Source organism: Leopardus geoffroyi, chromosome A3 (assembly GCF_018350155.1).
Source record: "Leopardus geoffroyi isolate Oge1 chromosome A3, O.geoffroyi_Oge1_pat1.0, whole genome shotgun sequence".
Classification (NCBI taxonomy): domain Eukaryota; kingdom Metazoa; phylum Chordata; class Mammalia; order Carnivora; family Felidae; genus Leopardus; species Leopardus geoffroyi.
The window spans coordinates 6287387-6571277 of record NC_059336.1 but is presented as its reverse complement, the minus strand read 5'-3'; the positions used below and the strand labels follow the sequence as shown (position 1 = coordinate 6571277).

Genomic DNA, 283891 nt, shown 5'->3' with positions numbered 1-283891 from the left:
TTTGTTTGTTTGTTTCTGAATCTGAAAAATGACCAAGTGAGAAAATGGAAGGTTTTGTGATCCAGAAGTTACACATGGCCCTAGAGGGGCATATTTTTTTATTGTCACACAGAGACAGAAAGTAGATTAGTCATTGCCAGGGGCTGAGGCTTCCATTTTGGGTGATGAAAATGTTCTAGAATTAGTAGTGGTGATGGCTGCACAACCTTATGAATGTACTAAAAATCACTGTATTAGAACTATGAATTTTGTGGTATGTGTAGCTCAACTTAAAAAAAGTAAAGAGAGATTAACAGACATATAAGATATTAGGAACCTAATTATGAGTAAAAATAAATCCTAAAATAAGTTGGGAAATAAAAGCTTTTTCAATGCACAGTATTAAAATATTGGTGGGGGGGGGGGGCACCTGGGTGACTCAGTCAGTTAAGCGTCCAACTTCGGCTCAGGTCATGATCTCACAGTTCATGAGTTTGAGCCCCGTGTCAGGCTCCATGCTGACAGCTCAGAGCCTGGAGCCTGCTTCAGATTCTGGGTCTCCCTCTCTCTCTCTGCCCCTCCCCTGCTTACGCTCTGTCTCTCTCAAAAATTAACATTAAAAAAATTAAAATATTTGGACACGGAGTTGGAAAAACAGAGCTAATTTTGTTCTGCATGCCACTTAATTAATACAGATTAATTGCAAGCCAAATTAATATATTTATATACTTGTATGTAAACATAAAAATGAAAACCTGCAGATAAATGAAAAGGAAAGAGGGAAGGAACGAAGGAAGGAAGAAGCAAAGTACCTGACACACTGGAATATTCCTAGGCAGATGCTGTTAATGTCATGGCAGAGTAGGTGTCTGGGTACTCAGCAGTGTTGAGTCTGGTGGAGAAAGGGCAGGAAACAGTATATAGGAAGGAACAGAAGGAAGGCCATCAGACAGTGATGTAGGAACTGCCCTCCCATCAGTATTACAGCTAATTAATACTCTCGTATCACAACCCACATCCTTTCCGTGAGTAAAAGTTGAGATTTAAGACCCCAAGAGAAATTCACATAAAAATGTTTAGACCCCCTGAAGCCACGTTTGAGTTATCAAAACTCACTTACAGAAGATCCTTTTCAGCAAGCGACCAAGGCTAGCATCCCAGTGATGCCAGGTGGGTGTCACGTGCCCCTGATCTGATGTGATATTCTCACCTCTGTGGCATTCTTTCCAGAAACCCACGACCCCAGCCTGACCATTAAAAAAAAGAAAAAAAAAAATCAAACAAACCCAAATTAAGAGACCTGCCACAGACAATCTGACCGGTGCTTCTCAAAACCATCACGAAAGTCATGAAAAGCCAGGGAAGACCGAAACTGTCACAGACCCGAAGAGACCAAGCAGACGTGGTCACTCAATGCAATGTGGTTTCTTACATGGGACCCTGGACCAGGAAGAGGACATTAATGGGAAACCAGCGAAATCAAAACAAAATGTGGAGTGCAATGAGTCGCAGTGGACCGGGGCTGGTTTCCCAGCCTTTAACAAAGGTACCGTGATGATGCAAGATGTTCACGATGGGGGAAGGGGGACCAGGGACATGTGGGGGACTCTCTGCACTGTCTCTGCAATTTTGCTGTAAGTCTAAAACTATCCCAAAATAAAATACATAAAGTATGATTTTTAAAACTCAGCTACACAGTGAAGTGGCTGGCCACGATGGGAGCGTTACGAATAGATATCAGAAACTCCTGATTCGATGTACATCATCATAAAATGTGCCCCACTCATAGATGAGCTGTTTTCTCGTTCCTTCCCCGGGGCTGTCCCTGCCGGCAACTCACACTCGGGCGGTGAGTAATCTCCCTCTGACTGTTCTAACCACACACCGTAACAACATGAGCTTCCAGCCAAGGACAGAGCTAACCCAGACCTTTGTCACAGGAGCTGCTGCAGTCAGCACCCTCGTGTAAGCAGACATTGTGTCACTCCGTGAGGGAGGTCAGGGACAAATCCCCTCCGGCTCTCCCACAACGTTGGCAGTGCTGTAAAACTCAATTCCTGGGTACACACGGTAAGCACACTCCCTGCTGATACTGGCCTGCCCACATCTCTATGTTGGCACATATTCACCCGTTCTTTTGGGGTGAACAAGGTGCTGCACCAGCCGGGTCCCCCTTTAAGCCCCTTCAAGTTGTCAGCTAGGAGCCTCTAGCTGTCTAGTTCCCTCAGGATCTGCCTCAGCTGCAGAATGCCATCGTGCCCAAGCTCAAAGCAGAGCACCAGCCCAGCCCACAGCCAATGGCTGACATGGTCGGTATAAAGGCCCAACCATTCAGCCCAACAGGGAGGACTCTGACGGACCATGTATCTCCAGAGCTCCCCAGGATGGGCTGAGGCCAGCCTGCATCGCCATTCAGCTTCTCCCTCGGCCCAATCCTGCTCTCCCCCTTTCCCTTCCCACTACACTCTCCTCGGGGGAACCACCCTCCGCTCTCTGGTGCATGCGATTCAGGGGCAGCTAACTTCCCCGCAGCCCCAGAACGGAGCCCAGGACTCAGCCCTGGCCAATCCAGACACTGCATTCCCCTGCCCCGAACAAACGGCTGAGGGACGAGCTCCTGGTCCAAACAGATTCAAGAAGATGAGGTCTGCGCGTCTTGCACTGATTGAGCGAGGCCCTCACGCCTTTCTCTTGGACTTGAGTTCACAGCGGGCAGGCCTATAGCTGCCAGCAGCCACCTTTACCCCAACATGGAACCTAAGATTGAGGCCAACATGAAAGAGGACAGGGCCAAGCTATGAAGTAACTCCACGCAATGGACTAAATCGTGCTTCCCCCAAAATCCTCTGTTGAAGCCCCAACCCCAGTGAGATGGGATCTGAAGGTGGGGCCTTTGGGAAATAATGAGGTTGAGATAAGGTCTTGAGGGTGTCCCCCACCCCCGATGGGACAGGTGTCCTTGTAAGAAGAGATGCCAGAGAGCTTTTCTGCTCACTGTCTCTCCATCACGTGAGGACGCAGCAAGAGCGCACACCTGCAAGCCAGGAAGGGAGCTCTCACCAGAAAAGAAACTCCGCCAGACCTTGATCTTAAACTTTCCAGCCACCGGAACTGTGACAAAATAAATTCCCATCATGTAAGCCATCCAAGCTCTGGTATTCTGTTACAGCAGCCCGCACTAATGTGCCCTGGGTCCTTGTTAAATTCACTGAGCCTTAAATCCAGCCATGCCTGAATCCATAAACCCCCTGAAATTTCCATTGATATGAGACAGAAAGTAAATCCCTCTTTTTGTACCGAAACCATTTTGGATTCGTTGCCAGAAGTTCTTCCCCACCCCAGGACCTTATAAGCTCCTCGGGAGGACAGCTCTGTGCAACTGGTGATAGAAGGAGCCACATGGCCTTTCTTTCTTTTGGCAAGATTGGAAGATGGTTCGTCCCCTTCATAAAGGACCCCCAGAGCGAACAAGGCGTTACTTGGCGATACTTTCTAGTTTATCATGTAAATCCTCCTCCGCAAGTACAGCCAAGTGCAATTTTAGTGTTTGGCCATCTTAGGCCAGCCACGTGTAGGCTCTACCAGCACTGGCCACGTAAGGTGTGTGCGATCCCATGTGCCTTAGAGTTTAAGTATTGCCTCCAACAAGCCACGCCAGGCTGAGGAATCCCGGCGCTCCCCTAATGCTTTCTTTGTATCTCTATCACCACACTTTCACATCATCTCAGTCTTTCCGGCCAGACTCTGAATTCCACCAATGCCACTCTGTGAGTCTACGAAAGAACAACTTCATCTGTAGCCTTCGCTCTGGTGGGGAAAATAAAATTACGTTACGATACAAGAGTCAGCTGCGTGTTAGGTAGCGACTTGTCTGAAGCGTCGCAACTTTTGGGGACTTGAAAGTTCATTCCTCTTTCACGGGACGGAAAGTTCCTGAAGGAAGTGATCCAAGGCAGATGAGGAAGCCTGGCCGACTTTAATATAGGATTTCCGCTCCTGGGTCAGGAGCAGTCTCTTGTATCTCCAACCCATCCTCATCACGGCCAGGAGGAAGCTTGGGAGAACGTCTCATCCCTTCGGAGAGCACAATGCGGAAGCTGTGCTCTCACTTCGGCTCACGTCCACGGTCTGGTGGCCGTGCAGCCTCAAGGCAGGCTGGGAAGCGCAGGCCCTGACTGGCCAGCCGTGCACCTGATTCAAACTACTCTTGGGATCTCTGTGGTTAAATGAAGAGACGATCCATAACAGTGTTGGACAATGGCTGGTCATAGTGGGTGAGGATTTAGGCCAAGCGTGCACTTCTCACACTGCTTTTAAATAACTTGAGGACAGAGGCACCTGGGTGGCTCAGTCAGTTGACTGTCTGACTTCAGCTCAGGGCACGATCTTGCGGTTCGTGAGTTTGAGCCCCGCGTCGGGCTCTGTGCTGTCAGCTCGGCGCCTGGAGCCCGCTTCGGATTCTCTGTCTCCCTGTCTCTCTGCCCTCCCCTGCTCACGCTCTGTCTCTCTCCCTCTCGAAAATAAGTAAACATTTAAAAAATAATAAAATAAAACAAACAATTCGAGGACAGTCTTGTAAACGTCTTCCGTCACCAAGCCCCTTCCCTGTGGAATAACTCTGAGCTTAGTTTGTAGGCCCTCATTGCTATGACCACCCCAAGCCATGCTCTCTGTAGGCCTGGGGTCCTGTCTGGCCCCTCGCAATGCCTCCCAGGAACTGGAGTTCTCCCCAAAATTCCAGTCCCACGGCTGGGCTCCAAGTAGCTATTTTCAATACGTAGAGAAGCATTGTAACATTGGGGTTGAGCTCTTTAGCTCCGCAGCCAGACAGGAGCTTATCATTCTCTATCTGTGTGCCGTTCCCAAATCGCAGGACGTCTCTGTGCCTCGGTGTCCCCGTCCACAGAGCAGCAACTTCCACTCTCACCCACAAAGAGGGTGCCACGGGGTCTCACACACAACAAGCCCTCCATCAGATGTGAACTGTTGTTTTTACATCCAGTCCGTCCGCGCTCAGGCAAGAAGTACTGGCCTGGACCTCCCTGCATTCTTGCTTCCCCATCACCAAGCAGGACTGTGGGACCCTCGGTGCCCACCCGTGGAGACCACTGCCCATCTTCTTCCTGAAATGTGCTCCGTGGCCTCAAGCTTCACCCGAATATTGGGTCCACCTGCCACGTGCTTCATCCCCGCCTGGCCCACCGCACCCTGACACCGGCCTAGTCTCGGGTCTGGTGGGTGTTGGTAAAATGAGAAGGACCCGGGACCTCGGCAAAAGCGTAACATTATTTTTATTTCCCTCTATGCGCAGTGTGCCTAGATGGGAATTCAGGCCCATGAATTCAGCCCCCTCTGGAGAATGTCAATCACAAAGAGAGCACGCGTTAACGACAGAGAGAGAGCCGTCTTTAGAGCCAACGATAATGAAAGCGCTAAGAACGAAACCAGTGAGAAGCTGCCAGCACCACAGATACTTTGCACTCGCTGAACAAGAGGCTATTTATTGCACTTTCATCATCGACAAAGGGAAACAGAGGGACAAGAGCTTCAGCTGCTCTCCCAACGCAATGCTTACGACCAGTCTGAGTTACAACCATCTCTCCCCTGTTTCTTTTCTGTCTCTTAGCGCTCACGCCCCTCCCACCCTCCACCTGAATTTATAAATTCCAGCAAACCGAGATCCGGCGGAAAAGAAGTCATCTTGATTCCACGGGCGTAAGAAGGGCTCTCTTCTCCCCGTGGAGCACTGACTGCACGCTCAAGATGCTGATTAAAGACCTCACTTCCACGTTCAGAAGGTCGTCGTTACTATCAGGACATTCGTTTTTTAATCAACTGCAAATGCCAGATGGGCAACTCAAACCCTCTGGATCGAGACACAAAAATCGGGGTGATGTGACTGACGCATGACTGAAAAGTTAAGCAATGTTAAGCTCCAGACACGGCTGGATCAAACACTCAAAGGACGCCTGAATCTTCTTTTCTTTCCTCTGCATTGGCTTCATCCTCATGCAGGCCCTTCTTCTCCCATCTCGTACTCCACAGTCACCACCTGCACAGGGCCTTCATCACCCAAGGGTGGCTCCTGAATGGGCACCTGACCCATCGCTATGGCTAAAAGGGTAGAACCTGCGGCTACCGAGCGCTTGCAACACGGCAAGGACAGCTGAAGACGAGGATTTTCAACTTGGCTTTACATTAAGTCACTTAAATTTCAGCGGCCACCATATTGCTCAGAGACTCTTTATGAGGTCTTTATGGGGCACGTGTCCGAGGTTTTCCCAGACCCACTCCAACCACAGGGAATGAGAAAAGGAAGAAGACAGAGGCATAAATCCCAGGAGGAGGAGAAAGGGCTGCCGGGGAGGCAAAGACAACGGAGGCTGTCTGGTGTGCACAGCTGGCTGGAGAGTGAGGCCATTCACGGGAAAAGAAACACTGAAGGGTGGCCAGACCCGAGGCAGCAGAACTCAAAGTCAGTACTGGATGTGCGAGCGTGAGTCACCCGTGAGGAGAGGTCAGAGAAAGGGTCTGAAGCTCCAAGAAGGCTGAGCTACAGTTATACATTTGGGGGCCAGGGCAGAGAGCAGGACATTGGACGGGGGAGCAGGATGAGACTCCATAGGGAGAAAACCTGAGTGAGAAGAGAAGGCAGGCTTGGGGTCAGCAGAGGGGAGCTTCAATGCTCAGGGGGGTAGGGGAGGAGGGGTTTGAGAAGCGGGTGGAGAAACAGCAGCCACAGGAACAGGAGGGAAACCGGGAGGACGCAGTGCAATGGAAGCCAAGGGAAGAGAAGGGATCTAGAAGGAAAGGAAGGTCGCTGGTGCCAAACGTTAAGTCAAGTGGACACGGTTACAGGTGAAGACGCACCCCCTTCCTTAGTGACAAGGAGATCACAGGTGCCCTTTGCAAGGCCCATTTCCGTGGAATGACCAAGGCAGAAGCCAGGGTGTGTGGCTTGAAGGTTGAAGAGTGGTGGGGTGCCTGGGTGGCTCAGTCGGTTGGGCATCCGACTTCGGCTCGACTCATGATCTCTCGGTCTGTGAGTTCGAGCCCCGCGTGGGACTCTGTGCTGACGGCTCAGAGCTGGGAGCCTGCTTCTGATTCTGTGTCTCCCTCTCTCTGCCCCTCCCCTGCTCACGCTCTCTCTCTCTCTCTCTCTCTCTCTCTCTCTCAAAACTGAACAGACATTTTAAAAAAATTAAAAAAAAAAAAAAAAAGAAGAGTAGAGAAAGCAGTCAATGTTCACTTAGAACGGTCAGAATTAATCGGAAAGTCCCCCCAAGACCCCGGCACATTCTGCCCACCCCCCTTCCAGTAATTTCAAGATAGTGTCTTCCTCAAAAAGATAAAGGGATAAAATTATAAAATATGCTTTAAAGTCTCTGCCTGGAACAGAGAAAGAAAATAAAGAAAAATGGAAGCTTTCATTTGGATGGGCGGTGAAAACAACGGACGGGATAAAAACCGTGGGAAAGGCTTCCAAGAAAGGAAATAAAGTTGGAGCTGGTGATCTTAGGAATAAGATGTCAGTCCAGGTTAAGGAAGCAATGGAAGATGCCCATAAAGCTGAAAAGCAGCTCAGGAAGGGTCCTCGAGCTACCCATCTGGAGCACGCGAGCGCCATTAGCTTTGTGCGGTTCTCAGAACCTCCGGGGGGGTGAGGGCAGAGTCTGGAGTCTGGAGACAGGTGCACGTAACGTACCTATCCCAAGCGCCACTGTCTGCTTTCAGAAAGGACATCCTTCTGGTCTCCTCTGGGAAGGGGCACACCAGTAGCCAGTCTTCACGCGACCACACTCCATTTAAGGCACGGGGAACACCTATCACAATCGTATTTTTAACCACCTGGCCAAGTACGCTTAAACCCCGTGAAATTCGCCCATTTTAAGTGTACAAGCGAAGGATTCCTGGTAAATTTACTGAGTTGGACGACCATCACCCTCGTCCAGTTTTCAAACATTTTCATCACCCCAAGTGCGCCCACTGATAGTTCGTCCCCACTGCCATTCCCAGTCCGAGGCAACTACCAATTTACTTCCTGTCGATACAGACTTGCTTTTCGCCTACGCTTCCCGTAAGTGCAAACACACAAAATGTAGTCTTTTATGTCCGACTTCTTCCACTCAGAGAGTCATTCATGCTGTGCATGTGGCAGTATTTTGTTCCCTTTTATTGCTCAATCGCGTTCCACGGCGTGGCTATGCCACAGCTGGTCTATCTGGTCCCCAGCTGAGGGACATCGGGCTGTTTCCACTGTCTGGCTATTAGGAGTCAGGTCGCCACGAACATCCACATCCAAGAATTTGTGTGACTGCTTATTTTCCTTTCTCTTGGGTAGATCTCTCAGAGAGGAATCACTCAGAGTCAGATGATAAGATTATAGTTTTGCTTTCTTTCAAAACCCATCAGCTGTTGTCCAAAGTGCGTCTACTATGGATGCGTGAGGCTGTTGGTTATACCAAGTACTGGTGTATAGGATAAATAAGACAAGCAGCATACGGTCTAACGGGACAGAGATTATCAATCAAATTACAGTCTGATGGAGTCACTTCCTAATAGCACCTACAAAGGAGGGTCCGTCGGGGTATCACACAATTAAGATCGTCCAGAGTGGAAAAAGAGAAAGACACTGGGCTCCTTCCTTTCATTTATTAAGCACCTAACAGGTTTCTGGCAGAAAACAGAGATGACGGAGTATGGTCACGCTGCAGGCGTTTTGTGCAGCTGTGTGGAACAGAACACCTGACGTCGCCAGAGCTGACATAAATAAAACGTTGCTTTTCTATCACATAACTAGAAACCTGGAGGCAAGCAGTTCAGGACTTTGATGGCCTCTGTGTAAAGTCAGCAGGGATTCAGGCCACTTTCCAGGTTTGGGGGCCCCCAAAGGAACTGGCCCTTGTCCTCAGACTTACAAAACAGGAGACGGAGCTCCAGCCTTCACGTCATCATTCCAGGCAGCAAAAAGGGAAAACAGTCAAGGGCAAAAGAGCATGTGCTACGTGGGTCTGCTAGTTGGCTTAGCTGCGTCACCTGCCTGGGCTTCCCCTACAACCACTGGCCAGAATCAGGTCATGTCGCCTGCGGGGGAGGCTGGGAAATGAGTGTGTCAGCCAGGCATGCTGCTGTCCTCAGCAAATAAGGAGCCCATTAGTGAGGAAGAAGGGGAGAATCGGTACCAGGGAGCAGCCCATGGCCCTGCCTTCTGTCCTTCCTGGAGGAAGTCACCAAGAGGAGAGAAGAGCCCGGACACGTGGCACACAGCAGGCGTGCGGTACACCTTAGCGGGGGGTCCTCTCCCTTCCTCCTCGGGGCTGAACCCGTGACAGACTTGGGAGCAGGCCACTCATTTGGGGGAGGAGCCCAGGAAACGGGCGGGCATGAGGGAGAAGGGAGAAGAGATGAATGAAGCCGTCGGGCGCAGGGCCACAGGGAGGCGTGGGCAGCACGTGGGGCACCCCTGCATGTCTTCCCAAAGGGCAGGAGGCCGGAGAATTCCCTCCGCGGCTCCAGCTCTTATTCGGGGAGCATCACCCCAGACGGTGTCCCCCCACCCCCCCTCACTTCCAAACCGAACTCGATCAGTCTGGGAGGGTCACCACCGCTCCCCCCACATCAGGGGAGATCCCGAGACACCATGGGGGGTGGGGGAAGCCCCGGACGTGGGACCCGGCAGAGCGACTGGACACCGAGCTCCCGAGGACCCCCCCCCGGCAAGAGGCGGCCGAAAGCAGGGGCAGGCTGGGGGATGGAAACGCAGGCGTGAGAGCCGTCTCCTCCCCAGAAATAATTAGCGTTAATGATAAAATCTCATCATCCTTTCCCAACGTGACCTCTGGCCAACGCTGTCCCCGTCTAGTGGCATGGGACATGAGACGTGACTTCCAGTTACAGAACATTCCGCGTGCCGTGACAGCGAGGAGGAAAAGCTGAATTCTGTCAGTGTGGGGGCTGGGGAGGTAGCGGCTAAAGGGGGAATAAAATGAATAAAGTACCTAAGATTTAAGGAAAGCTGTTAAAAAAAAAAAAAAAAAAAAAAAGGCAGTTCTCATCGGAGCCGGGTCTTAAAGGGTAAGATGCATGTACAAGGAAGTCGTGGGAAGAGCCCTTTGGGCAGAGAGGAAAGGTAGGAGGATGAGGACAAGCCTCTCCGTGTTACAGTTTATTAGGACATCCAAAACAGGGCCCCCCACCTCTTCCAACAATGGACGGAAACACTGCGGGAGCCTATCGTGTCTTGCGATTGTTATTAATAGAGCCAACTCATTTATAGATAAGATTCGATTAAAAAGTAAGGGGGCATCTGTGCAGCTCCCCCAGGAAAGCAGGGGGTAGGGGTAGGGGTTGTGTTTAGGGAACACAAAATCAACACTCATTAGCAGAGAGGGTGCCTCTGGGGACGCAGGTTTGAAGCACCAGGCTCCGTCCGCTCAGTCATGCTCAGTGAGCGAAGGGCCCAGCAGAGGAGGAACGGTCCCCTGCTTGATAATCTGGCTTTGCAGGTAACACGGGTGTCCCTGAAACCACAGACAAGACAGGACAAATACACCCCGGGATGCGTCCTGAGGGGGAGGAGGAGAAGCCCCCAAAAAAGGATAAAGATTGTCTTTTTCCCCAACCTGGAAGATGAGTGGCTTCACATAAGAAATTAAGTTGCTCAGAGCGTCTGGGTGGCTCAGTCGGTTAAGCTCTTCATTTCGGCTCAAGTCATGATCTCACGGTTTGTGAGTTTGAGCCCCATATAGAGCTCCATGCTCACAGCATGGAGCCTGCTTGGGATTCTCTCTCTACCCCTCCCTGCTCGCTCACTCGAGCTCTCTCTCTGTCCCTGCCCCGCGCTCTCTCTCTCTCCCCAAATAAATAAGCTTAAAAAAAATTAAGTTGCTCTATTGAGAATAAATAGAAGTGGTATTCCTTATACCCCGAGGCAGACTGAGGTCCCCACCTAGGCGCATCTTTTATTTTAGTAGAAACTGCCAACAATGAGACTATTCACAAACCTCAGGAGTGCCTCTTGACTGTTCTCCCAATATTCTCTCCTGAATTTGGTATCTTTTTAGTTCTTGTTAATCTAACCAGAAAAATGGTACTGGAGTCTCATTTTTGATTTGCATTTCTCCAACTCCCCAGAAGGACGGACATCTTTTCATATGTTTATTATCCGTTTGTATTTCTTCTTCACTGGTTTTCTGTTCATATCTTCTGCCCAATATTCTAAGAGGTAATTCATTCTTTTCTTATTGATCTGAAAGAATTCTTTTTCTGTAAGAGACAGTAACCATTCGTAGTCTACGGCAAATGTTTTCTTCCTGTCTTTTTGCTTTGCTTCTGGTGCTTTTTTCTCATACTCTAAATTTTGGATTGCCCATCTTGTTAAGAAATCTCTCCACAGTTTTATAAATATTTAACAAGCTCTTCTATTTCCTTATGCATATTTCTTCTATCTTCTATACACCCACACACAGACGATAGTTAGATGATCGCTAAATCCATCTGGAATGCGCGTGCGTGTGCACGTGTGTGGATGTGTGTGTGTGCATGCGCGCGCGCGCGTGTGTGTGTGTGTGTGTAGGATCAAAGGGATTTGTGCTTCTCGAGTTCACAGGATCCTCGTGTGCAGCACCAGACGTGACATGAACCAGGCAGTGAAGTCTACTGCTAAATTCTGCCTTCCACACTTTCCAGCTCGAAAGGCCTCCGCAGCCATGGCCTCCCTGGTTCCCTCCAATCCGCTTCCAATCCGCTCTCCACCCTGCAACCTAGAGTCTTTCTACAGCATGGACCCCCCTTCACCCCCCACTGCCTAAAGCCCCTCCTTCCTTGGCCCCCACCACCTTCAGCAGACGGTCCAAACTCCCACATATGGTGGATACCGTCCCTCTGGATCCAGGCACTTCTCACCCTTTGTTAAAAATAAACACCTCAGGGGCGCCTGGGTGGCGCAGTCGGTTAAGCGTCCGACTTCAGCCAGGTCACAATCTCGCGGTCTGTGAGTTCGAGCCCCGCGTCGGGCTCTGGGCTGATGGCTCGGAGCCTGGAGCCTGTTTCCGATTCTGTGTCTCCCTCTCTCTCTGCCCCTCCCCCGTTCGTACTCTGTCTCTCTCTGTCCCAAAAATAAATAAACGTTGAAAAATAAACACCTCAGGGGTGCCTGGGTGGCTCAACTAGTTAAGCGTCCGACTCCTCGTTTCAACTCAGGTCATGATCTCACAGTTCGTGAGTTCAAGCCCCACATCAGGCTCTGCACTGACAGCACAGAGTCTGCTTGGGATTCTCTCTCTCTCTCTCTCTCTCTCTCTCTCTCCACTCGTTCTCTCTCCAAATAAATAAATATTAAAAATAATAATAATAGAAGAAATAAAGACCTCTGCACCCTCATTTCTCAAATTGTGTCTCCCAACTCCACACTCTGGCCAAACTACTTTCGGTTCCCTGAGAAACACCAAGCTTCCTTGTAAAATAACTAAATCACAGGGATGAAAGACACAGCATAGGGAATATGGTCGGTAATTCTGTAACAACATTGTCTGGTGACAGAGGGTGACTACAGACCCTGAGCCGAGCACTGCTTGTTGGGTCACTATGTTGTACACCTGAAACCAATATAACAATGTGTGCCAACTGTACTTCAACTTAAACACACACACACACACCAACCTCCCTTCTCAGCAGACCTCAATCCTGGCTCTGCCCCAGCTCACCTGTCGAAATCGAACACACGTCTGTGCAGGTCCTCCTACCCCTCCCTGGTGATCCTGATTCAGGAGGTCAGGTGGGTCCTGACGCCCCTAGTTTATGATGATCCCCACAGCCAGGGTGGAGAGCCAGTGCTCTGTGTCTCCAGGTTTGGGGCATGTGACTCCCTCTGCCTAGGACCCTTTTCTACCTCCTTCAACCCCAGCCCCACCGCACCGCGGGATACGGTCTCTTCTTCTGCCAAGTCAAAGCTTAGATGCCCGTTCTTCCAGAACTTTCGCAGACCATCCAGGTCCGGAACCCCACCCCCCACGCGCCCCCCAGCCCCCCCTGCCGCCATCACCATGCATTCATCACAACGAAACACACCGGCCTGATTTCCCTTCTCCCACCTCGGACACCCACCAAGTCCGGGAGAAACCGCGATGGTGAGGAGGTCTCACTCACCACTATGTCCCCTGCACCCAGCAGAGAGGTGACACAGAGTAGGTGCTCCATAAACGACAGCTATTTAAAAAAAAAAAAAAAATGAATGAACAAACTGGATGAATGGATGCCTGCGGCAGTTTCCATGACAAATACGAAGTGCTCAGCCAAGCCAGCCCACAGGTGAGCAGTCTGGCCTGCAGAGGGCACCAGCCTGCTTCTTCATCTCCCTGCCCGAGCGGGTACCTGCTGCCAGTCAAGAGAGGCGTCCGATGCTCAGTGGTCGGTTCACTGCACTGAAGACAAAGTAGGAGCTGTCTGCCTGCAGCCAGCGTATGAAGACCGAGACTTCACCCCTCCCTCCTAGCAACAGGTACCACGTCCCCGGTCCTGCTATGAAGACAGCCGAAACTGTAGCAACCAGAGGCGGGTTTTTCCATTCGCAGGTGGGGAAAAGGTAAGAGGGAGACAGAAGGAAGGAGACCGAGAAGAGTATCCGTAAAACTGCTTGTCCTGGAGAAGCAGAGGAAAAGTTCTCTTGTCTGTCTCCAAGCTGACTTTCTCTCCCTCTGTCCATCCTGTTATTGTGGGAGAGAACCAGGCCTCGGTCTGGACTGGACGGGCATCCACAGCAAGCATCTGGGGGGAGATTTTTCTTTTTTTCTTTTTTTTTTTTTTCCTTCCCAGGAAGCAGCCAGCAGCAGCAGCAGCAGCCGCAGCAGCCTCTGGACGTCGCTGGAGCCCCCGCTCGGGTCAGCCCGTCTGTTAGCAATGAACGCCTCGTGCTGCCTGCCGTCTGTGCACCCAACGCTGCCCAACGGCTCCGAGCACCCTGCCAGCCCTGCCTTCGGCAACCAGAGCGGCAGCGGGTTCTGCGAGCAGGTCTTCATCAAGCCCGAGGTCTTCCTGGCGCTGGGCATCGTCAGCCTGCTGGAAAACGTCCTGGTCATCCTGGCTGTGGTCAAGAACGGCAACCTGCACTCGCCCATGTACTTCTTCCTCTGCAGCCTGGCGGCGGCGGACATGCTGGTGAGCGTGTCCAACGCCCTGGAGACCGTCATGATCGCCGTCGTCAACAGCAACTCCCTGGCCCTCGGGGACCGGCTCATCCAGCACATGGACAACGTCTTCGACTCCCTGATCTGCATCTCGCTGGTAGCTTCCATCTGCAACCTCCTGGCCATCGCCGTGGACCGCTACGTCACCATCTTCTACGCGCTCCGCTACCACAGCATCATGACCGCGCGGAAGGCCCTCGCCTGGATCGCGGCCATCTGGGTGAGCTGCGGGGTCTGTGGCGTGCTGTTCATCATCTACTCCGAGAGCAAGATGGTCATCGTGTGCCTCATCACCATGTTCTTCGCCATGCTGCTCCTCATGGGCGCCCTCTACGTGCACATGTTCCTCTTCGCCCGGCTGCACGTCCAGCGCATCGCGGCACTGCCGCCCGCCGACGGGGCGGCCCCGCCGCAGCACTCGTGCATGAAGGGGGCTGTGACCATCACCATCCTGCTGGGGGTGTTCATCTGCTGCTGGGCCCCCTTCTTCCTCCACCTCGTCCTCATCATCACCTGCCCCACCAACCCCTACTGCGTCTGTTACACCGCCCACTTCAACACCTACCTGGTCCTCATCATGTGCAACTCCATCATCGACCCGCTCATCTACGCCTTCCGGAGCCTGGAGCTGCGTACCACCTTTAAGGAGATTCTCTGCAGCTGCAACGGCATGAACCTGGGCTAGGGCGCCGGGGCCCTGGACGCACACGTGGGTTCGGTCACTGTTGGCCCTCCGCCCGGCCAAGGTGTTTAGAAGGAAAAAAAAAAAAAAAAAGAAGAAGAAGAAGAAATACTCGGAAGACGCAAAATCTGCCAACAGCCACGATCGCCCATGCCGCTTTGCTTTTACCCCTGCAAAGCCTTTTGCAGACAGACGTGGTATGTGACAGGCTTTCCGAAAGGATTCCAAAGTGGGTAAGTCACTGATTTCCCAAAGAGGCCCCGGCAGAACGCAGGGAGGGTGCTGCCCGCATTCATTTCCATGCACCTGGGGTCCGGAATGCCCACCTCCCTCACCAGCTTCCTCCCCATGTCTCCCTGCCACCAGCCAGACCGGACAGAAGGACTCTCGTTGACTCTAAGAGGGGTTCCGATGTCTCCCAAGCAAACCTGTCTCAGTTCTGGCTGTCAGCTGCTCAGATGGCCTCGCCTGTATTTCATAAGAGACTGAGCATTTGTTCTATTACTGTTTCCAGTAAAAACAGTTTCCTAAAAACACTGAGCTCTGTGTCAAAGAAGTGATGCTATGTATGCCCCTCTTCCTGACCCCAGACCAGCCTCCCCAAGAAACCTAGCAAAGGGATGTAACCCACTTCTATTTTGGCTGCTGCTTTGTTGGGGGGGTTCTTATGCACTGAGTCGAAGGCAGCCTTCACAATCCTAAGGAAAGACAGATACAGTGCTTTTGCAAAACCAACACATACCTGTGTACAAAGTATTTTGATACCTTGCTATTAAGGTATAATTTTCCCTATTTAAAAAAAAATCTTCATTTCCTATTACTCCTTTTCCATCATTAAAGCAAGAGAGGGAATCACGGATTGGGGGCGTGGGCATGCATCTCAAGAAATTGCTTCACGGTAGCTTCGGAGAGTCTCAGAAACCGTGGAAATGCACGGGGCTTTCTTGGAATCTCTGCTTTGGCTCGTAGCAGCTGTGTCTCTATCACACGGCTTCCTGCATGCTACCCTATGAAAGGGAAACTTCTTGGTTCGCTGCTCCTTTTGTCCAACACGCTGTGAGAGCGGGGGCGACCCCGATGTCCGTGCCTGTACCTTACCAGCGCAGCAATTCAATCTTGTGAGCACTGGGCGAGCTGTGCTGACTGGCACTGTCTCTACGTGCCATACATCACTGCGTGCTGGCCACACCTGTCAGACCCTTTCCCGCCCTAGACGGCTTCAGGCTGCACTTGTGGCTGTCCTCACACTGCCCCCACCAATGGATTCCTATAATATGCTGTGTCTTTGGTGCACAATCGTGGATTTTTCTCGTGCTAGAGTATACTGTGGGTTTTTGTTTTTTGTTTTTGTGTTTTGTACTTGAAGACATCCTGCTAATATAAGCAACATCGGGGGGCTCTCGCTTTGACTGTGACGTTTGGAAACAATAAAAGGCTTCTGTGGCTGCTAAACGTGTGACACATTAAAATACACCACCGGGAAGTGCCCTGGTGACTTCCACACCTGGCCATCGTCAAACCTTACACTGCAATTCTGAGTATTTTGTAAATGGTATAAACACTGCCATTGACCACAGTGATCACCTGGGATCTTGTTCCCTTGCAGGGCAATGCCTTTTAGCCAAACCACAAAATTCTCCCATTTAGCTTCCAAAAATACCAGGCTGTCGTTCCTGGGCCACTGCCACTCTCCATTATTTTCATCGAGACACCAAATAATAGGTCTTGTCCACTGCCACTCTCGGCCAGCAAATATGGAAAATGAGAGATCAGGTTCTTTGAAAATTGTGTTAACAGCTATAAAAATTATGATGCCCTTTTTCTGTGTAAACAAGATAAAAATAACTTTTCACTCTCTGCTACCAGCTTTCACATCACTTTGCTTATCCTCTCAACAAACTTCTAACACAGATGAGTCGCTTTACAGATGAAGAAACAGTCCCAGAGGGCTTATGCGGTTGTTGGACAACACCCAGCTCGTTAGGGTCACGGTGCATTTTGCATCCCGGGGCTGATGTCTCTTTGCACCAACACAGGTGCAAAGGCAACAGGTTTCTATGTTCGAACCTGACTCAGCTCTCCTTGCTATATACATTTTTGCCTAAAGTAGCATGTCCAGACGTCAACGCCCGCAAGAATCGCCCGGGATCTTGTTCAAGTGAAAAATTCCAACCAGCAGGTCTGGGGTGGAGCCTATGATTCTGCATTTCTGACTCTGACAAGCCCCCAGTGGGATACAACTGCTGGTCTAGGGATCACCTTTCACAAAGCAAGTGCATAGAGGACTTTCAGATGAGCATAACGGAAACCCAAAAGTATTCGTCTGCACAGACTGCTGACCCCAGGCCAAGGAGTGTACTAGGTGCTATACAGGCATTTGTTTCTCTGACCTCTGCAATAACTCCACGAGACAGATACCATGATCACCCTTATTTTGCAGATGAGACATCTGAAATGCAGAGATTAAGGAGCTTATCTATGAAAATCCAGCTAAAAGCAGAGAAGCAGAGGTCCATACTCAAGCTGCCCAGCCCACGTCCCCAAGTCCAATGCCAATGCCCCAGCACCTCTCGTGGGAACAGTATAGATGGCTGAGCCATGACCCAATGACCTCAGAGGCACGTGCTGCCATGGAGAGAAACTAATGCGTATTTCTACAACTCAAGAATCCAGGATTTCATAATAGAGTTTCCATAGAAATGTCGTAAAAACCAAGAGCCAATTCATCATTTTATTTGCTCTCCTTTTCCAAAGCCTGTGGGGAGCCCTGGGAAGTGCATCCCTTATTGGGGGGGGAGAACGACCTTGAATGTTAGGCTGCCAGGGCCACTTTCCCACATCTTCACATGGGAACTCACTGGACATTTTAAGCAGCAGGAGTCAGATTTAAAACAGGAACCCATGGGGGAGGAGAAGAAAAAAAAAAAAAAAAAAAAAAAGAGGTTAGAGTGGGAGAGAGCCAAAGCATAAGAGACCCTTAAAAAATGAGAACAAACTGAGGGCTGATGGGGGGTGATGGGTATTGAAGAGGGCGTCTTTTGGGATGAGCACTGGGTGTTGTATGGAAACCAATTTGACAATAAATTTCATATATTTAAAAAAATAAAATAAGATAAAATCTTAAAATAAATATATCAACAAATAAATATAAATAAATAAGCAAGCCTAATCTGGGGATACAGAAGCTCATCATGATTCTAGGCAGGATCACTTCAGTGGTTGACGCCACGGGTCTCTAGAAATCGTTGCCTGTTGTCCTTACTTAAGTTGAACTTTTGAGCTTAATTCTGATCGTTTCCGATAGGGCTGGGGGCTACAACATACTCAAGCCTCCTTGGCTGAAAACCATCACCCGCCCTCACCTCCGCCAAAATCCATTCTCCATGCAGCAGCCAGTGCAATCCTTTAAAAACAGAAATCACATCATATCACCTTCCTGCTAAAATTCTTCAGTGGCTTCAAATAAAATTTCACTTCCTTACCTGGTCCTACAAAGCCTTAATGATCTGATCTCCTCGGGGAAATCCCCAATGCTCCCCTGGCCCTACTTAACCACCCCCACTGGCCTCAATCCTGCCCCAGGGCCTTTGAACCTGCTGTTTCCTCTACCTCAATTCTCCTCACCCTGTATCTTCCCATGACTGGCACCTTCTTGTCATTCAGGCTCCAGCCCAATCCTCAGAGATGCCTTCACCGACTACTCTTTCGCAAGAAGACCCCAGGTATTCACATGAGGTATTATTTTATCACAGACCGTGTTGCTATCTTATACTTTCTTGTTAGTTGATTCATTTAATTCTCATCAATCTCTCCCACCATATTCTTTATGGGACCAGCATGTAGAACTGGTCAATAAAGAATTACGTGTTAAATGAAGAAGTGACTTCATGCATACACTCAAATACGAATTCAAGTCTAACCGAAGAGAAGGAAATCTGCAAGTGATCCTCAGATCTGGTGAGTATCAGTACCGAATGTGGAGTCTCAGAGAAACAGCCCAATCTCGAAAACTCACGACCTACTAGATCAGAAGTCATGCCAGGCATCTGAAATCTTCAGGATCCGCTGTCGATTACGATGCACACCATACTATGAGAACCACCTACAGGCACTGCTCATTTCTGAAGAATAACAAAAACCAGCACCCCGGGAGCTTAAGTCTCTTTCCTGTCACCGTTTCTTGCCACAGTGTCAAGCACCAGTGGGTAAACGTGGGCCGTCCAAGAACCAGCATCAATCTAGAAGCTGAGCGCACCAGATGACACGCTGCAGAATAAAAGGGGAAGCCAACCTTTCTCACCTAAGAACACCTGTCCGGAGGGGCGCCTGAGGGGCTCAGTCGGTTAAGCATCCGACTTCGACTCAGGTCAGGATCTCATGGTTCGTGGGTTCGAGCCCCACGCAGGGCTCTGAGCTGCCAGCACAGCCTGCTTTGGATTCTGTGTCTCCCTCTCTCTCTGCTCCTCCCCTGCTCGTGCTCTGTCTCTCTCTCTCCCTGTCTCTCTCAAAAATAAACATTAAAAATAAAGCAAATTATAAAAAAGACACCTACCTGGAGGCCAAATCAATAATAATAATGAAAGACACTATAAGGTGTAATATGGGCCAGACACTGTGTTAAGCAGCCTGATACATTAACTTGCTGAATTCTCACCTAGAGCCTAGGAGGTAGGCACACTGCCATCGTAGCCCATAGAGAAGGAAGCTGGATGGTTTTGGCCCCGGCCACTGAGAAGGTGAGGGCAGCGCTGGGCCTCACAGACGCCGTCGGGCTCCACAGCCCGCGTGCTCACCACAGCACCCCAGCCGTGCGTGTTCCACACTCATCATTAACTGACTTGGCATCGAGCACGACTGGGCAGAGACTCTACGTCCCCTCTAGGCTGGGAGGAGCATAATTCATACACTGTTGGTCCTCACCGAGAGCGGGCCTGCGTCACTGGAGCTCAATGAGTCCCAAGTGGGGTCCTATGACTCAGATCCATTCACTCAGGAAAAATCTGGGCGCCCGGAGCTTGACTGCTCTGGGTAAACAGGTCATTAACAACAACAGTAACTAATGCTTAGAGAGTATTTTAATTATATGCCAGATATCGTCCTTGGTGCTTCATGTTTTATCTCACTGGACCTCCGACCCGGGGCCATCTTGACCTCAGAGATCACTTAGCAACGTCTGTAGCTGTTTTTGTCGGTCACATCTAGAGTGGGGGTGGTAAAGGCATCTAATAAATGGCAGCCAGAGACGCTGCTGAACACAGCACACAGGACAGGCCCCCACAACCAAGAATGACCTGGCCCCAAAGGGCAGCAGCACTGAGGTTAAGAAACCTCGCCGTCATGTAAATTAACTGCCAATTCTCACCCTTTCACAGATGAGGAAAAGGAGCCTCAGAAAAGAGCACGCCCGGGGTTCCGCTGCTTCCCGAAAGCCCCACCACAGAACCCAGGTTCCAGACTCACCCCCACCATTCATTCAGCACGCTGAGGGGGCCTGCTCTGTGCTGGCACCTCCCGGGTGAGTGGGCCACCGTGGTGGGCAAGCGGATGTGGCCCTGCCCTGCCAGACTGCCAGGGTATCAGGGAGACGACAGGTACAGTGACACCTGACAGGTAGGAAGGGGACAGAGCGGCTCCTCCCCCAGCTAGGGACGCCCTTGAGGAGGTGGGAGTCAGGAGGGAGACGAATGAGAAACAAATGAAAGAAACCAGAGGCGGCACGAGCCAGGAACTGGAGGCATCTCGGCAAGCCTGGAGGCCGAGGGCTGTGCCGGGCTACACGGCTGGCTTCTCTGACCGGCCACCTCGAGAACAGGCGCCCGGGGGCCTCCGGCAGGTCCTGGAATCGTCCCTCCCTGGAGACTATTCACAGCTCCTGGGAACCTTCCAGGCCCCAAAAGGGATTAGACACAGTGTCAGAAAACACCAGCTTCCCTAAGCCAAGTCCCTCTGCAGCTCTCCCGGGCGAGCCTCCCAGTGCGTCCCTCGCTGCACAGAGGCCATGCACCTGACCGGTCGCAGGACCCATGCGGTAGGTCCCGTGGGACATGCCCGCCAGCCCTGCAGGATTACCGCTCGAGCTCCCGGAGCCTCCTTCCTGCCACGGTGTGGAGGCAGATCAGGGAGGTGCAGATAAAATCCAACACGCAAGGGAGCCCGGGTGGCTCAGCCGGTCACGCGTCCGACTCCTACGTTTCAGCTCAGGTCATGATCTCAAGGTTCGTGAATCTGAGCCCCACATCGGGCTCTGTGCTGACAGTGTGGATTCTCTCCCTCTCTCTCCGCCCCTGCCTCCCCCCCCAAGAATGAACAAATAGATTTTTTAAAAAACATGCAAGGATACTCAAGGCTGGGCTACCGTGGCAGCAAGGGAAAAGAAGCTTCAGGGCAATCAGACAACACGGGGGTGATCACACCAAGCCTGGCTGTGAATCCTTAAGGCCCATCTTCTGACCTCTGAATGCTGCTCTGTTCATGTGTAAAAGGGAGTTCCACCCACTTGCCTGGTAGCATTTAGTTGTGACAACTGAATGAAATGTAACATGCCCCCCCCCACCCCCCGCCAAAAAAATCAACATATGAATTTCACAGACCCTTTCCCCCACTGGCTTGCCTCTGGAAATTTCTGGAATTGCCTGCAAGCTGCCAGCCTCTCATCCCCCAGGTACCTGCAAATGGCTGTCCCTAGGGAGGGGGAGGGAAGGATAAGGTGAAAGTCAGCCCAGCGTTTTCCAAAGTACGGAATGGGTTCCACTGGAGGCAAGATGGTCTGTGAAGCATACCAACACCTGTCAAGTATTTCTATTTTATTTATTTTTTATTTTTTCAATCTTTATTTATTTTTGAGAGAGAGAGACAGAGTGTGAGCAGGGGAGGAGCAGAGAGAGAGGAAGACACAGAATCCAAAGCAGGCTCCAGGCTCCGAGCTGTCCGCACAGAGCCCGACGCGGGGCTCGAACTCACAAACTGTGAGGTCATGCCTGAGCCGAAGTCGGTCGTTCAACCGACTGAGCCCCCCAGGTGCCCCTCAACTATTTCTATTTTAAAAGAAAACTTTCCCAAGTAAAGCACAACTTAAATATTTGGATTTATAGTTATACTACAAGTATGTCTAAACGAAAGCTACATCGTTCCTGAAACTCAAGATTTCTTAAATAGTGTTGCTCGAGATGAGACTTTAGCGTTTACATATAACGGCATGAGTTGCCCATAATGAAGCTGTTCCGCAAATAGGTCACAGGCATGACAAAATCACAAGGGGCCGATATGAATGAGCAAAGTTTGAGAAAAATCTAGCCCAAAGATTTTCACTGTGAAAACAAAACTATGAGGGGAGAGGGAAAACGGTCAAGAAATGGGGCAAGAAGGGAGTGAGAAGGTGACGTCCATCCACGTGCGTTTAGAGAGAGGCATCTCCAGGACTTTGGCCACGCTCCTGGCATGGTTTTCTCCGGTCACTAGGCATTCTCAGGAGACTGCAGTCACTGCCACTGAATTCTACCTGAGTTGCTCAACCTTGGCACCAGTGACATTGAGGCCAGGTAATTCTGTCACGGGGCTGTGCTGTACCTTACAGGTTTAGCAGCATCTCTGGTCTCTACTCTCTAGACGTCAACGGCGCCATCACATCATGACACATGGCACAGTCAGAACGTCTCCAGACATTGCCAAATGTCCCAGGGCGGGGGAAGGCAGGGCCACCCCCAGTGGAGAACCTCTGAATGACACTCACGTCTCCTCTGCCTCTTGTTCCTTTGTGATGCCACGTGGAGACCGAACTGAGTGTTGTCTGCAGGCTGCCAAGAAATATATGCAAACATCCGATCGAGGAGCCTTGAAAACACTAAGGGCTCAGAAAACAGTGTTGCCGTACTAGGTCAAGTAATCTCTAATTCAAGAGGAGAGACAAATCGTGTTGGGGCTTACGTGTCCCCTTCACACACACCACTTTCTCAAGAGCTCAGGGATGGGGTTGAGTAGCCTTCCCCAAAGCTCTCCAGCCCCGTAGACCTCCCAGAGAACCTACCGCATTGTGTAATTGTTCTGTTAACTTCTCTCCCTTTTCTGCCAGGCTGTGAGCTGCACTGAGGGCAGCAAGGCAGAGAAGGCACTAGCCACAAAACAAACCTAAGCATGGGCTTCTGACAAAGGAATCTGCAATTCGCTGCACGGACGTACCAGAAAACCCTGATTCCCAGAATTCCCGTGTGAGTTTTGTTTTCCAAATCTCTGAGGTCGGGCAGACCTGGGTTCCAAGCCTGTGTCTCCTCTTTGCCGCAGGATGTAAATTCTCATCAACCCAGTAGAAATCTGGCAGGCACCGAGCTGGAACTTGGTTTTATAATTAAATTATTTTCTTTGGCAGGAGGGGGGCTCCCAGAGGCATTGGAAGCATTCCATCTCTCAATCCACTTGTGAACATTCATTAAGCTTTAGCATTTATGTACCTTTTAATGGAAGTGTAATAGATCTACAGAAAATGTCTCGCAAGTTCTCTCTTCTGCCAGGCTTTGTGACAGGCCCCACCGGAAGTGTGTCTACCCCAGAGCCAGGAGTTGATTGGAAGTGGAGAAGCAGAATGGTATGAGTTGCTTGAGCCAAAGGAATGCATTTCACGTAAAATACCTGAAAAATCCATCAACTCATTTCTCTAAACACTTATAGAGTACATGTCTGACCGGAGACAGATACATGCGTGTTCTGGCGGTGTGCTTTCTTTGTTTTTAATTGTAGAAGGAAAAGATCCTTCCCTGAGTTTATTGTCTATGCTCTGACATGTGCTGGATTTTGAAGAGGTTGGCACATCCCACTCAACATCAGAGGGGACACAAGAGCAATGTCACAGATGGTCGTCTGGAGTGAGCGCCACGAGAATGGCTTTGAAGGACTCTGTTTATCAGGAAAGGAAACGCTGTGTGCCCTGCCCTGAAAAGACAGCGGGTGGGGGAGGGCTGGTGGCAAACGGAGGAAGCTCTCAGCTGAAATTCAGGAGAGCCTGGGACCAGGCTCTAAGCACATCTGTCACCTTCTCTGGGCTTCTGGCACACACCGATGCCAGTGGCAGAGCTAGATACAGTGGGTGATTTTCAACACTTGTCCCTGTCCCTGGCAGTCAAAGGTGCCTGCTGCTTCAAGCACTGTGGCTCACGTGACACAGACCCCCCCCCCCTCAACATCAGCCACAAAGGAGGTGTCCGGCCCCCACCTGACCATATGTGGATACTCCAGCCTCTTAGCACAGCAGCCACACCTGTGACCCAAGGCAGCCTAGGGGGGACTCAATACCTGTACTTGAGCCCCTGAGAAACAGAGGCCCTCCGGCCCCTGGAACTCTGGGTACCAAGCTGCTGGGGCTGCAGGAGTGAGGGACCAGTCTGCCTGAGGATGGGGCCAGCATCAAAGGAAGCAGGCAGAAGAAAGCAAGGAGACCCCCCCCCCCCCCCCCCCCCCGCCAACCACTGTTATTATGTGAGTGCCTGCATCCCGCTAGGCCTGAAACCAGTCCTAACCCCGGTCTTCACATCACTGAACTGCTGTGTTCACAAGCAACAGCATTCCGACAAATACAGAGGCCAATGTGTGCGTTCCTCAGAGGCCAAGGGAGAAGTCGTCAGGTGTAGGCTGTGGTGACGAGGGAGGAGGGGCAGAGAAGGGGAGAAAAGTAAGAACAGGGAAGGGTTCCAAGCTCAATGAGACCTGCTCCATCATGACCCGGAGCGCGTACTGGGTTTCCAGGTAAGATTAGATTCGCAAAAAGAATTAGCTGAAAACAGACCAACCGGGAGAGTAGATGTTCCAGGGGAACTTGTGATCTGCCATCCTGTTATACTAAAGGCAAGCAGAAGGGTAATTAAGGTATGGAAAGGAGGGTAGAGGGGCCCCCGAGATGGCTCAGTTGCTTGACTGTCCAACTCCTGATTTCAGCTCAGGTCGTGATCCCAGGGTCATGGGATTGGGCCCCGAGTTGGGCTCCACACTGAGCATGGAGTTTGCTTAAGATTCTCTCTCTCTCTCTCTCTCTCTCTCTCTCTCTCTGTCCCTCTCCTCCACTCATGCGCAGGCTCTCTCTCTCTCTCTAAAAGGAAAAAGAAAAGGAGGGTAGAAAACTAGACAACAAAACCAAGGTCTCCACTATGCTTGGCCACTCACCTCCTCCTCAGTGGCTCCCCCATCTTTAGATGGACATGTGTTGAGCCCTGCTCTTGGGCTATCATAACTAGAGAACATGATGGTATCAACACAACCCACGTTTTCTTGGCGGCCGGACTCAGAGGGAAGATATGCCTTTGTCAGGCAGATGCTCAGAGAAACTACAGGGGAGATGGATGGGTCCCCGGGGTCTGGGACCAGCCAGCAGAGAGCTGAGTCTCTGCAGAAGGAACAAGGAGGGTCTAGAAGTCTGGTGGGGACAAAATCTGAAATGCACGTAGTCACTAGGGCTTGGAGCAATGGATTTACCCTTTGGGGGTGGGGGGCAACAAAGCACTGACTTCCACCTAAGGGTGGGCCCAGGGCAGAGACTTGGGGTGCCCACAGGGAGCAGGAGGGGATCAACCCTTATTTATGTCTCCTCCCATCCCTCGTCCCCCCTTCCCCTCCCGGAACTGGGAACACTGCAAAGAGGCGGGATCCATCTCACTTCTCCAAGCCCCCCCCCCCAGGCCTGGTCCAGAACAGACACTTAGAAAACATCTCCGGAGTAAGCACATGAATGGACGTGAGTAAACGGGGCCTCATCTTTAACTCATTTAAGTTAAATGAGTTAACTTAATGGCCCACAGCCATGAATGTTAGAAGGCAGGCAAGACCTGAATTCGGCCCAGAGCCCTGCTTCTCACAGCCTCTCACCAAAGACAGTACTTTATTTCTGTCTCTTCACCAAGCAAAATGGGAATAATACCAGCACCCAGGAGGAGGTGAGATGTTTCAATAAAATAAAACACAGGGGCACCTGGTGGCTCAGTTAAGCATCCAACTTCGGCTCAGGTCACGATCTCACAGCTCTTGGATTCAAGCCCTGCATCAGGCTCTGTGCTGTCGGTTCAGAGCCTGGAGACTGCTTCGGATTCTGTCTCCCTCTCTCTGCCCCTCCCCTACTCTTGCTTTGTCTCTGTCTCTCCCCAAAATAAATAAATATTAAAAAAAATTTTTTTTTAAAGAAGGTGACGGGCCCCTGGGTAGCTCAGTCAGTTAAGCATCCGACTTTGGCTTGGGTCACGATCTCGCAGTTGGTGAGTTTGAGCCCTGTGTCAGGCTCTGGTGCTGACAGCTCGGAGCCTGGAGCCTGCTTCGGATTCTGTGTCTCCCTCTCTCTCTGCCCCTCCCCTGTTCATGCTCTGTCTCTCTCTCTAAAAAATAAACATTTAAAAAAAGTTTTTAATAAAAAATATAAAAACAAAAATAAAACACAAAGCACCCACTGTCATAGTGCCTGGGGCCCATCAACATCACTCCCGTTGCTGACATTATCATTAAAGAAAATTAGTGGGTCATCTTGTTCCATTCTGGGCATACCCCACGGGGCTTCTCAGACAGGAATATGCACCCAAGACCCCCTAGGGATCTTGCTGAAATGCAGAATCTGACTCACAGCACTGAGGTGGGGGCTGGGACTCTGCAGTTCTAACAGGTGCCCCGTTGATGCCAATGCTGCCGGTCTCAGACCCACAGTTGGCGTGGCGACGCCTCCCGCAGCAGAGACATCAAAACCGAGATGATTTTCCACAGCTGAAAGCCAGTTTAAGGCAGCTTCTTGGCAAAAGAATCTCACTGACTCCACCCCGGGAGGCCACCAGAAAATCAAAAGGGACGATGAGCAGGTGGAAATCATCCCGAGTATTTCTTTTTAAGGAATCATTCCCCAGGCTCCTCTGGCAAGGCGGCCTCTCCCCACCCTCATTTGGGTTGAAAGGAGATGGCTTCAGGATGAGGGCTGCTGGCCAGAGAGACCAAGGGCATGGTCAGAGGGTTGGAAGTTTCAGCCGCAACCCTAGGAAGGAGAGAGGAGCTGGAGACTGAGTTACTCACAGTAACCGACGGTTTATTCAGTCCTGTCTACGTAATGGAAACTCTGTAAAAACCCCTCAAGTGGTGGGGGCTCAGGGAGGTTGGTAACCATACTGAGGACCCGGGAGCGTGACACAGGCTCCCTCCCACACACCCTGCCCTGGGCATCTCTTCCATTTGGCAGCTCCTAAGCTGTATCCTTTAGAATCAACTGGTAACAGTGACAAAAGTGTTTTCCTGAGTTCTGTGAGTCGTTCCAGTGAATTATCTCACCTGAAGAGGGGGCTGCGGGAACCCCAATTTATAGTGGGCAGTCAGAAGCGCAGGTGACAACCTGAGATTTGTGACCAGCGTCGGACCTGAGGGCAGTCCTGCGGGGGAGCCCTTAACCTGTGGGTCTGCACCAACTCCGGGGAGCTAATACCAGAATTGAATTGAACTGTAGGACACCCAGTGGGTGTCCAGAGAGTTGGAGAATTGGTTGCGGGAGGGGGGGGGGGGGCAGGGGGAATCCCATACATTTCACGCCAGAAATGTTGTGAGTAAAACAGCTCATTGCACAACTCAGTAAAATTACTAAAAATCACTGGCTGCACACTTAAAATGGGAGAATTTTATGGTATGTAAATGACATCTCAGGGCGCCTGGGTGGCTCAGTCAGTTGGGCATCCAACTCTTGATTCAGGCTCAGGTTGTGATCCCAGGGTTGGGCCCCACGTCAGACTCTGCACTGAGCACGGAGCCTGCTTAGGATTCTCTCTCTCTCTCTCTCTCTCTAGCACACGCACGCACATGCCTTCTGCCCCTCTCTCCCACTCCTGCTCTCTCTCCCTAGAATTAAAAAATAACTTGTTAATTACATCTGAATAAAGTTGTTCAAAAAAGTAAACCTGCCAGGAAATAGGGAAACGACATGAGTTGTTGTACACACTGTCCCAGCACACAATGTGCAGAGACCCAGCTGGCTACTTGTGTTAGCAGGAAGTCCAGACCACCTCCCAAAGATACTCCAACAACACCCTCTACTTTCATTAGTGTCCGGGAGGGAAGGGTCCGTCCTGCCCATGCCCATCTGCAAGAACAAAGTAGATGCGTGCCCTTGTAAGACCAAGGGTGACCAATGACCGCAGTGAGGAGCCCCACTCCGCCAACAGCATACCTCACCCCACAGTGGCCCAGACCCCCCCTACGTCAGGGACACCTGACCCCGTGACCTAACTCAAGCTGCAAATTCGTGGGGCACAGACTTCCCACGGCAACCTAAACCCAGCACCGCAATGAACTCTCCGTTGCATGTCAGACCCAACCCCCAGGGGGCCTTCCTTTCGCCTGCTATGCCGGTTGCCAGATTTAAAAGGTAAGGGAGGCTCACTTCGTTAAGCTTCAGACAAACCCATACTTTTTCAACAGGGGTATATCCCAAACACTGAATGGGACATATTTATAATTTAAAAAAAAAATTATCCGTCGGTTATTTTATCTTGTAACCGTGCACAGGGAATGAGATGGTCCTAATGAGATATTTTATTCAATCAAGTTTTTAAATCTGGCAGCTGTAGCCCCATGGCTATTTCACCTCCTGGGACTCTTTCTCTTCCCTGCTTCTGGATCTTCGTGGAAACCCCAACCCACACACACAGTAGGTCTTCTCAACTTCAATCCGAGGGAGAGGCAGCTGTGTTATCAACCTTTTCCCTTCCAGAAGGTTCTGGGGCTTCTTGTGCTAACCTGTCTGCCTTCCCCTGAGCTCTACATTGGCAAAGGTCGGGGCAGTCGGGAAGTCCAGTAAAAACTCCACGTCCCCGTTGTCCTCTGGGCCAGCAACACCTGCTCACCTTGCAGTGGCACAACTCAGAGGAACTTCAAGGAACAGAAAGCATCTGTGACTTTTCATCCATGTGGAGAGCAAACAGCAGCTTCTCTTGCTGAAAAGAAGAATTAGCACATGCTCTATCTTTGTGCAGGGCCGGCTCTCTGCTCGCAGAAAACTCGTTAGTGCCAATAGTTGAAATTTCTAAAGTGCCTACACTGCGCCAGGCTGTGAAGTCAGGACCCAGGGTCCCCCAGGAGGATCACAGCAAGAAAGAGAACCAACATTTAGGGAGAGCGGGCTGCACACCAGGCACCATTCCAAATGCTTTCAATGTACAAGTTTATTCAATTTCATGCGTATTTCATCCCCTCACACCCTTGGAGGTAGAAAATGCTACTCTCCACCTTTTACAGACAGGAAAACTAAGGCACAGAACAAGTAAGGAACCATGCCAGAGACAGGCAACGAGTGAGTGGACCACCGGAAGTTCTAGGAATCAACCACGCACTGACCAAAGACTGGTCCAGGAAGCATACGTCATCCTTAGTAAAGGGCTTGTACTATAGAATCAGATTATGGGGCATTTGGACCTGGAGTCTACCACCCACGATCTGGGGGCATCATCCAAAACATCATCCAAAAGGGCCACTGCTTATTGGGGACTGTGCCAGTCACCGTGCTAAACTTATCACACAGATGTGAAACGGTGATGTCACCTGCTCCTTTAATGTTATTTCATCTTCAAAACCACATTCGAAATCATCCTCGTTTCATCGATGCTGATACTGAGGCTCAGAGAGGCAAGTAACTTAGCCGGGGGTCACAAGGCTAGAAGTACCAAAGCCAAGATGGGCACCCAGATGGGAGCCAGAAGCCTGAGCTGTTTCTACTATGGCACAATAATACGATTTGTAAGACATAGCTGGGCGGGGGGGGGGGGGGGGGGGGGGGGGGGTCTCAATCATTTCATAATAAAAAAATAAATTGTTAACGAATTTGAAATAGATGTTTAAACCATTTGGGGGCACCCGGGTGGCTCAGTCGGTTAAGCCTCTGACTCTTAGCTCTGGCTCAGGTCATGATCTCATAGTTCGTGAGTTCAAGCCCTGTGTCAGGCTCTGTGCTGACAGCGTGGAGCCTGCTTGGGATTCTCTCTCTCCCTCCCTCTGCCCCTCCCTCAGCCCGTGCTTGCTCTCTCATTTGCACTTTCTCTCACGCGCTCTCTCTCTCTCAAATAAACAAGAATTTTTTTTAAAGTTTAAACCATTTTTAAAAAAGAAAAGCTAGCATTTGTTTAAAAAAGAAAATAATCAAATCTAGGAGTATAAAATGTTTACCTAAAATCCAGAAGCAATTTTTGTTAAGATGGACACACTTTTTAGAGACATAAATCTAATCTTTTGAAAAGAAAAAGACCAAATTCTTTCTGGCTCTATGTTTCTATGACTGGATAATGATTGGGCGTTCAGTACACACACAATAGAATTAACTTCATTAAACGGGACCAGAAGTAATTGTTGCTGCCTAGAATAAAGAACCTCAATAATTATACATTCCCCTCCAAAATGAAAGGTCAGGCCGTCCTACCGAGTGAAACTGTCACACGAGCCATTAGCCATTTAAGCCAGCGAAGTTCTGTCTTCAGTGTTCTGATCGCCTGTGAAAGCCACCACAGGCTGTGCCAAGAACAGACCCACCCGAGACAGGTGCAAACCACTGGCCCACACAAGTCCTTTAAGAGCAAACACGCTGACCCTGAGACATACTGTTCCTTTGTCATTTGGAACTTGCAGCTTCTCCCTCATCAAACGCCCAAAGACGGCGACCCGAGCAAAACTCACCGACCGGATGAGTTAACGCCACTCCCAGGATCCACCTGTTCTTGGGGTGTTCTTGAGGGTCCCTGAGCTTTTGTTTAACACATCCCCATGTTTGTGCTTTTCTCCAACAGGCCTTACTGGAATTCTTGATTTCTTAGAGGCGACCATTCCTCTCCTGGGATTAATCTGCAAACAAAATGGGCTGAGTGGCGGGGGTACTGGGGTAAGGGGAGAGGAGGTGACTTCAGTGCGAACGGTATTAGTATAATCCCAGCAACAGACACCGAACAGACTTATAAGTAAACTCTGTGGTAACGATAACGTAATGGGGTGACGGAGCGGGAGGAGAGAGCCAAGTCCTCACCTTCTACGGTGGGAAGTCCCCAGAGAGCGTCTGATGTCTGGAACCAAGTAGACCCAGAGGTGGACTGTAGTCCAGAGGGAGAAAACCCAGACCTCCCCTGCCTGCCTTCTTCCCAGGGCCGCTGGGGAGCATGAGGACGAGATGCTTTTATAAGTCACACTGCACGGTCAGCAGACAATAACAACAAAAGCTATCTGTCTCTCAAAAATAAACAAACATTTAAAAAAAAAAAAAAAAGGCACCTGATGGCTCAGTCGGATAAGCGTCCGACTTCAGCTCAGGTCACGATCTCGTGGTTCGTGGGTTCGAGCCCTGCATCGGGCTCTGTGCTGACGGCTCAGAGCCTGGAGCCTGCTTCGGATTCTGTGTGTGTGTCTCTCTCTCTCTGCCCCTCCCCCACTCGTGCTCTGTCTCTCAAAAATAAATAAACATTAAAAAAATTTTTTTTAATAACAACAGAAGCTAGTAATGTAGCAGGAGCTGATAAACATAAGCGGGAGGGACAGAAGGAAAGCCCTGGACACGTTGTCGGAAACGTTAAGTGCTTATCTCACCGAGTCCCACACCACTGCGTGGTACCTGCCATTTCCCACCTTCAGTAGTGAGGAAACTGAGGCTCTGAGAGCCCAGGTCCATTTCCCAGGCCACACAGTAAGCTGGAGTCAGGATCTGATTCTAGAGCCCTGTGCATCCTGACCCGTGGTTTGCCCACACGGCGGGGCACAGGCACACTCCTCTGTGGGTGAAAGTACTGGGCAAGGCAACTGAGAGTAACTTTCTGGTTTTAAGGTGAAAATGCCTCCACTCTGCTAATGTGTCAAAACAGCTATTAACATGTTTTCTTTCATAAGCACCGATAAAAACATCTAGCAGGTGCCACGTTCATGGCTCCAGACCCTGTAAGGAGCAAGTTAATGACACATTTAGTAACCCCCATGGAGTGCCTTAACATTTAAAATGAGATGGACAAGGTCTTTTATGTGCTGTAAAAGAAAAACACAGCCCAAGAGGTGCATTAAAAGCCGTATTTTAAAAAGCATTTGTTTAGAATTATTGGCATTTGTGCTTTAACGCAAGATGAAAATCCTTCTGTTTAATACAATGAATTCCTCTCAAGGGAGAAAGTAAAAAAAAAACAAAATGAAGTTTGCCTTGAAAACCCAACTACATTTTCAGACAGACAGAGTTTCCCGGTAGAACCCAAGTTTCCCTGACATCTTGGGGGTGACTGCGGACTATGAACAACTCCTTTGCTTTCTTTTTCAAAAGATTATTTGATTATTTTTTCACTGACCTCTATATGGGGCTCCAGCTCTCAACCCCAAGATCAAGAGTCACGATATTCTACCTACTGAGCCAGCCAGGCGTCCCAACTCCCTTCTCTTTCTTCAGCAAGAGCTAACTTTTCGCCTTCTGCAGGAATCCTGTCCTGGCTGCATCAGGCACTGGGCACCAGTGAGCGATGCATTCCGAATGCCTGGAGCATTTGTTCCACACAACTCTCAGTTCCTGCATCAAAGCGCTTAGTTGCGTGAGCACCTACCCACACCAACTGCTGTGCTCGGTACAGGAGCAGAGCGCAGAGAAGACGAAGAAGGGCCCTGCTCTCCTGGATCTTACCCAATGAAATAAATAACAAGACCCTATCAATTGTGGTAACAGTTATGGTGGAAATAAACCAGTGGATACCACTGAAAGTGACCGGGACGAGGGCGGTGGCCTGCTGATACACGTTTAACCACCAGCACCACGGTTGAGTTCAAGCTACCAACATGGCGTCACGGGACTTGGGAGGAGATGTGCAGCAGTCCGCCATCACAGGAGAGGTCCACCAAATAGGGAGAAGCACTGCAGAACTTCATAGAGCACAGATAATACTAAAATGTAGTAAGATAACTAGGAAGTAAGGAATCTTGAGTGTTGATCGCCTTTGTTTTTATTTTTTTTTATTTTTTAATTTTTTTTTTTAACGCTTATTTATTTTTGAGACAGAGAGAGACAGAGCATGAACGGGGGAGGGTCAGAAAGAGGGAGACACAGAATCGGAAACAGGCTCCAGGCTCCGAGCTGTCAGCACAGAGCCCGACGCGGGGCTTGAACTCACGGACCGCGAGATCATGACCTGAGCTGAAGTCGGCCGCTCAACCGACTGAGCCACCCAGGCGCCCCGATCGCCTTTGTTTTTAATGCAACTTACTTCATCGTAACTTTATATGACTTTATTTTGAATAGGGACTATGTTTGCAACCCTCTTGGAAATTTAATCATGGACTCCCTTGAGGCAGACAGGCAAGCTCCCACGTGCCACATGAATAAGGGGGACGGAGAAGGGCCATTCAGGACAAGTGGCTTTTGCGATAAGAGCAGAGAGACGAGGAGGTGGCAGCCGTGCAAGGATGCTGAAGGGAGAAGAGCCTTGGGCGTGGGAGGAAGAGGACGTCGGTGGGGCTGGAGCACTACGGGAAGGGGAGGGAGGCGGGCCTGGAGGACAGGCAGAGGCCAGACTGGGCAGGGCCGTGTGGATGGTAGAGGTGACTTAGTTGACAGTCTCATAACAACAGGAAGCCATGGAAGATTTTGTTCGGAACCTCTGGGAGAATGGGCCACAGGAGGAACATGAGCAGAAGCAGAGAGAGCATGTGGGCAGCTGTAAGAGTGGTCCAGGAGACAGAGGATGAAAACTCCTCACGCTTGTGTGTACTCTGGCAAACAATAAGTTTTAAAGGGGCCATCTGTGGAGCGCCTGGGTGGCTCAGTCGGTTGAGCATCCAACTTGGGCTCTAGTAGTGATCTCACAGTTCACGAGTTCGAGCCCCGCATCAGGCTCGGTGCTGACAGCTCAGAGCCTGCTTCAGATTCTCAATCTCTCTCTCTCTCTCTCAAAAATAAATATTTTAAAAAAATAAAGGGACCATTTGCGTTTCTCTTGCCCAAGCCCCCAAAATGAATCACAGAGGGTAGGACACTAACCCTAATTTTTTAAATGCTTATTTATTTTTGAGAGAGAGAGAGAGAGACAGAGTGTGAGCAGGGGAGGGAGGGCAGCAGAGAGGGAGACACAGAATCCGAAACAGGCTCCAGGCTCTGAGCTGTCAGCACAGAGCCCGACGCGGGACTCGAACCCACGAAATGTGAAATGATGATCTGAGCCGAAATCAAGGGTCAGACATTTAACTGACTGAGCCACCCGTGTACTCTGACAAGTGAGATTTTCATTTTAGCTTTTAAACCACTTTTTGAGGTATGACTGACAAGGGAAAAGGTGTATGTACTTCATGTACACAACGCCATGAGTCTGGGGATGAGTATATGCCCGTGAGACCATCACCACCCCCAGGTCCACAACCCACCATCTCCCCAGTGCCCTCTCATCCCCTTTATCATTATTACTGTGTGGGGGGCGTGTGCGGGCACGCGGGCGACAGGAACCCTGAACATCAGAGCTACCCTCCAGCAAGTTCAAGTACGCAACACATACTGGCAGCTACAGACACCGTGCTGTACCTTAGATCTCCAGGCCTTGTTCATCCTGTATAACCGAGACTTTGGACCTTTGGACCATCATCTCTGTTCCCCTCTCCCCTCAGCCCCTGGCAAACACACCACTCTGCTCTCTGCTTCTGTGGGTTTGACTATTTTAGATTCCACGTATGAATGAGATGATAGTGTTTGCCTTTCCGTGTTGGGTTTACTTCACTTAGCGTGATGTCCTCCGGGCCCATCCGTGATATGGCCAGTGGTAGGTCCCCCTTCTTTTTCAAGGCTGAATGACAACCCATCATCCACAGACATTTAGATTGGTCCCGTATCTTCACTACTGTGAATAAGGCTGCGGTGAACACGGGAGCTCAGATATCTCTTCAAGACTGTGACTTCAATTCCTTTGAATAAATACCCTGAAGTGGGATTGTTGGATCATATTGTAGCTCTATTTTTCATTCTTTCAGGAACCTCCATACTGTTTTCCATAATGGCTACACCATAATGGCTACATAATTTACATTCCCACCAACAGGGCACAAGGGTTCCCTCTTTCTTCCCCCCATCCTCACCAACACTTTTTTATAACGGCCTTGACTGTCCTGTCTCCCTTAACTGAATTCTCTGAAAGCCTTCCACATCGCTCAGACATTTTTCTCCCTGAAATGCGCATATAATAGCCGTGCACTATAACAGGCTTAAGGTGATAGCTCACTGTGGTTTCGATTTGCATTTCTTGTACCACTGCAAATTTTTAAAAAAATTTTTTAATGTTTATTTATTTCTGAAAGGGGGGAGGCGGGGGTAGACAGACAGAGAGGCAAACACAGAATTCGAAGCAGGCTCCAGGCTCTGAGCTGTCAGCAGAGAGCCTGACATGGGGCTGGAACTCATGAACCCATGAGATTATGACCTGAGGCCGAAGTCGAATGCTTAACCGACTGAACCACCCAGGTGCCCAGATTTATATTTTTATTTATATTTATATTAAATATAATTTTTTTAATGGGGTGGGTCTGTTTGTTGACATAAAAAAGGTAGTAACATGGGGCGCCTGGGTGACTCAGTCGGGTAAGCATCCGACTTCAGTTCAGGTCATGATCTCGCGGTTTGTGGGTTCGAGCCCCACATCGGGCTCTGTGCCGGCAGTGTGGAGCCTGCTTTGGATCCTCTGTCTCCCTCTCTGTCTGCCCCTCCCCAGCTTGTTCTCTCTCTCTCTCTCTCTCAAAAATGAATAAACATTAAAAGAAAAAGAATAAAGGTAGTAATATGGCATGGTTACCAAAGATATGGGCTATGAAATCGGACAAACTTGGGTGCAAATCCCAGCTGGGTCATTTGTAGGCTATGTGACCTTGGGAGAGGTAAGCCCAAATGGTTTTATCTGAAAAACGGTAATAAAAGTGTTACAGTCCACAGAGCCATTTTATGATCCTACTCGAAATTTCACATAAGTGAAAGAGCTGAAAAAAAAAAAGTTGGGGATAGGTGTTTTGTTTTGTTTTTTTTTAATGCTTCTGGGTATTTTCCATATGGACTATGTGTTACTTTAGGGAAAACATAGTTGTAATCAGCTAATAAAAATAATAATAAAAATATACATTATATTATAATATAAAATATAATAATAAAAATTATAAGTGTTCATACAGACAGGCATAAAAGGACACACACTAAAGAGTTAAGAGTCATCACATCTGCAACGTGAAGGAGACGAGAAAACCTCTTCTTTCCGCTTTGTCTGTTTGGGTAGTATCTGAATATTTTGACAGACATGCATATGTTACTGATTTTTCATACCAAAAAAAAAAAGGAGGAAATATAAGAGAAATATAATCAGCATCTGTGTCACTGGGGTGTCAGTGACTAAGGGCATTTGCAAGAAGTAATGGCCTTGACTCTCCTGTCTCCCTTAACTGAATTCTCTGAAAGCCTTCCACATCGCTCAGACTTTTTTCTCCCTGAAATGCTCAGCTTTTAACACAATTCTGAGTAGAAGTATGACCATGAGTCACAATTACAGGAAGGTTTTATAAATATTATGTAAAAATTACCTAAGGCAGCTTGGCTAAAACTTGCACAAGCAGCAATGAATCACTCAAAACAGTAACTGGGTGAGGGGGATGAAAAGAGCAGAAACCCTCACGGGTCATTTTGTCGAATATCGTCCCATGCTGCCCACATCCAGAACGTTCGGATAAATCCTTGCTCTCTGATTAAACAGGTTTACCTCTGTCACCACGGCTGGGCTCGGTCCCAGCAGCCAGGCACACGAGGCCCTTCCTGGATTCGGAGATGTTGAGGCTGCCATTTTAAAGAATGGCGCTTCCCTGCATCCAAGTGTAGGTAACAAACTACATCGAGCACAATTTTATAAGGGTAGTAGAAAAACCCAGTGGATGTCTGGCTGAAAGCATTTGCCAAGAGAGCCCTATTTATATCTATGCTCATCCATCTAACCCTTCTCAGTATTTTCAATAAAATCACATCCCATCAGACTTCACCAGAAGCTTCTACTCCCTCCTCAAACTTTTAACCGCACTCAGCCACTTTCCTCCCCGTCACTGCTTTTCCCAACGGCCTCCCCCGAACCCATATCCAGCTTAAGCACAATGTACAAAAACAAGATGAAGACAACCCTGTCTCCCCTCAAGCCAAGACTTCTTTGGGCACTCCGTACTTTCTGCTATTTTCCATTTAGCCTGCCTTTCCCAAATTTTAGTGGTCTTTGTATCATCTTCGTGGTGACTGCCAGATCAACTTACAACCGGTCTTGAAATCGAGTCAACATTTTTAAGAGTGTATCTTTTTAAACTGAATTTTTTTTTTTTAAATGGGAAATGGATATCCATTCCTAGAACTGCAAAACCACTGCCACCTGCTGCACTGGTCAGGATAGGCTGAGTTTTAAGGCAGAAACCAGCCATTCCAAATTCTCAGCGCCCCGACACACTACAAATTCACTTCGTGGCTCACCCCAGGCCACCCTCTCCGGTCCCGCAGTGCTCTGTAGACCCAGAACTTCCAGGCTGCGTCCACCTAACACCCGCCAAATTAACATGTGACTCTATGGTCCCCAGCTGGAGGGCGGGGCAGGCGCTGCTGAGTGCTTTCCCACCGAAGTCTCAAGGGTGCCTTCTGCTCACATTTCATTGGCCAAAGCAGGTCACATGACCATGCCTGATTTCAAGAGGACAGCAGAACGCAATCCCCCTGCGTCTCCAGCAGGAGGCCAGACAGGGGTGAGTCATGGAAACGCCTGCCCATATAAATCGCGAGAAGACAGTAAATCCAAAAATAAATATAATAAGAATGAGCATGGTTACTAAATTCTAGCTAGATGCTGTTGCCTGCCAAGGGGAGAGGAGCCAGAGATGGAAAAGTATGCCTTCTAAATGCCATCAAGGACAGTAATCCCAGAAATAAACGCAATGAAAATGAACCCACAGAATTTTAAAGATCAAGATGATATGTTCAAAGTGACCAGCACAATGCATATGACTGAGGACTAATTGGATCACTCTGGTTATTATTATTATTCTTTCCATTCAGAGAAGGATGATGCCAATACTCATGGCAACAGCTGTAAACACTGCAACAAACACTGAAAAATTCATACACCAAATGACAAAGTGCAAAGCGCAAGAAGACGTAACTGAGATAACTGCTTCACAAAAACGTGTGCTTGGCAACGGAGTATTATTCAGCCTTAAAAAAGAAAATCCTACCATTTGCAACAACACGGACGGACTTTGAGGGCATTATGCTAAGTGAACTAAAGCAGACACAGAGAGACAAATTCTGCATGATCGCACTGATCCACGCAATCTAAAATAGCCAAATTCATGGGGGCAGAGACCAGGATGGGGGCAGCCAGGGGCTGGGGTTTGGGGGAAATGAGGGGCTGTTACTCAAAGGGCACAAAGTTTCACTTACATAGAGAGAAGTTCTAGAGATACAACACAGCATGGTGACTACAGGTAATAATACTGTATCGTATACTTGAACTATTCTGGGAGCAGATCTAATGTGCTTTCAACACCAAAAAAAAAAAAAAGTAACTGTGAGGTGATGGATATGTATGACCTTGACTACAGTCATAGTTTCATGATGCCTACATCCGTCAAAACATCACATATACTTTAAACATAGGCAATTTTTATTTCTAAAAATTAAAAACATAAGAATACATACACGCACGAGGACCAGAAGGAAAGCGGTCCTGTCTACGGAGTGTCCATGTACTGGACCCTGTGCTAAGTGCGTTCAGCTTTGTTGGGTCAGTTAAGCGTCAGGATTCCCACAAGCCAGGTGTTACAAGCACCAGATGACCGACGAAGAGACCGGTCACAGAAAGACTAGAAACAAGCCCACACCAGAGAGCTTGTTACTGGAAGAACTGAGATCTCAACACAAGTCCGTCTGATGCTCAAGCCTGAGTCTGAAAGGAGATGCCTGCCCTCCAAAAACTCAGAGACGCAGAACGCATCAGATCTCTTTATTTGCCATCAACTGATTTTTTGAGTCGAAGCCCTCGTTCTGTTGGGTGGCTACAGAATTCAGCCCTGATCATTCCTAGTGTTTCGCTAAGATCACAACCATTAACCACCATTGCCTGCTCCTTTAGGGCCGCGCCCCAACTGGGAAGCTGCTGCGTCTGGCTGTCCGTCCACAGCAGCTGCAGAAAGACAGTTCCTGCCCTCAGCTTTACTCGCTCTGCCTCTTCCACACCAAGTGCAGCACCAGGCATCTCTGGGATGCCCACTGCCCCTGCCTACGATGCACTCCCCCTGGAGTAAAGGCGGCCATCATCTCTAAGACCTTTGGAGCGTTTCCAAAGAGCAAGGCTCAGGATCCTGCTCAGGATCCCATTGAGAACAAAGGCTTCCCTTCTCCTGCCCCAGCCTGTGGAATTTCTTCTTAAATCTGCGTAAATCTTTTCATCTCCTTTAAAACTTCTCCCATCAGCGTCCCTACTCTCCTCCAACTCATTCTTCTCCAGTGGGCTTCGGTCAGCAGCCACCAAGTAAAATGGCTTCAGGGCCCAGGAGAGCACGCAAGTGAGTGACATCAGCAGGGGATGAAGCAAAGGGGAGACCTGCTCCTCGGCACCAGCTCAAAGCTGTCATACGAGAATTTCAGGGCCAGATTTCCTGGAGATTTCAGAAATCCAGATGCTTAGATGAAATTGTCCAATCTTTAAAATGCTACAGAGGTTCCCCTAAAAATGCCTTTCAGGCCAACATGGGCCCTATGAAGGCCAGTTTGTGACCCTGGGCTAACTGAGGCTTTGAGGGGGGGGAGGGGAGGGGAGGGGAGGGGAGGGGAGGGGAGGGGAGGGGAGGGGAGGGGAGGAAGAAAGAGAGAAAGAAAGAAAAGAAAGAAATTGGGATGCCTGCTTCCTGCAGTACCAGATGACTCCCCCAAATAAGGAAAACCTAAAACCTTCTCCCTACCTGAATGGGAAAAACAAAGAGAAAAAAAATTATAAATTTAGTATCTCCAAAAAAAATTATCCTGCTACATCACCATTATTGTCTCATTTGTACAAGCTACAGAAATTCAAAGAGAACGTTAACGCCATAATCTAACACATGTTATTTATCCAGATTCTTTTTGGTTATGAGTGACAAGAAAAAACTAGCTAAGGGGCACCTGGGTGGTTAAGCATCCAATACTTGATTTCAGCTCAGGTTGTGATCTCACGGTCATGAGATCGAGCCCCACGTTGGGCTCCACAGTGAGCACAGAGCCTGTTTGAGATTCTCCCTCTCCCTCTCTCTCTGCCCCTCCCCCACTCGTTTACATTTTCTCTCTCTCTCCCTCTCTCTCTCTCTCTCAAAATAAATAAACTTGAAACATTTTTTAAAACTAGGTAAAAACAAAGAGATTTTATTGCTTGTGTAACAAAAAAGGGTAGATGTGGCTTCAGGCTCCATTTTCTAATAATTCAGACATTGTCACAAAAACTTGGTTTCTCTCCGAGAAGCTAGACTGGCTTCTTTCTCAGGCTGCACACAGTGGCAAGACAGCAGCAGCCTGGAACTTGCTTCCAGGTTCAAATATGAATGAGAATCTCTTTCTCAAGCAGCCTTCCTGAGGCTCCTTGCATTCCATTGGCTCTGATTTGGGTCACATGCCCATCCCTGAACCAATCACTGAGGCCAAGAGGTTATGTCCTGGTGACTGACCTCACTCCTGGTCCTGCTCCCGCTTTGAGCTGCAGGCATGGCCCTACCCCGTGGGAGAAGCGGGGAGGGAGGACTGCCAAAAGAAACCTGAAAAATGAACAAATAGATGCTGAGAAAGCAGAAGATGTTCGCTATAAGAGACTGAAAAATCTGTTTGCACAGCTGCTTAAGAGAAGTTTAACAATTTTGAACCAGTACAGAATGACTCCCTATCACTGACATAGTCTAGCCTCCCTAATCTGCAGGGGCCAGTGTAAAATGAAAACAGGAGATGTCTTGGTCAAAAGATGGGGGTGGGGGGGAATGCTGGGGACTAAATATGAAGGGACTAAAATATAAAGCTTTCCCTTTATTCTGCAGTCTCTCAACTGATCATGGTATCTTTTATTTGCTATGTAACATCCCAGAGAAAACCTAAGTTTTAAATGGTGAGCCTGAATTTTACTGCTGATCTTTACTTTATGGCAATGTCAGTTTAAATTTTTTTTAATGTTTATTTATTTTTCAAAGAGAGAGAGAGAGACAGAGCATGACCGGGGGGTAGGAGCAGAGAGAGAGGGAGACACAGAATTCAAAGTAGGCTCCAGGCTCCGAGCTGTCAGCACAGAGCCCAACACGGGGCTCAAACTCATGAACTGCAAGATCATGACCTGAGCCGAAGTCAGACACTTAACCGACTGAGCTATCCAGGCGCCCCTATGCAATGCCAGTTTAAATGCAATTTAATTCCTCTGCAGAATTACCAAAATGACACAATTTGTATTCTGTAGCTCACATGTACACATGCATTTCATTCCTACCAGAGCAGGAGAAATGCCGCACAAAACTAGTTTAACCGTCTTTAGCTCACTTTTTGATATCTGTCTACCTTCGGCTATTGACAAGGCAGGAGGACTGAAAGAAAAAGGAACTCTGGGGTGCCCCTGCCCTCCTCGTTCCTTCTAGTGCATCATTTTCAGCATAAATGGTTTGCTCACACAGGGAAGTGAAAAAAGATATGATAGAGTCCCACGGTCATTTGTGCTTCTTAGAACAACATCGCCTTCTTTCTGCCTTCAAAGCAGGCTCTGGTTTGAAGACAAGAATTAGCCTCTCAAAGCTATCAGTGTCCCTGCTGATTCAGCCATAAATGTAAGGTGCTTATCCTGTTCCCCTTGGAGTCTTGCTGAGGCCCGTGTGCAGTGTGTCCCCTGGAATGCTGTGCTCACAGGCATCATGAACCTATGTGCACATGAGGCAGACAGGACCCACGGCAGATACACACACGTGTCTCCTCCACTCATACAGACACGTTGCTGTCCAGTCAGATTTCACTTACAAAACCTAAGTTCAAAGACAAATTGTCAAGAGGAGCGCCTGGGTGGCTCAGTCGGTTAAGCGTCCTACTCTTGATTTCGGCTCAGGTCACGATCTCAACAGGCTCCAACTGACCATGGGGAGCCTGCTTGGAATTCTCTTTCTCTTTCTCTCTCTCTCTTTCTCTCTCTCTCTCTCTCCCCCCCTCCCCCATTCTTTCCCTCTCTCGAGATAAACAAAAATAAACTTTAAAAAAAAAAAGAAAACAGTTAAGAATTTCAAGGTGGTGACAGCAGGGCATTTTGACCAAGCTCAGGGCCCCTCCGAGAACATGACCTCAGACAGAACAACTAACTGCCCGTGAAGCCGGCCTGCCTGGACCTCAGGAGACACAGCATCCCTCATGTTGACATGGACATTCTCTGGGTTATTCTGGATATTTCAACCCCATCATCACCACCCGAAACAACGGACTCAAAAAGTAGTAGTTTAAAATAGGTTGGCCAAAAATAAATAAATAAAATAAAATAAAATAAAATAAAATAAAATAAAATAGGTTGGCCAATAGTCAAGGAAAATAAAAGCTCTCTAAAAGCCAATGTTAAACCCTACCGCATTGCCTATCTGGCTAATTATATGTTGTTCTGCTCTCTACTGCTCCCCTGACATTCGTCATCACTGAGATGGCAGAGACTGAGCTGTGCCACACGTTTGTTTCTCATGGATAAATGTCCAGAAACAAATCAAGCCATTTTGTGTACCTTTGCTGAAGAAGTTTGCCAAAGAAGCCGGGGCCCATGAATCAAGGTCCTGGGGACCTATCGCTGACAGGCTGTCCACAAAAGAAATGAGTCATGTTGAGTGCATTTGGAACAAATTAGCTTTTATTTAGAAAGCACCTCTGTAGCTCTTTGTCAATGCCAGCAACTGTTCTAAACATTTCACAAATCTATTAATCCCCAGGAAAATTCTGAAAGAAAGCGTTATTATGTCCATCACAGAGGGGGTCAAACCAACGGACAGAGGGCTCTATTAACACCTAGCAACATCACTAGTCGGCAACTGGCTAAAGGCAACTGATTGCAATGGTCAGAAAGTCCAAGTCCCGAGACAATCGACTAGCCCTGTTTTTCTCACCACGCATAACACAACCCACCCAAAAGAAGTAAACCTTTACTCGGCTTACCTGAAACCGAACATTCTTCTAGCCCCACGGGTTCTCAGCCCTGACTACATATTGTCATAACCCGGGCAGCTCATAAATATCGGGGTGCCCCAGCCTCACCCCGGACCAATGACTCAGAACCTATTAGGTGGGAGCCAGTCATCAGTGTTTAATACAGCCGTCCGGGTGGTTGCTGTGTGGGATCGAGGTTGAGACCCTGCCGGGCCTGGCCTACGCTTCCTGGGACTGTGGTAACTGACTGGCCACCATCGAGAGGAAGAGCCACCATTTGGGAATGACCTATTTTAACAGAACCTGCCCACCTCTGCTACTTCTTGAAGACCATGCACGCACGTCCAAAGTCTCAATATTGAAGTTATAAGTTAAGGTAACAAATTGTGACGTAAAACATGCCCTGATCCTCCCAGCTTGACAAACACACCCACCCAGCAACTGAAACGGAAAGGAAACAAAACACTTTTTTTTTTTTTTAACTTTTTTAACGTTTATTTATTTTTGGGACAGAGAGAGACAGAGCATGAACGGGGAGGGGCAGAGAGAGAGGGAGACACAGAATCGGAAACAGGCTCCAGGCTCTGAGCCCTCAGCCCAGAGCCTGACGCGGGGCTCGAACTCACGGACCGCGAGATGGTGACCTGGCTGAAGTCGGACGCTTAACGGACTGTGCCACCCAGGCGCCCCAACAGAACACTTTTAAAGCAACAGTCTATGCAAGTAATTGTGGGAAGAACAAGTTTGAAGTAAGTTTCATTTTCTGCCAAGGACCGTAATTTGCTCTGGAGCAGGAGTGGGAATAGGAGGAACGGACTGATCACCAACAACCTCTGGCTCTCTTGCTGAGCTGCCTCCTGGCTTCCTCAGCCTAAGCACACTCCCAACCTACAGACACTTCGTCTTTTTCGGGAGGGGAGGCCTTGCCAGGAGTGGAAAGCTCGAAGTGCTGTTATCGCCACGCCGCACATGACAAACGGAGGCTGATGTAGGTAAAGAACTCCCAAGATTCTGCGCCCGCCGGGCAGGGCCAAGATCTGAAATGAGTACAAACTCCAAAACCCACGCTGTTAACTGATACGTGACACCTTCTCCCCTCCCTCGGTCTAAACCGCATCCCTTTCACACGGGTCTCCGCGAGGCCCAGCGACCTCAGCCCCTCAGCCAACCTGCCCCGGGCCCCCCACTGCGTGTGATCCGTGCAGCCCTGAGCTCACGTGCTCTGTGTCGGCGACCACGCTAGGCTGTGAGCACGTCAGAAGCTCTGCGATCAGCCTCACGGATGGCTGCAAAGCCATCCACCCCCAGATTCTCCAAGGTCATCTGTGCTCTTTCTAAATCCGAGCTGAGTACGTTCTTGGTGCCCAGAGATGCTCCCAGCGCCTCGCTCGCCCGCCCCCCCCCCCACCTCCGTCCACCCCACTTTACAGAAGGGAAGCCCGCCTCCCGTCGCCCTGAATGTCCTACATCGTCCCCAAGTCCAAGCACTCCGGGGCACCACATGAAGGATCATCAGAAAAGGAAGTTAAGTGTTGAGAAAGTGAAGGCCCCTTAATGTCGGGGTCAGAGCCCCCCATGAGTCCAGCGGCTTCCAATTCTTAGCTTGCGACAGTATTACAGCGGGACTTAACTGGGTTGTCAGCTCACAGACAATCAAAAATACATTTCCTGACAAACTGCCGTGTGATTTTTGGCACATAACTCAAGAGTTTAAATAATTGAGTGACGCTGCTGTAGCAAACCTCTCTTATTCCCATCAATTTATTCACGTGTGAGCAAGGTTTCTCAGAACTTACATCTATAAATAAATGAAAACTAAGAACAGAATCAATGCTGAACCCGGCATCATTATGGTAATAAGTCCTTCTTTTGGACAGCCTTTCTAAAAAGCCCTATCCATCTTCCTAAGAGACACTGTCCAATAAAATGTTACTTTTTATGCTCAATAATTACTTCTCATATTTTATAAGAATTTCTGTGATGTGGACCAATTATATTAATAATAGTTAAATTGCAAATTCAATCTAGAAGACTTTCTTTAAGTCCTAACAGCCTTAGAGGGCCAAGAAGCCATGTTTTTGGCTTCAACGTATATATGTTTGCCTACAGAGAACCATGCTAAAAACGTCAATAAAAGTTTTTAAAGCATAAAAATATATGTCATTAGAATAAAATTCTCTGTGGAAATAAAAAAAAAATTGTAAATTCAAGGAAAAAGGGAGGCCAATGGGAAATTTACGGAATTTTTTTCCACCCATTCCTAAATGAATAATGGCAGCTATCAACTTGTTATGGCATTTAGATTCCACTGGATACAATGTTTTTAACATGTAAAATTTCTATTGTAAAACATAAACATTCAGGGGCGCCTGGGGGGCTCAGTCGGTTGAGCGTCCGACTTTGGCTCAGGTCATGATCTCGCGTCCGACTTCGGCTCAGGTCATGATCTCACGGTACGTGAGTTCGAGCCCCATCTCAGGCTCTGTGCTGACAGCTGGGAGCCTGGAGCCTGCTTCAGATTCTGTGTCTCCTTCTCTCTCTGCCCCTCCCCCGTTCATGTTCTGTCTCTGTCACAAAAATAAACAAACATTTAAAAAAAATAAAAACGTTCATAATATACCAACAGTAATATTCTTCACAACCACTTAAACTTCCCAAGAAAAATCTGAATGTCAACCTCAGGGAGTATAAAGGGAATTCATCGTTTTCCAAAATACTTTTAGGGTGGTGCAAGAAACTACAGGAGCTGTCCGCCTGTGTCATTCACTGACCCCCACCACCGTGAACTGTGCCTTGGGTTTCAAAACTATTTAGCTGCTGTCTTTGTTTGAATTTCCTCATGGCAGCCTTGTCTTTCCAACTCGACCTAAAGCAAAGAGCCGCACACCTTTCCGTGTCTTCACCCCAGTGTTGGCAAAGCACAGAATAAGGCTGAGCCCAGACTCCAGCGGCTCTCGGTCTGCCCCCTTGTAACTCAAGAGTGACACCTGAATGGAAATTGCATGTTTGTCGGCTACTGCACATGCTCCATGGCCATCAGTGCCCCCCTCTGGGTCTTAATTTTCTGGGTCAAGGCCACATACCTTTTGTATCTATGTTACAGGATTTTTATGAGGCTCAAATAGAATAATCTTTCCTCCCAGTCTCAACTCCCAATTTTTCAAGTATTACACCTTGCACCCTCTCTGGTGTTTCTGAGCTGGGAAACACCCTCTTAGGGGCGGGACACCTGGGTGGCTCAGTCGGTTAGACGTCTGACTTCGGCTCAGGTCATCATCTCACAGTTGGTTTGTGGGTTCGAGCCCCACATCAGGCTCTGTGCTGGCAGTGCAGAGCCTATGTGGGATTCTCTCTCTCTCCGTGTCTCTCTGTGCCCTTTCCTCCCCTCTCAAAATAAATAACTAAATAAATAAACTTTAAAAAATATTTTAAAGAAATAAACACCCCCTTAAAAGGAATAAAAACCCTCCCTACAAAAAAAAAAAAAAAAAAAATCAAGGTCCCTAACTACCACCACCCACCCCCAAACAAGTGAACCTGTTCCTTTCTTGTCCAATGAACCAAACATGGCCTAACATCCTTTCACAAAACCCACAGCTCTCCAAGCCACCGCCAACTGATGTTCAGGGCCACTTTCCCTCTGATGTGTTTGATTATTGATTATTGAGTGGCAGGTGTACAGATTATTGAGCTTTTGAGGGCACCTTCCTCCCAGGAATTCAGAGGCCCCAGCTAGAGCCCTCTGTTGCAGAGACGGGCACTTACTCCAGCATCGGGCTGGAGAGTTAGGAAGGCGTGCAGGGTGGGGGGAAGAACTAGGGGATCGATGCCCCACCCTCCCTCCCCCAGAAGAGAAGCCAGAAAAGGTCTCCACATGGTTGCAGACTCTCTCTGCAGCATCTCGGCTCCATTTGTGACGTTCTCTGCAGAGTCTGCCCCCGAACTCTTAAAACCACCTTCATTCGGTTTGCTTCGAGGATTTAAGTAGGAGAAAATCCACTGCTCTGCCCGCTGCTTCTCTGGGCAAGAGGCTCATTTTATTAATAAAAAGACGCTCTCATCCTCAGAAGACCTGGGAAGGCAGACAAAGGAAGCAGAGCGACTCAATCAATAAGCCAGGGAAAGAGTCTCGGCAATTGCTCTAATTCACCCAGAGAACGAACACGACAGACCAACCTGTGTCCCAGGGAGGCAAAGCCGCTACAGTTCTGGGGCCAATCGTCAAGCCCACAGCCGCCACCCACAGGTAGGAGTCAACACGGTCTTGGGGCACCTGCGTGGCTCAGTGGGTTAAGTGTCTGACTCTTGACTGTGGCTCGGGTCATGATCTCACGGTCTGTGGGTTCAAGCCTCGTGCCAGGCTCTGTGCTGACAGTGAGAAACCTCCTTGGGATCCTCTCTCCCCCTCTCTCTCTGCCTCTTTCCCTCTCACTCTCAGTCTCTCAAAATAAATAAATAAACTTAAAAAAAAAAAAAAAAAGAGTCAATACAGTCTTGGGCTGAAAACCAAATCGGCCATGTCTCAGTAAAACTCCAGTTCTCTGTCCTGATAGAAAATAGAGCCATACTCGGGGCGCCTGGGTGGCGCAGTCGGTTAAGCGTCCGACTTCAGCCAGGTCACCATCTCGCGGTCCGTGAGTTCGAGCCCCGCGTCGGGCTCTGGGCTGATGGCTCAGAGCCTGGAGCCTGTTTCCGATTCTGTGTCTCCCTCTCTCTCTGCCCCTCCCCCGTTCATGCTCTGTCTCTCTCTCTGTCCCAAAAATAAATAAACGTTGAAAAAAAAAAATTAAAAAAAAAAAAAGAAAGAAAATAGAGCCATACCGTCCCTTCCCACGTGGTCCCAGTATCTGCAAACATGCCCATGCAGACAGAGTCCGGAAGGCCTTACATCCTGGGCTTTACTGGGCTTGGAGTCTTAGTTCTAATCAATATAGAAGCCACAGGATGGAGGGCAGGAAGGAGCCTTCCAGGACCACCTGGGAAGCTACCAGTATTTGTCGGGCAGAAGCAACATTACTTACAACTTTACAACAAGCTGTCTCTGACACTCAGACCATAAGCCTCCCAAGGCCAATTGCCTCAGCAGGCATGGAAGAAACTCGAGGGCTCCTATCTTGGAGGGTACTGGCTCTTCTGTTCTAGGCTCTGACCTCAGTGCCTGAGATAAGGCAGTGGGCCGCAGACAAAAGTCCTAGTGGGGGACAGATAATAAACAAGAAAGATAAAATACATCCTATATCCAATAGTGAAAAGAGACAAGAAGGTGACTCATGTGGAGAAGGGTCTGAATAGGGAGAAGATGCATCGCAATCTGAGACCGTGAGGTCAGGGAAGACCGGGCTGGGAAGGTGACCTCCGGGTTCGGATGTGAAGGACGTCGGGAAGGGGGCTATGCAGTGACCTGGGAAGAGAGCAATCTGCACAGAAGAGCAAGTGTGAAGACCCCAAATCAAAACCTTTCATGCATGTCTTGGTCACAAAACTAAACCCAGCATCAGCTGAGTCCATCTTCCCTTCTCAAGTCCTGTAACGCACTTATCCATTGTTTTGCAACAAGACATGGCGTTACACTCATCGCTCCAATGGCAGACATTTGCCCCACTACTAAGAAATGTCTACACCTGCTGTCGTGTCCAACCCTTTCCGTGGGTCTCGTAACTTTTCACTTCGATGCCAAATTACGGTGTGATTGTTCTGCAGACATTTTTAAATGGCAACCAGACCTATGGTAACGATGCTCATCACTCAGTGGACAGCTGTATCAGCAGTCAAGACCGAGTTCACACACATTCAGACAAGGACAGGCACATCACACCTGTTGTCTGGCTGAGAGCAATCTTAAAACACCGGTTCAAGACTGCAAGACTCGTGTTTTCAGAGATTTTGAAATGTGAGATGAGTGGTTATCAAGGTAACCGAATAGGAGATTAATATACAGAAGCCAGCTCTGTTCTCAAAAGCAAAACCCTGGAAGCAACCCAAATAACTGGCCACCAACTGGACAGCAGATGGGCAGACTATGGTGTATTCACATAGCGAGATACTGGATGGAAGTAAAAATCTATCCATTTGCAGTGATATGAAGTAACGTGCACGAAGCGCGGCGTAAGTAAGTGAAAACAGTCCAAAAAGACCGCATAAGGCAGACACCCCCTTTATGAAGTCAAAAACCACTAAGATTAAAGCTACACTCCTTAAGAGTACATATAGATGCAATAAAGCTGCATAAACAGAGAGAAAGGAAGTACTAACCAGTAACACGACATTCAAGGAGATGGTCGCCTTGAGTGGGGGAAACAAAGGCATAGGTTGATGGGGACCATCTGGTTAAATGAGGCCACAGGCTTATCCTCTGAGTCAACAAATACATATTTAAGATATGAGGGCAAGTACCACCTTGTCAATCTTCACCACCACCACGGTGCCTGTCTATGTCTCCAACAAAGGCGAAAGTGGCAGTAAGAAAAAGGAGGCAAAGCCAGCTTCTCTGTTTAGGACCAAGAATAGAGGGTGGGGGTGTGGGGGGGAATCAAAACAGACTGGAGAAAACTGAACACTTTCTCCGAAGGAGACATTCTAAACAGCTTCCTACAGTGGAGAGACCCCTACCTTTGTGGAAAGACACATGGGGCTATCACCGTAGCCAGAAGACAAATTCAGGCTCAGGATCTTTCTGCCTCGTGAGGGACAGGGAAGGAATCCTGAGGGCCCATATAGAAGATTATCTAGATTATTACTAATAACATTAAATAGCTATAAATTGGGGATAATAATGTCACTGCGGTCACAAACTCACTGTGTGGTTCATTTGAGATAAATATTTGTGACTGGCTTAGCACAGTATCGGCAAAGCAAAGACATCAATAAATGAAACCGCTCTTATTGGGTGGTTATGACGACCAAGGCCCAGCCAAGTACAACCTCCCCTGGTCATGGAAAGAGGCAACATTCTCTTCCCCGAGGAGTTCTGCTAATTCTTTCATCCAAATACAAAGACGGGGAAAAGTTATTTCCACTGGAGCTGGCTGGCTATGAAGAAAAAAAAAATGACATTCTTTTCTAATTAAGTGACTGCAAGAGAGAAGCTTCCTCTGAAACCTATTGCTTGCTCAGTCAGTACTAGCTTTCAATGAGTGCAGCTGCAAAGAAAAGAAATTAAAATACTGAAATGTCACAAAAGAAAGTCATCCCATTAATAAAGTTATAAGGCTTTATAACTTTTAAGAATTTGAGAGTTTTGAGAATTTCCACCAAAACTAAAGATAAGGCTATCATATCACAGCATCCAGGCACACTCGAGTTGGGTGATTTCTAGAAGCAGTAATAAAAAACTCCATGTGCAAAGGTGAGGGAAATCACGAAGGATAGGAAATGCCCCAGCTCTAGAGGGAATGCACAGATACACCTTTAGGGCTGAAGAATGATGAGGAGAGAACAGTTATCACACCTGGAAGGAGAGCTCCATGTGGAGAGGGCTGCCCAATGCCTACCTGGAGCCATATTCTTTAGCCGAAGAATGCAGCCATCCCAAATCAAACCTGCAGGCAATGGGTCAGGGGAATAGACACTCACACTGACCTCATTCCTCACTCTCATCCCCTCCTCCAGTTCCCTGCTGTGGATTCCCATTTGTCAAACCAACCTGAAGCCAGAGGGAAGGAAGCCCGTTGACGCGGATGTGCATCCAGGGGTAGGAAGCAAGGTGGATGCGGATGGGACGGGGACTTGGAAGGAGAAATGAAAAACACCGAAAACATATATTGGATGTTTTTCAGAGCCTGGCCATCTCAATCCCAGTTAACTCTTCTTTCTATTAAACGGACTTCCTATTTGCTCATTTTCTCTGGCTGTTAATTCTGCCACTTGATGAGTGGAATCAAAATTCCAAGAAAGAGTTTAAGAGAAAATGCACAAAGGTCATATTAGTAAGAGCTGTTATATTTAGGGGAAAAAACAGGGGGCAACTGATCTACCCAGAGTGGGGAAAGGAATAAGAAAGTCAATTCTCATACATACACCGGGTGAGTATTACCTCCCTCTAAAAATAATGGTTCTAAAGTATGATAAGTTGGAAATGTTTATGACCTAATATAAGTGAAAAACGAGGACACCAAATAGGCCATATAGTATGGTTTCTGCCTGTGTTAAAACAAATAATCTACATTTGAAAGAAAATATACCAAAATGTAAGCGCGTTTGTGTTTCAGTGGTACAACTGGGGGTGTTTTTTTCTGCTTTACTTTATTTCTCAAATGTCTTATAAAAGCACCTAGTACTTTCAGAGGAACAGACAAATACTAATGGAAAAAAACAGCCAAGGTGTTCATTGCGGTGGAAGGCGGAGTGAGGATGATTCATTTTGGCCCCTGAATTTTCTGATGTGTCTATTTTAACCAAGTAACTTGGATAATGTCAGCTCCTAATGGCATGCTGTGAAAACACAAGCATGGTGGTCTTCCCTTTCCCCACCACTGCTCTGGGCAATACTCCATCATCCACGACACAACGGCCAGAGAAGTGGCAAGAGACATTTGTCTCCAGGCTTCTGTCGCTGTCTCCCTGCACCCTCTCCTTCCCCATGTAAAAGCTAGTACCAGCACAATGGACCCTCTCTCCCAACACTGAACCCCAAACCCTAACCCCCTCACAAAACCCATCTTGGATCCTTCCCCACTCAAGAAACCTTTCTGCTCCAACCAGCTAGATAAAATCTCCCTGTGATAAGGTACGTGTCCAAATGCCTAGCCCTAATTCTGGCCGATGGTGAATAATCATTTCCTTCTCTTCTCTTCTTTTTTAAATTAACAAACACTTGATTCAACAAACAAAATAATTTCTTTGTGAATGCCAGCCTGCGAACGTTTCTTTGGCTGGTATCTTTTTCAAGAATTCTTTCCTAATTTGCCCCTGTAACATCCACAGTTCATTCTATTCCCCCCACCCCCGCGCCTCAATTTCTATGACTTGGTCATAATTCAGAGGTCAGCACCAGGCTGAATGTGTCCAACGGTCATTAAGCGAAACACAGAAGTTAAAAACAAAGCTCTCTGCTGGATAACACAGCTGTTTCTACAGTTGAATGGAGGGCATCTTAAGTCACGCAGCCAGTGTTCATTTCCGCCATCAGAATGTGGTTCATAAATTGTGATGTGGATTCCTTTAATCAGTTAATTTCAACAATCTATAGCCTTGAGGTAGTTTCACTGCATTGTGTAGAGTGGATTGAGCCTTTAAGCTTTGGAAAGGATGGCGATTTTGTTTTCGAGCCCCAGGCATTCCAGGGGTCAGAGGACAGACTGTTTGGGGTTCCTGTACCTGCTCAGCCCTTTGGAGACTTTCTCCTGCTCCCTTGGGATGCTGTTTCACAATGTCCCTCTCTGCAGAGTTCCAATTATGTCTCCTAATCACACAATTTCTATGTTTCAGAAATCAATCAACCAATCAGCCTCCAGGTTAGACTCACCAGAATAATGGGACACGTGCTGGGGGAGGGGGTGCCGATGCCAGGGGCTTTTGGTGCCGCACGCTTTTCTAAAAAGGTGTTACCTTAAACTTTATATGCAAGTAGGGGGAGCAGGCAATCTGACCCGTGAGAAAAATTCCTCCAAGGCCGATAGCAAAGAGTCACCACCTGTGAGTCTGACAAACACTTCTTTGGACCTACCGTGGGCTGAGTGCCGTAGCAGGTATAAGGATGGGTAAGACCGGGCACCTGCCTGCCCGCAAAAGGCTCACAGCCTCCAAGGCATGGTGCTTGGCACTAAGGAGGCTCCTGTTCAGGTCTGGGTACAGGAACCCAAAGGAGTCACTACGATAATACTGTGACACAAACCAAAAGCATTTCAGTGGAAGCAGGTAGTCTGGCTCTGTGACCCTGGGAAAGGTTCTTAGCCTCTCTGTTTCTGTTTCCCTTCTTGTAAAACAGGGATAAAAATAGTGCCCACCTCGTGAGGAATAAATGAGTTAAGGTTTTCAAAGTGCTTATACCAGTGTCTGGATCAGGTTTAAATTCTGTGTTCTACTTAATGTCCCAGTCATGAAGTAGAACACAAAACTAAGCCTAGCACTGGCCTCCTGGCCTCCCAGTTATTCCCAAGTCTGGAAGTTGGTGAGGCAGGGGAGGAGGAAATACAGATGTTCCAGGAGAAAACTGCAGAGGAACTGGCAAAAAAAAAAAAAAAAAAAAAAAAAAAAAAATTCCTCATGTTGTATGGCATTTGCAAAGAAACTTTTGTTTACTTAATCTTTACTTTTCTGTTTACTTAATATGTGAGGTACAATCTGCAAATAAAGATGTATCATATAATCAATAGCTCAATTTAAAAAATAAAGTAAACACCACTAATTTCCATAGTCTCCAAGAGAATAATCTTCATTATTAAGGTAGCTCCCACTTTTTGGAATTCTCAGATCACAATTAATACCAAATCATTAAATAAATATCAAAATATAGATATAGCACTTGGAGAAGCAGCTATTGAGGAAAAAGTCCACTCCTATCTCTTTTCCTTAATAATTGCAACAAATGTTATTACATACCTGCTTGTGAGATTATCTTCCTTTGCCCCAATAGACTACAAGTTCCATGAGAACAAGAACAATGTCTTTTTAACTTCTACATCTCCTTTGCCTAACATAATGCCTTCCACATAGTAGACATTCAATGGGTATTTCCTGGCTGGCTGGCTGGCTGGCTGGCTGGCTAGGTGAAGAACGGATGGATGGGTGGATAGAGGGATGGGCAGGTGGGTGAATGGATGGATAAAGGGGTGGGCAGGTGGATGGGTGGATGGATGGATGGATGGATGGATGGATGGATGGATGAGTAGGTAGGTGGGTGGGTGGGTGGGTGGGTGGGTGGATGGATGGATGAATGGATAGATGGGTGGGTGGGTGGATAGATGAGTAGGTGGGTGGGTGGGTGGATGGATGGATGGATGGATAGATGGGTGGGTAGGTGGGTGGATGGATAGATGGGTGGGTGGGTGGATAGATGAGTAGGTGGGTGGGTGGATGGAGGAGTAGATGGGTGGGTGGGAGGGGTGGATCAATGGATGGATGGGCGGATGGAAGGATGGATGGATGGATAGGTGGGTGGGTGGATGGATAAGTGGATACATGGATGGGTGGATAGGTGGGTAGGTGGATGGATAAAAGATGAACACATCTCAGGATCAATGTTTGTAGGTTTTACCCTTTAAACAATTCATGCATGCAGCATAGTACAACAGTTCAACAGTTCTCAACGGTTAAGGCAGAGTCCATGACTGTGTTTTGATCAGTTGTTAGGTGGATCATAAGTTATAGCTCTGAAGTTTGTGACTGATTTACAAGTTTTCCCAAATTGCATCAGATGCAAGATTCTCCTTACAAGAACATGTCCTCTCCTCAGCTCTATTCAAAACTGCTACCTCAAGGGGTGCCTGTGTGGCTCAGTCTGTTAAGGGTCTGACTTCAGCTCAGGTCGTGATATCACAGTTCATGGGTTTAAGCCCCACGCTGGGCTCCGTGCTGACAGCTCAGAGCCTGAAGCCTGCTTTGGATTCTGTATCTCCCTATCTTTCTGATCCTTTCTCTCTTTCTTTCTCTCTCTCTCTCTCAAATGAATAAACATTTTTTTTTTAATTTTTAAATGCTACCTCAAAAGGGGCAAGAAGGACTGACATTGCAGCAAGAGTCCCTAAAATAAAGTCCAAGCCCCAGCTCCCTTGTTTTTGTGATGCAGCAGAGACCTTCATTCCCACCAAATATCTATGTGCTTTTTCACATTTTCCAGCCCCCTGGCAGTAGGTTGGAGCAGTGTGACTAGTTCTGGCCAATGGACTGTAAGCAAAGTGGCATGTGTCACTTTGAAGCCACAGCACACAAGAGCTGGTGGATGACCCTCCAGATGAGGTGGCTACAACACAGCGGAGGCCCCCAGCCTGAGTCAATAGCAACTAGAAGAAGCCACCATCCAGTCATGCTGGACGTGTGCAGGGAGAGATCACCTCCTATGGCGCTAAGTCATTGAAGTCTGGTAGTTGCTTGTTGCCTCAGCACAGCACCACCTATCCCGACCAACACCCGCCACAATTGCTGATACTCCTGGGAGAGGCGCAGACACAGAGCTAGCATCAGTCACGTACCGTAAGACACAGAGAGACTTGAGAACCACTCAACTCACAGAAACAGTTCTAGCCAAAATCTTAGGTGTTAGGAACGGTTGCTTTTTGAACATTTTGTAATTATGAAATCCATTCTATATGAAAAAAATGACATAACAGATAGTGTACCAGCCACACAAATTTGACAAAATTTAACACTGTGCCATATTAGCTTCAACTCTTTTCATTAATAAAACATTACAGCCTCAGGGGTGCTGGGGGGCTCAGTCAGTTGGGCATTGGACTCTTGATTTTAGCTCACATCATGATCTCAGGGTTGTGGGATCAAGCCCCACGTCAGGCTCCACAGTGAGCAAGGAGCCTGCTTAAGATTCTCTCTCTCTCCCCCCTGCCCCTCACCCGTGCTCAAGATCTCTCTAAAATAAAAAAATAAAAAATAAAACATTACAGCTACAACTAATCCCCCACAACATCCCCATCCCTCTGTGTGTGTGTGTGTGTGTGTGTGTGTGTGTGTGCATGTGAGAGAGAGAGACCTTTGAGGAAGGTTGACACTGCTCGTTTTTTTTTTATTTTTTTAATGTTTATTTATTTTTGAGAGACAGAGACAGAGACAGAGAGAGACAGAGCACAAGTGGGGGAGGGGCAGAGAGAGAAGAAGACACAGAATCCAAAGTAGGTCCAGGCTCCACGCTGTCAGCACAGAGCCCAACATTGGGCTCGAACTCACGGAGCATAAGATCATGACCTGAGCCCAAGTCGAACGCTTAACCAACCAAACCACCCAGGCGTCCCCACACATTATCTTAAAATAACTTTGCAAACCATGAGAAAGAAGAAAAAAAAGAGAAGAAATGAGAGAACATTGTGCTTTTACGGTTTTCTTTTATAGGAGTAGGGCATGCTTTGTGACCTTAGCCACCGTTCCTGTTTTTCCATGTTTTTTCTTCTTTCTCACGGTTTGCAAAGCTATTTTGAAATAAAGAATGAGTGGGGGCGCCTGGGTGGCTCTGTCAGTTAAGCGTCCTACTTCAGCTCATGTCATGATCTCGCAGTTTGTGAGTTCGAGCCCTGCATCGGGCTCTGCGCTGACAGCTCAGAACCTGGAACCTACTTCGGATTTTGTGTCTCCCTCTCTGTCTGCCCCTCCCCGCTCATGCTTGCTCTCTCTCTCTCTCAAAAATAAATAAAAAAGATTAAAACAAAAAAAAGAACAGCACCTTCATCATAGAGCTGTTCTGATTACTACATGAAAAAAAAAAAAAAAAATATATATATATATATATATATATATATATAAGGAACAGTCTCTGGGGCTCTCGGGTGGCTCGGTTAAGCATCCGAATTCAGCTCAGGTCACGATGTCACAGTTCATGGGTTCCAGACCCACGTGTGGGGCTCTGTGCTGACAGCTGGGAGCCTGGAGTCTGCTTCAGATTCTGTGTCTCCCTCTCTCTCTGCCTCTCCCCCAACTCATGCTCTGTCTCTTTCTCTCTCAAAAATAAAGAAAAAAAAGAACCGTCTCTAGCACATGTATACAAACTCAACCACTATCAGCTTACTGCAGGATTACTAATTAGTTCATATAATCCATGTACCTCTGAAGCACTGAAATATGGACACCGATGTTTTCAAACAACTACAGAAATCAATTCTTTCTGAAAACCCATCTTACCACGGCCTAAGGAATTGGCATTCGCTTATACATCTATTGATTGATTGATTGATTGATTGATTGATTTATAGATTTATAGATTTATAGCAAGAAATTTGCCAAAGAAGTCATCTCAAGACTGAATGTGTTCACCGCACACTCTCAAAGAAATTCTTGGGGCGCCTGGGTGGCTCCGCTGGTTGAGCATCCAACTCTTGATTTCAGCTCAGGTCACGATCTCATGGTTCGTGAGTTTGAGCCCCGTGACAGGCTCTGTGCTGATAGCACGGAGCCTGCTTGGGATTCTCTCTCTCTCCCTGCCTCTCCTCCATTCACACCCTCCCTGCCACTCTCAAAATGAATAAACTTTTTAAAAAATTTATTTAAAACAAGAAATTCTTCATTTTTTATGAGGAGGTCTGTGCCTTGATATAATATTCACTGCCTTACAGGGGGGGAAAAAAACCTCTTACAAAATGGAAATGATTTTTCTTCAAAGAACCTCCTGCCCCAAACTTGTTGAAACTGATGCAATACTTGGTTAGATATTTGTCCCCAGGTCTGTTTCAAAATCTGGGGAGAAGAGAAGTGTTAGGCTTGACCATGTGGTCTGAGGAAGGCAATGGTCAGTGCATTCCTACGGGAAGTTTCTCTAGATCCCGTCCCCTTGAAAGCAAAGGCGGAGTTTTTGAAAACCAAAATACTGACCCACGCTACAATGCAAAACATAAGACTGCTAGCAAGATCATTAACATCGGAAGGTTTTCATTTCTTGTGATCAGTAATCTGGTACCAGGCACACCCAGTGATTTGTGTAAACCTGCAGCGACTGAAGTTATAAAAGCTTGAGCGATTTATAGCAATAAAGCCCGAGGTGCCCAGCGTTACTCAACTCTCATCTCGCCTTTGCCAAGACACCTCAATTCTCTGCACCTCCATCTGGATTGGGAGCCAGAGTGCCTACTTCAAATTGTAGCCCTACCATTTTTTAACAATATGACCTTGAGCAAACTCCTTAACCTTTCTGGGCCTCGGTTTCCTCGTGCATAAAATGGAAATAATAATAATAGCACATACACCGGGCACCTGGCTGGCTCAGTCAGTTGAGTGCCCAACTTTGGCTCAGGTCATGATCTCATAGTTGGTGAGTTCAAGCCCCAAATCGGGCTCTGTGCTGACAGCTCTGAGCCTGGAGCCTGCTTCAGATTCTCTGTCTCCCTCTCTCTCTCTCTCTCTCTCTGTCCCTCCCCCGCTCACGTTCTCTCTCTCTCAAAAATAAACATTAAAAAAGTTAAAAAAAATAATAATAATAGCACACACCTCACAGTTGTGGACATTAAATGAATTAATGAACACAAAACATGTAGCGCAATACATGGCCTTCATTTATTTACTGAACAAGTATTTGTTGAGCACCTACTATGTCCTAAGTGTTGTTTTAGGCACACAACAATCTCTGCCTTCACTGACCTTACATTTTACTTGGGGGAAGACAGACTATAAAAATAACAAACAGGCAAACCATAGAGCATGTTAGACAATAATAAATACTAGAGGGAAAAAAAAGAAAAAAAAAAAAAAAACAGAGCAAGACATGAGGAATCCAAGCTGCCAGTAAGTGATGGGATTACAATTTTAACAAGATGGTCACAGAGATCTCACTGAGGTGACATTTTAGCAAGGAGCTAAAGGTAATGATGGGAGATTGCCCAGCAATTGTACATCTGCTCATTTTTCCCACACACGTGAAAACATGATCACATGGACACCATGTGTGTGAATGTTTATGGCAATTTTATTCCTAACAGCTATAAACTGGAAACCGCTCAGATGCCCTTCAGTAGTCGGGTGGTTAAATCACCCTAGCCCATCCATACTATGGAACAGTAGTCAGAAGGGAACAAACCACAGACATTCCCAGCTCCCCAGATGAATCTTCAGAGAATCGTGTCCATGAACAAATGCAATCTCAGATCGACTGCATGAATCCGTGTACGACACTTTAGAAATGACAAAGGACAGAGTTAGAGAAAGCAGTGGATTCCAGGGTCAAGCAAGGGCTGCCTGGAGGAGGGGAGGGGGCGGCAAAGAAAGGAATAACACGCAGGGTCTCACTGGTGATGGATCTCTTCTGCATCTGAACTGGGTCAATGTCAATATCCAAGTTGTGATATTGGATTATGGTTTTGCGAGGTGTTTCACTGAGGGGAAGTTGGTTAAGGCCCGTGGTATCTCTTTTTACAACTGCATGTGGATCTACAAAATATCTCAAAATGTCCATTTCAAAGTTAAAAGTTCAATTATAGAAAAAAAATTCTAATAAAGGTGATGATGGAGTGGGCTATAGGAATGTCTGGGGGAAAGAGTGTTCCAGGAGGAAAAATCAGCCAGTGCAAAGGTCCTGAGGCAGGAGAATCCCTGACACCTTCAAGAAACAGTCAGAGGGTCCGAAGTAGTCAATGTTAATATATTTTCAAGGTAAAATTAGCAGGGTTTGATAATGTGGAATACGAGAGAAAAAGAAGTTGGGAGGGACTGATTCCAAGATTTCGTCTTGAACAAAGAAAAGGATTGTGTTGCCCCTTCCTGGGTCAGTAAGTCAACCAGTCTGTTCTTTTTTATTGTTTATAATGAAACATTCCAGGCCTTGGTCTGGACTCTCATCTAATGCACCCATCACTTGACAATTAAACCTCAGTCCCTCGGGGACAGTCCGGACACCATACCCAAGCTAGCAAGTCAGTCCACAGCCAAGTACTGAAGACAGTTCCCACTCAGCATTAATTTCTGGACTAAGCTGGCTAAAATTAGCAAGCCAGAGTGGGACTTTCAGCTTGTACTAACTCACTCTGCCTGCCATGAATGGAGCTTTATCTCTATCTAAAGCAGCAGTTCTTGGGGCGCCCGGGTGGCTCAGTCGGTTGGGCGTCCAACTCCGGCTCAGTTCATGACCTCACAGTTCCTGAGTTCGAGCCCCGTGTCGGGCTCTGTGTTGACAGCTCAGAGCCTGGAGCCTGCTTCAGATCCTGTGTCTCCCTCTCTCTCTGCCCCTTCCCTACTCTTGCTCTATGTCTGTCTCTCAAAATTAAATAAACATTAAAAAAAATTTTTTTAAGAATAAATAAACATTTAAAAAAAGCAGCAGTTCTTAACCTCCTGCAGATCCTGGACCACTCTGAGAACCTGATGAAAACTGTGCAAATGCACCTAGGCATACACAGCTACATAGACCGTTCTGGAGACCCTCCCCTTAAAGCTAATCTGCAAACCCACTCAGGATTCCTGGGCTATAAAGCCTCAAGCTAGAAGCAAAATTGAAAATAACTAGGATTAGAATAACTAATTTACCATGATACAAATTATTTTTTTTTTTTAATTTTTTTTTTCAACGTTTATTCATTTTTGGGACAGAGAGAGACAGAGCATGAACAGGGGAGGGGCAGAGAGAGAGGGAGACACAGAACCGGAAACAGGCTCCAGGCTCTGAGCCATCAGCCCAGAGCCCGACGCGGGGCTCGAACTCACGGACCGCGAGATCGTGACCTGGCTGAAGTCGGACGCTTAACCAACTGCGCCACCCAGGCGCCCCGATACAAATTATTTTTAATAGGTGCTACGTATGTAGTGGAAAAAAATCTAAAATGCAGGAGTACAAAAGAGTATTTGATGGCCTCCCTCCCATACCTACCTGTTAGCATCTCAGTGCCCCTGACCAGATGTACCCACTCCTTCTATAGACATCCAGAGATGGGGTGTGTGTGTGTGTTCGCGGGTGAGCACCTCTCTTTCCACAGAAAGGAGTATACTATACCCATTATCCTGTTTCTTAGTTTTTCTCACTAAATACCCTATCTTGAAGGTCGTTCCTTAACAGGATCTAGAAACACCTTGCATTCTTTAAAGTTCTGCTAATGCTCTTGCCTTTTATAGCTGGCCTTTATTGTTGGAATACTTAGGGACGTCTCAAATGTCCCTTCTTTGCCATAAAGAAAATACTGCATTGAATAACCCTCAACATCCCTGTCTGTGCCCATTTGGGAGCATATCCGTAACAACAGCCCCCCAGAAATGGGATTGGGGATCCAGAGAGGGTCCGTCTGCATTCCACATTTAATAGATTTTCCAAATTGCCTTCCAAAGGGATTCTACCAATTTACACTCACCAACAGAATCACCAAGTATTATAATAACATGGCCACATTTTTCCCAGAACTGGAACTATTGATTTTTTTATTTAAAAAAAGGAACCCATTGCATAAAATGCTTCCTGTCTTCTCTTGACTAGTCCGAGATCATTCCACAAACTATTCTCACAAATAAAAATAAATACAGTAATCTAACCCATACACTTACAAAGGTAATTAGCTTAGGCCAAAAAGCAAAGGCAGAGTCTCAGAAAGCTTATCAGTTAATGAAGGACTGATTCTTTCTTGATTATTAATGAACACACATCCCATTATTAATAAACAGAACTGAGATCTTCTCAGAATTGAAGTTTGTTTCAATTCCAAAGGAACCTCGTACAAGAGAACAGAGAGAAAATAACAGAGAGAAAAGTTTGAAAACTCAAAACAAAATAAAAATGAAAAAAAAAAAATGAAACTGAAAGGGAAAGGAAAAAATGTCAAGGCCAGAATGCATTCTCATTTCAATTAGTCCCAGCAAAGAACTACTGAATCATAGTTTTCAATGCTGCTAAAGCAATTACTCATTACAGCAAACTGAGACGAGGCTCAGTCCTGCCACTTTCCCTTCATGGGAGCAGAACATCCCAGGCTTTCAGATTTGGACACATCGTACCAAGTACATTTTAAAATGAACCAGAGATTTCATTTGAGAAGAAAAATAAATTTGAAACTGGACGTAACAGCCAAGATTCTGTTGATGATTGTAAGAGACTCAAGCTCAAACTGGCTCAAGGAGGAAAAGAAAAACAGTTCAGAAAGAGAAGGTTCCCCTTGCCTCCATTTAGGGCCTCTGATACAGCATCATTCCCTGCTGAGGCTGATGACTCACTCCCTGGCCTGCAACTTATGATGTTCCAGCAACTTCTGCCCTACAGTTACTCCCCTGGGATCCCTTTTTCTGGCTGACCTCCCAATGCGACACAGACGCAGCTCCCTTCCACAGCACCCTCTCAACCCACGGGAAAGGGTGCACTGTCGCTCCCCAGCTCAGCAAATGTAAGCCGCTTCCTGTGTCCTCTCTTCCCAGCTCCCTGCCATTCAGAGCTCCTCGGGCAGCCACCTGCCTTCAAGCACCTCTGGGCCAGAGGCGGGCACCATTCCACAGGTCCAAGTGCACACATGACAAGCTCTCCCACACCCTCCCTCACTCACCTGCTCCAGCAGCATTTGGGGGGTCGGGGAAAATGGGGGAGGTGAGGGTGGTCCACACGTTTGAAAGCTCAGGGAGCCCCCGGCCAGAGGAGATGCCTGTCACACATATCAGGCTGCACACATAGCAGATGCTGTCCCCTCTCTGCCCACTTCCACTCAGCCTCACCATTTCCGGGGTCTCTGGCAAGACTCCCGAAGACCCGACAGGTGACTCTCTTCTCTGGCCCCTAGAGCCTGCTCAGCCTGTACAGGGCAAGCTGGAAACAGTAGGAGATTAACACCCCCAAGAACAGCCTTCCAACAATAACCAGTAGAAGTCGGTGTATAAATAATACCCATCCTCCTCAGCTCTGACGTGAATAACTCTACGCTATCTCCCAGCGTCGCCCACCGTGGTAACTTGTGTGAGGACACATCCTGTACTGACGGTCTCCTCTTCCCTGTCCCACCTCCCCACTCTCCTACCGCTGTTTGCGGAGACCGCCTTTCAAATAAACCACTGGCACTTGAATCTGCGCTTGGGGCCTCCTTCTAGTACAGCCTGAGTCAGGAAACCAAAACTCTCCCGGAAGTCCCCAGCAGAGCTCTGTTCACATCCCATTGGCCAGGCCCGGGTCACATGGCCACCAGCTTGCTGCAAGGAAGCCTGAGAGTAACTCGAGTACGTTAGCTGGTCAAATTGCGTCGCAAACACAATCGGGAGTGTCTTTCTGCATCCGGCTCATTTATTTCATTTAGCATCACGTCCTGGAGGGTCTTTGTCGTTACCAATGGCAGGATTTCATTCTTCTTTATGGCTGAATAATATTCCATTACACGTCACATCTCCTTTCTTCATTCACCCATCAGTGGACACCCAGGTTGTTTCCGTATCTTGGCTATTGTAAATAAAGTTGCAGTGAGCGTGGAAGCACAGTTATCTCCTCAAGACACAGCTTTCATTTCCTCCTGATAAATACCCAGCAGGGAAACTGCTGGATCACACGGGAGTCCTCATCTTCATTTCGTGGGGAACCTCCATACTGTTTTCCCATAATGGCCGTACCGGTTTACATTTCCGCCAGCAGTGAACCCAGGTCCTTTATTTCTGCCTTCTCGTCAACACTTGTCCTCTCTTGTCTTTTGGATAACCGGTATCCTAACAGGTGTGAGGTCATCTCTCATTGTGGTTTTGATTTTCATTTACTCGACGATTCGTGATACTGAGCACCACTATGCTTCCGGCAATTTGTTACCCAGTAATAGAAAACCCATATACGCACATTGAGAAGCGGGGGATTTCCAAAAGGCTCTGTGAACCTCTGGGTTCCCGGTTTGCTGAGGAGGGATTGACTGCTGATTACGATGAACCTCCCTTGAATTACTGAGCTTAACATGTACTGAACGTGAGTTACAAGGCAACCACCAGGAACAGGATGAAAACTGAGGCTCTGGAGCCACACAGCTGGCATATGGCATAAGGAAAATTATAAATTCAGATATGCTTTGAGGGCTAAGAATATCCACATCCATACTGTCTTTGTTTTGCCTTTGGTTTATCCTAAGGCCAAATCCCTTACCTTGCCCGCGAGCCCCTGCCCGCTCTTAGCCCTGCTGACCTCCCTGACCTCATTCCTCTCTTTTCTTCTCCTTATCAAATACATCCCTGTCTCTTCAGCTTTCTTTCAGTAGCAGGAACCAGCCAATCTCTTCCCACCTCTGGGCCTTCGCAATTTCTGTTTCCTCTGCCCGGAACGCGCTTCCCTTGGCCCGTGCCTTGGGTGGCTCCTTCTTCAGGCTCAGTTGCGATGTCATTTCTTCTTTTATTAAAAGGCTTCCAAGAAACCTCCTCTAAATGCTCAATCCAAAGGAGGTCCCTGCATGCCATGCTTTATTCATGCCCATGTTTAGCACACAGGAGAACCTGAGCTTAGATCAGGTAGCTGGCTGTTTGTTCATTCACCCTCTGTCTTCAACACCAGCATGTGTACACCACTGGCGGCCGGCACGTGTCTGCCTGTTTACTCGCTGCCTCCCCAGCATCTAGCCGAGGGCCAGGCCAGAGAAGGCACTCAAGGAGTGTGAATGGAAGAATGGCTGACTGCCTCCTACCTGAGCAGAGGGCTGCTCTGCCATCCCTCCCCCCTCCCCCCCACCCCTCCCCCGCCCCGTCATAAGACCAGCAAGGTGCAGTGACTTCAGGACTGTGCTTTATGAATCCCAGACATGCTCTACCCAAGCCCTGGTGATCAGTCATCAAGGTAGGCATATTTATTAGCCCCACTTTACAGATGAAAAAGTGAGACACAGAGATTCAGAGGCACACACAGCTTCTTAATGAGCACAGCCAAGATTTGAATCCACTTTTGTCTGGCTCAAAAGTCCACATTCCTTTTGCCAGCATCTACTGCCTCCAGACTCCAAGAGAAAGCTTCTTAGCGAATCTTAACATTCTGCCTACACACGGCATCCAGGCCATGCCCAACCCAGGAGGAGAAGAGGGTCAGAGAAATCTGGCTAAAAGGAACTTGCAGCAGGTTACAAAGCAAGAGGCAGAGAATGAGTCCCCACTCGAGAAAAGTACTCCCTGCAGACTGTGGGCTCCACGCAGACAGGGGCCCCATCCTGTTCACTGCTGTGTCTTCAGAGCTAAGAACAGTACCCAGGTATGTGATGGGCATTCAATAAATACTGTTGAATGAATTAAAATGGTAATATAAAAATATCAGGAGTACATGGGTAGGTACATAGCAAGGGTCCCAATTTGGGTAGAATCCTAACGCATAGGAGGATGCCGGCCGAATCGCTTTCAATTTCTATTGGGGTTTCTCAACATGGGCACCACTGACCTCTGGGACTAGATCACTCTCTGCTGTGGGGGCTGCCCTGTGCACTGTGGGATGCTGACAGCATCCCTGGCCTCCACTCTTTAGACCTCAACACACCCCTGCAAGTTGTACCAACCACAAATGTCTCCAGACGGTTCCAAACGTCCACTCGGGAGGGCAAAATCACTTTCTGGACTCAGAAATCCGCTGAGATATATGCGGCAGGACCTAAGGATTCAATAATCCTTACTGAAATGTGATCTAGCACAAAGCTGGAAAGTATGAAAAATCTCAGACGTTTTCGCCGGAACGGGACACCCTGCTTGCCTTCTTATCCTGTATAAAATTGACAGACTCTGCCTCAGGAGAGACAGAGGAAAGAGGCAGGAACACTCTGCAGGTCACCTGGAGGTATTGCTGGGCCGGCGAGGGCCTGGGAGCCCAAGACATGCCCTTTCCCAAAGCCCTCGTCAAATTCAAGTTCCTAGTTGGTAGGACTGTGGTAACATCCAGATTCAATGTGAAATGAGGCTCCACTGTCTTCTCACCTTGGGCTAAAAACAATTTTCAGCTTCAACTGGGGTATTTAACCCTCAAAATGAGAGATTCTGGAACAGAAGGAATCAGCCATACCACAAACCACAAAAAAATAGTAGGGGGAGGGTGCTCCCTCCGTCAGAAATGCTGCTGAATTACAGAAAAATAAAGATCAAGATCCTTATGTGGGGTGTGTGATATTCTCTAGGAAAAAGCAGTACAGAAAATATGCATATATCAAAGAATTTTCTAAGTGCCGTTGTGAAACCTCTTATATTTGGAATCTCATTTCCCCAGAAGAGTTTCTTATCTGAATTGTTAAACACACTCATCTGGCAGAAAAGGTGGCATCTTCCTATGGAACTATAAGGAACAGCCCAGAATCTGGTGAAGGCACAGAATCCAAAACAGTTATCTCTCACCTGCCCTTTCTCCCCGCTTTCAAACGTAAAGAGGAAAAACATGTTTTCATCCTAAATGTCAGGCCTTCTCCATGAGAGCCGCTCGCTCCGCTCCCCAGCAGGACATCAGAAGAAAGACCACTCACAAGAGAGAATCTTCCTTCCAGGTTTTGAAAGAAAAGTTCAAGCTGGAATTCGTGGGGCACTTTGCTTACATGCAACCTACTGCTGATGGACAAGGGAGCCTGCAGAGGGCAGAGGGCTCCAGAGGCTGACTTTCAAAATAGGTTTCTCTCTAATCAGAGCACCTGGGTGGCTCAGTTGGTTAAGCATCTGACTTCAGCTTAGGTCATGATCTCCGGTTCCTGAGTTTGAGCCCCGCATTGGGCTCTCTGCTGTCAGTGCAGAGCCTGCTTGGAATTCTGTCCCCCTCTCTCTCTGCTTCTCTCTCAAAAATAAATAAAACATTAAAAAAAAATTTTTTTAATAGGTTTCTAACGCATGCAGCATTTTCTTCTGATGTAATCTTCAGCAAAATCTCCATCTCAATAGAAAAGCAGAGACGAGTAGACTTTTTCAGAGAAAAGTAAGGTCTAGAAAGCCACCCCAAGCAACACTCAGCCAAGCAGCTACCACAAAACCTCACCGCGTTCTGCCCAAACAACTTGTAGCTCCCTGCCCCAGGGGGACTTGGCTTTCTCCTTGACATTCAGGTCATTCTGGACTTCCAGAGACTGTGCTTCAGTCTGGAGCTACTTAGTCTGACCACCACAACCCCCACCCCAACCCTACCCCTGTTCCCAGCACCTTCTTTCCTGTACCCTGCAAGTGGCCTGGGAACTGATTCTAGGGACCGACTGGCCCAAGTTCCCTTCAGCTTGGCCAGTGGGAGGCGAGAGCAGGCGATCAAAGGGCACCAGGAGGAGATCGCAGTCACAGCATTTCTTCCCCACAGGCTCCCTGGCATAGTCAGCTCAGGGACTGAGCTGTTTGTTTGTTTTAAATGTTTATTTTTGAGAGCGAGAGAGAACGCCAGAGCATGAGCAGGGAAGGGGCAGAGAGAAAGGGAGACACAGAATCCAAAGCAGGCTGAGCTGTCAGCACAGAGCCCTGACATGGGGCTCAAACTCACAAACCGTGAAATCATTGACCTGATCTGGAGTCGGAGGCTTAACCGGCTGAGCCACCCAGATGCCCCATGGCTGTTCTTGAACTGTGGCCATATAACCACAATTTTCTGAGTCCGCTTACATTTCGAACCGCCTGGCTGGGCTCTGGAGTTGAGAAATGTGATCCCCAATATGGAGGTGCGTTAAGTTCAAGCCGTCCCTGAAGAACATTCACATTTTTTTACCTGAAAGTGGAAGCTAGTATGTTGGTTGCCTAAGAGACAAAATGCACTGCTTTGTACCATTTAAATGTTAAGAGGGCTTGGAAGGTTTTCTGCAAAAAGCTTATTTACCCCACACTGAGTTCCCTGGGGCCTCACCATATCACAGGTTAGGAAGTTCCCTTTCATTAGCCAGTTCTTTAGAAAACAAAGGGGATGGATTTCATTTACATCAATTTCTTGCTGTGCTTTCTACCAAATTCTAAATTAATTCCAGCCCAAGGTTTAATGGATCAGATCCACGAGGTCACCGTGACTTTATATTTCATATTAAGCCTGACCACTGTTAACTGAGCATCATCCTTGTGCTAAGCATGTTCCATTCATTGTCTTGAGTCCTCCCCAAACTCCCAAGGGAAGCATTACTCTCCATGAAGAAACTGAGGCTTACAAATGAGTCACTTAGGAGAGCTAGAACTTGAACCGAAGTGTTTATGGTCCCAAAGCCTGAACCCTTTCCACTAGGGCACGCAGCCTCTTACATTTTACCCAAGCTATCTGAGGTTTCAATTTGGCAGTGTCCTCGTTTTGAGGCTGCCATCATTTCCCGGCCCAGAATGGCTCTGAGCTGCAGTGAACTATGAGCAAGCTTCATTTCTCCCCCTCGGGGTCCACACAGAAAAATGCAATTGTTTAGTTAGCACAGGAACCTAGGTACCACTTGGGGTGTAGGAACAACGTGGCCTGGGTCCCCCATTTGAGATGATGCCAGTCACTTCTCTAAGTAGGCACAACACATCACAGTGCTTGAGAGCTTAGCTGCACTGGGCAGAAGGGTGTTCCCTGCAGAAGGAAGCTAAGAGGTCAGGGTAACTGAAGTTATCACAGGTGTGCTCACTCCATCACCAGCACCTTTGGGGAAATCATGAACAGAAACCTTGGCAACTCAGAAAAATGAAGCACACTGACCAAAAGGATCAAAGTAGAAAAGGCAAGAAAGAGTACTTCCTTCACTAAATGGACATAATTTACATACCATAAAATCCTACCCTTTTATAAGGTGCACAGTTCAGTGGGTTCTAGAGTAGTCACCAAGCTGTGCAAGCATCAGCACTAGTTCCAGAACATTCTCAACACCCCAAAAGGAAACGCCATGCCCATTAGCAGTCACTCCTCACTGTCACTGCCCCCCAGCTCCCGGTGACCACTAATCAACCTACTTTCTGCCTCTGCAGAGTTCCACATTCTGGACATTTCATAAAAATGGAATCATACAATGTTTGGCCTTTTGAGTCTGGCTACTTTTCACCTACCACAGTGTTTTCAAGACCCATCTAAGTTGTAACATGTGTCAATACTTAATTTCTTTTTTTGGCTGAATAACCGTATGTATACAGTGGGGTGTTTTTTTTTTTTTTTAAGATTTTATTTTTAAGTAATCTGTACACCCAACATGCAGCCCGAACCCACAACTCCCAGATCAAGAGTCACATGCTCTACCCACATGCTGTACTGACTGAGCCTGCCAGGCAACTCTGTATAGCACATTTTTTATCCAGTCATTAGCAGATGGACATTTGGCTCATTTCCATCGCTTACTATGATGAGTAATGCTGGCAGAAGCATTCATGTACAAGTTATCGTGTGGATGTATTTTTTCAATTCTCTTGGGCGTATACCTAGGTGTGGAATTGCCTGATCATAGGATAATGCCATGTTGAACTTTTTGAGAAAGGGCCAAACTCTTTTCCACAGGGACTGTACCATTTGACCTTCCCCCCAACAATGCACAGGGGTTCCAATTTCTCTACAACCTTGCCAACTCTAGTTACTGTTCATCTTTCTTATTGTAGCTATCTGAATGGATGTGAAGTGGTAACGAGTTGTCATCTGGATTTGTATTCTCCTGAAGACTAATGGTGTTAAGCATCTTTTTGTGTGCTTCCTGGCCATGAGTACATCTTCTTTGGATCCGTCTAATTCAAATCTTTACCTGTTTTCAAAATTAGGCTGTCTTCTTATTGTTGGGTACTTTACACAGTCTGGACACAAGCCCTGTATCAGAGGATTTGTAGATATTTTCTCCCATTTTTGTGGATTACTTTATTTTCTTGATGGTGTCCTTTGGAACACAGGGGGTTTTAATTTTGATAATAAAGTCTACTGAAGAACTGTAGAATGTGCCTCAGAATTTTCCTCCTGAAAGAGAATGAAGTCGGGCTGCTCCTGGGGCCATGACATTCCTGGCACTCGTAGGCCACACTGGCGCCCCCTCCTGGGACTCTGTAGAAAGACCCACAGCAGCAAAGCAGAGACAGGCATAGCAAGCCTTCTAGGGCAGGGAACTGTCCACCAGTGCGGTGCTGAAGCCAGCTGGTCCCAGAGGTGGTGGGGCACCATAAAGCATTTCCAGAGGAGGACCTCAGACCTCTGCCATTAAGCACGCCCAGAGGAGGACCTCAAGCAAGTCTTAAAAATAAGGAAAGAACTTACCAAGTGGACAAAGGAGAAAGAGCATTCCCGACACTGCAAACAGCATCTGCAAAAATGTAGCGGCAGAACACAAAATGGCGCATTTGACGCACTGCAATTAGCTGAATTGAGAAGAAAAGTGGTGGTGGCTTGTATTAAAGTGGTAGTAGCACTGATGGAAAGAAGTGAACACTCACTTTGAGGATGTCTGGAGAGAACAGTCAGCAAGACTTGAAAAAGGATTGGATGTTAGGGGTGAGGAGAAGGGAGGTGTCAAAGGAACCTCAAAGTCTGACTTGAGAAACCAGGTAGTTGAAGGTGGCATTTAAAGAGATGGAGAATGGGGGCGCCTGGGTGGCGCAGTCGGTTAAGCGGCCAACTTCAGCCAGGTCACGATCTCGCGGTCCGTGAGTTCGAGCCCCGCGTCGGGCTCTGGGCTGATGGCTCAGAGCCTGGAGCCTGTTTCCGATTCTGTGTCTCCCTCTCTCTCTTACCCTCCCTCGTTCATGCTCTGTCTCTCTCTGTCCCCAAAATAAATAAACGTTGAAAAAAAAAAATTTAAAAAAAAATAAAGAGATGGAGAATGGGGCACCTGGGTGGCTCAGTCAGTTAAGCATCTCACTTCAGCTCAGGTCATGATCTCACGATTCGTGGGTTCGAGCCCCACGTCGGGCTCTGTGCTGACAGCTCAGAGCCTGGAGCCGGCTTCAGATTCTGTGTCTCCCTCTCTCTCTGCCCCTCCCCTGCTCAGGTTCTGTCTCTTTCTGTCTAAAATGAATAAACGTTAAAAAATGTTCTTTTAAAGAGATGGAGAAAAGTACAGGAAGGCTGGTTTAAAACTTTAATGTAAAACAGGTCTGTAACAAAAATCAAGGATGAGAAGAGGGGTAGCAAAACACAGCGGTTGTTTTAGAAGCTTGTTTTCTTATTTGCTGACCAGTGTTGCTTCTGATCATTTTGAATCTCCTCCCTCTGTGATGTGTAATAAACACCTTCACTCATTATCAGTAAGTTACTTTTTATTGGGGCAGGGGGGAGGATAATGGTTAAGGTCATTGCCTCCAAGACTAGATGACTTGGATTTGAACCCAAATTCCAGCTCCTATGAACCCCAAGCTCAGTTCCTCCTCAGGGAGAGATGGGTAATTACAGTCTCTTAGAGAGCTGCAATGAATCTTAAATGAGTAGATATTTTGCACATCTGGGGAACGACTGTTAACAGGTATGAGGTTTCTTTCCAGGGTGATGAAAATGTTCTGAAAGTAGATAGCCATGATGGTTGTACAACTTCCTGATATACTAAAACCACTCAATTGTAGGCTTTAAAAGGGTGAATTTTATGTGGTATATGACTTGTATCTCAAAAACATATTTTGAACAGCACTTAAAACCGTATTTGGCTAAGTGCTAAGGAAGTGTTCGGCAAATAAATTAAAATAAATTGAAAAAACACTAAGTTATTATTTCAGATTTAAAAGTCTTTGTTCTTCCATTCCTCCAGTCTCCCACCGCAGGGGATTGTTCAGAGTCTGCTTCACTCCTGCAGAGCCTTCATCTCTACCCGTCCCCTCCCACGTGGTTCCCTTCCAACTCCAAATGTCCCTCTTTGTGTCGCATAAATACCGCTCCCCTGAGGCCCTGTGCCCCAATTCAGCACCACACTCATTTTTGTGTATCCAGATCAAGAAACAAAATGCCTTCTATTTAACAAGATTCCACCCTAATTAAAAAGCAATTGTGGTTGGGACTCCTGGGTGGCTCAGTTGGTTAAGCATCAGTCCCTTGATTTCAGCTCAGGTCATGATCTCACAGTTCATGGGGTCGGGCTCTGCACTGACAGTGTGAAGCCTGCTTGGGATTCTCTCTTCCTCTCCCTCTCTCTCTCTGTCCCTCCCCTGCTGGTTCTCTCTCTCTCAAAATAAAAATAAATGAAAATCGTTTTTAAAAAAGCAATTGTGGGGCTCCTGGGTGGCGCAGTCGGTTAAGCGTCCGACTTCAGCCAGGTCACGATCTCGCGGTCCGGGAGTTCGAGCCCCGCGTCGGGCTCTGGGCTGATGGCTCAGAGCCTGGAGCCTGTTTCCGATTCTGTGTCTCCCTCTCTCTGCCCCTCCCCCATTCATGCTCTGTCTCTGTCCCAAAAATAAATAAACATTGAAAAAAAATTAAAAAAATAAAATAAAATAAAATAAAAAAGCAATTGTGGTTTATGTCTTCCTTTTACTTACACAAGTTATTGTGATAGAAATTATATATTTTTTAATTTTTTAATGTGTATTTATTTTTAAGAGACAGAGAGAGACAGAGCATGAGCAGGGGAGGGGAAGAGCAAGAGGCAGACACAGCCTCAGATTCTGAGCTGTCTGCACAGAGCCCGACGCGGGGCTCGAACTCACCAACCGCGAGATCATGACCTGAGCTGAAGTCAGATGCTTAACCGGCTGAGCCACCCAGGTGCCCCAGAAATTATACAATTTTAATGGAAAGAACTCAGAAGATAAAGTGGAAAGGAAAAACTGGATCGATTAGCTAAAGATTGAGAAAGCACACATGGCTCTGAAAACTAGGATCTTTTACCTTCTCATCCGCCTTTACAAAAAAAAAAACCAAAAACACAATTTTGGCCCCGGACCTTTGCATTTACTGTTCTCTCGACGCAGAATGCTTTTCCAACAAGTAGCCACATGGCTCACTCCCACACTCCACTCAGGTCTCTGGTCAAATGTCACCAATCCACGGCAGCTCAGGATCCCCGGACTACCCACGCTCCCTCGTGCTGTCTTTCCTCTCTACAGCTAGTCTCCCTTCCGATCGTGTATCCCACATACTGTAGTATCTACTTATTTACTGTCCCGCTTCTTCCCACTAGAATATCAGCTCCCTCAGAGCAGTATTTTGTCTTCTGTTACTCTCTGTGGTGGCCCTAGCACCAAGAACGGTGCCTGATACATACAAGACACCCAGTAAATATTCACTAGACGAATGAATGAACAAATAAATGGATGATGCAAGAAGCCAACATCCAACATGTATTCCAGACAAGGGGTAATATTTTGCAGAGATGCTATCACTGTACAATGGGTGGCACTTGGGCTCATCTGTATCATTTCCCTGGGTACCATGGAGACTTCTAAGAAGCCATTGTTCTGAAATAAAATTACAGGGGAAAATTAGTCAATTCAAAAGTATTCATGCTTCCATATATGAACAGAAAAGGGGGGGAGATACCAGTCCCGCAGTTGGCATTCTTCTAAGTCTTAAAAAAAACAACCGTATTTTGTCTCTGTTTGTCTTGCCATTTTCTTCATCAGGTTGAGAGCTCCCCAGGGGAAGAGGCTAGGGTGGCAGCGGGATTTAAGACATGACTGACTGTCTGGGACAGGGTGGTTGTGTTTCCCAGAATTCTATGAGCTGGCTAGCAAATTACTGAACCCAAGGCAGGGGGGTAATGAGAACCCCAATGTATAGCCAGATGGTCAGAGCACAGGTGACAACCTTTTACTTGTGACTGGCATCTGAAGAGGGTGAGTCTTGTGGAAATGAGCCCTGAACCTGTGGGGTCTGACACTAACTCCAAGCCGATGGTGTCAGAACTCAACTGAATTGTAGGACATCCAGCAGGCGTCAGGAGAATTGGTCCATATGAGAAAAAAACCTACCCATCTGGTCACAGAAGCGCTCTGTGCCAGTGGCAGAGAAACATGAGTTTTTTCTCTTACACAACCCCAGGAAAGCTGAAGCAGAAACTCTGGGCATGGGGCCCAGCAGTCTGTGTGCTAACGATCAACAGGTGACACTGGTGAAAATTCAAGTCTGAGACCGTCGCTTGCTCCCCCTGGGAAGTCCCGGGAATGTCTCCCCCTCCTCCACACCTTCCCCTCGGCAGAATCCTTCCATCTGGGCACACGGCACCAATTTCCAACTAACACACCTCAATGCTCACCTCTATAGCTCTAAACAGTATGCTTATACCATTGTTTTATGTTTCGAAACAGTTCTGATTTTCAATTCCTGCTGACCTCTGAACACAAAAGCTAAGTCTTTCATGCTTGGCCTGGGAATCAATTCGAAATGTTGAAAACCAATAAACAGCATGCAAACTATTACAGGACTGTGTGTAAAGAGCACGTATGATGTTTAGCACATAGGAAGCCCTCCACCAACAGCAGTTGTTACTCTTATGACAAGGTGAATGCTGTTCATGTGGCAGCCAGCCTCCAGTGTGGTCCCCAGTGATCCTCACCTCCCAGTACTCACATTTTTTTTAAGTTATTTATTTTGAGACAGAGTGTGTGTGATTGTGCACAAGTGGGGGAGGGGCAGAGAAAGAAAGAGAAAGAGAGAGAGAGAGAGAGAGACCAACCCAAGCAGGCTCCTTACTGTTCAACACAAAGCCCAACATGGGGCTCGATCCCACAAGCTGTGAGATCATGACCTGAGCTGGAATCAAGAGTCGGACGCTCAAGTGACTGAGCCACCTGGGCGCCCATGGTATTCACATCTGTGTAACTCCAAAATGTATCACAGTGAACAGGGCTGACCTATTAGACCAATAGAATATCACAGAAATTACACTGTAACCAAAGCTAGGTTATAAAGAACATTGCGACTTCTGCCTTGTTCTCTTGGGATTACTTGACCTAGGGAAAGCCATCCCCAACTGGCCCGCCATGTTAGGGAGCCACTTTGGAAGCGGATCCTCCAGCCCCAATCAAGCCTTCAGATGACAGTGGTCCTGGCCCACATGTTAACTGCAACCTCATGAAAAACCATGAGCCAGAACCACACAGCGAAGTTGGTGCTAAATTCCTGACCCACAGAAACTGTAAGCAATAATAAATGTCTATTGTTGTCTAATCCACTGAGTGTCGGGGTAATGTATCTTGCAGCAGTAGATAACTCCTGTAGCTTATCACAGAGTCAGCCATCCTGTTGAAGAACCATATTTCACAGTACTAGGCTAGCTCTGAATGGCAGTATTTCAGGTAACATAAACACACGCAACCAGAGGCTGAGACTTTTAGCCTGAGCAAAAACATGGTTTAAATTTTCTGCAAAATTGTCTCCTGATCCTAGTGGCAAACCCAAAGCCAACTCCCTGCGCTCCACGTCGCAGCTCACTGAGCTAGACAGCTCACTGAGACCTTTAAGCTTAGACATTTTAACAAAGAGACAAAAGGGAAGGCTTTCCAAGAGCTCACCCTTTACCACTCTGCTGCTCCCCCTCCCCACGTCTTCTGCACTGCAAAAAATTACCTGAATGGTTTGTTAAAACTACAGGTCCCAGGTCCCCATCCACAGGGATTCTGAATCAGTGGCTTTAGTCGAGACTCAAGAATCTGCTTTTTAAAGGAGCCATCCTCCAGGAGATAGCAAATGTTGGTGAGGATGTGGAGAAAAGGGAACACTTCTACACTACTGGTGGGAATGTAAATTGGTACAGCCATTATGGAAAGCAGTATGTCAGTTCCTCAAGAAATTAAAAAAATGAACTCCCACATGATCCAGCAATCCCACTGGTGGGCACAAAGGAACTGAAATCAGTGTCCCAAAGAGCTATCTGCATATCAGGTAATGTTCACTGTAGATCTATTCACAACAGCCAAGATGTGCAAACAACTTAAGCATCCATAAATGGATGAATCAGTAAAGAAGATGTGGCCTTATACAGTGGAATACCATTCAGCCATGAGAAAGAAGGAAATCTGCCATCTGTGACATGAATGGATTGTTGGAGGCATTATGCTAAGTGAGGTAAACCAGACAGAGAAAGATGAATACTGTATGACATCATTTATATGTGAAATCTAAAAAAAATGAGCGTGCAAAAACAGGAATAGAATGGTGGTCACCAGGGGCTGGGGCAGGGTGGGGGAGGGGAGCAAGTATGAGAATTGGCAAGATGTTCTTTAAGGGGACAAGCGTACAACTAGCAGATAAATAAGGTCTGGAGATCTAATGCACAACACAGCGATTACAGTCAACAATACTGTATTATAAACTTCAAAGTTGCTGACAAACTATATCTTGGGGCACCTGGGTGTCTCAGTCGGTTAAGCAACTGACTTCAGCTCAGGTCACGATCTCAAGGTTCATGAGTTCAAGCCCCGTGTCGGGCTCTGTGCTGATGGCTCAGAGCCTGAAGCCTGCTTTGGATTCTGTGTCTCCCTCTCTCTCTCTCTGTCCCTCCCTTGCTCTCACTCTCTGTCTCTCTCTCTCAAAAATAAACACTTAAAAAAAACTTTTTTAAAAAGAACTTAGACAACACTTTAAAAAGTTGCTGACAAGCTAAATCTTCACCACTCTCAACACACACACACACACACACACACACACACACACACACACACTGATAAATATGTAACATGATCAAGGTGTTACCTACCACTATAGTCATCATACTGCAGTACATGAGCCCATCAAACCAACGCATCACAGACTTATACAATGTTGTATGTCAATTACATCACAATTTTTTTTAAGCCATCTCCTTACCCCCACTCAGGTGATCCTGATGCTGACAGTCCCTCTTCACACTCAGAGAAAAGATGCTCTATGGAACGGTGTCTCTCCTCCCCCCCCTCCCCCATCCATTAGCTGACCTGAACGCGGCTCGTGAAATGGAAGTAAATCAAAAGTATTTGAGCACAAATGAGCCAGGCCTTCTCCAAGTCTGAAGGCAGAGGACAGCAAGCTGAGCTCCATTATGTAAAATACATACAATCACAATCCTTTCTCAGCCTCATAAAAGATCCACCAGTGAATAACTCGGAGATAAATTCCCCTGAAAGAATCAGAGGCTACTTCTACCCCTTGGGTTTTTTTTCTTTTCTTTCCCAGTTTTGCAAATCGGAGGGAATTACATCTGTCTCATTATATCAGTTGTTTAGGACCAAGACTGTTTTTAATGGCTCTTGAATGTCTCCCAGACAATGCGGGGAAAACAACTTGGAAACCTTGGAAATCTTAAGTGTGAAACAAGAGTCTGGTTTCTTCCCGCTTCCTCGCCTGGCTCTGCTCAGGGACGCTGATTCAAAATACTCATTTCCTCAGCCAAGTCAATACCCTTGATTATTTACCACAGAAGTTATTAAAGCAGATTGATGTGCAGAAGCTTAAACTCTGCTGGTGTCCAGGCTCACTGCAGTAGGTAACGAGATCAGGACTTTGTACCTCACTGAAGCATAAAGATTCTATTTTTAAACGAGACCAAGAGATCATCTCAAACAAAGAAACCCATAGATACAAAAGTTGAAACTCCATATCCCAAGAGGAGAGCCCACACAGATGAGTGCCCTTTTGAGGGGCAGCACAATAAATCATTTTCCACACTAACATTCAGTTAGTATTTATAAATTCACTACAATTTACATGTGCAAGATTGCTGGAAGCAGGAAACCAAGATCTGTTTCTATTCCACAGGCTTTATGACAGTGTTTCCCAACTGGTGATTCCTGGGGCCCCATCCAGAGGGGCCCCTTCCAGAACTCAGAAATATTTGGTTCAACCTCTAAAGACTTGGGAGGACTGATCTCCTTGTTTGTTTCTAACTCACTGCCAACATTTAAAATTCAGATTTTTACATCCTTTTTTTTTTTTTCAAATGTTTATTTATTTTGAGAGAGAGAGCAAGCATGAGCAGGGGAGAGGCAGAGAGAGAGAGAGGAGAGAGAATCCCAAGAGAATCTGGGCTCCACACAGTCAGCACAGAGCCCGATTCAAGGCTCGATCCCATGAAACATGAGATCACAACCAGAGCCAAAACCAAGATTCGGACATTTAACCAACTGAGGCCACCCAGGCACCCCATGAGATTTTACATTCTTTAAATGCAGACAGCAGGCTTGGGTCAGTCAGCATTTTCTGTGCAGCATTCTGTGCAGGGTCTCGTGACCCTGGGGTTCAGGAATTCGGACCGGGCTCGGCCAGATGGCTCTGCTGGTCTGGGCTGGCTTGGCTGTCTTGCTGGGCTTGTTCGGGTGTTTGCAGTCCTCTGGAGCTCAGAAGGGGGCGGGACGTCTACGACAGCTTCAGCTGGGATGACTCACTCTGTTCTCCCTGGTCTCCTCTTCCAGAAAGGCTAGCCGGGTTTGTTCCCACGGTGACCATTTTTAGGAGCAACAGCAGAGTGTACAAGACCCTTTGAGGCTCCGGCTCAAAATGCACACACACACCACCACCCCTGCTGCATTGCACTGGCCAAAGCAAGTCAGGGGCCAGCCAGAATCAAGGGGTGGAAAACAGACCTCACCACGGAACGAGAGGGGGAGAATCTGCAACCACCTTTGCAATTTGCCACGCAGCTTATCTTAAGAATTCAGGAGACAGGACCACCTGGGGCACACGACGTGCCGGAACCAGAGGCAGCTGCCCCCTTAGATGGGTATGGTGGCTTACACAGGGTCTGTCCCTGTGGGGGAGGTAGGGTTTGCCATTCCTGATCCCAGGATGACCTCCCACCCCATATACCCCAAAGACCCGTCCCCAGCCACGAACACAGCTGCTGTGCAGTACCCCAGAGTCACTTTTCGCTCCTCAGAAAACATCCCCTTTCTCTTTATCCTGTTTCTTCCAACACCCCCTCACTGCTGCCAATAAGGATCCCATTTTCTGCTGGGAGACTCAGTAGGGGGAGGGGGGACATGGTAAGTGGGAAGGAGGATAATTACCCAATAGCTGGGAGACTTAGGGAAAAAACGACCTTGGAGCCAGACCACTCAGGGTCCCCTCCTGGCTCTACCTCTCCCTTCACTTTGTCTGTCTGAGACTCAGGTCCTCTTCTGGAAAATCATACCTGCTGCGTTCACATACTTCTCCCTGAAGACATGTCAATTGATCTATTCATCTTGCCTAAGTGTGGACCCATGCTGGTGTAACAAAAAACTTAAACACAAAAGGACAACGACCCAAAAAAGCACTCAGAGGAATGAGTGGTAAGGTTATTTCCATGTTCAGCCCTGAATGTAAGACGGGCTTCCTACAAAAGGGAATTCGCGACTCGTCTGCGTTAGGGAATGCTGAACGGGCCAGAGATTCCATTGCCCAGGGAATTGAATTCAGCAGCCGCATCTGCAAACGGTAAGAAACTCGCCCCAAACCTAAGTCCTGGCAGGGGCCTCGCCTCTCCGCGCTCGGAGCCTCGGGAGGGCCTGCAGCGCCACCTGCTGGGCAAGGACGCTCAGAACAGGGTTAGGCGTGCGCCGGGCCACACTACAGAGGGTGAAAAAACTCGAGGGTCCCTCACTGGGAGCCACCTGTACGTACCACTCAGCTGCAAAACAGCGGAACTCAGGTGCCCTGACGCCCGTCCTGAGGCCGAGCCACCTTCGGGTGCAGACCGCCCTCGTGCACGAGCACGCAGTCAGCCCCGGAGCGTGCCCCAGATGCTGCGGGTTAAGGCTTCAATGAACTCGCATAGCGTGGGAAGAAAGGAAGCCCCCCCACCCCCAACGTCAGGGAGGGCCCTGCAGCCCCCGATATCCTTCCCCTAACCTCCCTAAGCCTTAATTGCCTCGTCTGCAAAATGGAAATGATGAGAATACCCACCCCAGGGGTTGCATTTAGGCGTAAACGTGACGATCCATAAAAAGCACCCAGAGCCTGGCAGCTATCGACGTCAGGCCGGAATCTCCTCTACGTAATAGTAATATAATAACAAGAATGATGAGTAGTGGTCCTCCATCCTCCGTCCTCCCGGAGTACAAGAGCAAGTACCATGGATTTACTATGTGCTAGGCTCTCTTCCAAGAACCTTACCTCCACTGAACCTCAAGCATTCCCATAAAGTCGATAATATTATTATCTCCATTTCACAAAAAAAGAAATAAGCCCGGAGAGGTTAAGTAACTTGGCCAAGGCCAGCTAACAAGCCACTAGCAGTACTAAAAGTCAAACGCCAGCAGCCCGCATCTGGAAGTAATAAAAACCGTTATTCCGGGAGACGTATTGGCAGGTCAAATGCCTCCCCACCTGCCACCCTTTTTCTTGGAAATCTATTAAAAAAGGGGAAACTAAGCAAATCAAATGGCTTTGCCCCCCACCCACCCAAGACCCCTCCAGGATGCTTCCCCTGCCTGCTGAGTTCCTCGTTGGCGTGGTGGTCCTGGGTACTTGTCACCATCTTACAAAGAGAACACGGTGAGGATGTACTAGGCTAAAGGACTTCAAATCACTTGCTTGTCACTCCCACAAACCAGTCGGTGGCGGTGCCAGGCTAGAGCCCAGTGTTCTAGGACACACTGACCCAGGTCAAAACCGGACGGCGGAACGGTGCCCAAAGCTTGAGGCCAACCGGGGAAGGCTAACGAGCAACACTTCCAAATTGCTAGGAGACAAATGAGCGATTGGTGCGCGCACGCATTCCCGGGTCATCGAAGTACCAACATCACTTTAAAATGTCCCTGCGTGTGGAAGCCTGAGAACTGGCCCAGCGTGCCTGGCTTCCCGGACGAATGGGACTCAGTTCCCACTGATGTCTCTCGCAAACCCTGGAATATAACCTTTCCAAAGGGAGAATCTTGACTTACCCCACAAGGCGGCTCTTCTTTCGTCTTCCCCACTCAGTTGATGGCCCGCCGCCCCTCCGGAGCTGGGGGTGAAGTCCTGAGCCCTGCAGGTGCCAACGCCCGGGTCCCCCTGGCATCCGAAACCGGCCAGCGCACGGAGCGCACGCAGCACGGAGAGACACGGGAGACGGAGGCAGGCCACCCCAGGGGCAGTTTTAAGCAGCCAGGGAACCTGGGGAGGGACACCTCTCCGCCCCCACCGCCAGAAGCTTGCAGTTTATACAGAGGCCTCAACCGAGCTCAGTCAGCGTCCGGACGGGCTCAACACCACCTGCCGCCCTCCAGGCCGCAACCGTGAAAATGGCTCCCTCCCCAGATCGGTGGGCGGGGTCAACTCCAGGGTCAGGGGCGGGGCCAGGGCTCCCCAATTGCCGGGTCGACCCGGGGTCACGTGCTATCGGCGACCTCACGACCTCGCCCGACAATCCCGGAGTCCTCTCTGCCCTCGCCCCACCCCAAGTCTTCCCTCGTGCATCTGGTGTCCTCCCACGTGGCCCCCACGTCACCACCAGAGCCCAAGACACGTTCTCTCTCCCTCTCTTCCTCTCTCTCTCTCTCTCTCTCTCTCTCCACCCCCCCCCCCCCCCCCCCCGCCTTAGGCCTGCAAAATCCTCCCCTGGGGGCTCTCTGCTTCCGTCTCTCCTCCCCCAGCCCATCTGCACACAAGAAACACAGAGGGACCTGATTAACACGCTCCTCGGATTGCGGCGCTCGCTCGTGGGCTGAAAGCACCGCATCGAGAATGAAATCAACTGCTCTGGCCCCTGGCAACTTTTTCTGGCCCGGTCATGCCCCTCACTCCTTGTTCCGGCCACTCAGGCTCCTCTGAATTCCCTGCCCCCCCCCCTCCCCTCCCAGCACGCCAAGCTCACCTCTTTGGACAGGCCACCCTGCCACCTCCTGTGCTTGACAGCCTCTTCCCACTGATCGCGCCGTGTCTGCTTCTTTGCACCCTTCAGATGGCCAATGCCTCTTCCTCAGGGAGGCCTTTCCGACCACCCAATGCCCACAATTCATGACGCTATCCTCGCTTGGCTATTTGTTCACCGTCCATCAACCCCACCCAAAATGGGAGCTCCGGACGAGCAAGGACCGCGCCGAGCCCTCCACCCGGTAACACAATACGGGACAGATCATAAATGCTCAAGAAATATTTGAGGGAGGAGAGAAGGGAGGAGGGGAAGGAGGGAATGAGAAAACAGTTATAACCCAACAAGAGAACAACCATTAGTTATTGATATAATTTATAATAGCTAACAGCCACTCTTCTGAGCTAGACAGTATTCTGAGCACTTTCCATGTGTTAATACTTTGAATCCTCACAATTCTCCCATCGTGTACCTGCTATCACTGTCCGCGTCTCGTAGATGCAGAAACAGAGGCACAGGGTAAGGACCTGCCTCCTGCCTTACAGGAAGAAGGTGATGTAGCTTCAGCTTGAACCTGGGCTTCGCTCCAGAACTTGACTCTCACCGCCACTGGGAAGATCCTAAATGTCCATCAAATAGGAAAAGGGGTAAACCCCCTTCTGGCACGGCCACCACAGAGAATGCAATGCAGCCATTTAAAGAAAGATCAGGTCGGAGCACCTGGGTGGCTCAGTCGGTTAAGCATCTCACTTCAGCTCAGGTCATGATCTCATGGTTTGTGGGTTCGAGCCCCACGTCGGGCTCTGTGTCAGCCTAGAGCCTGGAGCCTGCTTCGGATTCTGTGTCTCCCTCTGTCTGCCCCTCCACCGCTCACGCTGTCTCCCTCTGTCTCTCAAAAATGAATAAATGTTAAAAAACAACAAAAAAAAAAAAAAACAAAAAACAGAACGATTAGGCTGCTCTGTATTTACCCACATGGACAGATGTCCTTGATAGGATAGTGGGTAAAAAAGCAAACGAAGGACACATTATAATCCCATTTTTGGAAGAAAAAAAAAAGACAAAACTAGATGGGACTATTCACATGTAGAAAGCTTCCTGGAAGGACACAAAGGCCCTAACCCTGTTGGCTCCTGGAAGGACCCTCGCTGGTTCTCTTGCTGCGGGCTCAGGGCACAAGAAACCTTTCCATGACATTTACCAGACCAGCCGATCTAAAATCACCCCGCCCAGGGGCGCCTGGGTGGCGCAGTCAGTTAAGCGTCCGACTTCAGCCAGGTCACGATCTCGCGGTCCGGGAGTTCGAGCCCCATGTCAGGCTCTGGGCTGATGGCTCAGAGCCTGGAGCCTGTTTCTGATTCTGTGTCTCCTTCTCTCTCTGCCCCTCCCCCGTTCATGCTCTGTCTCTCTCTGTCCCAAAAATAAATAAACGTTGAAAAAAATAAATAAATAAATAAATACAAAATAAAATCGCCCCGCCCACTACTCCCCAATCCCTTACCTCTCTTCCACATGGCACTTACTGCTGCCCGACATCAGAGTATACTTACTTAATGCCTGTCTATATAAGAGTGAGATCAGGTTGAAAAAAAAGGATTTGGAATAACTGGGTGGCTCAGTTAAGCGACTGGCTTCAGCCCAGGTCATTTCACGGCTCATGAGTTCAAGCCCGGCATCAGGCTCTCTGCTGTCAGCACAGAGTCCACTTCAGATCCTCTACCCACCACCCCCCACCCTTCTGCTCCTTCCCTGCTCACTTTCTCAAAACTAATTCTTAAAAAATGTTAATGAATTTTCCATGGTGCAAAAAGAGACCCCTCCTTTTCTTAGAGCATTTCCTTTAGAAAAGTTGAAAACTCCTTTTCTGCCCCTGCGAGATGCATGCAAAGCTTTTTAAAGGTGAGATCATCTCTTGCCAGTTTTACAACCCAGAAATGTGTTTCTTCAGAGTCTGAGAGCCATCTCTTATAGCAGTGGAGGGGAGGGGCTCACTTAGGTGACTAGCTCCCTGTTAGAATCTCAGGCTTGTCATAGAGACACGAGAAGTTTTTCTATCGCTTTGGAGAGAGACAATTAGCAATCACAGTGGCCGTCCCAATTACCAGTGGATTTGAGAGGAACTGTGTGTGACACGCGGTGCTTTCAAACCCTCTTCCTTGAGAGCGAGTTATCGTTTATCCTGAGAACACGGGCGTAATGGGCTGCAACTGCTCAGTGGCACAAAAGGGTGAGATTTCTTTCAGTCTTGGGTGAATTGCCTGTGATATGTATCCCACCCTGGCTTAATGTTTATTCAATAATAAAACTGTTTTATTTCTCTTTCCCTTCTGTGAAAAGGTTTTCTGGATTGTCAGGAGCTTTTGTTTTAAATTATATGTCCCCAACATCTCTTCCCCAGTAGAGCACAAGCTCCGCGGGACGTTGTGTCTTCCTAGGTCACGAGTGTGCCCCCAGCACCTGGAATGGTGCCCCGCACTGAGTTCAGCTGTTCAAAACGTGTTTGTTGAAGGAATAGACAAAGTTACCTGCCATCTCATTTGAATTTTATTTCTTACAGTGAGCAAGTATTATTTATTAGGGGCAAAACAAAAAAATCAATCGAGCTTTTAAAATCACCACAATTGCCAACAGAACAGGTAGGCGCTGGTTTGATTTATGGATATTGATTTTGTGTCCTGTTAGACCCCATGCTTTTCAGATGTGAGTCAGTAAAGGCAGTAGTCAGTAAATCGTTACTAGGAACTACTTCAGACGTTCTCATTAGCAACCATTTCAGACATCACACACAAAAAAGAAAGAAATCTTCAGAGATCAGGGTCCCGATTAATCCAGATGCTTCCTAAGCACTAAACAGCGATCTGTTTCTGTCTCCAAAACAATCGAGGGGAGAGTCTCAGGTGCATCTCAGCACCTCCAGCCTCCAACAAGCTACCATTTTTCTCAGGGGTGGTTCTATGAGTAGTGTCTCTCCCTGAGTGGCTTCGCTGAACTGGACAGCTCAGGTCCCACGCCCCGAGCCCCCCACCTCGAAGCCTTTATTTATGTCTCCCCCACATCATTCACCCTCTCCTCAGAATGAATGAATGAATGGATGGATGAATGGATGAAGTACACACCATGTGTACTATGACTAGCTTTCTGGAGGGCATTGTATGCTCCAGACCCCATTCCAAGTACCCTGTGTGCACAGTTCCTCGTAATGTTCACAGCAACCCTGTCAGGTGGGTGCAGTCATCGTTCCCATTTCACAAAGAACTGAGGTTCAGAGACGTTGAGTGACTTCTTTAGTCACATAGTGCACAGTAAAGCAGGGGCACGCCCCCAGGAAATCTGACCCCAGAGCCCCAAGATCTTGGCCCCAAACGCCAAAGTGTCATCAGTCCCCAGTCTTCTACTTAGTAGTGGAAAAAAGAAGAGAGAACCCAACAAGGCAGGAAGTGGGGCGGGAGGGTTCAGAATCTCCTTACCACGCACGTTTTCTGAGCTCCCGCCACAGGCCAGGCAGTAGGTGAAGCACTTGAACGCTGGTGTCCAACTCAAGCCTCACACCAGCACTGAGGTGCTTACCGTCATTGTCCACATTTCAGAGACAAGGACCCCAAGGCATCGAGATGGGAGTGATTTGCCAGGGTGCCACAGTTAGTAAGTGGCAGACTCAGAATCACACCCAGGTGCGTCTGCCCCCACGGCCCACGTTCTCAGCCCGGATTCTTCCCCAGAGAGATGGAGAAAAGCAGAGAAGATGACCCAAAGTGAGTCCAAGTTCAAACACGGGCAGGGCTCCCACGGGGTGAGCCAGAAGGAGAAAGGGGGCACTCTGAAGTGAGACGCTGCAGCTACCGCTGGTGACCTTTGTCAACACCGGCCTAAGGGGTGCGGGGGGAGCCCCACATCCTAGGAATGAGGGAGTCGAGGGCTCTTTCTGGGTGTGTCGCCTCAATGACTAGAACCGGACCTGTACTTCTCCGTCTCCTTCATGCCTAGCACAACACTTAGCACCACATGGATGCTGAATGCATAGATGCTGAACAAATGAGCGAATGCACATCTCCCTCCGCACAGGGACAAGAATCAGTAGGCGCTGCATGATGGGAGCAAAGCCCACACACATCATCAGTATCCAGTAAGGACACGCCGAACACGCCAGTACATGAAGGGATGAGATTATTTCACGGAGAGGGTTACTAATACCATCTGTTGCTGCAAGACATCACACATAATTGGTATTGAAAAAAGGGCTGGGAGACTTGGTCATTAAGTCCACGTTATAAGAGCAAAAAGAAAAAAAAAAAAGGAAATCGCCTATATATATATCCATTATAATCTGTATGAGTCCACTTGGGCTCCCTTAACAAAATACCACAGACTGGGGACTTGAACACCTGAAGCTTCTGCCTCACCGTTCTGCAGGCTGGAAGTCCGAGATCAGGGTGCCACAGCCTGGTCCGGGGCCGGTGACAGCCATCTTCCTGGCTTGCTGGCCGCCTTCTCACTGTGGCCTTACATGGCAGCCAGAGAGAGGGTGCGGGGCCTCTTCCACGCCTTATAAGGGCACTAATCCCATCACGAGAGCCCACACTATGACCTAACCTCACCCTATTTACCTCCCAAATTCCTCATCTCCCAATACTATCATACCAAAAGTTAGTGCTTCGACATAGGAACTTGTGGGATGAGGGGACACAAACATTCAGTCCATAACATCCATTACTAGGAGATTGGATTAAGTAAATCATGGTGCACCAACACCGTAGAATGCTCTGCAGCTTTTAACATGTTATCGCGTACACTTTTCACAGCACCCTTTGAGATGGATGCTATGACTCCCACCTCCTACAAGGGAAGAAGCAAAGACTTATTTGGAGCCCCGGCTCAGGGCTGAGCCAGGTTCTAAGCCAGGCCTGTACCACACCACAGCCATGAGTCTAACCACCAGATCTTGAAACATCAAGGCCTTCCTTTCACACAGCATGGTACCTGGCCCACAGCAAGTGTTCAGAATAATAAATGCTGATCGGAAAGGAACAGACAGGATGCAAGAAGTGATGGATGGGTGGGGGCACTTGGGTTTGTCTTGGGAAAAGGGGCAGAAACAGGAGGTGGGGAATGGCATGGAGGGATACAGGGAGGTGGCCGGGGCAATGAGTCAAGACTCAAGCTTCCCCTCTGGGCAGAAAACATTTGCGACAGTCACTGCATAACCTAACAAAGAAAGAGAAGGAGAAGAAAAATGCTCTTGTCCACAGGAAGACTCAGGTGTGGCCAGAGAACATGCACTGGGAAAAAACGCAGCAGTTGGTCCCAAACACTGCCCACTTTCCATCCTAACACAGTCCCTCTGCCTGTGTGGGGGCATATGGAGCCCCCACATTCCTATAGACACAAGTCACGGTGAGTAATCACAGGCCCGGGACCCCAGAGCGGATTAATAACGTGTTCCCTTGGAAACTGGGAAAAGGGGCTTCTCTGCTGGAAGGGAGGAATCTTTCCTCCTCACCCCCTTCCATCTCAACCCTTCACACGCGTGCGCGCGCACACACACACACACACACACACACACAGAGTCAATGTGTGCCGCTTCCCACTTGCACACATTCTCACGTTACCCACTCCCTGCCACACGTGCACACAGTCCTGTGGCACCATCTGTGAGTTACCCCCCACCGCCCACCCTCCACCACCTCTTTGCCAACAGAACCTCAACTGTATTCGGGGAGACAACGCGCCTGCAACAAAGCCAGCTCCGCTTGTGGTTGCCAGATCCTCAAGTTCCAGACTCCCTTGCAGCTAAGGGCAATCATGTGACACAGTTCTAGCCAATGGGGCAGAAGGGGCTTTTCATGGTGGGTGGAAGCGTGAGGGTTCCGGAAAGAGTTTTCATTCGCTGCCCAACTGAATCTAGGCACATCCATTCCCAGCTCCTTCCAGAACCTTCCGGGCAGAAAGGCTAAGGTTTCCAAGACTCCTTTGCAGTTGAGTTTCTGGATGTGAATTTGTCTCTGCCAATTGGTTGCACTCACACAATATCCTGAAGGCGGACATGGGGCAAAGGCGTCGTCCTGCAGCTTGGGCTCTTTGGTGCTGGGAAACAAGTTTGCCGACAGGCGGAGGCCTTCTGCAGCAGAATTCAGGTGTCTGGTCGCCAGGCCGCGGGTATGGGCGGGTATTTGTGGCAGAGACACAACTCCCCCTTTCCAGAGTGCAGTAACCTGTTTTGTGGGAGCTGGAGAGCAGGTGCGGTGGCAGCAGTTTCCTGACCCCCCCCCATCACAGCTCTGGCAGTGTGTTCTAGAATTCATTCATTCCACCGGCCAACTCCTGACGCCCACCTTCCCAGTTGTGGCTGAGGGGGCTGCTTCTCTGGCCGGCCACTCAATAGTGTGTCCAGAGTCTCCTGGGGGCTCAGCCTGCTGCCCACTTCTCTAGCTTTTCCGATGAGTTTCCAAGCACTAATTCCCCGTGCTAAATTCTTTTTTGCCTAAAATAGCAAAGATTTAGAAACATTCAGAAACCTCTAATTTCAACAAAAAATTCTAAAGATGTCAAGCCTGAGAAGTGTACGAAGTTAAGAGGCCTCAGGAAAGGCTCTATTTCTTTGAGCCTCAGTCTCTTCTTCTGTAGAATGGAGATCAAAGATTATTATTATCACTATCATCAATTAATAGTTATCAAATACTGTGGCCGACTGTATTTCTCAAAGATGGTCACAACAATATTTCCCATCCCATAAGCCTTCCTCACGTGACCTCGCCACTTTCCATCACGTCGGAGGAGTCTAACCCCCTTACTCTCTCTCGAATCTGGGCTGCCCCCCTGACTCTTGTAATCTACAGAACACGGCAGAAATCCACGCCGCATAAACTCCAAAGGTGGGGAACACGCGCGAATCTCCCGCCCCGCGAACTCCGCCAGGGCCTCCGGGTCCGGCCCCGCCCACTCTGCGTTCGGGAGCCCGCCCCTCCCACCCCGCGTGCCGCTCGAGTTCCGGAGGGGCGGGTCTGGTGGGCGGGGCCTGGAGGGACCGGGCGGCTCGGGAGCCGGAGGGGCCGGGCGGGTGGGCGGGGCCTGGAAGGGTTCGCGCGGCTCCGGTCCCGCCCACGCCGCTCTGGGCTCTGGCTCCGGCGGGCCCCGCCCACCGGCGCTCGTTCCCACTCGGGTCCGCTGCGCCCGCGGCAGCGCTTCGCCGCGCGCCATGGCCGGGCTGCTGGCGCTGCTGGGCCCAGCGGGCCGGGTGGGCGCCCGGGTCCGGCCTCGCGCTACCTGGTTCCTGGGTGCCGCTGCCCCCTGCGCGCCGCCGCCCCTGTTGCTGCCGCTGCTCCGGCCCGGGCCCGACGCCCCGCTGCTGCGTGCGGCCCGCGGGCACAGCCAAGGCCACCAGGTAAGCCTCCCCACCCCCACCCTGCTCCTGGGGCGCCCGGATCCCGGCCGACCTCCCCGCAAGGACAGCTTGGCTCGCCCAGCTGTGCGAGGCCGAGCCCCTCCAGGGTTCCCAAGGCCCCAATCCCTACGAGCCGAGGTAGCGAGGCTCCCAATTGACAGGCGGAGAAACTGAGGCTCAGGGAGGTCTGGTGATCTGCCCAAGGTCACACGGTCTCTGGCAGAGCCCCAGGTTCCCAGAGCGTCGGCCGGCACAGTGGTGGTAGCCCAGAGTATTATAGCTGGGGCTTGAACTTGGTATTAAGGCCTTCACTTGGCTGTCAGAGTTGTTCCCTCTGCAAGTGGCTCTGGAACGTCCTCCGCACTGGGCGGGGGAAGAACGGCTCCGGGGGTGCTGCCGGGGTGCTGCCGCCCTGAACACCTCCCAGCACTTGCAGCTGCTGCTTTTTATCTAACCAAAAGACCAGGCCTCCCTGCCAGACTTCAGGCAAGACTCGGGCAAGAAACACACTGTTTTTCATCCTGTTTCATTTCAGTTGCCTTCTATGTGTGGTAAGTGAAAACTCTTTCCCTTCGGAGTGGTAATACGGGACTTTCCTTTAAAAAAAAAAAAAAAAAGTTACAGGTTTGTTTGTTTGTTTGTTTTTTAAGTTCATCTTCTTAAAGAAAAACAGTAGTAAAGTAGTGCGGTCTGGAGACACAGGACCTAACAAGCTGGGACTCCAAGAACCCGGCCTCCTGCGGAGGAGTGCCTCAGGCCTTGCCCGCTTCCGTCCCTTCACCAGGGGATGGGATTCAGCCCCTCCACTCCTCAGCTGTGTGAGCGACCTCACCCCAAGGAGGCCGAAGGCTCTGAGCCTCCTTGCTGACCGTTCAAAGGGCTAAAAGTCGGACCTTCCCCAGAAGAGCTGGGAAGCAGGCCTGAGCACAGTGCCAGCGGAGCTTCCTGAATGAAGGTTCCCTGGGGACTCACACCCTGACTCTGCCTCCTGTTCCACCGTCTGGTAGCCAGTAGATCCTGTCTCTAAGTCTTGAGCCCTCTACACATATCTGGCTGCCTCCTAGTGATTCTTCGTGGATCAGCCCACCTGCCCCTTCCTCCAGGAAGCCTTCCCTGACCACCAGTGATACCTTGGGTGCCTCCACTGCCCTCCCCCCCATCGGTCCTGCACTTACCACCTGGAATGGTCTCCTGACTTGTTTGTGTGTCCCGTCAGCCAGTATTAGCTTTGTCCCCAGCCCAGGCACTGGCAGGTTTGTGTATGTGAGCATGTGCGAACGTGTGTATGTGTGTGCATGATGTGTGTATACAGTGGTGATGAGTGTGGTCGCAGAATCCCTGCATTCCTGTCTCTACTCACTAGTTCTGTGGCCTTGATCAGATTCCTTAACTTCTCTATTTCTCAGTTTCTTCGCCCATGAAATGGGATGTTAATAATTCACATTTCATGGAGCTTGACTGTGAAACAAGGTAATGTGCGTACCTGGCATCGGGGTACGTTCTCAATTAACGTTAGCTATTGTTGTCATTGTCACGGTAAATGTGTAAATCACAGGGCCCCGTGAGCTACTGGTAGATGGGCAGGATCCAAGTGGGATCGAACCTAACAGGATGCTAGGACAGAACATACTCATCACTCAAAGTGTCACTTCCCTGAGAAGACACTTCCCCAGGGGGCCTGAGAGCAGGTGGAGGGGTGCCCCTGTCTCTGCCCCTGGTTACTCACAGGCACCTTGGTTTTGGCCGCTGGGAGTAGGGAGTGCGGCTGGGGTCTCCAAATGTGCCAGGAATTTAAGTACCTGAGAGTCGCACCCACGTCTGCCTTCAGCGGGGAGTCTCCACTGTAACTGGGAGAATCCTGCCCTTTTCTCTTAACCCAATTCCGTGGCCTGCGTGTCACCTAACAGAGCTGCCTAGCCTGCCTGCACTCACACTACGGGAGGGAAATCTTGGGCAGATGACTCGCTCTCTTTGAGCCCCAGTGTCTTCATCTCTGTCGGTTCTGCTCACGTGCTCTCTTTTCAGGGAGCCCCTTCCTGATGACCTTATTTAAACCGCAGCGTCCCTGCCCACAGTCCGCCCCGTCTGCCTCCCCTCCTTGGTGTTTCTCCACAGCACTTGTCACATCTGGCTGCCCTGATGCTTTGCTTTTGTTTATTGCCCCTACCCTCCCACTAGACCCTAGGCCCCCTGAGGGTAGAGTTTTGTCTATCTCGTTCATTGCTGTCCCCCACATTTACAGCAGTGCCTCGCGTAGAGCTGGTATCCGTGAGTAAGTGAGGCGCAGAGCCTAGTTATTAAGAGCGGAAGCCTCGGAACCAGACTCGGCAGGTTCAGATTCCAGCTCTGACAGATAATTCCTGCGTGACCTTCTGAAAGTTAACTCAGCCTCTCTGGGCTTCCCAGATCCTCTTCCGTTAGGTGAGGATGACAGTAGTGCCTGTCTCACGGGGTTGTTGTTGCACGATCTGCATTAATATTTTCAGAGCACTCGGAGCCATGCTTGGTACAAAGTAAATACAATGTAGTGGTTGGTATTATCATTACCTAGTGACCCAGTGAAAACAGGTGTCACTCCAAACAATGTGAGCAACTCTTGAACAAAATCTTTGGCTCATTCCTCAAACCTTCCTGCCCCTTCTCAAATAGCCTTTTGTATTTTAATAACTATTAGGATTGAGGGGAGGAGGGAGTCTCTCTCTCTCTCTCTCTCTCTCTCTCTCTCTCACACACACACACACACACGCACACACACACACACAAGGATGTAAAAGCACTTTGGCTAAGCACAGATGCTAGAGGATGTATAATGTTGTATGCACCCTGGGCAGTGCCTAACACATCATATCACAGGTACCAGAAGGGTTATTTCACAAAGAAATGAATGCCTGAGAAACTCCCACTCTTACAAGTCACCGCCTCCCAAATTCCTTTATTTTAGCCTCTTCAGTCTCCTTCAGGGTTAGGAAGAAAACCGAATGGCTCACAATGCTCAAAGATACTTCCCTTTACCACGATGAAAGGAAGAAAACCGTCCAAGATTCTAACTCTAGAAAGTTAGCACTGAACCCTGCTGCTGCCTAACAGGAGATGGTCCATCGTGTCTGAACAGTTTATCCCTCCCGTTGTTTTGCAGTAGATGCTGCTTATTCTGTAGCTGGAAGTTTGGCTGCCTCTGTATTTTTCTTTTTTGGCCAAAAGGCATTTTGCCAAAATAGAGGTTGCAAAGAAAAGAGCCCTCAACAGAGACAGCTCCGCTCAGTTCTGGTGAATGGACTGACAGGGCATGATTAAGTTCGGTCGGGCCAAGTGTCAAGGGTGGAAAATGAAAGGGGCTTTCTCCCTCCTCAGCCTCAGAACGTTGTCTGGCACTTGGACCGTAGATTGTAGATTACCGTCCTATCAGCGCCTGCCATCTGGCAGCTCCCGTCCCAGGGCTTCCTCAGCAGCTACAAGGCGGGTGGGGCCTTGTTTATCGGAAAGAACTTGAGCTCCGAGCAGCCTTCCTGGCCAGTGGGTGGCAGAGCCAGACGGAAGCTCGGAGGGAAGGGACGATCACACGTGCTGGCCAGCCTAAAGGCACTGACTGGTTTCCCTTCTCCCCACCAAAGCCTTGAAGTCCTGGAAAAGTGTTCCAGAACTTTAGCAATGTTCAGCCTTTACAGGACAAGAAGGCGAGTCTGACTGCAGAAGCCATGTGGCCTCATGGTGGCCCGTGCAGTGACCCAGCCAGGCACCCACAGCCAGTTTGCCGCTTCCCCAGAACCTCAGTCTCCCCATCTGTCTAAGTGGGAGCCACAGAGGTGCCTACTCATGGGTTTACTATGAGGGGTTTTATGAAATGACACCTTTAAAGTGCTAAGCCTGGGGCCTGGCTCAGTAGAAGGGGCCTATCCTGAGGACACAGATGGTTTTCCTAAAACCTCTCATAAGTGATGCATTACTGCCCATCAGAATGCACTCTCCGGGGGGGGGGGGGGGGGGGCGGTGCCTGGCTGGCTCTGTCGGCGGAGTGCCACTCTTGATCTCAGGGTTGCCAGTTCGAGCCCCACGTTGGGTGTAGAGGTTACTTAATTAATTAAAAAAAAAAAAAATGCACCCTCTGAGACCCATGACCCAGTACTGGATCTCAACCGCCCCTCCCCTTTGGTTAAGTCTTTGTTTTCGTAACTCTGCAAGTGGCCTGCACATTTGATTCCCAGGAATGCAAACATTTAATGAAATTGAGATTAATTCCCAGAGCAAGGCTTATGGGTAGGAGCCCTCAGTGAGCTGCACAGCAGGTGCATCTGAGGACAAGGGAAGACCCTCCTGGAGAACATGCTGAGGGCAGGAAAGAGCAGAGAGAGAGAGGTGAAGCAGGATTGGGAAGCAGGGGCTTTACCTGGCAACCCCGGACAACTGATAACTAATCCCAACGCCCAGGCCTCACCCCAAAGCACAGAATCAGACGCTGCACCCCTGGACAGAGGTACAAACGGACCAGCAGCATCTGGGTCACCGGGGGAACTCATACGAAGGCTCCCGCCCCACTTGCTCAGTCAGAGCTTAAGCCCGCAGGGCTGGGACTCCTGCAGGGTAGGAGCGGGCTGGGAGGTCCCCTGCGGCCCAGAGGAACCTTGCAGGGTCTGGAGGTGCTGCTCTGGGTCCCTGTGTTGTTTTATTTTCCCTCAGGGAGTCCTGTTCCTACCTCCTGGGGACTCTGGGTTGTCATGCTCCTCCCTCTTGCCTTTGAAGTGTGGCTCCATATGCTGCACACTCTAAAAATACGAGGCAAAAGCCATCCTGCTACAAGCCAAGAACTGGAGCTAACTGACCCAGATACTTTCTCCCAGGAAGAGCTGTGAGACAGGTCATTAGGATTCAAGAAATCCTCTCATAAACAAGGCACTCTCCATGTTGAGAAGGAGCTTTTTACATTTTTATTTATGTTTATTTACTTAGAGCATAAGCTGGGGAGGGGCAGAGAGAGAGGGAGACACAGAACCCGAAGCAGCCTCCAGGCTCTGAGCTGTCAGCACAGAGCCTGACGCAGGGCTCGAACCCGTAAACCGTAAGATCGTGACCTGAGCAGAAGTCAGATGCTTAACTGACTGAGCCACCAGGAGCCCTGGAGGTTTCTTTTTTTAAAGAAATCCAGTGTTCCTGGGTTGTTTCTCCCAAACGATCCAGGCCCTGTAGGTGCTCAATAAATGTTAATAGATGCGTCCTTTGTATGCAAACCCCGGGCAGGGCATTTATGGCCCAGGAATCATCCCTCCCTCTGTCCAGAAATCAGGGGTAAACCTCGATTCTGGTGGTAAATATACCATAGTTTCCACTCCATTTTATTTTGCACACACCGCCCTTGTTTTGTGGAGTCGAGGATGGGTGTCATGTGCTCCAGCTGTGGACCCAGATTACCTGGGTTCTAATTTTGGTGACTTGGGGCCAATTCTTTGGCCTCTGGAAACCTGTGTTGCTCCTCTGTGATTTAGGAAGAAAGTTAGGATCTACCTAGAAGGCGGTTGTGAGGACGAAAGTCTATAGCAGGTGGAGAGAAGCATCTGAGCCTTGCCTGGCTTGGAGAAGGTGCTTTAATAAAGCATCATCCCTGTCCCCAAGTGTGTGAACCCAAGGTTTTAGTTACTGTTGATGCTCTAACAGCTCACCAGAAATCCAGGGACTTAAAATGACACACATTTATTACCTCACAGGTGTGGAGGCCAGAAGTCCAAAATGGGTCTCAGCTGGGCTAAAGTCAAGGCGTTAGCAGAGCTGGTTCCTTCTGGAGGCTCTGAGGGGGAATCCATTTCCTGACTTCTCCAGTTCCTACAGGCCACATGCGCTCACTGGCCTGTGGCCCCTTCCTCCGGCTTCCAAAGCCGCAGGGCCGCCCCTGTGCTTATGACTCTGCTTCTGTCTTCACACCTTCCCTGACCCTCCTGCCTCCCTCTCTTCACTTATAAGGACCCTTGTGATTCCATTGGTCCCACTCGGGAAATCAGTGATGATCTATCTACCCATCTCAAGACCCTTAACGTAGTCACATCTGCAAAATCTTACCTTTTACCACGTAAGGTAACATATTCACAGGTTCCGGAGACTAGGACCTGGACATCTTGGGGGCCCATCATTCTGTTGATCATACCCGATACCCAGACTTTCAGCACGCTTAGTGTTGACATGGGCAGGAGCCTCGGCTGACTGAGGAAGGACAGCAGCTGGTCTCTCACTGGGTAGGAAGGAGAGCGGAACCCTGTGCGACACGAAAGCCGCCGATTCCTGCCCCAGCACATCTCCCCTTCTGTGGTCTGTGCACAGGACCCCGGCAAAATCACTGCAACGACAGGCAGGGATGGCGGCAGCACGGAGGAGAAAAAGCCAAGCAAGTCACAGCAGCTGAGAAAGATTTTTCAGGAGTATGGGGCTGTTGGAGTGTCACTGCACATTGGAATCTCCTTGATCTCCTTGGGCGTATTTTACACGGTCATTTCAAGGTAAGATCTCTGACAGTAACAGACTATCATGTAGGATTCTTGGTGAATGAGAACACTTTTCCTATGAATTTTTTATACATCTGCAACTTTCAGCGCATTTAAATTTTTAATTTTTTTTTAATGTTTGTTTATTTTTGAGAGAGAGAGAGAGCGCGACAGAGGCGTGAGCAGGGGAGGGGCAGAGAGAGAGAGAGAGAGAGACACAGAATCCGAAGCAGGCTCCAGGCTCTTAGCTGTCAGCACAGAGCTTGACGCAGGACTTGAACTCATGGACTGCAAGATCATGACCTGAGCCGAAGTCGGCCGCTTAACCGACTGAGCCACCCAGGCGCCCCAAATTTTTTAAGTACCATAAATCTTAGAGGCAAATTGATTGTCTAATCCCTTGCAGTAATAATCTCTCTCTCTCTCTCTCTCTCTCTCTCTCTCTCTCTCTCTGTCTCGTTTTTTGCCTCTTCCCCCAGCGGTGTGGACATGTCTGCAGTCCTGCTTAAACTCGGATTCAAGGAGTCACTGGTACAGTCAAAAATGGCAGCGGGCACAAGTACCTTCGTGGTGGCCTATGCCATCCACAAGCTGTTTGCACCCGTGAGAATCAGCATTACCTTGGTTTCTGTGCCCTTCATCGTCAGATATTTTCGCAAAGTGGGATTTTTTAAACCTCCAGCTGCAAAGCCTTGATGAACTCTTCAGTTGTGGGCCTGCAAACCTAGTTCTTTTAGATAGAAATTTGGGGTTAGTCTTAGGATATAGCTTTTTGGGGGTAGGGTGGGGACAGGAAGTTAATTGCTATGTTCTCACGAATAAGTTTTACCCTTCCCAGGAAAATCCAGGGTTTCTGTTAATAATTGTAATCATTTTGCTCCACACATGTTGTAAATGCTGTTTATCACAGGGCTTGTATACCTAATCTAAAATGTCAGCAAAACATCACAGATCGACTTGTCACCTCCACAAAACATTCCTTCTGGAAGATCGGTGGTGAGGTTCTAGTCTGGAGAAGCCCCAGAGATTCATCTCTGCTCTACTTCTTAAAGGGCAGTGATTCATTAAGCTGGTTTTAAAAATTCCCCTTTCTCCAATATCTGCTGTCAGGCTGCCTGCGGTTTAATAAGCAATATTCTGCAAAACAGCTGCCAGGGCCACAATTAATGAAGCAGAATTTAAGATTTCCCAGTAGGTAATCAGGATCTAAATTAGCATCAACACTTTGACATTGGTTATACTTGTTTCGGGGGGAGGAAAACCCACAAGTATTTCTGGTGTGTTTCATTGATCCTCAACAATCTTCACATCTGGACAGGGTGGACGCCTACCTCAGGCAGGTTTTCTCTCATTTCATGAAACTAGGCCATTTGTCCCTGTTTAGGTAAAATACAGAAACTTTGTCCAGTCCTAATGGCATCACTCGGCTTCTGCCGGGCCTGGTCCACGGGTGAATTTGGACACTGCGCATGCAGAAAGCTCAGACAATCTTTGCTCAATCTAGATCTCCAGCTTCAGACATTCCAGAACTACGGTCACAATGTTTACATTGTGTTGCTATTCCCATTTTTAATTGAATTGAAATTATGTTCTATAGGAAAAGATTTTGTATCGCTCTCTAGAAAGGAAACTTAGTAGCACTTGCTGTAAATGGGAGGCAACTGCAGAAATAATGCAAAATAATACAACCCGGCTGGGGGAGGGGATGTGTAATTACTTTCCGTTGAGCCAGTTTTACCCGGTAAAGGGTGTTTGACCTGATCTGAGGTCTTCCCACTTGCTGTTAAGGACATTAGTTAAGAACAGAAACTCAGGCACACAGGTCCAAATTGAGATTTTTGTCCTTGAAGCAGATAGGAGCAGACAAACCAGAGAGAATTGCTTTCTGTGGGATCCATGTAATGTATCCTCCAGGCCCTACCCACACAAAGCACTGTCCACACCAGGAACCCAATTCAACAAATTCTGCCCTGCCACCATGGTCGAGGGAGTTCCAGGTTTTGTTTGTTTGCCTGATTACGTGTGTGACAGAGAACTCAAGATACCATAAACTGACCATCCTTTTACCACCTGGCTGCTGACAGTTCCCTGGTTAAGCCTTAGCAACCTATGTCCGTAATTTCAGTTCTTTTCCAAGAAGCTCTGTGGGACAAATTCTCCACTTGCAACATCTTTAAAGTGGCTTTTTTTCTCCCCTTTTAAAGCAATGAGCCCCTTGCCAAAAGGTTTTACCCATTTAACATTGGAACTGCCTTTCTGGGATCTAATTCCAAGGACATCTACACGGCTCAGTGAGAGGCCTCATGGAATGTGGGCAATTCCTCCTGTGGCCTGGTCTGTCTACACAGTTGGCTTCGTGCTCCCAACCACCTTCTCTGCCAGTCTCCATACCTTTCAGATCCCCAGCAATGCCTATGCAAGAAAAGCTGACAGTCCCTCAGGTTTAAGAGCTGAAATCTGAAACTTTGATTCCATGGAGGAAGTGGAAAGACAGGGCAAGCAATAAAACCAATCATCAAACCAAATAGCCATGGCCTTCTCTCCTAAGTGAGCCCCACCTCCACTCCACTCCACTCTGGCCGGTGGTCCCAACAGAACAGACACTGGAGACGATGAAATCAGAGGGTCAGGGACTATGTGAATTCACCAGCAAGATGTACAGATTGCTCGTACTTAACACTGTTTTTATGGAACTAGGGGAATAAAACATGATCTATTTTAAAAATGTAAGCCATTGCTCAGCCCTAATTTTGTATCTGACAAAAGGAGCCGCTTAAGTTCCGTGAAAACAAATAAACATCTTTGTAGCCTACAGAGAACTTTGCATTCCTGTTCCGGGGGAGCCGGAACTGTTGCCGGTTATGAAGCAGCACAGCGTGTGACTCGTGTGTTAATGTTGTGCTAACACAATGAGCTATTTTCTTTGCTCGTGTGGGTTTGGGGAAATGGCAGTTTAGCCGGTGTCACTGGTGAAGTTAGTCATGTCGTATGAACGACGCTTGGGTGGATGGTGTGTGAAATATCCTGGGGACGGAGAGGTTGGTTTAGCTCAAGACTGAGGAGCAAAGCCTCCTTTGTCCCTGGGGGATTAACTGGATGGCCCACTGAAGCTCTACTATGTTTTGAATTTTTTTTTAATATTTGTTTTTGAGACAGAATGAGTGGGGGAGGGGCAGAGAGAGAGGGAGACACAGAATCAGGCTCCAGGCTCAGCTGTCAGCACCCGACTGAGCCACCCAGGCGCCCCTGCTCAGTTGTGTTTTGAAGCTTCTGTGACTGCATCAGCACAGCGGACAAGTTTCTCTGTGCTGGCCTCTTCCTTACAATTAGACGTCTCTGGCATCTAGTTCCTTATGTCAAAAGTTGGCCATGAAAGCACAGGTCAGGAACTGCAACCCTTCCACTGTCAAGTTCACCATCTTTGGTTGAGGAGAGGATGTTGGCAGCTGGAAACAAACACGTAGCTTGATGCGTTAGCACATAGTACAAGAAATCAAAGGGATACACCTGCATGGCACCTGCTCACATCTAGGCCAGTAGCAAACAAGTGGTGGAAAGAATTACCCACGTAGCCTCGCTGTATTCGTGTACTCACGTTTAATGTTTACATACATGGCAGAACTCCAAAGTAATAAAAATATTAAAAATAACCTGCCAAGTATTCCTTGGGATACTGGCTCCCTTGGGAGCCGGGTAACAAGGAGAGCAAAGGAAGCCTCTACCAGCTGTGAAGGAGCAGGAGGCTTGAACACAGGTTGTGCTCAAATCCCCACGCGGCTGGGAAGGAGGGATTCCAGCCAAGCAAACATTCCTTCAGAGAATTAAGGGCCACACTTGGAAAACCAGTTTGCAAAGAACTAGTTCACCCCACATGTAGAACTCTTTGCATCTTCTCGAAAACGTGGTCAGAGCCCAGAGGTGGGCAGGTGTGGGCGTAGATGACCAACTCCTTCAGCCCTTGGTCCATCCTGACCTCCTGTAGCTCTAGGGAACCCCCCAGAGGTGCCCATGCCATGCCAGGCACACCCACTTCTGTACTACTGACTCATAAGGTGGTCCCCCAGGATGAGGACCCACCAAGGGTTCCGGCTCCCCGAGCTGGGCTGTTGCACGGAATGTTCCTACTGCAGGAACTACCACTTACTGGGCACAGCGGAAAGAGTGGAGGCTGGAGAGAGGGCGCTGGCAGCCCCCACAGCCCAACTCCTGGTGCCCCTGCCCTGCCACCCAGTCACACAGCCATATGCTTGCCCCTGTGGTGCCAGGTTTCCTGCCGCCCCCTCCCGGGGCCACAGGGCTGTCTCACCATTCCTGCCCCCAGCCTTTAAGTCCTCCCCGCCCTTCAAGCCTAGTTCAGATGTCACTTTCCCTGGACGCCTCTCCTACCTAATTACCCATCACAGTTCGCCAGCTCCCTGACTTGTCCCCGCTACCGTCAGGGGCACCCCTACTGCTTTGTCCCCAGTCGTCGCAGGGCAGGTGCGTTCACAGGCCAGCCCGGCTCCAGAGCCCTGACAGCACCATTGGGGGGCCTTCCCGCCTTCCCAGCGGGCCCACGCTTAGCCCAGCATTTCCCAAAGGGTAGAATGAACTGGAAAATGCATTATAATTTCAAGGTTAGACACGTGACAACTTTAATCATTTTATATGTGACTTACTGTGCTTCACCAAAACTGTATAAATAAAGCATCAAAACCACGGAAAGATCAGCCCTTTGACATTTCGAAACAGCAGAGACAGGTCTCATCCAGCCAGCCCCAAGACACAGATGGAGCACGCGTTCGAGTTTACAGTCACGAGGGCTTAAGCCTCATCTGGTCCTTAACCACGTCCACTTGGCGCAAGTGTGGGACAGACACCGAACAGTCCTGAAGGGATGCCAGGGAAATGACATAGCAGTCTATACAGAAATCTTTATTTTGACATTTAAAAGAAAGAATCACATGTTCATCCTGACAGCTTTCCCAGGCTCGGCCACCGAGGAAGGCAGATGCACACGTAGGGACCGGATGGTCATTGCACACCTCTTTCGCTGACGGAGTCGGGGCGGAGTGGCCACTCTCCCCGCAGTCGGGCCCCAAGCTGCCTTCCACAAGGACACCCTACTTGAGACAGGCTGTGGGGAGGCTGCAGGTGAACTTCGCCTCCGGACTGTGAAGTGGCCACAAGTCCTGCGGCTACTTTCACTCCAGAGTGCACTGTTCGCGGAGGCGGACTGACCGGGGAGGGTGAGGCACCGCCTGCTCGGTGGGCCCTTGTCTGCAGTGCCCTCGGTCATGGGTCACGGCCAGGCCGTCAACAGTGTCGCCAGCTGGGCCTCGTGGATTTCTCCCCCTGCAGGATTCTTAAGATTGTTTGCTGGTTGATTCTTTGCTTTTTTGGCTACCTGATGGTTTTGATGAATTTGCCGTGACCCAAGGGTGTTCAAGTACTTCTTTGAGAGTCGGTCTTTGGCTGGGATTATGTTTCAACAGTCTTGAGATGAGGTCCCTGGCTCCCTCTGGTACAAAGTCAGGGAATGTGAATTCAACCTGGAGTACGACAAGTGACAGTCACAAAACGCGGCTTAAGACAGAACAGTATGAATATTCAGCTCAGGGCCAAGGTGAAGGCTGATAAGAATTCGACAAGAAGCAACAGATCAGTTCTCGTTAAGGTCTTACCCGCGATATTCTTTTGTAGGTCTCTTGGTATGTGCTCGCCTCAAATGGAGGCTTCCCAACTAGAAATTCATAGCAGAGTACCCCAAGGCTCCAGAGATCCACCTTCTCATCGTGCATTCGGCCTTCAATCATCTCTGGGGGCAAGTAGTCCAAGGTGCCACAGAGGGTGGTTCTCCTAAAAATGGAGGCAGGCTCGGGTCGATGCACCTGTTTTTATTACCCTAATTGCTGCTAAACGTCATTAACGATTACACTAACAGTGACGGAGTGCCCTTCCTAGGCCAGATTCTAGGCTATGAAGCAGAAACTATTTAAATCCCCAGTTTCAGACAAGAAACAGATTGAGGGAGATGTGCAAGATCACGCAGCTAGCAACCAAGCCACGCCCCAAGTGTCTCCCACTCCAGAACCTCCGTAAATGATGAAAAGTATCACTACTATGTCAAAGTAGCTGGAAAAGGAAAGCTCTCTCTAAATGCAATTTGGAGTTCCATAGTTGTTTTTATATTATAGAGATGCTAAAAAGCTTAACGGTCCTGTGACATCACTGACAAAAACACTAAAAAACTGTCCCACTGTGAAAACACTAGCTTTGGCGTGACAGATCCATGCTGCCTTCTGACACATCAGTGGTACAAGAGAGACACTGAAACATGAGGGTGGCCTAGGAAGTATTCTTGCCAAAAGTACTGTTCAGGTCCTTAGACCTACTTCCAGTTCTCAGCAACCACAGAAGATAAAGGACCAAGATAAGTGACACCACAATCAGAAAAATCCATTTTAGAGGCGCATGGGTGGGTAAGCATCTGACTCTTGCCATCAGCTGATGTCATGATCTCACCTTCGTGGGATCCGAGTCCCGTGTCAGACTCCACACTGAGTGTGGAGCCTGCCTGGGGTTCCCTCTCTTCCTCTCTGCCCCTCCCCCCCTTCTCAAAATAAACAAACATTAAAAAAAAAAAAAAAAAAAGAGGGGCATCTGGGTGGCTCAGGTCATGATCTCGCGGTTCCTGAATTCAAACCCCACGTCAGGCTCTGTGCTGACAGCTCAGAGCCTGGAGTCTGCTTTGGATTCTGTGTCTCCCTCCCTCCCTCCCTCTCTGCCCCTCCCCTGCTCATATTCTGTCTGTCTCTCTCTCAAAAATAACAAACATTAGGGGCGCCTGGGTGGCTCAGTCAGTTAAGCGTCCGACTTCAGCTCTGGTCACGATCTTGCGATCCGTGAGTTTGAGCCCCACGTCAGACTCTGGCCTGATGGCTCAGAGTCTGGAGCCTGCTTCCGGTTCTGTGTCTTCCTCTCTCTCTGCCCCTCCCCCGTTCATGCTCTGTCTCTGTCTCAAAAATAAACATTAAAAAAAAATTTTTTTAAAAATAATAAACATTAAAACATTTTTTTTAATAAAAAAATATGGGCACCTGGGTGGCTGGCTCAGTAGGCTAAATATCTGACTTTGACTCGGGTCATGATCTCACGGTTCATGAGTTCAAGCCCCACATCGGGCTCTGTGCTGACAGCTCAGAGCCTGGAGCCTGCTTCAGATTCTGTGTCTCCCTTTCTCTCTGCCCTCTCCCCACTCATACTCTGTCTCTCTCAAAAATAAACATTTAAAAATTTTTTTTAAATAAAAAAGGAAAAAAGGATAAAAAAGAAAAATCCATTTTAAATTGTGAGACAACTGGTTTAAATTTAGACAAAAGAAACACAATCAAATATAATGCATGGACAGACCTTAGTTGGATTCTGACTTAAAGAGCAGCTCTAAATTTTGTGGACAACTGCAGAAATGTGAACATGGACTAAATAGCTATTGACAAGGCTGTTAATTTTCTGAGGAGTGATAACGGTCGTGATTATAGGGACAATGTCCTTATTTTTAGGAGATTCATCCCAAAGTGCCCAGAGAATGAAGCATAACGTCTGCAATATAATTCTGAAAATTTACTTACTTTGGTCTATTCACCAAAAAATCGACACGGCCAGTATGGCAAAATGTTGGCCCTAGATGGGAGCTATCGAGCCGCCGATTCGGCACTTCTGTGTGTGTTTCTACCAAAGGCCAGAAATACGCTGGGGGTGCCAAACATCAACCGGGTGCGAACACGCGTAGGTCTTCGTTGCTTCCTGTCAGTTATTCTTTGCCACTGGCTCTCCTAGGGGGTCACGCGGGCCCTATGCTCAGCACGCCCGGCACCCAGAGAGCACACGTGAAACCCTCATCACCACGGAGATGCTGAAAAGGGGCTGAGTCAGCAGGTTCCTCCAATGACAGCGCTCCCGGGAGCTCTTACGGTTACTCGTGTTGGGGAGGTGGGGCGACATGGCTGGCGTATCCTTTCTGAAAAGGACGTTTATCTTTCCCATCACATGACACCACCGGACAGGTTAAGGTCCAGTTTAGCCCTGCGATTTTACAAAGCCTACAATTCTTCATCATCATTTGCCTCACTAGGTGCCAACAGCTCCCACTAGTGACAGACAACCAGCTTTAAAAAAAAAAAAAAAAAAAAAGGAGACACTGCAACAGCAGATTCAATGCCTTGGTGCGAACAATTACAAGTGATCTGGCAAAAATAAAGCTCCCCACCTCCACCACGTCATCTATTTTAGGTTAAAAGATACAGGTGGTTTAAGAAAATGTATAAAGTATTATGGCTATGATTTTTTAAGTCCTTTGCCAAAGTTGACAAACTTACCAGTAGATGAGGGTTTTTAATGCCCTACCACCTCACGAGGCTTCAAAATCTTAATTAGACCCAAGTTAAATTAGTACAGAAGATTTTAGTTCTTGTTTGCAAAATTAAGATCTATTAAGAGGGGACAAGAAAGGACTATGCTACTGACAAAAGCACACCACAGAGAATCCAACCACCACCTGGAAAATTCTATCCAAACCAATTTGGATAAAATCTGGTTTTTTTTTTTAATTCCCCAAAGCTCTGTGCCCTCAGCTCTAGAGCTCTGTGTGTGGCCCTCTGAAACCGGTCTCCTGTGCAGGAAGCAGCGGAGTTTCCACTTCACCACTGCCCCAGGCATCACCACCCAACACATCCTGCACTTCCTCTGTCTTCCACTTGTCCCGTATGTCCTCTTCATCAGCCTCTGAGGACATGAAGCATCTTTAACCCAGGCCTACGACACAATAACCCCACAACAGTAGGAGAATCAAATATTCTCAAAGACACTTAACGGGCCTAGGTTTCTCCCAAGTATGTGTAACTGTGACCAGCCCCAATTCCACATTTCTATCCTTAAGTATTTGACTATTTCATTCCTGAAAGCCCCGAAGGCTTTTGCTAAACACTAAGTTCCACCTCTAAGGTTACATACCTGGAGGATGGGGCGTGTACCGACCATCCAAAATCTGCAATCTTAAGCTCTCCAGCTGAACCAAGGAGCAGGTTCTCTGGCTTAATGTCTCTATGAATGACTCTCTTTGAGTGACAATAAGACAGGGCATCTGCCAACTCCGTGATATACTACGGAAACAAAAAGTATGGAGGGTCTGCGTCACACATTTTATATAACACATTTTATTTTTAAAGTTTTTATTTATTTTTGACAGGGAGAGGGAGAGGGGGAGGGGGAGAGGGGGAGAGGGGGGGAGAGAGAGAGAGAGAGAGAGAGAGAGAGAGAGAGAGAGAGAGAGAGAACACCAGCAGGGGAGGGGGAGAAAGAGAGGGAGAGACAGAATCGGAAGCAGGCTCCAGGCTCAGAGCTGTCAACACAGAGCCCGACTCAGGGCTCCAACTCGTGAACCGCAAGATCATGACCTGAGCCAAAGTCAGATGCTTAACCGACTAAGGCACCTAGGCGCCCCTATATAACACAATTTTAGACATCTCTTCTGAAGGGAAAGCCAACATTGATTTTAATATGTTTTATAGATTTTAAGGCTAGAAACAACAGAGGACTCTAAAAAAATTTTTTTTCGAACCAAATTCATGTTTAGCATAAAATACGAGTATTCCATACTAAGTTATTTATTTGCTAATATAGCAGATAGGACATTGAAGGACAGGGGGGAAAACTGATGAGCTAGAAATACTAGTGGCAATGAATGATAACAACTGAAAAACTGGCACAAATTAGCGAGTCAGACATGTAAACAATTAAAATTTTTTTTTAATTTAAGTACAGTCCATTCCCATTTTTTTTAATTCCCATTTTTAAAACCAAGATCAATTTATAACACAAGTATTTGTTTGAAACTCAAAATTTAAGGGGAAAAAACAATCTTGAAAAAAAATTAAAAGCAGGTACATTTGCGTGTTACATGGTGTTAAACTTGGGGGTATACATATTCGTTAGTCAGCTTAAAAAGCACACACAGCACATCAGTCCTTTCGTTAGTTTTCTTTTCATCTCAGCCAAAGAGAGCTCTAGCAAGTCCAGAATCTGTTTTAGCAAAAAGATAAGAATTGTTATCAGCGTATTGAAAGAATATGTTTAGTTCTGGCTGTTTAGTTCTGGCTGGTGTTTTTTTTTTTTTTTTTTTTTTAATGTTTGTTTATTTTTGAGAAAGAGAGAGAGAGAGAGCGTGAGCCAGGGAGGGGCAGAGCGAGGGAGACACAGAATCTGAAGCAGGCTCCAAGATGTTAGCAGAGCCTGGTGTGGGGCTCGAACCCATGAACTGTGAGATTATGATCTGAGCCGAAATCGGACGTTTAAACCGACTGAGCCACCCACTCTGGCTGAAGAAGGTTTTCCAAAGCAACCACTAGACAGAACTGAACACATTATTTTACACCAAAAAGTTCTACTAGACAAATTGCTGTAAAAAGCAAATATCATGGTCAGAAGAAACGTTTTCATTTTTTTCAGGCAAAAGCCAGAGACCAAAATCTAGACAATAATAAACTGAAAGTGGAGGCAAAGAGAGCTCTTCTACACCAAACTGAGCTACTGACATAAAGATCATATACTAGATTCTTGAGGGCAAGGCATTTTCTCCGCTCAAATCAAGGCCAAGGAGCTAGTTCAACCAGGGCTCTCTAGCAGCCGCCTCCTTCACACCTTCACACCCACATCACACTGTGAATATGTATAAAGGGCCCCAATATTTCTCTACACTTACTTTTATTTGAGTTAATCAGAAAAGGGAAACAGTGTGCATACATATTCATTCTAACTACTATAGAATCTAGAAAGAACCAAGTTTTTCTTTCAAATAACCACTGCTTACACCAACATAAACTCCATCTGGATTGAACAAAACGTAGTAGTAGAAATATTAACTGCCAATTAAATAAGACAACTAATTTGGTTAGCTAATATTTTGAAAGTAATAAGATGAATCTATTTCTACTTATCCACAAAACAAACCTTTAACATTAAGTTTAAAATAGTATGTCCATTTTCCTGAGACCACACCAAAGGGTCATTCACCACTCATGCTGTGAATTCACAAGTACAACCACCTGAAAGTAACACCAGTTCCATCAATGCCAAAAAGAAAGAATGAGTGTCATCAAAGCAACCACCCATCATCTGCTGATGCAACAAAAAAACTGCCCAAAGACTCTCTACTTCTTCAAACAAGTGATTTCATCCAAAATAAAGAAGAAACACAATCCACAGGGTAAAAACCAAAAACCCAAACCAAAAACCCAATTATGTTGGATGTTGAGATTAGATGCAGGTAAGAAAATGAAAAGACAAGCCACCAGCTGGGAGAAAACGTTTGTAAAACACGTGGGATAAAGGACCTGTATCCAAAATATACAAGAACTCTTCCAACTCAAGATGACCAAAAACCTGATTAAAAATGGGCAAAAAATCTGAACAGGCACTGCAATGACAATACACATGGCAAATAAGCACGTGAAAAGATACCTGTCATAGATCACTAGAGAACTACAAATTAAAACAATGAGTTACCACATACACCAATAAGAAGGGCTAACCTCCAAAACACAGTACCAGTCGCTGGTGAGGAGGAGGAACAGGGGCACACTCACTGGTGGAAATACAAAGATGGTGTAGCTACTTTGGAAGACGGTTTAACAGTTTCTTATAAAGTTACACATAATCTCACCACACAAGCTAGTTTTCAAATCTGTTAAAAACGTACGACCCACAAAAACATGCCTGCAGATGTTTATAGCAGCTTTATTCATAATCACCAGTAACTAGAAGCAACCAAGATACCCTTCAATCGATGAAGTGATAAACTGTACTGTAGCCATGCTGCAAAATATTATTCAGCAATAAAAAATGAGCTACCGCACCCTGAAAAGATACAGGTGAATCTTAAATGCATCTAGTTGTTTCCCCACTGGGGTAACTGGTTAATCATTCGGATAACACTGCACACGGACACTGGAACTGAATAATCAAACTGTTGGTGGACAGCAGAATTCAGGTTTTTCAAGGCTGCAGTGGGAGGTTACAGATAAACAAGGGGAGGAGGGTAGAATGAATCCTGTGGTAATGGACTCATGTTGTGCTTAATATAGATGCAAATGGATAAAAATACAGATACATGTGTATACACAGATTAGTCCCTGTTCTGTCAGCTGAGATCACGGAGAAGACACGACACCCCACTAGCAATGAGCACATCTTGCACCCAGGTCTTGGTTTCTAATACCATTTTCCCATAAAAGGAACCAGGGCTCCTTGGAGAAATGGCTGATTCTAGGACTGAGATAGGCAATCTACAAAATGAGGTGCAGCATCCTACAGGGCCAGATGCAGGAAAGTGCTCAAACACCACACCCACAATGATGGGAGTAGGTCAAAAAAACCAACCAAACAAAAAAACAAACAACAACAACAACAAAAACCCACCTAAAACAGGAGCCATGTGAAAGGGATCCCAAGGGCCAAAGTAGTATTGGACTATACGCAAAGTATAAAATATCCACGAGTCCACATTAATAAATGACTGAATAAATAAGGGAGAACAGACAAATCTCTGATGCAGAAGAATTCTGAACAATGTATGTAGATTAGGGTGGGGTGGCACATAATCCCTACTCCTTAAGCGTGGGCTGTGCATAGTGACACGCTTTAGAAGAACCCAGTACGCAAAGAGAAAAAGAGTAACTTCACAGCAAAGACACCTAATGAACGTGACCTCAGCCAGGGGACCAAGGCCAACACCCGCAGTGATAAGTCAGGTGAATAGTAGATACCCCACACTAATGTAAGATAAACAGGAGAAAGTAAGTCTGCACTACCTTCACATTCTGTAAATCTAAAACTATTGTAAACTTTTTAAAAAAGAGGATAACTACAAAGGGGCACCTGGGTGGCTCAGTCGGCTGGCCGTTCAACTTTGGTCATGATCTAACAGTTTGTGGGTTCCAGCCCCGCGTCGGGCTTTGTGCTGACAGCTGGGAGCCTGGAGCCTGCTTCAGATTGTGTCTCCCTCTCTCTCTGCCCCTCCCCTGCTCACATTCCGTTTCTCTCTCTCTCTCAAAAATAAACACTAAAAAATAAAAATACAATAAAAAAGAGAGGGCAACTATTCACATATACATTTCTCTAGAAAACCGCTGTGGAAACACACCAGCCACGATATTCCACCTGGTACTTGATTTTATGTGCATGGATGGTACAACTAAGGTATTCTGATTCTTTCATTCAAACATTTGATCCTATTAAGCAATCTTTCTTTAGATGAAACCCACTGGACTGTAATGAAAGGGTGCGTTGCTATGTGGGGTGGAACAGAGGGAACAAGAGTTAGGACAGTAAATGAAAACTCACAGTAGCAGTTCTCTGCTCATCAAACTTGGACAGTTTCTGAAGTTCTCGGTAGACAGCTCCAAGAGGTGCATATTCTAGAATTAGGTAAACTCTGGTGGCGTCGTGGAAATAACCATACAGTCTGAGAATATTTGGATGCCTGCAACAAAGGATGAATACTCTTTAACACCTGCTTTCTGGAGAGGATACAAGAATATGTACTAAGTACCAATCAAACCCCTCATGTAAAACCAGTGAAAATTAGTTCTGGTCACAGACCCCCTACCGCACCCCTCACCAAACTTGAGAATCTGAAACTACAGACCTGCTCTGAAGAAAAATACACACATCTGCCTATCAGTTTACAAGCAATGCAAGGTATTAATGGACCTCAGGTTTGGTTAAGACTGTTTCATTCCTTCAGGTCATCTTTATTATTAGGGGGGGAAATTCAGCTAAATATTAATTTTCTGCCTATTAGAAAGAGGGAGAGGCATGGCACTCCCACAGCAGTTTGATTCCCAAGCACTAGGAGACACAACTTAAAAGCAGGGTTCAACAGCAGCAGATGTTTGCTGCTGAGGACTTCGGGCAGCTGAGAACTCGGCCCAGGACAGTAGCCCTTCAGCTCCAGCTACTTGTTGCCAGGGAGGGTTACAGGCCTGATTGGACAGGTTTTTAAGTATTAACAAGTGATTCAAGTCTGAAAAAAATACTAAGAGGAAAAAAAGAAAGGAAAAAGACCCATTGGCCAAAGTCAACCTGCAGGCTGCCAGTTTGCAACCTCTGCTTAGAACTCAGAAATATCGAGGCACTGGGTTGAGCATCCGACTTCGGCTCAGGTCATGATCTCACGGCTCGTGAGTTCAAGACCCTTGTCGGGTTCTGTGCTAACAGCTCAGAGCCTGGAGCCTGCTTCGGATTCTGCATCTCCCTCTTTCTCTCTGACCTTCCTTGTGCTCGCTCGCTCTCTCTCTCTCTCTCTCAAAAATAAATAAACATTTTTAAAAAATTAAAAAAAGAACTCCGAAGTATTTCCCTTAATCTCTCTCTCTCTCTCTCTCTCTCACACACACACACACAAACACACACAAATTTGACTCATATAAATTACTTCATTAACATAGCATAAACCTCCAAGTGATTTTTCAGGACTACAGCACTTCTCTAGACAAATCCTTGAAAAATGATGAATTAAACACTCTTTGCAGTACTATGGAGCAGGCCTTCCACGGTTTAACTCTTAGTAACTAGGTTCTGTACCACATTCTCTTGAACATCAATCTGGAAACTTACCGAAGGTGGGACTGTATTTCTACTTCTCTTCTCAGCTGATGCTCGACTCCTGCTTTCTCCAGCTGAGCTTTAAATAATACTTTAAGAGCCAGGATAAACTTACTTTGTTTTTCTCTCGCCAAATAAACGTTACCAAACTTTCCTTTACCCAGCGGGCGACCGATTTCAAAATCTTCCAAAGCCCACTGCCTCCTAGGAAAAATTTTGAATATTTTAAAATATGAAGAAAACAAATCTTTTCTAACAATTTATTAACGGGTAGTAGATAGACCTCTAAATAATTTTATATTTAATGTTGTATTTGGTAGGTAACCTCAGCAAGAACCAAGCCAATAACTACACTACGTGAGTCTCCACAGGCATTAAATCCCCCGCTCCCCTATCTGCCAATGATTGTATGAGTCAGACAAAGAACAATCTGGGCTTTTAGAGCTGAAGCATTAACGCAAAGTGTCCCGAGACAGTACTACACCCTGAAGTGCACACTTGTTGCCACCACCGTTAAAGAGCACAGGAAAGGTTAGGTAAGTAAGTGGAGGGAGGAAGCCTTCAGAACGGTCTGTGGGCCTCTCGCGGGCTAACCACAGCCTCCTCCTCCAACCTAGAGATGCTGACTCTCGGGGTGGACAGTCAGTCTGCCAAAGCAGGCGGGATGGGTCCTACCAGGCAGTTGGGGCGAGAACCGCTGGATTTCGATTCTCAGAAAGCCACTGTTAGGCAGTCAAGCAAAAAAGCCTGTGGGTTCATCCCTGGCTCCTCCTACTACATTATAGACATTACGTTCTACGTTGTAGAGTCTACACAGTTCAGAAGTTGGGAACAAGCTTTGGGAAAATATCCGGGGAAGACGGTATAAAGAACAATTCAATGGATACTGTTGAAATATTCATATAGTCATATATACGTGTGGATACAGTTTTGCAACAGGAGAAACAAACCTAAGCTACATGTAGTGGTTACTTCTGAGGGTAGAGAGGAACTTATTGTACACATTTCTGTAACAGATTCATACAAGTTTGTTCTAGATTTGGAACACAGTAAGAAAAGCTTGAGTCACGAGTAAACATCATTAAAATTCCCTTTTGCCAAAGGTTAGAATTTGGAAACATTTATATATCCTAAGTGAAAATATAAAGACCTTTTCTATTTTTTAACAAGTTTCCATAATTAAACTTGCAATTAGGGGCACCTGGGTGGCTCAGTCGGCTAAGTGTCTGACTTAGGCTCAGGTCATGATCTCATGGTCTGAGTTCGAGCCCCACGTCAGGCTCTGTGCTGACACCTCGGAGCCTGGAGCCTGTTTCAGATGGCAAGAGTCTCCCTCTCTCTCTGCCCCTCTCCTTCTCACACTGTCTCTCTCTCTCTCAAAAATAAATAAACATTAATAAATAAATAAATAAAAGTATATTCTAACAGCACAATAGCACAGGACTTTGTAAGTAAAATAAAACTTACTTTTTTGATTCTTCATTTTTCTGTTTTGTTGTCAGTTCCTTTTCAGAATTATTTCCTATATAGGATAAGTCAAAACCTGCTTTTAGAATAATTATAATTACTTTAGAATAACTCTACAGAATAAATTAAAAACCTATGAACAGAAATGAATCAAAGAATGGTCACCAAAATATTCACGGTGTGTCCAGAATGGAAGGTCTTCTTAGTTTTCTTTATAGAAAAAAGATTACCACACCCTAACCTGACTCCCACCTGGTGAAGCCTTTCCTAGATTTCTAAAGATGAGCAGATATACACCTATATAGAGAGACATACATATGCATACAGCTAGGCCCTCCAATAATTTAAAGCTCAAGACTATGCAGATTCTCCCAGAAGCCTCAGTTTCCAAATGAAGACCTTCTAAGGCAGAACTGCCAATCTCTCGACCCATGATAAGCACCCACTCATCACCTTCGCCCCCCGCCCCCCAAGTGGGCCAGCCGACTCTCCATCAACTACATACAAATTAACAGCGTGCAACAAAACATAAATCAGCCACCTTCCTTCATTAGTTGCCAAGGGGAAATATAAAAATAGAAGCCCCTGATTCAGCAAAATGTACCATAAACCAATTGCACAACAGGGTGCTAAAGTCATCGTTTCATCAGCCAGAGGCTGGACATTTCCACTTCAAACTCCAAAACAGCAGGGTGTGCTCTGCTCAGACACGTGACGGGAGCCCAGACCGGTTTTCTCCCTTCGCGCTTCACGATCTCAGTTAATGCCGGCAATATGACCACCATCCCTACATCCGGCTTACTGCCCAGCTCCACCCAGTCTGCATCCGAGGTCAGCCCTTGGATCTGCCTGCACTCCTCCATCCTGCTGTGTCTGTGGGCAAGTTTATGCTTCAGAGGCTCCACTCCCTCGTCTGTAAAACAGAGGTGGTCACCGACCACCTTCACAGAGTGGTTGTGAGAACTGAAGGAGACGACGTGGATGAAGGAAGCACTTCTCCTGAGTGTGGGCATGCCAGGCTGGTAAATAAGGACTACTAACATCCACCTGCCCCTGCCCACTTCAGGTCCCTGCCATCTCTGACCTAACCCCCAGCAGCCTGCCTCCTGTCTGCTGCCCCTGAGTGCAGTTCTGCTTCTCTCCGGTTCATTCCACAGAGCCAATCTAGTAAGATTTCTAGAAGGCCAGTCCCTCCTCCACTGGAAAACCTTTCAGCAATTTCCCCATGCCCAGGGGATGAAGCCTCACTCCTCAACAAGCCAAGAGCTTCCACCGTGACCTCACCCAACCGGCCTCAGTCCATCCAAGTTCGAACATCTACTTCCCCAACTGCCCTCCACACTCCAGACTTTGGAAGTTTTCAGTTCCTCAATCATACCACGAGGGTGGGAATCAGGTTCTCTATCCTGAGCACAGGGCTGGCCCACAGGAGACCCTACTACCTCAACCTGACATCAGATTTTTCTCCGTATCCTCAATAAAAATGACATCAAAGCTAGGGCTCCAAACAATAAACGCCAAGTCTATCCTCCACCCCCACCCCCCTTTTTTTAAGCAACTGGAAGGAATAACAATCTAATAGTCTCAAAAAGTTGATTTACCAGTGGCCGATGGCACGGGCTGCTCACTCTTTTGGGTATTATTCAGCGGCCTAGAGACAGAACGAGGGACACTGGTTGCCTGCAGTTGCTTTTGCTTCAGATTCTGGACCGGTTTATGGCTGGAGACAAGCTTTTGTGTTTGTGAAGGAATTCGCTGGGAGGAATTTGAGGGACACAAGACCCGCTGAGCCTGGCCACTATTTGCAGATAACAGATTCTGAGAAGGAAATTGCTGAGTCACTGGAACACGTTTTGGACCATCGCCAAGGGGAATTGTGGTCTAGATTGAGAGGGAAAAAATAAACGTCATGGTCTTCGTGAACAAAAGCGGGGTATTTTGAGAATTCCACAAAGTCTCTTTTCTAGTATAACAAAATAACAAAGGTCACTGACAGTACATGGAAGGGGAAAGCAATGTTCATCAGCGCTTCCAAAGGATGTGGTTAGTAGATGGCTGAAAGGAATACCAGAATGATCCTCCTACCCACCCAACACCCCACTCCCAAAAATCATGCTCCCATAAACAAATGTTCATTAACTAAATTTCCATCTAAAGAGGGAGACATTAAACACTTCCTAAGAATTCTCAATGGCTTGAGAATTATTACCCAGCAAAAAGCTACAACGCAAAACTTTATACCAAAATCCCAATTCCATTGAAATTTCTTTAGTAATATCATACATATGTTTAGGAAAAAAGACGAAGAAATATGTCAAAATACTCAACAGTGGTTATCTTCTGGTAAAGACTTTTTTTTTTTTTTTTTTGAGAAAGAGAGAGAAAGAAATAGAGAGCAAGTGGGGGAGGGGCAGAGACAGAGAAGGGGGACAGAGTATCTAAATAACTGAAGTAGGCTCCATGGGGACAGCAGAGAGCCCAGTGTGGGACTAGAAATCAAATTGCGAGATGATGATCCGAGCCGACGTTGGACACTTAATCAACTGAGCCACCCAGGCGCACCTCAGTGAAGATGTTTTAGAAGATCATCTGGGGGTGCCCGGGTGACTCAGTCAGTTAAGTGTTCAACTCCTGGTTTCAGCTCAGGTCACAACGTCCAGCTTAGCAACGCCCACAACACAGTAGGCATTCAGGCAGTGACATTTTAAACAGCAGTTTCCTAAAATGATCTTTATCGTAGGACTTGAGAATCAAATACAATGACTCAAGTTAGCCTTTTTCTAATTGATCATTTTAGACTTTCAGTCAGTAAATAAAGGAGAAGTATCCATTTATTTGAAAATGAAAACTTCTCAAATCTGTCACAATGGCTAAAATCAAAAAGACCACAGCAAGTGTTGGTGAGCACGTTGAGAAAAAGAAACCCCTGTGCGATGCTGGTGGGAATGCAAACAGGTACAGACACTGTGGAAAACAGGATGGGAGTTCCTCAAAATGTTAAAAATAGAACCACCCTCCGACCCAGTAATCACACTACTGGGTATTTACCCAAAAAATACAAAAACACTAATTCAAACGGATATATGCACCCCTATATTTATAGCAGCATTATTTACAAGAGCCAAATTAAAGGGGCGCCTGGGTGGCTCAGTTGGTTAAGCATCTGACTTCAGTCACGATCTCGCTGTTCCCAAGTTCAAGTCCTGCATTGGGCTCTGTGCTGACAGCTCAGAGCCTGGAGTCTATTTCAGATTCTCTCTCTCCCTCCCTCCCTCCCTCCCTCCCTCTCTCTCTCTCTCTCTCTCTCTCTCTCTCTGTCTCTTCCCCTTGCCTGCTCACACTCTCTCTCCCTCTCTCTCAAAAATAAACATTAAAAAACTAAAAACAAAAACAAACCAAGAGCCAAATTATGGAAGCAGCCTAAGTGTCCACTGATCGGGGAATGGGTAAAGAAGATGTGGTATAGATATATAAGGGATCATTACTCAGCCATAAAAAATGAAATCTTGCCATCTGCCATGACATGGATGGAGCTAGAGAGTACAATGCTAACCAAAAGTAGTAAGAGAAAGACAAAATACCATATGATTTCACTCATATGTGGAATTTAAGAAACAAACCAGCAAAGGGGAAAAGAAAAAAGAAAAGAGAAGAAAGAAAGAAAGAAAGAAAGAAAGAAAGAAAGAAAGAAAGAAAGAAAGAAAGAAAGAAAAGAGACAAACTCTTAACTACAGAAAACAAACTGGTGGTTACCAGAGGTGAGGTGGGGTTGGGGGGGGGGGGGCGGTGGTGAAACAGGATGGGGACAAAGGGGACCCTTATCCTTATGAGCACGGGGTAACGTACAGAAGAGCTGAATCCCTGTAACGTACCCCTCAAACTAATAAACCATGGTGTGTTAATTACACTGGTATTAAAATAAAAGACTTGGGGTGCCCGGGGGGCTCAGTTGGTTGAGCACCCCACTCTTGACTTTAGCTCAGGTCATGACCTCAGGGTCATGGGATTGAGCCCCGAGTTGGACTCTGTGCTGAGCGTGGAGCCTGCTTAGGATTCTCTCTCCCCCTCGCTGGTACTCTCTCTATAATACATTTTTAAAAACATTAAATTTAAAACTTAGTAAAAAAAGAAAATTAAAATTTCTAAAAATAAGACACCCCCCCCCACCCCCCCCCCCCCACACACACAAATCTTGCTTCGTGTGTGTGTGTATTTTTATGCTGATTTCCTAGAAGGAAAAAACTCTGGGGCTTGCTTATATTAAAAGATCTTTGTATAAAAATTCGTTCACCCAGCCGCTCCACAAATACTATAGGCAGAGGGTCCTCCCTGGGGAAGCCCTCCTTGGATTCCAGCCCATCCCAATCTGAATGGAGCACCCACCCTCCACTACTCGGGTCATCTTACGCATACATATTTTGTGAAGGTGCAGTACTGGCTCCCATAACTCCCCAAAGGGCTAAGTTCTTTAGTCAAAGACCATGCGCTTTGCATCATTGTAATCCCTGTATCTGACACAGAACCTGGCTCAAAGTGGATTCCCAGGAAATATTCACTAAAACACAGCCCGACATTCCTAGGAGCTTACCGTGTCCTGCAGCGTGACCAGAACAAGCTGTGGCAAAGCAATTTAATTTCTGGCAAGCAAGCAAATACAGGCAAGTATCGGGCGCCTATTGTATACATTATTGTCCTGCACACAATGGAGGAACAGATACTTAAAGAGCTAGCTAGAAGACAAAGCAGAACAAAATAACAGGTGCCCATCAACGACATGGTATGAAATGCCGAGAAAGGGGACTAACTCCTCCAGGAATGTAGCAGACACCTCTAAAGTTACAATCCAAAGTGACGGTGGAGAGAACTCCAGATATAACACCAACCTCCATTTGGGTTTTCTAAATGTGACAGAGATTACGATTATTCGATTTACCTTCACAGGCCCTGCAACGCAGTTTTCTTTAGATTTGTCCATGATGCCTGAAAAGAAAAAGAACCACTTTTAATGTACACAAATCCTCATGCTTCAAAGTGTTGTTACGCGAGGTCAGGGATATAGCTCCTGAAGAAAAAGTCTCCACAACACAAAAATTTTACATTTTTTTTCTTTGTCCCAATGAAGCTGACAAGGGTGTCTTATTTTCTCAAGTGACAAGAGGGACAGATGTGGGGCCTCCACCCAACTTCACTCCCAGAGTCCTCCTGCTCCATCAATGCAGGATCCTGCTTCAATACCTGCTGCCTTTTATTATTATTTTTCAACGTTTATTTTTGACAGAGAGAGAGAGAGAGAGAGAGAGAGAGAGAGAGCGCGCGCGAGCGCACGAGCAGGGGAGGGGCAGACAGAGAGGGAGACACAGAATTGGAAGCAGGCTCCAGGCTCTGATCTGTCGGCCCAGAGCCCAACGCGGGGCTTGAACCCACGAACCGTGAGATCCTGACCTGAGCCAAAGTCGGATGCTCAACCGACTGAGCCACCCAGACGCCCCTCCCCCGCCACTGCCTTTTAAAAACAGGCCCCCCCTTCCCCATAACTGACTCCAGCTACGACAGCATCTCGCCCTCTCCCGTCAAGAGCAAAGCTCCAGAACAGTCATCCACACTCACCGCACCCACGTGTCTCTCACTCTCTGGCCCTCCCCCATCAGGATTTCATCCCACACACTGGCCTGCTCGGGTGGCCAGCTCATGACTGACCTCTACTGTTAGCAAATTCAAAAGTCCATTCCGCACCCTCAGCTCACTTGCGACCCCAGCGGCGTCTGACAAGGTCACTTTTACTCCACTCCCAGCCTCCACTAGCTTGTAGGCTTGTCTCCCCCCCCCCCCCCACCCCCCACCCCTCACCAGCTGTCCTGCCGCAACATCCTTTGCTCGATCAGCCTCACTTTTGCCAACCTGAGAGTCTGGGCAGACTGGACCCAGAATGAGTCCTTGGACCCCACTTCTCCATCCATACCCGTCCTAGGGCCCCTCATCCAGCACCAGAGCTCTAAACATCTTTAAGATGATCTGAATTTACATCTTCTACCCTAAACTCTCCTCTGACTGCCAGACTCCTACCTACCTACCTGCTCAGTATCCCCCCACGAAGGTCTGCCAAGCATCTCCATCCCAACACATCCAGACACACCCTCTTCTCTCCTCCCGGCTACTCCTCCCCTCTGCTCTCAGAAGCCTGAGCTCAGGCCCAGAAACACCTTTCCTTTTGCAGCTGTGCTCATTCCCTCTGTGCACTCATCCAGTCTCCTGGCTCCCACCACCATTCACGGGCTGAGACCTCTAAACCTCCATCTCCAGACCTCTCCCGACCCTTGCCACCTGCAAAACATCTCGACCTGTAATCTGTAATCGGAGAGGCATCTCAATTTTAAAAAGTTCCACACTGAATTCCTGCTCCCTCCCTGTCCCCATCTCGCCAACCCTATTCTCATAGATGACCCCACCTCAGTTGCTGGCAAACCCATCCTGCCCGTCGCTCGGGTCCCCTCATCTTTTACACGGTTCTCCCTCAAAGCCCAGATCTAATCCATCAGCACACCTTGGAGGCTCTACCTTCGAAACCACTGCCCACAACCTTTAATACCACCACCTGGTCAAACCAAGGCTCTCTCCCCTCAATTATTTGCAACGGGCTCCCAATGGTGACCCTGCTTTCTCCTTTGCCCCGTGATGGCCCATTCTCAACACTGCGCCCTGTGGTCCCATTAACAAGTCAGCCATGTTGGCCCTTGGTTCAGAAGCCCCTCACGGTCCCTCAAAATCCTCCTTGCCTACAGTCTCCTAGAGTGTGGACCCTGACCACCTTCTTGGCCTTATTTCCTCTTCTTATCTATTGCATGCTGGTCATACGGAACTTCTTTCTTTCCTCAAAGCAGTGCCCGGCCACAGGGCCTTTGTACTTCCTGTTCTCTCTTCACCATTTGGCTCTTCGCTCAAATGGAAGTGTGGCTTGCTCCTTCGTTACAGTCTGGTCTCTGCTCAGACGTCTCCTTTCTGACCATCCCTATTTTTCTGCTTAGCCCTTAACATCTAAGAGAACCTCACTGTGCTTGTTTATTTCTGCCTCCCCAGGCGATATCCCACCCCCTGCCAGTATCTCCAAGGAAAGTAAGCGCTGTGAGAGCAAGGCCTTAGTCCCACTGTGTTCACTGCGGCCTCCCCGGAACATGCCTGGCACACAGTAGGTACACCCACCAGTGTCTGGGGAATGAGTTAACCCACTAAGGAAGCAAAATCAGTAATGAAAACGGTTTCTAACACTAGGCCCATGCTGTGAGGCAGGTACAACACCCTATCAAGTAAGTAGAACATAAACTCCAAGAAAACGGAAACCTTTCTGTACTTTTCTTACCCAGATACTCTCTGAGTTCCAGAACCCAGCCAGAAAGCACCCCCCCACCCCCACACTTCCACATCCATTCCACAAATAGGCAAATAACTCCACCCTGAAGGCGGAACCACAGCCAGGAGTCCTTATATCAAACAGCGGTTAGTAGAAACGACAGAAAGGAAAAAGGAGTTACAAGCTCGTGCTGTACACACACTCTAACGCTCTCTTCACTTTCCCTAACAATTACAAGCAGCGGATTAATGAGATCACACAGGCCTAAGGGCATTCATTCAACAGTCTTCGACAGAAGCCAGAGATTTGCTCCAACGGAACATACTTTGCCTTCCCAGGGAGAGGAATCATCATCAACAGAATGGAATATGAGGATTCTGATCCAGAAATGCTGGAGAGAGCCCCCAAGAAGACTGCGTCCCCAGCGATTCCAGTCTACAGCCAGGTTCCGGAGCCACATAACCCAATGACCTTCACAAGACCCTGCAGTTCAAACCACATATCCTACTATTCTAAACAGGAAAACTGTTAAGACTTCACATCACCGTGCATTTAGAAGACTTTGCCTTCTTCAAACCTGCTAGTGTCTGCACAGACTTACCTGGAGGAGTGGAAGTGAACGTGCTGCTGAAAAGTGTTTCGTTCAAAGAACAAGGAAGGTTAAGGAGGAGGAAGAACCGTTAAAAGTCCGCGACAGTATCTCCATCTGGACGACACTGGTGAGACGTGGAGGCCGTCAGGCCCAACCACAGACCTAACAAATCACATCCAGCATTTTCCCATCCCCAGATGACTATGTGCGCAGGTCTAGATCACCGGTTCTCCGTGAAACATCAAGAATCAGCTGGGAAACCTGACAAACTACAGACACCTGAATCCTTTGCCAAGCACTTCTGATTCATGAGCTGGGTCTATATTTTCAACAAAGGCTCTCAGAAATCCCGACAAAGGTGGTCCAAGGTCTGTGGTTTCAGAAGCACGCACCAAGGAAGACATCTTCGAGGAAGTTTTCATTTATTCCTCCAAAGTAGCCCCAGGTCAACCAACTACTGTTTTCTATTGAAAGCTATCGCGCCAGTTCGTCGTCTGGCCCCCACCCCCCTCTAGAACGTGAGCTTCCCGAAGGCAAAAGCCCTCCCTATGTTTTCTTACCCAGGTGCTGGCCGATAGGAGAACCCCCTCAGAAGGCACCCCCACCCCAATGCCACTCAACAACCCCATGCACTCCAGGAGTGTAACAAACCCCCAAGCGGCATTTCACAGGGCGCCCCAGTACCCAGGCGCAGATGGGAGGGCGCTGCGAAAGCACTGGGCACAGAGGAGAGGAGCTGGCAGGATGAAGGGGGACAGGAAGAGGAGGACAAGGGAGGACGAAGGTGGAGACCCAGGGACGCCTGACCTCGACTCTTCCTCCGCCGCCCGCTCAAAGGCCACCCGGGCCCGCCGCCCTCGCCCGTCCGCCTCACAGAGCAGTCCCACGGTCTACGAACCCGTTGGCTCCCGTCTCCGACCCAAAGGCCGCCGACTCCTGCCGAGAGCTCAGCCGTTACGATTCAAAGTCTTTATTTTAAATAGGAGTTAAACCCTCTAATCCGAAAGCTCATTGGCCCGGGCTAGAGAGGCACTGCCTTTTGATTGGCTCACAGCCCCTCACGGCTTGAGGCACGGCCACGGCGGTGACAGCACGCAGGCGCACTTGCCCCGTAAGGCCCCGGAAGTGGTGGAGACAACGGCCCGCCAGACTTTGGCCGTTCTAGCGCCTGCGGTGCCCTCCGGGACCCGACATTTGTCAGCGAGACAGCATTTCCTTGGCGTCAGTCAGCGTTGTCGCGCAAGAGATAAAGTCGGAGGAGGTTAACGAACCCCTCGAACGGGCCAGTAAGTAAGATGGCGAGAAGGGCAGGCGAGAGTGGGGCCGATCGATAGCGCAGCGCTCGGCGCCTCGCCCTGTGCGCGTGCGCAGTGAACGTGCGCTCGGAGCGATCGATCGGACAGATTTCGTGCCTCCATTTTTCTGGGAGAGAGCGGGAGACCGAGAGAGCCGGACTAGCGGGTACTGGGGGGCTGGGATGCATGGAGAGCGGCTGGTGCGGTCCGCTGGGGTCTTCACGGGACCCCCGGAAAGACGAGCGCGGCGGGAAGGCCCGATAGTGAGCGGGGTGGCATGCCCCCTGAGTTGCCAGGCTCGGCCTGCACACCCCTTCCTCTTCCTCTAAGGCCTCGCTCCCACCCCCACTCCATCCTTGGTGCGCTTCTGTGGCGGGACGGTGGCGGAGCCTAGTGAGGGGCGTCTGTGTTCTCGCCCTGGTCCCCCCTTCCAGTTCCCGGGTGTAAACAGTTTCTACGTCCTGTTCTTCCTGACCTCGGGCCTCGCCTGCAAACTGGGGATGGTAATTAGGCACCTACTAGCGCAGGGAGCGAACGTTCTGTGAGAGTTGAGAAGCGGGGCTCGGCCTTTTCTTTTTGAATCTTTGTACACGCCGTGATGCTCCTGGCATGAGTGCAGAGACGGGATAGAATAGTGGTTAAGTTCTGGGCTCTGGTCTGGGCAGTCCTGGCGGCCACTTGACGAGTTACTCGGCCACATTTTATTTTCAGTTTCCTGACTTCTTTGTGCCGATTTCATCATGTCTTTCGTGCCCTAGTGCTGTCTGCACAAGTATAGATTTACATACATTTGCTTCTACATGTGCTTGAATACTTTGAATGATTTCATTCAATGACCTAATGCTTGTAAAGTGCTTAGCACAGTGTCTGGCAAGTGCTTACAAACGTTAGCTGTTGTTAGGAACACCCATCAGTGCAGCACAGTGAGGACTCAAGCTCTGGGGTCAAATACCCTGAGTAAAGATCCAGGCTTTGCTATTTACAAGCTCTTTGATCCCATGTAAGTTAACCTCTCTGGCCCTCATGTTACCTGTCTCTAAAATAGGATTAGATGAGTATTCAGTGAGGTAATGCATATTAGTTGCTTATGTGATGGGTGTCATACACTACACTGAATATCTAATTTTAGCTAGTTTGTCATTGAGCTTTTAAGGAGCACTAAAGGTAGTCGTTAGGAACAACACAGTCTCTAGAGTCAAACCATCTGCATTCTAGTCCAGGTTTCTGCAAGCACTAGTCGTGGGACCTTGAACAAGTTACTTTCCCTCCTCATCTTTAACACGATCACAGGGCTTCTCTTACAGGATGGTGTTGAGGATTAAGTGAGATAAAACATAATGAACGCCCAGTAAATGTTAACTATTCTCATTATCAGTAGCTTCAGTTATTCTCCGGAGGGAGTTAGAAAACATGGTTTCCCACTTCTTTCCTATAACACATCCCTCCTTCCAGAATCAGTCCCTGTAAAGTACAGGATTACCAGGCAGTGCTGGTATTACTGCTTACTCCTCTCCTTTCTTGTATTCATCCCCCCACCCTGTCTCTCTCTCTCTCTCTCTCTCTGCCTTATACTCTGACTTCCAATTTCTTGTCTGCCTTCGACTTCTTTATTGCTGTTCCCAGGTTCCCGTGCCCTTCTGATAGCTGTCCAGACATACATACACATACGAATATTGATTTTTGAAAGTCAAAGTTATGTGCTGTCCACCAGTTGGAGGTTGTTTTTTGTTTTGTTTTGTTTTGTTTTTGTTTTGTTTTTTGCATAAACCAGAAACCATCATCTACAGTTTTCATTTTACTTTATAAGAGAGAGCTTAAAAACTGGGAAACCAATCCAAGTGCACAGTCCTTTAGGTTTTTGCCCTTTTTTCCTTTTTTTTTTTTAAAGTTAATTTATTTTGAGAGAGAGTGAGCAGGGAGAGGCAGAGAGAGGGAGGAGAGAGAATCCCAAGCAGGCTCTGCAGTGTCAGCGCAGAGCCTGATGCAGGACTGAAACTCGCAAACCCTGAAACCATGCCCTGAGCTGAAATCGAGAGTCGGATGCTTAACTGACTGAGCTACCCAGGCACCCCTTTCCGTTTTTTATACTCGTTTTGGCCATACCCTATTTGCCAATATTTTATTAAGCAATTTGTTTTTGAATCTTTCCAAGCATTCAACTTGATTTAGTTTTCATAGCGTGGTGGCTTGTTTGCCCTCATGTTTTTATTTACTATATAATTATATAATTTAACAAAGTCGGTTACCTTAAAACATGTTTTAAGAATGAACATAACTCAGGGCGTCTGGGTGGCTCAGTCGGTTGAGCAGCTGGCTTCACTCAGGTCGTGATCTCATAGTTCATGGGTTGAAGCCCTGCGTCAGGCTCTGTGCTGATAGAGCCTGGAGCCTGCTTTGGATTCTGTGTCTCCCTCTCTCTCTGCCCCTCCCCAGCTCACTGTCTCTCTCAAAAATAAATAAACGTTAAAAAAAGAAAACTTTAATTTTTTTTTTTTTAACATTTACTTATTTTTGAGACAGCATGAACAGGGGAGGGTCAGAGAAAGAGGGAGACACAGAATCTGAAACAGGCTCCAGGCTCTGAGCCGTCAGCACAGAGCCCGATGCGGGGCTTGAACCCACGGACCGCGAGATCATGACCTGAGCCGAAGTCGGCCGCTTAACTGACTGAGCCACCCAGGCGCCCCCAAAAAAGAAAACTTTAAAAAACAAAAAAAGAATGAACATAATTCGGAGTGCCTGGATAGCTCAGTCTGTTAAGTGTCCGACTCTTGATCTCAGCTCAAGTCATGATCTCACAGTTGCAGGATTGAGCACTGCATCGTGGATCCTGCTTGGGATTCTCTCTCCCTGCCCCTCCCCTGCCTCTGCTCTCTCTCTCAAATAAATAAACTTAAAAAAAAAAAAAAAAACATAGCTGCCATTAGTAAACATACAGCTTACCTGGTAGAAACAGTAATGTCTAGACATTCAACAACAATAGCCATCTTCCCTACTGCAAAAACCAGTCGGTATTTTCTTAACAGAAGAAACAGAAGATTCTGGGATAGCAGAATAGAATAAAAGTGGCAGGTGGGTAGTATGACAGAGAATAGTTGATGAAAAGAAGTTCTGTAGATAGTTGCTGGTACGATTTGAGTAATTTCTGTGTGCTGCTATGCTCAATGCTCTGCACGTGCCATCTGTTTTTACCTTTGCTAACGTGCTTAACAGCTGAGGAACCTGACCTCAGAGGAACGAGGTCACTGACCGAAGATGATGCAACTAGCAGGGCCGGGACGGAAGCCCCGCCGGTCTGCCCAGACTGCTGCGTGGCTTCCGTGATTTACCGGTGCCTCTGCCCTTCACCATCCCTGTTTCCTCCCCTTGCAGCTGCCAGGGAGATTGTCTTCGTCTTCTCCGAGATGTACAGAACCAAAGTGGGCTTGAAGGACCGCCAGCAGCTGTACAAGCTGATCATTAGCCAGCTGCTCTACGATGGCTACATTAGCATTGCTAATGGCCTCATCAACGAAATCAAGCCGCAGTCTGTCTGTGCGCCCTCGGAGCAGCTCCTACACCTCATCAAACTAGGTAGCTTGGGGACACGTGGATTCCTTGACGAGGTTTCAGAGGTCTTCACGATCAGAATTTTTCCCGATGATTTTTGTTCAGTCTTAGTGCCTAGTATGTGTCAGGTACAGTGGTAGGTACTGAAAGGGTAAGCAAACCCCAGATTATGAAGATTTCAAACGGGCTGTAGCCCCAGGATCTCTATGAGAATTATCTGGAACATTCTGTCATTGTTTTATTGACTGCAGATTTCAACACACATGTCATCTCAGAGTCCTTTTCACTTTTTTGAAAATAACCCACTATCTTCCCCAGACCTCCCCAGTTATTCTACAACAACAACCCCATTTCCTTCATGACAGAATCACTCTCCGAAATGTACTTCATTGTTTCAGGTTTCCCACACGTCTGCACCTTCCCCAGCACATGCAATAAACATCAGGATCTCTGTCCCGTTCAACAGTACATCCTGGTGCTTGCCTGGGCTGTAGAAAGCACTCTATAAAATATAGAAATCCCAATATGTTTATACCCTTTGATTTAGCGATGCCAGTTTTTATGTTGTTTTTTTTTTTAATTTTTTTTTAATGTTTATTTTTGAGAGAAAGAGACAGAGTTGGGGGGGGGGGGGGGGGGCGCAGAGAGCAAGGGACACACAGAATCTGAAATAGGTTCCAGGCTCTGAGCTGTCAGCACAGAGCTTGAGGCGGGGCTCGAACTTGTGAACGTTGAGATCATGACCTAGGCCAAAGTCAGACACAACTGACTGAGCCACCCAGGCGCCCCATGGTGTTTTGTTTTGTTTTGTTTTAATTTAAAAAAACAATGTTTCCTCATGTTTGTTTTTGAGAAAGACAGAGCACAAGCGGGGAGGGGGCAGAGAGAGAGGCTCCAAAGAGTGGAAGAATCCAAAGCAGGCTCCAGGCCCTGAGCTGTCAGCACAGAGCTCGATGTGGGGCTCAAACTCACGAGCTGTGAGATCATGACCTGAGCCAAAGTCAGACGCTTAACCAACTGAGCCACCCAGGTGCCCCTAGCAATGCCAGTTTTGAGAATTTGTTCCGAGGAAATAAAACAAAAACAACTGAAATATCCAACAATAAGAAATTCGTTGTGAATGTTGTTGTATCCTCAAATTGGGTCCAACCACACGATGTAGATAAAAATTACACTGGCCAGATTTTTATTCTGTTTGAGTAAATGAACAAGTAAGTTACAACATGTCATATGGTTTGGTTCTATTTTTGTTGCAAGAATTGTAACAACTGTGCATGGAGAAAGGTCCAGAAGAATTCATCCCACCATTTTAACAGTAGTTATCTCTGAGTAATCTAATACAAGGTCATTTTTGTGTTCATCTCTATTCCTAATTTTTCTTATACTAATAAACATACCGTTTATATGGTACATGAAGTTATTTTTCAATTTAAAATGCATTTTCTTGAAAAACTTGTTTATTTAAATATCAACAGTCTTTCAACTACGTTTCACTAGTGTTAGTGCTAACAGTGTATCTGTCTTAATGAGCCCCAGAGCTGCTACCAACAGATCTTAGCACTAAAAATATTAAAATTCAGAACAAGAAAAAATGGGCAGCTTAACTATAGAAGTGCTTTTTTTGAGTTTCTGTAGTCGTAGTTACAGTAGAAAATTTTGGAAGCAAAAAAACAGGGGGAGGTGACGTGACCTATTGAGCCTGACCTTCCGCAGTCAATGTTATATTGCTTACGGTGTTGTCACTGGACATACACCCGGGTTGACATATACATAATTTTGTGAAGGGTTAAGTGTCAGGCCACTCCAAGACAGAGTAAGTTGATGTTGGCCAACATCTTTCCTAGTTTGGATCCAGAATTTTGTCTTGGCTTTTTAAAATGACATTTTTGCACACACTTAATTTTGGTTCATTTCAGGAATGGAAAACGACGATACTGCAGTTCAGTATGCAATTGGTCGTTCAGATACAGTGGCCCCTGGCACGGGGATTGACCTGGAATTTGATGCCGATGTCCAAACTATGTCCCCAGAGGCTTCAGAGTACGAAACATGCTATGTCACATCCCACAAAGGCCCCTGCCGCGTAGCCACCTACAGCAGAGACGGGCAGTTAATAGCCACCGGATCTGCCGATGCTTCCATAAAGATACTTGACACGGAGAGAATGTTGGCCAAGAGCGCAATGCCAATAGAGGTAAAAATCCCAGCGACGTACGTACCGTCTGCCTTTCGCTCGCTGCTCGTCGGGAGAGTGAGAGACTAGTTTACACCAGCTTTAACTTAGCATAATCGGGGGCTTTGAGTCAGATTTTGCCCTTTAAGCATCTCTTTTCTCGTTGGTCTAGGTCATGATGAATGAGACTGCACAACAGAACATGGAAAACCACCCAGTGATCCGAACGCTTTATGACCACGTGGATGAAGTCACATGTCTCGCTTTCCACCCAACAGAACAGATCCTTGCCTCTGGTTCCAGGGATTATACTCTGAAGTTATTTGATTATTCCAAACCATCTGCAAAAAGAGCCTTCAAGTACATTCAGGTTAGGAATGTTTAGAAAGGAGCTATCCAGTTTCTTCTTAAAAGCAAAGAGCACTTGTTGTATGACTGTTCCTGTTCTTAAAGTAGCCTCAGGGATCATCTTACAAAACGAAGCAGCTACAAGGACGCGTGCTGCAGGTGGCACGGGAATCAGTGCATTGGCCCGTGGTTCCCACGCTGTCAAGCACCCACTTTCTCTGGTCACAGTTTATGCAACAGGGGCTCAGAACCTGTGTCACTCTTTCAAAGTCGCAGATCCCTGTTTAAAGGTGAAACAATCACTTCACCGAAGTGTAACTTAACGGGAATCAAAAAATTATTCAGTTGAAACTCTCAGACGTTAACGGGAATCAAAAAATTATTCAGTTGAAACTCTCAGACGTTTACTGGAAAAGTGATACTGCAAAAGTGATACTTTGAGTATGCAGTAAAGAAATACTAATGTTTTAGTAGTGGCTTCCACCTTTTAGTAATTGAACTGAGTTTTTTACTCAGTATTTGGAGCCGTAGGACAGATTAAAGAAGCTGTCCACACGTACAAGTTGTGTTTATCCTCATTCGTTAACGTGTGAAACTATCCCAGCTTGATGATGTTCCATTCTGAGTTCTCCCGGTGCTCGTTTGCAAATGATGAAGCTCACTTCCACGGTTTTGGGAATATAATCCTACCAGTAGTTGGTTTTTAAAATCTCTGTTCAAATGATACCTTCACGTATTTTACAAAGTTCGTTGTTCCTTCTTCTGCCTTGTAACATCTGATCGTTGTTTTATGTATTCTCTCCGTCAAGCAAATATTTTCCACATTTTCTCTGCATTTAATTATTCACCACCACTTAATGTGTCTGTCCTAACAGGAAGCTGAAATGCTACGCTCTATCTCTTTTCATCCTTCCGGAGACTTTATACTCGTCGGGACTCAGCATCCTACTCTTCGGCTTTATGATATCAACACGTTTCAGTGTTTTGTCTCTTGCAATCCTCAAGATCAACACACCGATGCTATATGCTCCGTTAATTACAATCCCAGCGCCAACATGTATGTAACCGGTAGCAAGGACGGCTGCATCAAGCTGTGGGATGGTGTTTCAAATCGATGCATCACAACCTTTGAGAAGGCGCATGATGGTGCTGAAGTTTGTTCTGCCATTTTCTCCAAAAATTCCAAATACATTCTCTCCAGTGGAAAAGACTCCGTAGCTAAACTTTGGGAGATATCAACAGGACGAACACTGGTCAGATACACAGGTATGTGAAAAGTTGCTATTACCTTTTCTGTAGCATTTTCTGGCTTCCAGAAGAGAGCCACACGATAAATGTATGCGTTGAGCAAGGCAGATGTTACACCTCTTTTAGGTAAGAAAGCAAAGCTTAGAGGTTAAGTAGTTTAGCCAAGGCTACAGTTGGTAAGAGCTGGAAATAGAACCTTAGTTTCTGAACTGTGTTCTTCTCAGTACGTCACAGCTTCAACTAGATGTGAGTCTATGCCAGTAACATTGAGACTCTGGTGGCCCGTTTGTAGACCAGTGGTCTGCCCTTTTCCCTCAGAAACATAAAAGCAGTCCAGAGAAGAGGCGGAGTCAGTGGATCTCAATGAGTGTACACGAAAGGGAAGGAAGGCGGAGAGGGGCCATCTAGGCCTGTTCATAAGAGAACACAGCTACCCTGACAGTTAGTTACTTGGTAATGAATGTTGTCAAAATATTGTCTAATTCTTCTGTTCCTTGGAGCAGTAAAGGCTGTTGTTTGGTAACAAACCTCCAGGAAAGTTCAACTAGTTTCCTCTGTTGTGAGATGTTTGTGTCCCACACTAAAATCACCATAACCAGAACTTTAAAACTCTACAGGAAAACACCACCAGGACCGCCTGGGTGGCTCAGTCGGTTAAGCATCTGACTTCACCTCAGGTCATCATCTCACAGTTCATGGATTTGAGATTCGAGCCCCGCGTCGGGCTCTGTGCTGACAGCTCGGAGCCTGGAGCCTGCTTCAGATTCTGTGTCTCCCTCTCTCTCTGTCTCTGTCTCTCAAAAATAAACATCAAAAAAATTTTTAAAGAAAGAAAACCATGCCGTCGTAAGGGCTCAGCTGTTATGGCAGTCGCTTCTCCTTTTAGAGAAGATTGAAGAGGCAGGGACGTCGGAGCCACCAGGGTGCAGCATCATCCACCTCACATCTGTCTCCTGGGGACACTTTGCTTCCTTCCGTCCCTCTCTGGCTCTGACACAGACCATACAACTAGCAGGTCTTAGGAAGCGTCATTTTCGTCCTCATTCTTGGTCCTTTGTTGAAACGCTTCTGTAGGGAGCTATTTTGAAAACCTTCCTCTAATTATTACTGTTAAAGGGCTGCGTGCTTGTTGCAAAAAGAAGATGCAAAAGTGGTCAAAGTAAAAGTGGGCGGGCCGTCTCCATCTTCAGCAGTAACAGCCGCCGTCGGGTGTGATGTGTGTGGAGGGCACGCGCCAGATTCTCACAGCATTTCTTACGTTTGCTTTGTCCTGTGAACGGCAGAATGTTTTATGCTTCTGTGGGGCGGCCTGGTTTGCTTTGGCAGAGAATTGGGATTTGATTTTAAAGTGAGATTATACTGAATCGATACGCAAATTCCCTCGTTTTCTAACTCACGGGCTAAGAGCCCATCATACCAGCATGTTTAGGTCTGTGTTTCCAGTTTTAATGTTTAGTTAGAATTCAGTGGGTTTTTGAAATACTGAAGGAAAAAGAAAAGCTATCGAGCGTTAGAAATTTCAGTGTGAGAAATTAATTCAGAAGACTAAATAAAATGCTGAGCTAGGGACACCGTGTAGCACGTGTAACAGACACCTGCCAGACCCTGGGCAGTGAGCTCAAGGAGAGAGAGATGACCATCAGTTCTACAGACCTAAGAAATGCACGTCAGAGTTTCTTTTTGTACTCCCCAGAGAGTAGGAATTTAAAAGATTGATATTCTCTCGTATTGAACAACATTTGGGGAAGTTACATACTTCGTTGTTAAGGAGTGCTGATTGGAAACCTTCTAAAGGGGGGTTGGTGTCATGAATCCTATTTTTCAGCATACGTATATATTTTGGACTCTTAGAAATTCAGCCTAAAAAGATTGCTGGCAGGTGTGCCCACGCACACGTAGAAAGATGTCCGTCCCAACATAGTCTCGAAGAGGGGAGCGTTAGAGACAGCAGAAGTGTCCACCAGAAAGCACCGAGGGCACTCTTGTCACGCGTCCTTTTCACAGCGTGCGGCCGTTAAAAACAAATACAGGAACATTTGTGAGCACGTATGCCACTGGATGTGCCCTCATGCCAGTCCTCGCAACATCGTGTGGGTTGGTGCTGTAATTGTCCCCCAGAGAACGGAAGAGAAAGGTAAGGCTTAAAGGTGCTACGTAATGTGTCCGTGTTCACGTCACTAGTAAGTGTTGAGCCCAGATCTGATGCCAGCGCCTCTGTTTTTATCCATTAAGCCGTGTTCCATCTTTATAGATCTCTGCTGTATAAAAATAGCATATGATGTGAGCTCCGATTTACAGAATACAGAGGTATTTACAGAGATATTTAGAAAGGATTCATCAAAATACTGACTCTGGGTGTAGAATTACCAGGCAGTTGTTCTTTTTTAGACTTTATGTGATATTTTAAACATAAAGTCTGTATTTTCACGGTCATAAAAAAGCCTAGAGCTTCTTTTTGGAGAGCGGACGTTCAAACATCCCAGCAATTCTGTTCTAGGAATTTAATCCTGAGGAAATAGTATGTTCGGCATAAAGAATTTGTCAGCATAACTTGCAACCAGATGCCTCTAGCAGGAAAAGAATTACTAAATAGTAAGGGTGCTTCCGGATGGTGGTGTATTTTGCGGCCAGTAAAAAACACAGAAAAATGTACCTAATGAAAAGTTGGTTTAAACTATGACAGAAATGACCTATATGACATGGCACCAATTTTCTATTTTTTATTATTTTTTTAATGTTTTATTTGTTTTTGAGAGAGAGCGAACACAAGCGGGGGAGGGACTGAGGGGGAGGAGACACGGATCCAAAGCGGGCTCTGTGCTGAGAGCAGCGAGCCCTGTGTGGTGCTCAAACTCCCGAACCACGAGCGAAGTTGGCCGCTCCACCAACTGAGCCCCCCCCTCCCCCCACCGGGCACCCCTGTATTTTTTCTTTAGACGTCCCTGTGCCTGGAAGTACGTCGGGACGTTGACGGAGTCGGCTGCCTCAGGTAGTAGGTCGGTGGCGATTTATTTCTGCATGCTTCCTTGGAGGCTCCAAAATTATACGATAAATGCGTATTACTTCTGTTTTAAGATGCCGTTTTTACATCGACAGGATGACGAACAGAAGGACGGCAGTGTGAGGGTCTAAAGTGTAGCCCTGGGGAGCTAGCCCTGCCACTCTGACCCTTAACCTCTCGTGTCCGCGCAGGGGCCGGCCTGAGCGGGCGGCAGGTGCACCGGACGCAGGCCGTGTTCAACCACACCGAGGACTACGTGCTGCTGCCGGACGAGCGGACCATCAGTCTGTGCTGCTGGGACTCCCGTACCGCCGAGCGTCGGAACCTGCTCTCCCTGGGCCACAACAACATCGTGCGCTGCATAGTGCACTCGCCCACCAACCCCGGCTTCATGACGTGCAGCGACGACTTCCGAGCCCGGTTCTGGTACCGGCGATCCACCACGGACTAGCCCGCCTTCCTTGCCTAGGGTTCTTTTCTCGAGGACTGTGCCCCTGCCCCCACCGGGTCCCGTCACCAGCTTTGGTAGTAAGTCACCGTGCCATCTGGCGGTTGTGCCGCCACCTCTCCGTCCTTGGATTTGTACAAAAGAATCTTTTTTTTACCTTGATGCAGAATCATGGTGGGAAAAGTGGGAAACGCAGATCCGTGCGGTTGCTCTGCATTCACTGATTATCACAGTGTGATTTTCATCGGTTTTGTAAATACAGGACTTGCCACTTCCCTTGAATCTCTCGATCATTTGAGGAAAGGTAGAGTTTTGAAGTGCTTTCTAGATCTCAAGTGGATCTTTCGTGAGGGATTTTCATCCGGTGGTTCTGTCGACTTCTGTGCGTCTTCTACACACACCCTCTTTGTGTGTTTCTTTTCAGGACACATTTTGGCAGGTAGGCGGGCCTGCAGCTCCGAGAATCCAGAGCATCGTGCCGTTTTAAAACCAGTTTAGAGAATCCATCAGTCCTATCCTGAAATGATACCATTCTGATAATAAAGCTCAGATCTGCAACTTTAGTGTTCTACCTTTTTCACGTCAATAAAATTAATGGCCAGTTTTTCCCGAAGATTTCTAGGAAACGTATCTTTCGTCGTACCTCCCGCGTTCTCCTTTCATTACCTGCAATGCTTCTCTTCAGCAAATATTTCTGATAAGGTTATTACCAGCGGATGGAAAACGTAATTGAAGATAAAGCCAATCTAATCAAAATTCGGTGAGCCCGCTGCTGCTCTCCGACCGTAGCTTATTTCACAGATGATTACTATTGATTGCCTTTGTTCTTACATAATTTTAAATCTTATTTTTCAGTTCTCTTCAGCATGAATCGTTCACTACTCCTCGTGGATGCACGTGGCAACTATGTTCTTGGAAGATTTTTGCAATTAAATCTTGATCGAGGTTTTTCTTGAAACTTTCTAATTTAGAAAGTGACAGTATTTCTCTGGATTCAGCTCAAGCTAGGTGAGGGGACCCTAACCTCCCCTCTGCCAGATAGACTTTGGTTTATATTTATCCCCAAGTGCAAATACCTCATGCTCTGGGTAGGAATACCTAGAAATATAATCTAGGGTCAGTTGATAAAAATACTAAATAGATTGATTGTTTCATTTTACAGGAACTTTCAAATCTTCTGAAGTTTATTGCCTAAAAATTCTGTGTTAGTCATCCTCCTTTAGGATCATTTCACCTCTTTGGCCTGTGAAACCATTTTAAGCGTTCTTAATGTGTTAAATCCGTTTTCATTCAGGTTTCCAAAGCTGTATTTTTTGGTCTGTAGTGAGTTTAGATTTATTTTTGTTTTGTGTCCTGATTCTCCAGTATTTGCACGTGACTGTGGGTGCTCCTTTATAGGATGAAAAGAAACCTGCTGAGTAGGAACAGGAATAACCAGTTCCATAAGGAAATTACAGACCAAAAGTCCTCACTTCTTTTTCTGGCTTTTCTTTTGCTTTCAACGTACGAAATTACAGCAGAGGCTGAACATGTTCCGCATTCCTCTGCTCTAGCACATGTGCTAGAATGACCACATGGCATTCCTGATTGAAGCTCCATTGGGTCTTTTTAACTGTTCGTGAATTTAAATAATGATGCCTACTTTTTCCAGTTTCTGGAATCGTCTCAGCCATGGATCTGAAGTTTCAGGACTTCTGTCTACAAGATCAAGATAACTTTTCTGTGCTTCCAAAATAGACACATTTTTTCTTCTAAAAATCACATCAATATTTTGAACCGGTAAGAACGCTGGGAATATTACATGGACTCGGCCTCAGCATGTCATTAACTGTCCCACGTGACACCTGGTTTTCAAAAACGGTGAATGATAGGAACTTAGAACTTCTATGTTATTTTTTAAAGATATGTGATTTCTAAAATAAACTTTTTGTATATAATGATAATTTAAAGCTAGTCCTTTTTTTTTTTTTTTTTTTTTTTTTTTTTGGACCTTGCTTTGAATGTTTACATATTTGAACATGTGTTCTCCAACAGCAGTCATGACTTTGGACTGAAAACTTTCATGGTCTTCTTTTAGTGTTTCATTCTAGAAGTACGATTTTTATAGCAGATCTCCTTTAGCTATGTATCTCTTTTACTCTACAAATTTAAAATCTAAAAACTTTATAATTCCATTTCTTATGATGATTCAAAGAAACCAATCTTTTACCTTAAACTTTGGTTTCCCTTTGGAAGGGCAGTGATGGGGGGAACAGCCTCAGCTGTATTAGCGACATGTTAGGTAGTAAGGCAAGTCATTTCAATGTCACAGCTTCCTTTTCTGTGATTAAAGTGCTTAATCAAAATCATCCCCAACATGCACTCAATCAGTGAAGTGATTTTTTTTTTTTTTAACACAGCAAGATATAAACAGATTTGGGGGAAGACTTCTATTTCTGAAAATACAGTGGACCAGATACTCTAACCACAGTTTTTTTTTTGTTTTTTTTTTCAACGTTTATTTATTTTTTGGGGGGGACAGAGAGAGACAGAGCATGAACGGGGGAGGGGCAGAGAGAGAGGGAGACACAGAATCGGAAACACTCCAGGCTCTGAGCCATCAGCCCAGAGCCTGACGCGGGGCTCGAACTCACGGACCGCGAGATCGTGACCTGGCTGAAGTCGGACGCTTAACCAACTGCGCCACTCAGGCGCCCCAAAGGACCAGATACTCTAGAGAGCCCTTTCAATACACACCTGTTTAGAATTTATTTTTAATCTCTAAATAGATGGCTGAGCTAGCAAGAAATTCTCAGGCAGTTCCTGAGAGGCAGAAACAACCAAAAACCACAAATCTAGACCATCAGGACCGATAGGGCATCCAGCTGAACCAAGGGCATTTGTCACTCCCCTGGAGCCTAATGATTTCTGAGCTCTGACCACAAGGTGGGAGCTTTGATCAAGACCTAGAAAGAAAGGTACCCAGAACCCAAAAGGTACCCTCCAAAGGGTAAACTTGCCAAAAGCCCTGCCTCCAGGAAAGAGGACACCTGCCTGCCTGGACGCTGGCTCAGGTTTGTGGGGCAGATCTTAACGAGAATCCCATCTATAAACTATTTGTACGAGTAAGGTGGGAACGACTCACACTACCTATGTGGCTTGGAGAAAAGCAAGCTGAGAATTTAAAGCAACTCCCATTGACGGTGGCCAAAGACACCTGACAGAAAGAAGCCAGCACAAATTAAGGAAGAACACCTCTTTCCCCCAGGCCTCCGTTCTCTCAGATACAGATCTAAGAATCAGGGGTTCATGATCCAGTATGTGAGGAAACAGCCGCCATGATGAGAAGCAGTAGAAACTAGAGTCGCACTTGGAGACTTGGAATTCGCAGACGCACGATACGTGAGTGTGTCCGATATGAAGATCTCAAACAGGACCCAGGACAGAGACTAGGAAGTGACCCGGTGGATTGAAACAACAAAACCTTTGGGAAAATGGTCATTTCTATAGCGTTCATTCTTCATGCCTTTGGCCTTTTTTGGGCGCTTTTCTCCGCCTTCCAACTCACTTGGCGGGCATTCTAATCTGTGAAGCCTCTTTCCCACTCACCCTTTGGTGAATTTACTCTTCGCATTCTGGCTGCTCACCCCACCATGAGGCCTTATCCTGGGGCACCATTTTCTGCCCTGGGTTTTCCGGTGCTCCCTGTTAGCACCCGGCCTTCCCCCCAGCGGCACCTCGACACCTGCAATGTTTCCTTTGCGTCCTGTTTCTCAAGTCTTGCTCTGGTTCCCTTTCCCTCTCAACCTAGGGGTCAAAATTTAGTTTTCTTGGGGTTTTTAAAATTTTTTTTAATGTTTGTTTATTATTGAGAGAGAGAGAGCATGAACATGGGAGGTGCAGAGAGAGGAAGAGACACAGAATCCGAAGCAGGCTCCAGGCTCTGAGCTGCCAGCACAGAGCCCGATGTGGGGCTCAAACTCACGAACCGCGAGACCATGACCTGAGCCGAAGTCGGACGCCCAACCGACTGAGCCACCCAGATGCCCCTCAAAATTTAGGTTATTAAACTGAGTCAGCACGGACAATTACTGGAGCTGTAGAATCCCAGCCTTCCCTGTTTTATCTGTACGTTAGGGAATTTAGCTGAATTTGGTGACAATTGATGAAATTCTACTTCGACGAAAAGAGCTGTATTAGAGGTATCTTCATGAGGTTACAATTTACTGGATTATCAGATGATTTTAAAGCCGTGCAGTCTGACATTTCCTGCCAAGCCTTTAATGATCTGGCTATTCTTCACCTGGTGTCCAGCTGCACTTTAAAAAGGAAGGTATTGGGGTGCCTGGGTGGCTCGGTTAAGCATCAGACTCTTGATCTGGGTTCAGGTCATGATCTCGCAGTTCATGGGATCAAGCTCCGTGTCGGGCTCCACGCTGACAGTGCAGAGCCTGCTTGGGATTCTCCCTCTCCGTCTCTCTCTGTCCCTCCCCCACCCTCAAAATAGATAAACATTAAAAAAAAAAAGTCAGGTACTGAGTGCCTAGCATTCAAAGACTACCGTCAAGGAGCTTGATAGCTAAAGGTTCATGTGAAAACAGTATAAGGCATACCAAACAACAGTCCATGTACAAAAGCAGCCTTCCTTCCTGCGCATTTATTAGGAGCTCTAGGAGTGAAGTGATCAGACGCCCTACGTTTTGAGGAGAAAATCCATCCAAAATACTGTTCTCAGTAGCATTTGTTAAGGGGGAAAAAATTACCTCGTTAGAGTCTCTCGTACTTGGTTCCCTTGAACTCTCTAGTTGTTTCAACCTTCAGTCAGTGGGATATTACGAAAGCCACCCAATTTCCCAGAATAGTGAAATCTTGCAACGTTTGTGCACAGAAGGATGCATTTGCCTTAAGTAAATACGAACGTCTAAGGGCTTTCATTCAGAAAAATGACAGGACAAAACACCAAACTGAGAAGCCAGGCCCTCATTCACAAAATACTACACTAGGTATCCAGGTAGGAGTGAGTCTGTTTCATTTCAGGATCAAATCTATGGCTTTTGTGTCTTCCTTCTTTTTGTTTGTTTGTTTGTTTGTTTGTTTGTTTGTTTGTTTTGTTAGAGCAGTGGGGAGGGAGAAAGATAATTTTTTTTTTTTTTTTTTTTTTTAGCATTTATTTATTTTCGAGAGAGACAGAGAGCAAGCAGGGGAGGGGCAAAGAGGGAGGGAGACAGACTCCAAAGCAGGCTCCAGGCTCTGAGCTGTCAGCACAGAGCCCGATGCGGAGCTCAAACTCACGAACCCTGAGATCATGACCTGATCCAAAGGCGGATGCTTGACCGACTGAGCCATCCAGACGCCCCAGAGAGAGAATTTTAAGCAAGCTCCACACCCAGTGTGGAGCCCAACATGGGCTCAGTCTTATGGCCGTGAGATCATGACCTGAGCCAAAACCAAGAGTGGGACGCTCAACCGACTGAGCCACCTGGGTGCCCCTACATTCTGTTTTTTTAATTTAGGTTTTTCCAAAAAGAAGAGGAGGAGGAGGAGGAGGAAGAAGAAATGCAAATCACAGCATTCCAATCTGCAGAAGAACCACCGTCAGAAGTTTGCCAAGGTGGTGGGAACAGTTCAAACTGGGCCAGGTGTGAAGTCTACCTTTTTTCTAGGAGACTTGAGTCTGGATTCTGCCTCAGTCACATCACTGCATGACCTTAAACAAGTTTGTCCATCCTTTTTTGCTTTCTTTCAAATATATGCAAGAATCAATCATCCAGTAAAACAATGGTTGCCAGGTCCCCAGGGTACAGGGGACTGAGGAGTGACCACCAATGGGTATGGGTTTTCTTTCTAGGGCAATGAAATATTCTCAAATTAGAGAATGGTGATGATTGCACAACCTGAATATACTAAAAGACGCTGAATTGTACTCTTTAGAAGGATGAATTTTGTGGTATGTGAATTATATCTTAATAAAGCTTTAATTTTTTAATTCAATGTCAGCAGCACAGTACAATGAATTTGCATGTAGCCATCACCCAGATTCCCCAATTTGCTACTCATAGCCAATTTTATTTTATCTATACCTCTACCCACTTTCCCCTCTCTTGAGTTATTTTGAAGCAAATCTTGGATTTTTATCCATAAATATCTCCGTATATATCTGTGAAGGATAAGGACTTAAAAAAATTTTTTTTAACATTTATTTATTTTTGAGAGAGAGAGAGAGAGAGAGACAGAGCATGAGCAGGGGAGGGGCAGAGAGAGAGGGAAACACAGAATCAGAAGCAGGCTCCAGGCTCCGAGCTGTCAGCACAGAGCCCGACGCAGGGCTCGAACTCACTGACCGTGAGATCATGACCTGAGCCGAAGTCGGACGCTCAACCGACTGAGCCACCCAGGCGCCCCTGGGACTTTTTGAAACAGAACCATAACATAATAACATCTAAATATACATGGAAGCACCAAGTTTAGGTTAATAGAGTCCCACCCTGGAGACACGAACCTCAGCCTTAGCTCAGTAGTGCCTCCATGTTCCTTACTCGAGATGCTGCCCGGCCCGTGCCCACCAGCACAGAGGCGCAGGTAGGGCCAGAAGAAAGCAGGGGCGAAGAGGCATACCCAAGAAAAATGCCCAGATTCACATTCAATCACATGGAAATCATCTGCCATTTTGTAGAGCCTTTGCCTTACAAATGTGACTAGCTATATGCGTTGCGAGAGTACTGTGTTAACGATTTCTTTGTCTTACCTACAAATAATAAGATAAAGTCCTTCTGCTAGTCCAGACTGTCTGTCATTCATAACTTCAGCCCTTATGACTCATTACTCTTTCCTCTGAATCTGCTTGCTTTCCTTAAATGGAACTTGCTAATTCCATCTATCTTTTTTTTTTTTTTTTTTTTTTTGCATATTCATGGTGTTACAGCTAGGAACTCTCTACCCTGATCTGCCCCCGCCTCTCACATCTTGCCTTCCCCATGAAGACTTCCCTAAATTACTCCCCATCCTCCCGTCTCTGCCTTCCCCTCCTGGGATCTCCACCTTGAACTTGTCACTAAGTCAGTTCGTCCTCATTCTGCGGGGTCACTGTTCCCTCCCTGTGATCTGCTCCCATCTGCAACACGTCAGTTACTCGGCCCCGGAAGTTAACTTCCAACAACGATGCCAATCTAAAACATGGATTGTCTCAGCCAGAAATCAGTCGGCTGTGTCCACAAGTAAACCCTTCCTGGTGCTCAGACTCGTGAGGACTGACTGCTCAGCAGTGGGTGCCACGCAGACCAGGCAGTGAGCACAGCACTTGCAGGCAGGTAGCAACGGGAGACACCACCCGTCGGAGGTGCTACCTGAGGCAGGCTCGGAAGAACGGGTGCCAGTCTGTTTAAATGAAGTAACAACGTGAATGTGCCCCGCAAGGAGTCTGCCTCCCTGTATATGTCTTCCCTCAACGTTGAGGAGGAATTCAGGGAAAGTAGAAAGGCCGAGCAAGCAGTGTTGAGCTGCACGAATTAGCGGTGTGGCTTCAAGTTCAGACGGTGGGTGGATGAGATTTCAGAGATAATAGAATTGTACTGAGAGGTGCTCAGCACGGCCCTGGTACAGAGTCAGCACCCAGGAGATGTTCATGGTGAAGCTTTGTGAGCAAAGACCAGGAGGTGGGGTGGGTATGGGGTGACAGCACGGAGGACTGTGCCTCCGAGGAGAGATGTGCTGGGACCAGGTCCTTTAAGGCATTCCCCTTGACTTGTTTTCTCCCGGCTGTTGGCAGGACAAGTTTAGAAAGCAGGAAGAAAGAAACAGCCACCGTGGTCACAAATTTGTCCTAGTGGCCTCTCATCAGGAAAACGAGCTTGGTGTGTCGGGTGGGAGTTGTTCACAGCGTTTGTGGGATGAGAATGCAGAGCGTTCCTACACCGAGCTTTGAAAGTAGGAACTTCACCCTACAAAGCAGAAGAGTGTTATTTTTTCTTCGTTTGTGGTTTCACATAGCAAATGTGTGACACTCTCTACTTATAGACCAAATGAGATGCCAGGCATCGAAGAGTGAGTGTGGCCTGGATTTCTGTCCCCTCTCCGTCAGCCCTTTCGTTTTACTCTTATCGCGCTTTGCAGAAAGTTTGCCTGCTGGGAGAATCGTTGTGACAATTTCCCGTGTTGTCAGATAGCTCCATAGAATTCAGTTTCTGAGAACCAGCCCAAGGCATGCAGTGACATTGCATAATCCCTCCTCTGAAGCCAGAGATATCAGCCGGAGAGCTCACGGGAGCTGTTTCACACCAGCATGAAGGGAGCAGAGATCATGGACGGCACGCCCAGGGTGAGTGACGGGGGGCCGTTCGGATGGGCAGTTCACCAAACAACCAGTTATGGTTAAGGACAATGACTGACTTTAGTTCCAAGTTTCTAATGAAGTCGAAGGGTGAATACTAGTAACATGTAGGTTGGAGATGGAAAAGTTTACTAGAAGTCTAAGTGTGGAAAAGAGGGGTGCTCCAAAGCCCCTGACCAGTTGGATTCAGAGATGGATGAAAGTTACTTCTCGCAGAAACCAGTTCATGGGGTTGAGAACACAATCCATCCCTTTGTGTCCGCTCAGCTTCCAAACAGCTTTCCCAGCAAGATGCGGGTCTTGGCCTCAGCTCACCCTGACCTCTCCTCTCCCTGGACCCTGCAAACACTTAGTGTCACTCCCAGGTTGATTCTGTGCTCCTTCCCAAGAGCAGAGTGCTGATCTGGCTTCGGCCTCCCCTGCTGAGTCCACAGGGGGCATTCTGCATGCCATTTCCCGGTAATTTTTGTACTGGTACATGTGAGTGGGGCTCAGGTCTGTGGCATGAATCAAAAAAGATTCGCTGTCTAGAACATTGTAATGGCTGCTTAAAAAGAAAAATGGCTCAGACACAAAGAAAATAAAGCTCAGGGATTATCTTGCTAGACCTTTTTTAAACCTTCAGTCGTGCAGGAAAGAAAATGAAACAATTACTAAATGGGAAGCTTGTTTATATGAATTAAATATATGCTATTGATTATTAAAGTAATACTAATGTATGTCACTAGTGGAATTTATGGCTGAGTAACCCATGACCGCCTCTCTTGTATGGATTGTGTGTAAATATCGAAGCTACCCTAGAATTTTGTGCCCACTTTTTTTTTCTTTGAAAAATGTTTAAACCATTGGAAAACTGGCCGGGGGGGGGGGGGGAAGTAATTCAGTAAACCCCTGTATATCCTTCACCAAGTTTCAGTGATTCCTGGCACTTTGTCACATTTGTCTGCATCTATTTGTGTATATTTACACACACACACACACACACACACACACACACACACACTTTGTTGTTGCTGTTGCTAAGCCATTTGAAAACAAATTGTAGGCATAATGACCCTTCACCCCCCCTCCCAAAACATCAACATGTGTCTCCTAAAAACAAGGACGTTCTTGTACACAACTCCAATATGATCACACACAAGAAAATTTAATATTGAATTAATAATGTCCTTCTAACAATCAGTCCACATAAAGGCAGTAAGTACTTGGGCAAGAACTCACGTCTTCAACTCCTAGTCCACAGGCAACCTCAGCAGAGGGTTTCTTGGGCACCCCTACAGAACGGTCGACGCCCATGTGAGATAATACACTGTTTAAAAGGCTTTATACAAATGGGAACAGTAACTGATCCATTGTCGAGCTTCTTGCCTTTCACAATTAACAATACGTATTAGAGTTCCATTTGTTTTAGCACAGTTGATCTCCTTGATTATTGTTCATTAATTCTCTTTGATCAAAGGGTCACACAATGCTGTCAGGGGTCATAGCACGTAACTGGTTCTCTGCTTTGGTGCATTTTGCTTTGAAGCACCTTCATGTTCAGCCAAGGGGACCCAGAGCACCTCTCGTACCTTGAAGGTGGCCTGGGGACAGTGGGTGGTGACCAGCGACTGCCCTGTCACGCCGTCCCGTGGTGCTGCTGCTTTTTGTCACCCGATGGTTTCATGTTGGTAGAGCATTCACCTTTGTGTAGTTGTCTGCTTTTCACGAGGTTTTCCTTAATGTCTTATAAAACCAAGAGAAAACTGAAAACTAAACGTGCTGATACTAGTGATAAGAAATGCTGGGCTCACACAGTACGGTTGCAACAGACGTAGAAGTCCTCATGTGTGGCAAAGTGGTCCGTCTAACACCTCATCTGTTGACTTACTGGACTGTAGCTGATTGATTCCCTGTTCAACTCCATTCAAGAAAGTCAAGTCTAAAAGACAGGGTGCATGAGTGATTTTATTACATGTAAATCTTTGTTTGGGATTCTGGGCAGTTTCAAAAAGTGCCTCATTTATGAAAATGGAGCCTGCATGTACTTTAGCGATGCAGTCCCATTTGTTACAAATTGTGTTGACTTCTGAATATGCATGTGTGTGTGCACATGTGTGCAGATGAATACACACCATTAGAAGTGATGTTGAAATTAGCACCTTTGTCTCACTGGGGTACGTGTCCAGGAACTGAAGGAGAATCACAGAGTCAGATAAGCATGGTATTTGTTTTCCTTCGCTTTCTGAGAATTTCTGAAATGGTATTCTATTTTATTATTTTTTTAATGTTAATTTTGGAAAGAGAGAGAGAGCGAGCGCAAGTGGGGGAGGGGCAGAGAGAGGGAGACAGAGGATCCCGGCTGGTCTCGGCACTGATGACAGAGAGCCTGATGCAGGGCTCAAACTCACCAACCTCAAGATCATGACCTGAGCTGAAGTCAGATGCTTAACCAACTGAGCCACCCTGAAATTCTCTTTTAGACCTACTTTCTGAAGGTATTTTCTCTACAAGCTGCACTTTCTTTCGTAAACGTGACGGCGTGCTCACTTGCTTTTCTGAAGGGAGTTTTCAAACAAGTGTCTGTCCCCTCATTACTAAAGGGTGGATGTCCAGAGAATTGATCAAAATAATATTTATTTTTTAAAAATTTTTTTTAACGTTTATTTATTTTTGGGACAGAGAGGGACAGAGCATGAACAGGGGAGGGGCAGAGAGAGAGGGAGACACAGAATCAGAAGCAGGCTCCAGGCTCCGAGCCGTCAGCCCAGAGCCTGACGTGGGGCTCGAACTCACGGACCGCGAGACCGCGACCTGAGCTGAAGTCGGATGCTTAACCGACTGAGCCACCCAGGCGCCCCAATATTTATGTTTTAAGCACATTTAAATACTCTCAGATATTCTTAACAGTTCAGATTCAGCCTCGATTAAAGAGCAAACACCCGCTGGCTGTCTTACATCCCAATCCTGGGGGTAGTGGTCGTAGAGCCCCTCAAGGAGGGTCGCGGTAAAGACTTAGAGGTAAAGGCGCCAAAATTCTTAGACTCTGACAGACCCAATGGTGATGTGTCTCCCAGGGGTGCAGGCTGCACTTACTTCCGGGCAAGAGCGCTCAGGACCTCGGGACCTTGTTTGTGGGTGGGGAGTAATCACAGGTTCTCCTTGTGCCTCTAGCACCTCTGAATGGGAAGTAAGACACTTTAACTCAGTCTCTGTGGAAGAAGGGCAAGAGGGAATGTAGGTGGAGAACTTACCGGGGCCACGAGGCGTGCCCGACCCCCTCCCCACAGCCCCCCACCACACTGCCCGCCCCTTCCCCTGCCTGGGAACATTCATGTAGGGGCGTTGGGTCCCGTGCGTCCTCCCCACCAGCATCTTCCACACTCGCTCACTCGCTCACTCGCTCACTCACACGCTTGCTCAAGGCCTTTCTGGACCGCCCATCCAATCGCCTCCCACACCTTCCCTGGTCTTTCTCATTCTCCGCCTCGTCTTCATTTATCAACATCTGAAATCATCTTTCTCAATCATTTGTCCCTTTTATCATCATGTGTCTTCCCCTCTGGAGAGTCAGCTCCTCCAGGGACAGAGCTGGGCTTTCTTATTCAGGGCTGCGTCTCCAGTGCTACGGCAGTGCCTGCACTTAGTAGATGCCCAATAAACACCTGGAGTGTGTGTGAATGAATGGGAGGTCACGGAGAGTGCAGATAGAGCTCTTGTGACATCGCCCTGCCCTGCCACAAGGTCAGACACGGCACTTCCTAGTCGTCACACCCCTGGGAACCGAGGCTGCCCGGCTCTAAGCTCCCTAACCCCTACCTGGCCCCGACCTGAGCCACTCAGCCTAGATTCTCGGGAACTGGCCCCCTTCCAGCTCCCATGGTCAGATGTTGCCTTAGATCTAAACCTTTGCAGCTGAGGTCAAGGTCACAAGGACCCGTGGCCTCCCTCTGACCGTGTGCAGCAATTCCATTGCTTCACCTGCCACACAAAACAAAAGAGCCCAGACACCACAGCCAGCTTGAAAACACAATTCACTGCCCATTGTTTAGCCATCCATCCGGCATGTAGTTATTGGGCCCTGGGGTTCAGATGATCAACACATTGCTGATATTTTAGTGGAGTCAGAAAGTTAGTAAATGAGTAAATGGACACCATGATTTCAGATGGTGACGACTGCCATGAAGAAAAATAAAACAAGGTGATCTGATAGAGGTGATGGACAGAAAGGGCCTCTCTGGAGTCCTGAATGATGACAGAAGCATTCAGGGCAGAAGAAACAGCAAATGCAAAGGCCCTGTGGCAGGAATGAATTCAGCGTTGTGGAGTGTCCACAGAAAGGCCAGTGTTGTTGGAGCAGAAGGACCAAGGGAAAGAGTGGGCAGAAATGAGATCAACGGGGTAAGCAGGATCCCGTTCACATAGGACCTTGTCAGTCCTGTAAGAAGTTCGAACTGCATTCGAACTGCAAAGGAAGCCACTGGCCTATTTAAAGCAGGAGATGACATGGTCCGGTTTATGTTTTACGAGATCACTCTGGCTGCTACACAACAAAGGGAATGTTGGCAAGGAAGAGCAGAAAGAGGGGGATAAACCAGGGGAGCAGGGTGGTGGCCTCTCTTTCCATTTTATTTATTTATTAAAAAAAATTTTTTTTTAACATTTATTTATCTTTGAGAGACAGAGAAAGGCAGAGCATGAGCAGGGGAGGGGGAGAGAGAGAGATATAGAATCTGAAGCCGGCTCCAGGCTCTGAGCTGTCAGCACAGATCCCGACATGGGGCTTGAACTCGCAAACCGCGAGATCATGACCTGAGCCAAAGTTGGATGCTCAACCAACTGAGCCACCCAGGCGCCCCCCCCCTTTTATTTTTTAATTTATTTTTTAACACTTATTTAACTCTTAACATTTTAGATGCCACCATGGTGTTCTCAATGGACACGGACAAGAATCACTTGCCCTGACTTTCAGAAAAAAAAAAAAAAGAGAGAGAAACTTTCGACATTTGAAACTGGCAGGAGATGTAAACAGAAAGAATAGTAAATAAAGGTGTAAATGGTTTTATTGAACTACATGTGCTATACATACACCTTTTTCTTTTTTTGGAAACTGACGTTTGTTTTCTACCAACCCTAGTTCTATTTTCTGTTGAGACAATATACCTTTCATTCATCCAACAAATATCGAGTGCCCGCTTTGCACCAGGCACCATTCTAAATGCCACAAAGAACACAAATGTCCAGGTCCCTTTCTCAATAAAATAAACTGTCATTTTAGTTAATAAAAATGTAATATAAAATAGAATATATAATATAACATGTAATGTAAAAATAGAATATAATATAATAACACCATATTACCACTCCTGTTTAAAAACTTTTATTCTCTTAATGTTTTATTTGCTATAGAGCTCACTACTAAAAAAAAAAAATAAGAACTAAACAGAATACCATCACGATCCCAGAATTTACCAGACTATTCGAAGGAAAGTGGCCTACATGGTAATCGAATGGGGAAGCAGCCGTAGAAACAGAACATGGTCATTTTGGAAATAGAATGACTAAGGGAGGAAATGACAAGTTCTTGGAGAGGAAATAACTTCAAAGGAGGAAGGTGGGGGGCTGGTAGAAAACTTGCCATACAAGTGATATTCGACTGCCCCAGCATGAGCTGTGAAAAAGGGGAAATAAATAGTTTAGGAACCATTTCCAAATGTATGCTCATAAGCCATCTGTGTATTCGATTGGAGGGCCCTGTGTCCACACCATGAGGACAGAGCCAGTGGCAAGAAGGCAATATGTCCCGCGCCTGCAACAGCAGCTCGGCTCATGAGTTACTGAACACACAGAATTGTTCTTTTTTTCCCTTTAAAGTGTTGCTTCTCCTGAGAATCAAGAGCAGCTTCTGTGACGCACCTATCACAGGCAGTCTGTCATTTGGGGAGACGAGCAAACAAGGAATCAGATGAGAAAGCAGCAGGGACCTTCCTCCCTTGGAGATGTTTGCCCTCTGGTTAATGAAAAGTCCCAAGGGCTTCGTGGGATGTTCCCTCCGCTTCAGAATTTCAACTCGCTCCGAGGTTGAAAGAACGCGAGAGTCAGTTGCAGATGGCGAGTACTTGAAGTTGCTTTTTTCCTACGCGAATGTTGCCCAGAGTGGGGAGATCAACAAGCACTGTGAGATCAAGGGCCAGTTACACACACCTGTCTCTAATGTTCTGCGTACTCTCCTAAGACTTTTTTAATTAAAAAACTTTTTTTAATTTTTTAAATGTTTATTTTCGAGACAGAGAGAGAGAGAGAGAGAGCAGGAGTGGTGGAGAGGCAGAGAGAGGGGGAGACACAGAATCCAAAGCAGGCTCCAGGCTCTGAGCTGTCAGCACAGAGCCCGACGTGGGGCTCGAACCCGTGAACTGTGAGACCATGACCTGAGCCTAAGTCGGCCGTTTAACTGACTGAGCCACCCAGGCACCCCTTAAGTTTATTTATTGAGAGAGAGGAAGAGAGAGAGAGAGAGAGTGAGCACAAGCAGGGGAGGGCAGAGAGAGAGACGGAGAGAGAGAATCCCAAGCAGGCCCCATGCTGTCGGCGAGGAGCCTGACGAGGGGCTCGAACTCATGAACTGTGAGATTATGCCTTGAGCTGAAACCAAGAGTGGGACACTTAACCCACTGAGCCACCCAGGTGCCCCTAGATAATGCATTTTAATGTGCATCAGAAAAAACTAAGAGGGGCGCCTGGGTGGCTCAGTCGGTTAAGCACCTGACTTTGGCTCAGGTCTGGATCTCACGGTTCGCGGGCTCAAGCTCCGCATCAGGCTCTGTGCTGACAGCTCAGAGCCTGGAACCTGCTTCAGATTCTGTCTCCCCCTCTCTCCCTCTGCCCCTGCCCTGCTCATGCTCTGTCTCTCTCTGACTCAAAAATAAATATTTTCAAAAATTGAAAAAGGAAAAACTAAGACTTCTTCATTGAACGTACTTCTATAGGTAATATTGCTTAGGGAGAGTTGTTTTTAATCGGCTTAATTTGACACGTGACTTGAGTAAAACTCTGTACTGGTGGCCCGTGGATGTGACGTGCTGTGAACAGGCGCGAGGCCAAAGGAGTGCAGTCTTAGACGAAGCTTCCTCCTCATCCGAGGTCGCACAGTGGCTGGGGACCAATCGAACAGCACAAAACACCTTTTGTATCTCCCCTGCCTTTCCTCTTCGTTTCCCTCCAAAAAAAGAGAGAAAGGAGGAGGAGAGGAAAGGAAGCTAAGAAGGAAAGGACCCTACCTGTGATGTTCTTGCCCCCGCCCTCCTTCCTGGGGTGACAGAGAAGTATCCGGAAAGAAATCATGCAGGGGGCGAGGTGTTGCAGCCACTCGGGAACCCTGCACGGCCACCCCACTTTCAGGTGAGGTTAGGGAGGCCCCGAGAAGTTCCTAGTTTCTCACTCTCCTCCATCGATGAGCTTCTCACAAGCTGGGACTGAGCCTCAACCACTCCCAGAAGCTGCTTCCAACTTCTCCTTTTTCCAAACTAGGTATTGTAAACGATAAGTCAGGGACGCGGCTGGTCAGGAGCGAGCTTGGAGGTGGTGGAGGGGACACGGCCAGGAATACAGATGCCGGATCTCCAGGGCACAACCAGCTGTAGAACGCAGTCTGGTACAACATGCACCTGTCTTGGGCCAGATCTCAATTACTACAAGGCTTGGTTGATCAAATGTTGCAGCATTTCAATCCTGAGCTTGGATCAAGGGAACCTCGTGCACCGCTCTCCCCAGCACGCATTATCAAACATACAGTAGGTGCTTAATAAAGAATCATCTGAGCGCCTGGGTGGTTCAGTCGGTTGAGTGTCCAACTCTTTTTTTTTTTTTTAAGCTTATTTATTTATTTTGAGAGAGAGGGGGAGAGAGCGTGAGCCGAGGAGGGGCAGAGACATAGGAAGAGATTAAGAATCCATAGGGAGAGAATTAAGTTGAGTGTCCGACTTCATCTCAGGTCACGATGTCACGGTCCGTGAGTTCGAGCCCCGCGTCGGGCTCTGTGCTGCCAGAGCCTGGAGCCTGCTCCGGATTCTGTCTCTCCCTCTTTCTCTCTGCTCCTCCCCTGCTCACACTCTGTATCTCTCTCTCTCTCTCTCTCAAAAATAAACATTAAAAACAAAACAAAAAAAAGAATCCCAAGCAGGCTCCGATGCAGGGCTCGATCTCACAAACTGCAAGACCATGACCCGAGCTGAAATCAAAATCCAGATGCTTAACTGACCGAGCCACCCAGGCACCCTCCAACTCTTGATTTTGACTCAGGTCATGATCTCATGGTCATGAGATCGAGCCCCACATCAGGCTCTGAGCTGAGTGTGGAGCCTGCTTGAGATTCTCTTTCTGTCTCTCTCTCCCTCTGCCCCTTTCTTCAGCTCGCATGGCCTCTCTCTCTCTAAAATAAAGTAAAATATATCTTAAAAAATAATGATAATTGTCAAATTAATAAAGCACTAACAGTGAGTTCTAATAAGGTTCCCATGAATAGGGGAAGTTGACTCAAACATGTTGATCTGGCCAAGACCCAAACCTATTGGAAAACCACGGTATTCAGACATCAGGGAAGAAAACATTTCACTTCCACCGAGTGGCTTTGGAATTTTTTCTGGCCACAATCGCTTCCTCAAAGTCTCATTATTGGGTGATGTACGGAGGTCCTGTGATGAGTGGCTTCTTCATCTGAACCATCAGGAAGAATTCGAAGCTGGAGGGGTCAGAGTTCGATGCGTCTACAGAGAAATCACTTATACCTTTGTGCTTGTTCACAGACACCGCCGTCATCCCGGGCCACCGGGCCATTTTCATGGGCATTAGGAAGACAAGGAATCATTCTTTAAGTTTTTCTTTTTCGCTCGTATATTTTCTCATGTCCAAGTTCACCAGGGTTATTCCCTTCTTTGTCCCCGGTGCCTATAGATACACCCACCATAGTGGCTATTTGCACCCAGAAGGATGGGAGGGAACCAGGGAGCAGATCAAGGGAATGCGTTGGGTGGCCGGCCCCATCCGCACCCAAGGCTGTCGGGTCCAGCCCAGACCTGCTCGCAGGAACAGCTGTGAAAAGAGCACTATTCACCGCCAAGTGTTTTAGACCCACACCAGTCGGCACTCCGGCACAAACTGCTACAGAAGACCCTCCCTTCCCAAGTGGCTTCTGCCGGTGTTTTCCAGGACACGGAATGGTCACCTTTAAACACAATCTCCTTAAAGAATCAAGGTGAAAGTGAATATGAGTATCTGAGTTCCTCTCTGCTGGCCTCCATTTCTTTGCAACTCTAACCACGCGAAGGGGGCCGTGACGTGTTATTTCAAATGTTCCCCCCAAGTTAGGGAAGCCCGGAAGGACAGTCCTCCGATAGCTGTCGCACCGGTGGGAGTAACTGAAAGGTGCTCTGTGTCCCGTGTTTTGAAACCAAAAAGAGAGAATTTACATTTTGTTTAAAAAGCTGTATTCTGCTCGGTTAATTTTTTTAAGCTTCCGTGTTCCTCTAAATATAAAGGTAATGGGGGGGGGGGGGGAGAAGTGCGTTTCGGTATCTCACGTTCAGTTAAATGACCTCGGATCCCTTTCTCCACATCCTGGAGCCTCTACATTCGAGAACTTGTCCACTTGTACAGAGGGGTTGCTCGGGCCGAAGCTCTCTGATTTCCCTGGCCTCCCCGGCAGACAACAGCAGCTTCTCCTCAGCCTTCTCTCCTTTACCCACTTGGCTAAGTCTTTAAAAACCAGCTTCAAGAGAATCAACCCTTCCTTATGTCGCAGGATGATGCAAGAAATCACTCAGCTGTCACTTCGTTAAAAAAACAAGCAAACAAAAAAAGCCCGAATATTTCCGAGACCGGAATGCAGATGACTGAACCAGAGCTGTCTCGGGCTCTACGATACCACAAATGAATTCTCTCACTACATTAGGCATGACAAGTGGAAGGATATTATTAACTGGGCGCCGTTGCAAATCTCAGGGCAAGTTCTGATTACGAAATGCACCATTTTGCTATCTTCTGTGACTCTTAGTTCCCTAAACCTGGCAGATCTGTACTTGGAAACGTAAACGTTGCTGTGGAAAGCTATTGAAATCCACGAGGGAAGACAAAAGTTAAGGCAACAGCCTCTTTCGCGGACAATTGTTTTAAAGAGGGATTCTTTTTTTTTTTTTTTTAAGTTCATTTATTTATTTTGAGAGGGGGAGAGAGAGAGCACAAGCAGGGGAGGGGCAGAGAGAGAGGGCAGGGGGGAGAGAGAATCCCAAGCAGGCTCTTGGTTTACAAAATTCTAACTGTACCGAGGGGCGTGGGTTGCAAGCATGTTTTCCTTTAATCCCAAACCTCTATAATTTCCTGGGCTCTGGTTCCTCCGGCCAGAGGGAAAGCCCCAACCAACAACTTATGTCATCTTCCAGAAAGATGCTATCCTCACAACAGCATAAATGGGGACATACCATATGCACAGTTGGTCATCCTGATTAAATTAATACTGCATTTTGGAGATTGTTCCATTTCAACTCACATACACTCTACCTCATTATTTTTAATAGCTGTAGAGTATTCCATTATAAAAGTATATCATTATGTACCAGTAATGACAGTCAAGCTATTTCCTAAATTTTTTTTTAAGTTTATTTATTTATCTTGAGAGACGGAGGGTGAGCAGGGGACGGGCAGAGAGAGAGAGAGAGAGCGGGAGAAAGAGAATCCCAAGCAGGCTCCATGATGACATGACATGGGGCTCGATCCCACGAACCGTGAGATCATGACCTGAGCGGAAATCGAGTCGGACGCTTAACCGACTGAGCCACCCAGGTGCCCCTAAGCTAGTTTCTGAATTCTTAGGGCAGGATCTAATTCTGATAAATGGCCACACAACTTACACAACTGAGTTAAAATGTAGTTATCAGCTTACCATTCCTCTCCCCGGGGCACACTCTGTCATTCGCTGCTCTGTGAAAATGCACTTGCCAACTGGTGGAGTCGGTACCAAGCTCTGCGATTTGTGGGCCAAAAAGGCAGACTCCAGGGTCAAAACTGCCTGTGTTCCATTCTTGGTTCTGTTCCTTGCCCTCTGAGCAACCTTACGCTACTCAATCACGCTCTCTGTGCCTTAGTTTTCCCATCTCTCCAACACTAATCGCGGTAACTGCTTCATGGGACGGTGAATATCAAGGGAGATCATCAAGGCTAATTACTTACCGCAGAGCCTGGTGCAGATGTTGAAAAAGTGTCGGCTACCCCATCTATGAGCCATTGGCTAAGTCGTAAACTATGACGGTAACAAGATGCCTGACTCAATATGCGTCCGGAAGATTAAAGGGGGGGGGGGGGGGCGCCTGGGTGGCTCGGTCGGTTTAGCGGTTAAGCATCCGACTTGGACTCAGGTCATGATCTCACGGTCCTCAAGTTCAGGCCCCAGGTCGGGCTCTGTGCTGACAGCCCAGAACCTGGAGTCTGTTTCAGGTTCTGTGTCTTCCTCTCTCTCTGCCTCTCCCCTGCTCGCACTCTGTCTCCTTCGCAAATAAATAAACATTAAAAAAGAAGAAGAAGATTAAAGGGGATTTTTTCTTTGATCAATTACAGGAAATTACTATTAGCTGACACGCCATGTGTAAGAAGAAGGCTGCATTGTTGTGTAGGGTTTGCAAACTGGGAATCCTTTCCAGACCATCTCTGCTGTAACTCCTTACGAGCCTGTCTACCCTCTCTCCTCTTTCCAGAGGTTACCTCACAGAATGATGTCGCCCATCAACACCTCTCACAGGAGTATCATAAAGATACTTTGTTTCTTCCTCAGGATTGTCCTTCTTCCTCTGTCCTTCTTCCCTTTTTGGAGAGTGTGGGTGGGAAAATGGAGGTGGTAAGGGGATTTTGCTTACGCTCTTGGAAACTTTTTTTTTTTTTTTTAACATAAGTGCTTTTAAAAATGATGGAAAATAAACAGGCACAAACCAACCCACAGCCCCGGTTCTCTCTGCTTTGATCTCTCCAAGCCTGTCTGTGTAGTTACATAGTGCGAAACACTTCCGTTTCATCCAAGGAGAGACGGTTGTCTCTAACAAGGATCAAAGCGCTTTGCTCTGCTCTGGGTCTACATCTGAGTTTCCGAGTCTGGGCTCAGCTGCGCTGTAAAGATATACAAGAGAAACTTTCACTGATGTGAAAGTCAAAGCTCCCACATCCAGGGAAAGCCTTTGTGAACTTCAGGGATTCATACTTTCCATATGTCAAAAGCTTTGAAATATATACACTGTATGCTTTTTTAAAGAGATTGTGGTTTATGTGTTACTATGCTCTCCGGATCCTCAGAGGGGAAGTAGGAACAATTCTGCCACCTTCTCCTAAAGAATTCTTGGAAACAAGTCATAGAACCTATGAGAAAGAAGCTAAAATGCTAAATGTGGACATTTTTCAAAGAAGGATTTTAGTAGAAGACAGGTGCCCATCTTACGAGCAATGAGGTTCTATGACATTGTAAGAGCAGGGGTCCAACCGTCACTCGCTGCTCAGGGTTCCTGCCTCATGTACCGTCTCTATCGTTGTGTGGGGCACTCACTTATTTATTGCTTCCTGCTGTGAGCTGGTGACCTTGTGGTACGATTTATGTTCCCAAGGGAATGATGATATGCCGGCTACTTTGAAAGAAACCATCTCGGGGTCTCTTGTATCCCCGGCTGCGAACTTTTTAATTTTAGGAATACAGGAGTCCAGAGGGTGGGGATAGCGCTTGTATCAGCTGTGATGCTGATCTGACCCTTGTGAGGGGGGTGGGGAGGAGGAGGCAAGCAGGAAAGGGCAGAGAGACAGAGTCTCAAGTTGCGAGCAGGTGGCTGTTAGTCTTGGCTATAACATGACCGGGCAGGGTGGGGGGCCGGGGTGATTCAGGGCAGATCACCTGTTAAGAGGAGCCCTGCGCTGAGTCAAAATGCTCTAGCCTCCTGCCCATGAACTTTGGCTTCGCAAAGGAAAACAGTGTGGGGCCTCTAAGACCCCAGCAGCGGGCTGGACTCAGCCCCAGAGCGTGTCATGTGGCCCAAGAAGTTATATTCTAAAATCTGTGTGAGCGTGCCAGTCTCCAGCACTCGGCCTGCCTCACTCACACCCACTCCTGCGATCATGCGAGCCTGCTGCAGCCTAGGGATGTCTTTCAAGCACCTGCTTCTGAAAGTACATGCATGTACACTTTAGCGGATCAGAGCAAGAGGTTGACTTGGATTTGGAGAGGCCATTCGGGCTCAGGAGTCAGGCACGCTTGAGTTTGACTCCCCTCTGCCACCGCGGGCTGCTGGGTGACCCGAGGCAGGTCGTGTGATCGCTCCCGGTCTCAGGCACACGCCGCTCTGAAATGAGGTAAACCCGAAGACGGCATCTCCCAGGGTCCCCCGTCCTGCCCTGGCGCTCCGAGTTTCTGCCGCTTCGCTCTTCCGAGCGAACTAAAGAAAATAAAAATGGAGAGCAGAGCAGAAAGGCAAGCCGGGCTCTTGCAGGGTGTCAAGCTGTGCCCGCCTTCCTGGTCCAGAGAGGGATGAAGCATAGAAATGAAGCTTCAGCAGGTGGCATCTCTGTAGTCTCATCTCAACTGGTTCCGCTTAGACTGGTCGCTGCTGCTGCTGCTGCCTCTCTACGCCTCTGCAGAAGACAGAGAGCACAAGCACCAACCGTCTCCATCTGCTTCTTATTTTCCCCGGCCCATACCGCGTCCCTCCTCCCTTCTCCGGCACTTGTGATCCTGCCCTGTTTTCAAGACTCGCCTCAAAGACCGCCTGCCATCCTTCACTACCTCCTCCCTACAGCTATCCTAAATCCAGCCTGCCCCCCATCTCCCACCCGGACTGGGTGACTGGCTTCGATGAGGCTCTTTGGCCTCCCCGAGGCCCCCCACCAATCCCTTTCACCCAGCTAGCAGATATATAGGCAGGAGCCAATAGGGAATCAAGCCCCACATCCCTTGTTTACTTCTCTCCAGCCAGTTCATCTTTCAGTTCCTCCGGCCCACCACACACACACACACACACACACACACACACACTCCGTCACCCAGCCCTCACACATTTCTCTTCCCCTGCCTCGATGATCGTCCCCCCCCCGTCGAGATCTGACTAACTCCTACCCACCCCCAGAGCACGCCCCCCTTTCTCCCTACCCCAATAATATTTCTCACCACTTCCTGTATTTTCCATCATTGCCCTTAAGAGAAGTAGAAACCCTATATTGATTTCTGTGAAAATCTGATGGGAGTTGATCTCCTCTGCTGCAACACGCGTTGGCATAGATCAGGTTCTTCTCTGTCTCCAGCAGAGCCCTGGGCGTATAGTAAATGCTTAACACAATCTTCGCGAACAAATGCACGAATGCCTGAACGAACAACATCCCAGATTTCTTCCGTTGTAGCTAATTACTCTCCCAGCTCATTGCCGATTCAACATAGATTAACACATTGCATCTGGCAGCTGTGGGAAGGTCTCCCAGAAAGGGAACCGTATTCTCTGCCTTTTTGTTTCTTTCTTCCAAATGCACATTCATTTTCCTTGCCCCTCTTCCAGCTGCCGCACGAAGAAGGGCATTTGAGGGAAATGCCCCTTTTGGAGACTAGTTAGCACCGTTTCTTCCACGGCTCGCAGGATCCAACTCCCAGCGTGCCCACAGGGAACAAAAATATAAACATATGTCTTCCTTCATGTCTTAAATATCTACGCAAACGTTTCCAAATTCACACCCTATTTAAAAAACGCCCTGTGAGTGGCCTCAGAGATGATCGCATTGGTTGTTAGGTTGCCTTCTCTGAGCTGACGGTTGTTTCCATGCCTTGTCCATAAAGAGCTTGGCACGGCACCAGGAACACAGGTGTGGGACAAGTGTTTGTTGCTATTTCTTCCTCTCCCCCCACTGCCAGCCTGCCCGAACAAAGTCCGGCTTGCCCTGTCTGGATTCCTTCTTCAGAGTGCCTACAACATCAGCATCTCAGTCGTGCGTGGGTGCAGAGAAGGAGGCTAGCCTTCCATGGGTGGTCAGGGATGCCTCGGCAGAAGGTGACTTTTGAGCGGAGGCCTGAAGGAGGAGCCAGTCATGCAAAGATCTGGCGGAAGAGTGTTCTGGGCAGGAGGCATAGCAAGGGCAAAGGTCCTGAGGTGGACATAAGCTTAGCGCATCTGGGAGAAGTAAGAAACCAACGTGGCCGAAGGAAAATTAATGGATGGAGAGGGGGGCTGGGGGGGCGATCAGGCAGAGAGTGTAGGTTTTGTTCCAAGTGTATGTCTAAGCAATTGGTGGTTTTTAAACCAGAAACCAACATGATCTGATTTGTGTATGTAAATATTTATGCGTATAAATGTCAGGAGGATGGATTGTAAGGGGAATGTGCAATAATAGATGTGAGGAGAGCAGTTAGAGGCTAAGTGACCTTAGACAAGTCATTTCACCTCCCTGAGCCTCGGTTTCCTCCTCTGTAAAATGAGGACAAGAAAAGCCACCTCTGAGGCTTCTAAGATTTCAGTGATATGACTGCAGTTCCCCCAACACAGAATAAGGCCCCATTCAATATAGTCCACGGTTTTCTTTTTTTTTTAATATTTATTTTTGAGAGAGAGAGAGAACCCACAAGCGGGGGGGGGGGGTGCAGAAAGAGAGGGGAGCGGAGGATCCAAAGCCAGCTCCCCACCGTCAGCACAGAGCCCGATGCGGAGCTTGAACTTGGGAACCTTGAGGTCATGATCTGAGCTAAAGTCAGACACTTAACCGACTGAGCCTCCCAGGCGCCCCGATATAGTCTACTGTTTTCTTTCTTTTTTTTTTTTTTTAATTTTTTTTTTCAACGTTTATTTATTTTTGGGACAGAGAGAGACAGAGCATGAACGGGGGAGGGGCAGAGAGAGAGGGAGACACAGAATCGGAAACAGGCTCCAGGCTCTGAGCCATCAGCCCAGAGAGCCTGACGCGGGGCTCGAACTCACGGACCACGAGATCGTGACCTGGCTGAAGTCGGACGCTTAACCGACTGCGCCACCCAGGCGCCACAAGTCTACTGTTTTCTAGGTGAAGAAAGACCCCCCCAAGGTTCCTCTCTGGTGTTTAATTCTTCCTTTGGAACAGAAACTTTGATACGCTTTGTTATTCAAACTCTGAGACATCAGTGGATTGCATGAGGTGTCCAGAGACATCCCTGCCAATTGTAACGAAATCTCGCGCAGAAGGGCATCCTGTGACAGCAGCGCACGTAGGATTTTCCTTTGCTGGGAGGTTACATCCCGTAAGGTACGCGCGTTTGCAGACAGCAGGCTGGAAGCATGAAGTAAGCCTTGTCTCCGGAATTAGGCCGGGGCTGTGCATCGTGGACCGCCGTGGGTGCCCGTGGGTGGGTGATCATACAAGCCCCCTGTGCTCTGGAAGATAATCCACTGCCTTTCACAATAGGCAAGTGCATCAACCACGCTGATGCCAATCGGGACACTCCCCAGCAGCTGCCCAAACGCAGCAACTGCTCCGTCTGGACATACACACGATCTTCTTTCCAGACAGACGCGAGCACGTCTCAGACGACCAGCTTTCTCTTTTCCGGACGCATCAGGCGGGTTTCATGAGATTGTGATGATGGGTTAGAGACTGTGTTGTTGTTGTTGTTGTTTTCCTTGCCAGTGTGGACAGTTGAAGTATAATTTTCAGAAAGGTAAAATCATGACCCTCATGAAAACATAAAACAAACTCCTGTCAAAGGTTTCATTAAACGGATTAATGAATGAGAGAACCACTAGAATGTGAAAACTAGGTCAAAGAGCATTTGGGAATCTAGGTATTTGTAGGCAATTTTTTCTAAATTTTTTTTAATGTTTATTTATTTTTGAGACAGAGAGAGACAGAGCATGAACGGGGGAGGGTCAGAGACAGGGAGACACAGAATCTGAAACAGGCTCCAGGCTCTGAGCTGTCAGCCCAGAGCCCGACGCGGGGCTCGAACTCACGGACCTCGAGATCGTGACCTGAGCTGAAGTCGGACGCTTAACCGACTGAGCCACCCAGGCGCCCCGTAGGCAATTTAATAAAGGAATATTAAGGGGTGCCTGCCTGGGTGGCTCGGTTGAGTGTCCAATCTCGGCTCCGGTCGTGATCTCACGGTTCGTGAGTTCGAGCCCCGCCTCAGGCTCTCTGCTGTCCCTGCGGAGCCCGCTCCGGGTCCTCTGTGGCCCTCTCTCTTTGCCCCTCCCCGGCACGCGCGCTCTCTCTCTCTCTCTTTCAAAAACAAACACTTTTTAAAAAATAAAGGAATACTAAGAAGGGATTGCAGGGCTCCTTCTAAATCCGGTGAAAGTCTGACAAAGTATTACACCGCAAACTTTCAAGTTCTTTTCTTACCATACAGAGATGATTCGCCTCTTTAGGAAAAAAATCTACAAAGTAGCACGGAGCTTCACTCAATCCTGGCCTTTAATCCACCCTCTTTATGAGGCTCTAAAACTGTGTTCCCTCTAAATGCTTCATCTCTGCCAGCTTCTCCGAGCTGAGCACCCACATTCACTGGAAATGCGCTTAGAACACATTTGCGGGACAGGAATTGAGTGTGCAGATTAGCTAGGTCCTGCAGCCCATTTTCTGGACATCTCAGTGGTCATTTTCACCGAAAGCCGCCTGAGGGGCTGGGCAGAGAGTCACGGAGAGCATCCTTTTTGACCCTACTCTAGACAGAAACAGGGACTCTCATCTTGGTGCTGTCTCTCTACCTCCCGAAGACTTGAACACAGGTACATTTGTCCTTATCTACCCACGAACTCAACAAGCAGACGATGAGCACCTACCATGGGCCAGAAGCCGGGGTGCGGTGAGAGCCAGGGAGATGTGCTCTCTTGGAGCCTGTGCCCGGACACAGACGCCAAATAGATGATCACCGACTTAATGAATTACATGTGAAGGTCGTCAGTACGGACCTGGAAACGCATTGAGCAAAAAAAAATGGAGAGATCTAGGTGGGTCTGGGAGAGTCTGAGCGTGAAGAAATCCTTCGGCGAGGAAGAGGCGTCTAAGATGCGTCTAGAAAGATGAGTGGGTCTCACTGGGCACAAAGCTGCTGACTATTTGGGGTGGAGGGTGTAGCCTGTGTGAAGGACTCAGGCCCCACGAAGGGCGGGGTGTGTGGGGCGATGAGGAACTGATACCCTGAGCCTTGGAAATGTAGGCGAGAGTGGAATTGCGTAGGGCCCTGACGGTTTGGGCAGAGTTGGGGCTACGGGGGAGCCCCAGGAGGCTCACAGAGCGGACCATCCCATGATCAAAACCGGTATCCCCGAACTCAAGCACGGGGAACGGTGCTGTACCTCGTGAACATTGAGCCAAGGTTGGCTGCGCTTGGGAAGGAATAAGTGACCGGCTAAGGGGACACTGCGTGGGTCTCACCCCCAGAAGGCAAGCGGTGTTTATTAGCCCTAACTGGGCTCTCTGCTTTTCGCTGTCACCCCGTAAACTCACTCCGCCTCCAACCGGTGGGATTTGCACCATCCCTCTCAGGTGAGCGTTTTGGTTCACACGGATGGGAGAGGAGACGCCCACGGGCAGGGATGCCCTTCACAACACACATGCCCGTAACGCTGCGGGACCGTGTTCCCTCTTTTAACAATGAGTTGGAGGGGCGCCTGGGTGGCTCAGTCTGTTAAGCATCTGACTTTGGCTCAGGGCATGATCTCGTGGTTTGTGAGTTTCAGCCCTGCGTCAGGCTCTGTACTGATGGCTCGGAGCCTGGAGCCTGCTTTGGATTCTGTGTCTCCCTCTCTCTCTGCCCCTCCCCTGCTCGCGCTCTGTCTCTGCCTCTCAAAAATGAATAAACATTTACAAATTTTTTTAATTAAAAAAAATAAGTTGGAGCACCTGGGTAGGCTCAGTTGGTTGAGCGTCCCACCTCAGCGCAGGTCATGATCTCACGGTTCCTGAGTTCAAGCCCCTCGTCGGGCTCTCTGCTGTCAGTGTAGAACCCGCTGCAGATCTTCTGTCCCCCTCTCTTTCTACCCCTTCCCTGCTTGTGCTCGCTCTCTCTCTCCCTCTCTCTCTCTCAAAGGCAATACATCTTTGAAAAATAAATTTTAAATGAAACGAGTTAATGGTGGAGTGTAGCGGGGAGGTGACCCCTTCCCAAGTTATCCACTCACAGGGGCATGAAGGCTGTAGCCAGTTCTATAGTTTTCAGTAGTCTGGGCATTTCCAAGAATGTGTTACAAAAACATTTCAAGTTTCCATGACAAAGATTTTAAAACAAACGCAGCGTCCAACAAAGAGCTCATGCGCAGGTCATGGGGTGTGAGGAAATGGGCAGTCTCACACCCGGGGGTGGGGGGGGTTGGGGGGGAGTATAAATGGGTCAGCCATGCCTGAGGGCAGTGAGGGAAGGAGGAGCCCCAATGACCGCCCTGCCAACTTCCCACCTAGAAATTTCTCTGGGGAAATAAATAAGGAGGGTTGCAGATATTTAGCTACGAAGATGACCATCTTAGCGTTGTCATAGCTAAAAACTGGAATTAGGTAAAATGTCCCAGAACCTGAGGGGAAGGCATGATTCATCCTTACAAGGGAAAACAGGACTGCTATTTAGAAGGATACTGAACAGAGGCGCCTGGGTGGCTCAGTCAGTTGAGCGTCCAGCTTCAGCTCAGGTCATGATCTCACAGTATGTGGGTTCGAGCCCTGCGTTGGGCTCTGTGCTGACAGCTCAGAGCCTGGAGCCTGCTTCGGATTCTGGGTCCCCCTCCCCTGCTTGTGCCCTCTTTCTCTCTCTCTCTCTCATATAAATAAGCATTAAATATAGATAGATAGATAGATAGATAGATAGATACTGAAGAAAGCAATTTATTAACACAAAGATGTTCATAATCTATTATTAGTGGGAAAAAAAGATTGTAGCATACGATCCCATTAAGTTTTAAAAATATAACTGACTTGCGGGGCCTGGGTGGCTCAGTTGGCTAAGCATCCGACTTTGGCTCAGGTCGTGATTTCACAGTTTGTGGGTTCGAGCCCCACATCAGGCTCTGTGCCGACAGCTCAGAGCCTGGAGCCTGCTTCGGATTCTGTGTCTCCCTCTCTCTGTGACGTTCCCCTGTTCTGTCTCTATCTGTCAAAAATAAACATTAAAAAAATTAAAAAAAAATTTTTTAATGTTTATTTATTTTTGACAGAGAGAGAGAGAGAGAGAGAGCGAGCATGAGTGGGGGAGGGGCAGAGAGAGAGGCTAACGCGGGGCTCGAACTCACAGACCGTGAGATCCTGACCTGAGCCGAAGTCGGACCCTCAACCGACGGAGCCACCCAGGCGCCCCTAAAAATTTTTTTTTAATTCAACTGACATGCGATGCCTGGAGAACTCAGTCAATTGAGCATCCGACTCTTGATTCTGGCTCAGGTTATGATCTCACAATTGTGGGATCAAGCCCCCCACATTGGACTCCAGGCTGGGTATGGAGCCTACTTGAGATTCTCAATCTCTCTCTCTCTCTCTCTCCCCCTTCTCTCTCTGCCCCTCTGTCATGTGCTTTCTAAATTAATTAATTAAAGGAAATACGACTGACTCTAGGTGCATATATATGAACAAATGTGCACAAGATGTCAGATGTCAAGATGTCATGAACCAAAGAAGTGACAGTGGTTACCTGTGGCAGCCATTTCTGTTCCCTTCTATTTGCTTATCACTATTTTATATCCCTCTGTAATGACTTTTTATTTCTTTGCAGTAAGAAGAAAGTTCCATGCACAAAAATTGTTCGTAATCCCCTAGGATCTCAATTGCAGGAGGTTTCACGTGGGACTTCTCAGTGCCTGTTTGTCTGCATTCTACTTACTGCTTCTCAGATACATACACATGTCACAGTGCTTCTCTAAATCCATACTGACCTGACTGTGTGTTTAAGGTGACGCTTTTTAGCAGTTGGACATCCGGTTCCGTTTTTGTAACAGAAAAGCTTTATGCAAAAAAAAAAAAAAAAAAAGCCACACGTCTTCACAAACATAATGGGATCGTTGGTCATTTTTGCTTTGTTTTATTTGTAAGTTGCATGTACTAGGAGCTAATAAGCATCAAAAGTATAATTAACCAAATTTAATTGAAGAAAGAAAAAAAGCACCTGGAAGGGTAAATACTTAAAATGGTATGAAAAGTTACCTCTGAGCGGCGGGATTATGGGTAATTTTCACAGATTTCTTTTTTTCTTCTCTGTATTTCCCAATTTCTCTGTGTTAAGTGTGCACTAATAGAGGAACAGGTGACTCCATTAAGCCCCACAGAAACAAGTCGCCTTCATTTAATTCGGCAGAAAGTTCAAACAAGAAGGAGGTTTGCTTACCCATTGCTGCCATTGCTACGAGGTGATTTTCCTTTGAGGGTCAGGGGGCGAACAGAAAGAGCATGAGTTCTGAGAATTAGGGAGACTGGGTTTTGATCCTGGCTGCGTGACCACAGATAGACCGGTCCGTAACCGCTGTGTCTCTGCTTCCTCCCTCACCAATTAGTGAACATTTGCCGAGCATTTCCTATGCACCTGAGTGTGTGCTCGATGCTGGGGACAGAGCAGCAAATAGGTGAGCTATGGTCCCAGTAGTCACAAAACTTCCAGTCCAATCCAGGAGAAAGATAATAAGGACCAGACAGAGGGCGCTGTTATCGCTAGGACAGTAACCGCCAACCTCCACAGAGCGCCTACTGACTGCCAGGCACTGTTCAGTGAGCTTTGCGTACATAACAACCCATTGAATTCTTACCCCTACCCCGGGAGATATTAACATTAGTCCCCTTTTACAGACCAGGAAACTGAGGCCCAGAGGGAGTAGTTAATTTGCTCCAAGGCACACAGCTAAGAAGTGGCAGGGTCAGGATTTCCACTCAGCTATGTGTTGGCTGCACTCACGCACACAGGTCATGGCCGTCACGAATTAAAACGGTGGCTGTTGGTGGGAATGCAAACTGGTGCAGCCGCTCTGGAAAACAGTGTGGAGGTTCCTCAAAAAATTAAAACTAGATCTACCCTATGGCCCAGCAATAGCACTGCTAGGAATTGACCCAAGGGATACAGGAGTGCTGACGCATAGGGGCACTTGTACCCCAATGTTTATAGCAGCACTTTCAACAATAGACGAATTGTGGAAGGAGCCTAAATGTCCATCAACTGATGAATGGATAAAGAAGTTGTGGTTTATATACACAATGGAATACTACGTGGCAATGAGAAAGAATGAAATCTGGCCATTTGCAGCAATGTGGATGGAACTGGAGAATGTTACGCTAAGTGAAATAAGCCACACAGAGAGAGACAGATACCATATGTTTTCACTCTTATGTGGATCCTGAGAAACTTAACAGAAGACCATGGGGGAAGGGAGGGGGGAAAAAAGAGGTTAGAGTGGGAGAGAGCCAAAGCATAAGAGACTCTTAAAAACGGAGAACAAACTGAGGGTTGATGGGGGGTGGGAGGGAGGGAAAAGTGGGTGATGGGCATTGAGAAGGGCACCTGTTGGGATGAGCACTGGGTGTTGTATGGAAACCAATTTGACGATAAATTTCATATATTAAAAAAAACAACAAAAAACCCCCAAATTAAAACAGTGCGGTGAGAGTACGTTTGGGACACTCCACAAGTTAGACTTCCCCGAGGATATGACCTTTCACCGGACCCCCAAAGGGGAGGCAGGACTAAATCAGGCAGAGAGCAGGGCCGAGAGCCTGTGGGGTGGTGGAAACCCACGAATGCGCTCCAGTGTTTCTCAGCCAGCGGTGTGGGTAGAATGGTTTTCGGCCACAGAAATGACGATGAATTCTTTCTCCTCCCGCCCCCAGACCCTCCTGGCCAGAGCACTCTATGACAACCACCCAGACTCTTTCTACGAGCTGGCTTTCTGCAGAGGAGACATCTTGACCATTCTAGAACAAAATGTGCCAGAAAGCGAGGGCTGGTGGAAGTGTCTGCTCCACGGGCGGCAAGGTCTGGCCCCTGCCAACCGCCTCCAACTGCTCCCTGAGGTCCCCGCAGACAGGCCCTGCCCCCCCTCCCTGAGAGGCCCGGGGGAAGCCCTCACCAGCTCCAAGGAGACCTACCAGGCGCCCACCCTGCTCAAGCCCCCGACTCCAGGCCCCGTCTACGAGCACATGAAGAGCTGGGTGGAGGGGCCCCCACCCACCACCGCCCAAGTCTACGAACTCCCTGCCCCGCCCTCCAGAACCGGAATCATCTGCGAAAAGACCCTAAGCTTTCCGCAACAGGTATGCGTGTTTCCAAGTAACACAGGTGGGGCAAAGGGTGTGTAAACTCAGGCAGGGGCTTCCCTCTGCCTTGAGTTCTTGGTGTCCTTCAGGAGATTAAATGTGCAAAGTGGGGACCTAAACCAGGCGTGATCCGGTGAACTTGTATTTGGCCCCCACTTCAGTTAGCACTGATATTCTCGACACCCCGCTGATTCCCTCGCTCTCCAAGACATCCATGCTTTACAGGAAATCAAATGTTGAGTGCACCTGCTCACAAAAGTATTATGGATTTTCCCGGCACTAGGATGGGTTCAGGGGCGAGAAATTACTCGACAGGCTTGACATCTACACTCCCTTCAACCAAGAAACTTGACTCCCAGAATTGCTACAGAACTACACAAGAAGGCAAAGCTATATCTGGATGAGGAGGCCATGACCATTGTAGCATTTTTTGTTGTAGGGAAGAATCAAAGATGCCTAAACGTTTGTCGATGGGGAGATTGGATGGGGAGATTGGCTACAGAAGTTTTGGCATACCTCTGCCACATACTAGGCCTGTGCGAGAAAAAGATGGAATCGTTCTTGGAGGCAAAAAAGAGCCATTTAAACAAAAAACAACCAAAACCCAAAATGATCCGTGTGTGTGTGTGTGTGCATGCTCACACGTTGAAAGACCACACACCAGGGCGCCTGGGTGGTTCAGTGGTTAAGCATCCCACTTCGGCTCAGGTCACGATCTCACGGTTTGTGAGTTCGAGCCCCGCATCAGGCTCTGTGCTGACAGCTCAGAGCCTGAGGCCTGCTTTGGACTCTGTGTCTCCCTTTCTCTCTGCCCCTCCCCTGCTCACGCTGTGTCTCTCTCTCCTTCAAAAATAAATTTAAAATATTTTAAAAAAAGGAAGAAAGAGGGGCGCCTGGGTGGCGCAGTCGGTTGGGCGTCCGACTTCAGCCAGGTCACGATCTCGCGGTCCGTGAGTTCGAGCCCCGCGTCGGGCTCTGGGCGATGGCTCAGAGCCTGGAGCCTGTTTCCAATTCTGTGTCTCCCTCTCTCTCTGCCCCTCCCCCGTTCATGCTCTCTCTCTGTCCCAAAAATAAATAAACGTTGAAAAAAAAATTAAAAAAAAAAAAAAAAAAAAAGGAAGAAAGAAAGAAAGAAAGAAAGAGCAGAGAGATCAGAAAATGGATTTGTGTGTTATATATGGCCTGTATGACAACTGCGATATTAAAAAATAGCACTTAAAAAACAGAGGAAAAGAAGCATTAGGTAAACGCAGAATAAAAACTTTTTTAAGAAGGAAAGCAATTTAAAAATCTTTTTAATGTTTATTTTTGAGAGAGGGAGAGACAGAGTGTGAGTGGGAGGGGCAGAGAGAGAGAGGGAGACAGAATCTTAGGCTCCAGGCTCTGAGCCATCAGCACAGAGCCCGATGCGGGGCTCAAACCCACCAACTGTGAGATCATGACCTGAGCCCAGGTCGGACGCTTAAGCGACTGAGCCACCCAGGTGCCCCGGAATGAAAGCAATTTAGAGAAGAAAGGAGAAAAACAGCGTATCGTTTTCCCCCAGGCCCAGGTCTTGATGAGGGGCTAGGCGTGCAGAACAAATCTGCACCGTCTTCAGCTACTGTGGGCGTTTCCCGAATTGTTCACTTTGCTCTCGGCTCAAAGGACACTTCCCACCTGGCCAGAGCTCTGGGCAGGGATCCTGGCTAAGTGTGTGTCCAGGAAGGACTCTCCCCCTGGTGTGCGTGCTGGGGGCCCTGGGAAGTTTCCACTGACCACCCAGGCCTCCTCCACACCACTTCCAATGGCCTCTTCAAACGGAAAGGTGTTGGTTTCTTAAAATATTTTGAATAGCTCAGATGTTCTAACCCCCCGGGCTGCCAGGCGGAGGACCAGACAGCCTTTACACGGAACAGCTGCCACCCAGGGGTGCTGGCTCCAAACCCCAGAAGGACGCTGCTCGAACCTACTGTGACGGCCGCTTTCTCTGGAACAGCTGGTCCACGTCAAAACCTGGCATGTTCCGCTGCTGTCTGAGCAGCTGACTCAGAGCAGGGCCACGGTGTTGTTCCTCTGAGAACAAGTGGCCTTTGCCGAAGGCAAAGTTTGATTTGAGTCCCCCCCTCTCCCCCCGTAAAAGACAAACAGGTGTGATGACTGTTGTTGACCAGGTACCGCGAGTGCCCGAGCCAGTCCAGGCCCCTCCAACTTCAACGTTTGTTACGTGAATGAAGAGACCGGGGACAACATGGCACCTCATGACCATGGACGTAACTTCTAGACTGGCGCTGTGATAAATAGAAAAAGGGTCAGAGACTTGTCCTTACCATGAAGCGTGTCCGTGATTGGAGCCCTCGCTCGTGTGAGGCTGTGGCCGTTGACAGAAACCACAGCCACCAAAGGGGAATTCAGAAACCCGGGGCCCTTGGCCACTCGAGCAGGCTTTCTTGAGGTGGCCCCAGTAAAGCACCTGGGGAACTTTCCTGCCTTTTTCTCCCGCTTAAGTTGGAGAATCAGCAGTCCCGAGTCGCCTGGCTGGGTCGCCGGGCTTCTGGGGCCGTGCTGGGAGAGTGGACACGTCCCAACATCCTCTGTTTACCTGTCTGACCCTGCCGTGTCTAAGTTCTCCTCGAGTTGTGCCTTCTGGTGATTCTAAGTAATTCCACTGTTTCTTCTACTCCGAGAAGGAAGGAGCTAGAAGAAATGGATGAAAACCAGTTGGCAATCTTCTGATCCATGGAAAAGGCAGACCTCTCTGCGCCGCTCACGTAATAACCTGGGAGTTAGCCTGACTCCGTGGCAGCCAGGGAAATGCATTCTGGGTGGAGCACTGGTTTATAGAACGAGGCGGGTCCAGCCCGCTAGCTCGGAGCTGTTTTCCCACGGGCTTGGAACTGGCAGGTGGCCCCACCTCACAGACTCCCCTCGTCCCTGTGCCAACTGTCCCTAGGTTAAGCTTGGCCAAAAGTCAAAAACCGAGAAGGTGAAAATAGGTCACCTTTCTCAAGTCGACTGATCCAGGACCCTACGTGTCAGAATCAGACACCTCTATGGCTGGGAGAGACCTCTGTGGATCTGGGGGACAACGCTTCATTTTACAGATGAGAACGTTAGTTTCCAGGGAGGTGAAATGGCCCAGCCAGGGTCCCAGGGTGTCGCATACCAGAGACTGAAGCTTCCTCGTGCCCGTGTGGGGCTGACTCTGCCCCTAGACTTTGAACGCCCTTGCTCTCCGTTTTCCTGTCTCTGTGGCTGACACTGTACTTTGCAGTTAGGTTGTATTTTATTTTTTTAGTTTATTTATTTATTTTTGAGAGAGAGAGAGCGCGCGCGCACGCGCGAGGGAAAAGAATGATTGGGGGAAGGGCAGAGACACAGGGGAACAGAGGATCCGAAGCAGGGTCCGTGCAGACAGCAAAAAGCCAGATGGGGAGCTCAAACTCACAAACCGTGAGACCGTGACCTGAGCGAAAGTCAGACGCTTGACCGACTAAACCACCCAGGTGCCCCCGCAATTAGCTTTTTATTGAGATTAATCTACAGATCCTCAGGGCACCTCTTAGTCACTAGTATCCATATCAAGAAATAGAACAAAACTAGCACCTCATGACCCCCCCTCCCACCTTCTCTGAGTCACTTCCTCCAGGGTAACCACTATCTTGAGCTTTGTTTTACTTTTTATTCCAACTTCCTTAATATAATATACTAGCCCGACTTTTTTTTTTTTTTTTTAATCACCATACAAAGAACACATCTGATGTTGGTTTGAATTCAGAAAGGGGAATCTTTCATATTTCAAGTGAAAAGGGTCCAACTTCCTGGTGGAATCACTCTCAGACCCACTAGTTCCCAAACTGGAGTTTCCGTCTGTCCCCCCAAACCTTTCGAAACCATATTTCTCAAACATGTTCCTTAATTGATGGCCATCTTGAACCCACGTTTTCCAAGAAACACGGGCGTTTGTGAACCAGGTTCCTCTACCTAAAATTCTACATGCAGGAAAATCCCTTTGTCCTCTGCAGGTGGTCTTCAAGGCATGTGTGACCCACAGAGGCAGCTACATAAATAAAATGGGGCTTGGGGCCACAGGGAGCAGTAGGAAATGGGAGTGCATTTGGAAAAGCTCTGTGGTAGGGGAGAGCTTGGGGTGTTAGAATAAGTGGGAGCAGGAGGAAGAAAGAGTGGAGGTGATGGCGGATGGCATGGCTGGGGACACACCACGCGTGGTCCCTGGGGTTGGATGGGGCAGGCCTGTGGGATATTGGATTTAACCCAGACTGCGGTGGAGAACCACCGTCCTAAACCAATCAGCCTGAGACTGACAGGGACAAAGTCAGGTTTATTGCCCACCGGAGAGAGAGGGGTCACGTCGCATAGGGACCTCGGGGCATCTCACAAACAGAAGAAGGTAGCATACATCGCGATGAGGTTGGGGAAAGGTGGGGTTTAGCGTAAACAAAGCCTGTCTTGATAGGCTCTAAGCAAAACAGGGCAGTGTCTGAAGGGTCGGCATCAGCCCAGACTGCAAAGCCGATGCGGGCTGCTCCTTCCTTGGGGACCGCCAGGTTGAGGTAGATGTGGGACACCTGCTACCCGCCGTCTGAAGCTCTGTGTTGGGGATGAGAAGCCAGCCTGCCTCGCGGACGGGAGTAGGATGTTTCCTTCTCGCTGATAGAGCTTCAGGCCATAATGCTCCCGGGAGCCCAGGATTTTAGAAAACCAGGTTTCTCTGGGAGTAAGAAATAGTCGTCACTCAGAAGGACGTTATTTTGACACTGGGCAGCTGAGTGCGTCCTGGGGAGACAGGTTCGTCTTGTCTGCTTCGAAGTTGCTTTATCTGAGTCTGTTATTCCAGCCTGATGAGTGGAGGGCCCACTGTCTACTACCTACTGTCTCAAGCTGTACACATTCTTTCGCCCAAAACAAGCAGATCGATTAGGAAATGCGAGCACTCACTTCATGCCGGGCACAGAGCTGGGTCACCCCCCTGAACAAAGGGACCCCGATCTAGTCCTTCCCAGCCTGAATTGCCCTCCCGGTCTCCGCACATTCAGGTCCTAACCATCCACGCGATCCAGTTCGGAAAGCCCCCTGCAGTGACAGGTTCCTGGCTGCCAGATGGGAAATGCAGTCGGCCTCTGACAGACGCTCTGGACTTGACCTTTTGCTCTCCTCAAGGCCCTGTCTCGCTTTCCAGCCTGTGTCCTGGCTCTGTCCATACTTTATTTCCTCCTTTAGACCTTGACCCTGGCAGACGGCACCCACCCCCCTGGAAAATCACCCCTTCCCGCGCCCCTCCTGGAGACACTCTTGTTTGAGAGGGCTGACGTGGGGCCCCCGCAACTGTTTTATTTTAAAGTTTGTCAGGTGATTGGTTCTCTGGCCGGGTTTGGAAGCTGTCGCCCAGGAGCAGCTAGCCGAGTACCCGGGCTAGAGCGGACACTCACTGGAATCCAGTGACTCCAAGGCTGAGGCCACCATTGGTCTGGTCACCTCCCGCGGCCCCATCAGCCCTCAGCTGGAGCGACAAGTCCCGCGACCCGCCCCTGCCCCTTCCACACCCCCGATAGTCCCTTCACTTTACACCCTTAGAGCCTCTCTGCCTGCCTGGCTCACGGCTACATCCTCAGCATCATCGGGTGAACACATTAGTAACCTTGGGTTTGAATCACAGCCTCAGATCCCGAACGAACTCAGAACCGTCTGGAGGCTGGCTGGTGCTGCATATCCCCACACTCCCCGGGAGCACTCGGAGACCCAGATTCAGGGCCCAGGACTCTGCATTCTAAGCTGCTCCCTGCTGAGGCTGAGGCAGGCAGAAGACTGCCCTCCACCACGGGACCCGCCCCCTCACGTCCTGGGTCCCCCCACCCCCGCCGTCTGAGCAAAGGGCCGCGCGTTATGGGTGCAGGGAGAACACCTCCACGCTGCGGGGGTGCCTTCGCTGTGTGAGGGTAACACGGAGCCTGAGCTGTGGACACCACGGTGACGTTTCCTTCCCACGGCTCTTCTTTTTCTCCCCAAGGCCCTCTTCACGATTCCCAGACCCGCTCGGGCCTCGCTGCCTGCTCGGCCTTCCCAGGTGTATGACGTGCCGACCCAGAGCCGGGGCCCCCCGGTGCTGAAGGTGAGTCTCAGCCGTGGCCCTGCCCCACACGTGAGGCTCTCCGCGCCACCCAGATGGCTCCCCCGCATCCCTGCAGGCACCGCCCGCCTCTCCCACACCTGTTTTCGAACACCTCCCACCTGCAGGTTCCGAGGTGGGCCAGTGATCACCGGCTCGGGGACAAAGTCTCCTCCCTGGGCTCTGGGACAGGCCAGTCACCTACGGCCTCAGCCTCCAGAGATGCTCCCCCCACCCCCACTTCTGGTCTGGCTCTTGCTCAGGTTCAGGTGTGACCCACACCTGGCCCTTGGATGAATACACTTGATCCCTTTGCCGTGACAGGTGCCAGGAGCACAGGCAGGGCCACGTGGGACAAGGAGGCGCTGGCCTTGGGCACAGAAGTCTTAAATAAAGACACATACAGGACTCACCTCCCTCACCTCACCCTCACCCCGGCCCTCTCCACCCTGTTTGTTTGTTTAATGTTTATTTATTTTTGAGAGAGACAGAGCATGATCAGGGGAGGGGCAGAGAGAGAGGGAGACACAGAATCCGAAGCAGCTCCAGGCTCCGAGCTGTCAGCACAAAGCCCGACACGGGGCTCAAACCCAAGAACCGTGAGATCATGACCTGAGCCGAAGTCGGATGCCTCAGCAACTGACTGAGCCACCCAGGTGCCCCACGAAGTCCCAATTTCCTTGATTCCTTTTAAAGTCAACCCTAAGGCTAACTTACAGAACCTAATGAGCCACTGTTTTTAACTCAGGCCCACTGCGTTTCGTTCTCTCTCTAGTTTGCCCCCATCTTCGGTCGAGAAGGCGAGCTTTTTAAAGCACAGGGTCCGTTGTTGAAAACATAACCATGTAAGCTTCCGCCTTGCAAGCGTCATGACCGGAAGTCCCAAAGTTTCCAGCGGTTTGCATTTTCCTTTGGAAAAAACACTGGAGTGGGCAGAGTCTGTGATGTGCGTCCATCGGGAGGGAAAAATCCAAGCTATCCTTTTCGGTCTCTCCCCAGGAGCCAGAGAAGCAGCAGTTATATGACGTACCCGCCAGCCCCCAAAAGGCAGGACTTGGTCCCTTGGCCAGCCAACCAAGTGTGAGTATGATGAGACACGGAGATTTGCTGCTAGGAAAATGTGAGCCTCCTCCGGGACGTTTCATCAGCGTGGTCCAAAGTAGGGAAAGAAATGCCTCACCGCAGAACTTATTTGGAACATCATTTGGAAACCTGATGGCAGTGATGTTCAGGAACAGGGTGGGCGATGTGGTTTGGGTGAGTCCCCTAGCTTCTCCGTGCCTCAGTTTCTTATGACGGACTAATTGTGAGAATTGAGAAATTCCTGCAGCGGACCTACCAGAGTGCTTGGCGCGGAGCAAAAGCCCAGTGGATCTCAGTTAAACGCTTATTATTCTATACCTCACAGATGTGTTAGAGTAGGTTTTTATTTATTGGAGAGACGCCTTAATTTGAAAATCTGGAACCCGTGTTCATCGTTGAATTCTGTCCCATGTATACGATGCATATGCCTATACCCAAGGTTATCAGGGAAGGCCTTACAAAAGAGGGGGACATCTCCACAGGGTCGTGAGGGTTGCATAGGAGTTTGTTAGGTAGAAAGGAAAGGGTGAGGAGGGCTTTTAGAACAGAAGGGCTGGTTTGGGCAAAATGAAATACAGTGGGCTCAGTGAGTACTCTGAGTTCAGGGGACAGTAAACAGCCTGGGCGACTGGACCCACAAGGAAGGTGGTGGCAGGAGTGGTGTGGAGGCCTGAAGGTGGGTGCAACCAGATTGTGAAGGGCCTTGAGCAAAAACAGCAATGGGGAGCCGCTGAAGAAGCTGGAGTAGGGGAGTGACAATCGGATTTTTAAGAAGCGCAGTACCTGGCATTTAGGAGGCCCTCAGCCTAACACACGTTCATCAGAGGAGTGGCTCACACCCTCTCTTTATCGCTACTAACCTGGGCAATTTTGTTTGGTTCTTCACAGGGGCAGAGTGCTCCCCTGACGTCAGCGATCGCCTTGAGGCAAGGCGGCTACAACACGTTACCGAGCCCTCAGAAATCTGAGTGGATTTATGACACGCCAGTATCTCCGGGAAAAGCTGGTATGAGAAATGCATCTCTAAGCAGCTTTGCAGAAGGATCGGGGCCCCACACTCCCCCCAGTATATGCTGCTCCCCCCAGTATATGTCCAGCCTCCACTGTCCTCCAAACAGCAGAGCAAGGTCCCTCGATCCATACCTGCACAAAAATGTGCCCATGCAGAAAAAACTCAGCCTTCCAGAAATTCCTACGTATAAATTTCTGGCCTCGAGGGACACGTTTCCCTTGGAGGAAGATGTCGGCTACAAGGTTCCTTCCAGCTTTCTGATTCCCCGAGCGGAACAGCAGAACACCAAGCCAAACATTTACGACATCCCTAAAGCAACACCGAGAGGCCCTCAGGCCCAGCACGAGCTGGGGAGTGCCGACGGGGCTTCAGAGAACGTCACGGACCGTGGCTCCTCGTGGCTCTCGGGACGGCCACCATCGCTGTCTCCGGAAGCGGACAGCCTGTCCGTTTCCAGCTCCGACAGCCGAGCCAGCATTGTCTCCTGCTCCTCCACGGCCACGGACTCTTCGTCCAGCTCCTGCTCGGAGGAGGCAGGGAAGGAGCTCTGCTTGGACCCGGACTGGGCCCGAGAGACAGCAGCGTCTCTGCAGCACAAGGTGGCCGGCTCTGTCGCAAGCCTGATGCTCTTTGTCAGCAGGAGGTGGAGGTTCAGAGACTATCTGGAGGCCAACGTCAATGCCATCCGCAGGGCCGCCGACCGCGTGGAGGAATCTTTGAGGGCTTTCCTGGATTTTGCCCGCACGGTCCGTGGGACCACCTGCAACCTCAGTGACACTCACCTTCAGGCCAGAATTAGGGACCAGCTACAGACGATCTCCAACTCCTACCAGATCCTGCTCGGAGCAAAGGAGAGCCTGGATAGCTGCAGTTGGTCCCTGGAAGTCCTCGTGACGGACGAAGCCCAAAACAGCCCGGACGACCTCGAGAGATTTGTCACGGTGGCGCGGATGGTTCCGGAAGACGTCAAGAGGTTTGCCTCCATGGTCATTGCCAACGGGAAGCTCCTTTTCAAGCAGAACTGTGAAAAGGGAGACACCTTGCAAGTGACCCCAGACGCACAATTTAAGTTTGCCGAACGCATCCAGCTTCCCCGAAGAGAAATGGAATTATACCAAAGAAGTGCTCCTTTTGATAAACAGAAGGAGAGGGAGCACTCCCCTGAAATACTAAAGAAAAACGGGACGAGTTTGTGTGAACAGGTGAGTTCCGAGTGGTATAACACAAAGAGCCCTTCAAATTTTATCTGGAGACGTCGCCCACCAGTTAGATGCTGAGAATCCTTCCGTAATTGTTAGAAACAGGTCAATAACTGAATATCGAATGATGATAATCTTTCGATAATTTCTGAGAGACATTGGTTCCATTTTCCAGAAAATAAAATTCATGACACTGCTGTTCTAGATGAAATCTTATTAAGAAGTAAGATAGGCATTTGAACATTCAGGCAGATAGGACGTCTTCTGGAAACGTGGTGTCTTGGGGCTTATCTCTAACACTAGGGTTAGAAAGGACTTTGAAACCCTTTTGAAATCTGTTCTTTGAGCACATTTTTTAATCTCACCACCGAGTTTCCTTGCATTTTTGAAAGTTGTAGATTTAGTCATTGTCTCTGTGTTTCTTAGAAACAGAACAGGAAGTGTAAACACTCTTCCAAATTGTGTGTGTTCTTAGCAGCCTCCAGCCCTCATTTACTGTTAGAAATACTTGGCTGCGTGAATTCAGACACGATAGGAAAAGAGCCTTTGGTTCAAGGATTGCGAGTGTCCAGGGGTACAGCAGGTAACCTGGGGGCTGCGTCAACACGACTTGATCCCTTTTAGCCCCAATCTTGTGTGGTATTCTGTCAAAATGCCTGGTGGTTGGTGTAACAGCTTTAACACATTCTAAAGAAGGCAGAAACCTGGGTGTTTTTCATTCCCTAGTTTAAAAATATAGATATAGATATAAAGAGGTATAAAATACATAAATATAAGCATATATAATTTTTAAACTATGTGTCCTTATATCAGGCCATGTGGGTAGGCAGAATTTAGCCCTGGGTCTGGCAAAGTTTCCTTTGTTGAAAAAAAAAGGCACCAGGGGGCAAAACTGTTCACAAAAATAAAAAGATAAATGCTCAAAGTTTTTTGTTTTTTTTTTTTAATGTTTATTTCTTTTTGAGAGAGAGAGACAGAGCACAAGAGGAGATGGGAGGAGATAGCAGAGAGAGAGGGAGACAGAATCCGAAGCAGGCTCCAGGCTCGGAGCTGTCAGCACAGAGCCCGACGCGGGGCTCGAGCCCACAAAGGGAGGTCACGACCCGAGCTGAAGTCGGACGCTCTACCGACTGAGCCACCCAGGCGCCCCAAACTGCTCACCTTTTAAAGTAGACTTAAACACCTCTGAACCGTGTCGAAACCACTCAGGTTGGTAATCGGAAGGGATTTTATTTTTCAGAAGTTGCCTAATCTAGAAGAGACAGGAAAACCCATCTTGGAACAAAGGTTGGATGAAAACAAAAACCTCGAAGCACAGGTAAGTGACAGGGCCGGCTCGCCCGTATTTCTGACTCGCGTGCTTCATCCCTAGAGATGCCTCCTGCTATGAACAAGTCAGCATGATAGCCGTGATCCACGACGCCTTGGGAATAGCTGTGGTGTTTGTGATGGTTCTTCCTATTTGCAGTAGAAGGAGCCCTGGAGATGAACAGGTCCAACGAGCCCCAGAATGTGGAGCATGATCCTTGAACCATGAGTGACAGTTGTGGGCGTCGCAGGTTTAGCGTGGGTGGGACTGACATGGTGTTCGATACCATGGATGCACATTCCCTTTGACATTCTCTTTTAATGCTTCTGGTTACAACAGGAAAACCATTTTGGTTTGGGGCTTATGTGTCACCAACGCCTCTGTGACACTTGATGTTCTGTCTTTTTCAAAAACATTCAAAGATGTTATCATGGTGCTTAGTTTTGTTGGTTCCTTCTTACTGGTGGCAAATGACAGTAGTTTTCCAGTCACCAATTTGAAAAGTTTCCTTTAAAGTAATAGAAGTAAAACCAGTGGGTTCCTTTAAAGACAAAGATGAAGCAAGTCAAGGTGAAGAAGGAAGCAGACAGGGCATCCCTGGTGAAGGTTGTCTGAGTACCTAGAGCCTGGAGAACAGGGAACCAGATCAGCTCCCGGGCTGGGGGGTGGGTGTGAGTGGAAGAGAGAAGGACAGAGATGTCTGATCATGTGGACATCTCGGGGGCAAACTGGGACGAGAACCCTCGTCTGAAAGTCTGAGATCAGGGTGCCAGCTTGGGCAGATCCTGGTGAGGGCTCTCCTCTGTCTTCTCATTGTGTCCTCAGGTGGCAGAGAGCAGAGACAAGGGCTCCAACAAGGGCACTAATCCCATCACAGGGCCCCACCCAAATGACCTCATCTAATCCTGGTTCCCTCCCAAAGGCCCATCTCCTACTACCTTCACCTTAGCGGGTGGAGTTTCAACATATGAAGTCAGACCCTAACACTGAGTTCTTCTAGGCTGTGAGCTTTGAGATCACAGGTGGATGAGAGAACATGCAGTTTCATGAAAAGACTAAGACATTCAGACTTAGCTGACTCCGCCTAGAACTCCAGATCTTTATTTTACAAAATGAATGACCATAGGCAGCCCTTTGCTTCAGGGAGCATCAATCTCCCCACCTGTAACCTAACAAAGAGGCTTTTGATTATCCCCTGGAGTGGTTGGCACTAAATTAGATGCCACTAAAATTTTTTTTTAATGTCTATTTATTCTTGAGAGAGAGCCACAGAGAGAGAGAGCAGGGGAGGGACAGAGAGAGCGAGACACAGAATCCGAAGCAGCTCCAGGCTCCGAGCTGTCAGCACAGAGCCTGATGCAGGACTTGAACGCACAAACCGTGAGATCATGAAGTTAGCAAGTTAGAGAAATATTGTCATATTAGGACAGATAGGTCAGCGTATTTGGATTTCTTCTGGAAATTTGGGGGGATCAGGTTTATTGCCGATGCTGAAATTAGAAAGGATTTTTTGAAAATTCCGTTCTTTGAGTAAATTTTTAAATCTCATCAAGTTTTCTTGCATTCTATAAGGTTATAGATTTATTCATTGTCAATGTGTTTCTCTCTTTTTTTAAGTTTCTTTATTTACCTCGAGAGAGACAGAGACGGTGCCAGCAGGGGGAGGGGCAGAGCGAGAGGGAGAATCCCAAGCAGGCTCCACACTGTCAGCACAGAGCCCGATGCGGGGCTCAGACCCACGAACCGTGGGATCAAGGCCAGAGTGAGATCGTGACCTGAGCTGAAGTCGGACACTTAACCAACGGAGCCACCCAGGCACCTCTGTCCATTTGCTTCTTAGAAGGGGCTTCTAATGGTTTGTTGAGAATACTGAATGAGATTTTATGTATTTAACACGTAAGATTATATATACAATGCAATATATAATATTGTATATGTAAATACCATACTTCATATGTAACCGTGCTTTGAAAACATTAACATTAATTTGTTAGGCAAATGGTGCACGGTGGGGCTCCCCACACAAAACTGTACTTTTTCTGATATAAAGTCTAGAACGTTGAGCGAAACAGGAGAAGGGAGACACCCACAGCCTGGAGATCAAATCTGCCTCTGATCGATTACTTTCCTCCCTCTTCCAGCATCCTTGTTCCCCCACCCCCCGGCCTCTGAGTCAGCAGAACCCTGAGAAGAGATTCCACCTTTCTCAACACTGCCGGCTCTATTTCGGGGCACTGTTCAAAGCCATCGGCGTATTTAACAGCAGCCTGAGCAACAGCCAGCCCCCCGAGATCTTCATCGCGCAGAGCAAGCTGGTCATCATGGTGGGACAGAAGCTGGTGGACACGCTGTGCCAGGAGACCCAGGAGAGGGACATGCGCAATGAGATTCTCTGTGGCAGCAGCCACCTTTGCAGCCTGCTCAAGAACCTCGCGCTGGCCACCAAGCACGCTGTGCTCAAGTACCCCAGCCCGGCAGCCCTGGGGCACCTCCAGGCCGAGGCCCAGAAGCTGGAACAACACACTCGGCAATTCAGGGGGGCGCTGGAATGAGCCTCCTTCCCCCGCCTTCTCCCTGTTCACCTCTTAGCTTCAACTTGCCAGTCCCCAGCCGTGCAACTGTGTCCTATGCGAGAAGCCAGCCCCGGGGCCACAGCCACGGGCAGAAACAGCCACGGTGGCCAAAGCCGGTATTGCCAAGGGCCAAGCTACCCCAGGACATTGACTTATCCCATAGAGAGCCAGGTATTAAGTAAGGACCTCGCTAAGGTTTTAGCGCAGCATGTGGGGTCGGCGTACCAAGTGACATGGTAGAAACCAATTTTATGTTGGTTGAATGCACGCCTGTCTTAAATTCACTCATTCAACACTTATTTATTGGGCATGTACTATATGTCAGATTCTAGGTGCTGGGCGTATAGCAGTGAGTCAGAGCCCTTGACCTCAGGGAGTTTACAGTCCAGTGGGGAGAGGGACAAATGATGGAGAGATACATATACAACGTATCAGGTGCTAGGGTGAAAGTCAAGGAGGAGAGACTTATTTTCAGATGATCAATTCCTATTGCGACCGTCAGCAAATGTTCTGTTTTTCATTTCGGACTGACTTAATTCTGTGAGATTTGGTACAAATTATGTGTCTGCCTCTTACACTCTGTACATATTTGCTGTTTCATCCTAACCAAGTTAAAGACGCGTGTTATATTTCCAACATAACATGTTCTGTTGGGTTCCTTGTTAATTTATTTTGTGTATCACAGATTCTGGGTCGGTAAATTCAGCATGCCCAATCAGAAAAGGCTGATGCCTCAACAGTCTCAAATCTGTTACCGTTTATAACGTTACGTAAATATAATCGTGACTCAAAACATCCTTCGTAGCAATCCTTTCCTTGGAAGAGTCGTTGATCCGTATCACCCGGGTTCTGGGGCCGAAGCAAAGCCTCCAATATTGACTCGTCTTATTCAAATGCTTCTCCCGGACGTGTGCGAGGAGACGCAGTAGAGGCCAAGTGCTCATGCGCAAGGCTAGCACGGAAAAGGCAAAGCCGTCCCTCGTGGTGGTGCAGGCAGGAGGTATGGTGTGGACGGGACACCGACTGCCGGGCACGGGTCTGAGGGTGTTGCAGGAAGCGCCTCTCGAATCAAACCACCTCCTTTTCCGCTCCTTGCAGCTGGGACTTCAGCTCATGTTGCTATGGTTACAGCATCCCCTCCACACACCTCAGCCACTAAACGCCTTCTGCATTTTGGGCTGGAAGTGACCCGAAATGTCACCAGATCCAGGCTCTTCGCCTGGTCGGCGCTTCTAGATTGTTGACTGCTAGAAGGCTGGTTATTTTCACCGAGTTACTCGTAGGGTCCCTAAAGGAGCACCGCGTCTTTTGTGGGGCTGGCTTGGTTCTCTCCGCCAGAACAGGGAGGCCCCGTTCTTTGAACAGCCGTGATCGGTATCAGTTAGAACTCCTGCTGTTGGAAGCGATCAAAAACCATATCCAATCTTTCTTAAGCAATAGAGGAAATTCATTGACTCAAGTATCTTAAAATAGCCCAGGGGCAGCCTGGCGTTAAGGCCGGCTGGTGTGGGTGCCCAGTTTCTCAGTCCCACTTGCCCTGTGTTAACACTCATGATTGCAAGGCGGCTGCCCCAGGTTATATCCTTGGTTTGTAGCCAAAGGAGAAGAAAATGGTTTGATTCTGCTTGGGCTGGCTTAGAGCAAGTGCCTGCCCCTGAAAGCCCACGACAAGCAGGGCATGTAATACCCAGGTTGACCTAGACGGGATTCACCCACACGCACACACACACACACACACACACACACACACACAGTCCCATGTGTCTGGAGAGAGGGAGAAGAATGGCCCTCCCAACAACTATCACGCGTCTGAGATCTCCCTGCTTTAAATCAACAAGTGAGCCTGCCAGTTCCATGGATGCTGAGAGAAGACACAGATGCTGGCATCGGAGGGTATGTCTGGGGTCCCCAAATCACCCCTAGGTCCAATGATTTGCTAGGAGGAATCCCAAGACAGCATTATGTTCGCGGTCGTGGCTATGATTCATTGCAGTGAAAGGGGCCAGCAAAGGGAAAGACTCAGAGTGAGGTTCAAAGGACACCAGGCCCAAGTGGCCAACAGTCCTGTCCCCGTGGTCACACGGGACACTTCTAACTGCCCCAGCAACAAGTTGTGACAGCACACGTGCGATGTTCCCAGCCAGGGAAGCTCGCGAGAGCCTCACGCCCGGGGTTCCTATGGTCGGCAGCCTTTTCCCGAACTCCAGGCTCCCAGAAGGAGAGCACGTAGCCAGCACGAGTGACACTCGTTGTATGAACAGTTTAGGCAGACTGACCCGTTCTTATCAACCCTGGGGATGCTGGGAACCCTCCCCAAATGCCAGCTTTTATAAGCAACCAAAGGCCAACCTCATGAGCCAGCCTTCTAAGGACACTATTCAGGCGGGCTATGTCACAGAGACGAAGGAGTTTCCTCACAGCATCGCAAGCAGCTTGTGCTTCACGTTTCCTTCTTTCCACCTGACCCCAAGTCCCAGGGCAAAGCAAAGGAGGGCACAGGTGATGCTGTGCGCACTGGGGGCTTGTGTCAAAGCCAAAGAACTCTGAGCGTAGGCGACCCCGGTCTTTTATAATGGCCTCTGTGCAGACCTGGCCAAGTTTCGCCTCAGAGGGAAACATGACCTTTACTGGGCAGCAAACAGAGCTCTCTTTCTGCTCCGGAGGGAGACATCACCTCTCTCTTCCAAGGGTGTTTGCTGAAAACAACCTAGAAGAGGTAGTCCCGAACAAAATGCCGTCAGCGCCTCTGCCCAGAGGACATACAGAAATGCGAGAGACCCTGGAGAGCTGCGTCCCAACGGGGGCCCCGACCCAAGTCAGGAATGTTGTCGCAAGAAGGAGGGGTGGCTGCGGGGAGGCACCCATGGGTGTTCACGCCAGCGGGCAAGATTATTTTCGCACAATAGTAATGACAGCAGTACGTATTGAATAAGTGATTACTACCTTCCAGACCCTGTTGTAACACTTTAGACGTTTTAACTCATTCGGTCCTTCAAAAGTGAGAGACTCTAACAGGTAATTAACAGATCTCCATTGCTTTCGGAACACTACAGACGTAGGTAGGCAGACAGGTAGAGAAACGTATGTGGTTGGGGCGCCCGGGGGGCTCAGTCGGTTGAGCATCTGACTCTTGATTTCAGCTCAGGTCATGATCCCAGGGTCATGGGATCGAGCCCCACGTTGGGCTCAGAGCTGAGCATGGAGTCTGCTTGGGATTCACTCTCTCTCTCTCTCTCTCTCTCTCTCTCTCTCTGTGTCTCTCTCTCAAATAATAAATAAATAAATAAATAAATAAATAAATAAATATTTAAATTTAAATATATCTGGAGACATATTTGTCTCTCTCTATATTTTTGTACATATTTGTGTGTGTATATATATATTTGACATGAGTTCAAACCAAGTTCAACTTTGTTGACAAAGTACAAAACCATTGGCTTTAAAACAATTGAAAACTGCTGCTGTTAGCTAAATGTGTTTCCTTCCCTTTTTTTTTTTTTTTTTTTTTTTGAAAGAGAGCAGTTATGGGATGAGTATCCACTAATTCAATAGGACAATTACTTCTGAAAAACATTTAAAAGTAGAATAGTATCAGTTGTTGGTGTGTGTGTGTGTGTGTGTGTGTGTGTGTGTGTGTGTGTTTTACCTTCAGCAACGTTTTGCTAAGTAGTTTTCTTTAATGCCCAGAACTCTGTACTGCTTCCTTTCAAGGTAGGGAGAGGAAATAGTGGCTGGTGTGGTGGTGCCCGTGGTGATAGCAACTTGACCTCAATTAAGTTAAATTTCATCAGGAGGATGTAAGTGAGGAACCCAGTTAAGAGATCTGCCAGTGTGACAAGCGCTGGGGAGCTGTGTTTCTGGTTTGGGGGCAACTATCTTTTTTACATATACACACAAAACAGCTTTTAAAAATTTTATATTCTCCCCCAATATGCATCCAGCTCTCCCAAAGCTTCCCCTGTGCAAAAGTCTCCCGTTTAGGGTAGGCTGATTTGCCAATGCCTTTTTCCTTTCATTCATTCGTGGGACAAATATTTACGGAGTATCTTCCCTTTATCAGGCCTCTGCTGAGCACCAGAGGTGCTGCAGGGGACAAAACAAAGGTTCTGCATCGTGCAGCCTTCCTTCCAGCTGAAAGGGGGGGCGGCAGGAAACCAGGGCGAGAAGAGGTGAGGTGAGTGAGGCATTCTCCTCGAACGCAAAATGTAAAGGGGCACCCGAAAACCTAGCAACCAAGATACATTTTATTTTGATGCAATATTTAAACAATCATAATCAATGCAAAAAAAAAATCCACAGCACACAAGATGTCAAAATTTAAATTTATAATATGATGCCAGGGGTGGTAGGTGCCATGATGAAATTAAATCAAGGTGGGGGTAGTGGTCAGGGGAGAAGCTCGGAGGAGGGGTCCTAGAGCAGACATTGAGTCACACAAGGGAGCCAGCCTGGCACATAGGGGAAAAGAGTGTTCCTGGAGAGGGGACAGCAAGGCAGGTGCCCAGAGGTAGAAACATACCTAGAGCCCTCAGAGGAGAGAAGGGGCCAGTGTGACTGGGGCCAAGAGAGGAGGGGGTGCTGGGGGGAAGGGGGAGACATGAGCTCGGATGGGTAGACATAAGGCCTGTATATTCCTGGAATATGTTTAATATTTCCCTAAGACTGCCAATTAAGAGTACATTTTTTTTTGTCCTGAATTATCTCAGTAATTACTTGCATTTCCCACTTTATTTTACTTTAACCCTCCTTCGGACATCCTCTTAAGTGTAACCTTGAATGATGTGGCTATAAAAGTCTTAAAGAACCGTAACACATATTTGTTGGCTTTTCATGCCAACTCTCAAAATGAGTCACTTTGCCTGTCAGCCTTGTCCAGACAGAATTTTATTTATTTGTATTTGTATTTTTTTTATTGAGAGAGAGAGAGAGAGAGGGAGAGAGAGGGAGAGAATCTTAAGCAGGTTCCATGCTCAGCACAAACCTGACGCAGGGCTCGCTCCCACAACCCTGGGATCACGACCTGAGCCGAAATCGAGAGTCAGACATTCAGACTAAGCCACCCAGGTGCCCCCAGACAGATTTTCAAACTACAGCGCAGGGGGAGAGCTCACAGGAAATCAAACCCTCAACGGTTCAGAAGACTAAAACATTTGGAAACAATTGCAACAGGCAGTAGGAACATTTAAACTACTTGATCTTGGCTGAGGCCTCAGGAGCTGGTGAATGAGATACATATTCGTATTACCTACAGCAATATTTTCTATGTACGACCGATATTTTTCCACGGGGAGTGAGTCCAAACTTTTTCTCAAATTCTCCAGTGGGTCCCAACACCCTTTTGGGATTAAGAAATACTGGTTTTGCTAGGGGCTCATGGTTTTCTTTCTGTTGGTTTCATCCAACTCCCACCCTTCACATCCACAGCCTGGCTGGGGCAAAGCTGTCGTCAAAGATCCTCACAAGGGAATATCCCGTGTCAGTTCGTTCAGCAAAGGCAGTGGAAGGTAACAGCAGCTGATGACTCCAGCGTGTCTAATGTGGCTCAAGCAAAATGGCACAAAGCACGTGAAACACCGAGTGAGGTACCTGATACTTAGCCAGCTCTCAACACAAATGAGTTGCTACCGCTGATATTAACTATATAAAAGCTTAAGCTGTGTATTTTCGGTAGCACAGCGTAGCCTAATAGCCAATACTCTAAATGAGGAAACCAAGGAGGAAGAGAAAAAAGAATCCAGCTGCCTGAGTTTCAACGGCCCACCCGGTGGTCACTGCTTTGCTGGGTGTCACGGTAGCTTTGGAGAAGAGGGTAAGGAACGTGGCATTTGTAGTTCCATGGGCCTCACTTGAGAAGGCCTCTCATCTTGAACTCCTGTTACTCACCTGCCGTGTGCCCCTGAGCCAAGACACCTTGCACAGCTCAGTCTCAGGTTTGTCATTCGGAAAATGGAAGGCGTTGTACCCCCTGCCTCCTAAGTTACAAAGACAGAGGAAACCGTGCCTCCCAATCTCCCGGTCCACCGCCATGGTTAAATGCAGAGCAGGTATTTCTATTTTCACTTCTCCAAATGAACTAGGGGAGGGGCAGACTCTGTTGCCAGAAAAGAGCACTGGTTTGAGAGTCTGTCTAAAGATCTTTGGGTTTATGCTATTCCGTCCCTGATTTTCCGTCCTTTGGGGGAGAAAAGTAATCTTGGAACCCAGTCCCAGCTCTCCCTCCTACCAGCTGTGGGACCTTGGGCGAGTCCTTTGATCTTTCCAGGACTTCTATTTCTGTGCTTGTAAGTGGATTCCCCTAGTACGTAGCAGTTTTAGGGCCTGCCCAAACTGGACTTATCACCCTCGCTGAACGTGTCTGTACTTCCTTTGGGCTTATTGTGGAAATACATACTGAGCGAGCCAAAGGTTCTTCCAGGCACCGAGGCTACGATGGGGACTAAAACAAAGTCCCCACCCTCACAGTTTACAATTCCTGTGATTGGCATAAAAATAAATCATAAGGCAATGAGAGACCAACGGATTAAAAGGTTTATTTTCTTTAAATTCCCATCAATTGCAGTCACAGAGAATCCAATGTTACAGTCCTTGAAGTTTTCATATCCACGTTTTCTGTTCCCAACTGGGGAATATTTTCAGGGTTGTTTGTTTGTTTGTTTATGTCTCACTGTGGTCAGCAAGGTAACATCCAATCGTATAGGTCCACCTTACTCGCTGTGGTTAGACTTTCCCCTAATATTTACCATAATTAAAGGAAAAACTAGAAAGAGAGTCAAGAGCCTGAAAGCAGTCATGGATTTTAGCCGGGGTTTTGCAAGGGATTTGGCCTCTCATTATGGACCTAACACAACCTATCTCTTGGAAAAGGCAAGCAAACACCAGTGTAGCCTTGATAAAGCTGCCTCTGTTCACTACACCTGCTTTTTAATAAATAAATAAAGGGGGCTGTGGATCAGATACATTCCTGGACCAACTCTGCAACATTTCATCTATAGACGGTCCACAGGGCAGTATGAAAGTTGCAGGCCTAGAGAATCTTACTCCCCCAGAATCTACTAGAACACCACTTCACGGGATTTGTTGAGAGTGTTAAAGTCACGGTGGTGCTCAGTTACAAGTTCTCCTTTGCACACGTGATGGTTCTCTGACACAACAGATGTCATTCACATGCATCATTAATTGCATTAATAAAATTCACCCCTTTCCCTCCAGGCGCTCCCATTCCGGGGATGTGCCAGACCCACAGTCAGACGTGCTGGGGTGGGTCGGGGCCCGAGAACCGGGGGTGCTCCTGAGTCACCCCCGCTCCCGAACCGCGGCGAGCGACCGCCACAGGGCGGCAGAAATCCAGCGCCCACCGGGAGGAGGGAGGGACGCCCCGCCAGCCCCTCGGCGCTCAAGGCTTCGCGCGCGCTCCGGCAGGCGAGGCCGCGGGGCCTCGCCCACCGCCTAGCGACGCTCTCCATGGCAACCGGGGCTTGGCAACGGATCCGCCCCACTGCGTCGCGTCGGTCGTAGTGCGTCATCCAGGCGCGCCGGAAGTGACTGCGGCGGTCGCCGGAAACTCCCGGAAGTGGTCGCTGCTGGGGATTCTGACTCCCGGTTTGCGATGGGTTGCGACGGAGGAACCATCCCCAAGAGACACGAACTGGTGAAGGGGCCGAAGAAGGTTGAGAAGGTCAGCGACGTGGGCCCGGTGGGGGCCGGGGGTGTGGGGTCCCCAGGGAGCGAGGGGGAGGTGGGGGTGGTGTGAGCCAGCGGGGCTCCTGACGCTGCCGTGCTCATTTGGAGAACTCAGAATTACCGACAGTATTAATATCAGACCTTTATTGAGTGCTTGCTATTGCCGTTCACCTGGGGGTACGCTTTATATGGGGTAGCTCGTACAGTTCTTACTGTCATTATCCTCGCTTTTCGGACCTAGAAATTGAGGGCTGGGAGGACAAAGTTACCCCACTAGTTAAGTGCCAGGGCCAGGATTTAAAGCCCGTCTGCCGTTAGTTAGTATCAAGGATACGGGTGGCTGCTGTTGATTGAGTTTTGTACACACCAACTTCCTTTTCTCCGGGAATTCTTCCCAAAGGTTCCCTTATCCACACGAGAGCAGGCCCTTCTCCTAAAAAGCTATCTTACCACTCTGTGCACTGCCTTCGTGGTTGATTAAGGCCCGGCACAGAGAAAGGTGAGCTCCCTGTGGCAGAGGCTTTGCCTTTTCCCTCTCTACGACTAGCACAGTTCCTGGCACAGTAAATATGGTGAGTACCCAATGAATGAGCGGGTAGTTGTTAATTCCCATAGGTAACCGAGAACATTGTATATAATTTCCATGCTACTAACAGGAAAATTGAGTCCGTAACATGACCAAGATCACACAACTGATAGCTAATGAAGCCGGGATTTCCAACCATTTATGCGGGAATTCAGAGGTAGCATTAGTAATTACTTTTTTTTTTTTTAATGCTTTATTTATTTATTTTTTAATAACTTACGCCCGTCATGGGGCACCAACCCATGACATCAAGATCGAGAGTCACATGCTCTACCGACTAAGCCAGGCGCCCCGAAGCATTAGTAATTGCTTTTTAATAACAGAAGGCGCCCGGAAGCATTAGTAATTGCTTTTTAATAACAGAAGGCACGTAAAGCACCCAGTTGAGCTCCCGGCACACGTGGGTGCTCCATGTATTTTCCATTCAGCAGCTGGAGAAAGCTTTTTGAAAGGTAAACCTCATATATCACCACTGTATTTAAAACCGCCCAGCAGCTTCTTGTCATATTCAGAAGAAAATCCCACCAGGTCTTGTGTGATCAGATGCCTTGTCTCTCTCACCCCTCATCTTCTACCCCCCTCCAGGTCTTTCGTTCTGTTTCAGCGACACAGGCCTGTGTTCTTCAGCCTGGAGGAGAATGTCCACAACCTGATACATCGTTCGCTGAGATATCATTCATCTCTGTTACTTCGTTCAGTTCTTTCCTCAAATGTCATTTCATTCCACCGTTGCAAAATACATTCCCTGGCTGTTCTCTTCTGCTGCTTTGTTTTTCTCTATGGTATTTAATCACAGTTTTTATTTGTTTATTGTCTGTCTTTCTCTTACGTGAACAGAGACCTTGTGTGTCTTACCTCTGCCACACAGTCAGCACCTGGTAAATAAGCGTTGGATGCAAGAATGAATGAGCACTCAAGAGACTGGAGGCGCCCTCTGATCACACCTACATGTGCATAGGCTCATGCTGGAGAGTCAACACTCATAAGAGCTTTGCCAGAAAAGCACGCAGCTGGTTTTGTTAACTCATGGCCAGGGCTGAAGGGGAGCACCTTAATGAAAAGCTCGGCAGGGTGTCAGAAAAGAAGAAAGGGTGATCGGGGACAGCCGGAGCGCTCAGGCAGGATAGATTTGTGTTATTCTTATTTGTTCAACAAATACGTTATTAAATGCTTGCCATGGGCACCATTCTAGGCCCTGGGGACACAGCAGGGAACAGAGTCCAGCCTTTGCATTGCTTACATTTCGGATAGATATATAGTAATTAAAAAAAAATTTCTTTTTAATGTTTATTTATTTTGGGGGGCGGGGAGGGCAGAGAGAGAGAGGGAGACACAGAATCCGAAGCAGGCTCCAGGCTCTGAGCTGTCATCACAGAGCTCGATGTGGGGCCTGAACCTACGAACCGACCGAGCCACCCAGGTGCCCCAGATGTATAGTAATTTAATATTTTTGATTACTCATATGGTGTGTTTGGTCTGGAATTTAAGACCTTGCCCTGAAAAGAAGACAGACCTTGGAAAAAAAAATGTTTTCAGAAGTTTTGGGGGGTTACCAATTTTTAGATCCCTGGGTAAAGATTAGTTTATGGCTTTTCTCCCTGCCCCCACCTCTCCCGATATTTTTTGAATCAGCTAAGGACTATGGGTAAAGAAAGTAAGGGATCCAGAAAGTAGATCCTGGACTTGAATGGCTTTTTTGCATCTGCAGACAATGTAGTAAATTGACCTCACTGGTGGCAGGTTTTCTCAGGGCTCAGCTACAGTGTGAATCTTGATAAAAGCTGTTTAAGCTGTCAAGGTGTGGCTCTTGGACCTGGGGTATAGATAGAATAACAGTTGCCATAACGCGGGTTTTGTTTTTATTTTGTTCTGTTTGAAATAATAGGCAATAGAAAGAGCGATTAGAAGCATGGTCTCTGGAGCCGGCCTGCTTGGGTTCTTAGTTCCTTCATGTGCTTGTTGACTGACCTTGGACATGTAACCTAACCTCTTGGTACTCCCAGTTCCTCGATAACAAAGTAAAAATACTAAGCTACAGGGTTTTTATGAGGGCTAAAAGATTAAGTCACAGAAACTGCTTAACATAGCGCTTGGCACACAGTAAACACGTAAGCAGTTGTTACTGTAGAAATTAAATTGAAGGGAATTTTTCCTCATTTTTGTCTTTTCCTATTTTGTCCCACTTATGCCATCCTATTATATTATTCAGGTTTGGCATTTTAGGAGGGGAAACGAGTGGGACATGGAATATTATGTAGGTGAAATAGCATTTGAGGGCAATGGAAGGTCTTATGTTTGGGTTTTCATAATGTGGGTAAGGATTTGATATGCTCCCTAATGAACAGTGTTAAATTGGTGATTTTTATTAAGAATTCTGTAGCCTTTGGGCACCTGGGTGGCTCAGTTGGTTAAGTGTCCAACTTCACCTCAGGTCATGATCTCACAGTCTATGAGTTCGAGCCCCGCATCGGGCTCTGTGCTGACAGCTCAGGGCCTGGGGCCTGCTTCGGATTCTGTCTCTCCCTCTCTCTCTACCCCTACCCCTCTCTCGCTCTTTCTCTCTCTCTCTCTCTCTCTCTCTCTCTCTCAAAAATAAACATTAAAAAAATTTTTTAAACTACATTAAAAGAATTCTGTAGTCTTTGTGCTGAACTTTAAAAAACAACAAACCTGTTTTCTGAGTCCTGAGTCCTTATATTCTGCTAAAGCTTTGGGGCCTTTCCCGTTGATAGAAATTAAGTAGGACTGCTTACTGTTTTCTGTATGGCTTCTCTAACTTACTGTTAAGATACAAATTAGTATTTGGGCTAATACTGGCCAGGGCTGCCTGGCTGGCTCAGTTGAAAGAGTGTGTGACTCTTGATCTTGGGGTTGTGAGTTCGAGCCCCACGTTGAGTGTAGAGATTACTACAAAAAATAAATAACTCAAAAAGATGCAAATGCTAGTATTTATATGCAGCTTGCATAGGCAATTTAATTATTTGATGTGAATGTTTTGTTTTAGGTATCACATTTGGAGGGAACTTATTTGAGATGGTGTTGATTACTTGGACTTTTTAAGTCCCAGCTTCGTGTGTTGCTATCTTTGCTTTCAAAGACAAAAATCATCACATGGGGTAAAACTGAATTAGCCTTTATATGTAGAACTGCGGACCAGATGTCTTTCGGAGGTGAAAGTTAATTGAAAGGATTTTTTTTTTTTTTTTTCCCTTAGGTTGACAAAGATGCTGAACTAGTGGCCCAGTGGAACTATTGTACTTTAAGTCAGGAAATACTAAGGCGACCCATAGTTGCCTGTGAACTTGGCAGGTATGGTTCCTTTACTTAATTGAGATGAGTTTTTATTCAGTAATTTTTAGAAGGATTTCAGTGTGTAAGGACAGTTCTTGATTCATGAAATGTGAATCATCTCAAACAAATGTGTGAAGTCTAGGTTATCATTCCTTGTCTCTGACCATGTTTCTGCATTTTCCTATTCAGTTTGATTTATTTAATTCATGATCTGAAAATTCAGGGGCCAGTAGGAGCTCCGTTATAAACATAAACGCATGAAGGAGCCATGTGGGGCTGTAGGGAATGGTGGGGACTGGAGAAAACTGGAGAGTCCGTGTCCTGTCTGAAAGGGCAGCTGCTACTCATTTCTAGTCAGCTGTCGCTGTTCCAGAAAGTGGGCCCAGTGGTTCCAGAACCTCTGATTTTTTTTTTTTTCCCCAGGGAAAGTTGAAAATGTGTACTTTTATATTAAATTTCCATACTGTTCAGATCCCAATCAGTCCTCAGATTGCCAGGTTGCAACCCTTGGTTTAAACTACTTTCTTTCTTTGTATGCTGTGGAGATAGTTGAACCAGGATTTAATTTACTTTTTTAGCGATGCAAGCCATTTCTGTTATCCAGTGTAGATGACTTTGGATTGAGCTCAGTTTAGTTCTTCCTCCTTTGTGTGGCGGTTGATTGTTGCCACAGTGTTTGGACTGACCCTTATTGTTGCAGACTTTATAACAAAGATGCCGTCATTGAATTCCTTTTGGACAAATCTTCTGAAAAGGCTCTTGGGAAGGCAACATCTCACATTAAAAGCATCAAGGTAAGACAGGTGATTCTGAAGTGCTCCGAGGGTGTCAGTGGTCAAGATTTATTTTGTAGAATTCGTGCACATTATAGACTGAAGGCTGAGATTTGGAATTCCAGTCCCACCCAGCCATCTAATAAGAGTGTGATTTGGGGTAGGTCACTTAAAGCTCAAGCCAGAAATTCCCACACCTGGCCTTCCTGCATTATAAATCTGTTATGATGTAATACGTGCAAAAGAACTTTGAAAATTGTTAATGTGATGAATAAATGTTTGGAGACATCATTTTTGTATTTAAAGCTTGGCTACTTGAATTTTTTATTCAATTCTATAATTCTTATAGAACTAGAGACTTCTAGGTAGATCACTATGAAATCAGTGTAGTATTTCTTGCTACTTAGACATTCTGATTGGCAGTTAAAGTCCTTTCATAAAAATGGGAAAACAAGGGGGTACCTGGGTGGCTCAGTCGGTTAAGCATCCGACTTCAGCTCAGGTCATGATCTCATGGTTCATGGGTTCGAGCCCCACATCGGGCTCTGTGCTGACAGCTCAGAGCCTGGAGCCTATTTCAGATTATGTGTCTCCCTATCTCTCTGCCCCTCCCCCACTCGCGCTCTGTCTCTCTCTCTCTCAAAAATAAATAAACATTAAAAAAAGGTTTTTTTTAAATGGAAAAACAAGTTTTTTAGTAAAGGAAGTTGGTTGAGAGGACAAAATCTTTCAAATCTGGTCGATGGGAGAAAAATCAGAAAAGTGGCAGAGAACTTGGGGACCATCAAGCTTGTCAAACACTTCATCCCACAGGTGGGAATTCTCACTATCCATGACTTTTTGAGGCCACACAATGAATGACGCATTTAACCCAGAACCAGAATCCCTGACTCCCCATTATAAGGCTTCGGGTTTTTCTTTTCTTTTTCTTTTTAAAATTTTTATTATGATATTAGGTTTTTTGTTTGAATTCTTGCAATGATTACAGGATACAAGAAAAGTTAATTTCAGGCAAATTCGTAATTCTGAGATGTAGCTAAAGTCATGCTTTAGAAATAACCATGTTGATTTCTGTCACCTTTTATCTTGGGAAGAGAATTCGTTCCTTAAAAGACCCATGGTAGCGTAGTGATCTTATTTGAATATGATGATCATTGAAATTAATTTATACAGTTCTATATTTAAAATAATATTCAAGGTACATGGTTGAACTTTTAATTTTAATGCAAAAAAGAAAAAAATTCCAAGAAATCAGAACTGTAAAAGCAGAAGGATTCAGATACAATGATGCAAATATGCCAGATTATCATTACTGTCATATACTAGTCCACACATACTTAGAGAACTTGAGGAGACACATGGCCGCATCAACCAGGAAGCCGACCCAAGGCACAGTGGCTTTCCTTTCAAGGCTCTCGGCTGCTGTCCGGAGTGCTGAAATCAAAATGGTGGGTTAAATGTGAGATGCTCAAGTGGAGCCATTAGATCACTCCTTGTGAAGGTGAATTTTTGAAAACCTGAATGGCCAGATCTTGGGATCTAATAGTATTCTCTGGCTAATATTCTGCTTTGGATATTAGACCGTGGTCTCATAGATTTTACTGTCGGTTCAGTTATTAAACAAACATGGGCGGCCAGTAATATGGAACACCTCAGTGAGGATTCATCTGCAGAGAAGGAAAATGTTCCTTTCTGGATGAAACTGATACAGAGCTTTCTCTTAGTGGCATAGTTTTTCATGTCCAAAGTTACTTTCCCCTAAATGTCAAAATAATTGTAAAGTAGAAATTAACTAATTCACTTGCCAGTCAGTGAATTGGAAAACTCGTTTCCTATCACAATTTGTGGTTTCAGTTTTTCTTCATATTATAAGTGACGGCCAAAGGAAAGTAGGAAGAAGAGGTTTGGACGGGAAAGGACTGTAATAACAATTTCTCTGCTGACTTCGGCGGTCGTTGAGGCTAAGGAGGATCCACTTATCAGATGAATTCTTAAAATATTGATGTTTTTTCACAGAATGTGACAGAACTAAGGCTTTCTGATAATCCCGCCTGGGAAGGGGATAAAGGAAACACAAAGGGTGACAAACACGATGACCTCCAGCGGGCACGTTTCATCTGCCCCGTTGTGGGCTTGGAGATGAATGGCCGGCACAGGTCAGTAATGGACGTGGGGCAGCTGATGGAGAGTCCGGTCAGACGGACGGGCACTGTTAGGGTTTGCGCCGTAGCTTTATGATCGCACAGACTGCTTAAAGCGTCCTTTGGTTTGGGGGTGCCTCGGAGGCAACGGAGCTGGCACAAGGCCGTGTTAATTCCCTGGCGGCCGTTTGTAACGTGGTGCACTCAGCTTCGGTGCCTGTGCCTTCTGTTCCTGAGAGGAGGAGAGCCGAAAGTAGGGAGGGATTTTTAAAATTCCTCATGCGACACGGGAGGTGCATTATTTGGTCTTTTCCTCTGGGAGAGACAGCAAAGGACAAATGTTGCCCACCAGACAACTTCCTTTTCCTTATAACTGCCGAAAAACAGGCAGCGGAAAATCGTTTTACCAAATGTGTGGTCAGTCAGTCAGCTAAACACCCAGCTGGTGATGGTAACTTGCTTTAAATTTGGAGCGAACAAATCCTCTGACCAGAGCACCAGAAATCTTAAGGTTGACATTGGTGTAGCGAACGTAAGTGACCTGTGTACTTCTGCCTTAAAAAATATGAATGTTGAATGGCTTAGTAGGTGCCTTTTTATAGGATGCCTCAGTGTGAGCCAAAGGTTTAACCTCTTTTCCCACCATTTAGAAATATCTTTAAAAGCTGGTAGTCCCAGTTGTCATCTGGAATCTTCTGCCTAACACATTACATGTGGAAGGTAGTAATTTTTGACCATTTTCTTTCAGGAAATGGAGTTAGGCTGGGGGCGGAGGGGAGACGTAGCTCACCTAAGTAAAAACTTCCGTTGGTCTGTAAACAACCACATTGAACCTGAAGCATTCTGGCACCTTTGCACACTTCTGCTTAACAGACGTGTGTGCGCCATGCGGGGCAAACTGTGCCTGAGGGAGGAAGCACCGTGCTCCGAATTGGAATAACCTGTGGCTCTATGGATTTGGAGAGAAGTGAAATTTTCGGCCCAGGGAGCTTTTAAAGATGCTGCTCTTCAGACAGTGTGAATTTAAATCCTTTAAGCCCCTCAGAGTTTACCATTTAGTGGTAACTGAAGTGGTGGATATGTTAATTGGCTTGATGGTGATCATTTCGCAGTGTGTGTACGTCTCAAATCATCAAGTTGTGCACCCTGAGTGTATATAATTTGTGTTTGTCAATTATACCTAAATAGAGCTGAAAGAAGAATTAATCGATTAGTTAAAAGCTAAAGTTCACTGTTCGGGTCAAGCAGGCAATATTCTGGGGAAGCCGACTCACCTACCTAAGCTTTTCCTACTTTTGTGTGTGTTTCTGCACATGGGTACATACACATTATCTCGAAGTGAAAGTCATAACATAAAGGCCAGCACCTCTGCCTAGTTCCTTCCTCGGTCTCCCTCACCCCCAAGGAAAACCCCTGACCGTGGAGCAGTCCCTCCCATTCCCCAGCCCCTGGCCACTGCCAGTCTGCTGTCTGTCTGCATGGATTTGCCTCTTCTGGATACTGCCTATACATAGAATCACTCAGTGTTTGACCTTTTGTGTCTGGCTTCCCACTTTTTTTTGTTTAAAGAAAACCATGGTTCACCCCAAAAGAGGAACTTAGCAGAAACAGACTCAACTCTGGGGTCTTGAGCAGGGGTTACCTACAGCTTTTGCTTCAACTGTGGTTTCCCTAGTTTTTCCCTTTCATCCCCTGGCTAACCTCTCTTTTCTCTTCCCAGTGAATTTGTGTGTTTTGGCTTTGCCCTCCTGCTATTAATAGGGCCTCCACACTGGAAAATTGCTTTGGGGGTTACTTTGTACATTTATTGAATGTTATATAATAAAGATTCAAATATAGAGAAAAATAGAAATAAGTGACTGGTGTAATGAAAACATTGAACCTTTGTTTAAAGAAAAATAAACAAATTTAAATTACTAAATTACTAGTAGTTGGTAAGCATCCATAAAATAGAATTTTTTTTTTTTTTTTTTTTGTCGTAAACAACAGTAAGTGAATTTAGTATGGTTGTTGGTACTTGGGTTTTTGTTGAGGCAAGCTGCAGCCACTATAATCCCTAGGGAATTGGAGAGACCTTCTATTGTGGCATTTTTAGAGGAACAGGTAAAGTAAAATGTACACCTGATGATTTTTGCCCCTTTCCCCCAGTCCTCGCCTCCAGCGGCAGCATTCTTGGTTGTTTGGAGTTTAGTGCCCCCTGCAGACCCGCCCAGCACCAATGCGCATACACCACACTTCCCTACGCCTCTGCCAATAGAAATGTAAACGTGTTCAACACAGTATACATATCGTAACCTCTTTTTTGTCCTACTTCTCTCATTTGAGTATGTTTTTATAGCCTTGCATACAGATTTACCTTACTCTTTTTATAGCTGTGTGAGTGTTCCAAACTTATGTACCCATTCCTCTGCTCACAAACATTCAGGTGCTTTCTTTTTCCTTGTTCCAAGCAGCGCTGTCCTACGCAACTTCATAAATACATATTTACGCATCTGTACCCTCGTCGGCAGGTTTTATAGGAGACATTCCGAAAGGTGATTCTCGTGCGGGACTCTGCCAAATTGTCCTTCTAAGATGCACCGTGCTGCACCACCCCCCGCCCCCCAACAGACATGCCTGTTTCCTCAGTTTCCTGCTGGACACCTTCAGTCTCTTTTGTCATTGTCAGATACGTAAAACATTATATGACGTTTTGCAGTGAATTTCTGTAACAGTTGAGGTTAAACATTTTTTATGTTTTGGCCAATTATAGTTCTTTTGTGAATCACATGTGAATGTCTTTTGCCCATTTTTCTAGCACACTGTTTATTTTTGCTTTTTAAGAGCATTTTGAATACTCCTACTCAATCTCATATATATATATAAAATATTCTCTCTTTGAGTTCCTATTCTGTCTTTTGACTTTTTATGTTTGTGGTTTTATTTTTAATGTATTTATCTTATTTGTAGGAGAGACTTAATTCTAAAGGATTTTTGCAAGGCAGCAGGAATGGGACCATGGCCTGTATTTTTCCCTATTTCTGTTTCTTTTTCTATGTATAAATAGGTATATAGGACGTACTAGTTTTTTTCCTGTAATGGAATCAAATGTGACCATTTTTCTGTTTTAGCCCTTGGCCTTTGTCTAAACTGAACAAATGTTAGCTGATAATCCGGCTGTAATTTAAAAATTATTACTTAAGTCATCTTCCATTTTGGATTCCTTCTCCAGGTTTTGCTTCCTGCGGTGCTGTGGTTGTGTGTTTTCTGAACGAGCCTTGAAAGAGATAAAAGCAGAAGTTTGTCATACGGTGAGTTGTTGACACATGTCATTTGTTCCTTCTTGGTAGCTGAGGAAGTCACACGGTTTAGGGTTCCTCCTTCCATGTGTCATTTCAACATGCTTCAGTTCTTTCTGAAATAGATCTGATTCGTTGTTTCTCTGCTCAAAGCCCTTCCATGGCTCGTCTTTGTTGGAAACAGACCAGACAGCCTTTGGTGACCAGTCCCTGCAGGCCTGTCTGGCTCAGGCCAAGCTTGGGCTGCTCCCTGACCTCTCTGCTGTGCCTTTGTTCTGTCTTCCGTGACCTACCAGCCTGGGGAGGTCATGCCCCCTGTGAACCTTTGCTGCTGAGCCTCCTTCCCTGTTCCCCCGGCACCTTGTTAGCTCACTCTCCTCATCAGAATGTAATTGGTATTTCCATGGTGGTTTTCCCACAGGACTGGGGCGGTTACTTTGTTTTTTCCCTCCCCCCCCCCATAAGACTTTATTTATTTATTTTTTTTAGAGTAGTTTTAGGTTCTCAGCAAATTAAGAGGAAAGTAAAGAATTTCCCCTATTCCTTCTGCCCCTGCCCCCCCGGTCAACATCCCCACCAGGGGGTGCATTTGTTACAGCTGACGACCCTGCCTTCACACACCATCTCCCAGAATCTCCAGTTTATGTGAAGTTTCACTTGCACGTCCCGTGGGTGTGGACAGACGTGGGACGATGTGTACTCACCATTGTAGCATCACACACAGTATTTCCGCTGCCCTAAAATTCCCCTGTGCTCCTCCTGTGAGTGTTTGGGAGCGGGGGTGAGGCTTGTCCGTCTCATCACCCTCCAGAGCTTATTCTCTGCAGGGCACGTGCTGTGTCCTCAGTAAGTGCTCACACGAGAGAGCAAATACATGATGTAGGAGCTCATCTGTTCGGGTCACATGACAGAAATACCGAAGGCCCCACTTTCACAGTGTTGCTGCGGCAGCCCCCAGACACTTGTGTCTCTGGCGTGCTGTTCGCCTGCGGAAAACTTACCATTTAGTTGAACATCGTGGATGCCAACAGCTCCCGATTGTACTTTCACCCATGTTAACCTAGCTTGGATTTCCAGCCCCTCGTTCTGGTTCTCCCTGTTGTGAATTATCCTTTCGTTGAACAGCTGTCAGGGGCCAGCCTGTGTCCTGAGCACCATATGGGGGGAGAGCCTAATGGGTGAGATCGTCACAGTCCCTGCCTTCACGGACCCCACATCCCAGTTGGAGAGGCACTCAGACAACAGGGAAGGAGGCTCAAGGCAGTAGCGACTGTGACAGATGCCAGGAAAGAAACAGGGGGTGACGTCCCAGAGGGAGAGAAGCTGGCGCAGTGGTGACAGAGGCGCCCCTGGAGGCTTGAGCTGACCTGAAGGGCACAAAGGAGCCAGCCAAGCAGAGTTGGAGCCAAAGCTGGGAAGTGACAGGATGTGGCTAGTGTGAGAACAGAAGGCTGGGGGGCGAGCGGGGGTGGGGGGTGGTGGTGCAGGAGAGGAGAAGTAGGATAAACTTACAGATAGGGCTTACTTCATACCGCGCCCAGCCACCCACGTTGGGGCTTGTGGATCTTGTTTGACGTGCGGTAGGAAGCCAGAGAGCAGCTTAAACTGGACCAGGTGTCCTGCAGTTTCAAAACGATCCCTCTGTGAAAGAAGCCAGATGTGGAGGACACCCTGGGTGACTGCGTGCGGGCAGAAGGTAGTTGGTTGCTGGTGAAGAAGTCACCGAGGGGCATGGAGTTGTTTCCAGTTTAGGGTGACCATGAATAAAGCCATCCCAGAATTTGGAATCTGCCTCGTTAAGCTTTTACAAAAGAGAAGAAGTTCACAGAATGCGTTCAGAAATTGATTCATGTCATTTATTCACCTGTGCTTATGACATCTTGTGTGGAAGGTGAGGTGACAGGCGCTCCTAGGAAAGGGATGGCCCAGTCTGTGCTCAAGGGAGTGCAGTCCTGCAGGAATCATAAGTCAGACGAAGGATCCTATTCTTTTTTAAGTGTGTATTTTAGAGAGAGAGAGAGAGTATGTGCACGCACGTGAGGGAGGGGCAGAGAGAGGCAGGGACAGAGGATCCGAAGCGGGCTCTGCACTGACAGCAGAGAGCCTGACATGGGGCTCAAACCCATGAATCATGTAATCATGACCTGAGCCGAAGTTGGATACTTAACTTACTAAGCCACCCAGGCGCCCCTACTTTTTTTTTTTTTTTTGAGGCCAGCTTCCAAGTGGATGGTAAAGATGTCGTTGGAGCTCAGGGGCCAGAGAACTTCCTTTTGACTGTGCCGGTGAGCAGTGGCTTTATGAAGGAGGAGACGTGCGTTCTAAGCCTCGAAGGCAGAGCATGGTTCTCATCAGTCAGACTTTCGCAGAGGTCGGGACGTGACCACCAGTGGTGCAAGTGTCGGTGGGGGGCAGTGCGCAGACGGGACCCCACACGTGTCTGCGAGATACCGGAGAGCGCCCCGGGGGACTCCCATTTCGGGCTCCTTCAGACTTCTTCGTGCCTCGAGGGGCAAGGCTCCGAGTAGGTTTTCATTGGCTCTCTGACCCGTGCAGGGCTCCTGCGGGGGGAGGATGCTGCACGCGGAGCTCCAGCTGGTGGGTCAAGCGAGACTTATTTTGTGTCCTGCGTGGTTATGGCTGCTTTACGTGTGCGGCAGGGGTGCCGTTTTTATACTTATGGCAAGAATGCCCCGTTAACGTTTAAAGTAAATCTAAGTAAAATTAGAAACGGGCACGTTCGCAGAAGTACATCGAGACACTGACGGCGCGTCGGCGGGGAGGCCTGAAGCTACGCGACAGGATGTAGGTGGCATAGCGTGTGGGTGTGGGTGGCGGAAGAGCTGGACGCTGCCGCGTCGGAGGGAGGAGGGAGAGGAGCAGCTGCCGCATCGGAGGGAGGAGGGAGAGGGGAGGGGCAGCTGCCGCATCAGAGGGAGGAGGGAGAGAAGCAGCTGCCGCATCGGAGGGAGGAGGGAGAGGGGAGGAGCAGCTGCTGCATCAGAGGGAGGAGGGGGAGGGGCAGCTGCCGCATCAGAGGGAGGAGGGGGAGGGGCAGCTGCCGCATCGGAGGGAGGAGGGAGAGGAGAGGAGCAGCTGCCGCATAGGAGGGAGGAGGCTGCCCAGGCAGCCTGTGGAGACAGAGGTGCGAGGTGTCGTCCCGCCTGGGTGGGGCAGGGTGTGGGAGCAAGGGGAGAGGCCAGGGGAGTGAGTCCCCCGGGGTGGTGGGAAGTTCAAGGGCAAGGCCAAGGGGCAGGTGCAGGTGGGCCTACAGCGCAGAGCCACTGACGCCCGTGGGAGCACGAACGTGTAGACCTGTGCGGGATGCATGGAGAGCGACAGCGGAACAGGAGTCCGACTGTGGCGTCAGGGGCAGGTGACGCCCATGGGAGAAACACCACGGGACCCAGCACTCCACTGGCCTGGGCCCCCTTCGGGCAGGAGGGGAACTACGTAGACTTTCTGTTCAGGTGTATGTGTGTTTTCCCCCAGAGTGTGGAAGGTGTTTTTTGTGTGTTCGAGCGTTCGCGAGAACACTCAGGAAGTCTGCTGAAAAGCATAGAAATATGAGAAGGTGGGAAACGAAGCTGAAATTTATTACAGGAGCCAAACGCCCTAAATCTGCTTCCCAGACCAGGCCGCGTGGTAGAGTCACCACGGTGGTGTAAGCTCCCGTGGCCCACGTCAGGCCCACTGAGTCAGAATCTTCACGGTTGGAGTAGCGCCCCATGGATTTCTGCTCTTATTCAGGAGTTTCCGGAATGATTCCAGTGGGCGACTGGGTTTGGGGGACTAAGTGGTCCACAGCAGCCAGCCTTTGTCTTCTTCTGCCCGGAATGGGAACCATCCCTGGGACGGCGTGAAGCTGTCCTTTGCATGGGCCCCCCTCGCGGTCCACGTCGGTGACCACGTTGACACATTTGTAGCACAACAGGGCTGCCTGCACAGAGCGTTACAGAGAAGCTGGTTTTACGTCACGGAACTAGAACGTTGTAAGGGAACCTGAGACTTGTTTTGGTGCTTGGAGAGTGGCTGGATACGAGTGAACTTCTAATTTTGTTTTAAGTTCATTTATTTTGAGAGAGAAAACACAAGCTGGGGAGGGGCAGGGAGGGAGACGGAGAGAGAGAATCCCTAGCAGGCTCCCTGCTGTCAGCACAGAGCCCAGCACGGGCTCAGACTCACAAACCAGGAGATCATGAGTTCAGCCAAAATCAAGAGCCAGATGCTTAACCGACTGAGCCACCCAGGTGCCCCTGGATGCTAGTGAACTTGTAAACGTCAGTACCTTGAGCACTTCAAGGGAAAGGAAGGAAGCAGGAGGAAAGGGGAACTGAGGGCAGCAGGGCTGACGAGGGGAGCAGAGGGCAGGTCAGAACCAGGAGTGCCGGCTCTTCCTGTCTCGTAAGGGCGGCCCCCACCGCTGTCTGAACCTCCGGCAGTCAAGGCAGGACACTGGCTATCACTCAGGAATACCTCAGGGAGAGAATTTTCTTTTTTTCCTCTAACTTTTTTTAATCTTTATTTATTTTGACACACACAGAGAGAGACAGAGACAGAGACAGAGCAAGAACAGGGGAGGGGCAGAGAGAGAGAAAGACACAGCATCAGAAGCAGGCTCCAGGCTCCGAGCTGTCAGCCCAGAGCCCGACGCAGGGCTGGAACCCACAGACTGTGAGATCATGACCTGAGCTGAAGTCGGACGCTTAACTGACTGAGCCACCCAGGGGCCCCGAGAATTTTCTTAAAAAGTAATCTGTTGCCAGAAAAGCAAGATAGTGAGCACTTTTAAGCTTCTAGGACTCCTGTAAAAACTGCCCTGCATAGCTAGGTTGGATACTCGATGTTATCAGTTCCCTAGGGCTCCCTTAACAAGGCACCACAAACTGGGCAACTCAACAGAGATGTACTGTTCTTGAGGCCCCAAAGTCCGAAATCACAGTATGGGCAGGGCTGCTTTCTTCTAAGGACTGTGAGATGGCCACCTACTCCCTGTGAGTCTTCATACGGCGCGGTCTCCACGGAGTCCTCTCTGTGTCCAGATTTCTCCTTTTTATCAGGACGCCAGTCATACTGGCTTAGGGCCCACCCTAGTGACTGCAGTGTTAACTAATTATATCCACAGTGACCTGATTTCCAAAGGAGGTCATATTCTGATGTACTGAGGGCAAGGACTTCAACTCTTTGTGGGGGACACATTCAGCATATACCACTATATGGTATTTGCCATTTAGAAAAGCAAAGAGCACGGACATTCGGGGGCACACGTGAGTGGGAGCTGTTCACCCACACGGTGAACAGCGAGAGCCCGGTTCCCATCAGCTTTAGGTCACACACCGCTGCTGGCTCAGGAATACTCTGGGCTTCGGGTTCTAACACGTGAGAGGAGGGATTATAGTGAGTTCGTAGATGCTCTCCTCTTAGATGGAGATTTCAAACAACAACATTTTAAAAAATTGAGGGGCGCCGGGGTGGTTTAGTCGGTTAAGCGTCCGACTTCGGCTCAGGTCATGATCTCACGGTTTGTGGGTTGGAGCCCCGCGTCAGGCTTTGTGCTGACCACTCAGCTCAGAGCCTGGAGCCTGTTTCAGATTCTGTCTCCCTCTCTCTCTCTCTGCCCCTCCCCCACTCATCTCTCTCTTTCTCTCAAAATCAAACATTAAAAAAAAATTAAAAATAAAATATTAAATTGAATGACACATTTGTGTACTGTTTCCAGGAATCAAGCTCATACTTGTAATTTAAAGTCTCCGAAGTTCAGTGATACTAAGTATGTCCATCAAGGCTGGCTGACCGCTAGGACGGACAGCCCTCAAGTTCCAGTGGCTAATACAGCAAAAGTTCCTGGTTCGGCAGCTCTTATCCAGGGCAGAGTCAAGGTTCAGGCTCCTGCTGTCTTACGGCTCAGACCTCGTCTGGGTTTGGGAGTGTGCTGCGTCCCATTGACGGGAGCAGCGGAGGGAGCACCCAGCGTAGGAGGTTTTCTCGGCCCAGGCCCGGAAGTGGCGCTCATCACCTCCGCTGCCTGTGACCACACCTGACAATGGCAGGGAAGCCCGGGGAAGGTGGCCCAGCTGGATGCCCAGGGACAAGAGAACACCAGCACTTTCTGCCCGAGTGCCAACAGGAAGAATGATGGAGGAGTTTCAGCCACAGCCATGTTGTGGAAACGCCAGCAAAGGGAGATAAAGTGACAGCGTCCGAGGCTGAAACAGATATTTTCCTTTTTTAAAATAACGTCTGAAATTTAGAGAAACCGGTGTCATAAGAACGATGGCAGGGAGACCCTCGGGATCTTCAGGGTCGACGTTTTCTCTACTCTTCACTCGGTAGTTTCACTCACGGTTGGTTTTTCGATCTGCTAGAGGAGACCCGAGGGTTTGAGACAGCTCTGCTTCTGCGCTCTGAAACGCACGGAGTGCACACTCGATTTCCGCCAGCAGGGTCCGAAGAGGGGTAGTTGCTAGGTTGTTTTGTTTGTTTTCACTGTAAACAAGTCACTAGCCAGAAACCTAATTGTATTCCCCACTGTGTTCTTCCCTTCTTGTAATAAGGAGAAACACGTTGGAGTAATTACAGTTTGTAAAATACACTCTGTGCTCGTTACTCAGAGCATGATCCGTGGTCCTGCAATATTGACATCACCTGGGAGGTTTTTGTTTTTCTCTTTCTAAGCGACGCAGGCCCAGACCTGTGGATCCCTCCCCAGACCTGTGGAATCAAAATCTGCCTTTCCACTAGATGCCCTGGGGATTTGTGTGCACAGTGACGTTTGAGAATCCCCACTTTAGATGTCGGAGGTATGATGAGGAGCATTTGACTTGCCATTTTCTGGCTTCATTTATTTAGCCTTTGTGGTAGGTGAGTGGGGTGCTGTGCATATTGTAAAGCCAGAAGTGGAAGAAAAACTTACGCTGGTTCTTTTTTTTTTTAATTATTATTTTTAAGTAAGCTCTGCGCTTGACACGGGGCTTGGACTCAAGACCCTGAGATCAAGAGTGGCGTATTCCACCGACTGAGCCAGTCAGGTGCCCTTCTTTTGCTGTCCTTCCATGGAGAGGTGGGATGGAGAGGGGAGAAAATGTTCGGGAAGGGGTATCTTCAGAAGTGGTCTGCAGACGTTGATTTTTTTTTTTTCAGGCTCTGGCCTCCTTAGGGTGAGCTCTGTGCCGTCCTCATGGTCTTCAGAAGCATTAAGCCTCAGGGAACCGCATGATAGGTATCACAGGCCGCCTTGAACTTTTTCACGTATAAGAAAAATCTAATAGAAAATTGAACGGTAGAATCTACATATTAGCAAGAAGATTCTACTCCTGGAAAGAGAAATGATCTCAAGATCCCTGTTAATGCATCACCTTTAAGACACAGTCTGTAGCAGCATACTTCAGACATTTTTTGCTTGTGATTGGATTGTGTTCTTAACAAACGAATGCAGTGAGAGTCTGACTCCAAGTGAACAGCAGTTTCCGGTTGGTTCTAACGCTAGCGGAGGCTGCTGCTTCATGTTGGCCTGGCCAGCCTGGCCCAGCCTTGGTGGCTGCCTGCCTGTCAGCCTCCACTCGCTCCCAGCGCTTCCCCTAGCACGCCACTACGACCCAGCCTGTCCCTCCCTGAACCTCCCGCTGCTGCGTTCCCCCGTGCCTCTGAGTTACTCGTATTATTATTACTGTATCTGTTACTCGAGTAAGTTGTTGAGGTAGCGGCTTCTGTTACGTCTGATCCTTTGAGGGCGGCTCTGTGTTTGAGTCCGTTGTGTCTTTGTACGAGGTGAGGTGTTGCAGTAAGGGCTTGGACTGTGGGGCCAGACTGCCTGCTTGGGTCCAAATCCCAGCTGCACTCGCTTAGCCGTGTGCTCCTGGAAAGTCCCATCGTTGCCCCGTGCCTCAGTTTCCTCATCTGTGAGACATGTCAGACATTAGAATTCTAAGTGCTTCCTCCTCCTAGCAAATCTCTTAAGTAGACGCCTGTATTGGACCCACTCATAGTCATGTGACCATGCTGTGAATGGACATTGAAGGGAAATGAAGGTAGGCTCATGTTTCAAGTGACTTGGAAAGATACCAGCTTTTTTAAAAATGGGGTTGTTTTTTTTTTAATTTTTCTTGAATGTTTATTTTTGAGAGAGAGAGAGAGAGAGAGACCAAGCATGAGCGGGGGAGGGGCAGAGAGACAGAGAGACACAGAATCCAAAGCAGGCTCCAGGCTCCCAGCTGTCAGCACAGAGCCCGACGTGGGGCTTGATCTCACGAGCCGTGAGATCATGACCCGAGCCGAAGTCAACCGACGCTCAACCGAGACGCTCAACCGACTGAGCCACCCAGGCGCCCCTAAAAATGGGTTTTGCACTTAACTTGTTAGTGAGCTGTTCTAAAATACAGGGACACGGTCGTGGTGAATTTGAGCTTTCTGAACAGGGTGTCAGAACGTAGCTGGTTGGTACCACCCGTGAGCCCTGTGTAGAAAAAACGTGTAGAAAAGCAGAACTGTGCTGTCGTGGGGCTCTTGGTGGCCTTGTCTTTGACAGTCTTAACATTTTCAGCATGCGCTTTCCTTGGAATTAGGCGTCGAGGTGGAAGAAATGTTTGTTGAAATGGTGATGTTAATGTTCTGTGGTTACATTTGATTTGTGCTTTCGAAGGCTCTTTTCCTTCTATCTAGCTTTGTGCTTTCCAAGGGCTATTTTCATTGACTAAGTAGATTTGATTTCGTTTCATTGCAAAGCTTCAGTTTCCCAAGGCGTTAGACTTTGCCTTTGAATTATACATTTATTTCTTCAGTGTCTTCTTTATTTTAGTTGTTTTATGTGGTGCCACTTAATGGTTGTACGTTTTCAGTCTTGTACAATGCCATGAACTCTTTTAGAGAAAGAGAAGATACAGAAAATCCTCAACAGGACAATGAAAAAGTTATGGACTCTTTAGAGACCCGAGTCTGTTGAGTAGGGAGAATTAAGATCATTCCCGCCTTTGACCTATGTTGTTCAATATGGAAACCACCAGCCACATGTGACTATTAAAATTTCAGTTTATTAAAATTTTGTAAGTTAAATAAAGACAAAAAGTCACTTAATCAGGCATACTCTCCACATTTCAAATGCCCCAGAGCCCCCTGTGGTTGTGGTTGGTGTCAGACCAGACGTAGTACGTACCCACCAGGGCAGAAGGTACGATTAATGCCTCTTGACTCCAGAAGCTTATAGCATCCTTTTTCAGAAGGTGTGCTTCAGCTCTGGATTAGTTTCGTTTTACCCAAAAGAAGTGGACTCTTCTGTATTTTTCTAGGATTACCAGAACAAAGTTACATGGTTCCCAGCCAAAGAGCACTGTTTTAGATCAGCAGAGTTTTGTTTTCAGTGAGAGTTTGCTCTTGATTAGAATCTCATACACAGTAGTATCTTCAAAGCAAGATCTGTTTTTATTCTAACTTGAGGCTTCGATTTGCAGCAGCTATTTACTGAGGCAGTCCGACCTCACTTGGCTGATCCAGGAGCCCCCAACGGTACCTTGAGCAATACCTTTCCTCTCGTGATTTCTTTCTCGAAGCTGTAAGAGCGGCCTGTGATTTATAGGAAAGTCTTGTCAATAGCGTATCTCTGAGTTCACTTTAGGGCTAGGTTGTACCAAGGAATCAGTTCTCATTCTTTCTTCTTTGGTTAATGTTCTCTTATCACAAGTCAGGGACACGGCGATACCATTAAGAGCACAGACGCTTCCAAATGTCCAGCTCAGCGGCTCCGTGTCGTGTTGAAATGACTCTCCTGTTGAAAGCGCCAGTGTGGCTCCGCAGGGACCTCTGCCTGCCGCAGCGCCTGGAGCCTGTGCCGCCTCTCCAGGCACGTGACCACCAGGGGGTCTGTCGAGTCCACTTTGCTGGCAAACAGAGAAGGTGACCGAATGATCCACGGCAGGTCTCCTGGTCCATACACACAGCTCTCGTGGACGTAGCGCCCTGTAGAAAGAAGCACAAAAACCTAGTGCCTTTGTCTCGTCAGTTTACGTTCACACCCAAAAAGTGATGCCAAGGTCATCGGGAAGGCCCCTGCTTCACGGGAGGTCAGACTAAACATGATCTCCGCGATTGCTCTGATTGGGGCTTCTGGGTTGGGTTTTGAATCTGTGGCGCCAGGGACGCTTTCATTCTTTCTGTTTAATGGCTACTTTGTTTAAGGGGACACTGTGGAATGTTCGTTAGTCACGAGTACAGGGGAGACGTCTTAGCATGCATTTGCCGGGCCAAGTCTAAATTCTGAACTGGGCCCCACGAACGTTTGTTTTCCTTGGTTGTGGGGAGTTTGCAGGAATTGCGTCGGTGTTAACGTGGCGTTGCTTCGGCCCTCTCTTGCCCGTGCAGAGTGAGCGTTTGATACAGATAGAAGTCATTAAAATTGGAATCATGGGTCGACTCCAGTGCTGGATTCCTTCGCGACGAAGTCAGCAGCACACGTTAGGTGCCTGACGCTGCACTCAGCTCTTCCTTCTTTCTCTGTTAACCCCCCGGCCAGTGCCGCAAGGTGCTTCGTTACCACCTCCGGTTCGCAGAGGAGTGAGCGCTCGGTCTGTGTGGGAGGCAGAGGTCGATCCACTTTGGAGACCTTGCTCTCTGCTCAGCTCCGCCCTGCTTTTCTCTCCACGCCAGCCCATCGATCCTACTTCTGAAAGCCCATCTGAGGGGAATACAGAAAAGGGGCGGAACTGCACGCGTAGAACCGTCCAGTGCTGTTTGTAAGACTGGAACAAGGTGGAAAGAACCTTCCCCCAGTGAGCACGCGTTCATCTAGTAAAGGGCCAAGCAGAGTAAGCCCTCTGTAAGCGGCGGCTCTTGTCACGACTGACATCTTTCTCACTGGTAGGCGTTCTTGGCACAGTGTCACAGACTCTCCATAGAATTACCCTGAACCAGGTGAAAAGTACGACTGTGGAGACAAGCTGCGTGAACAGCGTAGGACGTAGTGGAAAACGAATCAGCTGCACCTCGGTGGTGGCTGGATGGTCTCTGCTGTATGTACACGTGAATGTGAGCCAGGAAGGGGGCACAGGCCTGTGGAAAGTCCTCAGAGTTGGGTGCATGCCGTTTGGGTGATTACAAGTAAACAAAACTCTGTTGCGGGTGACAGCAGGACGACCGTCACTCTGCATGCTCGTCCACTGGAGGGGCAGCAGACAGCTGCACCTGCTTAGAGACCCAGCTCTGCTGCTTCCTGTGCTGCTTCCTGTGACACTGGGGGTGACCTCACTTCTCTGAGCCTGGGGGTCCTCATCTGTGAGGTGTGAATACGGTAGTGAGGACCTGAGAGTCATTGTGAGGATTGACTGCGGGCCCAGCGCAGGGCTCCGGAAGGTTCTACCCCGGTCACTGCCGGGGCTCGGCCTAAGGCGGGGGCTGACTCTTGGCGGCCACTTGTCTCGCTGCTTTCCTAGTGGACAGTTTGCAGTCTGAAGTGAGCAGCGGCAAGAACTTGCTGAAGTGTTCGCTTTGGGGCAACAATGATTTTTGTTAAGATTTACAGAATATTGAAATATTCAGGGTGTCGTTATAAGAATTCTAAATCATGACTGTGTTATTGATAGCAGCCACCCTTTGTGACTTCTTACTTACTCTGTGCATCAGAGCCCCGACCCTGGCCTTTCCTGAGCATTTATTCACCGGTCTTGTCAACCCCAGTGTGTAATGGCAGTGAGCCCTGCTTTCTAAAGAAAGGCCAGGGTTGCTTCTTAGCCTGTGTAACTGTCACCTTCTTATTGTGTGAAGAGCCCCCTAATTGAATCGTGGCTAAACTATTTATTGAAAACACTAGAAAATTATTCCAGCCCTTCCGACCTGGTACCTGTCAGGAGAGTGGCTGTGTACATGGCCCCGGGAGTTGCTGGTCTTTGAGTTATCCTCTGGTATTGGGTTTTACCTTTTTTAATTTGTCTACAACCTGTTTCTTTGAGATCAGTCCTTGAAACAGCTGGGAAACTGGGTGAACCTGGTTGCTTTTGTATTTCTGATCTACTGTGACTCAAGCCCGAGGGGCCACACCTAGACGCGCTATTAAAATCAGTGGTTGCGTCTGTGCGGTATTTTCTGTGGTGGTTGGGAAGCTGTGTGTAGACAGAAAGGCCAGGCCACATGCCTGGGAGAGAGGATGCTGTGCCCCAGCCGCCTGCACACACGTCTGCCCCGCTCTTCCTGCCTTCTCTGTCCAACACAGTTTGCGGCCCCGTAAAGATCAGACACCTTGTTTTTCTTTCCTCATGGGCTCCCAGAGCGTTCACACGTCTCCCTACCGGGCTTGTCCGCATGGTGCTGTGACTGTTCTCCCGTCACCTCTGCTCCTCTCAGCCATCTCACCCTGGGCCGCGGGTGGGTGGGGAGAGCGGTGGGGAGAGTAGGCGTGAATGGCAGGACCAGAGGCCGGTTCTGGGTCTCCCACTCCCTAGGCATTTTCTCCCAGTGGCTGTGCCTGAGTCTGCAGTCAGCTGCTGCTTTTCCAGCCTTTTCACCAAAGAGGGACACTGACGTCCCCACCCCAAGTCTGTTCTGTATTGTCCTGGTGACTAAAACCACCGGACACCAGACAAAGGGGCAAAAGAATTCACAGCTCCCAGGGAGAGTCTCCTGAGGGCAAAGCACAAAGACCTTCCCCTCAGCAAGAGTTTGAGGGGAAGTCCCTCTGAGCTCTGGAACGATCCGATCGATCGATCGCCTGCATTTCTCACTTGTCTGCTCTGGTAGAGGTCCAGGGAGACACAGAGCTTTTTTAAAATAAATGTTTAAATTTGAGTTCTGGGGGCGGGTGGAAGAAACCCGCCAGCTCGTGTATTTTTATCTTAAAACTTGTAAAGTTGCAGCCGAGTTGTGTGTTCACTTTGTGAAAATTTATCAACCCAAGTACTTAACGATTTGTGAGCTTTTCTGTCTAGATATTATAAATAAGAAGTTTAAAAAAAAAATTGCCCCATGTAATTGCAAACTCACGAATCCCTTCACTACTTCTGCCAACGATCGTCTCCCGATGTCATCCAGGCAGCAGTTGTATAGTTTTCATAAAATCGGAAGGCTTTTGCTTTTGCTTTCGTTCGAGTTTTACCTTTACATCCATCGTGAACACTTCCCTCCTCGTTCCTCCATTTAATGGCTCGAATGTCTCCTTCCCAGCCAGCGTCAGGTGTGGCTCCCGGGGCATCTAAGGGGAAACAGAACGAGCGTTACAGCGGGCGGGCAGCTGCTCGGCCCTAGGGTGCCAGCTCTTCCTGGCCGTGCTCCCCCCACCCCAGATGTGGTAGTGGGAGAAAGGTGGAGGGGAGTCCAACCCTGCTTCAAGTGCTCGCTTGTCATCTGCTGAAAGGCTACGCTTTGGGGGCGGGCGGCGGCCGTGGCCAAGGTCTTGTGTCCTGCCTTTCGTTTTCACCCCTGTCTCCATCCCTGGTAACTTCCTGAGCGCATCTAGTGCACCCTTGGCATGATGATGTTGGGTTTCCCCATAACAGCCCTCTGAGGGGATGTGAAAATAGGATTTTCAGTGGATAGGAGCGATTAAACTAAGATCCTAATCGATTTCTGCTGGATTCAGTGTTTGCACCGTCATCTGGACCGATTATAACCATTCAGACTTGAAGCCACATCAACTTTATACAAAGAGAAAGTAAGTCCACTTAAGGGAGGACATCAGACTTCCCTCTCTCAGAAAACCTACCTGAGGTATCATGTCTGCCACCCCCAAAATTACTACTTTTAATGTTTTCCATTCTTTTTTTTTTTTTTAATGTTTATTTTTGAGAGAGCACAGGTTGGGGAGGGGCAGAGAGAGGGGGACAGAGGATCCGAAGCGGGCTCTGTGCTAACAGCAGAGGGTCCGACGTGGGACTCGAACTCACGAACCATGCATGAGATCATGACCTGAAGTCGGATGCTCAACCTACTGAGCCACCCAGGCACCCCTAATGTTTTCCATTCTTAAAAGGGCCCCTAGCACAATGTCTGGCCCTCGTAGGTACCCAGCGGTGTTTAATAAGTGAATGAAGACATGAAGAAGTTTCTGAAGATTTGTGCTCAGATATCGGTCACACTTCTTTCTGGAGAGGGAACAAAAGCAGCCGGGCTGGTTGGGCGCATGGCCCTCTCTCAGCCAACCTGAGACCCCTAAAGACCCTCCCGTACTCCCCAAAGTGGAAGAGGTCTTGCAAAAGTAGAGCTCTTCACCAAGCCGTGGTAAATCGTGAAATACAATTTCCACTGACGAATAAGCATCTGTTGTTGCCTCTGATCTCAACAGACGCTGTATCGCTGGATGTTCCTACCTTTCAGTCGGTTCAGAGTCACCCAGTAATGCTGTTCTGGGCTCTGGACGTCTCTGGACCACTGGAGCAGGTCTTTTGCGCGGATGTCCGTCAGTACAAATTCTACAAACTTCCTCGTTAGTACATAGTAAGCGCTTCCGAAATGAATGGTTAAGTTATGGGGTGGTTCATCTTTGAATCTCCTGTTTGGAGATCTGTAGATACCTCTTCCTTCAGGGGTGAATTCAAGACGACTTCCACTTGTCTTGGATGCAGCGTGTGGTGGTTGGATCACTCCAGGAGTGATGTTTTTATCAGTCCACTTGCTCCTGATGTAGTGTATGATTTCTTTGTTGGTTTTGATTGGAAAGTCGTGTCCACAAAGGTTAAGGACATAGTTCCACTGAAATTTGGAACGGACCAGATCTCTCATACAAGTAAGATCTGCCTGCAGTCTTGTAAAGCCAGTGTGGGCCACTCTTCCTCTCTTTGATGAAATAAAAATATTTTCAAAACAGTTCACCAGGGTTTGCACAGCACTCTTATACTTCTTTGGGGCCTTTTTGTCAACATGAATACAGTAAAGGTTTTGAGGCACATAAATAGACCTGAGCAGCTGCACAAACATAGCCAGGTCCTTGTGAGTAGTTACGATATATGCCAAAGAGAAATTGCCCTCTTCTGCAGACAAGGGTCTGGTTATGAAATGCACCTGCTGGGAAATCCTGGAGCAGTTTCCTGGTGTGCGCAAGTGAGCGAGTATTTGAGAACCGTGAGGGTTTTTACAAAAAGTTGCAATTTGGGGGGCGGCCTCTTTCCCTTCAAATAAAGCTGAACACAGTTCATCTGGATAAAAGCCACATTCCACCGCTGCTGGATAGGTGGACTCCTCCGGTTCCTCCGGAGGTGGGTCCCTTAAATAAAGAAAAACGCACACGCACACGGCTGTGCACACGAGGAGTCCGGGCTTCGTGGCCCGCAGCTGGCTCATGTCTTCAGCTCCAGGTGCCTTCTTATCACCACCGCCTGAGTTTCTTTCCCTTTAGGCTTCCTAGGGGAACAACAGATAGATTCAGGGTGGCATAACTCTCCCCCAGCCTGCCGCTTTGCCGAAGTACACGTATTTAAAGCACCAAGTGTGCTCAGCTCCGTAGACGTACGTGCACGCGAAACCATCACCGCTATCGTCAGGACACACATCCCCCCCACCCCCCCCCCCCCGAGAGATTTCTTGTGCCCCTTTCACTCCGCCCGCCTTGCACCCTGTCTCTGGGCAGCCTCTGTGCCCTCTCTGTCTCTGTACGTCAGCTGCGTGGTCTGGAACCATATAAACAGAGTTGTAGACTGCTTTTTGCCTCTTTTCACTTTGGGTAATGATTTCGAGATGTCATGCAGCTCATTAGATTTGTGACCATTCTTTCCTCCTTATTGCTGTGCAGTACGCTGTCCCGTGGGCAGGCGACAGTCCGTTTATCTGTTCATCTGTGGAAGGACACGGAATTGCTCCCAGTGTTGGGATATGACGAGGTGCCGTAAGCTTTCGTGCGCGAGTCTTTGTACGGACGTTTTGTTTCTGTGTTTCAGTAACTCTTCCAAAAGGGATAGTCCTTAGTACCAAAATGTAATGGTTGCTGGTTAGGTGACTTTTGCTGACGCAGAATTAACAGCAGTGCATTCAGATTATTGAAATACATCAGCCTTTGGGAAAACTGAAAAGGTAGCCACAAAACGTGGTTTACAAAAGTAAAAGATCTGCTGTGGTTCTTGGGTTTATTGGCCACGCGTATTCCCCCGTACGTAACATGATGTCAGAACTGAGTACAGCCATCCTGGAGGGACTCAGGCCACACGCGGCACTCGGTGAGTAGCTGTTTACTACTCTCATGAGTAGTACTCGGTGAGTAGCTGTTTATAACACTGCTGTGGATCTCTTCACATTTACTGACGTCACAGAAAATCCTGATGACTGCTTCAGCAACCTCATAATTACGAGGTTGCTTGATTAAGGCTTTCTTTTGGCACAGTAGGGTGATTAGTGGAAGGATGTTCTCTTCCTTTTAAACACAGTTCTAAATTAGGAGCAATGGCAGTTTTACAAAAATAGCCCTTGGTAGAAACTTCTGGAATGTTAAATCAGTAGGCTTTCGGGGTGATGTTAACAGGACCTGCATTTTTGCTTCTCTGGGGGCAAATACCTAAGAGTGGAACTGCCGACTGCTGTCCAGAGTGGTTGTGCTGTTTCACTTGCCCACAGCAGTGGGAGAGCTCCAGCAGCTCTGTATCCTCGCCCGTGCTTGGTGTGGTCAGATTTATTCATTTTAACCATTCTGACAGGTATAAGGTGCTGATTCACTGCGGTTTCACTTTGCATTTCCCTGATGTCTCAGGATGTTGAGCATGTTTTCATGTGTTACTGCCCTTAACGTTGGCAGGTTAAAAAAAATCTCAAATACTTATTTTGGACGTGAATACATCATTTTATGCTGTTATCCTGTATCATTTTATAACTCTTTCCAGTAAAGGAGGCAATATATCAAGAGAATTTGTTCGTCACAGAATTTGATTTGTTGAAACGAGTTTATGAATTTTTTAGAGAAGGCTTCCTTGATTAAAAACAAGATGTCTTTACCTGATAAAATTATTTGGTAATAATTTAGTTGCCTTTCTGGGGTCCTGTAGAAATGCACGAATAGGTTTAATAGGAACAAAGGTGACCCAAGGCGTTTTGATTAATTATTTTTTTATTAATTAATTATTAGTGCATGCAGGGAGCATCCTTTCGAATTTAGGGAGAAGACTGATCATGTAAGATGTCGACATTATCAGTAACTACTTTTTTCTTGCTTATAAATCCTGGCTCCTGATTTCCATAAAAAGTCATATCTCTGCCTATTGCTGTTTTTTCAGTTTTTTAAAAAGCCCATTTGCTTTTGAGCAGTGTTTTGTCTCAGATTGGACACTGGTCCCTTCCCTTCCACATCATTATTTCACATGCCATTGGGATAAAGCAGTGACTAGGCAGCATTGTGAGCTATCCTTCTCTTAAACTTTGAGCTAAAATTATAAATGCTGATTGTGGACTGTGAATTTAAAGAATGTACTTATTTTCCCTGTGGTTTTCTTTTTCACCCATCCTGCTTCAAAAATAAAAAGCAGCCACTGCCCAAATATGCCAAGTTTTTTGTGCCAGTTTGGTAAATGTTTGTTGATTGCCCCAAACGTGAAACCTTATGATGTAATTTTGAAGACATTTTTATAAATTATATAATACGGTATTATAAATTATATAATTATGTATTATAAATTATATAATACTGTATTCACTATAATTGACACATTTCATATCTGGTCTCTAAACAAAACCTGTATCATAAAAGGAGAAATTCACTAAGGAGGAAATACCTTCTTGAAATGAAATCAAAGCTTTTGCCTGCTTTTAATAATTTTGGTTAGGGGTGCCTGGGTCAGCATCCGACTCTTGATTGCAGCTCAGGTCATGATCCCAAGGGGATCATGGGATTGACCCCACGTCGGGCTCCTCACTGAGCATAGAGCCTGCTTGAGATTCTCTGTCTCTCTTTCTCTCCCTCTCTCTCCTTCTGCCTCCCTCCCCCACTTGCACTCTGTCTCTAAAAAAAATAAAATAAAATAAAATTTTTTTTTTGGTTAAAGGGAAACCACGTGCCATAGTTTATTACATTTAGTATGGAGAGGAGGTTTTGGAGGTTTTCTGGCTTGTCATCTTTGGTTTTGTTTCTAGGCTTGTGGTTAAAGTAAAACATTCTGGTTTCATCATAGAAATGTTGTTGGCCTCACTCCACTGACAGATTACACCCCGTGTAAACCATGGCTCTGCCACAGGGAATTAGACTTTTTCAGTCGTTTATGATAATTGAATGAAGACAGGTCCCGCGTGGAATCCCTTGTCCTTCGGGCGATACCTGGGCTAAGCGGTTTATGTATGTCCCCTCTGCAGAGACAGGGACGCGAGCTGGGCTGTGTTCGTCCGCCGCCTTCCTACCTCCCGGTGTTAGTGCCGTGCTCACGGGTGCCCGGGTAGATCCGCCTTCCTGCTCGCGTTCCCTCTGGGATTGAGAAACCGCTGTGCCCTAGGTGCCACGTGCAGCGGGGACCAGGGTCCCCAGCAGATGAGCTCCGTTGTCACTGCTTCACCACAAGCTCTTAAAGGCAGTCAGACCAGCCTCCCAGATGAAGGCCCTGGAGCCCCCACTGCCGTGGCTCCTGCCGCGGCTCTAACCAGCATCCAGCGGGGACCCCGGAAATCCCCGTCCCCTCTGTCACCTCTTGGGGCGTGCCGGCGTTTCCTCTGTACGCTGGGGGTGTGCCTGTTGTCAGCGTGGCGGACGTGTCCCGGCCTTGATTCTTGGCGACTTGTGACGGTTCTGTCTCTAATGTGAAGTCCACTTTTGTTGCCATAATGAAAATGGAATTGTTGTCACGTGACTCTTCTCCCACCGAACTCATTTCCAAGACACACGAGTGGTGTTTCTCAACTGTGGGGAACACGAGCTCATTAAAAAGCGCAGTCTTACTGATTTCCGAGCCGTTTTTTTCCTCCACACAAAGTCATATTTAAGATGTTTATTCATTTCAAAGGCTTTAAGAAAGAGGGGTAGCTATCCTTGGGTGTTATGGAGCAGACAGGAAGGTTCTTGGTCCGGACCAGACCCATTTTTAGCGCTCCAGTATCCTGTTTGCTCACGTGTTACCGAAGTCACAGATGGTTCCCAAACTTACTAATTTGTGCGTGTGACAGAGCGTTCTGTCGGTCACGTACATTCTCTTCCCTGGGCCTCACGTTCCCTAAAATGCTTCAGCCCCCGTCGCCAGAGCCTGCGGGGGGCAGTGTGTGCCCAGCGTGCTCAGTGCGAAGCAGAGCGAAGTAGCCTCCACACCAGGCGCGATGTTAGTGAAGGTCACGCGTTGAGCTCACTGAAGACACACGACGTCCAAGGGATAGTGGAGAGTCTCTCCCAGTAGAAATCGTTACCAAAGTTGTGGTTAAGGATGGCGTTTAAATTGTTTTCCCTTATGGAATGCTAGACTCCACATAGTAACAGATGATTTGCTTCTAGTTCTCAGAATGGAATTGTGTGGCTTTTTATGTTTTTGTCCGAGCATAGAATACGTCCGAGAAATTATTTCAGAACACGTTACTGCCCTAATTATTGGACCAGGTGTGTACATTTTTTTCTTCTTTTCTTCATCCATCCACAGTCCCCCCTTCCCCACCCCACAGCGAGCCTTAACAGCCAGAAACGAAAGTCAGCAGCATGGGTTCGGTATCGTGCGTTTCCACTGAACACTTTCTTTAAGGGCAGTCATTTTGAATTTGTTAGGACGGGATCTAATTTATTATAAAGACTTTTGCGGGGGGCGGGGGGGGCACGCCTGGGTGGCTCGGTCGGTTGAGCGTCGACTTCAGCTCAGGTCATGATCTCACAGTTCGTGAGTTTGAGCCCTACATCGGGCTCTGTTGCTGACAGCTCAGAGCCTGGAGCCTGCTTTGGATTCTGTCTCCCTCTCTCTCTGCCCCTCCCCTGCTCACTCGCTGTCTCTCTCTCTCTCTCAAAAATAAATACACATAAAAAAATAATAGGAAAGACTTTTCAGGGGAGTTGACATCCTGTATAAACAAACTCTTTTAGTTTTGTTTTTGTTTTACAGAGATAATTTCTGTGGGTAAACAGATAATGAATGGGCATGTCTAAAGATGAACTGAAAATATTTTGCTGTATGTTCTAGAATATTACTGTTTTAGAGCACTTACATTAGCTTACCCAGATTAAATGATTTAATCTCCGTTTGCTGGACTCACGATGCGGTCCCATAGGAACACCGGGATGGGGGTCGGGAGCAGATAGGTGGAGCCCCCACTGAGCCTGGCTGGGGGAGGTACTCGGCTTGAGCAGGACTGGGGCGCTTAGTGTTGACCCCCAAGACCACGCCCGCCAGCACTCTCCATTTACTGCAAGTTTGTCTTTAAAATGTCACTCTAGCCACAGCAGTAAAAATTTGCTATCTGTTATTTTTGTTGTCTCTGGGCTCAGAGTGATGCCCAACACCCAAGTTAGAACATTAGGCTTTCTTAAACTATTTCAACTTACAATAGCAGACTAACTTTGAATTTGAACACTGTCCGACTGGCCAGTAACATAGATGTCCTAGTCACAACATGCGTACATTTTCCAGCCGCTTTGATACAAAGAGGAAAAGTCCATTTCAGGGCACCCGACTCAAAACTACAACAGAAATAACATTAGTATGTTTGGGCTCAAAATGAGGCCTGAGCGTTTGGACGTGGCCTTGAGGCCGACTTAGTTATTGTCTCCCGTGTGAGGAAAGAACAGATGGTGGCATTTTAAATTTAAAACTCTAATCGCATCCTTGAAAAGACTCCACTTTTGCTGTCTTGGGCTGAAACGAAGAGTGAGGACTGTTTGAGAGAAAAAGATGCCTGCTACGTCTGCATTTGCAAATATGACTGGGGGCGCCTGGGGGACTCAGTCAGTTGAGCGTCCAGCTCTTGATTTTGGCTCAGGTCATGATCTCACAGTTGTGAGATCGAGCCCTGTGTCGGGCTCCTCACTGTGAGCGTAGAGCCTGCTTGGGTTTCTCTCTGTCTCTCCTCTGCCCCTCTCCCCCGCTCGCTTGTGTGCACACTCTCTCAAAAAATAAAAATAAAAATATTACTAATACTTTTTAACATTCATTTATTTTCGAGAGACAGAGACGGAGCGCAAGGAGGAGAGGGGCAGAAAGAGAGGGAGACATAGAATCAGAAGCGGCTCCAGGCTCTGAGCTGTCAGTGCAGAGCCTGATGCGGGGCTCAAACCCATAAACCGTGAGATCATGACCTGAGCCGAAGTCGGACGCTTAACCGACTGAGCCACCCAGGCGCCCCGGTACTCCTTTTTTTTTTTTAAGTAAGTTCCACACCCAACGTGGGGCTTGAACTCATGACTCTGAGATCAAGAGTCGCATGCTCTGACTGAGCCAGCCAGGTGCCCCTAAAAATGTTACTGATGTTGCAATATTTCTGTTTTAAAAAACCACGGAGGAAGCAAGGAAAAACATTTTAGTAATCGTACCTGCTCAGCGTCTGCCATTTGTGATCTGTGTGTAGTTAACGAAGCGTTTACCAAAAGCCGTTCCGTGTTCGCTGGCGGTGTCCGTGCCCAGCCTGGATTTTCTCTTCCGCCCGTTGCTTCTCTTCCCGTGGCTCCCGCTTAAATCACATGAACAGAGTTGCTTGGCAGGTTTCGTTACCCTTTCGTCCCTGGAGGATTTTGTTCTTGTTGATTCTGACCGGTAGCTTGAAAGAGAGTCACGTTTGCTTCTCTGAGTGTTTCTTCAGGACTGGATCGCTGCCTCACAAAACAGGAGACCACGGCCATAAACACCTGGCCCGGATGAAGGGCCGCAGAGTGATGCTGGTGTTCTGAAAGCCGGGTGGAATCCTGGCAGTCGTGGGTCAGATTCCATAAATGCTTTTAAAACTAGGAGGCCAAAGTTGGTTATCTGATCCTTTTTCATTAAAGGGATGAGTGAAAGTCACTTAAAAACCTTGGGTGCTTCCTGAATAGTGTTGGGAACAATCCAGGTGTTTCAGCCCCGCTCTCCGGAGGGCCTGAGTTCAGGGACGCAGGCGAGCCTGTGCCCCGTCCCTGTCCTCCGGCTCCTCCGGGGGGGCCGTACCACCGCTCCGCCGTCGGTGCCGCTTCCGTTCTCCGCTGCTGGATGCCGGTGCCCTTAAGCCCTTTCCCTTCTCTGGTTTCAGAGCTTCTCTCTTTCGCTGCTGTCTCTTCAGGCTTACCACAGACAGGCAGATCTATCAAGAAGAGTGAAGCCAAGGCACCCGGGTGGCTCAGTTGAGCGTCTGGCTTCGACCCGGGTCATGGTCTCGAAGTTCGTGAGTTCGAGCCCCGCGTCCACGTCTCTGCTGGCAGCACAGAACCCGCTTCAGATCCTCTCCCCCCCGCCCCTGCCCCTCCCCAGCTTGCGCTCTATGAAAAATAAACGTTAAAAAAAAACAGTGAGGCCGAGATGGGAATCGTACACGGTAGCTACTTCTCCCCTGGCCCGTGTCCAGACACTTGAGCTCGATTTACTTGGTCAGACGTGACAGAGGGAAGCACTATTTTAAAAGTCAGTACACACACACAGGCACATGTTGATTTATTACACTCCCCAGAGTACTGCTACGGGAAACAGGCTTGTGTGATGGAGACAAAGCGAGGCCCACAAGTGGGGTTTCTGGGCCAGAGACGCACGCCATCGGTCGCTCAGTGCAAATGCCGTTTGGAAGGACAGTGACTGAGGGACGGCTTCCGTTTGTTCGTCTTCTGAATACACAGATAGAGCAGCACATTACCCGTCGTTCTACCTCTGTTCCGCGGCACTTTCCCACTGGCTTTTTTCCCCCAGTGCTTTAGAAAAAATGTAATATCCGGAGGTCATATGGTTACACAATTTGTAGTCTTTTTCTTGCAGCATAAACCACTTTCTGCGTTGTCAGAAACTTTAAAATAATTGTCTGCTCCTCTTTTCCAAGAATGCATTATGATTTATCTATTTTCCCCATTTTTTGGACATCTAAGTTATAAGTGATAAAAGGAAGCAAATTTAAGATAAATACATGATTGGGGTGCCTGGATGGCTCAGTCAGTTAAGCGTCTGACTCTTGATTTCAGCTCGGGTCATGATCCCACGGTTCATGAGTTCGAGCCCCACATCGGGCTCTGCACTGACAAGGCAGGGCCTACTTGGGATTCTCTCCGCCCCCGCCCCCACCCGGCCCTCCTCTGTGCATGCGCTCTCTCTCTCTCTTTCAAAATAAACTTAAAAAAAAATAAAATGCATGATGTCAGCTGTGTAGTAACTGTACACATAGAAAAATGCATTTGCAGGAAAACATGGTTGTTTTTTTACTTACACTATGTGTTACTTTATAAGCAGAGAGGGTCAGTCCCTTTGAGCCACCTATGTCTTTGCAACTCCCCTCCCTTTCAAAAGTGACCCTCCCCATAGGGGCGCCTGGGTGGCGCAGTCGGTTAAGCGTCCGACTTCAGCCAGGTCACGATCTCGCGGTCCGTGAGTTCGAGCCCCGCGTCGGGCTCTGGGCTGATGGCTCAGAGCCTGGAGCCTGTTTCCGATTCTGTGTCTCCCTCTCTCTCTGACCCTCCCCCGTTCATGCTCTGTCTCTCTCTGTCCCAAAAATAAATAAACTTTAAAAAAAAAAAAAAAAAAAAGTGACCCTCCCTCGACCCTTCAGTCCACAGCCACATCCACTGTAGATGGAAGTCTTCCTGCCCTGGTTTCACTTGTCCCCAAGGGGTAGACCATTCGCCCAAGTTTCTGGGGCCAGGCAGAAGCCTGCCAAGGTCAGGCATGCCCCAAGAGCAAGTGACAGGACCTGTCGCCAGTGGGAGGGTCCCGTGCCCAGGCTCTAGGGGACAGCCCTGCTCAGGTCCCAGCAGTTGAGGCCTTGAGAGCATGGGTTTGGTATTAATGGATCTTTTGAATTGGGGAGAGAAAGCAAGATGTTTCGTATGAAAGGCTCCCGACTTTTTATTGTTAGTGGCGAATTCAACTTTAAAGATACAACTCGGGGCACAACCCACCACAACTGTATGTAGCACAGGGTCCACAGTCCTATCTAGACAACCAACCAGTCACACGTAGAGGAAAGACACAGTTGACTGCCGACACGCCAGGAAGGGGGGTGCCGAGGAACGGTGGAAAGCCTGGAGTGGGGGAGGAGGAGGGGGAAGGCTAGCGGGACAGGTGGGGACTCCTTTCGCCTCCTGTGTGCGCTCGGGAGGGTTCTTGACGCGGTGGCCCCAACACCGCTGGGCCCTGTCCGCCGCCTGATTCTGGTCCTGAGGATCCCTTTTCATTTCCTACCCAAGAAGGGGACCCCCCCAAGAGAATGCTCTCCCCAAATCCCCCACGGTGTTGGGGCTTCCCGGGGGTCGTCCTGCAGAGCCTGGAGGCCTCCCTGCACTGACGGCGAAAAGCAAGCTCCTGTTCTTCGAGGCCGTCCCAGCCCGGTGCCCTGGCGGCACCCCCTTGTGTCGTTCACGTAGCTTCCCTGTGGCCGCGACGGCACGCCTTGTGGGCCAAAGGAGGGTCTCTTCAGTCGTGGCACCTGCCAGATGCCCCTAGGGAAGGAGCTGCTGTGGTCCTGTGTGGTTTTGGAGGCGAGCAGCACAGTAAAGACCAAGCTGGGGCAGCAGCTGAGGGCTCAGCACGGGCTGGCCGGCTCCCGTGTGTCAGGAGGAGCTGGGAAAGGCTCGGCAGCGTTCAGGAAGAGGGCTTCGTGTCTTGTCCCGTGCTGAGAATGTGTTCTGTAGGAGATTCTGGGTGCCGTGGGGCCGTCACGGTTCCCGTTCCGGGCAGGGTAGACTTTCCAGGAGCGTCTGAGGTCAGGAGCCCCTGAGTCGTGCTCACGGCTCACACGTACGGCGGTCCGGTAAGGCTGCGTCGCCAGGCGGTAAGGGACAGAGACTCGGGCAGAGTCGGGAGGAGCCCGTGCTCTCCCCTCCGCGAAAGGGCACCTTCCCCAGCAAAGCAGATGCGGCCACACACGTGCGAGGTTTCTCCCGGGGAGGCTCGTTGGAGACACGGACATGTGTCCCGGAGAAGGGCCTGTGCTGGTGCGGGCAGCTCTCCCACGGGAAGACGCGCACTGGCCGCGGCGGCCGACGCTGGTTGACCGCTGGGTGCCCAGCCCTGTGCTGAATCCCCTGCGTGGTCACCCTGAAGTCTCGCCCCAGCCCGGACCGTGCCGGGAGCTCATTTTACTTCCCATTTAGCGGAGGAGGTAACCGAGGCCCAGAGAAGCCACCAGTGTCTCTCTGCCTGGGACCCACACGAAGAGGAAGACACCACCAAACAGACGCTGGCCAGGATCCTTCCCTGAGCAGGGCGGGCTCCCCAGGCAGACCCCCTGTGGCAATAACAATGGGCAGCAGCCTGTGCCCCCAGACGGGTCTCCCCCTCTCCCCTTACCCCTCCCCCCCCCCCCCCCCCCCCGCTTCCTGCTGGGACTGAGCCCACTCCCCTCACTGGCCCTGTCCCTGGACTCCAGAGCAGGCTGCCCAAAGCAGGGTTCCCCACAGGCAGCGTCCGCATCACCTGAGAAGACCTGAGAAATGCAGGTTCCTGGGCCCCACCCTAGACCCCGAGTCGGACACCGGCCCGGGGTCCCATGAGGCCTGGAGATTCTGACGCGGGGTCGGGTTCACAGCCCTCGGCTCCGCCTGGAAGGGGAGCTCTGCGGGCCGCTTCCCGTCCAGGCCGGGCTCAGCGGCGAGCGGCACATCACAGGCTCTCGTGAAGTCAGTCGTCGTGAGACAAGCATAAATGTGGCTGATGATTCCTGACACAGGCTTTTCCCGAACACCCCCCACGTGCTAGGGGCTGTGTACGGGGCCCTCCTCCTGCACGCCTGGAGGTCCGGTCCCTCTAGGACGTAGAGGTCCGGCGGGGACACCTGTGTGGCAAGCGGCCCGACACAGAAAATGCTGGGAACCCTCCCGAAATCCAGATTTGCAGACGCCAGAGACTAGAGGGAGGCTGACCTGCAGGCAGGCCCTTTCAGAGCTGGCCCTCCCGGGCCTGCCACGCTAGCTCCACACGCAGAACTTGGCAAAGCAGAGCTTGACTCAAAAGCTGGCTAAGCTGAGATACAGGCAGAACACTCCAGGAATTTCCCGGGGGTTTGCAGAGCGGTGGTTGGGCAAGGGTGAGGGTCTCAGGGGTAGCTGCCCTCCGCGTGGTGACGGAATGTCCTGTTTCCTGCCCTCTTCAGTGTGGGGCTGCCTTCCAGGAAGACGACGTCATCGTGCTCAATGGCACCAAGGAGGATGTGGAGACGCTCAAGGGAAGGATGGAGGAGAGACGGCAGAAGGCAAAGCTGGGGAAGGTAATGCGGCCCTCGCGTCTGCCCCTCATCTTCCGGAGGCTTCGGCCGCCTCGGCTTCGGGGCCAGTTGCAAACCGCCGAGCGGCCTTGCTGGCGGCTGCTGGTGGGTGTGCCGCGATCGAGGTGGCTTTCGCAACCTGCGGGGGCTGGGGCTCTGGAGGGACTCCCGTCGGGGCTCGCGGTGCAGCTCTCCTGCACTCAGCTTCTTCATCGGTGACCTTGGGGTGGCGGTAGCTCCTGCATAGGACAGGTGTCGTCAGGAGGGGAGAGGGCCAACAAGGTGATGCCCGAGGGAGGGGCAGCCGCCAGGGTCGCTGCGCCGTCACTGATGGTAAGCGCCCGTGCTGGGTGTGCAAAGCTCGTAAAATAGAAGCGGAAAGTTACCGTCACCCCAGCGCCTCAGGAGAGGCCGTGCTGCTCAGGTTTGCAGGTCCCGGGAGTCCCCCAGAGGTGTGGGTGGGGGGCCCGACCCCGGAAGCCTGCGATCCCCACCCTCCGCCGAGGCACTTCCGGGTGGCAGGGAACTAAGCAGCCTGCCCACAACTAGATCCCTCCTGGCCTCCCTGCGCCCTGTGCCGGGGGACTGGCTGGGAGTGTGGTACCACCGCTCGCGGGTCACCCGCGGCGACCGAAGCTCTGGGTGGATGTGCCACGTGAAGGCTCTGTTTTGTGACCCTGGGCTTAAAGTCACATTCCACAAGCAGTGGATTCGTTGCCTAATGAGCTGCCATAACGACCGGGCTGAAAACAGTTTATAGGCTAAGAAGTCCTTCGATGTGCCATCCATTCTGCCTCCAGCAGGAAATTTTGTTATTTCTTAAAGCGTTTGCGGATGATCCCTGTGGCTTTTCACGAAGAGCAAATTTTTCATTCTTTAAAAAAAATGTTGGGGACACTTGGCTGGCCCAGTTGGTCGTGCGTGCGACTCTTGATCTTGGGGTCATGGGTTCAAGCCCCACACTGGGTGGAGAGATTACAAAAAAAAAAGAAACAAAAAAATTTGTATTTAAAAAGTTAAAAATAATAAAAAACAAAGTGAGGTTCAGGGTAAATGTGGGAGAAATTTTGTGATTAGAACTAAGTCAAAGGAATGCTTGAAGTATTAGAGAATTTGTTGCAGTAGCCTGAGTGCATAAAATCACGGGGGAAACCCTCTGTGTGGCATGCATTTACCAGTGACGGAATAGTTAGAGATTTTTCGGACTTGTCATTGTTTTAATCATAAAAGGGAAAGGAACTCTGGCATGTAAGTGCACGCATCCTGCACTGGTTTTCTGAATTAACTAGGATTTCATCATCACGAGAACAAAAAGAGAACACAGAAGGCTCGAGATATTTTAGACGATTTCCAGAAAGGAGCTGCTCGTTTTCTTCGTTGCTATCGTTGACCCAGCTCAGTTTTTAAAAAGCACAAAAGGGAAGAAAATGTGTTTCAGAGGAAGCTCCGGTGTTTGTATGGTCGTTAACCATGTCACTTCAGTGAGTCGTCTCCTGTCCCAGGCTTCCTGCCAAGGTGTTCAAAGCCCAGTGGAGCCAGCACACCCCTCTCTGCAAAATACTCACCGCAGCTTCTGGGAATGCCTCTGAGATACTGCTACCAGGATACCAGAATGTTTCCCAAATATGCTCACAGCTGAAAACAAGATAGAGCACGTCCTAACTTCTCTTGCTTTTTATATAAAACCTCAGCTGTGAACGAAAGGCTTCAAAATCAGCAGTTGTCAGTCTTTTTCTAAAGACTAGGTGTTACCTTCACGGATTTGAATGCATGCTTTGAGCGTGTGAAACGAACAGGAAGTTTTTACATTTTGTACAGCATTACAAGTCCCTCTGCACGTATATATTACAAGTTCAAGGCCAGTGCCCGAGGAAGGTCCTTTTTCCACGTTTTCTACTGAGGGGAGCCTTCTGAAGTAATTGGGTTGTGTGTCTTTAGTGCCACCTCTTGGAGACTCTGGAAAATGGCGTGTTAAATTAATTCTCTGTGAATAAACACGGTTCTGTTTGTGCTTCCTGTGACTCAGTTCTAACACGGCTGTGTGATTTTAGAATGGTGAGTTTCATTTTGAAAATTTTTGCTGACCAGTATAATTATTATGAGTGATGGAATTTTGGTGTCTAAAAATCTAACGGGTAATCCAGAGTTGAGATTTGGCTAACATGCCTTTTAGTATAGCCTCAAGCCGTTTTGTTTTTTTTGTTTTTTTTTAAGTTTATTTACTTTAGTTATCTCTACACCCAACATGGGCTCAAACCCATGACCCCAAGACCCCAAGACCGAGAGTCTCAGTCTTCATCTGAGCCGGCCAGGTGCCCCCAGCCTCAAGTCTTTATAGTTAAATAAACAAATATGAAAGCGGTTTGACAACTTTGAAGAAGTTACTGGAATGGGTTCGATTCAGTCCATGTTTCTGCTGGTGGGACTTGATGTTCCCATCTGTACTTTGGTATTATTTGTAGTCACCCTTAACGGTGTTAGCCCTGAAATCTGGCATCTGAGACTTTTGAGAATGTGGTTTCTGGAATACAAATGCAGAGCTAGGCAGGCGTCTCCAGGTGTATTCCCGAGTGACGCAGAAGTGCCTGGCTGGAAACACACACAGTTACCGTGGTCTCGAGTCTCCTTCAGAACGTGCACCCGCCCTCCACACACGGCAGCGGCCTGTCCCGGGGCACAGCCACACTAGCGCCGGAGTAGAGGGATCCAAGCACAGCTCCAGTCTGCTCTTTCTTTTTACAGAAAGCAAAGAAACCCAAGGCGGTAGAGTCTGTCTCAAAACCAGATGTCAGTGAAGGTAAGACGCTTAAAAAGGTCCTTATTTGAGCAAAAATAAGGCTGTGGCGCTGTTCCTTTAAAAAGTATATGCCTGGGGCGCCTGGGTGGCGCAGTCGGTTAAGCCTCCGACTTCAGCCAGGTCACGATCTCGCGGTCCGTGAGTTCGAGCCCCACGTCAGGCTCTGGGCTGATGGCTCAGAGCCTGGAGCCTGTTTCCGATTCTGTGTCTCCCTCTCTGTCTGCCCCTCCCCCGTTCATGCTCTGTCTCTCTCTGTCCCCAAAAAAATAAATAAATGTTGAAAACAAAAAAAAATAGAAAAAGTATATGCTTTTGTTTTTGTTTGCCTGACTGTTCTTTTTTAACAGAATCCCCAGGGCCATCAAAAATTAAGACAGGGAAGCCCGAAGAAACCAGCCTCGATTCTAGAGAGAAGAAAGCCAGCTCAGCTCCCAAAAGTGCAGGTGGGTCCTGTGGAGACGACAGGGAGCTGTTCAGAAAGTTGGTAAACCAGCTGGTTCTGTCACGGTCTGTATTGGAGTGAGTTGGAAAGCTCAGGGTCGTCTGAAGTCACGTTTCTGAGTAGTTCGTTGAGCCCTCTTAGAGGCGAAGAAACAGCCCCTCTACCCCAGGGTCGGCCCGAGGGAGGCTGGGCACGTGAGCCAGTTGTCTTCTTGCCGAGTGTGCCTTTGGAATCAAGCTACCGAGGCTGCACAGAGAGCAGGACCCTGCTGTGGACACTGGGTCGGGTCGTGGCCCGGGGCTCAGGGTGTTGGGCAGGAATGTTCCTGATCCCTTTAAGGCTCAGGTTTTATGTGCATCCTGCGTGGCATTCAGAGCCAGCCCTTCTCCTGCCTCTTGGCCAAGTGTCAAAGGGCTATTTAGCACACAGTCCAGAATTCAGTGCGTTTCTTCTCGTTGCCTTTAAGAGAAGATATGTATTTCGCAAAAAAAGAAACACAGATTGGGGTGCCTGGGTGGCTCAGTCAGTTGAGCATCCGACTTTGGCTCAGGTCACGATCTCACGGTGGGTTCGAGCCCCGTGTCGGGCTCTGTGCTGACAGCTCAGAGCCTGGAGCCTGCTTCCGATCCTGTGTCTCCCTCTCTCTCTGCCCCTCCCCCACTCTCACTTTGTCTCACTCTGTCTCTCAAAAATAAATACAAAATGTAAAAAAAAAAAAAAAAAAGAAAGAAACCCAGATTGATTATCAGGTAAAAGAATGTGTAGTCTTGTGCTGTGAGTAGCATCCACGGTGGTTAACGGATCCAGTTCCCGCCTTACACGTAGCGGCCACCTGGCCTGCCATAGGTGACCCAGCCTCTTGGGACTTCCGTTCCTGCCCCCCGTTGAAGGAGGCGGAGAGCACCCCCTTGGGAGGACGATCTGGTTTACATCGTTCACGGGGCGGGGGCCAGAGCTGAGAAGGCAGCGGACGGTTACTGGTGTGTTGTTTCACGTGGTAGATGTGAATCCGGCAGCTTTAAGGAGCGGGCACCGGGACGACGGCTGCCACTGTATCCAGGGGAGGTGGCGGCAGATTCCCGAGACGGACAGACGTGTTTCCTGTAAGAGTGTGGTGCTGGGGGTGACCTGTGGTCCCGACCCTGACGCGTCTGGCTTCTCGTTCTTCCGGCAGCAAACGGGAGCTCTTCCGGAAAAGTCGGGAAGCCTCTGTGCGGAGCCACAAAGAGGTCCATCGCCAACAGTGAAGAGTCTGAAGCTTACAAGTCCCTCTTCACTTCCCACAGCTCCGCCAAGCGCTCCAAGGAGGAGTCGGCCCACTGGGTCACCCACACGTCCTACTGCTTCTGAAGCCCGTACCGCACCAGGCGCCCCGCAGGCCCTGCTGGGTCTCCGCGGGGGCGGCGCTGTCCCCTGTGCTCTGTCGGCCCTCGGCGTGTGCGCGGTGGGGAAGTCGCCCTCCCAGACCTCGGAGCCGGCGTGGTCGCCCTTGCTAGCGAGGGGCGCGGGTTCCCCTCCCGCAGGCCCCGCGCCCGCTTCCCCCGTAGATGCGCCTGTCCCCCCACCGCCCAGAAAGACGCATGGGCTGCACTTTCTATGCTGAAAATCATTAAAGACTCCCGATTCCTCGTGGGTGTGTGCGTGGCTCATTTTGACCAAAATTCTCATGCTTTTGCTGCCAACAGTTAAACAGGCCAAGAGAAACTGACCTTTACAAAGAAAGAGCGAGTTTTAAACGCACTGTGCCGCAGGTGTGGTTGAGGGAACTGGTCCGTGCCGGCAGAGGGGAGCGGGGCCTTGGCCCTCGAGGTTCAGGGCAGCTTCCTTTATCGGTTTCAAGACAGAAGAGAGGGGCGCCTGGGTGGCGCAGTCGGTTAAGCGTCCGACTTCAGCCAGGTCACGATCTCGCGGTCCGTGAGTTCGAGCCCCGTGTCGGGCTCTGGGCTGATGGCTCAGAGCCTGGAGCCTGTTTCCGATTCTGTGTCTCCCTCTCTCTGCCCCTCCCCCGTTCATGCTCTGTCTCTCTCTGTCCCAAAAATAAATAAACGTTGAAAAAAAAATTTTTTTTTAAAAATAAAAAAAAGACAGAAGAGAGTTAGGACACCTGATGTTTTGCCACAGAATGAAACACATCTGCCTTTCCTCCATCTGTCTGTGTTTTCTGTCTTCTGTCTTCTGTGATGTTCTGGTAAGGGAATTGCAGCCTTTCCATTGATGGTGATCAGAGCAATCCCATGTCCTACGAATTCCTTTTTCTCCCAGAAGATGAAGGGAATTCTACGTAAAATCGGTGTGTTTTTACCTTTACCTGTGCTCTGTGTTGACATCAGTCACTGAAACGTCCCGTGAGACAGCAGATGAAGAGCCGTGAGTATCCAGGTCTCAACACGGCCTTCTGGCCTTCTGGACGCGGTTGTAGCATGGACGTGATTGGCTGGTTGGTTAACAGCTGGTCCAGGGCCTGGCTTCCATTAAAAGGAAGGAAACTGAGCTGGGGGAGGCCCCGGGACGGAGGGTCCTGTCCCCAAGTTCTCTGCCTCTACCTGGTGGGAAGTTTAGCCCCCGAGGAGGCATCCATACTGCGAATAGAGAAGGATTTTCATCAGAATTCCATCAACATCGGGTTTTGTTGTGGACTTCTCCAGAATAAACCTGCTTTACCCGTCTTCTACCCGCTGCCCCTGTTCCACAGAGCCCAGTTAATCCATTTCTTAGTTGTTGCCTGTCTCCTTTTTCCTTTTGTTATTGTTAACAATCAGCACCTTTCTTACTTGGTTAAGATTTCTTTTATCACAAGGAGTTTTCTCATCTCACGAAGAAAACTTGGTTCATTGGTCTTTTTATAGTCAGGTGCCACTAATTACAGCTTCAGTCATCACGAGGCATTTTATGTTAACAGCCATTATTTCTGCCAGTTTCGATTTCCCTGATTTTAGCCTTAATTTTATTTTGCAGCGATTACTCTGTCCGGTTTTTCCCGGTGACCCGGTCACGGTGTCCCCAGCATCAGAACTTGAGCGTCTCAGCCCGCCCTGCTTCCCCTCAATCAAGGTCACATCCCAGCTCTGCGGGTCACTCCCCCCGCCCTCCCCCCCACCCCCCTCCCCGGGGTGCCCCAGCCTCCCCCAACCTGCCTCTGGCCTCTGCTATACTCCGCAGTCTCGGTCCCCTGAGGCTGCCCCGCCGAGAGAGCCCCGCAGCCCCCAGAGAAGAGCTTGCTTTGGAGATTCCTTGAGTGTCTAGCAAGGCATCGAGTCCTCAGAGGCCCGGGGAGCCGCACCTGCCCCTGGTTAAGGCAGGGACAGTGTAGCCGTGTCCCCCTGGGCGGGACGCCTGATCTGCTGGAGAAGGAGAGGAGCAGGCTGCCGGCTGGCTCGGGGCTACCGTGGTCCTGAGCGCTCACCCGAAGGGCTGAGCACCTGATGGTCTTTATCTTCGGGGCTCAGTGGCCCGAGAGAGGGGCCGGTGACCAGCGTGCCTTCCCGCAGCACCGCACGCGTGGGCACAGCTCATCTGTCAGGTCCTTTGTCTCCCACCAGTACCTGCCAGGCACTTAAGTCAGCTCAGAGGGGTCAAGTCGGTGGGAGCCGAGCAAGGGTTCCCGCCCCCGGCCCCCCCCCAACCACTTTTGTAGCCAGGAGGGCCATGGGAGGGGAAGTCTCCAGGCTGCTTAGCTCTTCATGGCCAAGAACTAAAGTTAGGGCCTCCCCAGAATGAACTGAGACAAGGACCACTTAACACCATGAACCTATTCTTGCCCTTTGACCCAAAGAGCATTTTGGCTCAAAGATCTTCTGGGGGCACCTGGGGGGCTCAGTCTGTTGAGCGTCCGACTTCGGCTCCGGTCAGGATCTCGCGGTTCGTGGGTTCGAGCCCCGCGTCGGGCTCTGTGCTGACAGCTCGGAGCCTGGAGCCCGCTTCGGATTCTGTGTCGCCCTCTCTCTCTGCCCCTCCCCTGCTCACGCTTTGTCTCTCAAAATAAGTAAACATTTAAAACAAAAGATGCCTATACCTTGCCTGCTTTTCTACTTGTCTTTTACTGAAAAGTGCTTTAGATTCTGACCAGGATACAAACCCCAACAGTGTGATTCCTGTCATCAAATGTCCATAAACGTTTTCAAATCAGAAACCGCCTGGGACAAATCTTGCTGAGCACTCCCGTTGTTCAGTGGCGTCTGTGTAAATCAAGTCTCTCTGCCCCTCACTACATCACGCCGTAAGATTTTTTTGGGGGGGTGACATAGAACACGGGGTGCACGCAGACACGGGGCCACCCCAAACACTCGGCCGCCGTAACTGAGCAACGGGGGTGACTCTCCCGCGAGAGCCGCATGAGGCTGCTCAGGAGAGAACAGGACGGAGCGTCTGTTCCCAGGATGAGCCCCTGAGGGCCACGGGGCACACCCTCTAGCACACGGCCAGACACCGGCCAGCCGCTCCCCGAAGGAGCCCCTCGTGAGGAGTGGATTCCCTTCTAATCAGCCCTTTGGATTTGCACCTCTGCCCGCCCAGCGCCGACCGCCTCCTGCAGGAAGGCCCCCGCCTCTCCAGCGGGCTGTGCGCAGGTAGGCGCCGTCTTCCCCCCGTGGTTCCCCCGACAAAACCTCTCGGTCACTGCCCAGAGCTCAACCCGGCTTGAGGCACCGGGAGGGTTCCCAGGGGATCCCTTGATGGCATTCAGAACATTTCATTCCCAGGCAATGAGTCCGTGAGTCCGACGACGCGGGGGGAACAGGTGCCAGCCTCGTGTTCCGTTGCACGAGATTTTGGGGGTTCGTGTCATTTTAAAACCTGATGGCTTCCATTGTCACACGGGCTGGGTCCTTGTCACCTCAGCGTCCTCAGTCCCCTCCCGCATTTACCGGGCCACCCCCTCCTTTTCCGGGAGAGCCTTCCCGCATAACCTAACCCAGCACGGGCCCCTCGTTCTGTTCTCGGAAAGTACTCTGTTCTCATCACCTTTGGAATGAAGTACTTTGCGCATTCAGCAGCGATCCACGAGTGGCGGCGGGCGGCAGAGACAAGGGGTGCAGGGACTGAGTGTGGCCACCATCTGGCTCCAGCCTCGAGCGGCCCCGTGTTCCCAGATCATCCCTATTTTCAAAGGGAGCCAGAAATCTCGGCTCTAAAAGCAGAGCCCCTCCCAACATTTAAATAGTGGCAAATAGTTACTGCTAGAAACACCGCGGCTCAGCGGCCCCCAGTTCGTGGCCTCTGGTTCAATACCTTCCCCGGTCGCCTCTCGGTGCCACGGGGGCATGTGCTGGGTCTGCCCTGCTCACCACCGCGTCTGGATTCGAGAGGCAAGAGACAGAAACAGGGGAGGGCCTCTCCCGGTGGAGCCCCGGGCTCGGAAGGAATGTTCTGGCAGGGAGCTGGCGTCCCACGGCTGCCCGTCTTCCCGCTCTTGACCGCCCCTCGGAAAGTTCTCCGCCTCCTTCAGGCCTCGCTCCCGGGCAACCGCTTCAAGCCTGGAGCCGTCACAATGGCCAGGGCGGCCCCCGCCTCTGTGACATCACCAACGGCCCAGCCCTGGGCACCCAGTCTCCAGGGGCAGGCACACAGACCCACCATGAGCTATTCCCTCCCCCGCCTCTGCTCACCATGCGGACGCTGACATGGGTCTTGTTCTTGCCTCTGTGCCTGTCCTGCGGCTGTGCCTTCGTGTTCACGTCTCTGAGAGAGAAAGCCAAGGAACCCCAGGGCAAGGTGCCTTGCGGGGGGCACTTCCGGATCAGGCAGAATCTCCCAGAGCACGCCCAAGGCTGGCTTGGGAGAAAATGGCTCTGGCTTTTTTTTGTCGTCGTGCTGTATGTGATACTAAAGTGTCGAGGGGATCGCGAGAAGACTAAGGTAAAAGGGTGGGAAGGGTTCCCATCGCACCGATTCCGTCTCAAGACGCGTCCGCCCCGGGGAGGCACGCGTTCCAGTAGGTTCCGCTCCGGGTCGTGAGGCGGAACCGAGCAGGAGGCGGGGCGCCCACCTCACGGTCCTGCGAGACGTGGGCACATCCATGTCCTGACGTGTCCTTAGGGAGGCTGGCTGTCCTTAGGGAGACCCCCGGGGGGATGGGCTACCGATTGAGGACGGCCTCCTGCTCGTGGGGCGAATGAAAGCTTGGCCTGATACTCATCCTGGCAAGTGAGTCTTTTCAAAGTAAGGATAGAGTGGGGAACTTGGCGTGTTTCGGGTCAAAGTTACTCTCAGAGACACCTTCACCGCCGGGTTCGTTCCCTGATTCTTGATTTCCCTAGCGCCTGGCTTCTTACAAGTTGCTGAACTGGGGGCAGGTGGCGTCATTGTCCCCAGTAAAGGACAAGGCCGGTCGTGAAGGGGTAAACGTGTGAAGAAGTGACAGCTCCTTCCTACAGTGGCTGAACAGCTAGCTCTCAGTCGGGGAAAAGGACAGAAACACGGCACGTTCTCTGCTAGACAGCCCCAACACTTCGTGGCACTGCGTCCAGACCGATAGAGCAGCGGTTGGCAACCCTTTTCTGGAAAGGGCCAGCTGGTCGATGTTTTCAGCTCCGGAGCCTGTACGGTCCCCGTCGTGACTCCTCCACTCTGCCGCGTTGGCCTGAAAGCAGCCTTGTGTAATGTGTAACTAAATTGGCAAGGCTGTGTCCCAATAAAGTTTTATTTACAAAAACAACGGGAGGGAAAAAAAAAAAAAAAGAGAGAGAGAGAGAGGTTAGAGTGGGAGAGAGCCAAAGCATAAGAGACTCTTAAAAACTGAGAACAAACTGAGGGTTGATGGGGGGTGGGAGGGAGGGGAGGGGGGGTGATGGGTATCGAGGAGGGCACCTTTTGGGATGAGCGCTGGGTGTTGTATGGAAACGAGTTTGACAATAAATTTCATATATTTAAAAACAAAAAAACAACAGGAGGTACAGATTGGGCCCCAGTTCGCCAATCCCTGGCCTCGAGTGCAATGCTGGAACCATCCTTACTTAGGCCAGCCCGACTCTCTTGGAACCGTGTGGAAGCCAGCAAAGTCAACAGTATCATTCACCCTGCGTATCTTTCTTGACAGGAGCAGAATCCTTCTGGGCTTCGAGGCTGCTCATTTCGCTCTCCGCTGAAGAAGACTCAAAATACTTCCCCCAGCAAAGACTATGCGTTCAATACCTTAACCCAGCTCGAGGTGGACCTTGTGAAATTTGTGTCCAAGGTGCGCAACCTGAAAGTCGCCATGGCGGCTGGAGGTAACTCCAAGCTTCAGAACCTGGAGGTGCCTGCGGACCCTCACAATAACATCACCATCTATGAGATATGGGGGGAAGAAGACTCTGAATGAATGGGTTTATGTGTCAGAGGAGGAGAGAAAAAGCTGAGTGTTGACAGACCCTATGTAAACTAATAAAACTATTCTGAAGAAAAAGGATATTCTCGAATGTGACACCTTCCCCCCTCCTTTCTTTCTTTTTTTTTTTTTTAATTTTTTTAACGTGTATTTATTTTTGAGACAGAGAGAGACAGAGCATGAACGGGGGAGGGGCAGAGAGAGAGGGAGACACAGAATCGGAAGCAGGCTCCAGGCTCCGAGCCATCAGCACAGATCCCGATGCAGGGCTCGAACTCACGGACCGCGAGATGGTGACCTGAGCTGAAGTTGGACGCTCAACTGACTGAGCCCCCCAGGCGCCCCCCTCCTTTCTTTTTTTTTTAAACCGGGGGGGGCGGAATAAATGTGAGACCGGGGGCCACAGCAGTTCCTGTGTTGTTTTTGCTCTCCTCGCCTCCTCGAGAGCAGGCAGAACACGGCGACGTGGCGGCAGAGGGTGGCGTGTGTGGCTGTGTCGCCGGGACCCCGATGGGATGACGGGCTTGGGGGAAATGCGGAATGAGCTGCCGATACCGTTTTCAGAGCTGCTGTCTTTCCAGGAGCTGTTTGCGCGAAAGACGAAGCCAATCTTTATCTTCCTAATTTATTACAAAGTCCAACTTTAGTTACGGGTGGAAAAGACAGTGCGGGAGGGGCGCCCGGGGGGCTCAGTCGGCTGGGAGTCCAAGTCTCGATTTCGGCTCCGGTCATGATCTCGCGGTTCCTTGGTTTGAGCCCCACGTCGGGCTCTGCACTGACAGTGAGGAACCTGCTTGGGATTCTTTCTCCCTCCCTCTCTGCGCCCCATCCCCACCCCTCACAATCTCCCTCTAAATAAATAAATGAATAAACAGACATTAAAAAAAAAAAAGAGAGAACGTGATTGAATTAAGGGGTGTGTGTGTGTGTGCGTGCATATGTCAGGGAATGGTGGATTCTGGAATCATTTGATTTTCTTACCACCAGAAAAGTCTTTTTATTCATTCCATCTCATGGATTACACGTACTGACTTTTTCTTCTACCAAACTAGCAGTTATATATGTCTAATTGGATTAAGAAAAACAGAGAATTGATCTATATTTTCAGGGTAATTTGAATAAGCTTCAGACGAGCTAAGCAGAGATTCCCAAATTAGTTGATATGAATGTTTATAATACTTATTAGGGGCGCCTGGGTGGCTCAGTGGGTTAAGCGTCCGACTTCGGCTCAGGTCACGATCTCAGTTTGTGAGTTGGAGCCCTGCGTCGGGTTCTGTGCTGACAGTTCGGAGCCTGGAGCCTGCTTCGGTTTCTGGGTCTCCCTCTCTCTCTGCCCCTCCCCGACTTTTGCTGTCTCACTCTGTCTCTCAAAACTTGATAAATGTAAAAAAAAAAAAAAATTATAATACTCATTAAAAATATGGATATTTTCGCATGTTAGGGTAGCTAATGGAAACTACACGTACCCGAGGCTGTTCAATTAGCTTACTGACCCCCTAATCTAGGTCAGTGCATAGTTTTATAGATGATCAGGTGCAGCCCAGGAGAGAGAAGCTAGCTGGGGAAGACCATGGAGATTCCGTATTCCTAGTTCAGTCCAAATTAATGTGTGCCTGACAGAGGAGTCCTGAATCTCCATCAGTGAATCCCCATCGTTGGGGCAAAGTCTTCAGGCTCTGTCCCCGTGTGTGTGGGAGTCAGACCTCAGACAAAAGCCGCCCGCCCATCTCTTCCCGTCTTGTCATCCCTGACACTTTACTTTTCTCGTCTTGACCTAACAGGATGGGGAGAAATGGAAGGAGCTGGGATGACTCCAATAGTCTGAGTTTTCAAGCAACTGGGACTGTATGAGTTATTTTCGTGGCACACTGAGGACATTCAGATAAGCAAAAAATATTTGGGTTTTAACCTGTGATCTCAATATGGCACAGACTGTGGAGGTAATCTAAAAAGCCAGGGGTCAACGAACCATGGCTCACAGGCCAAATCGAGCCTGCTGCCTGTTTCCATACTACCCATGAGCTAATAATGGCATTTATTTATCTATTTATTTATTTATTGCTATATTTTTAAGCAGCTTTCTTTTTTGGGGGGTTCTGTTTTGTTTCATTTTTTCACACAAGCATGGACCCAATGTGGGGCTTGAACTCACAATGCTGAGATCAAGACATGGGCTTAACCGACTCAGCCACCAAGGTGCCCCTGGCTTTCATATTTTTTTAATTTTTTAATTTTTGGAGAGAGAGAGAGAGTGCACGCACTCAATTGGGGAGAAGGGCAGAGGGAGAGGGAGAGAACCTCAAGCAGACTCCACGCTCAGGGCAGATTCAGATGTGGGGCTCGATCCCACGACCCTGGGATCATGACGTGAGCTGAAATCGAGAGTCAGACGCTCAACCGACTGAGCCCCCCAGGCGCTCTTGGTTTTTATATTTTTAAATGATGGAAAAAAAGATGAGTAATATTCCATGACATGAAGGTTACACGAAATTCAAATTTCCGTTCGTAACTTTTATTGGCACACAGCAACACCTGTTCATTTCCATATCGCCTATGGCTGGTTTTGTGCTCAATGGCAGTGTTGAATTATTGCAACCGAAACCCTATGACCCACAAAGCTGAAAATGTTTACTGACCGGCCCTTTATAGGAAGTTTGCCAACCCCTAGTTTATTCTAATCTTATTTACATGTTAAGAACCAGGAAGAGTGTTCAAGAGGAGTAGATATAGTCACCTGCAACCCTCACGAACATCCCACATTTGTCTGACAGGCAAAAATGTAATTTTAATGTTTATTTATTTTTGAGAGCGAAAGAGAGAGCATGAGCTGAGGAGGGGCAGAGAGAAAGAGAGAGAGAGAGGGAGATACAGACTCTGAAGCAGCCTCCAGGCTCTGAGCTGTCAGCACAGAGCCCGATGTGGGGCTGGAACTCACAAACTGTGAGATCATGACCTGAGCCAAAGTCGGACACTTAACGAACTGAGCCACCCAGGCACCCCCAAAAATGTAATTTTATAAATCCTATTTATTGTAGTTCTGCCCAGGTCACTAGCCATTAGAGATGGGGACCGTAAGAAAAGGCAAAACATCACAATTCCTTATAGATAGCAAGTTGGCAGAGGATATAAATTAGAGCAAAATCTGCTCTGCATTTGGATTCAGCAATTTCTACAAAATAGCATCTCTGAGTCTTTGCCTAGTCTCATACAGAGCTTTGCAGCCCACGGTTTTGCCTAGACAACAGTATTTTCTTAGCCCAGTCATTTCCATGCAATATTTTCATGTAAAAATGCAGTAGATTCAGGAACTCGACCTTAAGGAAGCTACTGAATTCTGCTGGTTTTTTTTTTCTTAAAAAAATTTTTTTTAAATGTTTATTTATTATTGAGAGAGAGAGAGAGACAGAGCATGAGCAGGGAAGGGGCAGAGAGAGGGAGACACAGAATCCGAAGCAGGCTCCAGGCTCTGAGCTGTCAGCACAGAGCCTGACGTGGGGCTTGAACTCATGAACTGCGAGATCGTGACCTGAGCCGAAGTCAGACGCCCAACCGACTGAGCCACCCAGGCACCCCCCCTTTTTTTTTTCTTTCTTAAAAACAGAGTGAATGTATGAGCTGGGGAGAGGAGCAGAGAGAGAGAATCTTAAGTGGACTCCTCGCTGAGCTTGGAGCGCGACACGGGGCCCGATCCCACCACCCTGGGATCATGACATGAGCCATGATCACGAGTCAGATGCTTAACCGAGTAAGCCACCCGGGCGCCCCCGAATTCTGCTGTTACGGCATAAAATCCTAGCATCGCTACGCTCTGGGGTGTGGAAAGAGGAGTCGACAGGGCAACTGTAAATGCCGACTCACCGTGGTCACGTATCGCTGACACCCTGGTCAGAGGGGCTCGCCCCCCAGGGGTCGTGGCTGTGGGACTCACGGTGGCTTGCTCCCTCAAGGCCAGCAGGAGGAGGAGGAAGCATCCAGTCTCACGCGACGCAAGGAAATGAGAGGAGCGACAGCAGCCACGTAACCTACTGGTTAGAAACAAGTCCCTGCAGGGGAGGGGATGACAGCAGGTACGAGCCCCACGGCAGACCCCGCCGCAGAGAGGGAGGCCGCTCCCGCGCAGGGGATGGGGACTTCACGGGGACACTAAGCAAGAAGTGAGAGGACAGCCAGTGCCCTGCTTGGCATGGTCACCGCGAGGCCTTTCTTGGGGACCTGGGCGTGGCTGGTGGGCAGAACCCAGAGGGGCTTGTGTGGTCAGGCTCTCCCTCGGGCTCTCGCGGTCACACCGCGGCCACACGGATTCTAGCAGCAACCAGTGGCCTGGGAGAGGCCCCCCGCGTCGGACGAGACCCCAGCTGGCGTTGGGAGTTCAGCCTGGTGACACCCTGAGCAGAGAAGCCTGCTGCCTGAACTCATGCTCTTGACTCGCAGAAAGTGTGCCGTAATACATGCGTGTTAAGCTTTCAGTCACTGAGTTGGTAGCGATTAATTACACAGAAATACAGCGTTAACGCAGCACGCGCACACAAGTGCTGCATCTTTCCACCTGCCGTTTCTGATGCCCGCAGTCAGACCTCGGCATCGGCCTCGGAATCGGAGAGCGGGGACCAGAGGGATGTGGCCAAAGGATCCGGATGCGAATGTCCCGTCCCCTGACACCAGAGGATCCAGTCTGCTGGCTCGGGGACCAACCCTCTCCCTGCCCCCCCCCCCCCCATCACGTCTGCTTGGCCCACAGTCATCCTCTGAAGATTTTACTTTGAAATAATGACAGATTCGCAGGAAGTTGAAAAGGTGGAACAGAAACTCTCCTCGTACCCTTCACCCGGTTTCCCCGGTGGTTGTGGCGGGTGTAACCAGGGGCCTGACGTCGGGACCGCGTGTGTGGACGGTTCTGTGCCACTTTGTCCCACGTGCAGCTTTGCAGGAAGCCCCCTCGCAGCCAAGACCCAGGGCTGGCCCAGCTTGGGAGGCCTCCTGGCAAGGGCACCAGAACGGCCTGCCCCACCATCCCGCCCCCGGCCACCACCGATCTATTTCCATCGCTAGGACTTGGTTTTTTTGAAGATGTCACGTGACTGGAGTCGTCCAGCCTGTGGCCCCTGAGGTTGGCTTTTTCACTCAGCATAACGCCCTGAGTTGCCTCCACGTGATTCTCTGTGCCCACGTCCTGCTGAGGATCTGGAACCGTCCACCCGCTATAGGTTGGGCTCTTACACGTAAATCTGCTGGACATGTGCCCTCCCCTGAAACCTACAGAGGCAGCCAACCGGCCTCTGAGCCCTTTGACCTGTCTCCTCCCAGCTATGCCACACCAAGCCCATTTCTGCCTCAGGTCCTTTGCACATGGCTTCTCTCCCTGGGGTAAGTTTTTCCTCCAGATGTCACAGCGCTGGCTGCTATGTTCGTCCTTCTGGTCTTTGCCCAGAGGGTCACCTGCTCGGGGAGGCCTCCACTGACCGCTCGGCTGACCTCCCCTACCTCTCCAGCCGTATCGCCCACTTCATTTATTTTCTCTGCAATACCACCACTGCGTGACATTATGCTTTTTACGGACCTGTTTCTTGTTTGTCCTGCTTCATGCGGACAAGGATGGTTGTCTGCTGTGGTTACTGTGGTGTCCTCAGCGTCAGAACGGAGCTTGGCACATCGTGGGCACTCCACACAGATTTCGAAAAATCTATTTGGAACTCATTTCAGATTTACAGACAACAGTAGCACAGAAAGTTCCCTCCCCCCGCCTCCCGTTTCCCAGGACGTTGGCCTCTTAGTAACCGTGGGAGAATCATGACAACCAAAAATGATAATAGGGGTGCAATACTGTTTGTTCACTGTGAAGTTCATTTCATTTCTCTCTGTTCTGGGATCCCGGCCAGCGGCCCACGCATGCAGCCATCTGCCTCGTTCTCCTCCGAAGTGGAACAGCTTCATCTATCGTGACCTTGCCAATTTTAAAGAATGGCGATCAACTGTTTTGTAGGATATCCATTTGGGTTGAACGGTGTTTGTTTTCTCAGGATAGGAATAAGGTTAGGCGCTTTTGGCAACAACACCAGAAATGTGGGGCACCGGGGAGGGGGGAGCTCAGTCAATTAAGTGTCTGACTCTTGATTTCGGCTCAAGTCATGATCTCACGGTCGTGGGTTTGAGCCCTGTGTTGGGCCCTGGGCTGACAGTGGGGAGCCTGCTTGAGATTCTCTCTCCCTCTCTCTCTCTCTCCGTCCCTCTCCACCCAAAATAAATAAATATCTTAGAGGATACTATGGTGTCTATGCCAATCTGCCCTTCAAACTTTCACCCACCAGTGTGAGCCCCGATCAGTGGGTGTTTGCTGCAAGAATTATTTCCGTGGTATTGGTATTTGCCTGATGCTGATTTTTCTCTCTCCTTCTACTGTTATTCACTGGAGTTCTACTGGAAGGAAGACCTGTGTTTTCTCCCCCGTTCATTTGATTATTTATTTATAGCAGGATAGACACATAGGTACTTATTTAATCGTGCTAAACTCCAGTGTTTTTGTATTTCTTTTCTTGCTCAAACTTTGCCAGTGCCCCCGGGTGGGCTCTGTCCCACTTTGAACAAGCCCCATCCTCTTTTGAGCGGTTTCTTACTGTCCGGAAACCCAAGACGTTCCAGGATCATCTTGTTTATTCCCTGCCTCAGCCGGGGAGGGGGTGGGGGGGATCAACCACTTCTCCAAAGAGCCCTCGTTCCTTGGATTGCAGACCGGCACTCAGCGACCAGGCTCCGGCAGCTGGAAGGTGCTGGTGTGCCCCGGACCGTCAAGCCCCCAGACCCCCGTGGCGGGAGCCTCTCCGGTTCCTGCTTTACCCTTCCTGCATGTCTCTTGCAAAAATGAACAGAGATGTGTGTTTTCTTGTAGCCCCTCTTTCTCACGGAAGGATACCCTGTTATCAATATGCTTCGGGGCTTTGCTTTTTTTGTTTAACAGCGAGCCCTGGATATGGCTCCGTGGTGGTTCACAGAGACCTTCCTCATTCTTTTTTTCCACCCGCAGAGTACTCCATTGGGTGGGCATGCCAAAGCTGAGAGTAGCCTGTCCAGCCACTCCATGTGGACATATAAGTGGTTTCCAATAGTTTGCAAAGACAAATAATGGTGCAATGAATAACCTGGCTCACGGAAGCATTTTTGTGTTGTCCTGAGGGTTAGCTGGGCGTAGATGCCCAGACGTGGGATTGCTGGGTCAAAAGGCAGTGCACATGTAGTTGTGTTAGGTATTGCCAGATTTCCCTCGGGGGGGGCGGGGGGGGGGGTTGTGCCAGTTCTCACCCTCCCCCCGCCGCCAGTGCAGATTTATAAACGAATGTGGGCACGGCTGCTGAAAGGCCTCTTGAAACCTGTCGTACGACCTGCGGTTCCAGAGATCACCACCAGGTGGCAGACAACGCCCATCTCAGAGAACAGGGCGCCCTCGATTTCCACGATTTCTGTTTTCGAGGGCCCTTGGCAGCAACAACGCGGAAGGTGAACGGTATAGCCCCGATGTTTTTATTACTAACAGCAACTAGCATTCGTAGTACTAGCAGGAGCAATGCCATCATTTTAGCAACAAGCGACATTTGCTGTGTGACTATTTACTCACTCAAGGGCTTATTCTGTGCCCTGTTGGGGCCCCGGGGATGTGAAAATGGAAAACAACCCGAACATCCCGCCTAGGGGGGGAGAGGCAATAAACAAATACATAAGCCCAACACATAGCCTGTCAGGTGCACACATGTACTAAGGAGACAGATAAGTAAGGGAGGAGGTATGCGTGCTGGCGTGGGGTCCGTGAGCGGGGTGGTTGGTTTACGGTCGGACAGTGTGATCGGGGAGGAACTCGCTGAGGGCAACCTGGCAGAAGGGTGTGGAGGACGGACATAATGGGAAGTGCAAAGGCCCTGAGGCAGGTGCCTGCGGCAGGATGGGGGGTGCTCAGTGTACTGGGGGGGGGGGTCAGCGAGTGAGAAGAGGTAAAAGACGGCAGGGTGTGAGCCATGGAGGCTTTGCAGGCCCTCCACGGGATCTAGACTTTTCCTCCGTGATAGATGAGAGCCATGGGAGAGAATATCAGATGCTCAGGGCCCCAGAGAGAGGGCTCCCTCCTCCCCACCCCCCAAGCCAGTAATTCACCCCTCCCCAGATATCTGTGGGCAGCCGGTGTCATACCACGGTGGGGGGGGGGGGGTGGGGCGCATACTTTAGGCCCCGGACGGGTTGGGATCCTGCTGCCCGGAAACCCCTGTGAGCAGCCTTCCCCTGGGAAACCAGGCATCTTCCAGAGGGCCCTTCCGGGTCACCCCTGCCTCCCGGTCTTCGAGCTACTTAACAGTCCTGTAAACTGTTGCAAAATGGGTAATACGGAAGCACCCTTGTTCTTAAACACACATGAGAATAGCGCCGAGTGGGGCCCGCTGGTGCAGCTGTGTCTGCGGCCATCCCCACTGCAGGCCCCGCCGTGGTTCTTCCAGGTGTCTCTGGAACCCGCTGGAATGCCTCCCGGACTCCTCCTTGACTAATGAGCTGGGGGGCATCTTCAACACATCATCGTTTGACATCTGGGACAACCACCCGTCGTGCCGGTTCAGGTACCCTCCACGGAGACCGCACCTTGCTCTGGGAGGTGAGCTGGATTCCCTTCTGCTTGGGGAGGTGGCTCTCAGGAGGCTCTAAGCTCCCTGGGGTCCCACCCCCTCCTGCGTCCCCTTGTCCTTCCTCTGCTCTCCCCCCAGGCCTGAGGTCTCTGTGAGACAGAGGCCCCACCGGGTTCACTCCTGGCCTCTCAGGAAGCAGCCCAGCCCCTGATGGGCAATGGGGCTTGGGCTTGGGAAGACCTTGCAAGGCTGAGGAGGGACTTGGGGGGCCAGGAGGCTGCTCCATGACCTCCCTGTGTGCATCTATTTATTTTTTTAAGTGCATTTATTTTTGAGAGAGAGAGAGCGAGCACGAGCCTTGGAGGAACAGAGAGAGCAGGAAAGAGAGAATCCCAAGCAGGTTCCACACTGTCAGCACAGAGCCCGACGCGGGGCTCGAACTCAGGAACCGTGAGATCATGACCCCCAGCCCCCAGCCCCCACCTGTGTGTGCATTTGGACGGCAGGCAGAAACGTCCGGAGCGGTTGTCTCTTGTCTGGAATGGTACCACCCATAACCACATAGCTTGACTCTGTTATTCCAGAAGTTCCATCTCGTATCCTTGCATCCGCTTCTCCTTTGTTCGGTCGCCCATCTGTTCGTCATTCAGCAAACACGCGATGAGCATCGCTCCGCACGAGCTCGGTGGGGACTGACCAACAGTGATGGGGAAACGCAGACGTGGACCCCACGGAGATCTCGCCTCTCACCCACTGCAGGCTCCTATATAAGAACAAAACACAGGGGCGCCTGGGTGGCTCAGTCGGTTGAACGTCCGACTTTGGCTCAGGTCATGATCTCACGGTTTTCGTGGGTTCGAGCCCCGCCTCGGGCTCTGTGCTGACAGCTCGGAGCCTGGAGCTGCTTCGATTCTGTGTCTCCCTCTCTCTCTGCCCCTCCCCCGCTCATGCTCTGTCTCAAAAATAAAATAAAACATTAAAAAAAATTAAAAACCAAAACAAAAAACCACCACCACCACCACAACAAACCCCAGAAAATAACAAGTGTTGGCGTGGTTGTGGAGTCCTGCTCGTGAGAACCTGCTGAGGACGACAGCACGGAGGTTCCTCAGACGCTTAAGAACAGAATTACCGTGTGATCCAGCAACTCCTCTTCGGAGCGTAAACCCAAAAGAATTGCAATTTCAGGATCCTGGAGACACGTTCGCACACCGGTGCTCATAGCTGCGCGATTCACGACAGCCAGGGCGCAGAAGCAACCAAACGTCCACAGAGGGGTGGCTGGGTGAACGAAATGGGGCTGGTGCATGCTGGAACGTTAGACTTCAAGAGGCCGGCACCGTGTGGGCCCTGGGAGCACAGAGGTCATCAAATTCTGCAGTTCGATTGGGGGCTACAGACAACTACGGGGGAGAGACATGGAAATAAACACATGAATGTCAGGAGTGGGTAAGCGCCGGGAGAAAAATGCAGCAGAGGAGGGGCGGTGGCCGGGGAAGACTTCTCAGGGGACACCTTGGATCTGTAGGAGGTGAGGGCACAGCTATGGGGAGAGCCTCTGGGCAGGTGGAACAGCAGGTGCAAAGTCCCGAAGCTCTCCTAGAAACCCACTCCTCCCTCCGGAGGACCTTCATCCTTATTTATAGGTTCCCGGTGCTGTAATTAGATCCCCGTGAAGGCCATCAGGATGTTATCACCTAAATGTGCTGCTTTGGCCTAAGGATTATTTTGAGCTGAAGGCAATTGAGGCAGAAAGAGTTCTCTGCTCTCCCCTTTTCTGCCTCAAAGCAGGACATAAATTTCCTGATGAAGAAGGTGTCCCCTCCTCCCCCATTCCAGGGAGAGAAGAGGGACTCTAAGCCACCAGAGACAAAAGTTGAAACCAGGAGGAGTTTGCATACACAGACCTTATAACATAGTTCTCTTCTTCCATCAGTGCCCTACAGATGTCCCAGCCGCTTCCCCACAATTTACCCCTTGAGCTCCAAACCCTTTTACTTTTGCAAAAATGGTGTGTAAGTCTCAATTCTAACCACTTCTTTGAATTTCCCTTCTTTTCTGTGAACCCCCATGCGCATAAATATTAATAAAAAGTGTACATCTTTTCTTCTGTTATTCTGTCCTTTGTAGTTTAATTCACAGCCCCCAGTCACAGAACAGAAGAGGGTAGAGGAAAAGCTTTTCCTCCCTCAACATTTTCAATTCTCTACCCTCAACACCCTCTTATCATTCTAGAGTTTGGATGTATCATAATTTAACCAGTTCTGTACCGAAGCCTAGATTCTCCCCAGTGTTTTGTTATTACGAACACACAGCTCCAGATTGGGCAGGATTTGGTGATGTTCACAACAATCAGCACAACTCACCATCTGTCAGTGTTTGGGTTTCTTCTACGGTCAGCAAACACTGCCGCCAGAGCCAGTCAAGATGCGGAAAACAAAAAGCCTGAAATGGCTTACGGGTCACTAATTTTAGAATTCCTAAGTACAGTTATATGATGACTCATCCCACTTAAATTCAAAGCTGTTTAATGGGCCATCTGGTTCATCAGAATATGAAAGACTTTGCCCAGCAACCTAGAAAAGAACCCAAGAAGAAGATTAAAAAAAAAAACACATTCTTAACCACTGAGGGGAAGTCCCTCTGAAATGTCAGCTGAGTGTTAGCTCCCTGAGGACAGGGATATGGTTGAATAAATAAACTGCATTTCATCTGGGCCTATTTTTCTGTAAAACAATGCCTTTTACAAAAATTTTTTTTTAATTTATTCATATTTGAGAGACAGAGAATGGGCGGAGGAGAAGCAGAGAGAAAGGGAGACACAGAATCTGAAGCAGGCTCCAGCCCCTGAGCTGTCAGCACCGAGCCCGACGTGGGGCTTGAACTCACAGACTGTGAGATCATGACCTGAGCTGAAGTTGCACGCTTAACCGACTGAGACACCCAGGTGCTCCTAAAAACATTTTTTTAATGTTTATTTAGAGGGAGGGAGCGAGAGAGAGAGAGCAAGCAGGGGAGGGGCAGAGAGAGAGAGGGAGGCAGAAAATCCCAAGCAGGCTCCACAATGTCAGCACAGAGCCCCACGCAGGGCTCGAACTCATGAACCATGCGATGGTGACCTGAGCCAAAATCAAGAGTCAGATATTTTTCTGACTGAGCCACCCAGGTGCCCCTGTCTTTTTTTCTGATTACGAAAGCAAAGCAACCCAAAGCACAAGTAGCCAAAGAAAAATAGACCAATTAAGACTTTATCAAAATTAAAAGCTTTCGCACTTCAAAGGAAACGATAAGAAAGCGAGAAGAGATCCCAGGTAAATGACGGAAAATATTTGCAAGTCACATATCTGACCAGGGTCTAATACTGAGAATCTATGAAGACCTTACAACTCAACGATACAAAGACCAATAACCCAACTAAAAATGGGCAAAGGACATAAATAGACCTTTCTGCAAAGATGTACGAATGGCCGGTAGTTACGTGAAAAGATGCTCGACATCATTAAGCCATCAAGTGCTCGTCAAAACCACAACACGACGCCGTGTCTACTCACAAGGACGGCTAGGATTAAAAGGCCAGACGAGGGGCGCCTGGGTGGCGCAGTCGGTTAAGCGTCCGACTTCAGCCAGGTCGCGGTCTCGCGGTCCGGGAGTTCGAGCCCCGCGTCGGGCTCTGGGCTGATGGCTCAGAGCCTGGAGCCTCTTTCCGATTCTGTGTCTCCCTCTCTCTCTGCCCCTCCCCCGTTCATGCTCTGTCTCTCTCTGTCCCAAAAAAAATAAATAAACGTTGAAAAAAAAATTAAAAAAAAAAATAAATAAAAAATAAAAGGCCAGACGATGGCGAGTGCTGGGGAAAACGTAGAGAAATTGGAGCCCTCCCCCACTGCCTCTGGAAACGTAAAATTATGCAGTTACTTTTGAAAACAGTCTGGTGTTTCCTCAAAGCGTTAAACGTATAGTCACCATATGATCCCACAACTCCATTCCTGTACGTTTACCTGAGAAAAAGGAAAGAAAATGTCCACACAAAAACTTGTACGTGGGGGCACCTGGGTGGCTCCGTCGGTTAAATGTCCGACTTCGGCTCAGGTCATGATCTTGTGGTTCGTGAGTTCAAGCCCCGCATTGGGCTCTCTGCTGACAGCTTGGAGTTTGGAGCCTCCTTCAGATTCTGTGTCTCCCTCTCTCTCTCTCTGCCCCATGCCTGCTCACTCTGTCTCTGTCTCTCTTTCTAAAAAATAGACAATAATTTTTAAAAAAACCTTGTAAATGAATGCTCACAGCACTATTATTCATAACGGCCAAAAAGCAAAAACAACTCGAATGCCCGTTACAAATGATACACAGATTCATAAAATGTGGTCCATCCGTGACATTATTCGGCCATAGAAAGGAATGCAGCCTGACAGACGCTACAGAATGAATGGACCTGGAAAGCTATGCTAAGTGAAAGAAGCCAGGTGCAAAAGACCACCTGGTATATGATCCCTGTTTGAGGGAAAGATTTCTCCTCCACCCTCTTAGGTTCCAGGCATGTGGGCCTGTGAATTAAACTAACAAAAGATCGCTCAACAGGAGGAAAGGCATGCGATTTTTATTAATAGTTGCATGTACCGGAGTTCACGGGGAAAAAAGTGAAAGTCAGGGGCGGGTATCGACTTGGGGGTTATATGCCATTTTAACAAAAGACAGAAGGTCTGAGCTCCGAGCAAGGCTCAGACGGGGATGTGCACCGGGGATTTATGGGGGAAACTGATGGAAGGTACAGGTCAGGCTAGTGAACTTTGTTCATGCAGGCTCACCTCTACGCCAGCCCTGTCTCTGGGGGTGGGCATCGCTCCTCTTCTTGGTTTGGGAGAGGGGACGCCTTCACAAGGGACGTTCCGGGGAGCAGCCCAGGAAGTGCGGCTCGGTGACCGTTTCGCCAAAGTGTCCTGGCGGTCAGCTCAGCACCCCCTCCAGCCGCATCCTGAGACCGCCGCCGAAACTGGCAGCTTCCCGGGTGGTCAGCGTGCGGAGGGAACGGGAATGTCCCACAGGCTTCTGCTCGTCTCACTCTCCAAAAGCCATTCCACCGAAGTCATCGCTGCCCCTGACCCGCCCAGTGTCCCCTCCCCGCCCCTGCTCCCTGCTGACACACCGTCATCACCATCTACTCACATCCTCCCGCGAGCCAGGCTCACGGGCTCCACAAAGTTCGTCCCATTGACCTCACCCCACAGCTGTTCCGGCAAAGAGCCCTGGGCTCTGGGTCGCCATCACTTCCTGCCTTGGGACCTGGGACTAGCGACCCACCTTCTCGAATCTGCCTTCCCTCATGGCTGAAATGGAGGTGATGGCAGGGGCCCTCAGGACCTGCCCTGCCCCTCGCTCTTCATGCAGCCCGATCACCATGGCTCCGTGCTTTTGGGCTTGAGAGGTGACCAGCCCCACGGACCGGGGTTCAGGTTCCCGGCTTGTTTGAGGAGCTCCAGGACCCCGGGGGTTGGGGGGGAGGGGAGGTTCCACTTCATCTGCAGTTTCAACAACAATTTTTTAAAAAGGGGGGCACCTGGGGGGCTCAGTCGGTTGAGCGTCCGACTTCGGCTCAGGTCAGGATCTCGCGGTTTGTGAGTTCGAGCCCCGCGTCAGGCACTGTGCTGACAGCTCGGAGCCTGGAGCCTGCTTGGGATTCTGTCTTCCTCTCTCTCTGCCCCTCTCCTGCTCGCACTCTGCCTCTCTCTCTCTCTCTCTCTCTCAAGAAATAAATAAACAGTAAACAAAATCTTTTTTAAAGAAAGACGAAGAAGTTAAAATGGGGGTAGACATGCGGCTAAGTTATCAAATGATGTCCTCAGGGTCTCTTTCTGTCTCTGTTGCTGGCTTCACTTTCTCGACGCCTTTCTGACGCGTCCCCCTGTGCTTGCAAGCTGGCTCCCAGGAGCCCCTGGGGCCACAGCCCCCCGAAGGCTTTCCTTTGACTTCCTCGTCAAATGTCTCCTGACCTCTCCTTGGCTCTTTCTAGATCATCTGCCCATCCCGGACCCATCACTGCAGCTAAGGTGCTGCAGACTGCTGAGTGGCCGAGCCCGAGGTCCCATGCCCCATCCTTCCTCTGGGTGGGTAAACTTGGGGAGGCACCTGTCGGGGATTGGGGAGAGAACTGGGGGGCGCTCCTCTTTAGGGGAAGAATGAATGGAAATTGGAGGAGGGGAACACCGAACGCTGTCTTTATGGGAATGTACATGACAGCTTGAATTGGTGGGGTTCAGGGTCAGGTGGGTGGGACCGGATCCCAGAGGGCTCAAAGGGTGACTTTGACCAGATCCCAGAGGACTTGAAGGGTGACAGGCTTGCTGCTTAGAGGCAGCTGGGGAATATGAATCAGCATCCCAGAGGGAGTAAGTCCCATCCAAGGTCGCCTGGCCCCAGATCTAAGCTTCTTCCCGTGAAGGGACACCTGCCAGAACTCCCTAGCTCACGTGGTTGGGCAACTGGAAGTTTCTGTCTTTCAGTCCATTCTCTCATTTTCTTTTTAAGTTTATTTATTTATGTTGGGGGGGGGGAGGGGCAGAGAGAGGGGGAGAGAATCCCAAGCAGGCTCTGTGCTGTCAGTGCAGAGCCCGACATGGAGCTCAAACCCACAAACCGTGAGCTCAGGATTTGAGCCCAACTGAGGCGTCGGATGCTTAACCGACCGAGCCACCCCGGCGCCCCCTTCTCTCGTTTTGATGATGATGAGGGTTCGGATTCTTCGAGGAGGTTGCTGGTCCTGAGTTCCTTCCTTCAACAGGCTCCTAATCCACCCGATATACTTAGAGGGCCACACACTTTTCCTTTAATTGGCCAGAAATAGTAAATATTTGGGGCTCTGTGGGCATATGGTCTCTGTGACAACTACTCAACTCTGCTGTTGCAGTCACAGCACCCACATTATTTACATATTGCCTGTGGCTGCTTTTGAGACCATATGGACCGCAACGCCTAAAATTTCTATCTGGCCCGTGACAGAGTTTGCCAAGCTCGTCCTGTACTATGAATATCTTTCAAGTCAGTCCATACCCTTCCTTACCACACTTTTTAATGACTGTATTTTGCTTCCCTTCCACCAACGTTTCCAAAGCTCCTCTACTGAGGGCGTTCGTTTCCCTGGCAAACGTCCTGGGAACTGAGTCTGCCAGGGGAAGCTCCCTTCTGAGCTTGGGAAGCGACGGGTAGCCTAGCCCTGGTGTCTAAGCTCTGACGGACTGAAAAGGGGGCATTTTCTGAGTCACTTCTCATGACTCTGATCTCCTCTGGATCTTCTTGCAACGTTGCAAACCCACAAGTTAAGCCCCCTGCTGAGGAACACCCGCTGACCCTGTCCTGATAGTCTAGGACGGTCCCTCGGTTCCCCGCAACATGGTCTCCTTCACACCGAGCTATTTTTCAGCAGTATACAAGGAGCATCTTGAAATCCTTCCCTCCCCCGCTTAATTGCAGCTTAAACTTTGTCTTATTGGGGGCGAAGGATTCCTTGCTTGCTGGGTAACGCTGTACATCAAGCCGGGCTGGGGGTCTTCCCGCTGGGTCAACAGAGAGGACTTGAGACGGACCCTTGAGGCAGGTTCTTTTGTTCCAAGCACTCTCCAGATCCTTCTGTGGGTTTAGTTTTCTCAGGCAGAAACCCTGCCTGGATTTGCAGATGACATGGGGCTCTTTGTCACCCTAGATCCCTCAGGAACCCCTGAAGAAGTCAATCATTTGAAAAGTGTTGCCTCCTAGGCTTTTCCTTTTTTATAAAAGAGGAATTATAGTCTTTGCTCCCTATAACCTTGGACTTCTGCCAGGTTTTCTTGGTAGTATTTTTCACTTGGTCAATATGAACCTGAGCCAGGAGGGTGTTTCATGTACCAATAGTGGAGTTTGAAAAGCCACCCATCTCAAGCCTGGTTGTGTCCCTGGGTTTATCACGTTCAACACTCCAAACGCACATGTCACTTTCCAACCAACTTTCAGATGGATTAGAAAAGCCAGAAAGAAATAAGAGGCAATCAGTCTGCTCATTTTTCAAATTGATAGGACTTCCTTTAAAAAAAAAAAAAAAAATTCTGGGGGCACCTGGGTGGCTCAGTCGGTTGAGCATCCGACTTCGGCTCAGGTCACAATCTTGTGGTTGACGAGTTCGAGCCCTGCATGGGGCTCTGTGCTGATGGCTCGGAGCCTGGAGCCTGCTTCGAATTCTGTGTCTCCCTCTCTCTCTGCCCCTCTCCCACTCATGCTCTGTCTCTCTCTGTCTCAAATATAAACATTAAAAAAAAAATTTTTTTTTAAATTCTGGACTTTGAAGTTTATTTGAAATTTACTTGAAATTCTTTATTTTCTTATTATGAAATGATCCATGGCCATTGGAGAATTGAGAAATCTTAGCCTGGACACACGTGCTGTCTTGTCTTAGCCAGCAGCCCATGTTCAAGGAGGTACATACAAGCAACTCGCTATAGGACAGACTCCTCCAGCCCTCAGCCCGACCGGGCTCTACAGGTTGTCCAGTCAACATCCATTCTCTTCCCCCTTCCCTAAGAGACCCTTTATTTTGTTCTGGCATCCGCTCTGGAACAAGTTTTTTTTTTTTTTTTTTTAAGTTTATTTACTTACTTTGAGAGAGAGAAAGAGCAGAAGTGAGGACGGGGCAGAGAGAGAGGAAGAGAGAGAGAGAATCCCAAGCAGACTTCACACTGTCAGCACAGAGTCCGACTCGGGGCCTAATCCCAAGAGCCAGAAGATCATGACCCGAGCCGAAGTCGGATGCTTAGCCGACAGAGCCGCCCAGGCACCCCTCTGGACAAGTGTTTTGAGGGGGGGTTATCAATTTGAGATTAATTTGTCATGGTGGCCATTTCCCTCCCGGCAGGTGGCTTGGGCCCGGGGAAGGAACACAATTATGGGCGATGAGGTAAGAAGGCAGCTATCTGCTGAGGGGCTCCTCCTGGAGAAGGTTTCCTTCCTCCTAAGTGAGACGCACAGAAGAAAATGCCCTTCTGCTGTTCCTTCGGGAGACTAGACAGGACACCTGCAACCAGCTTGCCTCAACCTGAGAAGAAAGAGCTCGTGGGGAAGAAAATGGAGCCCAGAGAGTCAGAAATAGAGCAGATGCCCCCAGTGCCCCGTGTCTGCCGCGCCCCTGCAGAAGACGCTCCCAAATTCTAAGCCAGGCCAACTTGTGATTCTGTCACTGTGTGCGAACCGAGTAGCTCGTGTGTGTGCGCACACGCGTGTGCGTGTTATGTCGTCGAAGCGGACCGACCAGGTCCCGCGAGGAACATTCCTGCAGTCGAATAAAGACGGGCTCCTTTAACTGGGGCTGCGAGGACCAGAGGAGCCTTCGGGAGATTCTAGGAAAGGGGGGCTGGGGGGAGTTGGAGCTTGCCTTGGAAGATTCTTTTTTTTTTTTCAACGTTTATTTATTTTTGGGACAGAGAGAGACAGAGCATGAACGGGGGAGGGGCAGAGACAGAGGGAGACACAGAATCGGAAACAGGCTCCAGGCTCTGAGCCATCAGCCCAGAGCCCGACGCGGGGCTCGAACTCACGGACCGCGAGATCGTGACCTGGCTGAAGTCGGACGCTTAACCGACTGCGCCACCCAGGCGCCCCTTGCCCTGGAAGATTCTAAGGAGGGATGTGAGAAACAGGCTGGTTCCGCCCCCCGGGCACTGCCGAAACACTGGGCAATTTGGCAACTACGTTAACAAGTGAAGCAGGACCAGATTGGAGCAAAGCAGGGTCGGAACAGAGGCTGATGAGTTCGCAGTTACTCACGAGAGAGGAGAGGGCTGTTTCATTATCTTTATGGTGTCTCTGTGGCCTCGTCCGAGACCTGCTCTGAGTGCCGTCTGTGGTGTGGTGGAAACACGGTGGTGTGGTCACCAGCGAGGCCCCTCTCACTTCCCCAGGCTGTGAAGGAAGCACAGAAAATGTAGATACAAAACCTGAATAGGGGCGCCTGGATGGCTCAGTCGGTTGAGCATCTGACTCTTGATTTTGGCTCAGGTCATGATCCTGGGGTTGTGGGATCGAGTCCCGCGTCAGGCTCTGTGCTGAGCGTGGAGGTTCTCTCTCCTTCTCTCTCTCCCTCTGCCCTTCTCCCCTGCTCACTCTCTCTCTCTGTCTCTCTAAATAAATAAATAAATAAAACCAAACTTGAATAAAAAGTTCGGCCCCATATCATCCATTCTCCATGTAATGTGACATTCAAAAAAAATTTTTAATGTTTATTTATTTTTCAGAGAGAGATAGAGAGAGAGAGAGACAGAGTACAAGCAGAGAGAGAGGGAGACACAGACTCCGAGGCCGGGTCCAGGCTCCGAGCTGTCAGCACAGAGCTGGATGCCGGGCTCGAGCTCACAAACAGTGAGATGGTGACCTGGGCTGAAGTCGGCTGCTCAACCGACCGAGCCACCCAGGAGCCCCAAGGTGACACTGAAAGACAGAGTCTCCTAAGAGTCATTAAAAACAGTCGATACATTATTTCTTGCCAGCGCAAAGTGTGCCTGAGAAGCAACACGCGTAAATCAACCTGCATGCAAATGTTTTAAAATTATTATTCAATAAAACGCGAACGAGGAGGAGATACAGCCTGTTCTGGGATATACGGATATTCAGTACCTGGTAAGAAAACTATTCTGGCAGCTGATGGAACTCTTCACCTTATATCTAGGCTTCTTTGTATCATAAATTCCAAATTCCCGGGTCAACCCAGGCAGGCTGCACGAAAACCACTTTTTTTTCCATAAATATCTGGATTCCCACTTCCTTCCTCGCCTGAGACTCTGCTTCAGCAACCCTCACCTGGGAACCTGTGTTTTCTCACACGCTCACGAGGTGATGCTGCTATACAACAGGACAGGGGACGGGCCCAGACGGAGTGCCAAGGTTCCACCTCTCGATCTTTCCGGGTCTTTACCTCAAAGTCACATCTCCTTTTCCTCCCGTTTCAAGAAATTTGACGGGCTTCACTTGGCTCACATGTCCCAACCCTGGGCCGTTCACCGTGGCTGGTGACATGGGGCGCCACGACTGGCCGGATCCGGGTCGCCCGCTCCGCTCCCAGACCAAGCGATCCTGACAGGGGGTGGTGTGACCGACAGCTATGCTGAACTGAACGATGGACTCAGGCAGAAGTGTTTCCTCGCAGGAAGTGCCAGGGGCCATGCTGGGCACGCCATTCCCAGAATGCCTGAGTCTTATTTTAGGTCAAGAGGCGAAGGCAAACTAACAGTCGGCTTCCTTAGTATTCGCTGGGCTTTGGGCGAAACTCGAAAGTGGACTGTATCTCTTGGCTTAGAGGGGAAGACGGAGGGACCGCTTGCCAACCGCCAGTCAACTGTCACCCGGCCACAGGGGGCATCGCGCCCAGAGATGACCCAGCCAGGCCAAGAGCTTGAAGGCTGGACCTCCTCGTGGTCAGAGCTGCCATCGGGAGTGACAGCGGCCTTCTCCTCGGTGGTCTGAGAATTTGACCCAGTCAGATTCCTGTCTTCCTCCCCGAAGGACAGGTCAGAGGTACAAGATTCTAAGCCGAAAGATCCCAGCGAAGGGCTGTGCTGGGCTCAGCTTGGGTCTGGTGGGGCCTCCCGCCCGGAGGGTTCCAGGCACATAAACAACACTCCCAAATACCTCCTCACTCATGTTGAGACGCTGTGGCATAATAAATCTGTATTTGGTCTCTGCCCCTATTTCCAGGCTCAGAGCTCCTGAAATCCTTGGAATGTCCAAAGTCGTGTGTCTTTTCGTACGCTAACGAGATGACTGGAGGTTGGGGCTCCCTTGCCAAGGGAACCAACCTCCTGCTTAGGGGACTTTCAGCCCCTCCCATAGACCCTTAGGGAGCAGAGAGGGGCTGGAAGCTGAGTTAATCACTAAAGGCCAATGAGTTACTCAGTCTTGTCTATGTCCGTTGACCCTCTGTAAACAGCCCTGAACGGCAGGCTTCGGGGAGCTCCCGGGCTGGTGAACAGACGGTACTGGCGGGATGGCAGGTCTGGAGAGAACGCCAAAGCTCTGTGCCCTTTCCGCCATACCCCGCCCTAGACATCCTTGCTCTCTGGCTGTCTCAGAGTGGTGTCCTTCATGATAAACTAGTAATCTAGAAACTGCACGGGTTTCCTGAGTTCCTTGAGCCTTCTGGCAAATTACGGAAGGCAAAGAGTGGGTCATGGGAACCCCAGTTTATAGCTACTTGGTCAGAGATCCTGGATGCCCAGCATCTGAAGTGGGGAGGGAGACTTACAGGGCTGAGCCCTTAACCCGGGGTGGGGCAGGGGAGGGGGGTCTGCACTAATTCTGGGAAGGAGCGTCATAATTGAATTGGATCGTGGAGCACCCAACCGATGTCCAGGGGTTGGAGATTGGTTGGTGTGGGAACCCCCACACTCCCATATATCTGGTGTAAAATCGAGTGTAGTACTAGGAAAAAAACCTGTTTTTAGTTTTTAGTTTTTTCATTTTGGATGCTCTTCTCTTCCCCCCCTTTAAAAGTATTAAAGCCTTTAATTTAATAGAAGAACGAAATCTTTCAAAGGGTTTTGCAGTAAGCCAGCAGAGCAAAGAGAATGAAATTATACTCAGTGAGGCAAACTTGCCTCATCTTTGGTCCTCACTTTATTCATGTGCAGCTAAAAAGACAGTTTTGCCCGAGTGGTGACCTAGAAATGTGGCTACTACCTTTCATTATTTTCTTTTTCCTGTTCAGGAGGTTAAGGTTTGTCCAAAGAGTATCTTCAGATAGCTCTTGCTTTGATCCAAAATGATTTTAATTAAAATAACCACAACAGGGACGCCTGGCTGGCCCAGTCGGTAGAGCATGGGACTCTTGATCTCAGGGTTGTGAGTTCGAGCCCCATGTTGGGTGTGGAACCTACGTAAGGTAAAATAAAATAAATTTTTAAAAATGTTTATTTATGGGAATGCAAGCTGGTGCAACCACTCTGGAAAACAGTATGGAGGTTCCTCAAAGATTAAAAATAGAACTACTCTACGACCCAGCAATTGCACTACTAGGCATTTATCCACGAGATACAGGGGTGCCGTTTCCAAGGGACACATGCACCCCCATGTTTATAGCAGCACGATCAACAGTAGCCAAAGTATGGAAAGAGCCCAAATGTCCATCGATGGATGAATAGATAAAGAAGATGTGGGATATATATACAATGGAGTATTACTCGGCAATCGAAAAGAATGAAATCTTGCCATTGGCAACTACGTGGATGGAACTGGAGGGTATTATGCTAAGTGAAATGAGTCAGAGGAAGACAAAAATCATATGACTTCACTCATATGAGGACTTTAAGAGACCAAACAGATGAACAGAAGGGAAGGGAAACAAAAATAATATAAAAACAAGGAGGGGGACAAAACAGAGGAGACTCATAAATATGGAGAACAAACTGATGGTTACAGGAGGGGTTGCGGGAGCGGGGATGGGCTAAATGGGTCAGGGGCACTAAGGAATCCACTCCTGAAATCACACACGCTAACTAACTTGGGTGCAAATTTAAAAAAAAATAAAAATTTAAATAAAGAAAGAAAAGAAAAATAAATAAATAAAAACGTTTATTTATGTTTGAAAGAGAGAGAGTGGAAGCAGGGGAGGGACAGAGAGAGAGGGAGACACAGAATCCAAAGCAGGCTTCAGGCTCTGAGCTGTCAGCACAGAGCCCGATGAAGATAAAGTAAAATAAAGTAAAGTAAAGTAAAATAAACATAAAATAATATAAAACAAAAAATAAAGAATAAAAAATAACCATAACAACCAAAAAGAAAAAAAAAAATAGAGCAACGACTTGTGAAATTCTGCAGGAAGGAGAAAGAGGGTTAGGAGTGGAAATCCACTTGAAATGGAGAAATTCGGTTTGAAGCAGAGTCTAAGGAGGCTCACCCTTTTTATTCAGGTTATATGCTTATTTGGACTGCCTTGATATTGGGGTGCTGATGGCGATGGGGAGGTGAGATGACCCCCAAATTGCAATGGCCAAACAAAATACAGCACTTCCATTTTCTGCATACTTTGTGAATACGAGCCCATCTAAACCTTACAACAAGCCCGTAAGGTAGGTCCTTGCAACCCTCTGCAGATCACACAGCGAGTAGGGTTCCTGCAACCGCGATGCCACCCTGCCTCCCTGCCTTGGGAGACGCTCAGGTTCTGGATTTGCGGCTCACTGCCGGGCAAGCCTGGGCGTTTATCTTCTTTGAGCCTTGGGTCCCCACCTGCAGAACAAGGGTGGTTCGGAGCTGTGGGGACGCACGTGGAGCAGCTGACCTTGGTGCCCACGGAGGGCAGTCGTGAGAGCTGTTCCCGACTTACTTACGGTTCCAGCTGACTTACGCAGGCTTTGTGCCAGGACTCCCCTAGTGCTGCCCCTCCGAGTGAGCCCGGTTGGGGACGAGGCTCCTTCGTGCCAGAGAGCAGCAGCCCGAGCCTCAGCCTGCACCGAGCTCGGCTGCACGTGGGAGGACGCGATGAGCCATTCAGTAACTTCTCCCCTTGAAGCTGCTCGACGTTAAGGGGGCACCTGGGTGGCTCAGTGGGTTAAGGGTCCCACTCTTGATTTTGACTCAGGGCATGATCCTCCCAGTTCGTGGGTTCTAGGCCCTCTACACAGCACAAAGCCTGCTTGGGATCCTCTCTCTCCCTCTCCCTCTGCCCCTCCCCTGTGCACGCCCTCCTTCTCAAAATAAATAAACTAAAAAAAAAAAAAAAAAAAGCTCCTCGACATTAAGGAATCTTCCTCTTTCTCTCCTCTTTCTTCCTTCCCACCTCCCCACTTCCCTCCCTTCCTTTTTCTTTATGCTAAGCCATGGACGCCTGAGTAGGTAAGGAAGCAGGAGGGGCAGCATGAGGCTTGTGGGCTGCCCAGGATTAAGAGAAGATTAGGGCCCGGTGTCAATTACTCATCTCCGCTCTGCAGAGACAAGACCTGAGGTATTGCCGAAGAATTCCCTTGGTAACGACTTTCTCCGAGCCCTGTTTGGATCGCCTCGGGCTGGGTGGAGCTCCCCCTGCACGCAGGCTTCAGGCTTCAGGGGAAGGGAGCCCAAGGCTGCCAACCCCGGTGTGGGGGAGCCAGGGCATTTGCATTGGGTTGGGTCTGCACGCCAGGGCCAAGTCGACTCCCCTCTCGGGCCAGTTGCCTCAGACCTCGGAGACAAGCCGCATCCTGCCCAGAGACTCGCTCCCCAGTTCCAGCGCCCAGGGGTGTGGTCCTGTGGTCACCCCGCCTGCCCCTCCCTCTGTGTTCCCTTCCCTTGTCTCTCTTGGTTTATGGAGGAAACATACAAGCTGCTCTTACACAAGGCCAGTCGCTTGGCCCCGGGCCCGCCCTTTCCAACCCGCTCCAGGACTTCAAGCCTTTAATTCTCTCTCCACCTCGCCTCCTGACTTACCCATCCCTCCCTCTCCTTGCGCCTCATCAGCCACGGAGCTGCTCCCACACTAACAAGGGCAGAAACCCTCTGACCTCTGTGCGCCCGGCCAGCGTCCATCCACACTCCTCTGCTTCCCTTCAGAAGCGAGCTTGTCTACACCCACCGCCGCTGTTTCCTCAACTCCCACCCTTCTCCTGCCCACTTAGCCCCCCGAACTCGCCCCTGCCAGGGCCACCGGTCTCATGAATGCCTTCAGGTCCTCTGTCATGGGGCTTCTTAGGTGCATTTGACCCAGCCGACCACGGTCTCCTTCCCGAAACTCCTTCCCTGCCTCCTCCCCTGCCGGCCCTCTCGATGCTGGCTTCTGCAGGGCCGGTCTCTTGTGGCTCTCCCCCGGGATCTAGGGGCTGGGGGTCCCGTCTTGCTGTCCCCTCACAACCGACTGCCCGCTGGACACCCTCCAGGGAACATCCCTGGGGCATCCCACGCTTCACGTGTCCAGAACGAAGCTTTCCGCTGTCTTCGGCTCGTTTCCTCCCCAGGATTCCTCACCTGCAGGACAGGTGGCTGGGGCTGCATCCCTGGCGTCCTGCCCCGAAACCCTCCACCTCCAACCCCCATCCTGCTGTGCAGATGCCCCTCCGGGCCCACCTCTTCACCCCCACTTGGCTACCCTACGCCAGGCCCCCAGCAGCTCCCACCTGTAACCATGTCCTACGTGACTGCCAGCCTTGGCTTCTGAGCCTTCTGAGCTGCTGCTGAGATCTTTCTAGAACGAAAATTGAATCAGGTCAGTCCTTTGCTTAAAACCGTTTCATGCTCTTTACTGCTCCTAAGGTGAAGTCTGGCATCCTTAAGACTTTACACTGCCCCTCCCTGCCTCTCTCACCTTCAGGGCTGCCCCACTCCCCCCCACACCCCACCCCCCCCAACCCCCAGGCAGGGCGCCCTCCTCGTCCCAGATACGGAGGCAGGTGCTCAGGTCCTGGAATGTTCTTCCCTTCCAGGCCTTCGTACTTGCTGCTTCTTTCTTGGGTACCCTTCCCTACCCTGCCCTACTCCCCACTTCTGGTTAGCTCCTACTTAATCCTTCTGTCCTTGTCTTGGCTTAGATGTCATTTCCTCCAGGAAGCCTTCTCTGACTCATCCTCTGAAAACAAAACAAAATCCAATCAGGCTAAAAAACTGAATCATAATCTCCTCTCTTCCCTCAGGAGAGATCAAGAAAGCCGGGTTTGCATAAACAAACACACCATTTTTACATTGTTACTTGACTTCTTTGTTACAGCTTAGTGGAAAGGAGTAAGGATCGCATCTAAATATAAATAATTACATAGCACTAGAAACACACAAAAGTCTACTGATATGTGACTAATGTGATCAGCTGATTGGGACAGGTCATCAATAAATGAAATACTCAAAGCAGAGACTTGATTAATGAAATTATACTTTGCTCACATAAAAAGATGCTTACCTGGGTTTTATAGAAACCCGACCGGTGGTTTCCCCGACCGGTGGTCTTTTGTTCCAATGACGTGTTATAGAATTGGTTTCTGCCTTTTGCATATGAAATCACGATAACGCCACCTTCTGGAATTGTCAATACATCCTTGGCTAATTCTGTTGCCTTTACATTATTATTACCATTATTGATACTCGGGATGCCTTGAGGTCTGTAATGAAATAGGAGGCTGGCTGTGGCAATTTTCGATGCCCTGTGGCTTCACTATTACTTGAACTGCAAGCGTTTGGCACTTAGCAGAGGCTGGATCAATACTGATGAACTGATGAACAATGGAACGATCGAGCGAACGAACGAGTGAATGAATGGAATGGCTCCCAAATAGGAGTTGCAGGCTTTATGTTATCGACCTCCAGTCAATTCCAGCAGCACAGACCAGGTGTGGCATCCACTCTCCGCGCCATGGGGCCATCGAGTGACAGGAAGCAGGGTTCCTGGAGTGACCACAGCCCCTTCTCCAAAGGTGTCAGTTGAGCTGGCTGAGAAAGTGTCAGAGGAGGGACAAGGGGCCGGGTCTTACCTGACCTTATGAATTTTATTCTCAGTATGGTGAGAAGTCACTTGGAACTTAAACACACCACCTGATCTGATTTCCTTTTTTTTTTGTTTGTTGCAAGCCTCTGGAAAGCCGGATCCAGGACTGGAGACAGAAAGTAAATGATCAGCTGAGAGTGTCACACACATTTGTGATACCAGATGACCCACCCGCTCCCACCCAATGCCTTGAGTCAGCTTGCCATCTGGTGGTCAAACCTAGGGACCACACACTTCCCATCCTGCACTCCAGGGCCCCTGCAATGGGGGAGTCAGGATTTGGACCCCAGTCCACGGCCCCACCGGAGTCTGGGGTCTAAAGGTCTATGTTCAAGTCTTGGTTTTACCATCCCCAGACGTATAACCAAAGAGGATTCAGGTTCCTTTCCCCCCCACCCCCAATGTTTAATTGGAGAGGGGGCAGAGAGAGAGAGAGAGAGAGAGAGGAAGAGAGAATCCCAAGCTATCCATGCTATCAGAGCACAGCCTGACACAGGGCTCAAACTCACAAACGGTGAGATCGTGACCTGAGCCGAAACCGAGAGTCGGTTGCTTAACTGACTGAGCCGCCCAGGCCCCACTCAGGTTTCTTATCGGAATTGTGGGAACTGCCACCTTCTCTTGTCTCCCTGTAAAGACCCAGTGAGAAATAGATTCTTGTTATCAGAGGCTTTTATAAACTCTCCTGGTTTGGTAGCTGGATATGGTTTTTCTGAGGATGAAATTCCAACATCTTTCTTCAGTGTTACCTTAAAACGAGAAAGTAAGATGCCTCGGTGGTTTGGATGTTTTGCACCGGAAGGGTCTTGGGGGTCATTAGGGTGACCTTATTTAAAAAAAATTTTTTTTTCAACGTTTATTTATTTTTGGGACAGAGAGAGACAGAGCACGAACGGGCGAGGGGCAGAGAGAGAGGGAGACACAGAATCGGAAACAGGCTCCAGGCTCCGAGCCATCAGCCCAGAGCCCGACGCGGGGCTCGAACTCACAGACCGCGAGATCATGACCTGGCTGAAGTCGGACGCTTAACCGACTGCGCCACCCAGGCGCCCCAGGGTGACCTTATTTTAGAGACGAAGGAAGAAACAGCCTCACGAAGAGAGGGGAGCAGAAGTCAAGACTTCTCAAGGCTGCCGTCACTGCAGGATGTGGGTTTGCTGCTCCGCTGGCTTCAGGCAAGTTCGCTGGGCGGGGACAGAAGGCCCCAGGTGGGCACCCAGAATGGGGTTCGGGAACCAGGCCGGAGAGGACAGACATCATGGAGATCGTGGCCCTTCGGAGGCCGAGTCGTCTTTGGGCCGTGGAAGAGGCGTCCGGAGAACCTGCAAGCGTGAGCGGGGCTCCTGGCTCCCAGTTGTGCAGAATGTCTGGCATTTAGGGAAAACTCCTGCCCCACACCGGTCACTTTGCATCGAGTTACAGAAGAGGAAAGTGAGACGCGGCTGGAGGCAAGGGCAGCCCGGGGCATTCTGTGGTTTTAGTGGCTTCTCCATCCCAGCAAACTGTGTGGGTGCCGTTGTGACCCTTTGTCTAATTCTGACCCTTTTTCTTAGAGGGCTCGTGGCACAAGGCACTCTGTAAACACTTTTTGAATGTTTATTTTTATTTTTGAGAGAGAGACACACAGCACGAGCAGGGGAGGAGCAGAGAGAGAAGGGGCACAGAATCCAAAGCAGGCTCCAGACTCCGAGCCATCAGCACAGAGCCTGATGCAGGGCTCAAACCCAAGAACCAGGAGATCATGACCTGAGCCCAAGTCAGGTGCTCAACCAACTGAGTCACCCAGGCACCCCAGACAAGGCACCTTATAACCTTATTATCCTGTTAAACCTTCCCAGCAGCCTTGCGAATAGGTTCATTCCCATTTTACCGACGAGGAAGCCGAGGCTCAGGGAAATGTCGTGAGGTGCCCAAGACTAGTGAGTGGTGGGTCCAGAAAGGAACCCGTCTCTGCCTAACTCTAGAAACTGGGTTCATGTTCACTAAAGTGTACAGCAAAGAAGAAGCTTTGAGCTCTTCGGGGGTGGGTATAAGGAGCTGATGAGGAGGGACGTGTTGTCTCACGGGTTATTGAGATCTTCTCTGCGATGGAGGGAATCAATTACCCTCACTCATCACTTCTTGAGAAAGGAAATTACAAAATGGGGGGCATGATGCTCCTGCCTCAGTGCCTTGAGGCAAACTCAGTGCCCAAATAAAGACGTTTCCTCCACTCATCCCACCCAGCTCCCACCTGCTTTAGGAACCCCGTGAAGGAAGCCTCCAAAATTAAGAAGGTATGAAGCGTGAATGCCTCTGGGGATTTCTTCCTATCCCCTGAACAGTATACCCTTGGGAAAAGGAGTAGGGGGATCCCTCGCTGGAAACACCCCAGTTCCCTGAGGGATGATGGCAGCCCCATCACTAATGGAGAACACAAATCTGCCCTGGGAGTTCTGGGAGAGCCTGGGGAGGGAGCTGGGGACGGGGGCAGAGGCCATCTGAGACTCTTTGGGCCGGAACCCCCAACAGAGGCAGGTCCCAAACCACACACTGGCCTTCCCAAACGTTTGGCTGCTGGGCTACTCCATGTCACGGCCTATGCCTAATGTCATCCTCAACCCTGTGGATGGGAAAGTCCCTGTTTGACTCTGCCATTGTCTTTGTGTGTCCTCGGAAGTATTTCTGACCACGCCCGAAGATCAGTCACTTCAGGCATCCTTTCGAAGAGAGCAGGCTGGACGGGGGAGAAAGGTTTTCAGGGGCTGAATATGTGATGGATGATGAACTTGCATGCTTCCTTCCCGGTCCCCGTGGTCTCCAGGTTCCTTGGAACCAGGAGGCATCTTTTCTGTCCCCCCGGCACCTCGTGTCCACCTCAGACCATGTCGATCTCTGCGGGGCCAGTTAAAGGTCTTCGTAGGGCCCAGGCATTGATGCTTCAGTTACTAGTAGAAGGCATGTTGAAATGTACCTGCTGCACACGTTTAAAACATTGTCCTTGGTGCAAATGAGAAAAGAAATGGATCCCTGAGTTTTGCTAGGACACATTGTTCACTTTGACCTTGGGTTTCAAATTTTATTATGTTTATATGGAACACTGTATTAAAAAAGCCCCAAACCTCCTGTATGCTTGGCAATGTGAAGAGAAACCTCTAAATAATTCACGAGTTAAAAAGGAAATCATAGGGGCACCTGGGTGGCTCAGTTGGTTAAGCATCCAGCTTTGGCTCAGGTCATGATCTCACAGTTCATGGGTTTGAGCCCCGCATCAGGCTCGGTGCTGACAGCTCGGAGCCTGGAGCCTGCTTCGGATTCTGTGTCTCCCTCTCCCTCTGCCCCTCCCCCACTCACGGTCTGTCTCTCTCTCTCTCACTCAAAAATAAACATTAAAAAAAAAAAAGGAAATCATAATGTCAATGAGAAAATATTACAACTGAACAACAATGAAAACCCGCCTCCTTATCCTGGTGGGTGCAGCTAAGTCCCTATGGGGGGGTGGGTAGATGCCCTTAAATGCACATTAATGAGCTAGATTTCTATTCAACAAATCAGAGGAAGAATATCAGAGTAAACCCAAAGAAAATGGGAAGAAGAGAATGAGAAAATAATAAAAATTAATTAGAATCAATTCTGAGTATCAACAAACCAAAAGTTGACTCTCCAAAAATAAAAACAAATAGATAGGGGCACCCGGGTGGCTCAGTTTATTAAGCATCCGAATCTTGATGTTGACTCAGGTCATGATCCCGGGGTTGTGGGATCGAGCCCCACATTGGGCTCTGCACTGAGCATGGGGCCTGCTTAAGATTCTCTCTCTCTCTCTCTCTCTCTCTGTTCCTCTCCCCAGCTCACGCACCTTGTCTCTCTCAAAATAAATAAATAAACTTAAAAAAAAAACACAAATAGATAAAACTTCAATGATACCATTTATTGTTTAAAAAGAAAATAGATATTTGCAAACGACATATCAGATAAAGGGTTAGTTTCCAAAATACATAAAGGACTTATCAAACTCAACAGTCAAAAAAAATAATAATAATCCAATGAAGAAATGGGCAAAAGACATGAATAGACACTTCTCCAAAGAAGACATCCAGATGGCCAACCCACACATGAAAAAATGCTCCACATCACTCATCATCGGGGAAATACAAATCAAAACCGCCATGAGATAGCACCTCACACCTGACAGAATGGCTCACATTAACAACTCAGGCAACAACAGATGTTGGCGAGGATGCAGAGAAAGAGGATCTCTTTTGCGGTGTTGGTGGGAATGCAAACTGGTGCAGCCGCTCTGGAAAACAGTATGGAGGTTCCTCAAAAAATTAAAAATAGAACTACCCTACGGTCCAGGCACTACTAGGCATTTATCCACAAGATACAGGGGTGCTGTTTCGAAGGGACACATGCACCCCCATGTTTATAGCAGCACTATCAACAATAGCCAAAGTATGGAAAGAGCCCAATGTCCATCGATGGATGAATGGACAAAGACGATGCGGGATATATACAATGGAGTATTACTTGGCAATCAAAAAGAATGAAATCTTGCCATTTGCAACTATGTGGATGGAACTGGAGGGTATTATGCTAAGTGGAATGAGTCAGTCAGAGAAAGACAAATATCATATGACTTCACTCATATGAGGACTTTAAGACACAGAACAGATGAACATAAGGGAAGGGAAGCAAAAGTAATATAAAAGCAGGGAGGGGGACAAAACAGAAGAGACTCATAAATATGGAGAACAAACTGAAGGTTACTGGAGGGGTTGTGGGAGGGGGGATGGGCTAAATGGGTCAGGGGCACTAAGGAATCTACTCCTGAAATCACTGTTGCACTCGATGCTAACTAATTTGGATGTAAATTTAAAAAAAATAAAATTTAAAAAAATTAAATGAAAAGAAAATAGAAATTTTAGGAATGAAAAAAGGAGCAGTACAGATACTCTAGGGGTTAAAAATAAGAACACTGTGAGTCAGACTTATACCAACACATGTGAAAATTTAGAGGAAATAGACAATTTTCTGGGAAAACAGAACCTTCTGGAATCACCTAAGAGGACTACAATAAACCTGTATCCATTACATTACCCATTACCGTATCCACTTGTGCCAGTAGCTTAACATCCAGCCAGTGGAGACTGCACAGGACCCCAATGATTTCCAGAGAAAGTTCTAGCAAACCCAAGATAATCCTTGTATGGCTCCAGAAGATGAAAAAAATGAGAGAAAACTGCCCATCCCTTTTGCTGAGGCTAGATTTACCTGGATGTGACACCAGAGAAGAAACTATAAGAAATAAAAACTATGTCCAATAGATTCAAAAATCCTACATAAAGTGTCATCACGTCAACTGGGACTAACGATGTAGAACATACGTGAAAATGGGTGGAGACCTCCTGCAGATGCCTTGGAACAGGGTGGGGAGGCAGCCCAGCAGGGGGTGGTGTCCACTTAAGGAGGGTGCCTGAGAGTCAGGGCCAGTGGTTCAGGAGATTCACTGCACACAGGGGATTGGGAAAATAAATGAATACACGGAGAACCAGGGGATCTGTGTTTCTTACTATTAAGGAAAAGAGGTCCAAAATGGAGGAAAGGAATTGCTACAAAGAATCCCATGGAACTGACTTAGAATGGGAAAAGGATTAGAGTGCCTGGGTGGCTCAGTCAGTTGGGCGTCTGGCTCTTGATTCTGGCTCAGTCACCATCTCATGGTTTGTGGGTTCGAGCCCCGTGTGGGGCTCTGTGCTGACAGCTCAGAGCCTGGAGCCTGCTTCGGATTCTGGATCTCCCTCTCTCTCTACCCCTCCTCCTCCCTTGCTCATGCTCTGTCTCTGTGTCTCTCTCAAAAATACACTTTTTCAAAAATTAAAAAAAAAACAAACAAAAATAAAATAAAATAAAATGAGTTGCAGGGCTCCTTCTGGAAGCTTTAGGGGAAGATCCATTTCTGTGCCCTTTCCAGCTTCTGGATGCTGCCTGCATCCTGGGCACAGGGTCCCTGCCTCCACCTTTCAAGTTACCAGCCTCTGTTTCCATCACACCTGGCTCTGACTCTGATCTCCTCCCGTAAGGATTCTTGCGATGACGCCAGGCCCACCCTGGATAATCCGGGATGATCTCCCATCTCAAAATCCTTAACTTAATCACGTCTGCAAAGTATCTTTATTCAAGGTTCCAGGGGTTTGGATGTGAATGTTTTGGGGGGGGGGGGGGGCATGATCATGTCTACCACATTTAGTGATTTATATTGAGTGAAATAACAAGAAACATTTTCAAATGCTTTCCTAGACTTTGATTCCACCAGAAAAACCTGTTGATCAAGCAAAACTGGGTTTATTAGACCTCCTGCAGTAAAGGACAACACTGGCTTCCACAGAGTCTCAAATTAGGAAAATTAGGGATGGTATTTATAGGGTTTTAGGGCCCTGGCTGGGGGATTTTGAGGTGGGTCTTGCAAAGCAAGGAACAGGTGGGGACTGGGCAGAGTTTCTGACATAAGAGCATTGGAATGGTGGGCCAGGGAGGTGGGGTTTGGAAGTGAGAGCTGAGGCATCATCTTATCTCCCAGGAGCAGGCATTTCCTGGAACAAGCAGTGTGGTGACTTTTGCCTGATCCCAGGATTGCTTAACCAAAGGATCACGGCGGCTGCAGTTCTCACTATTCACGCTATAAAAATAGTTCTTATTTTTTGAAGCGCCTCCTGCAGGCCAGACAGCGCGATTACCTTTCAGCAACTAAACAACCCTAAAGGCAAGCATTTCAGCCTCATGTCAGTATAGTAATCCCCTTCTCGGATTCCGGGAGTCAAAAACTCCTGCATAAAAATCGTGGCTCGTCCACCCACTTTCCAGGGGGGATATGGACAGGTGAATTCTCTGGGCCAGGCTCCATTTCTTCGTCTGTAAAATCGGGACGGTACTTCCTGCTTCGAGGAGGAAGGCATGTATCCAGGGGCTCTGGCTGGGTGCACAGCGTGTGTCTGCATGAATGGGGGGCCACGCACCCCGGCTGCCTGCAGGAGACCTGGTTCATGCCTACCCTTCTGGCTTCATTATCAATAGTGCCTTGGTATGATTCTCAAAAGTGTTCTGTAGATGATAAATTATACAGGCACAGGTCAGTACAGTGAAGCTATGATCGTTATTTCTACTCTGTAGGTGAAAAGGGGAAGGGGCAGAGAGGTTCGGTGCCCTGCTTCCAGGTCTGAGGGGGCAGAATTTGCCCAATTAAAGGTGCATTTGTAGGTCAAGTGCCATTCTTGCTGGGAGTGATGGGTCCCCCCCGCCCCACGCCACACTTTGTGACTACATATTTGTGTGATTTTTATATTAAATCCATCTTTCCTATTCGATCAGGAGCCCCGCACGAGTGCGAAAACTGTGTCATCCTGACAGTACAGGGTGCCCAGGACAGCTCTTGTCCTCCCCAGATGCTTGTCATTTGCATGCAAACGTTCAGCCTGCTGCCCGGTAACTGTTCAAAAGAAAGGATGTAACTTAAGAGGGGCAGCTCTCCCCTTAGAGACAGACCCAGCTTCAGAGGTGCCGCCCCAAAGTTCTGGGAGGGTCCACCACCCCGGCCCGGACACTCCATAGAAGACAAGAGCTGTCCCATCACCCACCAGCCGCCTCCCAGTGAGCACCCGGGAGTTGGCGAGTACCCAGCGTTGGTCGTTCGTCGCTGCGACCATCCTCCACCCGACGGGGCTCTGATAACCATCCACCCTCCACAGTCGGGTAGACACAGGAAGCAGGAGAAAAGCGCCCACACGCTGGGCTCTCTCGGGCGCGGTGTATGTGCCGGGCTGGGGCCTGACCCCAGTGTCCCCAGCAAACAGGATTTTTTCCTGTAATTACCATACCTTAGGCTTGGCCCTCACAAAGTTATCGCCGTGCAATCAGACGGGAGGTTTGGGCTCTGATAAAAGTGTCTCTCCTTAATAGTAACAGACGTTAAGGAATGCTTAATGCCTGGTCTTCCTTTGACTCCCAGGAGGAAATTAACCCGCATACGTATGCATTTATTTAGGCTAAGATAACAGACGGCTCTGGTATTGCAACTTCAACCACCGCGGAGAGTTTTTAAACAGTCTAAAATCTGAGCAGACCCCGTGACTCGGCAGTTTCCGTCCCCGACGGTCCGCTGCAGAAACGCTCCGGACCAGCAGGTGTGCGCGACGGCGCCCCTTTTATCTTTTATTGGTAATAACAGGAAAAACTGGAAGAACCTCAGGTCCCTTAAGGGGGGAAGGGGCTAATGACCGAACATCAGGGTATATGCACACAATGGAGGGCCTCCCCGGGGCCAAAAATAAGGAGGCCCAGGGAAGACGACATCCCGGGCCGAGCGCAGAGAACAAAGCGAGCGTTGGCGCATTGATATTCATGGCACTGCCCCGATGCGGGCCTAGAAATGCAAATTCGCTGAATCTGTTACCTCCTCGGCAGTAACAAAAAAGATTGTATTCAGGTACGACTCGGTCACTTGAAAAACACACAGCATTGAAACGAACGGGAAGGTGGCAACCTTAAGTCGGGGGCGGAGGGGGGTGGGGGGGGGGCGCTTAGCTCGGCAGCCTTCCATCCCGGGTAAATGCGGGTGTAACCAGTTAAATGGTTTTTTTGGTTTGGTTGTCGCTGTTGTTGTCGCTGTTGTTGTTTTTCCAGGGCTAGGCGGCTGCAGAAGGAAATTAAAATTACGATAAAAATTTCACCCAGGGGCGCCTGGGTGGCTCAGTCGGTTAGACGGTCGACTTCAGCTCAGGTCATGATTTCACGGTTTGTGGGTTCCGTGTCGGGTTTTGTGCTGACAGCTCGGAGCCTGCTACTGATTCCGTCTCCCTCTCTCTCTGCCCCTTCCTTACTTGCTCTCTCTCTCTCTCAAAAATAAATAAACATTAAAAAAAAAAAAAAAATATATATATATATATATAAACACCCGTAGTAACTACCACCGTGAGCCTGAATCGCATGCCTTTGCAGCTCAATTGCCACCTTTGCTGAAATCTGGGCACCCAGCATTCTTCTTTCCGTGGTCCACTTGTATTTCCCAGCTTTTCCTTAAGGCCAAAATAAAACTGGGAAGCTGTGGGCAGTGGGCAAAGCCCTGGAAGGTATTTGAATGAGATTCTCCCGAGGGGCTGTCAGCCAGTTCTGGATTTTTCCACTTGAACAGAATTGTTTTTCAAGATCTGACCATTGCTAGAAGGGTGGTTTCTCCCTTGCCCTTGTATGAATACGTATGGAGTGCGTGACTGTTCCCGGGAAGGAGATGATCCCTAAGGACACAGTAGTGAACCACTTAACAGAGCCCCTCCCCGCCCCCCAGGGGCTCTTAGGCTGCCGTGGAGGCCAGTGGGCGTGGGTGTTGACAGTGACCCAACAGGCAATAGGAACGTGACAAATAAAAGAAATACTGCAAATTGTAATAACTCAAATGCCTCCTGGGAGGCCCTCGAAACTCTCCTGTTGAAATGCCAGCCCATGACTGTCCCTTGCCCCTCTCACCTGCCTATCCTTCTCCTGGGTTCTTGGCAGTTCTGATACTATGTATCCGACTCTTTACTTACTGGGTTCATTCAGCCAAATGGCGGCTCCACAGGACAGGATTTTTAGTCCGTTCTGTTCACTGCTGAATCCCCAATGCCTGGAACAGCACTGGGCATGTAGGACGTGCTCCATAAATATTTGTGGAATGAGTGCATGCAGAAGGGACAACTCGGGGCAGAGATAGGGAATCACAGGGTGAGGGACCTCGTGGACCCGGGCGGCTGGGGAAGGCCAAGTTGAGAAGGTGACAGATATGACTCAACGCCACTCTGAGAGTTAGTCAGGCCTTCTCCAGGGCCAGGGCCCCAGAAACGTGGGCTCTGAGCTCCCCACAAACTGACTCCCTCTTTAAGGTCACGGCTTCCCCTCTGGATGCTCCCCAAGGGCTTTGCAGACATTGCCTTTCACGTCTCCCTCGCCCAAACCCCAAGAGCTTGCGAATGTCATTTCCTTTCTAGATGTGTGGAAACTGAGGCCTGGAGACTTTAGCTAAGTTGCTAGTGAGGGCCGAAAATGGGGTTTGAATCCCTGCACACTTGATCAGTTCTGGGTATCATGGGGGCCAGCTTCCCGGGTCCATGCAGACTTTTGCTGGCTTGGACCCCCACCAAGTCCCCTGACCTGCGTCCCCGAGTACAAGTGGACTGGATGAAGGAGAAAGAGATGTGGCATTCAGACTGGGAGACAGCCGTCCAAGAGGCCCTCTTCTCCAGTGAAGGAGTCCGAACCACCTAGAAGTTCCACGAAACTGCTGGCTGGTGCCCCAGCTAGCCTCTTGCTCCCTAATCCTGCTGTAAACCCTAACCCAGAGCTCCTGAAGAAGGGATTACACAGGCAGTGGGAAACTATGCACCCTTTATGTGTTGTTTCCACCTTGTGTACTACAAACATATGTCTTTTTTTTTTTAATTATTTTTTCTTTAATGTTTATTTATTTTTGAGAGACAGAGCGTGAGCAGGAGAGGGGCAGAGAGGGACACACAGAATCCAAAGCAGGCTCCAGGCTCCAAGCTGTCAGCATAGAGCCCGACGCAGGGCTCGAACTCACTGACCATGAGATCATGACCTGAGCCGAAGTCGGATGCTCGACCGGCTGAGCCACCCAGGCGCCCCTAAACATATGTCCTTTTGGTAATAATACCGATCATTCCAGTGTTTGATCGAAAGGAATATAATGTGGTTGTTAGTAAAAGGAAAAGCAGACAACGCAGTGGGGGGGTTGGTAAAGGGTAAAAGGTGTCATTTCATGTCAGTGGAGAATTGGTTGTTTGAAAAGGTAATGTTGAAAGACATCAAAAAAAAAAAAAAAAAACAAAGAAAGAAAAGAAAAGACACTTTATTCCTTAGTCCCAAAGAAAGGATAGGTTGGGCAAGTTTGTAAATGCGTGATGCAAAATCTCCCTAGGAAAATGGTAGGAAGAAAAGAGAAGCGATCACAGAAACACCAGGAAGGGGAAGGGAAAGGCTGACCCGTTTCACTCCAGAAGGATTTCAAATGTGAAATATTTCAGGCAGGAAGCAAGACGAGGGAACGATACATAGCGTGACTTGCTGTCTGCTCAGCTCCCGGCTCACGACAGAGGCCACCCCCAAAACCCTGCGAGCTCCACAACCTACACCGTCCGCCCAGCCTTCCCGCTGCAGACTGAATTTGGAGTTTTCTTCCCCTTCCTGTTTTTGTCCTTGCGTTTCCTGCGGAGGTACTGATGCCTCTTCTGCAGGTTTTAAAATTGCTATTGGGCAGGGTGCCTAGGTGGCTCAGTCGGTTAAGCGTCCGACTTGGGCTCGGGTCATGATCTCGCAGTTCGCGGGTTCGAGCCTCGCGTCGGGCGTTGTGCTGACGGCTTGGACCCTGGAGCCTGCTTCGGATTCTGTGTCTCCCTCTCTCTCTGCCCCTCCCCTGCTCACACTTTGTCTCTGTCTCTCAAAAAAATGAATAAACGTTAAAAAAAATAATAAAAAAAATAAAATTGCTATCGGGGCACCTGGGTGGCTCAGTTGGTTAAGGTCTCAGCTCAGGTCATGATCTCAGGGTTCGCGGGTTTGAGCCCCGAGTCTGGAAGTGTGGAGCCTGCTTGGAGTTCTCTCTCTCTCCTTCTCTCTCTGCTCCTTCCTCTCTCTCTCTCTCCCTCTGTCTCAAAATAAATAAGCTTAAAAAAAAATAAAATTGATAAAAACACTATCATATGGATATCACATTTTTACATTGAGGTAAAATTCATATAACATAAAATCCACCATGTTAACGAGGTTAAAGTGTACGATTCTGTGGCATGTAATACGTTCACAATGTGGGGCAACCGTCACCTCTGTCTAGTTCCAGAACATTCCGTCACCCTGAAATGGAACGCTGGACCCATTAAGCAGTCACCCTGTGGATTTGCCTATTCTGAATATTTCCTATAAATGGAATGATAGCACAAGTGACTGGCTTCTGGCACTCACTGTTATGTTGTTGAGGTGCATCCCTACCGTAGCCATTCTTCACGCTTCGTTTCCTTGGATGGATGTGCCACATTTTGTTTATCCCTCCGCTGACGGTCATTTGGGTTGTTCCCACCTTTGGCTATTGTGCATAGTGCTGCTATGAACTTTTGTGTACACGTTTTTGTTTGAATGTCTGTTTTTATTTATTATTATTGTTAATGTGTATTTCTTTTTAGAGAGAGACAGACAGCGTGCGAGCCGGGAAGGGGCAGAGAAAGGAGAGGGAGGGAGACACAGAATCCGAAGCAGGCTCCAGACTCTGAATTGTCAGCACAGAGCCCGACGTGGGGCGCGAACCCAAGAACAGTGAGATCATGACCTGAGCCAAAGTCAGACGTTCACCCGGCTGAGCCCCCCCCCACAGGCCCCTGAATGCCTGTTTGTAATTCTTTGGGGTATATACCTAAAAGCGGAATGGCTGAGTCCCATGGTGGTTCCGTGTTTGACTTTTTCAGGAGCCTCCAAGCTTTTCCACGGTGGCTGCAGCGTTCCGCGTTCCCACCGGCAGCAAGGAGGGTCCCGAAGCGTCCCGTCCTCACCGCCCTGGGGGACGCGTGAAAAGTCGTTGAAAACGTTTTTCTTAGCAACGATCTGCCTTACCAGTGTCTGTGTTCCTATGCGTGGCTTTGCCACAGAAGCACGTAGGGCCTTGATAGAGTTCGGAACGTGCCGCCCCAAAATATGCTGCTTTGGCCTATTGATTCTTTTGAGCTGTCGGCACTTAGAGAGTCAGATGCAGGCAGGGCTCCCTGACCTCCCCCTTCCTACCTGAAAACAGGCCGTGAAATTTCCCATAAGGAAGGTACCGTCCCTGTACTAGGAAGAGGAGAACATTCCGGAGGCTAGGAATCAGTGCCAAAGTGGATCTGTTCAAACAAGCCTACTGACATCGGCTTATCTTCTGCGGGCCCCTCCTCCCCGTGTACCTCCCAGCGACTCCCTGCAGCTGGCTGGCTCGAACCTCTTTGTCTTGTCCTCTGTTCCTGACTCTATTATAAAAGCTTCCTGCTCTGGTCCCTTCTTACGGGGCCTTCTTTCCCTGATGAAGACCCCCAAGGACATGGAAGAATTTACTGGAACTCTTGTGTCCGTCTCCTGATCATCTGCCTTAGGTCAGAAGGATTCTCAAGCTCAGCCGGAGACCCTCCGAAGGTGAGGAAGGTTTTCTCGTCGCCTCCAGCCTCAATAGCAGCTGGGGGTGTCGGAAGTAGCACCTGCCGGCACTGTGCCCAGCTCCCCACGTACGTCACTTACACCAATTCGGTGATGCTGGTGCCCTCGTGCTCCCCATTTGACAGACGCAGTGACTGAGGCCAAGATGTCAACTGGAAACTCCATTCGAAGAGGCAGCCCCTGCCCCTCACTCATCAATAATCATTTTTTCTCCTAAAACCCGCATCAAAGCTAAAGACTTTGTCCTAAGTTGTGTATAGGTTAATGTTGTATAATTTTTTTTTTTTTTTTTGCATCTGAGAGATTTGGGGAAAACAGACGCTGTCCTCCCTCAGCAGGACGTGCTCCCGGGTGGGTGATGGGACCAGCAGTGGGCGGAGTCAGCCGGGAAAAGGCAGGAACTGAGCCCTGCTGCTGGGAATGAGCCCATTGACCTGACCTGAGGACCCAGGCTGTGCGGACACTCACCCAGTACTCTCCAAGTGTACCTCTCGACAGAACAAGCCCAGGTGCCTTTTAGCACAGGTTCTGGCATGAAGTAGGTCCTTACGGAAATAAGGAAGAAGAGACCCTCTCTGTACTCAGGGAAGCTGGGGCCTAAGGGGGAGACCCAGGAGCACAAAGGTGCGTTTTCCTGCCACCCCCCCCCCAAAAAAAGTGGGAGCTTGCCCGAGTCTGAGCATGCCTGGGGCTCGGAGAAGGGCATGTGCTAAGGCCATTTCTGATGGGTTCTTATGCCCTTGTGATTGGTCTCTTTAGTCTTAGTTTTATTTTATTTATTTTTAAAAAATTTTTTTTAATCTTTATTTATTTTTGAGAGAGAGAGAGAGAGAGTGCAAGTGGGGGAGGAACAGAGAGAGGGAGACATAGAATCCGAAGCAGGCTCCAGGCTCTGAGCTGTCAGCACAGAGCCCGACACGGGGCTCAAACTCACAAACTGGGAGATCATGACCTGAGCTGAAGTCGGATGCTTAACCGACTGAGCCACCCAGGTGTCCCATTTATTTATTTAAAGTTTATTTTGAGAGGGCGAGAGCAGGGGAGAGGCAGAGAGAGAGGAGACGGAGCATGTCAAGTAGGCTCCACACTGTCAGCACAGAGCTCAACTCGGGGCTTGAACTCACACACCGTGAGATCATGACCTGAGCCAAAACCAAGAGTCGGACACTTAACCGACTGAGCCGCCCAGGTGCCCCTGGTCTTAGTTTTAATGAAATAATTGTTTTTCAGATATAAAAGCAAGATATGCCCGTGATCCAAATAAATCAAATCCAAGGGCACACAAAGGTCAAAAATAAAAGGTAAGTTCTATCTTACGTTATTCACCCCCTGATCTTATTTCCTATGATTTTGTAAATTTTCAAGTATCTTATTAGCTAATTTGCAAATGGGTGATGGCACACCATCCTTATCCCCACACCTGGGCGTGAGGGAAGCTCCTTTATAAAGCTGCGTTCAAATCTCCATCAAGACTCTAGCAAGTACATTAAAAAATGTATCTGGGGGCGCCTGGGTGGCTCAGTCGGTTAAGCGGCCAACTTCGGCTCAGGTCATGATCTCATGGTTTGTGAGTTGGAGCCCCATGTCAGGCTCTGTGCTGACAGCTTGGAGCCTGGAGCCTGCTTCGGATTCTGTATCTCCCTCTCTCTCTGCCCCTCCTCTGCTCATGCTGTGTCACTCTCTGTCTCTCTAAAATGAATACACGTTAAAAAAAATTTTTTTAAAGAAAAAGAAAATGAAAAAGAATTTAAGTTTTAAAAGGAAAGAAACAAAAATGTCATTATTCATTGATAATATGACTAAATCAAAAATCCAAGAGATTCAACAAACCATTACAACAAATAAAGATATTCAGTAAGATTTCTGGAGAAAAGATTCATATTTAAAAAGCAATGGAACTTCTATACACAAGGAAATAAGAACTGAACTTATAGTTAAAATAAAGGTATATAAAAGTAAGAAAAAATGACAAGGAACAAATCTAATCTAACAATGTACAATTTTTTGGATAAATTTATAGCGGTTTACTAAACACCTATAAGGTAATTTTACGTAAAGGTCAATTTTACTCAAGTTAATTTTTAAACTCACTGGAAGCTAATAAAAAAAAAATAAAGGGTTGACCAATAAGCCTAGCAAGGATGATTTTAAAACCCATATGCTCTCTATGGATTTCAGATTTTGGAGTCTGGATTTTAGACTTTGGAACTCGTCATTTTGTAAAAAATCAGGGAAAGCCAAGATAGTTTTGCAAACTAAAATGAAAGGGGATATACCTTAAAAGATTTTAACTGTTCCTCTAAAACGGTGACAAGCAAAACAGTGTGGCACCAGACCCAAGTGTTAGAAGGGAGCTCGGAGAAGACCGCTGTCCCGTGGGGACGTGTGGGGCGGGGGTGGGCTGCCAACCTGCTGGAGAAGAAACGGATCAGTCAACGAGTGGTTCTGGGAAACTGGCTATCACAAGAAGTTAAGTTAAATCCTTATTATTAGATCATCCACAAAATGAATTTCAGATGGATTAAAGAAGTAAATGTTGGGGCGCCTGGGGGGCTCCGTCGGTGAAGCGTCCGACTTCGGCTCAGGTCATGATCTCATGGTTCATGAATTTGAGTTCTGCATCGGGCTCTGTGCTGATGGCTCAGAGCCTGGAGCCTGCTTCGGATTCTGTGTCTCCCTCTCTCTCTGCCCCTCCCCCACTCATGCTCTGTCTCTGTCTCAGAAATAAATAAACGTTAAAAAAAAAAATTTTTTTTAAAGAAAAAAAAAAGTGTTCAGTCTTGCTGATGGTCAGGGAGATACAAATTAAAACCCAAATCTATTCCTCTCACTTATCAGATTGGCACAAACCAGTGAGCCTGAAAACCTCTACTGCTGGTCAGGACGAGGAGAAGCCAGAACTCTTAACCAGGAGGGTAAATGGATACAAAAAAATTAAGATAATTTTAGGTCATGCTTATGCTGTTAAGACTTGGAAACAGGGTGGTGAGTGGGAATGTCTGTGAAGAAGCTATTTGAGAAAGGATGGTCAAGGGAGGACCTTGTGAGCTGATGGCCCCCTTGCACCCCGAATCCCAGCAACAGTGCCGGCATGGTACCTTTGCCCGATGAATGTTATTTATTTATTTATTAAAAGTTTACTTATTTATTTTGAGAGACACAGAGACAGCGCGAGCAGAGGAGGGGCAGAGAGAGAGACAGAGAGAGGGAGAGAGAGAGGATCCCAAGCAGGCTTTGTGCTGCCAATGCAGAGCCTGATGTGGGGCTCAGACTCAGGAACTTCGACATCATGACCTGAGCTGAAACCAAGAGTTGGATGCTGAGATCAAGAGTCAGACACTCAACCGACTGAGCCACCCAGGTGCCCGAGGAAGGGCATTCTAACTTTCTTTGTACTTTGACATGGTTGGTTCACAAAGTTACACTAACACAGCAATGAAGAAGGCATTCCAGCCATGGGGACGCCAGACAGAGCGGGCCCTCTGTTCTGCAAATCCATAAAATACGTCAACATTTTAAAATATAACCATGAGGAGGTGAATGGCTTAGGGAATGGAGAAGTCAAGCCTTTATTTTCTGCATTTCTGTGCTATTCTCATTTTTTTGGCGGGGCATGCATATGTCTTGTTTTTATCATTAGAAATGAATTATTTTATTATGCGTAAATATATATATTTTTAAACATGAGCATTTCTTTTTTTTTTTTTTTCAACGTTTATTTATTTTTGGGACAGAGAGAGACAGAGCATGAACGGGGGAGGGGCAGAGAGAGAGGGAGACACAGAATCGGAAACAGGCTCCAGGCTCTGAGCCATCAGCCCAGAGCCTGACGCGGGGCTCGAACTCACAGACCGCGAGATCGTGACCTGGCTGAAGTCGGACGCTTAACCGACTGCGCCACCCAGGCGCCCCTAACGTGAGCATTTCTAAACAAACAAACAAACCAGGCATTTCAGACTGGCAGAAACTGCAGCCCACCTCCATGTCTGACCCGTTTCCTTGCTCCCTATGCACGAGCTGTACTCCGTCAGGGTCAGGGTCCTGCTGTCCGAGCCAGGCACCTGAACGGGCCGCTTGCCACACAGGTGTCCCCGCCGGACCTCGACGTCCTAGAGGGACCGGACCTCCAGGCGTGCAGGAGGAGGGCCCCGTACACAGCCCCTAGCACGTGGGGGGCGTTCGGGAAAAGCCTGTGTCAGGAATCATCAGCCACATTTATGCTTGCCTCACGACGACTGACTTCACGAGAGCCTGTGATGTGCCGCTCGCCGCTGAGCCCGGCCTGGACGGGAAGCGGCCCGCAGAGCTCCCCTTCCAGGCGGAGCCGAGGGCTGTGAACCCGACCCCGCGTCAGAATCTCCAGGCCTCACGGGACCCCGGGCCGGTGTCCGACTCGGGGTTTAGGGTGGGGCCCAGGAACCTGCATTTCTCATGTCTTCTCAGGTGATGCGGACGCTGCCTGTGGGGAACCCTGCTTTGGGCAGCCTGCTCTGGAGTCCAGGGACAGGGCCAGTGAGGGGAGTGGGCTCAGTCCCAGCAGGAAGCGGGTGCTTAGGCTACTACTCCCCTTCCATTTTTTTAAATATTTTTTATCGTTTATTTATTTATTTTTTTTATTTTGAGAGGGAGTGAGCATGAGTGGGGGAGGGGAAGTGAGCGAGGGAGGGAGAGAGAACCCCAAGCAGGCTCCACGCTGTCAGCATGGACCCCGACATGGGGCTCGAACTCACAACCCTGAGATCGTGACCTGAGCCAAAGTCAGAGACTTAACTGACTGAGCCACCCGGGCGCCCCTCCTTCCATTTTTAAAAATCTGAAATATCTCATATTTGAGATTTTTACGCAGTAGATCTTGTCAGCATTATCCTTCATGTCTTGGTGTTTAAAGTCACATCCGCTACTGAACTGGTGAATTCATTTCCCATTTTATACTTTTTTTTTTTTTAATTCCTTTAGCGTTTTTATTCATTTTTTGAGAGACAGAGAGAGACAGAGCGCAAGCAGGGGAGGGGCAGAGAGCAAGGGAGACACAGAATCCGAAGCAGGCTCCAGGCTCCGAGCTGTCAGCACAGAGCGGGAGGCGGGGCTCGAACCCATGAACCGTGAGATCGTGACCTGAGCTGAAGTTGGTCGCTTAACTGACTGAGCCACCCAGGTGCCCCCCATTTTATACTTTTAATTCTTTGCTCTCCACTGTACTCGTTTTTGGAATAAAGAGTGAAGGTTTTGCTGCAAAATGCTTCATTTTTTTTATTAGTTTTTTAATGTTTATCTATTTTTGAGAGAGAGAGAGAGAGAGAGAGAGAGAGCAAGTCCGGGAGGAGCAGAGAGAGAGGGAGACACAGAATCTGAAGCAGGCTCCAGGCTCTGAGCTGTTGGTGTGGAGCCCAGTACAAGGCTGGAACGCATGCACTGTGAGATCACGACGTGAGCCAAAGTCAGAAGCTTAACCGACTGAGCCACCCAGATGCCCTCAAATGCTTTTTTTAAATGTCACTTAGGAAATACCTGGTCTCTCTCCACTGATGTGAAAGGAAACCTTTTACCCTTTACCGAACCCTCATATAATACGGGACAGGGTATGAAAGGTCTTATTCAGGTCCGTTAAGTTTTTTGTCCTTGTGCCAACACCAGATCATTGAATAGAAAATTAAGTTGCTGTTATTGTCGCCGGAAGACGTTTATGGTAAAGGATGTTGGAAGGACACATGGAGAGTGTCATTCCACGGCCACCACGGATTCCATCTCCCAGAGCTAAAGGTCTAGGTTAGGGTTCGCAGCAGGATTAGGGAGAGCCCAGCCCGGGGTGCCCGCATTTCAAAGGCAGCTGTGCCCAGACCTTTGACCGGCAGTGGGGGGCAGGGGGGGGGCTCAGTCACTTCAAGCTTCTTGGAGATCCCCACGCTCAAGCTGAAAATGGTATACCTTTGGGGCTCGCACTCACATGAGCTGCGACTGCTATTACTTTACAGAGGACAAAAAGAAGTTCTAAGTAGTTAGTTGTCTTGTCCCAGTCGTCCTGCTGGTCCGTGGGTGACGTTCTTCAAGTTGGGTTGCACAGCAGGGCCCTTGCTATGTCTTCCTGGAGCATCTTCCTTGCTCCCTCACACTTTGACACCTTGCAGCTCTGGATATTTGACGGAGGCTGTGTGTCCCAATAGACCCGAAACCTTGTGGGGGAAGACAGCAGATCTGTTTTGTTCACTGCTCTACGCCCAATGCCTAGGATCATGGGCGGTGGAATTTTGGGGGGGGATCGGTAGGGTAACCCTTAACCTACTGCCTGGTGCCTAGGAAAGGCTTAAGTCATGCTAATAATTACATTTGCGAGAGTTTCTCTTAGCAGGCAGTCTGCAGGTAGCTACCGCAGCCTCCTTCCAAGGGTGTTCAAGATTATAGCTTCATGGGGTGCGTTTCAGTCTACAGACAAGACTTCCCCATCCGCTTAGGTGCCACGATCCTGTCTGTACGAGTAAGTAACACGGAGTCAGTGAGTAACAGAGCATTCATCACTGTGGCTACACTTTGGTAACCAGCCAAGGTCAGCTAGACCCGGGAAGCGGGGGTGGAGGGGGTCACGTCCACACACTGGGCTCTCCCAGACACCGCTCATGTGCATTGTTCCATTGATTCACCTCCGGGCTGGGCTTTCCTTTCATCACCACACATACAGGGTGAAGACTGGCTCATAGATTCACCTCCATCTGAGAAGATAAAAGTTCTAGATTCTTCTGGAATATCTTCCCAGTTACTAGAATAACAAAACTTTCAAGTCTTGGTCTTAATCCTGGGCCCCTCTATCCCCCAGAAGGAAATTATTGTTTGCATTTATTGATGAAATACTATTCTGCAGAGATTTGAAAGTAAGATCTAGCTACAGACAATGATGTAGAAGAATGGCCTAGAATATCGCGGGGTGGTGGTTATGTGTCAAATAGTAAAGAATAAGATACGTGTAAAGCTGTTTGCAGAGATCTCTCAGATACATAGAAAAGGGACTCCAAGCATCTTCTGAATCGTGGTTGCTTGTGCGGAGAAAATAAAATTCCTCAACACCGTCCCAGGGAAGGCACTGAAAAGCAGAGTCTGAGGAAGAGAACTGGTTAGCGTCAGGACTGCTGCTTGCTTCTGGGAAAAAGCGAGGGAAAGGGACAGACGTTTCTATGTCCTGTAGCTGGACATTTGTACACATGTCAGGAACATTCTAAAGCTAAAATATACCCACGCATTTCTGGGCCATTTAAAAAAGTACATTCAACTAGAAAGCCAACAGAAAGTTGTGAAGTGAGAAAAATGCAAATCCCTGTCCTCACCCTTTCTCCTGCCCTCCCCGCCCCCAACAGTGTGGTTCCTTAGATCTGTAACTGTTCCTTGGTAAGTGAATATTTGTGTTAAGAGAAAATGTTATTAGCAGTTTTCTGCAGTAAAGTTGGTAGGTTTTGCTTTGGGTCCGGCCACAGAAGGGAATTAAACCACACACCACCTACAGAGAGAGAGAGAGAGAGAGAGGCCGGAGGGAAGAAAAGGAAAGAAAAGAAGGCGCCTGGGTGGCTCAGTCGGTTGAGTGTCTGACTTCAGCTCAGGTCAGGATCTCCAAGTTCGTCGGTTCGAGCCCCGCGTCGGGCTCTGTGCTGACCGCTCGGAGCCTGGAGCCTGCTTTGGATTCTGTGTCTCCCTCTCTCTGACCCTCCCCTGCTCATGCTTTGTCTCTCTCTCTCTCCCTCAAAAAATAAATAAACATTAAAATTTTTTGTTAAAAAAAGAAAAGGAAGGAAAAAAGGAGAGAGAAGAGAAGAGAGGAAAGAACCCGTGAAGCCAACACCTCTTTCTGAATCTGCTCCCAGGAGCTCGGACGCAACTGCTGACCACCGGATTTTTAAATAATAATGCCGTTCATCAGAATAATACTAGAAGCTATTGTGTGCTTGGCCAGGCTTCAATCTGCCTAACAGCCTTGCTGCGCTTGAGAATGGGGCTCACATTTGATTTCCATTTTATTTGTTGTTGTTGTTGTTATTATTATTATAGAATGTTTCAAACACATCCTTAGGGGGAGGGAATTGTCCAGCGACCCACCCTTCGCCCTGGACCCTCTGCTGTTTCAGCCCCCCCTTCCCACAGCTCCAGGCCTCATCCCTCTCCTGCTCCCGATGTTTTATTTTGTGCTGTTTTTTTTGTTTTAAACGTCTATTTATTTTTGAAGGAGAGAGAGAGAGAGAGCATGAGCGGGGGAGAGGCAGAGAGAGAGGGAGACACAGAATCCGAAGCAGGCTCCAGGGTCTGAGCCGTCAGCACAGAGCCCCACGCGGGGCTCGAACCCACGAACTGCGAGATCGTGACCTGAGCAGAAGTCGGATGCTGAACCGACTGAGCCACCAGGCGCTCCCTGCCCCCAATGTCTTAAAACAAACCCCAGACTTCATATCATTTCACCCAGAAATACTTCAATGTGTGTCTCTAACAGATACTTTATTTTTTTAAAGTTTATTTTATTTATTTTAAGAGACAGAGAGGGCGTGCGTGCGAGAGAGAGAGAGAGAGAGAGAGAGAGGGAGAGAGAGAGAGAGCCTGAGTGGGGGAGGGGCAGAGAGAGAGGATCCCAAGCAGGCTCTGCACTGCCAGAGTGGAGCTTGACTCGGGGCTTGAACTCACAAACCGTGAGATCATAACGTGAGCCGAAATCAAGAGTCAGACGTTCACCTGACTGAGCCACCCAGGCGCCCCGAACAGATACTTTTTTGTTTGCTTATTTGTTGTTCTAACCCCTCAGGATCATCACTCCCAGAAGAATTTAATAATTTCCTAGCATCTGATAACCAGACCCGTTTCAATGGAGTGGTTTTCAAATCTTCCTGAAGGAAAACCTGAAGGAAAACCTGAAAAGCTTTGAAAAACTGGCAAATGCCATTGTCATGTAATGCCAAGCGAGATCCGGGGATTAAGGCCACCATGTCGCCCAGGGAGCTTGTTAGAAAGTACAAAATCCCTGCCCCGGACCCACTGAGACCACAGAGGCCGTTTAAGGAAAACCAAGGGTAAGTAAAGTTCGAGGCTATCCGTCTACACCGCACGGAATGCAGTAGCCAGCCCACTCTGGATTAACCCACTTTTTCCCTGAGACGTAGATCCTGCTTCTCCTTCCAGTCTTTCCAACGGGGACACCACCATGCAGCAGGCATCCACCAGGCTCCTGGGGACAGACGTGGGGTCCCAGCGGTTCTGAGCCTCTCACACCAGGGGAAGAGACAGAGAGTAAGTTTGCAGATAAATAAGCTAATCCGAGTTGCGCTCGCTCAGTATATCACCTGGGTGAGACACCTCCCTTTGACGACAGATTCTGATCACATCGGCTCCAAGGTCCTGTCCCCACCACCCCAGCACCCTGCCTGCCTCATCTTGCTTCCCTTGTTCTGTGGACCTCATCTCCAGATGTTGGACCTGGCTGTGGTTGATTTATTTGCTCATGGCTTTCCTCCCTGGCTAGGATGTGAAGTGGGGGCTAAATATTTGCTCAACGAAAGTCTACTGACATGTTTTGAACGATGGAAATACTTAATAGTGGGGCGCCTGGGTGACTCAGTCGGTTAAACTTCCCCCTTTGGCTCAGGTCATGATCTCGCGGTTTGTGGGTTTAAGCCCCGCATCAGGCTCTGTGCTGACAGCTCGGAGCCTGGAGCCCGCTTCGGATTCTGTGTCTCCCTCTCTCTCTGCCCCTCCCCCGCTCATGCTCTGTCTCTCTCTCTTCTCTCTGTCAAAAATAAATAAACATTGAAAAATTTAACAGAAAAAGAAAATACCTAATAGCGATCAATATGTGAATTCGCTTTTTTTTTTTTTTTTTTAATCTATTTGACCCCCACTTATAGGAACAGTTACTCTGAGGAAAGGGGCTGATCCAAACAACTCCTGAACTTCAGAGAAGAAACTGCCCCTGACCCTGGAGTGGGTGCTGCCACGCCCCTGCCCCCGAGCTGTGTCAAGGTTGAAGAAGCCAGACCTTTGAGGACTCTATGCCCTTGTGGCCACACTGCAGGTCACTGGTCTGGATTTTTATGTTTATAACCTGAGGGCTCTGCATCCAGAAGCTGGTTTTGTTTTGTTTTGTTCTGTCTCTTCTGGGCCTAAAAGTGACCTAATCTCGGTCTCATTCGTGTAACGATCCCAAGCATTGTCAAATGAGTCTATGCGTTCACAGTAATTACACTCAAAATTAAGGCAAGATTTTTGGGGGTTGGGGAGGGGGCGGGGGGCTAGAGCCGGGGTGGGGGCTGGAGAAGAACGAAGAGACCCTGAAGCCCTTGGGCAGGATGAAGGCAGCAAGAGAAGGCGCAAGGCTGCTCACCTCGTGTACCCCTTGGTACCCGTGTAGGCATATGCCGTGTGGCCAAATGGGCAGGACAGACAGTAGAACCAGGCCTGGGAGGGAGCCTAAGAGATGACAGAGGCAGAGGTTCAAGTGGGAGGGATTTTTTAAAACATATTTTTTAATGTTTATTTACAGAGAGAGAGACAGAGTGCGAGCGGGGGAGGGGCAGAGAGAGAGAGGGAGACCCAGAATCCGAAGCTCAGGCTCCAGGCTCCAAGCTGTCAGCACAGAGCCTGACGCGGGGCTCGAACTCACAAACCGAAAAATCATGACCTGGGCCGAAGTCGGACGCTCAACCGACTGAGCCACCCAGGCGCCCCTCAAATGGGAGGGATTTTAAAATACTTGCTACTGGGGCGCCTGGGTGGTAGGGTGAGTTGAGCACCCAACTCTTGATTTCTGCTCAGGTCGTGATCCCAGGGACATGGGATCGAGTCCCACGTTGGGCTCCCTGCTGAGTGTGGAGCCTGCTTAGGATTCTCTCTTTCTCTGTCCCTCTCTCTTTCTCTCTCTGCCTCTCCCTTCGCCCCTGCTCGTACTCCCTCTCTCTCCCTAACGATTTAAAAAAATTTTTAATTTAAACGAAAATAAAAGAAAACAAAATATAATAAATGCTACTGGGGCAACTGGCGGGATTCCCTGCATTCGGACGCTGCCCGTGAGTCTCCCCCTCAAACACGCACGGTCCCGTGTGGGTTCAACAGGTTCCGAGGCTCGGCTCGAAACAGGTAAGAGGCAGGCGTGACAGAAACGCGGGCAGACCGCACGGCCGGGCGGCTCACAGGGGAAGAAACACAAGGGGTCACTAAGTCGAGAAATGCCGCCAACCGTCGTTCCATCTCCACCATGAGACTGTGCGGAGGCCGGGAGAGATGGCTGTAGACGCACGGCCGCTTGTGCAGAAAAATAGCGGAGGTCGTGGCTGCGTGGTCAGGTCACGTAAAATAGCAAACAATAAGATCTTCACCAAAGCTTCGTGCAGAAGTATGGACGAAGACACTCACCCGACTTCTTCCTCGGGCTTGCTTCTGGGGAGAAGCTACGAAGCTGCTACTCTTTAGGATGTACCCGGTCGGCTGGCCATGGCAGGTGACCTTGTGAGGACTTGGGGCCTCTCTGCACCGTTGGGGTGTCTGATTAAGCGTTGGGGGAGCTTGAAGCGTGGTTCCCGCCTCCTTGACGCACGCCTTGACTTCTCGCACTTTCGCTACCTGCGTGATTCTGCAAGTCCCGAAGATCCTACGGGGGCGGGTGGGGGTGGGGGTGCGCGATCCACTAAATTCCATACCTCGGAATCTTCTAGATCCTCGTGTCACCCAGGACTTCCACGTGGGTGGCTTCTGCTTGGGCCGCTGACTGTGCTAAAAGGTGACTCAATCAGGCAGAGTAACTAACGGTTTCGCCTTAAAACAAGTAGTTTGCCACCGGGGGTCGGATTCTCACACTCGAGCTGCAGGCCGGGCCCTGAGGGCCAGGAGTCTGAAACCTCCGTGTGCCTGGGATCCCTCAGGGGAGTCGCCCCTGAGACATCACACCCCTTCCCATCTGATCTCTTGCCTTTCCTTCTCGGTCATGCCTGACCTGTCCTAGGTGTTAGGCTTGCGGGTGTTCCGCTGTCCCCTGCCCGCCCTGGTGAGCTCTGTGGGGGGGAGGGGGCTGCTCCTTTTCTTGTACCCCCTGGCCGGACCTGGCCCCCACCCCCACTGGGGGGACACGGGCACTCCGAGCGCATCCGGGCTTGAAGGATGACCTCGTCCACCGCCCGTGCGGTTGAAGACCATCTTATTTTACCAAACACCCGTGAGTCCTGTAGATAATAGATAATAGGAGGAGTGTTTGTGGACAGCATAACTGAGCTCCCGACCCCACCTTCGCTTCCAATTCAGGACCTGGGCTCCTGCTCAGGATGTCCCAGGGCCCTGTGCTCCCTTTCCTCTGCTTCCTCTAAAGATCTGTCTGTCCTGGGGCGCCTGGGTGGCTCAGTCGTTGAGCGTCCGGCTTCGGCTCAGGTCATGATCTCACAGTTCGTGAGTCTGAGCCCCGCATGGGGCTCTGTGCTGACAGCTCGGAGCCCGGAGCCTGTTTCAGATTCTGGGTCTCCCCTCTCTCTCTGCCCCTCCCCTGCTTGCACTCTCTCTCTCTCTCTCTCTCAAAAATAAACATTAAAGAAAAAGATTTTTTAAAGGTCTGTCCTGCGAGACCCTCGTGACTTCAGTGTTGCCTCCTGTGGACATCTGTCCCATCCCTGGACGTGGCCAGGCTGCCGGACCTGCAGAACCCCGGTTTTTTCCAAGCACCCCCTCTGTAAATGCTTCAGTTGGCTGTGTCATCGTTTGCCAAGGTTTGTCTGCCACTGGCGACAGGAGGGCACCAAAGACAAGAGATTTGGGCCTCAGTTTGGACGACCTGTGAGCTCCCCAGCAGGGAGCCTGGCACTTTGCAGGCGATTGATAAATACCTGTGGAATGAAGGAATGCGAAAGAGACAACTCCGGGCAGAGATAAGGAATCACAGGGTGGAGGGGACCTTGTGGACGCGGGTGGCTGGGAAAGGCCAGTTTGAGAAGGTGTGACGGGTATGACTGACACACCGTCCAGTTAGAGCCGGACCTTGCCGGGCGGCGATGCCACAGACACTCGTGCACGCTGGACACCCGGCAGAGTGACCCTTTCAAGCTCCAAGCTCTCCCTTCGGGCGCTCCCCCAAGGGCTTTGCAGACACTTTTCACTCCTCCTTCCCCCAGGTCCCAAGAGGTTGGGAACACCTGGCCCCTCATACCCAGGGAAGGTCCCAGCTCCCGTTGTCGCCACTGGGCGCTCTGCTCCCTCCACCGTCTGACCTGGGACCTTCCTGGTGGAATTGGGCACCAAAGCCCCCCAGTGCCACAGGTCCCATCAAGTCCTAGGACTGGGAAGTGAGGAAGTGTCCTACCCTCCTCCCCAGCCCCCATCTACAGGGAAAACTCTGCGGGGTCGGGTAGTAACCCCAGGACACTGGCCACCACGATCAGCCAGGCACTGGAGACCAGACCCTGCCTCCCCCTGCCTTCTCCCTCCTCCCCGCTGTCTGGGGAGACCAAGAAGCCGACCCCTTGTTCTCCCCAGAACTTGCTGGGTTTCCTTTCGATGGTTCCTGACCTATCTCCTCCCCTTCAGTCATATGGGAGATCCTCAAGTAGGGGGAGGGGGGTGGGGGGGGATGGGGAGAGGGGGAGGGGCCGGCAGAACCTGGGCCTTCTACTGGAGGCCTACCCAGAGCAGGCGCAAGACAGCAGATGACCCAGAGGGTTCCTCTTGGTCTCCTTCTCCAATGTTCTTCTTCTTAGTAAAGAATCCAAGCAAAACATCGGATAGGAGGCCGATTACTGTCCACTCACGGAGGAGGAAACTATCAAGAGAGAGAATGCTCTCCTCCCTCTCTGCTTTTCTTCCTTCTGCAGTAGATCTATCCTCAAATGTATCCAAAACCTAACTCCTGATTCATTTACCTACTCACTTATCCTTCATGCGTTTGCTTCATCCGGCTGTAGATGAGCACCTGTTTGGTGCCTGGCCAAAGACACCAAAGGGCAGAGATTCCCAAAGTTTTGGTCGAAAGATCTCTTTACATTTTTAATTTTTTTTTTTTAATGTTTGTTTATTTTTGAGACAGAGAGAGACAGAGCATGAACAGGGGAGGGTCAGAGAGAGAGGGAGACACAGAATCGGAAACAGGCTCCAGGCTCCGAGCTGTCAGCACAGAGCCCGACTCGGGGCTCGAACTCACGGACCATGAGATCGTGACCTGAGCCGAAGTCGGACGCTCAACCGACTGAGCCACCCAGGCGCCCCAACATTTTAAAAAATGATTGCACTTCTTGGGGTGCCTCAGTCGGTTAAGCGTCCGACTCTTGATTTTGGCTCAGGTCATGATCTCACGGTTCGTGAGTTCGAGCCCCGTGTCCGGCACCTGCTTGGGAGTCT

The 283891-nt window shown here is 48.7% G+C and overlaps 8 protein-coding genes across 15 annotated transcripts; 6 read left to right on the top strand and 2 right to left on the bottom strand.

Annotated features, from left to right (window-relative positions):
* The first annotated feature begins 13523 nt into the window (after positions 1 to 13523).
* On the top strand, positions 13524 to 16355 carry MC3R (melanocortin 3 receptor). The gene has a single exon (XM_045444168.1). It carries the CDS (start codon positions 13876 to 13878, stop codon positions 14845 to 14847), a length of 972 nt encoding a protein of 323 aa, XP_045300124.1. The 5' UTR covers positions 13524 to 13875; the 3' UTR covers positions 14848 to 16355.
* Positions 16356 to 88131: 71776 nt separating this feature from the next.
* FAM210B (family with sequence similarity 210 member B) lies at positions 88132 to 97720 on the top strand. Of its 2 annotated transcripts, none has more exons than XM_045444167.1 (3): positions 88132 to 88444; positions 94748 to 94923; positions 95388 to 97720. In XM_045444167.1, the coding sequence occupies exons 1-3, from the start codon at positions 88259 to 88261 to the stop codon at positions 95602 to 95604; spliced, it is 579 nt and encodes a 192-aa protein (XP_045300123.1). In that variant the 5' UTR covers positions 88132 to 88258; the 3' UTR covers positions 95605 to 97720. The 2 variants fall into 2 exon arrangements, with proteins under 2 accessions (XP_045300123.1, XP_045300122.1); XM_045444166.1 differs by having other exon boundaries at positions 88191 to 88444; positions 94667 to 94923.
* Positions 97721 to 99517: 1797 nt separating this feature from the next.
* On the bottom strand, positions 99518 to 120080 carry AURKA (aurora kinase A). 2 transcript variants are annotated; one of them, XM_045444165.1, is made up of 9 exons: positions 119760 to 120080; positions 115949 to 115995; positions 112617 to 112896; positions 111016 to 111070; positions 109561 to 109752; positions 108286 to 108424; positions 103900 to 104048; positions 100572 to 100746; positions 99518 to 100439 (listed from the first exon to the last, which is right to left on the bottom strand). In XM_045444165.1, exons 2-9 carry the CDS (start codon positions 115988 to 115990, stop codon positions 100254 to 100256), a joined length of 1218 nt encoding a protein of 405 aa, XP_045300121.1. In that variant the 5' UTR covers positions 115991 to 115995; positions 119760 to 120080; the 3' UTR covers positions 99518 to 100253. The 2 variants fall into 2 exon arrangements, with proteins under 2 accessions (XP_045300121.1, XP_045300120.1); XM_045444164.1 differs by having other exon boundaries at positions 119851 to 120080.
* CSTF1 (cleavage stimulation factor subunit 1) lies at positions 120027 to 132953 on the top strand. 2 transcript variants are annotated; one of them, XM_045444163.1, is made up of 6 exons: positions 120027 to 120238; positions 123620 to 123820; positions 125713 to 125990; positions 126142 to 126339; positions 127193 to 127583; positions 130758 to 132953. In XM_045444163.1, the coding sequence occupies exons 2-6, from the start codon at positions 123652 to 123654 to the stop codon at positions 131015 to 131017; spliced, it is 1296 nt and encodes a 431-aa protein (XP_045300119.1). In that variant the 5' UTR covers positions 120027 to 120238; positions 123620 to 123651; the 3' UTR covers positions 131018 to 132953. The 2 variants fall into 2 exon arrangements, with proteins under 2 accessions (XP_045300119.1, XP_045300118.1); XM_045444162.1 differs by lacking the exon at positions 120027 to 120238 and adding an exon at positions 120305 to 120413.
* A 5710-nt stretch (positions 132954 to 138663) lies between these two features.
* CASS4 (Cas scaffold protein family member 4) lies at positions 138664 to 176621 on the top strand. Of its 2 annotated transcripts, XM_045444160.1 has the most exons (7): positions 138666 to 139307; positions 162117 to 162539; positions 168550 to 168651; positions 169648 to 169728; positions 170620 to 171945; positions 173183 to 173260; positions 175393 to 176621. In XM_045444160.1, the coding sequence occupies exons 1-7, from the start codon at positions 139272 to 139274 to the stop codon at positions 175801 to 175803; spliced, it is 2457 nt and encodes an 818-aa protein (XP_045300116.1). In that variant the 5' UTR covers positions 138666 to 139271; the 3' UTR covers positions 175804 to 176621. The 2 variants fall into 2 exon arrangements, with proteins under 2 accessions (XP_045300117.1, XP_045300116.1); XM_045444161.1 differs by lacking the exon at positions 168550 to 168651 and having other exon boundaries at positions 138664 to 139307.
* Positions 176622 to 183354: 6733 nt separating this feature from the next.
* RTF2 (replication termination factor 2) lies at positions 183355 to 224649 on the top strand. 4 transcript variants are annotated; one of them, XM_045444157.1, is made up of 10 exons: positions 183361 to 183499; positions 187305 to 187399; positions 188082 to 188175; positions 190171 to 190310; positions 193507 to 193585; positions 195787 to 195858; positions 219671 to 219784; positions 222524 to 222578; positions 222926 to 223021; positions 224195 to 224649. In XM_045444157.1, the coding sequence occupies exons 1-10, from the start codon at positions 183431 to 183433 to the stop codon at positions 224368 to 224370; spliced, it is 990 nt and encodes a 329-aa protein (XP_045300113.1). In that variant the 5' UTR covers positions 183361 to 183430; the 3' UTR covers positions 224371 to 224649. The 4 variants fall into 4 exon arrangements, with proteins under 4 accessions (XP_045300115.1, XP_045300113.1, XP_045300112.1 ...); XM_045444156.1 differs by having other exon boundaries at positions 224192 to 224649; XM_045444159.1 differs by lacking the exon at positions 195787 to 195858 and having other exon boundaries at positions 183355 to 183499.
* Positions 203298 to 220531, bottom strand: LOC123579964 (beta-1,3-galactosyl-O-glycosyl-glycoprotein beta-1,6-N-acetylglucosaminyltransferase 7-like). The gene is made up of 5 exons (XM_045444155.1): positions 220521 to 220531; positions 214947 to 215017; positions 207856 to 208885; positions 206646 to 206741; positions 203298 to 203521 (listed from the first exon to the last, which is right to left on the bottom strand). Exons 3-5 carry the CDS (start codon positions 208823 to 208825, stop codon positions 203298 to 203300), a joined length of 1290 nt encoding a protein of 429 aa, XP_045300111.1. The 5' UTR covers positions 208826 to 208885; positions 214947 to 215017; positions 220521 to 220531.
* Positions 224650 to 228548: 3899 nt separating the features above from the next.
* LOC123579617 (protein FAM209A-like) lies at positions 228549 to 230404 on the top strand. The gene is made up of 2 exons (XM_045443757.1): positions 228549 to 228873; positions 230054 to 230404. Exons 1-2 carry the CDS (start codon positions 228625 to 228627, stop codon positions 230315 to 230317), a joined length of 513 nt encoding a protein of 170 aa, XP_045299713.1. The 5' UTR covers positions 228549 to 228624; the 3' UTR covers positions 230318 to 230404.
* The last annotated feature ends 53487 nt before the right edge of the window (positions 230405 to 283891 follow it).

Excerpts from the sequence above, each read along its gene's own strand:
- MC3R (XM_045444168.1), top strand. The coding sequence starts at position 13,876 with ATGAACGCCTCGTGCTGCCTGCCGTCTGTGCACCCAACGCTGCCCAAC.
- FAM210B (XM_045444166.1), top strand. The coding sequence starts at position 88,259 with ATGGCCGGGCTGCTGGCGCTGCTGGGCCCAGCGGGCCGGGTGGGCGCC. Across the intron at positions 88,445-94,666 it reads GGCACAGCCAAGGCCACCAG|GAAGGAGAGCGGAACCCTGT; the intron begins GTAAGCCTCCCC and ends CTCACTGGGTAG. Across the intron at positions 94,924-95,387 it reads TTTTACACGGTCATTTCAAG|CGGTGTGGACATGTCTGCAG; the intron begins GTAAGATCTCTG and ends CTCTTCCCCCAG.
- AURKA (XM_045444165.1), bottom strand. The coding sequence starts at position 115,990 with ATGGACAAATCTAAAGAAAACTGCGTTGCAGGGCCTGTGAAG. Across the intron at positions 109,753-111,015 it reads AAAAATGAAGAATCAAAAAA|GAGGCAGTGGGCTTTGGAAG; the intron begins GTAAGTTTTATT and ends AATTTTTCCTAG. Across the intron at positions 100,440-100,571 it reads CCTACAAAAGAATATCGCGG|GTTGAATTCACATTCCCTGA; the intron begins GTAAGACCTTAA and ends GTCGTACTCCAG.
- CSTF1 (XM_045444163.1), top strand. The coding sequence starts at position 123,652 with ATGTACAGAACCAAAGTGGGCTTGAAGGACCGCCAGCAGCTGTACAAG. Across the intron at positions 123,821-125,712 it reads CCTACACCTCATCAAACTAG|GAATGGAAAACGACGATACT; the intron begins GTAGCTTGGGGA and ends GGTTCATTTCAG. Across the intron at positions 127,584-130,757 it reads AACACTGGTCAGATACACAG|GGGCCGGCCTGAGCGGGCGG; the intron begins GTATGTGAAAAG and ends GTGTCCGCGCAG.
- CASS4 (XM_045444160.1), top strand. The coding sequence starts at position 139,272 with ATGAAGGGAGCAGAGATCATGGACGGCACGCCCAGG. Across the intron at positions 168,652-169,647 it reads GGGGCCCCCCGGTGCTGAAG|GAGCCAGAGAAGCAGCAGTT; the intron begins GTGAGTCTCAGC and ends GTCTCTCCCCAG. Across the intron at positions 171,946-173,182 it reads GGACGAGTTTGTGTGAACAG|AAGTTGCCTAATCTAGAAGA; the intron begins GTGAGTTCCGAG and ends TTTATTTTTCAG.
- RTF2 (XM_045444156.1), top strand. The coding sequence starts at position 183,431 with ATGGGTTGCGACGGAGGAACCATCCCCAAGAGACACGAACTGGTGAAG. Across the intron at positions 195,859-219,670 it reads ACTTCCTTTTGACTGTGCCG|TGTGGGGCTGCCTTCCAGGA; the intron begins GTGAGCAGTGGC and ends TGCCCTCTTCAG. Across the intron at positions 222,579-222,925 it reads AAAACCAGATGTCAGTGAAG|AATCCCCAGGGCCATCAAAA; the intron begins GTAAGACGCTTA and ends CTTTTTTAACAG.
- LOC123579964 (XM_045444155.1), bottom strand. The coding sequence starts at position 208,825 with ATGAGCCAGCTGCGGGCCACGAAGCCCGGACTCCTCGTGTGCACAGCC. Across the intron at positions 206,742-207,855 it reads GACTCTGAACCGACTGAAAG|ATGCCCCGGGAGCCACACCT; the intron begins GTAGGAACATCC and ends GTTTCCCCTTAG. Across the intron at positions 203,522-206,645 it reads TGTTCACGATGGATGTAAAG|GGCGCTACGTCCACGAGAGC; the intron begins GTAAAACTCGAA and ends TTCTTTCTACAG.
- LOC123579617 (XM_045443757.1), top strand. The coding sequence starts at position 228,625 with ATGCGGACGCTGACATGGGTCTTGTTCTTGCCTCTGTGCCTGTCCTGC. Across the intron at positions 228,874-230,053 it reads GGGATCGCGAGAAGACTAAG|GAGCAGAATCCTTCTGGGCT; the intron begins GTAAAAGGGTGG and ends CTTTCTTGACAG.